The 282431-nt window shown below is 46.0% G+C and overlaps 52 protein-coding genes across 52 annotated transcripts; 26 read left to right on the forward strand and 26 right to left on the reverse strand.

Annotated features, from left to right (window-relative positions):
• Positions 1-23459: 23459 nt before the first annotated feature.
• ERDJ3A (DnaJ protein ERDJ3A) lies at positions 23460-25292 on the forward strand (the record flags this gene model as incomplete). Its single annotated transcript, XM_036639900.1, has 1 exon — positions 23460-25292. The coding sequence occupies one exon, from the start codon at positions 23460-23462 to the stop codon at positions 25290-25292; it is 1833 nt and encodes a 610-aa protein (XP_036494272.1).
• A 5070-nt stretch (positions 25293-30362) lies between these two features.
• Positions 30363-35813, forward strand: CGCS363_v008052 (uncharacterized protein; the record flags this gene model as incomplete). Its single annotated transcript, XM_036639901.1, has 7 exons — positions 30363-30501; positions 30591-33153; positions 33201-33551; positions 33610-34227; positions 34285-34556; positions 35359-35573; positions 35643-35813. 7 exons carry the CDS (start codon positions 30363-30365, stop codon positions 35811-35813), a joined length of 4329 nt encoding a protein of 1442 aa, XP_036494277.1.
• A 3250-nt stretch (positions 35814-39063) lies between these two features.
• On the forward strand, positions 39064-40293 carry mngA (Mannosyl-3-phosphoglycerate synthase; the record flags this gene model as incomplete). The annotated part of the gene is made up of 1 exon (XM_036639902.1): positions 39064-40293. The coding sequence occupies one exon, from the start codon at positions 39064-39066 to the stop codon at positions 40291-40293; it is 1230 nt and encodes a 409-aa protein (XP_036494439.1).
• A 1304-nt stretch (positions 40294-41597) lies between these two features.
• On the reverse strand, positions 41598-43150 carry rglC-4 (putative rhamnogalacturonate lyase C; the record flags this gene model as incomplete). The annotated part of the gene is made up of 3 exons (XM_036639903.1): positions 41598-41603; positions 42032-42721; positions 42962-43150. 3 exons carry the CDS (start codon positions 43148-43150, stop codon positions 41598-41600), a joined length of 885 nt encoding a protein of 294 aa, XP_036494269.1.
• A 4149-nt stretch (positions 43151-47299) lies between these two features.
• Positions 47300-48991, forward strand: CGCS363_v008055 (uncharacterized protein; the record flags this gene model as incomplete). Its single annotated transcript, XM_036639904.1, has 2 exons — positions 47300-47389; positions 47474-48991. The coding sequence occupies 2 exons, from the start codon at positions 47300-47302 to the stop codon at positions 48989-48991; spliced, it is 1608 nt and encodes a 535-aa protein (XP_036494268.1).
• A 4491-nt stretch (positions 48992-53482) lies between these two features.
• Positions 53483-53806, forward strand: CGCS363_v008056 (uncharacterized protein; the record flags this gene model as incomplete). The annotated part of the gene is made up of 1 exon (XM_036639905.1): positions 53483-53806. One exon carries the CDS (start codon positions 53483-53485, stop codon positions 53804-53806), a length of 324 nt encoding a protein of 107 aa, XP_036494271.1.
• Positions 53807-57603: 3797 nt separating this feature from the next.
• are2 (putative sterol O-acyltransferase 2) lies at positions 57604-59404 on the reverse strand (the record flags this gene model as incomplete). The annotated part of the gene is made up of 3 exons (XM_036639906.1): positions 57604-57630; positions 57684-59172; positions 59232-59404. The coding sequence occupies 3 exons, from the start codon at positions 59402-59404 to the stop codon at positions 57604-57606; spliced, it is 1689 nt and encodes a 562-aa protein (XP_036494270.1).
• A 4481-nt stretch (positions 59405-63885) lies between these two features.
• CGCS363_v008058 (uncharacterized protein) lies at positions 63886-64211 on the forward strand (the record flags this gene model as incomplete). The annotated part of the gene is made up of 2 exons (XM_036639907.1): positions 63886-63932; positions 64004-64211. 2 exons carry the CDS (start codon positions 63886-63888, stop codon positions 64209-64211), a joined length of 255 nt encoding a protein of 84 aa, XP_036494392.1.
• Positions 64212-68071: 3860 nt separating this feature from the next.
• On the forward strand, positions 68072-70723 carry CGCS363_v008059 (uncharacterized protein; the record flags this gene model as incomplete). The annotated part of the gene is made up of 3 exons (XM_036639908.1): positions 68072-69133; positions 69182-69402; positions 69451-70723. 3 exons carry the CDS (start codon positions 68072-68074, stop codon positions 70721-70723), a joined length of 2556 nt encoding a protein of 851 aa, XP_036494391.1.
• Positions 70724-76683: 5960 nt separating this feature from the next.
• CGCS363_v008060 (uncharacterized protein) lies at positions 76684-79944 on the forward strand (the record flags this gene model as incomplete). Its single annotated transcript, XM_036639909.1, has 6 exons — positions 76684-77120; positions 77902-77974; positions 78026-78144; positions 78206-78423; positions 78485-79188; positions 79735-79944. 6 exons carry the CDS (start codon positions 76684-76686, stop codon positions 79942-79944), a joined length of 1761 nt encoding a protein of 586 aa, XP_036494133.1.
• Positions 79945-80773: 829 nt separating this feature from the next.
• On the forward strand, positions 80774-81523 carry CGCS363_v008061 (uncharacterized protein; the record flags this gene model as incomplete). The annotated part of the gene is made up of 1 exon (XM_036639910.1): positions 80774-81523. One exon carries the CDS (start codon positions 80774-80776, stop codon positions 81521-81523), a length of 750 nt encoding a protein of 249 aa, XP_036494134.1.
• Positions 81524-82523: 1000 nt separating this feature from the next.
• CGCS363_v008062 (uncharacterized protein) lies at positions 82524-85695 on the reverse strand (the record flags this gene model as incomplete). The annotated part of the gene is made up of 5 exons (XM_036639911.1): positions 82524-82788; positions 82847-83111; positions 83162-83679; positions 83742-85262; positions 85517-85695. 5 exons carry the CDS (start codon positions 85693-85695, stop codon positions 82524-82526), a joined length of 2748 nt encoding a protein of 915 aa, XP_036494136.1.
• Positions 85696-86621: 926 nt separating this feature from the next.
• On the forward strand, positions 86622-88292 carry CGCS363_v008063 (putative DNA primase large subunit; the record flags this gene model as incomplete). Its single annotated transcript, XM_036639912.1, has 4 exons — positions 86622-86811; positions 86859-87403; positions 87451-88058; positions 88130-88292. 4 exons carry the CDS (start codon positions 86622-86624, stop codon positions 88290-88292), a joined length of 1506 nt encoding a protein of 501 aa, XP_036495183.1.
• Positions 88293-100853: 12561 nt separating this feature from the next.
• Positions 100854-101120, reverse strand: CGCS363_v008064 (uncharacterized protein; the record flags this gene model as incomplete). Its single annotated transcript, XM_036639913.1, has 1 exon — positions 100854-101120. The coding sequence occupies one exon, from the start codon at positions 101118-101120 to the stop codon at positions 100854-100856; it is 267 nt and encodes an 88-aa protein (XP_036494137.1).
• Positions 101121-112253: 11133 nt separating this feature from the next.
• Positions 112254-112633, forward strand: CGCS363_v008065 (uncharacterized protein; the record flags this gene model as incomplete). The annotated part of the gene is made up of 2 exons (XM_036639914.1): positions 112254-112309; positions 112390-112633. 2 exons carry the CDS (start codon positions 112254-112256, stop codon positions 112631-112633), a joined length of 300 nt encoding a protein of 99 aa, XP_036494138.1.
• A 3732-nt stretch (positions 112634-116365) lies between these two features.
• tdiE-10 (putative methyltransferase tdiE) lies at positions 116366-117469 on the forward strand (the record flags this gene model as incomplete). Its single annotated transcript, XM_036639915.1, has 7 exons — positions 116366-116401; positions 116457-116475; positions 116528-116650; positions 116700-116722; positions 116773-116810; positions 116856-116993; positions 117046-117469. 7 exons carry the CDS (start codon positions 116366-116368, stop codon positions 117467-117469), a joined length of 801 nt encoding a protein of 266 aa, XP_036495080.1.
• A 465-nt stretch (positions 117470-117934) lies between these two features.
• Positions 117935-119182, forward strand: CGCS363_v008067 (uncharacterized protein; the record flags this gene model as incomplete). The annotated part of the gene is made up of 1 exon (XM_036639916.1): positions 117935-119182. The coding sequence occupies one exon, from the start codon at positions 117935-117937 to the stop codon at positions 119180-119182; it is 1248 nt and encodes a 415-aa protein (XP_036495186.1).
• A 619-nt stretch (positions 119183-119801) lies between these two features.
• Positions 119802-121650, forward strand: CGCS363_v008068 (Pantothenate transporter liz1; the record flags this gene model as incomplete). The annotated part of the gene is made up of 6 exons (XM_036639917.1): positions 119802-120074; positions 120142-120353; positions 120414-120625; positions 120681-120857; positions 120914-121302; positions 121357-121650. The coding sequence occupies 6 exons, from the start codon at positions 119802-119804 to the stop codon at positions 121648-121650; spliced, it is 1557 nt and encodes a 518-aa protein (XP_036495028.1).
• Positions 121651-121825: 175 nt separating this feature from the next.
• Positions 121826-125454, reverse strand: ams1-1 (Alpha-mannosidase; the record flags this gene model as incomplete). The annotated part of the gene is made up of 7 exons (XM_036639918.1): positions 121826-122435; positions 122494-123230; positions 123280-123702; positions 123767-123905; positions 123965-124293; positions 124348-125233; positions 125291-125454. 7 exons carry the CDS (start codon positions 125452-125454, stop codon positions 121826-121828), a joined length of 3288 nt encoding a protein of 1095 aa, XP_036495029.1.
• Positions 125455-126363: 909 nt separating this feature from the next.
• CGCS363_v008070 (putative transporter) lies at positions 126364-128202 on the reverse strand (the record flags this gene model as incomplete). The annotated part of the gene is made up of 6 exons (XM_036639919.1): positions 126364-126393; positions 126449-127006; positions 127060-127139; positions 127187-127485; positions 127538-127866; positions 127915-128202. 6 exons carry the CDS (start codon positions 128200-128202, stop codon positions 126364-126366), a joined length of 1584 nt encoding a protein of 527 aa, XP_036494028.1.
• Positions 128203-128962: 760 nt separating this feature from the next.
• On the forward strand, positions 128963-132123 carry CGCS363_v008071 (uncharacterized protein; the record flags this gene model as incomplete). Its single annotated transcript, XM_036639920.1, has 6 exons — positions 128963-129405; positions 129453-129663; positions 129713-130106; positions 130165-130319; positions 130372-130437; positions 130495-132123. The coding sequence occupies 6 exons, from the start codon at positions 128963-128965 to the stop codon at positions 132121-132123; spliced, it is 2898 nt and encodes a 965-aa protein (XP_036494494.1).
• Positions 132124-132248: 125 nt separating this feature from the next.
• On the reverse strand, positions 132249-134084 carry itr1-3 (Myo-inositol transporter 1; the record flags this gene model as incomplete). Its single annotated transcript, XM_036639921.1, has 5 exons — positions 132249-132719; positions 132770-132960; positions 133009-133444; positions 133500-133795; positions 133877-134084. 5 exons carry the CDS (start codon positions 134082-134084, stop codon positions 132249-132251), a joined length of 1602 nt encoding a protein of 533 aa, XP_036494027.1.
• Positions 134085-136387: 2303 nt separating this feature from the next.
• Positions 136388-138576, reverse strand: cprA-1 (NADPH--cytochrome P450 reductase; the record flags this gene model as incomplete). Its single annotated transcript, XM_036639922.1, has 2 exons — positions 136388-138277; positions 138331-138576. 2 exons carry the CDS (start codon positions 138574-138576, stop codon positions 136388-136390), a joined length of 2136 nt encoding a protein of 711 aa, XP_036494026.1.
• Positions 138577-139756: 1180 nt separating this feature from the next.
• CGCS363_v008074 (Tryprostatin B 6-hydroxylase) lies at positions 139757-141398 on the forward strand (the record flags this gene model as incomplete). Its single annotated transcript, XM_036639923.1, has 2 exons — positions 139757-139874; positions 139924-141398. 2 exons carry the CDS (start codon positions 139757-139759, stop codon positions 141396-141398), a joined length of 1593 nt encoding a protein of 530 aa, XP_036494031.1.
• A 4846-nt stretch (positions 141399-146244) lies between these two features.
• Positions 146245-148145, forward strand: CGCS363_v008075 (putative transporter; the record flags this gene model as incomplete). Its single annotated transcript, XM_036639924.1, has 6 exons — positions 146245-146472; positions 146537-146858; positions 146911-147260; positions 147314-147713; positions 147765-147865; positions 147918-148145. The coding sequence occupies 6 exons, from the start codon at positions 146245-146247 to the stop codon at positions 148143-148145; spliced, it is 1629 nt and encodes a 542-aa protein (XP_036494497.1).
• Positions 148146-153814: 5669 nt separating this feature from the next.
• Positions 153815-154144, reverse strand: CGCS363_v008076 (uncharacterized protein; the record flags this gene model as incomplete). The annotated part of the gene is made up of 1 exon (XM_036639925.1): positions 153815-154144. The coding sequence occupies one exon, from the start codon at positions 154142-154144 to the stop codon at positions 153815-153817; it is 330 nt and encodes a 109-aa protein (XP_036494030.1).
• A 918-nt stretch (positions 154145-155062) lies between these two features.
• CGCS363_v008077 (uncharacterized protein) lies at positions 155063-155577 on the forward strand (the record flags this gene model as incomplete). Its single annotated transcript, XM_036639926.1, has 2 exons — positions 155063-155157; positions 155217-155577. 2 exons carry the CDS (start codon positions 155063-155065, stop codon positions 155575-155577), a joined length of 456 nt encoding a protein of 151 aa, XP_036494029.1.
• Positions 155578-155740: 163 nt separating this feature from the next.
• On the reverse strand, positions 155741-157103 carry CGCS363_v008078 (uncharacterized protein; the record flags this gene model as incomplete). Its single annotated transcript, XM_036639927.1, has 3 exons — positions 155741-156011; positions 156060-156169; positions 156231-157103. 3 exons carry the CDS (start codon positions 157101-157103, stop codon positions 155741-155743), a joined length of 1254 nt encoding a protein of 417 aa, XP_036494345.1.
• A 47447-nt stretch (positions 157104-204550) lies between these two features.
• Positions 204551-205858, reverse strand: alp1-4 (Alkaline protease 1; the record flags this gene model as incomplete). Its single annotated transcript, XM_036639928.1, has 2 exons — positions 204551-205117; positions 205169-205858. The coding sequence occupies 2 exons, from the start codon at positions 205856-205858 to the stop codon at positions 204551-204553; spliced, it is 1257 nt and encodes a 418-aa protein (XP_036494344.1).
• An 830-nt stretch (positions 205859-206688) lies between these two features.
• On the reverse strand, positions 206689-207914 carry CGCS363_v008080 (AB hydrolase superfamily protein; the record flags this gene model as incomplete). The annotated part of the gene is made up of 4 exons (XM_036639929.1): positions 206689-207276; positions 207335-207395; positions 207443-207801; positions 207852-207914. The coding sequence occupies 4 exons, from the start codon at positions 207912-207914 to the stop codon at positions 206689-206691; spliced, it is 1071 nt and encodes a 356-aa protein (XP_036494768.1).
• A 671-nt stretch (positions 207915-208585) lies between these two features.
• On the forward strand, positions 208586-209032 carry CGCS363_v008081 (uncharacterized protein; the record flags this gene model as incomplete). The annotated part of the gene is made up of 1 exon (XM_036639930.1): positions 208586-209032. The coding sequence occupies one exon, from the start codon at positions 208586-208588 to the stop codon at positions 209030-209032; it is 447 nt and encodes a 148-aa protein (XP_036494769.1).
• An 829-nt stretch (positions 209033-209861) lies between these two features.
• Positions 209862-211711, reverse strand: CGCS363_v008082 (uncharacterized protein; the record flags this gene model as incomplete). The annotated part of the gene is made up of 4 exons (XM_036639931.1): positions 209862-209868; positions 209922-210860; positions 210912-211408; positions 211697-211711. 4 exons carry the CDS (start codon positions 211709-211711, stop codon positions 209862-209864), a joined length of 1458 nt encoding a protein of 485 aa, XP_036494766.1.
• A 308-nt stretch (positions 211712-212019) lies between these two features.
• On the reverse strand, positions 212020-213071 carry gnl-4 (Gluconolactonase; the record flags this gene model as incomplete). The annotated part of the gene is made up of 2 exons (XM_036639932.1): positions 212020-212326; positions 212377-213071. The coding sequence occupies 2 exons, from the start codon at positions 213069-213071 to the stop codon at positions 212020-212022; spliced, it is 1002 nt and encodes a 333-aa protein (XP_036494767.1).
• A 497-nt stretch (positions 213072-213568) lies between these two features.
• On the reverse strand, positions 213569-215423 carry CGCS363_v008084 (Sugar transporter STL1; the record flags this gene model as incomplete). The annotated part of the gene is made up of 8 exons (XM_036639933.1): positions 213569-213805; positions 213857-213932; positions 213981-214156; positions 214210-214352; positions 214409-214831; positions 214890-215126; positions 215179-215256; positions 215321-215423. 8 exons carry the CDS (start codon positions 215421-215423, stop codon positions 213569-213571), a joined length of 1473 nt encoding a protein of 490 aa, XP_036494764.1.
• Positions 215424-216514: 1091 nt separating this feature from the next.
• fabG-14 (3-oxoacyl-[acyl-carrier-protein] reductase FabG) lies at positions 216515-221654 on the forward strand (the record flags this gene model as incomplete). Its single annotated transcript, XM_036639934.1, has 10 exons — positions 216515-216585; positions 216643-216721; positions 216813-217207; positions 217297-217380; positions 217526-217648; positions 218981-220029; positions 220088-220347; positions 220400-220454; positions 220516-220955; positions 221013-221654. 10 exons carry the CDS (start codon positions 216515-216517, stop codon positions 221652-221654), a joined length of 3198 nt encoding a protein of 1065 aa, XP_036494765.1.
• Positions 221655-223003: 1349 nt separating this feature from the next.
• On the reverse strand, positions 223004-225142 carry PRR1-1 (Serine/threonine-protein kinase PRR1; the record flags this gene model as incomplete). The annotated part of the gene is made up of 2 exons (XM_036639935.1): positions 223004-223563; positions 223618-225142. The coding sequence occupies 2 exons, from the start codon at positions 225140-225142 to the stop codon at positions 223004-223006; spliced, it is 2085 nt and encodes a 694-aa protein (XP_036494762.1).
• Positions 225143-231501: 6359 nt separating this feature from the next.
• On the reverse strand, positions 231502-233436 carry CGCS363_v008087 (uncharacterized protein; the record flags this gene model as incomplete). The annotated part of the gene is made up of 2 exons (XM_036639936.1): positions 231502-233146; positions 233198-233436. The coding sequence occupies 2 exons, from the start codon at positions 233434-233436 to the stop codon at positions 231502-231504; spliced, it is 1884 nt and encodes a 627-aa protein (XP_036494763.1).
• Positions 233437-237124: 3688 nt separating this feature from the next.
• Positions 237125-237512, forward strand: CGCS363_v008088 (uncharacterized protein; the record flags this gene model as incomplete). Its single annotated transcript, XM_036639937.1, has 2 exons — positions 237125-237250; positions 237306-237512. 2 exons carry the CDS (start codon positions 237125-237127, stop codon positions 237510-237512), a joined length of 333 nt encoding a protein of 110 aa, XP_036494770.1.
• A 7475-nt stretch (positions 237513-244987) lies between these two features.
• CGCS363_v008089 (uncharacterized protein) lies at positions 244988-246982 on the forward strand (the record flags this gene model as incomplete). Its single annotated transcript, XM_036639938.1, has 1 exon — positions 244988-246982. The coding sequence occupies one exon, from the start codon at positions 244988-244990 to the stop codon at positions 246980-246982; it is 1995 nt and encodes a 664-aa protein (XP_036494771.1).
• A 760-nt stretch (positions 246983-247742) lies between these two features.
• CGCS363_v008090 (Heat shock protein 90-like protein) lies at positions 247743-249907 on the reverse strand (the record flags this gene model as incomplete). The annotated part of the gene is made up of 2 exons (XM_036639939.1): positions 247743-249587; positions 249644-249907. The coding sequence occupies 2 exons, from the start codon at positions 249905-249907 to the stop codon at positions 247743-247745; spliced, it is 2109 nt and encodes a 702-aa protein (XP_036494111.1).
• A 2650-nt stretch (positions 249908-252557) lies between these two features.
• Positions 252558-253397, reverse strand: CGCS363_v008091 (Uncharacterized protein; the record flags this gene model as incomplete). The annotated part of the gene is made up of 2 exons (XM_036639940.1): positions 252558-253258; positions 253313-253397. The coding sequence occupies 2 exons, from the start codon at positions 253395-253397 to the stop codon at positions 252558-252560; spliced, it is 786 nt and encodes a 261-aa protein (XP_036494110.1).
• A 412-nt stretch (positions 253398-253809) lies between these two features.
• Positions 253810-254400, forward strand: CGCS363_v008092 (54S ribosomal protein L36; the record flags this gene model as incomplete). Its single annotated transcript, XM_036639941.1, has 1 exon — positions 253810-254400. One exon carries the CDS (start codon positions 253810-253812, stop codon positions 254398-254400), a length of 591 nt encoding a protein of 196 aa, XP_036494113.1.
• A 327-nt stretch (positions 254401-254727) lies between these two features.
• vps5 (Vacuolar protein sorting-associated protein vps5) lies at positions 254728-256602 on the reverse strand (the record flags this gene model as incomplete). The annotated part of the gene is made up of 4 exons (XM_036639942.1): positions 254728-254883; positions 254933-255535; positions 255583-255963; positions 256015-256602. 4 exons carry the CDS (start codon positions 256600-256602, stop codon positions 254728-254730), a joined length of 1728 nt encoding a protein of 575 aa, XP_036494112.1.
• A 576-nt stretch (positions 256603-257178) lies between these two features.
• Positions 257179-260065, reverse strand: taf5 (Transcription initiation factor TFIID subunit 5; the record flags this gene model as incomplete). Its single annotated transcript, XM_036639943.1, has 4 exons — positions 257179-258304; positions 258351-259156; positions 259203-259388; positions 259847-260065. The coding sequence occupies 4 exons, from the start codon at positions 260063-260065 to the stop codon at positions 257179-257181; spliced, it is 2337 nt and encodes a 778-aa protein (XP_036494115.1).
• Positions 260066-260622: 557 nt separating this feature from the next.
• CGCS363_v008095 (uncharacterized protein) lies at positions 260623-261171 on the forward strand (the record flags this gene model as incomplete). The annotated part of the gene is made up of 1 exon (XM_036639944.1): positions 260623-261171. The coding sequence occupies one exon, from the start codon at positions 260623-260625 to the stop codon at positions 261169-261171; it is 549 nt and encodes a 182-aa protein (XP_036494114.1).
• Positions 261172-261676: 505 nt separating this feature from the next.
• Positions 261677-264889, reverse strand: CGCS363_v008096 (Vacuolar membrane protease; the record flags this gene model as incomplete). The annotated part of the gene is made up of 3 exons (XM_036639945.1): positions 261677-263318; positions 263368-264522; positions 264573-264889. The coding sequence occupies 3 exons, from the start codon at positions 264887-264889 to the stop codon at positions 261677-261679; spliced, it is 3114 nt and encodes a 1037-aa protein (XP_036494117.1).
• Positions 264890-265805: 916 nt separating this feature from the next.
• bbp-1 (Branchpoint-bridging protein) lies at positions 265806-267927 on the reverse strand (the record flags this gene model as incomplete). Its single annotated transcript, XM_036639946.1, has 6 exons — positions 265806-266411; positions 266463-266783; positions 266835-267058; positions 267247-267464; positions 267512-267722; positions 267783-267927. 6 exons carry the CDS (start codon positions 267925-267927, stop codon positions 265806-265808), a joined length of 1725 nt encoding a protein of 574 aa, XP_036494116.1.
• Positions 267928-268734: 807 nt separating this feature from the next.
• Positions 268735-269607, reverse strand: yfcG (Disulfide-bond oxidoreductase YfcG; the record flags this gene model as incomplete). The annotated part of the gene is made up of 3 exons (XM_036639947.1): positions 268735-269117; positions 269175-269232; positions 269281-269607. The coding sequence occupies 3 exons, from the start codon at positions 269605-269607 to the stop codon at positions 268735-268737; spliced, it is 768 nt and encodes a 255-aa protein (XP_036494109.1).
• Positions 269608-270954: 1347 nt separating this feature from the next.
• On the reverse strand, positions 270955-272717 carry CGCS363_v008099 (Reticulocyte-binding protein 2-like protein a; the record flags this gene model as incomplete). Its single annotated transcript, XM_036639948.1, has 2 exons — positions 270955-271852; positions 271903-272717. 2 exons carry the CDS (start codon positions 272715-272717, stop codon positions 270955-270957), a joined length of 1713 nt encoding a protein of 570 aa, XP_036494108.1.
• Positions 272718-272877: 160 nt separating this feature from the next.
• CGCS363_v008100 (uncharacterized protein) lies at positions 272878-273502 on the forward strand (the record flags this gene model as incomplete). The annotated part of the gene is made up of 3 exons (XM_036639949.1): positions 272878-273001; positions 273060-273176; positions 273417-273502. 3 exons carry the CDS (start codon positions 272878-272880, stop codon positions 273500-273502), a joined length of 327 nt encoding a protein of 108 aa, XP_036494653.1.
• Positions 273503-275556: 2054 nt separating this feature from the next.
• Positions 275557-277368, reverse strand: DCR2 (Phosphatase DCR2; the record flags this gene model as incomplete). Its single annotated transcript, XM_036639950.1, has 4 exons — positions 275557-275821; positions 275868-276391; positions 276439-277284; positions 277354-277368. The coding sequence occupies 4 exons, from the start codon at positions 277366-277368 to the stop codon at positions 275557-275559; spliced, it is 1650 nt and encodes a 549-aa protein (XP_036494672.1).
• A 1974-nt stretch (positions 277369-279342) lies between these two features.
• Positions 279343-280189, forward strand: CGCS363_v008102 (Uncharacterized protein; the record flags this gene model as incomplete). Its single annotated transcript, XM_036639951.1, has 2 exons — positions 279343-279481; positions 279537-280189. The coding sequence occupies 2 exons, from the start codon at positions 279343-279345 to the stop codon at positions 280187-280189; spliced, it is 792 nt and encodes a 263-aa protein (XP_036494671.1).
• Positions 280190-282431: the final 2242 nt, after the last annotated feature.

Genomic DNA, 282431 nt, shown 5'->3' on the forward strand with positions numbered 1-282431 from the left:
GGCCATCTTCGATGCCGGTAGCCATCGACGTCGTCGTCGGGCTTCGCCGTTGTTTCTTTCATTAATTTGGTCTCTCCGAAGGAGATGACGATGAGTTGGGCATCGAACGCCAAATGACCATCGTCATTTGTGCTGTCGAAAAAGGTTTGGGTTGGGTCGACATAACTGATGGTTGGCGTGGTTGGGTTGTCAGTCACTGAGAATGTCCAGACCCCTTCCTTGGGTTAGGGCGACTGACAGACGGCAGACGGTGGTGGTGGTCTGGGTCAGACGGTGACATTTCAGACAGCTGCCACCGTAAACTCTGGCACTCCTGCCGAACTGGGAATGTCCTCGTAAGGCATGGACATCTCCCGAGCCTTACCTAAGCGAGGGGAGTACGTATCCCTGGATGTACTGATGTATCTTTCTCTGGCAGCAGCAGGAACACTCAACACTGAAGGAGCGGGAGTCACGGCGACGGAAGACGGGGCTCCAGTGCCCGCCCGGCCCGCTTTTATCGCAAACGGTTGTCAAACAAGGTGTTCGTTCACCGCCAGATGTCCCCGGGCTTGCCTTGCTCTTGCAGTTGTCAGGGACTGCAGACAGAGCCCGGGCTGTGTTGGCTGCGTGTGTCATCAGCACCTCAGGGTACGGACTATTTGAATACCTACAACTTAAGGTACAGAATACGCAAGTGAAGGCCGGAAAATGGGAGCAGGGCCCGTCTGGGCATTACCTCAGCAACGGCTGATGGATGCGTTTGAAATCATGTTTCCCGTGCTGCCAAATATGGCTTCCATGCTTCTTCGGGGGTAGCGATAACGTCCTGTCGGCGGTGACAGCGGCATGGTTTAGCTAGAAATATCACCAGCCCAGAGACAGCACGGAGGAGGGTCAGACATTTGCTGATTCAACCAAATTTGCATCCCGAATGCCTCCGACCTGATCGTCGCCCTCGCCGAAAGGAACACCGCCGCGCTTGTTCGTTGACACCTTCCAGCAAGCACTATGCATAGTCATGGTACCGCCGTACACAGACGGCAGCAACTAAGCAACCAGCTAACGCTTGCTAACAAGGTGCCTGGTCACGTTAGACTCGGATGGAAGAGCGTGGCTACTGCATGTTCGACACCCTATTGTGAGTTGTGGGAGTCCTGTCATGTTGTGCTAGGTGCGCTCGGGAAACGGAGCGTTTTCGTCCCAGGTTGTTGCTTGGAAGCGCGGCCTGCACTGCAAAAAACGTTTCAGCGAGACCGGAGCCTGCTTCCTTTAGGGATACACTGGAAACTGAACGGTGCCACCTGTGTTGCTGGCGCTGTTGCCACTGAAGAAAAAAGGATGAACAGGAAGAAAGTACATTGACAACAGGTACTTGGCTGAGTTGAGCCAGCCCTTCCCGCGGCATCCTTGTAGACGGTACGTGGCGGTTGCCCCATTACCCCTCACGAGGCAAAGTATTCAGGACCTCGGCTTCAAGCCACCACCGGCCGGCCACCAATTGCTCCCGGCCACATTCAGGTCCTCCCTTCAGTGCAACTGTTTGCTCTGGGTTCATTGGCCATTGCCTCGATTTGCAGCGCAGCTTCTCGCGGGTACAACCACACAACCACATATCCTTCCAGAACCACAGCATTGCTTGCATTCGGGCTCCATTGGAACCAACGAAGACCATTATTCGCCCCTGGCTGGGGGAAAAAATTCCAAAAAAATTCGCTCTCGTTTTTGTCATGCCTCGCAAAGAGGCCGAATCCCCGTTGGATCCGGCGGAGAAAGACGCAGGTAGAAGCAGAGATTGATCCATGTTGATTCATTCGGCATCATAGGAGAGTCAATTCTCCCCGAGGCGCAGCTTCACAGTCGTCGCCAGCGTCGTCGTCGTTCTCGCCGTGACTCTTTGGCCCCGATACAGCTGCTCCGGGGGACCTGAACACATCCCGGTCATGCCCCCGCGGACACGAAGTTGTACACCTCGTACCGGAAAGGCCAGCAGAGGTACCTTCGTCGCCCGGACGTCGTCGCAAGCACCCCTTCACCGTATCCGCGACCGCCGCGAGGGATGGATGGGGAACTACGGCAGCCGGGCAGAGAAGCCTATGTGCCGTCCCTGTCGCTCATCAGTATATAGTTAACCTTAGGTACCCCCTTCCCTACTAACCTAATGGAGGGTGCGCAGGCTGACCGCTTCTAGCAGCTGTGAGATTAATTACAGAAAGAGAGGTACGTTAGCTTAATAACAAATTATAGGCTACTTCCTATATACCTTATTATATATTAAAAACTAACCTAAGTTATCTGTAATTAATCTAGGTTTCTTCTATATATAGATAATATTAATCTGATTTTAAATTATGCTCTCTATTAAGAAATAACCTCTATTTCTTAAGTTTAATTTAGGAATATCTTAATATCTAAACTATATAACTAATCCTCTATCTTTTAGGATTACTCTTAGTTAAATCTTACTATCTAACTAAATTTCCTTCTCTTTAGCTACTTAAGCCTTTTCCTATACTATTTAGGCCTTACTGCTAATAATATTAGCATTATTATTATCTTTTAGATTAATCTTAGATTCTTCCTCTTTAGCGTTATTATTAGCTTTAAATAGTAACATTTTAAATATCTTCTAGACGTTATAGTAGGGAGACTAGGTCTTACTTAGGTAGACTGTTTATTTATATTAGCTATAATACTTTAAGATTAATTTATAATTAAACTTACCCTTATTATTAATATAATTATTATAATAAGTTAGTCTAGTTAAGGTTTTAAACTTAGTATGTATCTTTATAGTAGAAATCTAGAATATATAAGAATTTATTTAAGATTAATCTATAAGTAAATATACCTTAAATAGTTACTTATTATAGGCCTTAATCTAAGGAATAAGCCTAGAATAATCTAGGAGTATAGTATAGTTTAGCTTCTCCTTAAGATATTTAGGTTAAGTTATAAACTTAATAAGCTTCTAAAAGATAAAGGTATAGCTTAAGGTGATCTTAACCTTTAATCTAGGAGTAATCTTAGATTTATTATTAGGGGTAGAGTACTTTTAAGGTATAGTTTTAGGCCTTCTAAGATTATTCTAGGATTTAAGGGCTTTATTGTTAGACTTAAAACTAAGAATAATAATCTTAAGCGACTTAGTAGTTTTACCTTTTTTGCTTTTACCTTTTAAATTTAGATTAATCTTAGAATTAGTAGTAGCTTTACTTTAAGTCTTCTAGCTAGACTTCTTAAAGGTAGTAGTAGTAGGAGATAGTTTTTAGCTAGATTAATCTTGCTTTCTAAGAAGAGCAGCTAGCTTAATCTAAGATTAATCTAGGTTTATAGTAGCTTTATATATTATATTAATCTATTTAATAAGGTAAGGAATAGTAGGGCTAAGGGAACTATAAGGGGTTATGAAGTTATTATATAACTTTTTTGTAGTAGTAAAGAGCTTATTAAAGTATTCTATAATTATATTAGGAATAATCTAAGAGTAAACTAAGAATAAATTAGCCCTTAATATTAATTCTATAGCTTAATATAATATCCTCTTAAGAGGATAAAACTAAGCTATACTAATTATTAATATAGTAGTAGAGGTTAGGGTAGCTAAGCTAAGAAGCTTAAGAAATAGTTAGTAAGTTTATACTTAGATTAATTTAGGAATATACTATATAAGAATAATTAATAATTATATCTTTATTTAAGATTATATAGGTATAATAGAAGTAGTTATAAGGGGGGATTACTTATTATCTATTAGCTTAAGAGTATAAGTAAGGATTAATTTGTAATTAAACTAAGAATAGACTTACTATCTTATTAAACTAAGGGATATTATTAAGGTATTAAGTAAAAGAGGAGTATTCTATAAATATAGGATAATCTGTGATTAATCTAATTATAAGAGTTAAAAGGGTATAACTAATATTAATAGCAGTTTAGAAGCTTAATATTATAGAGGTTAATATAAAGAGGAAGATTAATCTAAGTTTAATTAAAGGTAATATAAAGAAAGAATATAAGAGGATAAAAGTGTGTTTAAAGGTGAAGATTAATCCTAGAGGGGGTAGGATTAATCTGAGACTGAATATAGAAGGGGTGGGGATTAAGTATAGTGTAGGTGAGGAAGGGGAGAGGTTTAGGCGTAGTTTAGGCGTAGAAGAGGTTAGGATTAGGCTTAGTTTTATAGGTTTGTGTAGTATTATATAATTAGCCTAATATAAGATACTCTTATTAGATAAGTAATAAATAAAAGTGGGTAATTAAGTAAAGAGGATTAAGCTGTAATTAATCCTATATAAGAGTTTATATATTAACTTATATATAATATTTTATAATTAATATTTAATATTTTATAGTTAATAATTAATAGTTTATATTTAAAAGTTAAATATTTATAATTATAAATTTAATTTAATATATTATAATAATAAATAATATTATATTATTATATATAATATTTAATTATTATATTAAGTTTATAGTTATAATATAGTTTTTTTGTAAATAAACTATAATAAAATTTATTTTATATATAAATATAATTTTAGAAATATTATATAAGTAATTTAATTTATATTATATATTAATTAAAAATAATAATATAAAAACTTTATATATTTTTATTAATAAATAAATAAATATAAAAAATTAAATATATATTTTAGTTAAATAAATTAATAAAATAATAATAATATTAATTATATAATATAAAGTTAATAATATTATATATAATAAAATTAATTATAATAAAACTAAAAAAAGTTATTAAAATATTTATAATTTAATAATAATTTTATTAAACTTTTTAATAAAATATTATAAATATTATTAAATAAAAATAACTTTTTAATTAAAAAAATTATTATAAGAGGTTTTTATAGCTAAAAATATAAAAAGTTATATTATATATAAAAGTTTATTAAATAAATTAAAAATATACTTTTTTTATTAACTTTATACTAAAAAGCTTAAAGTTTTAATACTTTATATTAATATTTAATATTAAACTATATATTATTAAGAAGTTATTTATAAAAAGAAAACTTAAGCTATAAATATAATATATAATAAAGTAAATAATATATTCTTAATATTATAATTTTATTAACTAAAAGCTATTAGTATTTTATTATATATATAAGTTTTTTAAGAAAAAGATTTATATATATAATAAGTTTTTAACTAATTAAAAGAGAAAAAAAAAGAGTTTTTATAGTTAAAATTAAATTAATATTTATATATTTAAGTAATATATAACTTTATTAAATATATATTATTATACTATATAAATATATATAAAACTTTATATATTTCTTTTTATAATTTATAATATAATTTAAAATAATTTATATAAAATATATTTTATTTTAAAAATATAATTTAAAATATTACTATATAAAATAATATTTATATATTAAATAAAATTCTTAAATTTAATATATATTTTATTTTTAATTAAAAATATCTTATTAAAGTTATATTAAATAAAAATCTTAATAATATTATTTTAAAAAACTTTATTTATTAAACTATTATAAAAATAATAAAACTTAATAATTTTAATATGAAAATTATATATATTTTTAGTTATTTTAAAAAATAACTTTTTTTTAAATAGATTTTTTATAATATTAATATAAATATAATTTAGATTTAAATATAGATTTAATAAAAATTAATAAATATATTTTATATTAAATAAAAAGATTATTATTAATTATAATATAATTATTATTAAATTTATTAATTTATTATATTATTTAATTTATAAATAAAATAATATATATTAAAAGTATTAATAAGTTTAATTAAATAAAAAAATATTTAAATTATTTAAGTTAATAATATATTAAATAGCTAATATATAAGATATTATTTATTAATAATAATAATAATTTAATAATATAATAATATTAATAATATTAATAATATAAATAATATATAAAAAATAAATTAATAATTTAATAATTAATAATTAAATATTTATATAATTATAAATTATATTATTATAAAAATAAAATTAAAAATAATAAATTTATATATATATATATATATAAATAATTAAAATTAAGAGAAATAATTAGAAATTTAAAAAGTTATTAATAATTATATAACTAAAAGTTATATATATTATTAAATAATATAAAATTAAGAGATTTATTATTTTAAATAAATAAAAATTATAATTAATAACTAAAAGTTTTTTTAATTATTATATAATAATATTAATAATAATAAACTTAATATAATTAATATATTATTAAATTTATAATTTTTTCATAATAAATATAACTATAAATTTATAATTTTTAAGTTTATAAATAAAAAAAAAGTTTTTAAATATTTAATATTCATATATTAATTAAACCTTTAAGTAATTTATTTTATTTTATATTTATAAATATTATTAAGTTTTACTTTTTTAATTTTATAATATATATTTATTTTTTATTTAATAAATAAATATTATTTTAGTTTTATTTAATTTCTTAAGTTTTTATATTTTTTATTTAAATTATTTTTAACTATATAATTTAAATTTAATTATTTTATATAAAAAAAATAAAATTAATTTTAAATTAAAAAGTTTTTTTAATATAATAATTAATAATATATAAAAAATATTATTTATAAAATTAATTTTAATAATTTTATTATTATTAATTAAAATATTATTATTTATTTTATATATATTAAAAATAACTTTATATAATATAATAATATATATTTAATAAATATATATATTATTTAAATATATAATTATTAATTTAATTTTAATTATAAAAACTTTTTTTTTTAATTAATTAAAGATTTATTATAAAAAATAAATTTTTCTTTTAAAAGATTTATATATATAATAAAAAATTAATAATTTTTATTTAATTATTATATAATATTATATATATATTATTTACTTAATTATATATTATATTTATAATTTAAACTTTCTTTTTATAAAATACTTTTTAATAATATATAATTTAATATTAAATATTAATATAAAATATTAAAGATTTTAAATTATTTAATATAAAATATATTAAAAAAATATATTAAAATAATATAAAAACTTAATTTTAAGAAATATAAAAAAATATTATTATTATTAATTTTATTTATTTTAAGTATTTAATATTAATAGTATTATTTTATATTTTCTAATTAATATTATTATTTATTATTATTATTAATATTTATTATCTTTAATTAGTATTATTAGTATTATTATTATTATTATTATTATTATTATTATTATTATTATTATTATTAATTATATTATATAAATATTAATTTAAATTTAATTATAAAAACTTTTTTTTATTAATTAAAAACTTATTATATATATAAAATTATTATATTATAAAACTTATATATATAATTAAATATTAATAGTTTTTAGTTTATAAAATTATAATCTTAAATATTTATATTATTTACTTAATTATATATTATATTTATTTTTTATAAAATACTTTTTAAAAATATATAATTTAATATTAAAAATTAATATAATATATTAAAACTTTAAGTTTTATAATATAAAATTAATAAGAAAAAATATAAATTATTTTTTTTATTTTTATAAAACTTAAGAAAGTTTTATTAATATTATATAAAATAAGTTATTTTTATATAATAAAAATAATACTTAATAAATCTAATTTAATTTAATAAAATAAATTAATATTTAGTTTAAATATATAATTAATATTCTTTAATATAATATTATTATTATTTATAATTATTTATTATAATATTCTCTTTTATTATAAAATATATATAAATATTATATTTATATACTTATAATAAATATTATTAATAATATAATATTTTAAAAACTTAAATATAGAATAATCTCAGATTAACTAAAACCTAAACTAACTAATTAATTATTCTATATCCTAAATAACTTATTTAATAAACTTAGCCTAAACTAAATATCTATTATTCTGCTGCTAAGGTGGACATACTATAATTAATTAGTAATTAATCTTAGAATAATCCCCTTAAAAGTATATATATACTTTTACTTAATCTATAAATCCTACTATAAACTAAGCTAAAGCTTACTATTACTTTTATCTCAGCCTACTTAAGGTAAGTAGGAGCACTTTTCTACAGAATAGTTATTAGAACTACTAAGAGAGGTAAAATACTCTTATGTTAAAGTTTATCTTCTACCTCTTCTTAGAGTAATCTTAGAGTATTTCTATTCTATAGTAAACTTAGATCCTCACTATCTTTAGAACTTAGGCTTTCTAACTCTTCTCTTAGAAAGGGATATAAGCTACCTTACTTAGAGAGGGATCTATAAGTAATCCTTAAAGATTTAGAGGTAGCTCTATTTATAGATTACCCTTTATTTAGGATTAATCTTAGAGTACTTTAACCTCTTCTTAGACTTAAGGACTTATATTATAAACTGAGATTACTCCTTATATTACTTAATATAGATTCTGAATCCTTTAATATAGTCTCTAGAGCTTTTAAGCTAAGGCTACTATCTAGGATAGTTATTATACTAATAGATATAATAGTAGATTTATTACTAGAATTATCTTCTCTATAGGTTAATCCTAAAGTACTTTTAACTTTATAGTGTAGCCTTAATAGTAGCTATATTCTTCTTAGGTTTAATTATAGCTTATACTAAGAACTTAGTGAGGAGCTATATTAGGATCTTAGCTGTTTTGCTAGTATATAACGTTATAGTTAATTATAATTTAGATATATAGTTTAACTATACTTATTCTGAGATTAATCTTAGAATACACCCTAATTAATTAGGGCTTTTATAGTATACTATAGCTTATAAGCTTTCTATAGATTAAAGTATTACTCCTAAATCTCAGCTTAAATCTCTAATTATATTAAGTTAAAAGCAAAATATTTAATAATTACTTTTAGATTATACCTTAAGCTTTTATATGTTATTTTATACTGAGGTTATTAGTATTCCTACTAATTAGGAGTTTATATATTCTTAATATATACTTCTAAAGATTTAAATTTCACTAGTCGTTTAGATCTTAATACTTCTATAGACTATAGTTAGTATAGAGAGTAATTATAGATTAAATATTAATTAAGCTTTACTATTTCTAGGTATATAATCTTTCTTTTCCTAGCTTATAATATAATATAGCAGAATATATCGCTAAGAGGTATAATTACTACTCTATTACTAACTTCAAAAGTAAGTATGTTTAGTAGATATATTTAATACTAATAGTATTCCTTATAAGTATTACTATTATAGTAGTTAATAAGTTAAGGTATAATAAATAATAGTAGAGGATTAATTAATAATTAAATATGGATTAGGTATAGTATAAGTAACGCTTAAGCTTAGCTTAGGTGTAGTTTAAGCTTAATTTAGGTGTAAATTAATCTAGGATTAAAGGATACTTAAGGTTAAATTAAGAGAGATAGAAAGAGGAAAAAATAGAGAGAGGAAAAGCTTTCTTAAAAAAAGAAACTAATTATATAATTATCTAAAGTAGGGCTATTAATATAAAAATAGAATCTATAGATCTTAAATATTATATAACTCTCTCTTTTTTTTTTATACTATTTATCCCTAGCTATAGTCTCTATAGCTTATATAGAGATTACTTTAAGATTATTCTCTCTTTCCTCTTAATAATTCTCTGCTTATTAAGTATATTAACATTTATACTAATCTAAGAGTAAACTAAGATTAATTATAGTACCTTCTTAGCTTTAATATAGCTAAGCCTAAAAATATCTATATTCTTAGTTAATATAAGCTTAGCTTTATCCTTAATAAGAACCTCTATAAATTAAAATACTACTATAAGTATAATAACTTTATAGATATCTCTAAAGGATCTATTATTCCTATTAAGGATATAAAAGATATAAACTTTTATACTAGCTTAAAGGTTTATTAAGGTCTTAATTAATTTAAGATAAATCTTAAAGAGTACTTTAACTATTATATAGCTACCCTTAATATAATCCTTAAAGTCCCTATTATCCTTAAGGATAATAGAAAAGTATATTTATATTTAGATTAATCTTTAGGGTTATTATTAATTTATCTTTAGGTTAACCTTATAGCTATAAAGTAGTAAGTTTTTAGTAATAAGAAGTATTATTAAGGTATTTATAAGTTTAAGTATAATAAGTACTCTTTAATTAAACCTTAAGTAATCTCTAATTATCTATAGAGTACCCCCCTATAAAGTAAGATAACTACTATATTATCTAAGCTACCTATCTTACTATAGATAGTAAAGTAACCCCTTACTATAAAGTAATAGCAATTAGCTATTATAGAAACACTAACTTCTATTAACCTTACCTTAATCCTCTTAAAGGCTTATATAAGATAGTTAAAGAAGAAGTTAAAGATAAAAGTAAGGAGTAAGCTTAAATTAATCTAAGCTTTAGTAATAAGAAACTAAAGTAGAGCTTTAATATTAGATAGCTACCTTTATACTTAGATTACTCTTTAGTATAGCTTATAGGGAATAAATTAATCTTTTAAGAGCTCCTATAAACACTATTCCTAGATTAATCTTAGATCTAACTATATCCTTAACTATACTGCTTTAATTTCCTAGAGCTCCTTTTATAACTATATAAACTCCTAGAGTCTTATTAGCTCCTTAGTAATAAGAATAACTAAGTTAGGGCCTTAAGGTGCTTAAGTAGTATTCTGTTAAGTACTACTCCCCTATTATTACTGCTAACTATTATATATAAACTACTATTATAAAGAACTAGAGATATATATTAGTATTAGAGAGTAAGCCTAAAGTAATCTAAAAATATACCTAGATTAAATATAGCCCCTTCCTTATAGAGAAAACTAATAACTTAGTGGAACTAAAAGTTTACTACTAGATAAAGCTAAGATTAATAACTTAATATTATTAGATTTAACTATTAGATAGATAAATAGAGAGCTTAGTAGGATTAAAGCTAAGGATTTACTTATAAGGACTATTAGAAGTAATAATAGTAGCGCTAGAGAACTTAAAAGCTAGAAGCTTAAGCTTTATTAAGGAAGTATAAGATATCGCTAGAAAATATCATCTCTCTTAGAGTATTAAGAATGCTTCCTTTTCTCTAAGAATAATTAAACGTTAATCTAAGCTTAATCTAAGCTTAAATATAATATATACCCTAGCAGATAAGTTTCTAAGCTTCTTATATATAGGCTGAGGTTTAGCAGTATATAAAAGATATTCTATACTACTTAAAAATATTACTTTCCTCATATATATAGAGGTTTTAGATCTAAGAACTAAAGATTAAACGTTAGATAAACTATCTATAGAGTAAGTAAGGAATAAACCACACTTAATCTATACTTAAATTAAACCTAAACTACACTTAAGCTACACTTAAACCCTACCTAAACTACACTTAAACTATATTTAGACTATACTTAAACTAAGATTAAACTATACCTATTTTAAACTTAAACTATATTAATAATTACTCACTTTTCTTATACTATAACTAATAGCTTTTATTAGCTACTCTATATATATAATAAATAGTAGAAAGACTTAATATAATTTATATAAGATACTAACTTATCCTAATTTACTTTTATATTCTTTAACTAAATTAGGTTTAAACCTAAGTAGATATACCTCTAGTTTTTATACTAAGCCTAGTATTTAATCTTTAGATTAGAATAAGCTAAAAGTAATTTAAGATTAGATAAAGCTTACTCTAGGTATAATCTTACTTATATAGTAACTAGTTTATTATACTATTCTATTCTTAATATAACTAGTAAGTTAGAAGAGACATTATTATATAGAATAATAACCTTAGTACCCTACTATATATAGTTCTAAGGGCATCCTAGATACTATATTAAAAGTAGACTTTATAATACTAAACTAAATATTCTATATAAACCTACCTCCTCTTTTTATAAGGTAATAAGACTTCATATTATATATAGGTCTTAAAGCCTATTTATTATTAGTATAAGGTATAATCTAGGTATAATTAAGGAATATTCTGATATACCTCAAAGAAGCTTTATATCTATATCTATAGTGATCCTAAAGAGCTTATAATAATATTAGCTAAGTTAAAGCTTAGAAGGTATATAGTACTAGCTAAAGTAGATATATAGGACTCTCCCTCTTAATACTTAGAACAGGTATTTAAAGAAAAAGTAATATATTTTAAAGTCCTTAGAGTTCACTATAGCATAAGTAAGTAGAACACCTATTATACCCCTATTAGTCTTAAATTATTCTAAGATTATATTAAGAATAAACTTACTTCGCTCTAAGTCTAATATATAGCAGCCTAATATAATCTCTCTTTTATTCTTTCTAAAAAAATGCTTATAGTTTATATTAAGCTAGAAAGTCTTAATAGTTTTCTAAAACTCAGCTTAACCTTACTAAAAGCTAATTACTATCTATAAACTAAATATATTATAGTAGAAGTACTATAAGTACTAAAGCCTATTAATATATAGAGTAATCTATAATTACTCTAGGAATATACTAAGGGTTTACTAAGAATATCCTTAGAAATAATTTACCTAATTATCTCTTATAGTATAATATAATATTTCCTAGAAGTATTATAATCTAAGTATAGAAGAGCTTACTAGGTAGTAGAGGAGGTTTTCCCTCTTAATTAGCGTAGTAATCTTATCCTAATTACTTAGGCTTAAGTATATCTTAGGTAATATGCTTTTTCTGAATTTATTATATAGATCTTAATAGTGTTAACTATTTATATAGATGTCTAGTAAAGATTAATCCTTATTCAAACTAAGTATAATCTATAAATATACTGAGGGTAAGATATAGATTATATGCAGACTTAATAGACTATATAAGCTTTTAATAGATTATTAATAAGATTTTCTTTACTAGTAGTAGGGGGTAGGTATAAAGCCCCTTATAGACTAGAAGTATATATAAACACTCTATAGTATTATATAGGATAAACTAATAGAATTTAACCTCATAAGAGTACTTCTTTATCTACTCTTACCCTTAGTTATAATTAATCCTTAATTTATTAGAGAATATTCTATAATTACTCTAGGATTAAAAGTACTTACTATATTTTAGCTTCCTATACTAAATAATATCCTAAACTGCACAGCCTAAATTATTATTTAGATAATAATAATCTAAGTTCTAAATAATTTATTAAATAATAATAATATAACTACTAAATTCAGAAGGGACTAAGGATGTAGTATATACTATAGAATTTATCCTCAATTAGTTTATATATTATACAACAAATTGCGGTTAATAACTTATACCTTAGATAGTTTAAGCTATTATTTATCTCAGAGTAATTAAGGATTAAATATACCTGCAATATTATAACCTATTATGCTTAATATATAGGGTTCTAATCTTAATATATTGACTTTATCTAGGCTTTAAAGGAGTTTTAGGCTGTATACGCCTAAGTAATTACCTATTATTGTGGTATGAGGACTTAGGCGTTTTCCTATACTTCTTATATTTATTCTTAGATTATTTTAGGAATAATCCTATATAGTTCTAAGAACTTAGAGTTAAGATATTTATAAGTAGTATACCTTATATACTAATAAATAACCTAGTAGCAGTTTTAAACGTTTAAGAAAGCATACTATATATTACTTTCTACTTACTTCAACTTATAATAGAATTAAACCTATTAGGTTAGTATAAAGACTAAATATAGAGTAATCTGAGATAAACCTACTTTATCCTAAGGCTTTTTAACTTTAGTATCTATAAGTCCTTTTATTAAAATTATATATAGATACCTACTAGAAGATATATTTAGGTAAGTAGGGATATTAATAGTAAATATAATATCTTCTGCAGTAAATATAGTTAAATAGAGGATTAATCCTAAATAAGTTACCTATAAAATTAGAGATTAATTATAGATTATATAGCTTTAATACTTTACTTACTTATCTAAAGGATATAATTATCTATTAATTATAAGGTTTAACTAGGAAGTTATAAGCTTACCTCACAGCTTCTAATTACTAAATCTCCTCTTTAGGAATATTAATAGGTGGGGGAGTGTCTTTAGAGTTATTATATATACTTATAACCTACTAGAATAGCTACTTAAATTTATTATCTTTATTATTAATATGCTGACTTAGATAGATTAATCTAGGATTAAACGCTATCTTTCTAGTTTAAGTAGAATTAACTATAATTAGTCCTAAATTATTCTAAGATTTAGCATATAAAGCTATATAGTAAAAGATTATTTTAGGTAAGTTAAGCAGTAAATAGGCAGAAACTACTAGATATACCTTTAAAGTGGGGTGGTAGTAGGTAAGTTAATATACCCCTCTTTCTATAGATAAATATTATACTGCCTATAAGTGGGGCTGAGGCGTACCCTCCGTTAGGTTAGCAGGGAAGGGGGTACCTAAGGTTAACTGCATCGTGGTTGCCGATCGCCAGAAGCGTCTCCCACGCCGCCTTTTCCCAAGCAAGAGGATCACACGGGATACTTGACCAACAATCTCCCCGACAACGCCGGGTTTTGTCAGTGAAACGGAAGGCACGAGAGGCCCCCAGAAAAAAAGGGATCCCAAAGGACGCAAGTGACCCAGAAAGACCCCAGGTCTCAGGGGTCTCGCATACGTCAGTCGGGGCTCTCGCGGGCTTGCAGTTGGCTTGCTTTGCGCATCTTACCTCAGCTCCGCCAGGGTTCATTCATCCGCCGTCTAGGTCAAATCCATCCGCCCCGGCTGCAGCAAGCCACAGGCCGCACAGCAACCTGCTGTACTGCGCTCCTTTGGGCGATGGGCGGATGTATGTACCTCCCGGCATGGGTCGGTACGGGCAGAGCGCGCAGACGAGAAGACATGTCCGAGGCGGTGGAAGCGGAGAGAAGGGCACAGACGAGCGCCGTTGACGCCAGCGCGCGGGACGGAGACCGCGCAGGACGACGAGACCGATGTGATGTGCGACGGCGCGAGAACACTGCCATTGATAAGAATAGCAGGCACGTCGAACAGACCGGAGGCGCTGTCAGAATCGAAGGACAAAAAGTCCAGATGATGTCTGAGGTTTCTCCCCACTAGACTGCCTGTGGTCATAGTAGCACCGACGGACGGCTTCCAACGACAGGCCAAGCAATCCATCTTGGACACAAACTCCACAGACTACAGACGCAGTGCCGCGAGTACAGTCCCCATTCGAGGTGGTTTTTAGAGTAGGTCAAGTACAGGCTAGGCTGAAGCTAAGGCTTAAGGCTACCCGCTCGCCATCGCATCACGGCCATCAGCCCCTCCAGCCCCCTCTCTGAACGAGTCGACATCAAGACTTGGGGATCCCTATCTGGGCCCCCCGTCATCATCAGCCAAGGCCACGACCGTCTCACCAAGTTACAAGCCCCTCATCACTCCCGTTTGTACCGCCTCGCAGCGCCCATCAACGCCCATCAGCGTTTGTTTCGCCGCAACAGCCCTGGAGAGCAGCCCCAAAGGGTTGACCACACCTCCTGAACAGGAAGGACTGGCAGCGAGATATCAATCAGTCGCCTCCCATTGTGTTGAGGTAGGGCCAAAAAGTAGTGCTGTCCAGGTTAGTTAGTGGTTCGCCTCAGCTTGGGCACCAAACGTGTAGAAGACTAGAACTAGAAATGCTAACGGAGGTAAGGTACGACAGACAGGCGTTCCACCGACCGCCCATCATCCGTTCCGTCGAAACGGAAGCCTCAGTGTTCCCGCACTAGACGTCCGTCTTGGATTCTGACTGGACGCGGACCCGCTGCAGACCCTGCTTCGTCCAACCAGAAGCAATTCAGAGCCGGGGACAAGACCCCACCGCCTTCCCTCCGAGCAGCCCGTGACGTCTTTGGTGCCCGTTGCCAGGCGGTACGTACCGAGAGAAAAAAGAGCAGGCCCGGCCCAGCCTCCCCCCCAGCACCAACCACACTCTTTTCCTCTGGTGAGGATTTTAAGGACGGAATTGAGAGCGAGGGAAAGAGGTACGTACCAGAGGTACTTCCGTCACGAGCAGTACGTACTCAGCAGCGAGGTACGTATCGCGCACCTCGGACACCTGCCAAGCCAGGCCGCAGCCATCACCTGGATTTATGCACACCAGGGTATCTGAAAAGTAGCTAGGGGGGTGTGGCGCGGCTGGAAAAACTAAAAAGCTGCGTTATACATATTTATCTAGCCCCACATAGTAATTAACCTAATCCTATAAAAAATAAATATATACTATTTAAGGTATAGCAGCTACACTAGCTTCACTTAACTAAAGTATACGCCTAGAGGTAGCTTTATATATAACTAAGCTTACCTTAGTTATAGTTTAATATATACTAAATTTCTATATTTATATATTAACTTTTTTTTTTCTTTCCCTAAGATATACTACTTAGAAGAACGTTATATATATATACTATCCTAAATAGGAATTAAATATATATTAAGTTTTAAAATAGATTATACTTACTTATAAGGACTTTATTAATAAGGGGGTTAATAGGTTTTATAATTTATACCTTAATTATAGCTATTTTTATAGTATATCTAATATATATTTATGCTATACTTAAAGTATATTAAAATTAACTTAAAATAAATCTTATTATTAACTTAAACTAAAACTAAAAAAGTCTTAGTAGTAAGTAAACTAATACTTTATATATATATAATACTAACTTAATCTTAGTTTTATTTATTAATATTATAAAGGAGTATAACGCTAATAAGTTAGGTAATTTTCTAAGTTAATCTTAATATATACTAACTATAAATATAGCTATACTTAACTATAATATTAAACTATCCTAAGTTATAAGTTATATATAAATTTCCTACTTCCCCCTTAATTAATCTATAATATATACTAACTTAATTTTAAGTACCTTATTATTATTAACCTTAGCTTTAGTGAGTAGTATAATTAATACTTTAGTAGTATACTTACTATATATCCCTTATACACCTAATATATATATAACTTAGCTTAATAGGATATAGTTTTATTATTATATCTATTAGTATTACTATAGAGTAAGTATATATCCCTTTTAACTATATATACTATATATATATTAATATAATTTTAGTTTAAAATACCTTTTATATTAATACTACTGCTTATAAGTAAGTAGTTAGCTAGAAGTATAACTTAATCCTTATATAGTTCTAATATATATTAATATAATATTTAGCGCTCTAAAGGCTTATATTTATTCTAGCTAGTAGCATAATATATGTTTTATCTAAGAGCTTAAGTATATTACTAGCCTACCTTTAGTATATATATAACTAACGTTTTATAGCTATAGCCCTATAAGTAGCCTAATTAGTAAATATACTATAGAGATAGAAGAGCTTATATAAGTTTCACTTTTATATATCTCTAGTATATATATAGCTAATATATTTTATAGAGCTACTAATCCTCAGTTTGCTGCTAAGTATAAAACTTAGTTCTACTATATAAGTTATATATATATACTTAGAGGATATTATATATTTACTATTTATTTTGCTATCTACTTTAAATATATTAATATAATATTTAGCGCCTTTCTACTATAGCTTAAGTTAAGCGTAAAATAAGAAGGCTTAATAATGCTTAGCTACTTTATAATTTATTATATAAAGTAGTAAATAAGTAAGTTAGTAAGTATATAGTACCTTTACTTCTATTAGATATTTAGTATAATATAAATAGTAATTAGGAATAAATAAAATATAAGCTTAATATAAGCTCTATATATACTTAATAGAAACTAATTAAGAAGCAGCTTAGTAGCTATATTAAGGGTAGTATACCTTTATCTAGAAAGCAAAAGGTATAATATCTTTATATCTATAACTAAGTATATATTAATATTTAATATAGCGTAGCCCTATTATAGCTAACCCTCTATGCGCCCTTAGCCCTAAGATACTTATTAAGGCGCCTAAGACTAGCTATAAGTTATATATATACTAGGCGTTATTTGTTTAGATATTAATAATATACTAAGTAAGGTAACCTTTAGCTCTAAGAAAGCGCCTACCTCTAGTACTACTTATTGCTTTTTAACTTATAGTATGTTCTATATATATATATAGCTTCACCTAAGTATATATTAATATAATTTATAGGCTAAACTTAGCCTAAGTTACCCTCCCCCCCTCCCCCTAATAATATCTAGCTGCTTATAGAGATCTAATATTATATATATATATAGTTACTACTTTAACTAAACACTTAGTTATAGCTCTTAAGCTGTTATAAGATAGGTTTAATATATATTTATCCTACTTATAGATAGAGGTAATAAGGGAGGTTTATTTAACTTAATATATATATAGTATAGGGGATTATATTATTACTTTATAGTATAGATACCTATATAGTTATAGTATATATATATTAGCTAAGCTAGTTTAAAGTCTATAAGCACTCCTAAGGAATTAGTATATACTTAGTATATATATATCTAATGTGATTACTTCTATACTTATGCTTACTTAACTAAGTCTACTACTTATACTAAGTATATATATATTCTAAACGTAATATCTATTCTCTTACTTTCTAACTATAGTTTAGGTTTATTTTAATTCTCTCTTAACTTTAGCTCTAACTATATAATTTACTGCTATAAATTATGCTTTTTTTTTTAACGCTTAAGCTTTCTTACTTTCTCCTCTAGTGCATAAAGTTTAAGATTTACCTCTTAGATATCTTATTTCTTTAAGTAAAGTATAAGTAGGGATAATAGGAAAGTTAAGCTATATATATACTATATAGATGCTATATTTATACCTTATTTAGGTGAGTTTTATATTAAAATTAGGCGCTTAATATTTAAACTAGAAAGTAAGTCTAAGGGGTTATATAAGTTAAAAGGAATTATAGGATTTATTACTTTTTACTATATATATTTTTCTTAGCGTTTATACGTTTAGTATAAGCTTTATATAAGTTAAGTAGGTCTTAAGTTATTCCTCTACTAATACTTATTATAGCTTATATTTATAAGGTAGTTCTATTATACTAAATCTATAAATACTATATGCTTTATGCTGATATATAGTTAATATATATCTAGATAATACCTAGTAAATATTTACTTTAGAACTACTATTAAAAGAGATTATGCTTTTTTAGTAGTAGTGTTATCTTTTATATAGCTTAACTTTATTAGGTTAGTATTCTTCTTAGTAAAGCGCTACTATTAAGCTAAAATCTAGCTGAGGGATTAAACTAATATAGCTATAATCTACTTTAACTTCTTTATAATAAACTAAGACTTAGTCTTTAGCTAAGTTAAGTATATATTTATAATATACTTAAGATATTCTTCTTTTAAACTTAACTTCTATAGATAGTAAAGCTTTAAGCTTATAAGGTGATTAAGAAACCTTTTTTACTAGTTTCTTATAATATATACTTTATAGAAAATAAGTATATACTATAAATACTGCTACTAATCTTAAGATAAGTTAAGCTTATATAAGTAATCTCTAAAGTTTAGATAGAGTAGTAGATTAGTATATATTATATATTATCTAAGTATATACTTACTTCTAGCTTATTTTCTATCTATATCTATTATAACTATATATATAATATCTACTATACTTAGATAGATATAAGCTTAATATATAAAGCTACTTAAGATAGACTTTAATAAACTAAAAACCTTTTTAAAAAGAAGGTAGTAATCTGCTCTCTTATTTATATTTATCTATATATAAGTATATAATTTAAGTACTATTAACTATTAGCTTTATATAGGGTTTATATATATAAGATATACTTTCAGCTTAATCTAATTATCTATATATCTTAAATATAGTTATATTCCCTCTTACTATCTTAAATAATATATTAATCTTAAGATATTATGCTTTTTGAAATAAAATAGCGTTTATATATATAATATAGATTATATAGAAATCTCTATTTTATATAAGTTAGACTTTATGAATTTATTACTTAAGTTTAAGCTTTATTTAGTCTAAAATAAACTCCTACTTAACTCCTATATATAGTAAGTATATATAACCTATATACTAAATAGTAATATATCTATAAATAAGTAGCTATCTAAGTATTATAGGAGCTACGCTTAATAAATAAGAATAGTAATTTTATCTTTATTATAAAGTGATATATTAATAGCTTAAAAAGAATTAACTCTAAAGTTAGTATATAGCTACTAAATACTTAAGTAGAGTAAGAGCTTACTTAGGTATATACTTAGTATATATATAGTATATTTTAAAGCTCTTTTATATATATACTATAACTAAAGTAATATTAAGCTTAGTTAAAAAGCTTAGTATAATCCTATTTACTAGCTATATTAAAAGCTAAGTAGGTAGGGGTAAGATATATATATAGGAACTTCTTAGAAGGAGGAATATAAATAGGAACCTAGCTAAGTTTTAAGGTATATAGATATTAATCTTAACTTTATAGCTATATATTTTAATCTTACTTTAGCTTTAAAGGTAGGAGAATTTTAGAATATTATTAGTATATATATAATATAAGGCAAATAAATATATACTATAAGTTCTATATAAGGTCTTAAGATTCTTAATAAATATATATTCCTAATACTTTTCTCTTCTCTTAGTAGTTTTAACTAAGCTATAAAGGTATTTAATATCTACTTAAGATTAGCTTAATAGGATAGTATAAGCAAAATACTATAGTTTAGAATAGCTTATCTTTAAGTAGCTAATATATTATACTTAGAATAAAAATATAGTTAGTATATACTTAATATAATATATATATATATTTACCCTATCTCTCTAAAATAGCTAAATTTACTGCCCTTAGTAAGTCCTCTTTTCTCTAAAGTATAATAGCTAGCTAAGCTATATATAAGGTTCTTTCTATTTTTATTACTACTTATAAGTAAAAGTAGTAAAGAAGTTATAGATATACTTAGTATATATATAGTATTATATAAAGATAAGTATAAACTCTTCTATATATTTAATAAGTTCTTCTATAATTAATTCTAAGATTTATTATATACTCTATATTTCTTAGAGCTAGCTTTAAGCTATAGAAAAGTCCTCTTTATCTTAGAGGTTATTATTTATAATTATATTAAGGTGTATAAACTTATAATACTTTATATTACTATACTAGTGAGATTAGTGTTAAACTTAGTTTAACGCTTTATTCTACCTATTTTAAAGTTAGTATACCCTTAATATAAGCTTAATATATATTAAGCTTACCTTAAGATAAAATATAGTTTTTTTAGAAGTTTACTTATAATATATATTAAGTATTAAATTATTTAGGTTAAGTTTAATATTAGCTTTTAAGCTTTAGCTTTAGCTAAATCTTTATTATTAACCTTATAGCTAATATAATAAAGAATACTTAATTCCTAAGTTTTAGGATATATTAAGGTTATAATATAATTATATAGAGCTAATACTATAACTTTCTAGCTATTACTTATAGTAATTAAGATACTTTAAAGCTTAGCTTAGTCTTATATAGCCTTAATATATCCTTAGTATATATTAAGTATAAGCTATAAATATATTATACTTTAGATAAGCTTATATTAAAATAAAGCTCTTCTTTATACCTTACTTTAAAAATAGGAATATTATTATAGTAATAGGTCTTTAAGTTAAGCTAATAGCTTAATATATATTTTAAACTACTTATTAGATTAAAGTTAACTTTATAAAAAAGGTTTAAGTTTAAAAAATTAAATAAATTAGAGATAATATTATCTTTAGTAAAATCTATCCTTTCTTTATATATAAAAGTAACTAAAAAGCTAATAAAGTTAAATATAGTTAATAGTAAGTATATAGTGAAATTATAATAAAGTTAATATTAAGATATATTTAAGTAATAATAAGTAGTAATTTAGATAATATTTAGCTTATATTTAGTTTATATTCTATATATATATACTATACTTTATAGTCTATATAAGTAGAAGAGTTCTAGATATATTATCTATTTCCTAAAAATATTAGTATATATATTATATATATTTAAAGTAAGGTTTAACTAACTTAGATAGATAGATATAAAGTACTATATAGATACTATTCTTTTTATAGTGAGGTTAGTAGATAAGTTTGTATAATATAGACTATAAGTTTTTCCGACCTTACCACACCCCCCTGGCTACTTTTTGGACCCCCTGCCCTGCACAAAACCCGCCATCACCCACGCCCGCGCCAGTGCCAATCGAAGTGTGTGAGTGTCTGCTCAGCGTGAGTGTGTGGTCACCCACGGCCCTGACTGACCAGGTCCACGGCCCACGGCCCACGGCCCACGACGACGAACGACCCACCAACAACGCCCCCCCGGGCTCCACGCCGCTTGTTGTTCGCGCTCCACTGACCGATCACCTCTCACTCTCAGTTGGCTGACTGGACGCTCTCTGGTGTCTCTGGGCCTGTCTCCGTGTCTCTCGATCTCTTCCCCAGCAGCATCCGTACCAAAAGGAATCAATCAACTCACTGCTGCATCTGCAACACTCGCTTCCCACTCGCTCAATCATCATTAGTCGAACTGCATCGGTCCCCAGTGGTCATTCACTCCGGTCCTGGCTCTCTCGGTCCCCTCTCCTTGGTTCTTGGTTCTTCTCCCCGTCGCTTTCTCGCGAACATCCAAGCAACACATCAATCAACCCACCAACAACAGCAACAACAACTCCACCCCTTTGCTCCTCTCTGGCTGCTCGTTCGTCGTTGTCGAGGGGAAACCGCGGAACCGCACCACAGCGCTCGAAAGAGACTGAGCCACGACCCACGATCGTCGTCGCCCTACAGCCAGCCAGCTTGCTTGCTTGTCCCGTTCGCCGGTACCAGCACCACCACCACCAGTATCCGTCACTACCTCATACGAATACTCTGCGTAGCCGACCTGCCAGCTCCCTTCTTCTCTTCTTTGCCATCCCGCCGCCCTTTTTTGCCTCTCTTCTGATCTACACTCCATCGCCTTACCACAAACCGACCTCACCTTACCTTGCTTCAACCCGTCTTACTTCATCACCTCGCCTTTGCCTTACCCAACAGTACATTTCCATACCTTTCCTCTCTCTTTGCGCGCGCCTTCACTTCAGCCTACATACTACCACCTTACTACCTTTGCCTTGTTGCTACCCCAGGGCCCTTAAACACACTTCCACTCCCTCCACATTCCATCCCTCGAATTCCTTCCCACTCGCCGGATCGCCATCCTGACGCCGGGCACCGCCGCCCCCAAATTCCAATCCCATCCACCAGCAATCTGCATCCTGCAACCCACAAGCCCGCCCAGCCTCGACTCCCTAATCACCACCGCCTCGATGCAACAATAGCCTCGTCGTGCGCCCAGACACCCAACACTGCGAGCGACATCTCGCAGTCTTAACGTCATCGCACCCTTCCTGAAGATCCGACCTCCGCCTTCCTTGGACGCCGTCGAGCTGGATTCACGAGCCACCCAAACACCACGACACCAACAGACGCCCTGCCCAATATGTCTTCCTCCCTGCCCCCTGATCCGTACAAGATTTTAGGCGTCTCCAAGGATGCGCAGCTCCCCGAGATCCGATCCGCCCACCGCAAGCTGGTCCTCAAGTGCCACCCCGACAAGGTCCAGGACCCGGCCCTCAAGGCAATCAAGCAGGATGAGTTCCAGAAGGTCCAGCAGGCCTACGAGCTGCTGAGCGACGAGAACGAGCGCCTCAAGTACGACGACAACGTCAAGCTCGCCGAGCTCCGCAAGGAGATGGCGGCGGCCAAGGGCGCCAACACCTCCGCGCCCCGGGCCGCCTCCGCGAGGACCTACGACGTCAACATCCGCACCGCCGAGCCCCGAGCAGACACCTTCAAGACGACGACGTCGTCGACATACCGGTCGCCCAACAAGATGTACTCGCAGTACCCTTCGCGATCGTGGGACGAGGAGATCCACCGGTCAAGTCCCATCTTCGAGGAGCCCCGTGCGGCCCGCCGGGCTGCGAGCTACGAGAAGGACTACGGAAAGGTCTACGAGAAGACGTACGAGAAGCCGTCTCGCCAGGAAGAGGAGAGCGCCGCGGATCGCGAACGTAGACGGAGGAAGGAGGAGGAGAGGAGGATACGAGACGCAGAGAAGGAACGCCAAGAACGCAAAGACAGGGAGAGAGCTGCCAGGAAACAGGCAGAAAGAGCCGAACAGAAGGCCGCTGAGGAGAGGGAGCTTCTTCGTCGCCAGCGCAAGGCCCAAGAAAAGGCTCAGGAAAAGGCCGAGAAGGAGCGTGAAAAGGCTCGCAAGGCTGAGGCCGCGTCGAAGAAACACAGGAACGTGGGTGCTTATGTTGAAGATTTCGGTGAGGGCGAGACCTACTTCAAGGAGAAGAAATCGAGCAGCAGCAAGAAGAGGGAGGAGGAGAAGGTGCGGTCCCGCTCCATCCCGCGAGAAGTCGTGCGTGAAGAGGCCCCGCCGCCAACTCCTGCCCTCCCGACCGATGCCTCCGCCACAAAGATGGACGACAACATCCTCTTTGCTGCAGCCTACATGGACAAGTCTCGCCGCGGACCGGGACCCGGTTTGGCTCGTGCCGCGACGTACCACGAGAGCAGCCGCTTCGCTCCCCCGGTCGCAGCTCCCACGCCGCCCGCTGTGACACCCTTCGCGGCTCCCCCAGTGCCTCCCATGCCTGCCGAGGACGACGCCCGCCGCTCAAAGACGAGACGCTCATCCGATTCGAAGCGGGACAAGTCGAGCCATAAGAAGTCGCCCGCCAAGGAGCCGGCTTACAACATCGTGGAAGCCTCCCCGACTACCCGCATGCCCCAATATGCTTCTACGCACTCATCGCCCATGGCCGGCGGCTCACCCCCCAAGGTCACCAGGGCCACCACCTTCGACACTGGTGGCTACAGCCGCCCGATTCCTGGCCTGCAGAGGGCTCAGACTTTCCACCCCGGCGCCGACGATTCGCGCGGCCGCCACCGCTCGAGGATGCAATCGCAGACCGTCAGCGAAGACTCGGAATCCGAGGACGAGCCGCGACACTCCCGCAGGAGTCACCGCAAGATCGTCGACGACGCCGTCCCCATCGACTACAACGCCGGCCGCTCAACCCGCTACACCGTCAACGCCGGGCGTGCTGTCCCAGTCGAATCGAAGTCGTCGCACTACTACCGCGATGAGTCTCCGCCTCGCTCCAGGCCATACTACGTCGAGCGCCCTTCGATGGACCGGGGTTCGAGTGGCTACTCGGGCTTCGACAGCGTCAAGACCTCTGCTCCCTACAACGTCACTTACAGTGACATCCCTCGCAGAGCTCGTGACCCCCATTACGAGTATGCTGGATACGCCTAGGAAAGATAGCAGTTGGCAGGGTTGCCACCGTCTCTCCCACACGCCGCCGTCTCCGCGAGGAGAGAGCCGATCGCGCAGGAATGCGTCCAGATCAGCCCTCCCGCGTGTCCCGCGACGCGGTTCACTTTTTAACAACCATTTTCGGTCCATTTCTTCGTCCGTTTTCCAATCTGGGTTCTTTTTCTCTGGTTCCGTGCTGGTATGAGGGGACGACAAACAAAGATTCTAAACACATACAGTAACGAGTTACCGACATGTCTTACTTTTTTCTGATATCAAATCTTCGGGAGGGCTGTTGAAAGAAAGGCCCAAATATTATGGCGCTTGGGAGGGGGGATGGCATATGAGGGAATATGAAAGGCCGCATGGATACATCGGTCGTTGATTGGCATTTATTGGAGCGAGACGTGCTTTGGGCGGGTGGGCGGTTGCCTGGTGGAGGTCGTGTCACGACGTGGTCTGCGGGGAGCGGAGTCGAGTGGCCGTGTCGGGTTGTCGTGCGTGGCTTTGCGGCCCGCGAGGCAGCCCAGGGCTCTCTCTTACCGAGGGACTCACACCCGTGACCATGACCGCGACGAAAACCGCCGACGACCGCTCAGCCGGGCCTTTATGCAACGGGGACTTTGTTTTGGGATAGTCCTGGGTTTCTCACAGAGGTTGTTGTACGCTGGAGTCTGACGATACACACACACATCCATCACATCATATCACATCACACATCACACACATACATGCATGCATTGGGAAGGCGATTATTTTTTCTTATGAGCTGCGCGTTTTATCCTATCTTATGACAGGGGCTATCTATCTTGCCTCAATTAACGAAACCAAAGATATCGAACTTTTTTATCTACAACTGTGTCTTTTTGGTCGCCGTCATTCGCTTATGGAGTTGACTTTGGAAGGGGAAAGATACCACACTCATTTTCGGGGAAGTTGCGAGGACAGTGAGGGGATGGATATAGAGATGGGGGCTAGAAATAGGGAGAGGAGGGATGGTTTACACAGGGCATGAGGCAAAGATATGTTGCCTGGTTGGTTATAAGAGGGATCAAGGGGGGAGAGCCTGGTCTCGGTTTAGCTAGAATGTCAATGGACGTTTCTTGCACTTATGTGTGGTGAGAGTGAAGTTTGTGAGGTTGTGTGTGAATGTGAGGTGATGAGGGTGATGGTTTGCCTGGAGATTTCCCGGGCGAGTGCTTTAAGGGTTGGAAATGTTGGACATGGCCGGATAGGGGATGGCGAGGGTGTTGCTTGTGACATAAGGTGGATGGAATGGTTGAAGAACGGTAAATGATTCGGGTGAAGTTTTGGTATATAAGACGGAGGCGCTTGAGTGGAATGTTTCTCTGCAGCAATCATAGAGGTAGCGATAACGGGGCCGGGGCTGGGTCAAAGGGATTGTGGCCGGGTTGTTCTTCTGGTATGTTGCTTTGAAAAGATCAAGTTGGGGAGCAGAGACGGGGTCCAAGGGTGTGCGTTGGGTGAGAATAGACGGCAAGTAGAGGAGAAAACTGACGAGCTTTTGGAGGCGGTGAATTGCGGTAGGGGAGTTGGGTGTTTGTATGGTTGGTGAGGGTTTCAGTGTCATACATGGCGTCTGCGATGGAAAGCTGGGTAGGCCAATATAGACATAGGGTCAACTCCATTAAGCGGCATTAGGATTTGTCGGGAAGGGGCTTTTATATCATTACAAACTGTGTTAGGAGGATGGACGATAGATGTGTTATTTTGGTATTGCGGATGCTTTGGTTTGGGCGGCGAGTTGGGGATATATAAGAGGCCTTGATGTAGAAGAGAAGAGATTGCCAAAGCAATCGCAGCATTTCTCTAATCGTTGCAGGGGGGGTTGAGTTACCCTGGGCAGGATCTGACCACGAATGGTTAGGCAAATGCGAGCTTTTTCAGGTGTAGGTGAGTCTTGATGGTAAAGTTTGTTTATTCGAGAGAACGGGCCGGGCAATCAAAAGAAGGGGATGATGGACGATGGCGAAAGTTTCGAAGTTTGTGTTTTGCGTTATGCGAATGGCAGATGCATTGGTAAAGACTTCGAGCGGTATGGAAGTAACAAGATGGAAGGGAAATGCTTGAACATCGAATGAATGAAGAAGAGGATTTCTCTGTGTCGGCTGTTGCGCTCCTCAGTGCGCAATTTGTGTGGCTTTTGTATCTAAAGCATCCTAGGTGAGCTTTTCGTGATATCTACCTGACAGAAGGTTGCTAGGTCGCAGTTGGCATGTCTAGGTGATACATTGTATAAAGGGAGATGAGGGAGGCGAGGTTCAATTTGCAAACGAATCAAGCAATGCCACATGCCGATGATATGCTTGAGAAGTGGAGGCAGGTATTCTAATGAGCCGAAAGGGGACAGTTTGTGGCTCAAGCAGAGCTGCGGAGAAGGAGTCATCTTTGACGTCCGAAGAGGATTCGTGATAGAGATGCCCAGGAGAGGGGAGATGGCAAATGAAAAGACTCGGGGATGTGTTTGGGTTGAAAGTTTGTTCTGTGCTTGCGAGACGACGGGGTCGAGGCTGTGAGTCTCACTTATTTCTCACCCAGACTCTTGGGATTCTTTTCACCATTGCGACTGTCGAGCGCGATGCTCGACCGCCTTCTCGGGATTGAATCCCATGCTTTGGTTATGTACTATCCAGGGGCATGTAAGCCATGATGCAAAGTTAGCCTCGCTCGGATGGACACACGAACTGGTATAAAGGTTTGGAGTAGGCGTCATCATAGGTTTGAGAGAGCCAGAATTGATCCATTTTGAAGGGATCAACTAATTAAGTTTGCGATTGTCGGTCCACACGATGGCATGAGCGCGAGTACTGATTATCAATATGAGGGCTGTCTGGGACCCACGTTAGTTCGACGTGAGGACCGTTGGTCTCGGTATCCCTCATTGCCGCCTTGGTATTCCCAGAGGAATAAGTCATCGAAGGAAGGAGATATGGCACGCGAAAGCATAAAGAAGTTTTCGCTGATTGCTCTGAGAAAAGAGTGTCTTCTTCACAGCGTCACTCGCGTTGAGGCATCCAACTTCCCAAATGGCTCGGTGATCAGATGGGAATAGCATCGGTTGCTTCGTTAATGAAAACCGTTCTTCGTGGCTGATTTATAAGGCTTTTCCAAGGCTTTACCAATGACTGGATTAGTGATGTTTGTGGAGCATTGAAACCCTTTCGGCTACTCCATGGAGGTTTTATGGGAGTAATAGCCGCAGCGTTTCCTGATCCTACTTCGTTGGCTGAAGAGTGACTTTTACCGCGCCTTGGTCTTCGTACCGCAGCTCCAGATGTCGTATTCATGTTTTCGTTGAGATGTCTCCAGCGATGGCCTGGAACGATTATGCTAGAATAACTCATGAGAAGGAGAGAAGGACGGCAAGGAGAATGGCGGGAATGATTGTACTGTTCTCGTGCGGTGAGTGATATGGCCGATCACCGATCAGCACGGCTTGTGAGCCTTACTTGCACTTTTCGTTTTGAGGATTAACGCCGAATAAGTGGCACGATATATTGCACAGAAGGATTTCTGTCTACTAGACCTAAGCATCCCTTTTATATCGCTTTCTGCAGTTGAGTCTGGACTCACAGGGTTGCTGCAGTAGACAAATAAATGCACAAGTTGTGGTAGGTCATACCCCCTGATGTACCTTTAAAACACCCGAGACAAGCAATGCGAACCGTGGATAAGCATCTCTCTGCTATACGAGACAAATTTCGGACTTGATACTGTCTTGGAGAAGAGATGAGACAAGGCTCTCAGATGCTTATAAGAAACGAATTGTGAACCGCTGAATATGCGAGGGACGAGAGAAAATGATGGACTCCGAAGGGAGGGATTTTTATAAAGCTCTCCAATGCATTAGCATGGTGAGTGAGGAGTACATAGAGAGGTCACTCTTCGGAGGTGGAAATCGATCTGTACGTGAGATAGAAGAACCATTCACCGTCCATTCTTGCCTAGGGGGAGGGGAACCAGGATTAGTTATTTGATTTTATAGCCGTCGTGTGATGACTGCGCCCAATGGAGAATATTTCAGACCTTAGACCCTACGGTGAGATGCCAAGCCATGCTGAAATGCGGTATCAGTTCGCCTCGGCGTGTACTTGTGTGAGCTAGTAGGAATTGCTGCGTGTTGTGTTAGTGTTGATGATGCTAGTTGAGGAAGGATGGATCGGAAAAGACACATAAGAGAGAACGCCTGCGTTGAGAGACGAGAGGTTGGCGTGGCAGTTGAAGCTGCGCGATCTATATTGCCTGATGGATTCTGCGTCTCAAGTAGCATCTGCCCAAGTCGCACGCCTCCTAATACCATCTTGTGTCGGTCCGGTTCTTTCTCGGGCCTTATGAGATCAAATGTGTATGCCAATATGGCACTCTCCGTCTTCCAGGCGCAACTGAGACACTCCACATTCTGAGATACCACTCGATTCATCAAACCACATCAAGCCTTGCACTATCGATGCTACTAGACTAGGGAGATCATGCTAGAGGTCGCGGCTGGGTTCTAAAGTTCATCGCCAAGATCCAATGTGCGGTGCGGAGACAGTTTCTCTTGCTTGCACAAAACACAGCCCATGTACTGTCAATGAACATGCGGTCTTGCACAAGATGCCCGAGTCAGGTCTTTTCGAGTCTATCCCCTTGTAGATAGGAATTGCCAGATTGGGACCGCTCGCCGTCGAGATGCATGGGAAGCTGAAACACAATTCAGGGGGTTGTTGGTTGTTGGTGCAAGTGTTGGTCGTTGGTGTAGGGATGTTTTATCAAGAAGCGAATCACAACGTTTATCTGGCGTTACATGGGCCACCCACACCACAGTACACGATGTAGGATGCAAGGGTGTTTAATCACTCCATTTTTCGTGCTCATACTGAGCCCCGGGAGGCTTCGCCTTTTCGGAAAGCTCAAGATCCTGCCCTTTAGTTACTTGTTCTCCGCTGCTGCCTCGCCGTTCCATTCTGTTCCAATCTTTATTGCCACACTTCAAGATCCTCCTTGTATCACAACTGGTTAGGAAGTATCGCCAGCGGCGCTCAAATTGCTCCACCAGATTTCCTACTGATGGCAGACTCAGACAGCCGCCAACTGGCCAAAGAGCTGGTACAGGAGATTGCAACGAAGTACGGATATCTCGAGGAAGAGACTCTGCAGCACGTCACCAATCCGGAGGCACGCCGCAAGATTGAAGATGCTTTTCGTAGTATTTCGGTGCTGAGCGGACTCAGCATTATCACGCATGTACCTTTCACTCCAAATTTTGACCTCAAGCTAACATAATCCATAGTTTAGCCAAAAATCTGTACTCGAGCAAGACCCGATTCATATTTGAGCTCCTCCAGAACGCCGACGACAATCAATACAATAGAGCTTCAGCATCAGGCTCCGTTCCATTTGTCTCCTTCCGCATTTTCCCCAGTCAGATTGTCATCGAATGCAATGAGGATGGTTTCACCCACGAAAATATAAAAGCGATTTGCTCGGTCGGAGAAAGCTCGAAAACAGGAGCCCAGGGCTATATTGGCGAAAAGGGCATCGGGTTCAAATCTGTCTTCATGGTCGCGTGGAAAGCACACATCCAGTCAGAAGCCTTCTCATTCAGTTTCAGACACAAGAAGGGAGAGTCTGGGATGGGCATGATCACTCCGGTATGGGAGGAGACTGATGAAGTCTTGGAATCACCATTGACAAGAATCACTCTCCATCTCCTCAACACTGAAACCAGCAATGGGGTGGCCGAAACAAGAGAGATGATCCGGGCACATTTCGACGAGCTCCAAGAGACTGTGCTCTTGTTCTTGAAGAACATTCGAAGAATCCATGTCGTCTTTTATGACGATAACGGACAACAGATAACTTCCGTCACACATGCGCACACTGAACCCCGGCCAGGTCGGGCTAAGCTGGAAAGTGTCTGTGTCACGAATGGACAACCACAGAAGCAAATCAAGCACTTTCACGTCACGCGCGTGAAGGCGACGAACCTCGAGAAAAACGACAACAGAACCTACACGGAGGCAGAAGAGGCAGCCAAGGCTTACTCTGTTTCGGAAGTAGTGGTCGCATTCCCGCTTTCAGAGGCATCAGTTCCTATTCTTGAACCCCAAGACGTTTTTGCCTTCCTCCCGGTGAGGCCAGCTGGGTTCAACTTCATAATCCAAGCCGACTTTGTCACCAATGCAAATCGACAAGACATTTTGAAAGATTCTCTCCGTAATCTCCTTCTGCTCCATGCTGTTGGCGAAGCAGTTGTTACCGCCGCTGTCGAGTTTCAGGCACATGATACACTGCGATATCGATGGGTTGGGTTTCTACCAGATCGGAGCCGCATTTGGGATAGTTTTTGGATTACCTTGCTTTGGGAGATTGATGTGCGTCTGGCATTGAAGCCTGTGTTTTATGATCACAAAAGCTTCGTTCCCAGAAAAGTAAATGATCTCGTCCGTCTGTTGCCTGTATGCGCCGACGAGCACGGAAACCCACTGTTCGACGACGGCAATCCAGCACAGGTCATTTCACGACAATACAGCCGAGCTGATCTTCGCCTCCTCGAAGGTTACGGACTGAGAAAAGTAGATTATCCGCGAGCCCTTGAATGGCTAACAGCAGATTTGAGAAATGCGAAGTCATCTCGAATGAAGTCGCTAGATACCTCGAAGAGCTGGCACGAACGAGCAGCGAAGTTGCTGAATGCAGCTTTTGTCGGCAAGATGCATCGAACCACTGCTTGCCTTATTAAGTTAGACTTGATTCCTCTTGCGGATGGAACGTGGGCATCTACTTCTTCGGGGCCAATTTATTTCGCCCAGGCCGATGGCTTGAACGTCCCCCCTGACGTCGGGCTGAGAGTTGTTTCGAGGACAGTGACGGATCGCCAGAGGATTCTGCTTTTTGAGTTCTTGGGTGTCACTACTGCTGAAACACAACTAGTGCGTCGGCATATTCTGCAGGTTTATGAGAGAGGCACGCGACCAGAATTCACCATTGAGGCCTCCAAGGACCATCTCAAGTTCCTCTATATGACTGAGAATCTGGCTTTAAAAAATGATCCATACGAGTTCATAGCTATCTTCAACCATCTTGGCGAGTGTCAGAGGCCAAACCAGCAGGCTATGTACTTGGCGAACAATGACCCCCACGGCGCTATGGAAGTTTTCAAACCGACAAGTCCGGGCCCAAACCCCGGAGACGGCGCACTCGGTTACAATGTTGTTTTCGTCAACAGAGAGTACTTTGAGGACGAACCGTCAGCTCCAAAGGGCCAGAAGGGGTCGTGGCGTGCCTGGTTTAGCGAAAGACTTGGGGTCAGGGCATACATTGACATCCAGATGATCTCCAGCCTATTTTCCTCGGTCATTCATCTGTCAGATGAATCGCGGTACATTCAATTGAGCAGACCAGACAAGTTCATGGCTTGTGTTGTTCAGTGGTATAACCACTCGCCATCCCTGCAACTTAAGGAGGGCGAAATTCGCTGCCTCCAGTCTTCGACGGCTATGTGTCGAGGCGGCAAGCGTATGGTGCCTCTTAGAGAAACTTACTTTCCAACTCAGAGACTGACAGAACGCGTGGCACGTTTCATCGGCCCGGACGCCTTTTTCCCTTGGCTATGGCTTGAAAACCAGGAAGTCTTCGAGGCTATCCCGCCGGAATGGAAGACTCTGCTATCAAAGCTCTCTGTGGGGCAGCCCGTCAACGATCTGGGGTTTTCTCTGGTCATACTCAATCGTTTTATAGATGCTTACGCAGATTCTATGGACGCCACAAGGATTAGCCGATTATTTGAATTGTATCAACACATCCACATCCAGTATCAGGAAAGTGACAATCGAGTCGCTGCTGCAGAGATAATCAGGTGCGTTTCACGCGAATTCGATTCAAAGAAGACTCTAACGGCTGCAGGAATGCGTTTCAAACAAGGAGATGCATCTTCGTTCCACGGGATGAGCATCACAAATGGGCTCTGCCAGACGAATGTATCTGGACGGCACCGCATGACACGAGGACTAAATTCGCTCTGGAGCGGCTTTACCAACCTTGGTTCAGGACGAACGGCACGAATAACAACTCCACCTATCTGAACCTGTTCAGAAGCATGATCGGCATCGAGGATTGCACATGGGCAATTTTGATCGAGGAGCTGAAGGAGCTCAAGGCCTCGAGATGCGACGACACAGACCAAATCGGGACGATTTACAAAGCTTTGAATGCTTTGTGCCGTGACCCTTCGGTGGTTCAAAATGATCAGTCAAAGTATGTTTTCCTACGTGTTGAGATTGCTCTCTGCAGGGCGACTGACATTCTACTCTAGGTCGATTTTCGAGGACGAAGCTCTGATACACCTCCCAGTAGACAGTGGGCCATCATGGCATAGACCATCTGAGTGTCTGTGGTCAAATTCAACGAAGTTGAGCGGAAGAGTCTCCCTCAACGAAGAATTCGAAGATCTGGAGGTTTTCTTCATCGACTTCCTGGGTGTCAAACCACTGGATCTCTCGATGGCCATCGACGACTTAAAAAACGTGGCAACGAGGGCGTCGGCAACGTCTTCAGAAATCAAGGATTTGATATGGGCCGTCAACTCCTTACTTCCCGCCGTGCAAAAGCCTCCAAGCCCTCGAGATGTATTGAAGACTAAGATCTTCCCCATCGCGTACCCCAACGGCAGAGTCACGGTTAGAACTGCAACAACTGGATTTTGCATCATCGACCGCGAATCTCTGAAATACTCATTCAGAAACAAGGTGAATTTTCTCGACTTCACACTCGAACAAGTTGCTCGATTGCGTCCGTTTCTTGAATGGACGCACTTGGAGGATAGATATCTTTCGCGTTGCGTCAAGGAGATTACCTCCTTCCATGGCGGACCAGCAACTCCGATGACAAATCCGCAGCGACAAATTCGAAATCGGGCCCATGAGCTTCTCAGGTAAGTTGTGGAATGCACTGTCAGGTCGTCCGGGCGCATACTGATTCAATGGAAAAGAGTTGCGGCACACTTCGACAGCCCTCGTTCACAAAACAGTCGAGACATGAACTCCCTTTACGATATTCTACGGTCAGCACGAATTTATGAAACTGATGGAATCTCTTCAGATCTGTGTCTCGTGCAAGGCGAGACTTCTTTTACGGTCGAGGGAGAAAAGTCAAGCCTGCACATTGATGAAACTCAATCTGGTCTCAAGATATATGTGCCACGAAACAGAGATCATCAGGAGTATATGTTCACCAACCTTTTGCCAGACAAGCTTCTCGACTGTATGATGAGAGACCCTGTGACGCAAGTGTCTCAAAATATCACAAACAGCGCCATGAATGCTACAAAAAACATCCTTTTGGCACCGCTTGCAATGCTCGATCGAGCCCTTGAGGACAATGGCATAGCAGAAGTCCAAATTACGAAAGTTAACGATATTGTAGCCCTGGAAATGGCTTCTTCAGCAACAGCAGTATCAGTCGCAGATACGAGAACAGACAACAACGCTAATGGTCGGGGCGGGAGCGAGGCGGAGAATGCGGAAATACGCATGGCTTTTGCGTCCAGTTCCTCAACCAACCAACATGCTGTAGTCAACGCAACAGTCCATCGCTCGATGTCTGCACAGAGTTCGGCCTGGTCATCCAACACCACCTCACAAAGTTCATGGACTCCCTCACCTGGGAGTTCTCGGAATGACGCCAGTAGCCAAGCTCCCTACACTGCACTTTTGAGCAAGGTGATCGCCGCAGGCCAAAGACCAAGGGCAAGTGCATTGCCGTCATGCGGAGCCTTTTACCTTAGTCAACTATACACAGATCTTCAGCCCACTAGAGACGACGCAGAATTCGGATTGCGCTCGGCGAGTCAGATAGAAAGAGACTGCAAGATTGGCGCAGCGGGAGAGCTCTATGTAAGTTTTCACCCTGGATTCTGACTGTATTAGATGACTTAATAGCCCGTACCAGGTCTTTGAGTTGCTTTCTCACCTATCGGACGAAAATATGCCCTTACCCCCACTGCCTGAGTTCTCCAGAGACAACTGGCAAAGTAACATCCGCAGATACGTGACAGTGCATCCAGACTACGCGTTGATGGAACCTTGGAGCGGTCGAGAGACCTCCGACATAGTGTACGAAGACGTCAGTAAGCAGCTGACGTCCCTGTTCGTTCGCCAAGGCTACCTCGAGACCCGGTGGCTCTCGCGACCTCGTGGCCCCAAGTACTTCATAGAAGTCAAGACGACAACCATGTCTTGCGAAACAGCGTTTTACATGAGCAAAGCCCAGTATCAAAGAGTAAGTCTCCAGAACAAACTTGAGTGCTCGCATCAGCCCAAAACAAGCTTCTAATATTGGATGCCAAAGATGAGAAACAATCTTGTTACAGACGATAGCGACACAGTGTATGTCATTTTCCGGGTTTACAATCTCGGGCAAAAGGACATAGGTCTTAAGGTCTATGTTGACCCAGAGACACTGAGGCTGGCTGGACGTTTGAAATTCACAGGAGAGACATGGTCAGTTGTTCCTGGCTAAGCTTGACTTGCATTCACGAGTCACTTTCCTGTCGTTCTTGAGCAAGACGGAAAGAGAACGAACTCCAGTCTAGGGATGAGATGCTGTCGTCGATTCCCAACTAGATGAATCATGCACATGTGGGAAAGTTTACACTCCGAGTGAACGAGGCAGCGTCGGGATGTCGAATTATTAAGGGCTGGCGCTGGGCCGGTGGATCGGCATGGCAGATGCCACCGGGTCACCGGGATGGTCAGGAAGACGCCGCGGGAAAAGGTGGTGAGCCGGAGACTTTTGAAAATCACCAGGGATCTACAACCCATTCACTTGGTCAAAGTGTCGTGGCATGCCAAGTTCAGGACAGGCCTTGAGACGATTCCCATACTTTTTAAAGTTTTTCGAACCGCGTGGCTCGTCGCATTTCGATTAATACCGATCTAGTCCAGTCTTTGTTCCGACGTTGGGGCGAGAATTTCCGTAAACCTACCACTACTGACATCCCATCGGGTGCCGGCCGTATGGTAACGATGGGCGCCCGGTGGGATACTTTGCAACGTTTTGCATCAGATAGACGGAGTGATTCAGATGGCTTGTACCAGCTTGGTGGTAAAGCTATTCAGCGAATTATCTTGTGATGTTGTCGACACTGAATCAGAGATGGCGTTTGGTCGAAATATTTAAAGGCCGGTCTCGTCTTCTCTCAGCCACGGAACTACCTTAGATCACCATCGCAACATTTTCAGTCACTTCCCGCTCTTCACTCTCTTTAAAGCATCGATACTAGGGTTCCTTAAGAAAAACAATCAAAACTCGTAAGTGCTTCCTTCGCGCTCGCAATACACTAGCCTTACCTAAGGTTAATAAGACTCAGCCCAGCGAAACCTTGAAAATGCACATCTCCCGTCTTATAATTGCCGCGGTTGCGGCGTTCGTCGGACCTGTTCTCGTATCAGCCAAATGCAAAGCATTCCAAAACGGGGCTGTCTGCTCACAGCCGTTCTTCAACATCTGCGGAGGCGAAGGAACTTCGACCTTGACATGCTGTACCACACTGGACTGTAAATAGTGGGACCGAGTGTCAAGGGTCAGTTGTGGCAGTTCGAGATCAAACCCTGTGCTGAGTATTGTGCGCCTTGATATGGTTGCTTGAGTTGGCAAGCTGAGCATTGCCGTCTGTGTATACCAGCAAAAGCGATGTGTAGAAGCAAAAGCAGGTCTTTCATCCTCAGAGTAATATAAATATCTTGTAGCAAATTAAGTCTCAAGGCCACAATTTAAACCCCGCATATTCTGATTGCGCTAAAAATCAATTGATACGATAAGCATGAGCGACAAACTAAATCTCGTTTAATATTCAATATTCTTTTCAGAAATTTTCAAAATATACCTCACTTTTTTCTCGCTGGGACTTTATCTCTCAGAAAACGACGTTGATACGGGAAAGACTATTCCTTAGCTTCTACAAATTTGCCATTCTATTTTCTCTTCCCATTATATAGCTGCCAGAAATCAAAGTTTCATATCGCTCGCTGCGGTGGAAGTCTTACATGTTTAATACTCAACACTCAAACGGGCAGTATATATGCTTTTTCTTTAGTGTAAGGAAATTAGGCGCAAATGTTTTGAAGTTGGAATTTGTAGCCTGATATTCTGGAAACAGAGAGACTCACAGCAAAGGTTGAAATTCGGAAAGGATTGGGACGAAATTTTCGTGAGAGGCAAGTCGAATAATGCCCTCCAATCAACACATGTCGGTAGTTACGAGAGATAGACTCTACCTTACCTACATTGGGTTTCACCATTTCTAAGCCGACTGATTTGGGTTTAAAAAAACGATGTCGAAGCAGTTGAGAGACCAATAAAAGGCATAGATGGAAGTCCCATTTTCATTTGACCCTCGTATTTCGGCGTATGACCCAGAGTCGTAAAGATGCCCACGTGCGCGGAAATTCTCATCAGCATAGAGACTTCGCAACTGCGCAATGTCGAGAATCATTCATACCCACACAGTTTACAATTTCACAGTAGAAAAAAGCAGTAATAGCATCACGGCCATCGCAACTGCGTAATAATATTTGATTTGGGTGGCTGATGCGGCATAGGTAAAGGCAACGAGACATAGCCCCAGTCACGAGTGGGCTCAGTAAATGCGCCTCTTACGTGGGAGCGTCACTATTGATGGATACTCTTTAGAGGTCTATTCGGCCTTGTCCTTGGCACATGTGGTCAGCAATGTGCACATTCGTACCCGGAAATCTGGTTGGACGTTGGTTCGCGGGCCTTTTCAGCAAGCATCCCATTCCTCCCACTTAAGCATGAAAAGACCAAGCAAGCATGCGCCCCCCACGCCGGGGTGCTACTTGGCACTGAAATTTGGATGTCATTTGAAACTTTAAATTACATAGCAAAAGCAAACTAAACACGGTCAAGAGTCACCGCACTCGTTCTCGTCGTCGGCAAGTCGCGGGCCAGAACAGCAACGGTTTAAGGCTGCCAACGGTTAAGGTACCCGACTTGGCAAGCTGACGTGCCCGCGTCATCTTTTATGGGGACAGAGCCTCAATCTTATTTCCAGCACTCATCCCATGACGGGTTTATGTCCCAGTTTGACTCACTGTTCCGGGTGTCTTACCCGCTCACAGAAATGTTCGCGGGTCGAACGATTTTTGGGGGCTAAAGGCTGCGAATAGGGGCGAACGAAATCACTCCCTTCACAACGTCGGCCAACTCCGGCCGTCACCGTCTGTCTTACCCTCCACAAACTTCAAGTCCAAAAATGCAGGCATCCAAGTTTTCGGTATTTACTGGCGTACTTTCGGACCCAGACGCTCGGGAAATGGCCCCCAAAACCACCGCATCGGTGAGTGCTCCCGACAGTATGGAAAGGCCGCACCTCACACATCCCAGGCAGGCCACATGAACAACGCTTATTGCCGGGTAAAGCACTCGATGCCTTGCGGTTCGCGGCGCCAATGGGAAATCTTTGTCGGCACACTATTGCTGTGTCGGTTTTGAAAGTCGCTGTGTGGTACTAATTGGAATTGCTGCCTTGGAAGTTGGCCCGGGGAGGAGGAGGAGGCCAATATGTCGACCGGTTCGCATGAGTACGGCGAAGCACGGCGGTGGAAAACTCGATAAAGGGAAGTTTCTCTATTTAAACTGCATCTTTTCGAAGGATTCAGGATGGAGAGACACCATCAGGCATCACTTTCTTCCCTCGCTAGACATCTTACTTCCCTTTTCAGAACACATTCTTACTTTGACCACCGTCATGAGGCTCGAAGTCGCTAAGAGGTTCGAGCAAGTCGGCTCAGTACTTGTCCATGATCTCCAGCGCATTCTGGAGATGGACGCTGGGTATGGCCACAGCACTCCCTTCAGTCAGACCGTCTCCCAGGACAAGCTCTTCGCCATCGAATCCAAGATGGCCATCATCATCCTCTGCATGAACGAAAAGCCCAACGTCATTGACGACCTCTTCGCCGGCATCCCTCACGGCTGCACAATCATATTCGTCTCCAACAGCAGCCGAGGAGAACACGGCGGAGTCGACAATTACAGGACTGAAGTCAGTCTTTTGAAGAACTTCTGCCGCCTGACAGGACGCCAGGCCATCGCCATCCACCAGAAAGACCCAGTCGCCGCGGAAGCATTCGAAGCCGCAGGCGCACCCGACCTCATCGACCCAGACACTGCCATCCCAACAATCCGCAACGGAAAGGGTGAGGGAATGCTCATGGGCATGACCCTCGCCGCCGTGCAGGGCTGCGAGTACCTCGGCTTCATCGACGCCGACAACTACATCCCCGGCTCCGCCTTCGAGTACTGCAAGTCCTTCGCCTCGGGGCTCTACCTCGCCCAGTCGCAGGACGCCATGGTGCGCATATCGTGGGGCTCGAAGCCCAAGTACCGCGACAACGAATGGGTGTTCGAACGCAGAGGGCGCTGCTCCGAAGTCGTCAACGGCTGGTTGAACCGGCTCCTCGAGGAGATCTACAGGGAAACCGGCAGTGAAAGCACGTACACCAACATCATCGAGACCGGCAACGCGGGTGAGCACGCGATGACCATGGCGCTGGCCACGAAGATGGAGATGGCCGGTGGCTTCGCCGTCGAGCCGTACGAGTACATCTTCCTTCTGGAGCAGATGGGGAAGAGCGGCGATGCGAAAGCCGCGGCCGCGAGTCTGGTGCACATCCACCAACACATGACTCGCAACCCGCACTTGCACGACAACAAGGGCACTGGCCACGTGGGGGATATGCAGTCCCAGGGGCTGAACGTGATCTACCACTCGCCGCTTACTCCGGAGGGGATGAAGAAGGACTTGCTGGAGGAGATGGTCGAGAAGGGGTTGCTGCAACAGGGAGAGACGCCGAGGAAGGAGAGGGTGTATCCGGCAATCAAGGATTTGGACTTGAGGAAGCTTGACGAAGTGTTTGAAAACGCGAAAAGGCTTCAGATAAGCACAGAACAACCACTGAGGAAGGCCTGGCTTTGATTTTCTTTTTCAACTTTTGCTTGGTAGAGTTGCACAGCATACCGGATGCCGGCTTGTCTTTCTTATGTTATCATGCCCCAAATAGATTACCGCCCTCAGGGGAGTTTGCTTTTATCTTTCTAGCATTTTGCAAGCTAGATGTTTCTTTTCTAGATAGATGGCGATTACAATTGAACACAGCACTTATGTCTTTTCTAGCACCTACCAATATTCGTTTATGATGTGTTGTTGCCTTAAATGTGGATATATTCCTCCCGAATCCCTAATACCGTAGATGGTGCTGACGCGGAGAACACAACGCTTCTCGACAAATGTATCGTACGGCATTACAGGAGATTAGAGAAGTCCGTTGATTACTATTCTATGTCCTATTCAGCGGGGCAGAGCTATCAGTCCACGACTTCGCCCAAATTGTGTATCCACCGACTCATGTGAGCAGGAAGCACGTACCTATGCCATGGGCCCCGAGCTCGCTTTCGTTCTGGCGAACGACTCATGATCATGACCCGTAGTTCCCACGCAGTATGACGATCTAAACCGATTGCGAGCGGTCAAATATGCTGCTACATCATGCTCGCAATTCCTGACCTTGTCCTCTCTTTTAACCACCGTCACTCTTTTTCCGGCGACTAAACAACAACATCACTCGTTCTACACATCTCACACTTACCATCCCGCTCATTCCAACCGTTTGTCACACTAAGAAAACCACAGACAACATCAACTAACACCTCTACAGACAAAATGAAGTTCTCAGCCGCCATCCCCACTATCTTCCTGGCCGCCGGCGCCCTCGCGGACTGCAACGTCGCCCTCAAGAACGACTTCGACGTGCAGGTCGGCAGCGGGTGCATCTCCAAGACCGACGGCGGCTACATCCTGGCCTCGGGCAAGAACTTCTTCGTCCAGGTGACGGATTCGTGCGGCATCGACGTGCTGTACCTCCCCAACACCTGGAGCGCGCAGTCCCTGGGACCTTGCTGAGTAGGTCTATTTGAGAGACGGAAAAAGGAGATGGAGGGGCCGAGGGATCGGTTAAAGGGGAGTTGGTCGTGACGAGTTGGGGTTTGGAGAGCTTTAGGGCAGGAGACGGCATTCGAAAGTGAGCAAGTTGCTCAGAACGGATCATGGCCCCCGTGGTCTGAGTCACAAACGGATAGAGGGAAATGGAGGGAAACTCCGACAGCAAAGATACCACCTTAGGCGCGCAAAGACAGCCCGTCGTCCCCATCTTTCTCGTCGTCCTCGTTATCCTGCCATCTCCACCGTCCTCATCGCCTTCGTCATCTGTTATCATCATCCTGTTAGAACTAACAACTCGCCGCTAATCAGCACTGGGGTCGTCCTTCGTCGTGACATAGAGGGCTCTGGGATCGTACTCTGATCATCAGCCAAAGGCATCTAACGATAACGCAGAGATGCTTGATACTATCCCTTAGTCTAGGTCTACTTAAGCAATCCTAGGGCCTTGTTACCTTCACCACCATCACGAGTCTGCCTCACCATCCCAGACCTACTCCTCCTCCCACACAGGTAAATCCAAATCCACAACAATGGGCTTATTCACCGTCTTCCCCCCAACATGCGGCCAACTCTTCGCCATAATAGCACAATTCACCACACACGTCTCCCGCCTACCCAGTCTTCCCACCAACGCCTCCCGATCAGCCCTCACACTCGCCGGATCTCCCCCCAATCCTCTCACATCCAACCCCGCAACCTCCGTCTTCACACTCACATCCTTTACCATCACCGACCCATCATTCTCCAACGCCCGTCCGCCTTTCGCCGTCAGATCGACGAGCGACTGCTTCCCCCCAACCCCAGGATCCTCCCACCCGGCGACTCCGTCCTCCTTGAACGCCGTGTTCGCACACCCAAGGTCCCAAGCCACCCTCTCAACCCCCCTTGCCTCGTGGACATGCCCGCAAACCGCCAGCCTCGGGCGCACGCGCCAGAGCGCCCGGCGGAGGGCCTCACATCCCGTCGCGCGGCGGAGGCGGGACTCGTCGCGGTGCGTGCGCGGCGGTGTGTGCGTGACGACGACGTCTGCGTCGAGGGGGATGTCGTCCCAGAGCGCGGTGAGGTCCGCCGCCGTCAGGGTAGTCTGACTCTGTGGCGGGGTGTCGTAGGAGAAGGCCCAGAGGCCGTTGCGCGGGGAGTACGGGGAGCCGAAGACGGAGAAGGAGGTGCGCGGGCCGGAGGGGGAGGTGAGGGTGATTCTGGCGGAGGCGTGGTTGAGGTAGGTTATGCTGGGGGAGGAGGTCAGGAGGGCGAGGCAGTCGGAGGGGGACTGCGGTGCTTGGTTGTGGAAATGGGGGCCGTGGAGGGCGTAGAAGGGGGCGTCGAGGGTGAGGTCGTGGTTTCCTGCGATGACGATCTTGGCTTCGAAGGGGGCCTTTTCGAGCCAGGCTACTGCTCGTGATAGCTATTGTGATGTTAGTTGGGGGCCACAAGAAAACAAATCAAGTGGTTATGGTGATTGCAGGAAGTAAGCTCGGTGTTGTTTATTTACACACTACCGCGAAGATCCCAGACGAGAACGCAGCTTCAGCCTCTGCGCGAACGAAGTGGCGCTCCCACACAGTTCCCGGCGGATGGGAGTTTACACATTGGAAGGCACGAAGAGCAGGGAAAGTCCCATGACGGAGGCCGCCGCAGCACGTACCTCTGAGAAGCTGCCTTGGTTCGTCAGGTCCCCCGCGTGGATCAGCACGTCGCCCTTGGGCAGCTTGACGGTGGTGTTGTGGGTGTCGGAGACGCAGACGAACCGGGTCCTCCGCGTCCGGGTGGGAGGGTCTCGGTGGCGGCACCTGGTGCTGCGCGGCTGGGCCTCAGTGCCGGCGAGGGAGTCCATGGTTTTTGGATTCGGGGGTCAGGGATCGGGGGCCGGGGATGGGGCGGGATGGTCGGTGGCACGGGGGCCGGCCGGCAGGATGTTATGCGATGCTTCTTGCGGTGCTTAGGTCTTGGTTATGAATGATGTTGTGCAAACTCGGTATTGGATAGAGAATGTTGCAGGCGAAAGTAATTGTGCACGCGGACGCAGGTTTAGGGGGTTGCCTAACGAGATTGATGGACGGAGATGTTTGTGCGCGGTGCTTCACTTGAAACAGGCTGGATGCAGGTGTAATCAGAGGCCAATACGTGGATGATGGGAAAGGGCAGGCCGGCACTAATTGCTATTCGTAGGTCGGCGTTGTTTCACCGTGCGCCGGCTCTTAGGTAGGTTGTCTCTTTCCTGGGCAGAGAACCCAAGCCGTAGAGCACTTGGGCAAGCAATGTGAAGACGCAACGCAAGGCCCTCCCCTCGATGAATGTATCTTTCAAAGTGTTGTTGCCTGCCCCCGGAGCCCCCGTTCGGAAATTATAAGGCACAGGACGATCTGAATTGATCTTTTTTTCCCAACCACGGCCCACCCCTGCAAGATTTGCAGATGAGTTGGTTCTTCTAGAAGGAGGTGAGGAAGGGGGCAGGGCAGATTTGATGATGGATGGAGTCATGTATTTGCAGTGCACATGTTATGTGCGTGGTGGTTATTTTGATGGTTTGATGAGATAAGCATTCATTCGTTCGGACGGTGCGATGTCATGGGGAGGGAGGGACACCACCTGGGGACGTAGGTTGTCCGGATGTGGGGCCGGCGAAAATGTCTCCGTCATGCGAGATGCTGGCGGACCTGGAGGGGGTTTTATTGGCGGTGAGGACCCGAAGGTGAGGAACACTGTGAAGGGTCTTGCTGTTGTTTATGAGGGACAGGTGAATGACAGGAAACGGCACGAGAGGAAACACGAGGTTGGGCGGCCATTGGCTTACAAAATGGTCCGACGCAGAGACAAACGGTCTGCAGGTGACGGCACAAAAAGAAAAGAAAGCAGAGGCAGAGACAACACATGCATCTTACAAGCGCTACGTTTGCCGCGATACGAAAAGGCTGCGATGCTGTATGATGCTTCAGGTCCAAGGCTGCAAGGCCACAATATTTGGATTAGAAAATGCCGACAGCCTGGAGCCAGATGCCCAACGGGAGAAGACGAAGAAAAAGAAGAAGAAGGGAAAAAGGCACAGACCGTTGGAGTCGTTTTCCTGGGATTGATTACTGCGCAAGGAGGCGCAAATGACGAGTGCCGGGGTGCAACAGGCAGTTGCAAGGGCCCCGAGTTCGAACGAGGTCCAGACACAGTGCGCCCTTTCCAATTCTTAGCAGTAGGAGCCCACAAGAGTCAGTAGCGGGTTTGTGCAAGATGACTGTTGTGTGTGGTTTTATGCAGGATACGGCGACAGCTGGGTGAGGTGAGGTTTTCCCGTCCTTAGTGATCAACAATAAACCATCTTCCCCCAGAAACCCAAGAAAAACAAGTACCGAAGACCACGGGAGGACCATCCGAGATCGCTGACCCGACAATAATAGCTGACGTTGAATTTGGGTCCCAGGTTAGCTGGCTGGAATGGACGGGATCAGCCTGGGTGACAGATGACGATGGTGGATTGGTGCCGGCTTATCGTTTATGCTAAGCACCCATCCTTTCGTGTGTGTCCCTTTTTTTTTTTACACCGAAATCCCTTCGCGGCTGGCGGCCGTTTGACCCCCATCGTTCTTCAACGGTCCTCACCCGCTCCACAGCAATTAACGAGCGATATCCCCGACGTCGTCGATGTTGACCATTGACAACAGCTCGCTATGTTTACGTCTGCGGCTCCGTTGTGGACCGGCCACTCGCTTGAGCTTCACCTCCCATAGTGTCCCGCTCTCTCCTGGCCCGGGGCTCCTTTGGGGGCCATTGGGAATAGCATCAGTGGCTGGTTCCCCCCGTCTCCGAACGTGCAGATGGAAGGGTTAGAATGGAAAATGGAACCCGTCCGAGCGCAGTTGATGCACTGTCTTCGCTACCCGGATTTTTCTTCTTTTCTGCTCACGAAAAGAGGGAAGAAGGAAAGAAAAGGACGCTCGTTCCGTGCCTCCCGAGCATGGGGATAGGAGCAGGCGGGGTGGTGGTGACTTGGGCCTCCTGTGCCATGTCTCTTCAGTGTCTTCCCTCTCAGGCCCGGTCCCTCCTGAATCAGTGGGCATGCTGCCACGCTGCCGCCAGCGACTCATCAAAGACGCTGTGTGTCCTTCCAGCGTGGTTTGTGTGTGTCTTTGTCTGCCCGCGCTGTGATGTGCAGCGTCACAAGGCAGACAAAGGTGGGCCGTTGCACGGCTCCTACCTAGCTCTAGACTCTGTTGGAAGGAGCTTGTCTGGCGGTCCTGGCTGCCGTCATTGGCTGCGGTCGAGCTGCAGCTTGTCTTGCATCGCGCATCTGCTCTGCGGACCGCCAATTGGAGGAGTCAGAGTGCTGTCGAGAGGGCTCGAGAGGAGGAGCAAGCTGTCTGCCTTCTCCAATGACATTGAGCGACAGACAGACAGTGTCAAGTGCCAGTTGATCTGACTTGACTTGGCGTAGGTTCATTCCATCGCTTGGGTATTTTTGCTGCCGCTCGATCCCCCTCCTTTTTTTTTATTTTATTTTATTTTTTTGTGCTTCGTTTGGCCCCTCTTCTGTCTGTCTTTCGTCACCATGGAAATGCTAACCAACATTTCTGCGCTGCGGTGCCCGCCTTGTCTGCGTCGGCCAATGACAGCGGATGACGAGAAAGAGATGCAAAGTCAAAGGGATCCGAGAGGTGCAGCAGTTGGGACGAAGATTGGCAGAATGCAACTCTAGTCCCGGTTGCAGGCGCAGGTTGGGAGCATGCTCGGAGCATAAGTTATTTTAATTCCATGTGCCTGCCTGCCTGCCTGATGACTGGCTTTCGCCTCTTAAAAGTATCGCAGTAAGGAAACACTCATCACTCCTTCATCATACCCGCGAATCGGGACGGATATCAGCTGGAGCTTGGGATAATAGGGGATGAAGCAAGCAAGCAAAGCACAAATCGAGTGCCTCAATTCCTTCCTATCAGCAAGCTCGTCTCCCCGAAAAAGGGAATCCCACGCCTTGCACCTGTGGATCCGCAACCCTTGATTGGACTAGGGTCTCAGCCAACCAGCCCCTCGACTTTGGCTACGCTAGTCTTGATCGAGATAAGCCCCCCAAGAAGCGGTACGTACTCGGAGCAGCCCACCTCCTCCCCTGCTTAGCGTCTTTGCGTCCCGCACTGTGCTCGTGTGCCTGTGCGCTGCCCCCGTCCCGTCCACGTCCTCTGCCAATTCACATCCACCACCACCAACCTGCGCGTGTTGTCGTCGTCCTCGTTTCTCCTTCTCCTGGGCACTGTGGAAACGCTGAGAGCGGCCATCTTCAGAGACAAGACGACGCAGACCCAGACGCAAGACGGACGACACCACAGCGTCAACCACCGCTGCGAATGGCCTCTCGCTGAACCTGTCCCTGACTTGACCGAAAACACCTTCTTCCATTCCCACACACCACACTTCCATTCTTCACCACTCGCTCACTCTCGCTGTCTGCAGCAAGCAGCTTTCTTCGGATCGACCTGCCGCCACCTTCGTTCGTTCCCTCTTCCTCCGACCCCGTCCTCCTCCCGGCCGGCCTTCCGTCCTGACGCTATCCTGCTTTTCTTTGTTTCCATCCCAAAAAGACTTCAGCCAGGTCTTGATTGTTCTGCACCTGCTGCCTCCACCGGCACCTGCAACTGCACTTTACCTTTCCCACCATCGCGCCGCTTCGTGGCCGCCTCCTAATAAGCCGCCTCGCCGGTGAACCACCACCGCCGCCGCCGCCAGCTACCGCAAATACACCACACTCCAACCACGCTAAGCCGCCAGCCCACGACGCAATTTCAATCTCCCGCTCGCGTTTCCTCCAGCGCCATCTTTGCTTCTCTCACTATCCTTTCGAATCGCGCGCGCACGCCAGCCCCCGAAACCCTTCTCCTTGGCCGACAATTGACTCCCCATCTTCACGAGAGCTCTGCCGACGCCGACCTCCCCAACCAACACCCGCTCACGACAGTCTGGAGATTGCTGGGCCTCCAGCTCTCCAGACGACGCGATGGCCGCCATGTCTGCCGCGTCAGCGACCGCGAACACCATCACGCCGCCCAGCAGCAGCCATGGCAACGGAAACCAAAACTCCTGGGAAACCACAGAGGTAGGTGCTGTGCAGAAGAGGGCAAACAATCGCCCACGGATTTCGCAGCGGCATGCCGGCGCAGACGCTGACCATCTGTCGTAGAACCCTCAGGATAAGAAATCCGCAAGGTCCGACTCGAACAGGCCGCCCCTTTCGCAAAACGGCAACTCGGCCAACATTTACGAGTACGGCTTCGAGCCACTGCCGCCTCCGAAGAAGAAGGCATCTAATGATAATCTGTCGCTGGGCAAGAAGAGCCGCCGCGATACCGACGCATCGGCGAAAACGGGCTTGGCTGTGGCGGACGACGTCTTTGGCGGAAAGGTTGGCGAGAAGCGGTCCACCAACGACCTGAAGAACGATCCCGAGCATGACAATTCCAAATGGATTCACCGCGATAAGCTGGCTCAGATCGAGAGCGAAGAGCTTCAGGCCGCGGGCATCATCTTGCCGAGACCACGCGCGAGTAGCAGGCCGCGGAGGGGTCGTAGCGAGGAGAAGCTGAACGGGAGCACCAAGAGGACGACGTCTACCGCCGCTGATGATGAGATGCCTCGCCCGAGGTCTAGGAAAGCCTCCATCTCCCCGGAAAACAGAGTCCCGACGGAAAAGATGCCCGACTTGGAGCCTTCTTCCAGCTGGGACTTGCGGCGGCCCGAGGAGATTGCCTTGGAAGGGGACGGTAACTACTGGATGTCCAATGGCGAGAGGAAGGGGCAGTCCAAGATTCCCGTCGCCAAGGCCAGCCCGGCTCCCATTCCAGAATCGTACATTGAGCGGCATGCGCCCTCTGCGCGGAGATTGAGCGGCGGACCCAACGAACTGGAGACGATAGCCTACCCGAAGCAACGCCCGAGGAGCGGCAGCGCAAATACCCTTGGTGCTACCCCGAACTTGCAACCTGCGAAGCGCACCGGCACCGATACTTCACCCCGCAAAGGCAGCGGCGGCGCCTCGAACACCACGCCCGCGACGCGCAAAGCGTCGACGCAAGCCAAGTCGGGCAAGCCAAAGACAAGAGGCGGCAAGGACTCGACGAGCACGACGCGGCCCACGACGAGATCCGGCGAGCTGTCTCCCGGTGTCAAGAAGCCCGAGGGCGACCCGCCATGGATGGTTGGATCCTTCAAGCCCGACCCCCGTCTTCCCCCTGAGCAGCAACTGCTCCCGACCGTGGCGAGACGATTACAACAAGAGCAGTGGGAACGCGAGGGCAAGTCTGGTAGTATCTACGACAAGGAGTTCCGTCCCCTGACCGCCGAGGGATTGCTGATGCCGCCCGAAGCCGGCCCAAGCACGTCCACCCCTCCGGACGACGACGAAGAACAACAACCTCACGACGAGTGGCCCCTCAAGGGCGACGCTCCCAAGAGCCCCACGTCTCCGAGCATCAAGCAGAGCGCCTCCTACTCGACCATGCCAAAGCTCAACGACAAGCCGCAGAACAGCCCGCTGCCGAGTCCCCGCAGTCCCCGCAGCCCGATGATGCAGCCCGAGCAACCCCCGCAGACGCAGACCGTCATCCGCGTGCCCGACCAACCTTCGGCAGCCGAGATGTCGATGGGCGGCGAGAAGTCGAAGAAGAAGAGCGGCGGTTGCGGCTGCTGCATCGTCATGTGATGGACTCACCCTTTCAACTTGTCATATATCCGTGCCTACGTTTACCTTACCGACATACCCACCCACCACCTCCCGCGAGGCGAGCCTCCAACGACGTTACGACTCTCCTAATTCCTTTTCCCAGCATTCGGCCCGAACGTTCACATGTATTTATCGACCATATTCCCAACCCGAAATTATTTTTCCGACATCGTCCCACGGCGAGACGATCACACACACACACACCTCTAGAGAAGCACCACGGTCCAAGCTTTAGTTTCCTTTGTAACCCTACGCCACCGAAGAAGAAGGCCGACGAGGCTCCACAGCGACAGCACCACAAGGGTCAGCGTATGCGAGAAGAAAGAGAAGGATGTTCCCATTCCCAGTCGACGCGTGTGCCACTTTTCGATTCAAGAGGAGGATGACTTGTGGCGATGGACGACGGGGCTGGATGGAATGGAGAACGTGTTTCTGAAGATGCTGATGCTGTTGAAAGCGGGAGAGGGGGAAGAAGAGAGAGAGCCAGAGTGGTGTCGCGGCTCCTTTTGTTATCTTCGAAAGTTGAATATTACCACCACACCCTGAACAGACGGTTGAGCCGTATCACACACACATCACCACCATCCCCAACGACAGGACATACCGGCTTCTTTGAGGTTGTCTGTCTGACCCCGATTATAAAATGTATAATCGTAGCGATTCTTTTTTTGTTTTGAAAAAAAATAAGGTTTCTTTTTGGTCTTGAGTGTCCTGCTGTTGTGTTTTCCTTTTGAGGTTGTTGGTGAGAGGGGATGAGGGGGATCGTGTCCATGTCTGGCGTTTTTGCCTTGTTTTTAGTCTGGGGATGGGCGTTGAGATTGGAGGTGTTTTCTTCAAGGGGGAGAGGAGAGGAGGAGAGCCGAGCCGAGGTTGAGGGGATGAGGAGATGGAAGCAGGGTGCAGATTGGGAAGAGGAGGGGGAATTGTAAGAGGGGGGAGGGGGGAGAGGAGCGAGGGGGAGAAAGTGTGTGAGATTGGAGAGATAGGTGTTGAGGGACGTTTATATATAATTGATACCCATCCCATTTAACTTTGCTTCGTTTCGTGAGATGGATTTTCGTGAGATGAAGGAGTGGTCGGTACGGTAAAGTTGTGGAGCTGGGACTTGGCTGTGGAGGTAATGTTGCGTGAGTGTGCGAGTTGAAGACGGAGGTAGGGATGGGTATAAGAGGATGGCAAGGGAGATGATTTTGAGAAGAGCAAATCGGACACACTATGTGACCGACTTGGGGATTGAGCCTGAGTTACCTTCGATGCTCAGGGAAACTCCCGCTCGGTTGTTGGTGGGGAGTTCGAGGTTCGTAGGCTCCTGATTATGCGATGGCCGGCTTGGTTGTATTTGCTGCGATATAATCGAATGACAATGGAGGATGGAGGCGCAGACGTGATGCGTTTGCTCCCTGGGCTTGTGTGAGAATGAGCTGTGGTGCGGTTCTTGTGATATGGTTACTTAGTGCATAAGGCAGCTGAGAGGTATGCATTATCACCTGACCAATAATACAATGTCCAACATTGCCTTGGGGAAGATGGTTTACTTTTGCTTGGGGGCATTGCTTTTATAAGGTAATACATGGCAACTTAATGAAGATGTAAATTGCAGTTGTGGGTTTTGCAGGAGTATGCGTGAGGCGGTATATAAATGCAAAAAGGATGGAAGGGTAGTAGGCTGTTATGCAATCGATTAAGTCTGCGTACTGCATGTGCTTAGCAGAGTTTTAATTTCTATCTGTTTACAAGGACATCTGCTGGTGTCTATTAGCTAGCGTCTTTCTCATGTGATGAGATGGTGTTTTATTGCTGCCTGTGGTTGAGTGGTGGTGGCGTGAGAGTATTCTAGACAGAATAGATGTGTGAAGATGACGCATGATGATGAGGGCGCTTGTAAATTATCTGACCTCTGAGTGAAAGGGGTTGCGACGGGCTTGATGACGTTAGCAATCTTGCTTTAGATATCAAAACTGCACCACCGTGGAACAACTGAAGCCGAAGATATTTACTAAGTCTTTAATTGTCTGATGAAGCCTGCCTGTCCAGTATGGCCCTCTTATATAGTAATGCGAATCGTGGCTTAGTTGAGATTGGGGTAGCGAGCTAGGCTGACTGCGTTTACGCAGACGAGGAACGACTAGATGGTATAAATCTATGGGAGAGGTACGTGTCGGTTACCATGGCAGGCAAATATCACCAGAAGCGAGTCGTTGGCATCCGTGGGAGATTAGTCTCTAATGCACACCTGCTGGAGATATGCCACATAGCGATGTTGGAGCCTCCGTGACGTGACGAAGTATACCGGCCATAAATGGCCGCAGGACGTTACACTAGGCGGTAGCTGAGCAAATACACCAGGAAGAGTGAAGAACATGGAAGACGACTAGCATTAGGGGTGGTCATGCGAGATGGCTGAGACGGGGCCGTTGGCTAGTCCGCTGCTGTTGAAGTTCGCAAAGACGAAGTTTAAACACTCCAATACCCTTCTTTCTTTGGCGATCCAGTTTGTATGGGATTGGAATGCTTTTGGGTAACAGTTGAATCTTTTATGTAGGAGCAGCAGGGGCATGTTAGCTTCGTTACTTTCGGGGTACAATGCAGGACGGAGTATTTTAAATGAGCCAGCATCTTGAGAATGAGACAGCACAATGCGGTCCCCGACCAGCAGAGTGCGGAATGGATATCGATTTTGCCGGTGTCCATCTGAGTGAGAGAGACCTAGTGACATTGTTACACTCTGTCCGACCTGCAAACATCACCTAGATCAGTGCCTGTTGGCTGCTGGCATCCTCCTTCACCTCTGCCGTCTTCTGAGTATTACATTTGAGCCTTTGAGCATTCAGTCTTGTTCCGACAGCCGCTGACGCAAGTAGGTAATTCAATGTGATGCCGCGATGTCTTGTTGATAGTGAGTATAAAGTCTCGTATATTGCTGTCATTAGAAAGTAGAGCAGACCCAGCGATCAGACAGCCCTGCGTATATACTACTTCCGAAAAGTCCACAGGTACGAATGGGCGGTTGATACTTGTGTTCTTCCAGGCGAGAAGGCGGTGCTGAGAGCACTAGATGTGAGACGATAATCTGTTGTGTCAATGCCTCATCCCGACGATCAGCTCGACCGATGGGTTCATTCTATTGCTTCGATAGTTCATCTCTATATGAACACTTTGATAGTTCGGCTACTGCAAGAACAGACAAATAGTTCTCGCTGATTCTAATCTGAGGGTAATCACACGGCGTGGTGTGATTGCGACGTTGTTCGTGCTTCAGACCTCCTAGACCTATCAAGCTACTATCATGTTGTTGGTACATTTTGCACACCAAATGGTGAAGGGATTCTGTAGCGTTCCTTCTTCGTCTGTTATCTCCGTCGCATCTTACTTACCCTGTGCTTATGAGGGCGGTATTCCAGTTTGATCTGATTCCGGAATGGTTGAAGACTCTGAATCATATCAGTTGAACATTGACAGAAGAACAAGTTCCGCCAAATAGCAATTGTATTTATTGGACAACGCCCCGACAAATTTCTGATAGCAAGTAGTACATTGGTACCAGTGGGCGTTATTAAAACAAGTTTCACAGGCGATGACGGGGTTTCCACAACTGCGACTCGCAGTGTCCTGTAATGCCATATCTCTCCAGGTCAAAGTACCAACAGCTTAATAGATAGAATATATTTCGATTCTCGGCTATACCCACGCAATTTCAGCGTTTGGATCATTGTCAATTCGTAGGCTATTTCTCAGGACGCATGACGTTGAAAAAACCTTGAGATTTGGTTGCAGTTCTCTAAATATTCGGGTTCTAGAATGCGTTGTCTTTCGTCTCTTTCTGTGTATTTACCCGTTGTCTCTAGACTATTCAACCTTCCCTGAAATAAATACTACTACATTCCTCAGAAAACTAAAAGCGCAATTCTAGATGGCCACTAAGACATGCTTCATTGCACGGTCAAGTGGAGACGTTTAGGCTGCATGGATTGCTGGGAATCTCATGGACTTGCGTTCGTGCTGATTGACTCCTATTTATCTCCAAACTTTGATCTCTCGAAGAGGAAGTCGCCTTTCCAGAAGTTTGCTACCTGCTTGATTGGACGCGGATACCTTAGAGTGTGGCTTTCCTTAACTGGTAAATCCAAGCTGACGTCGGAGTCATGGTGACCACCGTCGGCTGGCCATAGAGGTTTCTTTCTTCTTTCACGTGTCAATCAAGTCTGATGATGCAACTTGCGAACCTTGATCGAAGCTTCGGTGGTAACCATGTACAACTACTGTTCGCACTTTTCAAGTTTCTTTCGAGGATTAAGCCCTCACCTTGTTGGCACACCTGGCCACAACGCAGTATTTCAGAAATTTTCATGAAATCATGAACTGCCATCAAACACTTCTCGTACATCTAACCTACTCATCTACGTTACCACAACCCCTTCAACCGACCAACCTCACTCCGACCACTCGCTCTCTCCTTTCAATCTCTACGAGATGCGCGTCAGCTCCCTCGTCGCGACCTTGTCGCTGCTCATCGCCGCCGCCTCCGCCCTCCCAGGAAAGGAACTAGACTACTGCAAACTGACGACCTGGCACACGAAATGCCGCATCCAAGACGGAGAGATTATCTGCGGAAGAGCACCTCGTGAGCCTCAAACTTGCCACCCCGGTTATTCGTTCATTAAGGTGATGGGGCCGGACGACACTTGCAACGGCGGGAGAATTGGCGACCCCTGCACCTGGACTGCCAAGTGCTGCCCGAAGAAGCCCGAGCCGCAGCCGGGCGGTGTCTTTCCCAGTTCGTCAAACAACTCATAAGCAACGGGATTCGGGGACGTCACTTCTGGCGGGAGTTTCAGTCAGTCTCGTTTCAATGAGTCCCTTGGCTCGTGGAGGTCATTGGTTTCCTACATCAACGCAACTCGGCCTGTGGCGGACGGCTTTTTTATACTGAGGTGTCTCCAACATTTCAGAGTTGGAGTTGATGGATCGAATTGACTTCAGACTATCAGGGTCAAGGGCGAGATTATTTCGACATATTTCGGCTGAAATCTATAAAACTCACGCATTACACCCAAAAACATCACCAGGCACCACGATTTAGCTTCATCTTCTCATCGATAGGCAACGATGTAGGCTATCTACTATGATCAGTGCTTTTTCGTTTTCTTCGGTCTAGCTGTTTTATCGCGGCGTTGATTTAGCAATTTTACTTCAACAAACGTGTTCCGTTCCCTGGATCTCTTCTTTGACTTTATTCCAACAGTAATGTCCCAGGGTCATAGCCCAAACAACAGTCCGCAGGCTAGTAAATGTGTTACAGAAAGATCCCGCTAGTCACGACATTCATCTTCAGAAAAAGGCAAACGCATCAGGAGAAGAGGATTATTTGACATTCTACTTCACCTTAAGACGTGCAAAAAGCCCGACTCATCTAACAAAAGAGCAGATGGTCTGAATAAGTCTGAACGGAAAGCCAAACCAATCCTGGAGTCATGTGAATCCATGAGAAGTCTCAAAAGTGCTAGTTTTACTGAGGGGAGTGGTTCGCATCATCACCGAGCTGTATCCATGTTCTGACTGCAGGGCACCTTCGCATTTAGCTCGTCCACGTACATCTCTTCTCGATGTTTAATATGCTCCAGCACACACTAGGTAGGAGAAGCTGTAGACAACCATGGCCTCACCGCCTATACGGACCGCTGGCCATCACCACAGACCCCTTCTGAAAGCCATCGTATCCTTCGAGTCCAGAAACTTCACAAAGAGTACCCGGGTCGCCATTGGAATGGTTCCCGGAGATGCAGACATTGGGTTGAATGCTATTTGAGACGTGCGATGCGTTTAAATAGCAACCACACCTCTAAATGAAGCAGTCGACCTCTTGCCTGATATAAAAGTGATAAAAGTTGCTGCCGATGCCATGAGAAAAGCAGGGAAGACAGAACGAATGTACGGTTCCATTCCTGGTATGGAGTCATTTTAAGCATATTATCCACAGATGCGAGAATCTCTTCAACGCAGCGTCTCAACCATCACAACACAGATCCACAGGCCACGGAGTGTCATCCAGCAGCGCCCGTCCTTCCCGTACAACTATTAACTACGAGTATTCTTCAGGCATCGGATAGGGTGGGTCACTGAACCTACACTTGTCGGGACAGGAAACAGGTTCTCAACCGCAGCAAACACATTCAATCTCGACAGCTTCATACGAGAGTTCATCTGGAAAGCTGCCAAACAAAAACAGTCTTTCTGGAGATGCGGCACTACTCTTTGCGGTATCGGTCTTCCAGTATTTCCTTAGCTAGATGTAAGGGGAATCGTGCCGCCTATTTACAGCTGATAAAATCTTTGGTCAGTAAGCTCTTGTGAAGCATACACGAAACATAGGAACATGATTTTCGGCCTGGGTTTGTTACGCCTATATAGAAATTCTTGTTCTCTTTCATTTTTACTACAGAGCAACTAATTCGGACTGAGCGCACGCCCAGAAGGCTATAAATACAGACCTTTTAGCTTAATAAACCAGCTCCCCCAAGAATGTGATAGTAGTAACATCCTATGAAGACAATCTGAAGTTACAACATGGATCAATACTTGGGAGCCCTCACCATCTTCCCATAATCTTGCCTCACAAGCGAACATCACCTCTCATCATTCTCCTCAGCTTATTCCTTTCAACTACTCCAGAACCAAGTCTCATATTCCGCCAGGGAAACTGTTGGTTCCCTCCAGACATTGACCCTCGCAAGATCTCAGACGGATAAAAACATGTCTCTTGATCCTGGGGTTGACTCCCGAGCTAGCAACTAAGCCGACATTTCTGATGAACCTAGACATCGCTCAAACAATCTTTATACATCATACAATAGTGGCAAAGTAATGCTTCGTTCACGGCTCCGAAATGAGTGTGTGGCGATGGAACTCTGCTTGTACAAGAAAACCTCAGAAGTCCGTGATTATCTCAGTCGTCGGACGACTATAAAGAGAAGAGGCAAATCGAAGTTTGAAAAGAAGCCACAGAAGCCCAATGCTGCGCTTGTAGCTGCTGCTAAATATTTTGCCGGTAGGTTCATGTTCTCCGCGCCAAAGTACAGCGGCAATGTCTTTGGTTTTATACACAGAGCTATATCCCAGGCTCCTTCACCAGCTTTCCACCCTCCTTCGTTCCTTGGCACCGCCATCCTAGCTCCTTCTGAGCGTAATCCACCTCACCCCTGACTTCCGCTCACGAGGTCGCTTCCCAGACAACGCACTACTTTCCGCACCTCTGGACACATCCGTCAATTCAAGGGATAATCGAAATCACCCGCCCAAAAGCGTTCTGCCCAATAGTCGCATTCTGCAAAGGATTTAGCCAACTAACTTGGAGCCGTGCTTAAATACTACCTTTAAGCTGTCTGCTAGAAGTATCAAGGTAACTTGAAGAGAATAAATTCTGGCACGATGCCGTGAATCGACCTAGGACAGCGCGCAATGACGCTCGTTGTTCCCTTTCCATTTGCATGGTGGATGAGCAACTCACCGCACCCTGTCCCTTCGTCGCGATAGCGCTATGTCTATCGAGACCAAACGCTTCACGCGCATTGCTCACTATTCATCCCTATCCCTCCCGCCTGTCCGTAATATCCCCAGAAATGTTCAGCACACGTATTCTCGAATCCAGAGATGGAGCTCAAAGTAAACAGTGCACAGCACATGCGAGTCATAACTTGGGCTTTGCATAACCATTCGCATGCGGAACGAACAAGTTTCTGATGCCAATTCTATTTCTCGTTGCTACCATGTTGAGCTCGCGATCAGACTGCCTTTTATGATGATCCCAGAACCGCCAAAAGTAAGCTTTGCAAGCATACATAACCCACACAGATCCATCGACAGGAATGAACACCAATAGCTCCTCTGTAATGGTCCACTTTTCCAAGAAGAACAACTTGAAGGAACCTATCAGCACATATCGAAGGCCTTGAAGCGGCAAACCCGTGACCACAAGCACCCCAACAGGATCATCATCGTCCCTGATCTCTGCCCCTGCCTTATTCAGGAGTATGTGTGAAGCCCGTGATGTCGGGCTTCTCGCTGCAGGCTTAATGATAAATTTTCATTCGATGAGGACTTCTGCGCCGAGGTACATCGCAGGCAGTTAGTTCATCGCATCGATGTCACTTGCAGAGCGGATTGTGACGAGCATCAAATATTGAGCTTCGCACAAGCTTAAATACTGCCGCTGCACCCGCCGCCCCGAATGAGACTGGGTGACTTAAGCACGCCTATGAAAGAATGACAGGGTGCGATTGCAAGAGTACCAGTGAGTTTCGCCATCACTACAGGCACATTAAAGAGGGAATTCCATCGTTCAAGGTCGGCATAGTGCAGCGGTCGTACGGTGAAAGTTGCCCCAAAGGGCCTGAGATTGGGGGTATAAAGATCTATCTACAAACGCCAGAAAATGAGAGCCGCCGCGGGATCGCCGCCTGTCGATCGATGTGATAATGATACAGAGTGGGTTGATATATGTACACGGCCCGGTCGACCCCCAAAAAAGAGCCAGACCTTGACCAAATGAAGCAAAGTTGGCGGCAGACATGTGATGCTATGCAATGCAGTGGCACTTAGACCAAGACGTAGAGGGCGCAAATCTAGAGCGATGTTAGTTAGTGTGCTGACTTAAAATGTGATAGACAAAACGTACCATGCTCAGTCCCATGACCATGGAACACCAAAAGCAAACGTTGTTGAGAGTCTTCTTCCCACGGACCCACTTGGTGCGCTGCAGCACTACGATAGGCAACTGCAACATCTGGCAAACAAATCCATAGCCGCGAATCTTTTTTGTGATACAAGCCATGACGATCTCATGCCCGATGGCGGAGATGAGGAAGGTGATGACAGTGGCGGGGAAGCGACCAATATGCGGTCGACTGGCGCTGTAGACGTGACGACGGAGGAAGCTGTAGACAGGAATGTTCCACTCGCGAGAAAATTCCATCCAGTCGGTCGAGTTCCACCAGTCCGAGTAGAAGTGGCGGTCGGCAAAGTGGGTGAGCTCCGCAAAAGCACCGAGTGCGTACTCAAAGATGACCAGGAAGACCAGTAGGAAGGTCAGCATGAAAGGGAAAAGAAGCCAGGAGATGCTCTCGGCAAGGATGAGGAGAGCCTCGGAGACGGGCGGAGCGGGAGTCGCGTTGAGGCGCACGGAGGCGTCGGTCAAAATTGGAAGGATGAACTCTTCCGAAATGACCGTCAGCAAGGAGATACAGCCAAAGACGGCGACAATCTTGGAGATGAGGTTCTGCCAGTCGATGCGCGCGGTACGAGGGTACTCGAGCTCGTAGCACAGAGTAGGGCAGAGGAGGTAGTCGAAGTAGTTGGACCAGGTCAGGTTGCGAGGATAGGCATTGTTGCCCAGCGGGGAAGTGAGCTCCTGGGCGAGGTCCTCGCGAAGCTGATCGATTTCATCGGAGGTAGACTCAGAGTCCGAAGTGGCCTCCGGGTTGCGGCTCTTCGGGCTGCTAACAGTGCCCATCGGGTTATCGGGGGTCGGGTATAGGTAGACCGGGTCCTTGGAGGCAGTCGAGGGGTTGTCGAGATCGTACAGACGCTTCTCGGTCTCGCACAAGTGACCATTATAGAAAGCCCAGCTGTGCGTCTTCATGAGCAGAACCATGGTGTGCAAGAGCAAGAACACCTGTGCAGTCCATGTCCAGTCAAGAACGAAAGGCACGGCAATCCAGAACACCAGCCAGACAACCTGGTATATGCTCTGGACGGCCATGCCGCCGTTCTTCCATGTGAAGGCGCTGTTGGCGGGGGCAGCGCGCCACACGCGGTGGAGGGGCAGAGACACCAAGGTGGTGGCCAACATGAGGAAATCGGCGATGGCCAGATGCCAGATCTTGATGGTGAACAAGGTCCAGATCTGGACGCGCATGGGGTATCCCGTATCCTTGATGTTGCGCAGCATGGTGGTGATGGCCATGATGGCAAGTCCGATCCAAAACAGGTTGAAGAACCCATGGAAATCGCGGTAGTCGGAATTCGGGTCAAAGTGGGAGACGCGGCTGGCGAACTCGATCGTGGGGAAGATTCGGCGGCGTTGTTCGGCGCGAGCTTGCTTTCGGGCGGAGGACATGGACTTGACGGAGGGGAGAGCATCGGCGGGAACGGGCGTCGAGCGGCCACTGCGACGATGGTGTTAGCTGTTGGATTATCGGCAAAATTGAAGCTGGGACGGGCATACCTCGTATTGCCGCTCGTCTGGCCCGTCTCGGACAGAGGAGTCATCCCATTGAGCTCGCCAACAGAGGTGTTGCTGATGGTCCTCGTGAGCTGGGAGTGTTGCGGCTTCCTGGGCCTCGGTCGCAGTACATGGTCGTGCGTAGCGCCGTTGGGCGCGGTCGCTGTTGAGGCCATCGTGTCCGGCTTGGTCGGGGTAGATTGGAGCTATTGACGGAGCTCAGACCGGTCGCGAGTCGGAAGGCTTAAAGTTGTGAAGCTTGCTGGCGCCCGGCCGGAATCGTGGGATGCAATGGAACACGGCCAGGTAGATAGGTGCAGTCGGTCCTCGGCGGAAATGCGTACGCAAGCGTGGCGGCAGCGAAAGGAGGGGAATGCGAGTGATGATGCAAGCGGCGAGAGGTGGTCGACGACAACCGGCAACGGGGATGTCGGCTCCTGTTTTTTTTTTTAGGTTCGTCGCGAAAAGGAGACGACTGAAGTTAAAGAAGGGTCTCAGGGTCGCAATGAGAGTTTGAATTTGGATTCAGGGGTTACGGCCATGTCCTCGGGTAGATTCCGCGTATATGAGGCGAGGTATCCGGCTACCTTATGCTGTGCAGACGGGACCCGCGTGTGGTTGATGCTGGATACCAAGGCAAGGCGTGGGTAAGTGATGCCCCTCCTCCACTTGCTGCTGCTGCACGTCGTTGGCGCCGTTGGGGTCCGCGTCGCATTGAGGTCAGCGCCGCCCACCACAATTACCGGAAGAAGCAGCCACTGCCTGTTTCTGTCTCTCACCTGCAGACTGCACAGCACTTTCCGGTCTTTGGGGCCACGTTTACGTCACCCCCACGTGATGCATGGGATCACGGGCCAAAGTGGGGGCGAAAACAGCTATGCACCCAATTAGAGAGCTTCTAGATGCTCCTTAGTGCCCGGAGTAGAGAGCCTCGCCGGCGATCTTGACAGGGGTGCTCGCTCCCGGAATCCGTCGCCATTGACTTCTTCGGCTCCGTTGGGCCTGGAGAGATGCCGTTCGCCGGCTCAGCTTCCGTCATGTCCAACCGGAGCATTTGTTGCTGCTAACGCGCACTGCCTTACGTGGCGTTGGCCGCACAGCCACACCTGCCATCACCAATGTGCCAATGTAGGAGCACAAACATGTGGCGTTGAGCATTTGACATGCAATATCACTCGTCTGTTAAAGCTGGTGCCTGCTGCGGCCCGGTCTCTCACTGGACGATACCCCGATCGGCGCCGGCGGTGCGGCTTAGCGTCGCCGTCAGCATCCAATTTTGAGCTCTCTGCAACGCTGTCATCCTCTTTTGATGCCGTGGCATGGCCCGATATATCCTTCAGAGTTGTCACCTAGGACCTCTGACAGTAATGAGACAAGAATGATTCAATAAGCTCTTGGTGTTGCACTGCCCCTCTCGTGGTACAGGGCTCCTACCTAGGCTTATTTCACCAGGTTTACTTTATCTGTGAATCATCCAACTTGGCTCATGTTCAACAACAAGGACTTGACATGTACGCTCCGAAGGTCAGAAACTCAAAGCCGTCTGACCGACGCTGGATTTCCCATCATGGTATTATGCCCAGTGTTCAGAATCACTGCTTGTAAGGCGATTTCATAATATCAGTGAGAGATCAGGAAGTAACTTAAGTTTCAAATAGGAGACTGAGAAGAGAATCATAGGTGTCATGCATGAAAACATATTTACAATTCCCGTAGTATACAACAAGCTGTCAAAGCTTTCTCACACAAAGGCAAATCGCGCTACTAAATGATCCTACGAATATGCTTAAGATTGAAGGGGTGAGCTTCAAGCTGTCTGGTTCATTACTTGTTTGAATAACAGACACATAGAAGGTGCAAAAGGTTCCGATATTATGAGCAACAACTACGCCCAATACACCAGAAACGCCGACCATCAGCACTGAGAAGTGCTTGTCATCAACTCTTAGCTAGACCTCGATTGCTGAACTCTACCGTGTCAACTTTGGCTCTTCTCTGCACCAATGTCCGCGATTACAGCTGTAAGCAAGCGAATATGATCATATGAATTCCACCCTAAACCTGATTTCCTCGTTACATATGCAACCGGATGGGTAAAAGTCGTTTTGAAGGTGGTCAATCATATCTCACGACCGCAGAAGCGTGCTGGAAACTGGTTATGAGGATAAATATTCGTTCCAACGTTAGAGGTTAAGCACCCCAAATGTCCCTCATCTTGTGTAACTGGGTTCAAATTAGCTGTCTATCGGGAGACAACTTGTTAGTAGTTACTGATTTCAATGCAATGCTCGCCACATGAATCCAGGTGATGGCGAGGTAGGGGAACGAACGTAGTGTGGTGGTACGTGTGGATATTTAAAGGGTGATGATGAGTGGTAGTAAATCAACATGCAAGACAAGTTGCTGGTCACAATCCCACTCTGGATGAGAGGCCGATAGCACAGAGTTCAACATTGCATGTCTGCGACTGCAGCTCTCGGCATGAACGATAAGTGGACATTGTTTCCCGGAGAAAGAAAATCTGATTCCAACATGACCTTAACAACAGGAACGACGATAACAATGGCAGATTTCGAAAAATTTGAACTTCAGAATCGCAGTAGACACGATAATAGAGTCTTGTTAAATACGCGAGCTTTATTTGGAAATCATCACTGCTATTAGACAGGCGTCTGGATGTAATCTGACGAGAGTATAACGAGTGCCTAAGTGCATACTCAATAGTAAACACAATGTGTTCCCTCGTCCTCTCGTAAGGAGTTCTATTCCAGATGTTACAGATGAGACATTCAGAGCCTGCGGTTTCCAGGCTTTCAGATAACAAGTTAGGTGCTTGTAGCTTTGTGTCGTCGCCCAGTCCAAGAATGCTAGACAGTCAGAGGGGCTCACCTGCGAGCTTCAATGAGCTTTTCAGCAGCTGCACGGGTCCCATTCATATTGCTCATGATGTCTATGATCGTTTCCTCACTATATCTCGCTGAAACGATGAATGATTTTGGTCATGCATAGACTTGTCTTCCTCCATCAACGTCGAGGACACCTCAAACCACACGTAGTAAAAACTAGATATTAGGACTAATTTGATATGGAGCTCATCAAAGTCAGAAGAAAATGACCAGATGAAAGAGAAGACCAATTCTTGAACCGCAGCCCATTCAACATGAAAGTTCAGGTACAAGAATAGTAGCTATGGCAATATCTACAAAGATACTCCAGTGGTTAGCTGCCATCGAGAAGAATGGTACCTTGGCTTCTTCATAGTTGGATGAAGTGAAAGTTCGAAAGCCTCCAGAATGACTGGTATCTAGCAAGTCTTTCGGGCTGGGCACATCAGAGGAACACAAGGGAGTGGAAGGAATAGCATCGATGGACGATAGGGGTAGCTACCTATCGATACAAATAATGATGGTATTGAACGAGGTAGCTGTCTTTTGGGACTTCGGCCGTCAGTGGCAGAACAAACCCTGACTCGCTGTTGCGATCCATATGCGCGATAACGGCAACACAGAGATCTCGGAGCAAGGCAAGTATTACAGGCCAACTATAGTTATTTTAAGATCTTTAGAAACAATGACGAGACGTTTTGCAGAGTTTAATGAGACTCGAATTTGAAGATGTTGGAGGTCGATCGACTCCCACAGAACAGAGCCCGCCGAATAGGGGCTTTTGCACATGTATGGAACAACTACTTGGTTCACGAATTGAACTTTGCGAAAGTCAAGAAACCAACACAAGCCAGGAGACCTAGGAGAGGATGATAATGATCATTGTGAGGCTTCTGTTTCCATTTTCATATCCATGGATAGGTACTTAGGTTTGGTGCATGTGTCTGGATGCGAAGTTGCCGGGACTTAAGGTAGCAGGTTACTGCCTTTGCGGGGAGGGATGAGGTGGATGCCTCAGGGTGGTAGTTGCCTCTGTGGCTTTGAAGCAAGAGCTTTGGAAGGAACGACACTAGGTTGAGGGAACCACTGACCCGGGAAGGCAGCCGTGGGTCGAGCCTTCCTCACACCGCGTCGGAGCCGCCTCTGGGAGGAACCAGTGGCTTCCAACCCAAACACTCCCTCGTCCGCATCACGACCTTCCTTGATGCTGACGACACCTCAACGCGAAGAGATCCACGATGTCCAACACCACATACCACGTATCAACGGGGCTCAAGACAGAAGCACACTACACCACCACCGCCTGAGTTCTTATCTTGCCGCTTCCTACTGCGATTGCTTCTGGACGTCAGCCAGGCGCCTGCTGACCCTGGCATCAGCTATCAATGTGCGTCAAGATCTGACATACCTCGCTAAGAGTGCGAGTGTCAAAAGTGCCGCGGACGCGTCAGGCGTCAAGGCAGCCTCCGAGGACACCCCCTAATTGACTGCAGGAAAACGAACCCCCGCGCCTGAAGCACCGGTCGTCATCGGATGTCTCCTACGCATTGGCTAAAGTGTCTCGACATGGCATAAGCGTACGGGCTCTGTGCCTGGTTTAGACCGTGATTCTCTCTGGAAGGGGAGCGATCAACGACAATCGCCGTCCATGAACTGATGTGTCGCCTGGAGACCTCTAGCACGCACCCTGCGCATGATCTGACGACAGAGCGAGTCACTTGGGAGGTAGTCATTCTCGATGAGACGCATGTGCCCATATCCGGTCGAAATTCATGACACACACGAGACGAAGAGGACGCGAGCTCAATCTTGTTGGTTTGTCTGTCTCACCCTTTATCGCGGACCTGAGCATTACTCGGTGACAGAAGCTAACCTTGACTTATCCACCAGGCCCAAGCAAATTCTCTTTGGATGCCTCCATTACCCAACGGAGCCAAGCGTCATGCCTCTCGCCGACATGCCGGGTGACATTGACAACGAGCCAACGCCCCGGATGGCTCGCGGCCGGGGAAAGGCTAGAACCGGCAGTCCAGTGACATCTATCCGTGCATACCCGTCGTGGACGACCGTTTGGGTACCGCCCAAGGAACGCGGCTAAGGAAGCAACACAGTCACCGAGTGTGGTGTTCAGTCAGATAACGCTGTTGGCCCACTGGGCTTCGCAGCCACGAGCCTCACCGAAACCAGTCAGTATTGATAGGACGGCCCTGTCAACTGTTGCGGGAAAACTCCCTCCTCACGGCGCCAATGTCACCGGCATCTTCGGTGAATATGAAATTACCCCCGTCGCAACGGCTAGCATAGGTCTTTGGCAATGACGGGGACTCGACCAAAGTACCCTACCTACCTTCCCAAAGGAAACAAGGTGGAACTCTGGCGTTATCATCTGGGCCACTTCAGTCCACGTATTTGGAAGGGGAATCGGCGCAGTCGACCATGATTCGACTTATCACGGCACAGCAAGCTCCCAGCTCAAACCTTTCGTGGACTCTGAGCTGATTCGATGCCTCCGCAAAGATAACCGGATGTCTCTTCTCGGGTTGTGGCTGCCACACCACAACCCCAACATGCATCTCCAAATTGACATCGCGGACGTCATCGGTAATCTGGGACATAACCTTAGGCTGGCGCAAGATATCGCATTGGCTGCTGGCGAAGACGTCTACGTTCCACGGAAGACACCCATCAACATCCGAGAAGTGGGTATTCTCCAGGCGATCACAGGCGCCCAGAGCCACTCGGCTCGCGTGCCCTGAATAATGGATCCGGGGACGACATCTCCAGGGCCGATCGCTTCTGGAGCGCAACGTGAGCACGTCTTCATGCTCATGAAGTCGTGCTTGAAGTGTGTTACTCAATCGAAATTGCATGCTTGCTGGAGACAGCTGGGGACAAACCGACGGCATCGCGGTTCTGCCCGTGGATCACTCGGGGTCTGGTCGGTACAGAGACCCACGCTGAAATGGAGATTAATCGCCGTGCTGACTGCTATCTCATTCGACCGGGCATTTTTGTACTGCCCGCCGGCTTCACGCTCTTCATTACCCCGGCCTCCGAAGCGGTACGAAACAATCGGTCGTTGGAGCATTCTGACAGAGGGACTCATGTCAGCTCAATTCATTTTAGGTTGACAAGGAGCCCGTCGCCGGTTATCGTGCTCGTGAGACGCCCCGCAAGGATTTCCTTGGCCAAAGGGATATTGGGGTCGAAAATTCGAGAAGTACGGTCGACACCCGGCACTTAGCTGCATTGGGATATGTCGGCATCCTGCGTCTAGCTTTGAGGTGGTATTCCCGCGAGCATTCAGCTGCACGCTGAAATGTTGCAGAGCGCAGACATACCGCTGTTTCCTGCGGGCTTCGAGGGCCTGCAGAGGCTGAGACTTCGAAACGCTTTGGAAATTCTGCCTCGATGATAGGAAAGGAGAGCCTTGAAGCAGGCTATCTGGTTGCTTGAAGTCAGCATTTGGCCACACCTCGGCCTGAACAGAACAGCACGGACAGTGGTACAACCGGCCGAAAGCATTTGGACAGTGCCCCCGCAAGCCCACCCAATACAAGGGCAATTCCGCGTAGTGGCTGGCATTTTGGGTCTGAATCGTGGCGTCCTTAGACGCATCCTTAGACAGAGATCTCCTTTGTCTTGCGGCCAGTCCGCGGGAGCTCGCCCCCAAGCCGCCTTGCTTGGCCAGGTTCGCCGTCGCCTATTGGAAGTGGCTGAATGGCACATCCGCGATCGCAACTTTCAACCCACCCAACGGGTTAGCCTCAAGCGGCGTTCATTCGGACGTGTCTCTGACAGCATCACGGCCATTGGCCGTGCTCAACGAGTGGCTTATCGGATGGCACCAGCACGGGTTGGTGGAAGGCCGTTGGAACATGCACCATGCTTCTACGGCGTTAGTCTTCCACCCGCGGCACAGCTCTCCCCAGCTTTGCTCTTTGCCTCACACACAGCTGGCCAAGCTGGCGTTGGTTGCTTGGCTAACCATGGCGGAACAACGAGGGCATCCGCGATGGCGGACGATGAAGCCTTTGACCTGAGGGCGATGTGGACCGAGGGACATCGGAAGACTGCCCGGTCGCGACCCAGGGCCACAGCGAGTTGGCGACAGCCTGCGACTCTCACCGCGGCCTTTCCGAAAAGGGGGAGGGCCAGGCCGATAGGACACTCGAAAACAAGCACGATGATTGGTGGTCTGAGTCAGGACTCGGTCGTTGGCGTCTTTTAGGCCGGCCAGGTCACTTTCACACCTTCTTAATCCAGAACAGTGGTGGCACCATTGTCACAATTCCCCGCCTCCTGGCCACCCTGGAAATTGGAATTGCTGCTGGTTGTTGTGCGCTTCAACCACATTCCCACAGCCCTATCACAGAATGTCGACATGCTTTCTGCCGCCCATTGGACAAACATGGGACGAAATCCCGGGGGTCTCCTGGACGTCTCTGTGCAGGCCCTGGAGAAAGAGGCTGGACGCAGTAGGGCGCGCTGGAACGGCGATGAACAACGAGGGAGAGTGTCCGCCGCGATGAGATTCTTACCCACTGAACCAACCACAGGATGAACCAACCGACCTGCTGCCCCAGCTTCGCCAGAAGCCATGTCCATGTCTTCGATAGCAACCCGTCCCTCCCACTCACCACGCCCAACCCAACCCTTCCCCCCATCCGAACTGCTCAGGTCCCCCCAATCTCCTCTTGCTCCTCTCGGTCAAATTGCCAGCCAGCGCCCGTTCCGAAGCAACAAGAGTGGTCGTGAATGGTTCCCCATTCGTTTAGAAGACGCCCGGACGGCTAGACTACCAGAACTTCATTGGCCATGTAACGCTTCTTTCCCCCCCTTTGCGCAGCTCCACGGACCCAGCTGCTGCTCTGTTGCTGGAGAGGCCCTCTTATCACTGGAAAGAGCCCCGAGGGGACGGGATACGGGCTTGTTCTACCCATGTGCCACGCTCGCTTTCCTTGTTGAGGAAATTACGCGAAGGAACTTTTGCCTGCAGCTTTCACCACACGGGGGAACTTGGCGACCGCCGACCAATACCAGCGCAACGGCGGAAAGTGGTCTTCGTCGAGTGTCGGAGAAGAGCCCTACCAAAACGACCTGGTGTGCTTGCTGCTGTCTGCCTTTTCGTTCCTCGAGCTACTGACGGCTCCCTGATCCCCATATCTCTCTTCCTCCGTGGACGCAGACTGCAGGAGAGACAACTTTGCCTGCCGTCCGCCGCCTGTTTTGACCCGTCCAGTCCAGCGCAGCCCAGGTCCTCCCGCCTTTCTTCCAGTGGTTTTGTTCCTGTCCATGTCCTAATCCGACGTGTCAAGCCAGAGCAGCCAGAGCCTGACCTTTCCCGACCAGCGCCAGTCCAACCGTCTCAGGCCCTTCACTCACTCTTTAATCTTTTCGAACCCATCGGTTACCACACTGGACCATGACGCTTTCTCTTCTGCCGCTCTATTTTTAACTTGGCAGCTAGAGACCCAGAGAGACCTTCTCTTTTATGTGGCGACGATCATGGGCACTTTTGTTTGGTCTCCTCCCACGCTCTCGTCTTTCATTTGAAGGTCCAGTGGCACCCCCTCCAACCGCACGGCAATTGATGCTTGCCTTGCCACAGGCAACGCGCTGGGCTTCTTGGATGAATCGCATTCGACGACACGAGGCACCTGTCCTACCGAGGAGCTTTGACTCGTCCGAGTCTTGAACTCATCAGCCCGCAGTCCGGTCCTCTGCTCTATCGGAGGACGGGACGCGGCCGAGATGTTCAATCATTCTGGGGACAGGCCCCGCGGTGCTCCCTCAGGTTCAGGATATGGGGGCAGTCAACACGGCCTCACTCTCAATACCTCTGGCCAACAATGGCCAAGGTTTGGCATGCCGCAAGGCATGGTCGGCTCTTCTCAGACATGTCCGCCTCCGCAGCAACAGCATCAGCAACAGTCACAGAGGGATTTCTCGTCGACCATGGAATGGGCTTCACCGGGCGCGCAGCAGACGCGCTTCAATATGGGCTCCTCGATGAGCCACGCACCTCAGCAGCAACAGCAGGAACAGCAGAACGATGGCATGGAACTTGACGAACTGAGCCCGGCCGGGCCTGGTGTCTCGAACTTGATCGCTCGTTTTGAGGGGATTCGCGCTGCACCGCCTAGCAGTAGCAAGGTCATGAGTCCGATGGGTTCCGTGGCAAGCCCGACAGTCACGAGCCCTTCATCGGCACACTTTGGCAGCATGAACGGCAGCATGCATAGCTCAACAAACATGAGTTCTTCTGGCATGAGTAGAATCACAAGTCCTGTCGTCAACAGCCCAGCAACGCCCAATTATTTTCGTGCCCCGGAGTCATTTCGTCCACCAGTGCCACGAAGTACCAAGCCTGTGTTGGGTCGCGCACCGTCTAACATTCCATTGTTCACGCCGGACCAACAATTCGGTGATGGGAACAATCGTTCAGGTCCTTCAAACTCCGCCGCGCAACCTCAACTACAACCTCAACCTCGACAGCAAATTCAACATCAACAGCAGCTGCATTTGCAGTCGCAACCTCAGTCTCAACCTGCCCCTCAACCACCCGCTCAACCTCAGCCAGTCGTTTTCAGCTCACGGCAGAACAACCTGACTTCAACAGCGAACGCCTTCAGCTCACAGCAGAACAACCTGACCTCAACAGCGAACGCTTTTAGCTCACAGCAGAACAACCTGACTTCATCGTCAAATACATTTACCTCACAGCCAAGCGACTTTGACTCGTTAAATCCGTTCGGCTCACAACAGAACAATTTTAATTCAACACAAAATGCCTTTAGTCCACCGCAAAATACATTCAGCCCTCCTCCGAATGCTCTGAATGCCTTCAGTCCGCCCCCTCAACCTTTCAGTCCAGGCCCATTCAGCCCGGCACCCACACCGTTCAGCCCGGCGACATCAAGCTTCAGCCCAGCACCCACGCCCGCCCCGAGCTTTGTGCCCCCGACCCCGAGTGGAATGCAGACACCATTCGGCCCTCCACCTCCCACGTCGTTCCGGGTATGTGCCAACACGGCAGCCAAAAGCTTATTTTCTAACGTCGTGCAGGGCCAAGCTCGACAACCAAGCGTCGCACCCAGTGTTGCCCCCAGTGTCGCGCCTACACCCAAGCCTTCGACGGGCGCCGGTAGTCGACCATCTCGCGAGCAGGTGCCTGCCGAGGCATGGGAATCATTTAAACTAACCATCAAACAACTGTACTTGGAAGAAAGACGGCCTCTGAAGGAAGTCATGCAAATCATGGCTGACCAGTATGGCTTCCAGGCAACGTACGTCAGTCGGCTTCTATATGTTGAAACTCATGCTCACAATCACAGGCCCAAGATGTACAAGACACGGTTTTCGCAATGGGGATTTGTCAAGAACAACACCGAGGACGAGGTCAAAAGACTTTTATCAATGAAGTTTCAGCGCGACGCCGAGGGCAAGGTATCCGAATTCGTACGCAACGGCAGAGTGGTCAACCTGGGCACGTATCTCAAGCGCAAGGGAGTGACGGAGTACGATCTTGTCGATTTCGAAACGCCTGCTCAACTTCCGTCGTACGTGCGATGTCGTACCCCGACACCGCCGCCCGCTCCGGGTTATCTGCAGTCACCAGATCTAGTCAGAGCGCAGGAGACAGTTGTTGCGAACATGAGGAAGGCCTTCTTGCACTGTCGCCAGTTCGAAGTCGAGACGGATCGGCAGATTGGATGGACGTCAATCATGCTTTGGGGCGCCGGATCGAGCGACATGTTTACTGACGCGAACAAGAAATTCGAGATGGGCGAGCACGATGCCGGCGGACACTTGCTGATGAGGGCATTCAAGCGCTTAGAGATGGATCTCAAGCAACTGTCGCCACAGGGCATCAAGGAGTTACTACTTGGTATGGTGCACCGTGACGCCGGCATGATGACTGCACTTTGCAAGTACCTCGCGGCCTATTCGACGACCAACTTTGAGCGATCTCATCCGCTCCGACAGACGTTCTCAACTCTTTACGAAGTCCAGCAGAAGCACGGTCCGATCACGCTTTCCGAACTCATTTGGGGTTGCATCCCAACCATTGCCGAAGAACTCGAAGCTATCTATGGCAGACGCCACCCCTATGTGGCCCGCACATGGATCGACCTTGCCATCTTTTACAACCATGCCAACCCCGAAAGACTCGAGAAGCTTCTCGCCGAGCTTCAGCCGATGCGTCGACAAATAGCTGGACGATACGGACAGGGTAGCGCGGAGGACCTGTCTCTTCGATACGCTGTGGTGCAGTTGTTGCAGGCAGCGTGGCCTAACGGCGATACGACTCGACTAGAGGCATTGGATCTGTGGAACACGATGAAGGACGCCGGCCTCGTCTTCCCGGTTCGCGGCGCGGAGCACAACACATTCTGCTTTCACAGTCCATTGAAGGTTGATCCGTGGGACAGACGATGCAGAGACCGATATGACGTTGGTGTGCAATTTTTTCAGCAACATTGCGGCATCAAAGTATTGCCGTATTTCGAGGAGGATATGCATTACACGGAGCACGCTCCCGATTCGCATTCCGCCTTGGCAGCAGCCTTGGGGCACATGGCCCCCTCCAAGTTCTCGCTCATCTAATGGCGTCTACCATGCAACTATTATTTTCCCATCTTCGAAGGCGATAAAACGAGCGACACATATACCCCCTACGAGTCACGGACAAGTGGCATTTTATTTTATTTTTATATTTTCATTTTATTAATACGACAAGAGATGCTACGATGCGACGGCCGCAAAAAAAAGCAACCGCCACTTCGACAGGCGCAGGCGATTACCCGGGTTGTCAGGATGGGATCAATGATACCTCAAGAAGCGGGCGAGAAGGGATTGGAAATATTTGGAGTATTTGGGTCAGGGCATAACGTCATGAATGTGTATCATGGCCGGCGTCTGGGGTTTTCCGATTCCAACACAGCAGCGAGCACACGCATTTCTGGAATGACATTGTACAATAGCATCGATCAGCGAAGGAGGAAGATGACGCGATACCACGATACGAGAGAGGCGGGAGGGATGAGATGAACGGAGAGAGATGAAACGACCAAATTTTGGAAAACACGATATTCCCCCGACATGAAGGACCAAATGGTGATGCCGACAGGTTTGGCGATGAAGTGAGATTGAAAGACCGAGGATGATGTGGGGAGGATGAGCAACGCCAAACCGAATCTGACGCGATAAGAAACCAACCAACCGAACCGAGTGCCCTGATCAGGCTGATCTGCACACCTTCAGGCCCGGACACGGAGCTGAGGGGAACATTTCCGATTGCCCTGTCCGCGGCGCGATAAGGGGATTTCCACTCTGCCCAAGCATTTCCTCTCGTCTATTTCGTCTATTCGTATGGGCTACTCCGGACGGTCCCTGGGCCGTATGCATGCAGCACCCAGCAACATGCAGATGCAGTGGAAGGGTGGTGGGTTTTCAGTTGATGCCACGACTGAACGGTACCACGTTCAGCTGCTTATGTTCCTTGGCTTTCCTTCGCCTGGCTCTTGGCTTTGGGACGTCAGGTCGCTTTCGGTTTCTCAGTCTTTCAGCGCCATATTTTGCGAGTAACAGTTCTCGTCAAGGCTTCTTGACAACATCATCAGAAGCTCATGGCGGCGGTATTGTCGGAAGAGTCAACTATGCCGACTCAATGCTGTCTTTTCCGCCAGTTCGGTCGCCAAGGCGGGGAACGGGAGTGCCGTCGGCCCAAGTTGGAGCGCGAAACTGGGCCCCTTTGCAGGGCATCGCTGCCAGAAAATGTTGATGGAGGGGTTCAGCCCCGGCGCGCGCCTTTCTCTCTCTCCACTGAGGGGTCCATGTTGACGGAGTTGAGCAGAGTCTAGACACCACCTCCAGTGCTAGGAAACAAAACAATGGAAACTGATCAATTCCCAGCCTGCCGACCGGAAATCCCGGGCACAGCCGGGGCTCGACGTTGCCTCCCAAGTTGACGTGCGCTTCCAACATTGACGTTGAAATGCTAACAATTGTCCTCCTTCCTCTTTGTCTCTTCTCTCCCACGCGCTCCCCACGCTTCACGTCCAGTTCCTCTTACGCATTGAATTGCGCTGATTCGCGACCGCCTCGCATGGCAGGGGTGTCACAGCACGAGCCAAAATAAAAATGAGAAATAGCAGCTGGCGTGAGATGCGCCCGGGATGACGAGATGCAAGCAAGGCAACATGGGCGAAATCGCGACTCGCGAGTTGGCGCGCATGTTTGGTACCGAGATGTTCAGCGTTGTTCTGTCATTTCGGGGATCGAGCCTTTTTCCTTCGCACTACTTTTTTTAGAGGGTGATCCCCGTCCATACTGATCCCTTTTTTTCTCGCTCGTCTCTGATTCTCTATCTTATCTTTTGACATCTAGACCTCGGCCAAATCGTCTTTTTTCCCTTCTCTTCGTCTATCTGTCTGTGCACATGTGACGTGGGTCACTTACGAGGGTTCATCCAGGCTCTGACAGATACCTTCACTGCAAAAAAACGATCGTGCGCAGATTGATATGAGATGAACTCTCAAACTTTCTCTCCCAAAGCCCGCGGAAATTCCTGATTCCTCCAACCACTCCGAGACCATCCTAAATGAAAACTATCCATAACTCTAAAGCTCCCTTCACCCAGTCAGGATCTAACGGAACCATCTCCGCGGGCAAATCGCATGTCCCGTCTCCCCCTGATTCCTGACTCTCGACTGCCGGCCGCCCGTCTGAATTTTTGCGTAGCACGGAGTGAGTGGCCAAGCACCTAGCACCTAGACATCGGCTGCTTCCGGGGGAGTTTCGCCCGCCGGCAACCACCGGCGGCGGGCTGGGTCACGCTTGGCGCTGCTAGCTGGGCTGAGTTAGTGACTTGTGACTTGTGAGTAGTGAGTTGTGTGTGTGCGTCGTCCTGGGAGATCGATCGGCTTGGGCTGGGCCTTTTCTTCAACTGGCAAATGGGGCATTGATCTGCGGGCGGTTTTGGTGGTTTCATTACTGATTGAGCGAGAATTGCTACGGGGTTTGCCGGTTGATTGGGGTGGTGGTGGTGGCAAGTTTTCGGGCTGAGAGGCGGCCTGGCACGGGTGGGATGCCGATGTGGGGACGAGGCCGGTCCGAGGTGTTTGGTGTGGTTGAACGTCCCGGGAGGATGGGACATCGTGATCGATGGCAAGTTTGAGGCTTTGGTGGTCACATTGATAATGCGTTGTTTTACAATCTGCGATGCCCGTTGTCTCACCCTTTCGAGACCGCCTGGCTTTCCTGTGTCGGCAGAGTGATCATTATCGTCCATGTCATCGTCCTTATCATTGTTGTCGCCGTCACCTCTAGTATAACTCTCATCTCTGTCATTACTATAGTCCTTGCTACCGTCATTACACTACTGTCATCGTTGTCACTGTCGTGCGTATGGTCCCAAAAGGTGTAGGGCAAAGAAATAATAAGGAGTCCATAGCAAAAATAAGGGGCCTAAAGTTTCCGACGCAGTATACCCTCTTGGGATGCATGCAATGGAAAGTTCTGCTTGGAGGAACACCATGCATATGAACAAACATGCTTTGGACGATGCCAATTCCTTCACTAAAGCATGGACCCTTGTGATCTAGTAACTGTCTCCGCGATCGGAACTTTGAACCAGCCTATAACACGAAACACCGGCTTTGGCTTCATCGATAACGTCTCATTTGCTGCTTCTCATAAATTCGCTGAAAATATCATCGGCGCACGAAAAATGAAACCCATCGGAGCGTGAAAAACTAGAACTCTTGGATCCCATGCCTCCGAAGTTGAAACTGCTTTGACTGGCCCTTGGTGCGCTTGGCTCAGGCTCAGGTGACTTCGTTGGAGCATGGGACGTTCGGCGCTCCGAATTGACCCCAGGAGGCTGACCTACTGAAGAAGAATTCGGCGCAGGAGGAGGCTTCATCCCTGGCGGAGGTAATTTTGTCGATTGTAACGAGGGTCTCGGTCGTTGCGGCACCTTCGGATTATCGAAAGGCCACATTAGCATGATGATGCGGGAGCCTGGTCTGACCAGATCACTCCACAGGCTAGGCAGCACGATGACTGTCTCTTTGATGTCCAACACGAGGTCAAAGTGTCCCTCAGAAACATGCGGTCCAATAATATCCACATGCAAGAATGCCTCTTTAAGCAGATTGTGTACATCCTATAAATCAGAATGGCAAGAGTCAGCAAACCTCAAGCGAAAAGCAGCGACTGGCAAAGGGCCAGAACCAGAACTACGACGTACCTTCCACGTTTTGGCTTTATTATAAGGAAAGACGAACCTTCTGCTCATAGCATCTTTCAAATATATGTTCTCCTCCTTGTCTTCCCGCATGGCTGGTACGAGAGGAGCGGCTTCTTTGGCCTGTTCCTTTTTTTGCACGCCTTGGATCTCGTCTTCAGTGAGGTTCGTCCATTCTGCTAGAAGCTCGTTGACAACGTCCTTACGTCCAGCAGACTTCTGCAGAGTTGTTCCAAGGCTTGCTAGCTGGAGTTCCGTTGAAGTAGCAGAATGTTTCAATCCCCTGCCTTCAGAGTCTTCCTGAGAGTCGGATCCAAACTCTCTGTTTGCTTCCAAGGATTCTGCATATGATGAGAAGACTGTACGGTACAGCCATGCCGCCGTGTCGTTTTGACCGCCATTCCATAAAACCAACTGACTCTGCGCTCTTTCTGTTGAAGTTGACTCGTCTTGTTTTTCATCTTCTGAGCTCGAGCCCGTTTCTTCCGTAGAAAGGGTCGCGACTGTCGTGAGTTCCCGGAGAGACTGGAACGAGGCTTCAACAGTATTCTCAACCTGGTGACGGGCGAGATCTCGGTCGGATTTCATCTCTTCTTCTGTCACAGTTTCTTGGCTACTGTCGGGCAGAGTAAGCCTTGCTCTGGTTAGCTGCTCATCCGTCGTGATACCCATGACCTCAGTTACTCACTCATTTGCCAGACGAATCTGCACGGCGAGCATCATAGTTTGCAGAACCATGTTGATTGCGCTCTTGTGTGCCTCGATCTGATACAGTAGCTGGACACTGGTCGACCGACGGAAGGCCCATTTAAGACGTCCGACCCCGCTTCCTACGTCTATCAGGTCACTGATGGAGCCATGAATCTTTGCGATTCTCTTCATTGCTGAGCGAATGTTTCTCAGCAACTTTCGCCGATAAAGAGAAGTCCCCTCTCGAAGCACTCGTCGTAGCTCGCCCAAGGTGATTGAAAGGTCCGCAATGCCCCGCGCGATGTCGGCTACCTCCTTCGGCGCGCCACGAGCGGAGGAAACGAGTCCATAGATCGCCTTGGAGAGCGAGGCTCCGGCTTGGGATATACCAGCTATGCTTGCGATCAACGATAAAGGATCCATGATATCCTCGGAAATGGTAGTGGTAGTGGTGAAGAGGTCGTGAGATGGTTATGTGACACGAGGCAAAAATGCAGTACGAGGCATTTTTATGGTAAGCCAGGGTGCATAAGACCATTCCTCGCGGGGTATCTGTGTGACAATGAGCGAGCCTTGCCGTAAGCCTGCTGACTCTTGGGAGGCCTGCAACTGCATTATGATGCATCGCCGGCCAATGAGGCGGCCGGGCGGTTGGCCGGGGCCGCAACGCGAATGCGCGCTGCGGCACCGAGAAACACTTTAGCTACCGGAAGAAGCATACAATTAATACCAGAAATTTCAAAACAGTACATAGGTACTATTCTCCAGGCCTCCAAATTTGATTAAATGTTTTTTTCCAATTGTCGGAAGTGACAAAAAGATTGACCTCACTGAGTAAGAAAGCCGTGAGCCGTCAGGGGGACAAAAAGATGCGCCGAGGGGGAATCGAACCCCCGGCTCCCCGACGCTGCTTGATGGCAACGGAGAATTTTACCACTAAACCATCGGCGCTGTGATGATGTTCTGTCGTTGTGGACGTGGTGGGTGACGAGGCTCGCGGAAATCATGTTGTTGAGCGTTGCGTGGGTCGTTGTGGGGGTTGAGGGCTCAGAATCGTGCTGTTGTAGAGACTTCTCCGTCCTACCCCTTAACCAAAGCCTAGGTTTCTTTTCCGATTATCCGCATAATTTTCCTCGGAGTCTACTGAGCGAAAATCGATGAAATCGATCGTCATGCGTTATCCCAAGACTCGTTGGCTACCGTGGGCGGGGTTGGGAAGACACAAGCCTGACCGGTGATTGTCTAGCCACTCTCCTCCTGGCCTGATAATTGCGGCCTCTTGGGAGTGTGATGTCACTTCGAACAATTAGACAGCCAATTGCCGTGGCCCTCTACGTACTCCATGCAGATAGGGCTTTTTCAAGCAGGCTGTGCCGTAGGCGACGATGGCAAGGCACTTCTTTTGGCTGACATGCATAATGGCGCCTACCCCTCATAGAAGGCGCTTAGCATCTTGCCCCGAAATTCACATTCAATCACTGGCAGTTTTACTCTGCTGTTCTCAACAGTCGCGGTTCGCTCGAAAACGCTTCTTGATTATTTCGTATACCCACCAGCGGTTAACATCGATTGCGATACATGAAAGTTGTTGAGGGTGGCTCCAGTCATTATAGCCGATTAATTGGCCATGGATCCCTTCTCGGCAGCTGCCGGAGTAGCTGGCCTTATATCTTTGGGCATCGAGGTTTGCAAAGGTCTTGATGCGTATTGTCGGAACTACCGGAGCAAAGACAGCGAGATCCTCGCCCTTAGTCGACACGCCAAAGAATTAGAAACTTTTCTTGACATGATCGAAAGCCGCATGAAGGCATATTCCGAGGTTGACCAAGCTCTAGCAACGACATTGGAAGATTGCCATGCTACATGCAACATGTGTCTGCAGGACTTCGCAGCACTCAACACCAAGTATGCTCGTCCGAAAGCTGTTCCAAGCTTCAGGAAGCAGGGTAAGGCATTTGTACGACAAATCCAATTTCCGTTTCAGAAGGACAAGTTCGATGGCCTCAGATCCCAGATGCTCCAATTTCAAAAGGCTCTTTCAAGCTGCTTGATTTTGATGAACTAGTAAGTCCCAACATCGAATAGGGGTGGAGCCATTCTGACATTTCGGTAGTGATCGCACGATGGAAGTTCTTCATACTACTGTCTCAGAAGCTGCGAAGATCTCATCTGCTATCATGTTGCAGGGACAAAGAACAGCGGATCAAATATCCTTTTTGCTACCCCACATGGATAAGAGCATAGACGAAAAGTTGAGCAAACTTGAGCAATTGGTTTTGGCACGCTCTAAAAGAATGGAAGGACAAATGGCCTACCCTCATATCCAAGAACAACAGGCAATAGTTCAGGGAGTTGATCGGCACGGTTTCATCTCGGATGACAATGCATTCCATCATGACCGACTATCCACAGAAAGATCCGTATATGGAATCAACAGGGCAAAGGGAACACGTTTCTGGAGCTACCAACAGCTTGGAAAGTGCAACCCAAGCACGATCCCAAATCTCGGCTGCAATTGCAGATGCAAAATGACAAGAAGTCAATTTGGCTTTCGAAGCTTCGACATACTGGAACATCAAGAACAGTGTCCTCTTTCCTTCCTGAGCATGAGAGGTCAAGTGATTTCTGGCAAGGCAAGGATTTTCAGCACCCTTTTAAGTTGGAAGGTCAGCGTTCGCTATTCCCAATTCTTCCTACGGAATTTCCAGGTGCAACCAAACTTCACAATGACAGCAATTGTTGCTCATGACAGTCCTGCATTTCAGATTCTAGAGTCATTGAAAGGCTTTGACGACAAGATGACAGAAAATGAGACAGAGACAAAATTATTGCTGATGATTAGAAGCCTGCACCAGCTCTTCATGAATCACGAAGCTTGGCCAACAGACATAACGGATACAGACCAAAATCTTCTCCATGTACGTTTCATCTGAAATTTACATAGTGAAGTTCCATTAATTTTGAATCAGCGAGCTTGCTCCTTATTTTCGACCTATGAATGGCCCAGTTACAAGGCTCACCTCTTTGTCAAGCTTTTGGCGGCCTTGGTGTCCATGGGGGTTCCTATCAATGGAGATGGAAGGGGAGGGTAAGTGAAGGGTGTGCCCGAGTACATGGTCAGTTTTTGGAGTAACTGACGAGTTCCAAAGCACCCCGTTGCGTTGGTTTTTGTTGTGCCGCGAATTCATGGGAAGCCCAAGATTGCTGCCAACAACGAACAACAGCACTGATTACGTCGAAGTTTCAGGGTTTTTCGCCCGAGAACTAATGTCGCTAAACGCAGTTTATTCAGAGAAGCTCGAGCTTGATCGTTGCTCATCATGGGCACTACTAGGTCTCTTCCCTTTTTTGGGGGGCGCCTTGCACTGTATGTATGAAAAAGGTGCTTTTAACTCGCGAGCCTGGATTCTTCTGCTTACATTCTAAAGGCTTCGATTATGGCGAGTTGTCATCGGCTTTGATTCGAAGATCAGAAGTTGAGGTTCGCCAGCTACTAGGTCAGTCATCGGAGTACATGTTTGAAAGGGGCCATCACGAGCAGACGCCGTTACATATCTCCGTTTACTGGCCCCAAGGCTTGGCAATACTGTTCGAATTGGCCAAGGATGCATGCGCATCTCTCATTGATGCGACAGACTCGGCGGGTCACACACCGCTGCAATATGCCATTTACTGGGCCAATACCGAGTCGGTTGCGCTTTTTCTTGAGCAGAATGCGACGGTTAATCTGGAGGATACGTCTGTTTATGTTCCCTTCCTCGACGTTGAGCGCACCAGAGAGAGGCGGAAGGGGACTTACGACCTTCTGACGAGGGTTCTTGTGGACCGCAGAACAGAAATGCTTCGGCACGCTCTCGAACACCTTCCCGAATCAGAACTGATTCGTCTCGACCTGCGGAACATGACGTTTCTCAAAGACACCGCATTTGAAGTTGTGGAGTCTTTTAAGCTCAACCTGGTCCGCACGCCAGCAATATTCGAGAATGTAAGGCCTGGCTCCTTGTATCATGCGCGCTATATGGACGACATCCTGGCAGAAGCTTTGTTCAATGCCGGTTTCGACAGCATTGATTCCTTCTGGAATGGATATACACCACTCATGATCGTCGACAATTTCAGTTTTCGCCGTTACGTAAGACTTATCAACTGGTTCTGTCAAAAACAAGCCAATTTGCTTGCAGTCATCCCCAATATTTCACCATCGTCGTCAACAGTTCCTCCTCCAGACTATCTCGAATTTCGTGCAGTACATCGCGTCGCGAGCATTTTGGGAGATCACACAGCATTCAGACAGCACATAGATATGGCTGGTTCTTCAATTCAGTCCCAGTATACTCTACTACTGCGAAGAATACTCTCAGAGGTGTGTCGAGACCCCTGCCAATGCTACTGTTCGCCTGGGGGCTGCGGCTCAACCTCTTTGTATACGAAGACATGGTACGGGCCTCAGTATAAACTGTCACCTAGAATTAGGCCGTCATTGGAAGACTTGAACATGGTACTCGACTTCTTCTCTAAGCAGGAATACAATGTTCAGGCAGCCTTTGTTCGAGTGTGCACCTTCGATAGGCTGGGAATGCGTCATACCTGCTGTACACATGTTTTGTTTCCATGTCCCTTCGAGAGGCTAGAGTCACGAGCTCCCCTTGTCATACTAATGGATCCTGTGGAAGTCAAGGAAATTCAAGAGGAGGACGAATATTTAGTAAAAGCTTTGGAGGAACTCATGATCGAATTCAAGTCAAGGCTACGGGACAGGCCTCAGTCCTTTCGTGACTTCTGGAAATGGTGGAACAATCGAATGGACGAAATAGATGCGGAGAAAGATCCAATACCGGATGAGGACATTAAGGCAATGGTCGATACCGGTGTTCATCTTGAGGTATAATCAGTGCTCATATCCTTGTGAGAACACGGACTCAAGGAATAAGTAAGAGTTTTGCCATCGGGGCAGACACTTCTGTCTAGTCGGGTGGAGAACTGCCCATGAGATCTCTAATAGTCATTTTCTATTTTCAATAGTTTCATCCCTGCTTCCTTCTCCAAAGCGCTTACTCTCGCTCTTCGTGTTATTGTCATCCCTATCGCCGCCGTCGTCTTTGACATCGTCTTTACCTCGGCTTTCCGGATCATCTTGCCTGTCATCGTTCAGGCAATCGTTTCCGCCATCGTCCCCGTCGTCGTCTATGCCTTCTATTTGCCCGGATGGCCAATCTCAAAAGGAAAGTCCCTATGGGTGTTCTCATGCTTTCCCGATACTTTGACATATTGTCTCCAGACCTCTGCATGGATGATATTGCTTTGATTCCCGTGGTCGTTCCTGCAAAGAGTGGACTTGATTGACGTTCTCCTTTGTCTTCGGCAGCGCCCACCTGTATGGAGTTTGTGGCAAGCTTTTATCCGAAATACTTCGTTATTCGCACGCAACTCAAGGTGGTGGCTCTTTCAAACGACGATTATGTCCGAAGCTCTCGGTATGCGATCTTACAGACTTGCTTGACCGAGATTGCTACATGGCTTGAGCTTCGGATCGTAACATTACCGCCGGTGAAGGTTTACCGGTGGGATGAACTCTTTCAAACCCCCTTGCAACAACCACAACAGATTAAAGTTCACGGAGTTCATCACATTAATGCCCACCCCAACTCCCCCTCCCCTCACCTCCTTTTCCCAACTCAACCCAACTTCAGTCACAACATCACCAAGCGTCACTCGCAATGGTCGCCCTCACTCTCACCCTGCTCCTCGCGACCCTGGCCGCGGCCGCGCCAGGGAAACTCGGCATCGTCGTCGCCCGCTTCAAAGAACCCCTCGATCCCTGGGCGCCGCATTCCAATCTCACCACAATCTACGCCAAAGGCAACGTACCGCAGGAAAACGACATAATCCAGCACTCCTCCTTCCGCTCCTACGTCCCGCTCCCCAACATTGGCCGCGAAGGCCACACGCACCTCTTCCACATCGCCACAAACTACGACACCCTCGACGACGTCATGATCTTCACCCAGGCGGACCCCTTCGATCTCCTCGCGCCCGCCGCCACGACCCCGGACCAGATGATCGAGAAAGCGCTGCAGGTCCCCGCCGACGACGTCACGCCCTTCAACCCGACTTTGTTTCATGACGTCGCGGACTGGACCAAGATTGACTGGAACAGCTCCAAGCAGGCGCTCTGGATCACGGAGAGCCAGAAGAAGACGCTGGCGCTGGCGCCGTACACGCCCGGGCAGTTCTGGACTAGGGTGGTCGGCAGCCGGCACCCACCTGCGATCAGGGCGATGCACGGCGGCACATTTGCCGTGAGGCGGGAGACGATTCAAAGGCTTCCGAGGGTTGTTTATCAGAAAGCGCTGGATGAGTTTGAGAAGGCGAACTCGAGCAACCCTGAGATTGGATTCTTCATGGAGAGGATGTGGGCGCCGATGTTTTCGGACAAGTACAGGTTAGCAGCGGTCGAAAACCCGTGAGGGTGCATCTAGTGCTAGGCAGCGATGGAAAAAGAGACGTTGATAAAAAAGTAGAGGCAAAAGCTTGCGCGAGAAGATCGAATAGAGAACGTATTAGCAACAAAAAGCAAAAGAAACTCCTCGACGGGGAATTGAACCCCGGTCCCCGGCGCATTGTGTTCGATGACAAGCCGATATCCTCACCACTAGACTATCGAGGATTTGCTGATGTGAAAAGCGCAAAGTTTGCACTACATGAACCTTGTACGGGAAAGTGGGGCGGCAAGTCGGCGGAATGTCCACAAACACTAACGCGCAGTCCAAGCCGAATGGCCCCCCTATTTCCCCTATGCTACAGCGACTATTTTTCCTGTTCTTGCGACTGTTGTTTGCGGTAAAGTCGCTATTATTGTTACTGCTGTTGTTACTACTATTATTACTACTATTGTTGTCGTCTATCGTCGTTGTCATCTATCGTCGTTGTCATCTATCGTCGTTGTCATCTATCGTCGTCGTCCTCCTCCTCTGTCGTCGTCCTCTGTCGTCGTCCTCTGTCGTTGTCCTCTGTCGTTGTCCTCTGTTGTCGTCCTCTGTCGTTGTCCTCTGCCGTCGTCCTCTGTCGTTATCCTCTATCGTCATCCTCTATCGTTGTCCTCTGCCGTCGTCCTCTACCGTCGTCTATCGTCGTCGTCTATCGTCGTCGTCTATCGTCGTCCTCCATCGTCGTCCTCCATCGTCGTCCTCCATCGTCGTCCTCCATCGTCGTCCTCCATCGTCGTCCTTGTCAAAGTTACCCGGCACACAGGAAATCTAGTCGTTTAGACACAGGAAAATTTAGCGGTCTCAAGCCGAAAAGGCATAAGTCGTAGGCGCCTTTCAATTGTATTCATTTAAGTTCATTAAGTGCTTCAAGCCTCAGAAGAAAACCAATCGTTCCCCTCGTGAACGCACAGTCTTTGCTGCGCTGCCAAATGCATGACAATCGCTCCACCCCAACGCCAATGCAGAACCCATCCCGGTATTACTCCGCTTGCCTAAACCGGCACCGCTCTCTCTCATGAGTGTCTCTGTACCATTTTGTGGTCAACTGTTTCGTGCAAGGAAAGTTCCTGCACTGGTAAGGTTGTCTCTTCTCGCGCGTGAACGCACACCCCTCGCGGATGTGCTTGTTGCGGTTGCTGACGCTGGAAAACGTCTTGGTGCACTGCGGCGTCGGGCACGGCAGCCTACCACCCCGAGCCATGTGGTCGCGCGACGACTGCCTGGAGGCTGTTGAGGCGATGCTACTGCAGAGACTGTCAGCGCTGTTCGGGCGGGGTAACAAATCCGACGATGAGAACATACCTGATGCTGGATGACGAGACGTTGCGGCGCATTCCTAGCGTGTTCAAGGAAGAGAAGCTGCTGTTCGGGGTGATGCCGGCTTCTGACCCGTATGCAGGTGATGGTGGGACGATGGATGGAGTGGCTGATTGAAAAGGGTCTGGCTTGGGGGTGACGAGGACATTGTGCATCGCGAGGTACTCTGCCAGCAGGGTATATGAACGGGCGTATCCGGGAAGGGTCCCGGAGATTGTTTGAAGAATGCGGGTTGTCGAGCCGTGAAGACCTGCAACATTGTTAGCTCTGTGGCTATCAAGGAAGTTGAGTTTCGCTCACCGATCACCAAAGAGAGAACGACAGAGAATGCGACCGAGGCCAACAGCATCATGGTCGAGGACAGCGCATCTTCCCAGCTGTTCGGGAGTGCAGGCGGCGTTCTTGACCCTCCTCTCGCCATCTCCTCAAAGCGGTCCATGTGGAGGAAGTCTGCCCACATGAAGTCGTCTTGTTGCGTCGATGAGGTCGAATGAGCTGCAGACCGCGGTGGAGACCGACCTGGGATGGCCTGGCCTTGGGCGACCCCTTGCCGGCTCTCATGCGTCTCGAACGCCCTCTGAATGGCGGCAAGTCTACTTCCAGAAGCGGAGCTTCGCGATGGTGCAGCTTCCCTTCGTCTCTCAAGCGCCAGAAGGCCTTGGACGAGTCCTTGGAAGTGGTGTAGGTTGCCGAGGTCAAGGTCGCATGATGGCTCGTCTGCGGGAATGAACTCCCACATTTCGTGTGCAACCTCGTCGAACGGTATAAGAGACGAGATGGGCAGAACTGAGCGCCATTTACCAATGTCGTTGCAGAATCTACATTTATATCAGCGTCTATCACTTTAAGGCATTAGCTTTGCCCAGCATTGTCAACGTACTGGTTGAAGATGGCCGCGTCATTCTTGAAAAAGGTAAGGCAAATAGCATTTCCCACCAACAGCGAGTCGACAACCTCGCCCAAAGCCGACGGCGGGCTGTCTTGCATAAGGCCACGGAAGACACTGATGCCACGATACCAAACGCCGTCGCCATCCATGTACTCGTCTTCCAAGTCTCTCAACTCGTCGTAAGTCGAGCGGTTACATACGTCCCGTAGCTTGGAGCACAATTCGTGCATGCTCGTGACAAGATCGCGACCAAGCAAGTGTCTCTGACGTCGCGAGCCTTTGAGCTGCACGGGTTCGTTCCGTAGATTCGACATCGGTCGCCGGAGGGGCCTTTCGGTTGATGTTGACATGCTTTGGTTGACCAACGGGTACGGCGAGAGGGCCTCGTCCCCAGAAGAGAACCCCGCGGCGGACTCAACGGCGTCTGGCTTGCTCACCGTGAAACCAGCATAATGGTCCATGAGACTAAGCTCTGCGAACGAGTTGACAGTGTCCTCCGGTAGGAGTTCTGCTGGCGGGTTGGTGACACCGGATGACAAGAGAATCTGCATGATCTCCGTGTCGTCGTTGAAAAGCGCAATCGCAGCAGCCTCTTGCGCACCATCGGCCATGATGTTATGGCTCAGAATCAAGCGCACAATGTCGGCCTGGCCCCAAAAGGCAGCAGCCGAAAGGGGAGTGAGAACAACACCGCTGCCGGCCTCCTCGCCCTGGTAGACACCCAAGAAAGTGGCCCCTTGTTGGAGGAGCCCGCCGACGTGCTCTGAATGACCGAGCCGGATTGCTACATGCAGGGCGTCGTGGGTTATGTCCGCGAGACATGGCCCTTGCTGGCTGTCTTGTTTGTCCTTGGTCCGTGACGCGAGGTCCAGAACGTAGCGGTAGATGTCCAGACGGCCACAGTCTAGTAGCTTCAGCAGCAGGTCTGGACTCGTCTGCCATTCGATCTCGCCGGAGCGCACGACTGGCTCGCACAGCTCATGCAATGATGAAAGGTCACCGGCAAGGGCGAGTTCGGTAAATCTCGAGCTCAGGGCTTCGAGATAGTGGTCGGGGACTATGTCAGGGATGAGTCCGAGGGAGAAACAGGAGTCTAGGTCATCCAGGCCGGCGTCGACGCTCCTCTGGTGCATATCATGAAGCTGGTTGATAGTTAACAGCCCTTGTGACGGGTGGAGTTGAACACCAACACCGGCATAGAGGGCCCTGTCCAAGAGCAGATCTCGGATGAGAAGGCGTAGCTCGATAGTGGTGGGGTGGTTTGGTGAGATGGACTCGAGGTGCTGCAAATGAGACTTGAGGGTGTTATAGTTGGCCAAGAGGGAAGCAAAGTCGAAAGGGGATGGGATGGCGATGGCGAGAGACTGCAAGAGAGACAGACTGTGGACGTCGAGCTCTATGGTCTTGGCCGGCCTAGACTTGGAGAGAGTGAATGCCGGTTGTGGGCATGGGGAGGAGTGGAGAGGCAGGTAGATGCCTGAGCCGGGTGAGACGGCTTGGAAGATTTCGCCGCTGTTGCCAAGCTGTCAGTTTGTGGCTGGGATGCCGAGCCGTCGAGCCGGACTGCGCATCAGTGACGCTGCAACGGCGGCAGATGTTGGAGGTGAGGTCTCAACTCCGGCACTTGCAGATCCCAAAGCAGTTTGAAGGTGTAACAGGCCAGTTTCTGCTATTCTCATCCGCTCAAAGTGTGCATGACACACCCAAAAAAAGTTGCGGGAATCAAATCCTCCGAGACCGCAAGTTATGAATAGCTATTTGCGTACCTTTCAAATACTTCATTGTAAGCGAAACAGGGAACGTCATCAATGAAGTCGTGGGTTCGTCGAGAGGCACTCCCTCCTGTCCCGTTTATAGGCCATGAGAGAGCACTTGAGTGAGATTTCAGGTTCTCATCAATGTCGGCAAGACGCAGGTTGAGGCCGAGAGATGACAGGGAAGCCATCTCGAAAGCCTAAGGCGGCATTGGTGTCTAGAACGGGGTTCCAAGGATGATAACGGTAGGGTTTACGTCAAATTAGTGGACGAAGGAGGAGTGCATATCACAAAGCGATAGAACAGGATCAGGTTCGGTGCCGTGAATTGTGCGTGAAGAAGCCGGGAGACGGGGTTGAAAAAGGCTGCCTGGAGCGGTCCGGCGCTGAGGCTGACATGAAAGGGGCCCCCGGAGGTGTGGTGGGGCCACGAGATTTAGGAATCGGCGGGCAGGTCACGCGGGGCACCGGCTTAGCGGCCTGGGGCTCTGGTTGGGCCGTCTGGGGATCGCTCGGTATGCGTCGGTACGCACTGAGAGAAAAACGTGATGTCCTGCATATTCGCGACGGAAGGGACTGATGGCTGGCTATTCGTTGACGGAACTATACGAGATCGTTCCGGATGAAGCAGCTGGGTTCTCGGGATGGGCGCCCTTGGCTGCCTGGAGTTTAAGCATGTTCACACCGAGATTAGGAACACTGATGGAGCGTGTCGGCATGCATCTCTGTTCAGGTGATTGCTTGATGCGGCGATCCATTGATCTGATTTTGTTTGTTTACTATGACATTGGGGGTCTCATGAAAAGAGAATGACCTGTAAAAATATGGTAGGGAGAGGGAAACAGGATGATATTCACATGGAAAGAAACAGCTTCAACACTGGTTCATCTGGAGGAGCAGGTACGTACCAATATGCTGACTCATCTTCAGTGCACGTCTCCACCATTGAATTCGGCCTGCTCCCATTGGCCGACGCCTCTTAATTGAATTGTCCCCACGACGCGCTCGACGCGTCCCCTGCGACGCCGACACCCCAGCCAGACGCAACATTTCTCTCCTCACCACCACCAGAACCCGTCGTCATCCTCGCCAACCCACATGCCCAGATAACCTCAAGATGTTGAAACAAGACTACAACCGGATCGACCCCAAGCGGCGCAATGTCCTCGACCATCGCAAGAAGCAGTTCGCGTCGCCCACGTACAAGGAGGCCGAGTACCCCCACCGCCTCAACTTCTACGCCGATGCGCCCACGGCAGACATCACCCTCGAGCAGTTTGAACAATGGGCCATTGACCGCCTAAGGAGTGCGTCCTGTGCTTGACCGATCCATACCGCCTGCTAACATGTCCAGTCCTCGCCGAGCTCGAAGCCTGCGCCTTCCGCAACAAGTCTCCCCAAGAAGTCGCGAACCACATGAAGCCGCTGCTCGACAAGTACCTTCCCCTCGAATCGAACATGTCACACTCGCCGAAGCTCTTCTCACAACGCCAAAAAGATCACTACAGCCACTTTATTCTGCGCCTGGCCTTCTCGAGGACAGAAGACCTCCGCCGCCGCTTCGTCCGTGTAGAGACCATGCTCTTCCGCCTGCGGCTAAACAGTGACGACCTGAGGGAACGTACTGCCTTCGTAAAGAGCCTGAGTCTTGACTGGTGGGAGACTGTCACGGAAGAGGAGAAGACAACGTACGCTCAAGAGCTGAAGTCCATGTCACGCACGCGAGGCGCCAACGCCATGGAGGACGACGACTGGTTCAAGGTCGACTGGGACCGTGTACCGGAACTCGTGGAGCAGCGCAAGGTGTTTTTGAAGAAGGGCAAGGCATTCGTACCTGGGAGGGAACAGGCCAGCATGGTCGTTGGCGAATTCGTCTCCAGGCTGGAGAGACAGCTTGAGGTATGCATCACCGACATCAAGAGGGAGACAAAGACTAACGTCAACAGCTCACGGCCCGCGCCCTGCCCCGTCTCGACGAGGACGACCGCCTCACCCCGATCCTCGACCATCTCTCCAAGAACTTCATCACCCCCGACAGCTCCTACAGCTCCAACACGGGAGCCCCCGTCGGCGCCGAGATCACCGCCCGCAACATCGACAACCTCGCCCAGCACTTCCCGGCCTGCATGTCCCACCTCCACCGCTCTCTCCGCCGCGATGCCCACCTCAAACACTACGGCCGTCTGCAGTACACTCTGTTCCTCAAGGGCATCGGCCTGAACCTCGAGGAGTGCCTGGTCTTCTGGCGCCAGGGCTTCCGCAACATCACCGACGACACCTTCAACAAGGAATACCGCTACAACGTGCGCCACGTCTACGGCGACGTCGGAGGCGACTCGAACCGCCGCGGCGGCGGTTACAGCCCATTCAGCTGCCAAAAGATTCTGACCGAACACCCTCCCGGCCCAGGCGAGGCCCACGGCTGCCCCTACCGCCACTTTAACCTCGAGAACCTCACGACGCTGGTACAAGCCATGGGCGTGAGCGACCGGGCCACTTTGAACGGAGTCAAGGAGGATAAAGAAAACCAAAAGTTTCACATGGCGTGTAATCGGTATGTGTCTACCCTCAGCCAGCCCTACGGCTGGTCAGCCGCTCCATTCACTCTGACTAACACATCCCTAGCGTGTTCGAGCACCTGCACAAGCAAGAACTCAAAAAGGCAAAAGACGAGGGCGTCTTCACTTCTGCACAACTCGAGACCATTGTGCACCCTAACGAATACTTTAAGCGCAGCTACCTGCTCAAGAACCTCGACAAGCAGGCGGACGTCAAGATGGAGGAGTGAACAGAGTAAGGCATGCAGGGCAAGGGTCATGAGACGGCTCAGAATGCCACAAGCTCCTGGTTCCTCAAGCTTTGATGAAGCTTTGAATAAGCTCTGCCTGGCTCCGTGGGGGAGGAACGGCAGGCTTGCATTTGGGCTTGACTAATGAAGGGTGGCTTGATGAAGGGCGGGTTCCACGACGGTCTGGACCTTTTTGGGAGGCGTTGGATAAAACACTGGGCAAATGTCTCGCAGGATTACACTTAAGAACATACAAGAGGCAGCCAGCAGCTTGGTTCCGTCTCTCTCACGGACCATGAGTATAATTCGGCGTTCAGGATTTGGAGGGGTGTATATGCAGCAGCAACATGTTTTTTTCTGACGGAGCAAGGACAAAGTCGACTGTGCGTACTTTGAGTTGTTTTAATGAGTTTCTCACGAGGCATGTTCCTTGCGGGCATTTGACATTTTCCACGTGCTCGTGTCTTGTTTCACCTCAAAATTTGAAGGAAGAAGAAAGGAAGAGAAAAGCGCCAAGCTGCCAATTGTTTCCCGCATGGTCCCTTCGGAACCGGCACGTCGCAGGAGATCTGGACTTTCCGTCGGCCGCGGAGGGAGAGAAACAGACAGACACACAAAGGGGAGTGCCAAGGTGGGATCCGCCGTACATCGATCGGGGTGCCGTTTCGTTCGGTTTCGTACCTCGGGAGGCTTGTCTTTATTTCGTTCTGAACCTTTTGCAACACCTCGGCTTCGGCGGGCGGCAGATTTGGAGTTTCATTCCGCGGACGGTGTAGGCGAAACGGACGGACGGACTGAGCCGCGGCCCTTTGCCTTTGGGGAAGAGGAAGGGAAGGGATGAGGAGGCTGGAGACGGGCCGTTTCTGTTGAGAGAGGATTTTGTCTTTGCCGTCTGGGCGGAGGCAGCCAAGGACCTCGGATGGGTGAGGGGAGTTTGCGTGGAGTTGTGTGTTTGAGGCGGCATGTCTGGGTATTGGCTCGCTCGCGAGAAACACCGAGGAGGATACGGCGGAAATGCACACGCTGCTGAGTTACACGGACTTTCAAGACGGCAAGGGAGAGCAGCAGCAGCAGCAGCGGTGCAGACGGAAGGTCTCGGCTTTGGGCAGGTGATGCACATCACGGGAGTCTTTGTTGTCTGTGGCCTGCCTTCCTGCTTCTCCCGTGCCTTGCACTGCGGCACTTTTTTCATCCGAAGAAACGTTGAGGCGCGGTTGGAGATTGATTCTATGTTCTTGGCGCTCGAATCGAGCGATTGCGGTGGAATCTGTTGGCTCGCATGGCGCTTTTGCGACAGGCGCGTGTTGCGCGCGTGCGCTCTCAGGCCATCGGAAAGGAAATCATGCGGGGAGATTGTGTGAAGTTTTTTTCGCATTGGATGGCTTTGAAGCCGTGTCTGCGATGGCGGAGGGCTGGAATGGGAGGCTGCGATCACCCGTGCGCGTGTAAGTGAGCTGATGGGACGATGGGTTTGTTGGGCGGCGGAGATGAGGGCTGCGCCTAATTACACGCCTTTTGTGCAAAGGTGACGGCTGAAGAGAGGGCATTCGCATCTTGCAGGATGTGGGCTCACGTCTGGGTGTTGGTGTTGCGCGCGCGTGATGAGTGGTGAGTGTCCTGCAGTATGCCATCAACAGCGAGCACATGTCTCTCACTCCCCTTCACAGATTTTTCTAGAACCTCAACCAGCTGAGGGCAATTTCGGGAAATTGAAAAAAACCCAACCTACTGGAAGGCAAGCCTACGATGAGCGGTGCCCGAAGGTTCCATCACTTTCCCCAGTTCCAACTTCCCCAGCCAGGGCGTTGTCTGCCGCGGTCGTCGGCCGGTCTAGACCACCGTCAAAATCTCTCCAGGGCCCAGGCCAGGTTTTGGAGGGAACTCGGGCCAGGGGTGGTCTAGACCCTTTTGCATGGGCCTTGGTGTTCCTCCTGGCCCCTGGTCGACCGTTGTGCTCTGCTCTCGCGATGGACGGGTGCGGGCGCGGGCTGGGCCTTGATTGAATCTTGAACTGCCCGGGGTCCCTGTGCCTGAGATTAGGCTTTGCAGCGGCAAGGCAAAAAAGTGAGGGAGAGAGAGGGTCGCGATGGACTTCGCTGTTTGCCATGCCGAGGCTCGCCGATCGGAACGAATGAAATTGTCCCTGCGGTTGCGACTAGCTTTTCTGCAGTGGAGCTGGAGAAAGCTGAGGCTCTGTCTTGAGGCCGGTCTGGTCTTGTCTCTGGTCTTGAACCCCCCGTTGCCCCATGATTTGCGATGCCACGATTCCACAGGTGTGCCCTGGCAGGTGAAAGGAACCGAGGGGGTAAGGCAGATGGGAAATGCTGGAGGATCTAGAACCTGGTGGTGTATCTGTATCCATCGTGCAGGTCTTCGCGATATGTCGAATATGCAACAACCAAACACACGCCTGTCGGAGAAAAAGCAGCTTAAATCATCGTGACCCTGTTTTTGGCCCCCTCCCCTCCGTTTCCGTGATTACCGTAGTGAATGGAAACACGGTTCGAAAAAAGGGTGACGGGGGCCCAGCCAGGCCTACGCAACTTCGCTACGCCGCGCCGCGAGAACGTCCAAGGAAACTAATAGTAAGGTAATTACCGAATCCAGAAACGGGCGTGCTGCTGCAAGCCTGGATCCGGGAAAACGGAGGATGGGCGCCATTAACGGTTCGCCGGATTATGCACAATGACCTCACCCCAGGGGGGGAACCGCACCAGCTTGGCCTCGACTCACCTCACCCACCGACAGGTTTGACGGGGGCCAGACCACCACCACCCCATACTCAGATGAGAGAGCAGCAGCATTCGGGTGAGAAGCAGGAGATAGATGCACACACCCTTTTTTGGCTTTCCTCCTTTGGGGCATGGGATGCAGGACCTTACAGATGCTGCTGCTGTGTTCCCCCGCCCGGCGTACAGACGTGGGTTGGTCGCATCGTCAGGTTTTCTCAAATAGCAACATGGACGCAACGCTAGAGATGTACGGTAAGCCTGCCGTAGCTCAGCTTAGCCTCGGAGAGGCAGGGTGCGTCAAACGTCCTTGGACGCGACGACGACACTTGGCCAGCCCAGACGCACGCGAACCAAGGCCCTCAACACCAAGAGCAATCAGGGCTCAGGGTCCCCAACCCTCCTCCATCGTCATCAAGGACCCTGGGGCCGGATGATACACCAGAAAAGAACGAGATAGGGGACTATCTTTGGGGGTGGTGATGGTTCCCTGTACCACAATGAATGCGCAGAGACACGAGCCAAGCTCCTCTGGGGAAAACTATCCCGCGACAACATGCACACTCCCTACCCATCAACTTGTCCAGCCCCCGTCCCCATCTCACTATCTTGAACCCTTCGACAAGTCGACCAAAACCTGACTCTCCTGCAGCGTCCATTGAGGCAGCCATCAAGCACGTGTGTCTTGGATCAGGAAAAGCCAGGCTTGGGGGATGTTTCGGACGTCTGTGTGTTGCGGATGGATGAAAATGGTTATGTGGTTATGACGCCAGACCGGACCCCGGGTGACGAAATGCCGTGTCCCTAGCGGCTTTCCCTGCCCTAGGTTATTCGGTGGCCCTCTGCCTCTCTCATTTGTCGGCCTCAGTCAGTCAGCCATCTGCTGTGCGACTGAGACCTCCGCCGGGACCGGGATTCGAGATCAGGCGTGGATACATGGCTCCGAATAGTGGCATTTTGCTAAACGCTCACCCAAATGTCCCATCACAGCAATCAGCAGATGCGCGTTATCTGCCGATGTGCGAGTAAGGCGCCGCTTGGCTCTGCCTCGGGCGTTGGTTGGGAGCCCGTCAATTGGCGCCTCCGGCCCAATCAATCTAGATTGCCTGCAGCGAAGATCAATCTCAAAGTTTTTCCACGCAGCGCGGAGATGGGGCCTCGGGAGACGTCAGTGTAGATCACCAGTCGCAGTGGTGCCGCGAACCCGACTCCACGGGTTGGGTTTTTGACTCGGGCACAAACGGTGGCTTTTTTCAGGCAGATGGACATGAAAGCTATGAGACAGACAGGCAGACAGACAGACAGACGGTCGATCGGTCGGGCGGGGGTCGACGACGACAGTGGGATATGCGTCACGTCGGTGAAGCTATTCGCGGCCGGTCTCTCGTACTCGCGCGCCGTCTCTGGCTCCCGTGTTAGCCTGACCAGCTCACCGGGTCAACTATTACACATATCCTCGGCCTCGTCATGGAGAGTGTGCGTGCGTATTTGGCATACGTAGCCCGAAATTCCTTCGCTCCGCCATCATGACGGCAAGACAGGGCACCGGCATTTCACGCCGTCGTTCTTGAGCCTCAACCCGTCCCTCTAAGCGTCGTTGAACACCAAACATGCCGAGGCTGCCGAGGCATTCTGCCCCTTCTCCGTTGAAACGCAGCGATCCCGCGAGTAACGTATGGGAACACACACCCAAGACGCCGAGATTCCTGCGGTGCCGGACTGCTTACGGATAGCCGTGCTACCATACCAGAAGATCGCATCTCCCCGGACTCCCGGACTTTGCAAGAGCCAGACGGTGAGCCAAACACTCACTAGGTCGTGCAAGAATCGTACACACCCCCTTCCCCGATGGCAAGGAATACAGGCTCTTCCAAGACGACACTAGCAGGAGGTCGTGGAAGAGTCGGAAATCCCATCGTGGTAAGACCACACTCTAAACTGAACTCGGGACGAAAGGGGAGCAGCAAAGACGAGCAACCCCCCGGAGCCGATCATTCCCGCGCCATCTTTGCCCACTAATCACCCCGTTACCCAACCCGTGAACGCCGCGGCGCCCGTTCAGAGGTGCGTCGGGTTGATGTCATTGCAGACCCCGCCGGCCGAGTCTAGACCGTTTCGGCTGCGACGTTTCGTTGCGTTGCGTCGCGACGGTGAGAATGGGTTGGGGGTGTTCCTCTCTCTGCTGGCCGCCAAACCGAGCCTGGACAGTGACATTTCCAAACAGCCCCCTACCCCCCGAGATGGCACGCCGTAGGCGCGAAAACAGGGACCCTGAACAACCTGCGATGCGAGGCGGAACTCTAACTTTCCCTTCAAAGTCGCTTCCTACGGTCCATGAGAGGTCTAGAAGCTCGCGTGAACAGGTCAAAGTCGGCCCTTGTCGAGGGGGTGGTTGATGCTCTCGTGGGATTTCTGGCACGAGCCATGCGGTTGCAGTAAGATCGCGGCCGTGACGTCGGGGAGGTAGACGGAGAGAAGGGTCCAGGCCGGTCTACCGTTTCCTCTCCCCCTCGATGCCGTCGCGCAAAAACCAAGATTCAATCTGCTGCATCTGCAACGTCAAGTTACAACTTTACCCGCCATGCAACTCCCGCCAATTCCCGCGGACCGTTGCCGCGACTCGTGCGACACGGCGGGGAGAAGAGAGAATTAAACTGAACTCCATCATCTTGCGTGGCATGTGGGTAACAAGCACGCATCTTTGACACCCGTAGAAAAAATTGATGCGCGGCAAGTGGGTTCCGATGTGGTTCCGAATAGCATCATCTCAGCCAAGGAAGTGAACACACTGCCAACGACCAAGGCAGTTTCTTCTGCACTGGGAAGAACTCGCCGGCAGGCACGTCCCAGGTTTTTTCTGATCTGACAACTTGCCAATGCCCCTCCCAATGTGAAAACAACCTAACCCGCAACGCCTACCCACCGAGTCCACAATCGAGATGAGATGCAGCCGTTATCGAAAGATGATGCCCCATGGTACGATGCAGGATCAATCAGCCCATAAACCTGTCAAACGTACATCGGCGTCCGTCTGTCTGCATGCTTAATCTATGCCGCGCGCCCGCCCCCCCGTAATGCCCGCCGCCGTCCGCTCGCTCCGTGGGGGATTTCGCGGAGCCGGTTTGTCTCGCGAAGTATGCCTCGTTTTTGACATCACCATGGCCTCTTTCTGCTGCCATCGGAAACGAACGAGGGTTGCGGCACGGCGGGAAAGCTTGGTCATGTATCACATCAGACGATTTTTTCTGCCCTCCCCAAACGGCGGTGCACTGCCCTTCATCGTACCAGAAGCTTGGTAACCAGGGGGGGAAAAGAGTACGAGGAACACCTCGGGGCTTGGTATCGTCTTGGTATGCCTCACGAAAGGAACGCACGGCTGCCCGTCACTCTCAATCCAGCCTTTCCGCGCAAAAGAGTAAATCCACCGTATGGACTGATGGATGGCCAATGTCCGTAACATCTGCCCAGAGCCCATCCATCACATACGCCCCGCCGTCTTTCATGCTCTCATTGTTGCATCTTTGCATATCGGTGCTTTGCCCCGATTATCACGAACGGTGATGCAGCTGCCCCGTGCCGCACCGAAAAAAACGGTTGACACAGCTCCGTCCGTCCCCCCTCCGGTTGATGAGACCATCTCTCCGTCGCCCGTACGGCGTCAAGGGCGTGCCGTGAGGAAATTCAAGGGGGCGAAGACGGTTCTGCGGGGGAAAGGCTGGCAACGAACGGGTGGGCGAGCCGAGCAAGCGACGTCTGCCTCTGCCACCACCACGCCGCGGGATGATTCCTGCAATGAAGACGGGCTCTCCCTTGAAGCCAAAATGTTTCGTCTGGCAGGCCGCAAGGCACAGCCCAAGCTGAGCCAGCCACCGAAAATGCAGGCCGCCAGCGAATCACATTGATCCTTCAGATCTGCAGTTATTCCATGGGCCGCAGCGTCCGACAGCAAAGGCCGGCAGACCCAGTACCGTCTCAAGGCCCCCCCGAAGGCAGAAGACGCTCGCTCGACCCCCGGACATCAGCATCACGGCATCTGCGAGACCCGGATCTACACCGGGGAGAGCCTCCGGGGTCAGCGTCCGTCTTTTTCTGTTCTTGTCTCGCTTTGCATAGACATTTCCACAGCGCAGCCTCGTTTCTGGGAAAAAACTGACAAGCGGGTGAGAAACAAAACGCCCACAGCCTCAGTGTCTCTAAACCCGCCCTGTCGTCGACGCCGATGCGGGGCATGGCATGCAGTGGAAAGCAGTTAATGAACGAGAGGACCCTTCACGTGAGCCTCATTCTCTGGCAATCTGCAGAAACACACTCCAAGATTGTATTGTCCTGAAATTCAGCAGATCTGAGGGGTCTAGCAAGATTACACACAGCATCCGCACGAGATAGCGTCAACAGGGTGAACCTAGCGTAGAGCAGAGATGCACAAAAACACTCAATGTCTGGTTATCACCATCTCGTGTCTGCACGCGATAAGCAAGCAACAATACCAAGTCGTATCGCAGCAAGTGAGGCAACCCAGGACCCCGGGCCGATAAAAAACAAATTCAAGATTTGCACATCTCAATTGAGCAATCAGAAGACACCATCACGACTCCAGCTGCTCTCTTCACAAAATTTCCAAGGTCGACCCCCCTCCTCCCCACCCGAATCTGAGCTGCAAGCGAAGATCATTTCTCAGTATAGCAACCAAGCAAAAAGTGAGGCTCCAGCGAGCTGGGTCGGTCCCCCGAATCACCGGCATCAACCAGGTCCTTCACCAAGGAAAAAAGGAACAGAGACACCTGCGCAGCCCCAAAATTAGCAACCGCCCTGCCCTCTCACGGCGAACCCTCACCTCTCACATTAAGGGACCGTAGATCGTTTGCCCATAAATCTGTAACAACCGTACTCCAGAAAAAATAGAGGCTGTCTAGTGGGTAATCAATCAAAATTCATAACCGCGAGTCAAAAGAGAAAACGTTGTCCCTAAAATGGGAGCGTCGCATTCTACGTCAAACCGGCACGCTCACCATCTTGAACCGTGCATTTCGTTATCGTGCCCTTTCCGTAACGTTCGTGGGTTGAAGGTACGGATACTCCCAGAAATAACTGTTCAGCCGCGAGCGCGCCCCGTCATCCCAAAACCGTCCCCCTACCGTGACATTCGTTGCACAATTTTCAGCTGCTGTGCTTGAGTGCGTTCGGGGGTAAGGTAGATCCCCCTGGCGCCGTCGATGTCGTGATAGCCAGCCTTGCAAAGCCTCCCCCGCCATCACCACCAAACCCCACGATGATCCAACGCGACGACCTCTGCGGATGGATAATGGTGATGTTCACCTCTTGAAACAAGACACCCCCCCCGCCATCCCATCCGTCTCAACCCACGATTCACACATCTTCATCCCTTTCATCTTTCCCACTTCGCGCGCGACGCTGCACCATGGCGTCCCTGATCAGCCCGTCGCAATCCCATGAAATTCCCATCTGATTCTGGCTCCCTCCGAGCTGATTTCCCAACTCGTCGCGCCGCGTGGTAGCTACCTACACAACAGTGTCATGGATGGAACCCTCTCACGAGGACTTTTACCCCACGAACACTGCGACCAAGACTACAGCCTCAGCACGCCCTCCTGCTTGGTACTATTGTCGACTGTGCTTCCATATCATAACCGACATGGGGCGCTGTTGATATTGGGCAGGGCGCCATGCAGAGGCCCCAAACAAACCGCAGAGCAGCGAGAAATACGCCGTGCGACGACACCGCCAGCCGCCGCAGTCCCGGAGTCTTCTCCGGCACGCATCCCATCCGAAGCAGCAGCTGACAAGAACGCATCGACCACATGCGCGCGCCCACGATGTGACCTCCGTAAAATACGACCAAAAGCCCTCTCTCTCTCCCTTTCTCTCTGGGAAGACCATGTCTCCAGCGCCCAGTTCATGCCCACCCAAGCACGCCCATTAAGCATACCTACATGACACGACGCCGTTCAAGGGGAGTCTTCAGCCGCGCCGGTCTCGCTACGTTCCGGCGCATAACCACTCCACGGACAAACCAAAGCACGCAAAAGAGACACGCCCGCGCCAGCGCGGTTTCTGATACACCTCTCTTTTTTCTTTGCGGCCGCCATCCTGGCGGTTTCGCGGTTAAGCGAGGCAGGGCTGAGGTGGCTTCCCCCTTTGGAGATCATCACTGCGCGACGGACATGCGCGAGACGAACCTGTTGTTCTGCGGATAGCTGGCTAGCTTAATCCACCAGTATGCGACGGCCGCAGGACCGACGATCAAGACCCAGCTGCCGTTCCGTAAATGCTCTTTTTTGGGTTGGTGGTGGTCATGGTGTTGCGGCTGTGCCTGTCTGTCGTCGGCTGCCATCCGGTCTCTGCTTGACGTTGACATACCCGTCTTGCTGCACGGATGATGAAAGAGGTGTTGCTTGCCGTCGGTTGTCGGATTTGCTGCATGCAACGGCCACAGCCACCGCCAAAAACACCAAAGCAGCCAACCAACCAACCGCTGGATGAGGGGTGGGAGTGTGCAGGACCACCACACCTCACCCAAAAAATCAAGATTCTCTCGCATCTTGGATGGATGTTTTGCAGCATTTTTCTACAACTGTGGAATGTAACATATGCATGCGAGGAGAAATAATTAGAAACAATAGATCTCGCAACCGAGACTTGGCTTTCGTTTCTCTTGTACGGTTGTGTTCTCTCTCGCAACGTGACAGCACAGGATGCGATGCGCAATGCACCCACAGCGCCTCCTCTCCATACGAAGGAAAACATCATCATCATCATCATCGCACCACGTAACATACCGCCCCAAGATCTCCGTCCAGCTCGCGGAGGTCGCACGCCCGAACGGTCTCTTCCAGTGATACTCGCAACCCCATCAAGGTGTCCCAAGACATACCCCTTCAGGCCAAATACACTTACCGCGGACCAATCTTTCAAAATGCAAAGCGCCCTCTCACGGTCACGGGGTTTCAGCTCGTCCAGGAACGTTGGCAATTCACCGGCCGCCCAGGCGTAACCTTGAGCGGCTCGCTATGGCGCCCTTCGTCTAAGTTCTTTCGCCCTTTTTAGGTAGTTTCCCAAAAGGCCCCTCGGAGAAATCGATAAAACCAAAAAAAACCCATGAAAGGCTGAATGAGGAATACGGATAGCGTCTAATCAGTAATCACGGCCCCACGCCAAGATAGTCAAATCGCGAGGTTAATCGCGGGAGATTGCAAAGTAGCGCCGCGAGAGAAAGGTAGCGCGCTCAGGGCCCTTTTTTTCGCTCGGAAGGTTTCCGGTGCAAAGGCGGAAAGCACGGAAGGGCCAAGAGTCAGTTCGTTTTATTGCTAGGTGCGCATAGAGAGTAGTAGGGTTCATCGTGCACCCGGATAAGGCAGGAGATGCGTCTTCACAAAGGAACAGAGACGAGGTTTGACTGAATTGCTTCGTTCGCTTTCTTGTTCATAGTCGCATTATCACTACAGTGTTTTCTCGACTGGTATCTGCAATGCAATTCCTGACTTCCCAATGCTCCACCGCTTTTTGAATGCTGCCCGTAGAAAAACCACAGAGGGTATTGTGATACAGTGATTCCGTCTCGATATCCTTCTTCCGTTTGTAACGCCAGTTGCAGAACTTTTTTGCGCGGGAATAACAAAAAACAATAAAACCCAAAAGAGGACACGAGGATGGTGCCCCGTCCGCCCCATAAGCGCTCATGATGCCATTCCCATACCGCTCCCCCATTCCCTTGTGCCCCGCCATGGAAAAATTGTAGCAGAAAAAAAAAAAAAAAAAGGCACAGAAATATTGGTTGTTGTCAAAACAGTGGTGAGAAAAAAATAGCGCTCATGCGCGTCGACGTCAGCGGCTTCTGACGGTTGCCCAATGGGACTCGTGCGTGTGCCGCTAGAGACGTTGTCGGGCGGGAACAGGACCCCTATGATTCCCCAATGACGTCCGCATCGTCGACATGTGCGTTTGTGGCTCCCCCCCTCCAATCCCCCTCGACTGGCCCAGCAGAGACTGTTGCAGCAGTGAGGGGAATCAGGGGAACGTGAAGGAGGGGGATCCCTTTGGGGTGAAAGACATCATGCACGATGATGTCTTGCTCCCGTCGCATAAGGCGCTAGCATGATGGTGCCAACGCCGTTTGTTGTTGTAGCGAGTGTGGAATGAAGGGACCCCTGGGGAAACAGAGAATTAAATCTCGTACCGCGCGAATGTCGGCAAATGGATCGAATGCCAATGCATGTCGTTCGCGAGGGAAAAGGCGAGGCTCGTATCTTGGGATGAAAGACGAGGTCGGGGCACCCCGTTTCTGACTGAATGTGGATGTGGACAGCCGAGGCAGGCGCAGTGCGTGCGTTGGTTCGGAATGCAAACAGCAAGCACAAGAGCGCTGAGACTGCTGCCTGGGGGCCCTGGGCACGGATCCATGGATAGGCTGGTGCTTGGGGGTTTTGCCCAATGGCTGGCGATCCCTAGTCTGCCGAGACCAGGTGCGGCCAATGAGGTGCCGAGAAAAGGAGATCTGGTGGATCCCCGCCGCGCCCAATGGGAGATCCCGGACCGGGGATGACTAACCTATTGGGCAGAGTAGAAGCAGAAGTGAAGATGGGCTCTGCCGAAGAAGAGAAGAAAAAAATATTCCATAGGGCGTTTGGGCGTTTGGCCAGGATGCAAACCCAAACTCAGCCACGGTTGGGCAAAGAGCCAACCGCCCGACGAGCGACGAGATGTCTTCTCAGCCAAACATCTCATGCGAGATTGAAAGGCGAGAGTCATCTGCAGTGGAGCCAGATCATGTCAGGCCATGACACCGTCGTCTGCTGGGCGGCTTCATTGGCTGTCGTCCACGGGTAGTGGGAGAGAGAGCCAAGTGCCCCACTGGGAGTCCTGTCGGCGCCGAGTCGGCGTCCAAGTGCGGGCCCGTTCATCTGGAGATGGCCGGGGCAGACAGAGAACATTGACGACGGCAGAGGCGCCAGGCACATGACTGCATTGTGCTGTTGGTTGGTTGTTGACTTGCCGTTGTTGACACATATTGTTGGTTGGTAGGCAATGTGATGCAATTTAATTGCCGTGGCAGGTGTTTGCTGGCTGCTGCTTGACTGCGCAAAGTGCTGTGCCTGTCTTGGGGTTCGTGTTCGTGGGGCCCGTGGTGGGTTTGTTTCATCGTAGACGGGTTGACCCTGTGACGGAATTCGAAGCGAGGTCGAGAAGAATCCAAAGAGCGAACACAGACAAGCGGGTCAAAGAACCCCCCACCTGAGTGGTCGAATTGGAATGCATCTTCTTTTTTCTCTTATGCTTCTCTGAACCGTTGCCAGTTGCCCGCCCTGAATGCGGAAGAATCGAATGATTGATGAGTCGGCTGGATGATAGGACCCTGACGCAAGCCCCGAGTGCCGCAACGTGCCGCCGTGCAGGTGATCGGCGGCCCTCAGAGGACAGGACGGCCCCGCCGACAGCGTTCGCTCCCATTCCGCGGAGCCTTAGTGCAAACTCAAATGCGGCCTGGGATCGCCGGCCGACTGCTGATCCTGGGGTCCTGGAGCAGGTCTCACTCTGTTGCTCCCTTTTCTGAGGTAGAAGAGAGGGCTGTTGCAGAGTCAAGCTGAGTAAGACTGAAGTCATACCCGAGCCGAGTCGTGACCACCGATGGTCGTCGAGACAGCCTTTGCCTAGCGTCCCTGGTCGTTGGTGGTGCGTGTGATGGTCTAGCCCGTCGTGCATCTTGGGCAGTTGAGGCCTGGGCCATCGTCGGTATTTGGTGTTGTTGATGTGTTGTATATGTTGAAGTTCGTCGTTGTCGTTCCGTCACCCGTTCACCCAGCCATGGCGGCTTCACTCATTTGTAACCGACCATCTTGGCGCAGCGTTCGCAGTAGTAGAGGTTGTGCGCGATACGGACCATGCCGGTTGAGCTGGAGTCATCGGTGGAGGTGGCCTCGACGGACCTCGCGCAGCGCAGGCAGCGGAGAACCTCGACGGAGGCAATCGGTCTGGCGACGGAGTCCATGCTTTGTCTGTAGGACGAGGACGCGGAAGAGAGGTCGGAGTCGGAGGAGGACGAGGAGCTGTAGTGGATCTTGGCAGGTCGCGAGCTGGAAGGCATATTGGTTGTTGGTGGATGTGGTAGTGGTAGAAGTTGTTGTTGTCCTTGGTGTTGGGACGTTCAGTGTACCCTTGGTGAAGTTGTATGTTGGAGTTGGCTTGGTGTCAAAGTCCAAAGTTGGGTGGGAAGTGAGGCCGGTATAAGTGATTGTGGGAAGGCTTGATGATATATAGGTAGAGTAGCCTGGGAAGGATAAGAAGAGTGGTGCACAACTCAAGAGGGGGGTGAAAAGGCAGGGGGGGAGGGTAGCTTAAGAAGAAAAAAGGAGTGAAAATGAGGACCAGGGTGAGGTGTCTGGTCTGTCAGAGGGCGTGCGAGTGCTTCTCCCTCGGGGTGTGTGGGATCGACAGAAGACCAGATGGATGAAGGGCAAGCGTCAAAATTGTGCAAGAACCGCGGAGACTCTTCTGTCTGTCTGTTCGGACACGGAGGTGACTGAGCGACCGCTGTCTGTCTGTCTGCTGCCGAGTCTTCCAGAGAGAGAGTGTTTTTTGTGCAAGCCCGTGCTTGGGGGGAGATGGTGCAGGCGCCCAGCTTGACAAGGGTGCGTGGGTGTCTCTGCTGTCCAGCCCAGCCTCAGTCAGAAGACAGGACAGGGAACTGGGGGAGTGCGCAACGTCAGGCACAAGACTGCGCAGAGGGCAGAAGCCAAGCCCAGCCAAGCCGAGGGAAGGGGCGTGGAGAGGGGTGTGCGATGCAGATGCAGAGGGCGTGAGCGAGTTTGTGCAGAGGCAGACGGTGTTCTGCTCTGCTTAAGGTAGCGAGATGGTGTGGGTGGGGAGGACGAAGACCGTCGACGAGGAGCAGACGGACGGTCGGGGATGGGCGAGACGGTCGACGCCGAGGGTGGAGACGGTGGTGGTGTGGTAACGGAGGGGTGTGCACCGTAAAGTTGACGTCGGTTAAGGTTCCTGGGGGCCTCGCGTTAGTCCATGCTGCATTTATTACGGTATATGCATGCTGCTGCATATGCACAAAATGAAGGGGCGTGCGAGCATGCACAGAAAGGGGGAGGAGGCCTCGTACGATAAATGAATTCGCTCTACCGGGGCGCGAATACAAGTTCAGCTGGATAGGGGGGGCGTGTGCAGCTTGGCTTCAGCACAGTTGTGACGGCAGTGTCGAAGCAAGAGGACGACGAGGACGACGACGCGAAGAGGTGGTTGATGTTGGTTGGTCGGGATGATCTCGACTCAAGAGCTTCTTAGGCGGACTAGCCTTGGGCAGCGCTGCGGATGGCAGGTTGATACGGTGCTCAATCCCAAGGTAATTTGGCCGGCTCTTTGGGTTTCGATAGCTTTTTGAGGCCTGCTCTTCGCACTTTCGCTTATGTGTGTGCTCGTTTTCTGAGGCCTGCTCGCTTCCGCACTGCGCAAGCGTATATCCTTCGAGGACGGGTGTGATGGGTTAGGTTCTTTCTGGAGGTCCGGTCAAGGCCCTTGCTGAGGTTGTTCTTCAAGCGGACACTCGGTGTGTTTACGTTCCAGCCAGTGGGGAGCTTATTTCAAGCAAACGAGCCAGTCGCGGACGGCGAAGAAGAAGAAAAAGAAATGTTTCGACGGGCTCAACAAAGGATTCGTTTCCTAGAACGGGGTGTCACGGCAGATGGACGATGGATGGGGTGAGGGGGGCTTCGGGGAGTTTTAATACATGGGCGGATTCAGGGTCCAAACGGACGATAATATGATCAATCAGACTTCTAGACCTATTTCTGATCTCCATTCCCATATTTGCGTCGCAACGCTTGATCGCATCCATGGAGGCTCAATCCATCGCCGATGCCAGGATGCCCAGGGGGCCACCCCAAGACACAGGCAGTCAGCTCATCAGTCCGAGACGCTGGTAGACAGTGGCTTGATTGCGCACCTCGATTACAGGACTTCTGGGGGACCGAGGCGAGACGAGGCGAAGCCTGGAGAGAGGGGATTTGATGGAGCTTCAAGCATAGCCGTGCAATACAGACACAAAACGGCGGAGCTAGCAAGAGGAACCTGTGGCGCCGGTTCAACCAGCTGGTTCCTTCCATCTTTCGACTTCTCATTCATCAAGACGGGGAGGGGAGCCACACGGCCGCGAAGCGATGTCGACGCCGGCCGTCTTACGTGGAATGTTGGCGTCTCATAGGGAGGCCGCGCGGGGAGAAGTGGGTTCCTTTGGGTTGGACGGCTTTTTCGCTTTACCTTTGACAAAGCAAGGGGGATAGGATAGTACAGAACGGCATGCGGTATATACGAGCCTCTTCACTTGAGGCATGTTGAAAATAGAGCACGAGGTTGAAGGTTTCACGTTGACCGTGTATGCCAATATGCAGGCCCATGGCCAATTCCACGGCTGCCTGGGGTCGGAATGGGAATCTGGTGAAATCCGAGTCACCAACGACTCGCCACCAACACACGCGATATGAATGGTCACAGTCCATGGAAAGACATGCGTACGCACACCATCACGCTTAGAAGAGAGCTTAGAAGTCGCAATGAGGCACAAAATGGCGGGAGGTGGAAGCCAAGTTCCCTGACGGGGAGCACCCCGGATCGCCGACGGATCCCCCCCTTGTGGACTACCGTCTCGACTCCCCTCAGACCTCTGGAGACGTTCGCAATCCTTTGATCAGAATAACCTGCGACTGACAGAATTGGGGCCGCGCCGGCATGGACGTCTGGGATTGATGTGCCCATTACTTCTGGACCGTCTGCACGAAAGCCCCCCCCTCGTGGATAATACGGCATATCAACCTCAGAAAGATGGGAAACTTTCTGACGGAGGGTAAATTACAATGGGGTACGGGATATGGAGAAAAAACGCGCGCATGCTGCATTGCAGAGCGAGAGTCCACGCACGCACCACGCCCAAAACGTTGGCCTTTTTCGAAACCCCGTGCGTGGACACTCTCGCGCATCCACAGGACGGGAACGTCCTCAAACTCTGAGTGGCCTTGGGACGGACGGAGGGCCCGAACCATGCGACTCTGGGAGGGAATTGCATGTTGCCGTAAACCACCGCTGTGAGGGTCCCGTGTTGACCGGTCAAAGGAGACGTCGGCCTCCATTGGAGAGACGGAAAGGCATTGTAAGGGGCCATCGAGATGTGATACCTGTCCCCGTGGTTGATATCAGCTGGGACTATCCCTCGGGAACATGGTTTGACAAGAGCTGCTGCGGACGAGCACCACCAACCGCAGCGGAAAGAAATAAGGGTTGCGCCACGCATTGTGCCTCTATTCCTTACTGCCGCCATCCTTTCCCCAATCAACAAGCCCCCCCTCATCCCGAAGGCTATGTTGAAGGACGAGAGAGGACTGTTCGATTCGGGGTCCTAGAGCTTTCCACCGACTCCATATCCCGGCCTTCCGGGAAGGGGAGGGTCTGCCTCTCGGCGAACCGACGGCACCATCGCTGTCGCTGCGCGTGCGAGAGGGACCCGGGGTCGGGGAATTTGTTTGGCGTACAGGCGGTGCTGTCTCTTGTATATTCGAACTGGGGACCGACGGGCCAACGAGAGAGCCGTGGCCCCCAATGATCGAAGCAGAGACCAACACCAAAGATAGGGCAGGACCGCAGCTGCGTGAAGTGTCAATGGGGATGGGGAAGAAGACGAAGAGAAGCATGGGCCAACTCTTCATCAATCTGCGTTTGCCTCAGAGCTATTTTCTCCCCTCGTCGTTTTGTTTCTGTAGCTATTTTCCCCCCTCATATCATGCCATGCCATTGCCAATGCCGGGGGAGGCGCGGCACAGGGCTGAGAGGGATTAATCTGCGTGAGGGAGTAAGAGAAACATTTCATTTCGATGCAGAGAGTTCAGCGACAGCCTGCGAGAGTTCTCAGCCTGAGACCGCATGGCAATTTCTGATCCATCGTGATGAAGGAGCGGCGGCGCGCACAGAGACGCGGCCGTTGGGAGGATTCCGCCGAGATTTGACTCGACTCCGGTTCGGGGGCGCGGGGAGAAGGGCGCTGCGTTGCTCCCGCGGCGCACCCATCAACTTCGAAATTTCCAAAACCCTAAAAATGGGAACTCTATCAAGCCAAGAACTCAACGTGAACGTCTAGACCACCATGGTTGTCTAGGCAGACAATAGATTGAACAGACACAAACCTCCGCCCAGCAGTGCCTTCGAGACAGCAGACACACAAACAACCAACATACTTTGTGTGACATCCAACGAACAAGTCATTCCATTGGAACGCAGAGGCAAAGCCCCCTGCCAGCCCGCTCCATCCGCCACAAGACCACGGGATGCGAATTTCGATTCTTTCTCGCATCGTGACTTTTCCTCGTTTCCCATCCCAGATGTGCCGCGCATGGCATTCTCCGATTCCCAATCAGTTCCCCCAAACCCCTCTTCTTTCCGCATGTCAACAAAGCGGCTTTCTCGCGATGGCGCACCAGCTAGAGGCAGAAACTCTATTACCCCTCTTCTAGCACCCTTCCTCGGCCTTCCCTCGCCGTCTTCTCTTTCTTTCTCTCTTGTCCTCTTGCAGGTAAACATCTCGACTCAGGGTCGTCTGCTTTTGCCTTTTCCCGGCGAATTATTAATCTCGGCAGGTACTGCAGGTGAAGCCATCTGTGCGCCTATACCTTAGGTTATACTATTCATCAACATATACACCACACAATCTTGAGACGGCAGTTCCCCTCCTCAAGAGCTTCAAGCCACAGTGTCTCGTGGTTGGTCAATGCAGCACTGCTCCAAACCCTTCTCTTCAAAAGCTCGCCTCTGTTTTGCAGTTTACCCGGCCACGGCGAAAAGGTGGCTGCAGCAGTGGCTCACCACCTCAGCTCACCTCACCCACCGTCTATGCAACTAGCCGTCATAGTCAGTCGCAGCGGCCTCGGCAGCGACGACGGCGAAGAGCGAGAGGCAAACGGGAGAACCGGCTGTTACGGAGTCAAGCACATGGCGACCAGGAGCTGCCGTCGGGGTGTGGAGCAATGGAAAACTGTCCGAATACGGTAAAGCCTCTGATGACTCCCGCAAACTCTCGATCTTTGCGCTGCTTCGCGCGACCCACCCTGGTCGATCCCGCCACCTCTTTGTCGATGTCCAAACCCAGGATCCCGTTTTCTTCAGCTCTACGTTTTCTGGGTGGTGTACGGCGGACGTCCCTGAGTGGTCGCTTGTCCTCCGTAAGGGCCTGATGTTTCCTACCGTCCCAACTCTCTTTTCGACATGTATCCAATTGAATTATGCAAGCCATCTTGTCAGTTTGAGTGACTTCCATAGGGCAGATACTAGCGCGGGAGGGGAACGGCGGACATTCCACTTAGTGTTGGCGGTGTGTGTGTACTCGTATGTGCATATGCGAGTTAAGAGGTGTCACCTCGCGTCTTCGCGTTCTTGACTGATACGTGCATGCCTCGCTCCCAAGAAACTACCAAGAAGCTCAGCCAACCACCACCACGTAACCTCGCCCGAGGAGCCTTTCCTGGCGCCGAGCATTCTCTCTCTCGTTCGTGCCCCTCTAGCTCTTGTGCACAACGCAAAGGCTATAAGCTATGCACTATGCGCGACGTGTTGCCGGGAAGAATGCGCAAGAGACTAGAAGCAGACAGCACAGCGTAACTCCGCATCGTTCATCAGGTGTTTCCATCGGCCATCTCGCATGGCATCGTCGTGTTCGAGACGGGAACATCACGCATCGATGCTACTTCCCAACCCCTCACATCGACCATGAATTCCCCCCGTTAGCCCGTCCCCTTATCAACTGATACTCACGAGAGACATGGGGCTGGCTCTGTGGTGGTCTAATCAAACACCCGCTTGTGTCCTCAATCCCGTCCGGGGGACAGGCACGAAAATTGCCCAAAGTGAAATGCCATGCAGAAAAGGATACAACACAAGACCGCGCAAGCCCTGTCGCGCTGCCGAACGCCCTCGCCTCCAGACTTTTTTTTTACGTGTATCCGTATCAAACAGTGATAACAACCCTTGCGCAATGCACCAAACCTCGTCCATTCTCCAGATAATCTCACCATCAGAAACGCGCCCGTGGCTGTGGCTGCAGCAAGCCATGCCCGGCCCTTGGCCCTTGTAACTCGCTCGCTCACTCACCCCCGTTGCGCGTTCACACATAATCGTTAGCACTAGCAGCTGTCTAGCGTAAAACCTCAGCCTGCCCCTTCTGATCCTGCCGTGCCGAAGTTGCTGATGTGGACATGATATGATAAGCACGGCAGCGGGAACAACGCGCAGGCTGCAGAATGCGGTGCGGGCGGAACGCCAGTGTTACTGTTTTGCTCGCTAATACAGCACCAGGCTGCATCGAAACAGTCACGCCTTCTCGGCAGGCGGGCTGTTTTGTCAGCGTTCGTGGGTTTCGCCCGGCCGGAATTAACGACGGATAGACAAGACTGAAGTTCCAATTCCTCAGGGTTATGAATCTCCCAACTCCGTGCTTTCCCCTCAAATGGAGCGAATGTCGCGTGTGTGGTGCGAACACGGCACTGTCGGGGTTGAAAGCGTGAGGCTTATCTCCTATCCCCCATCTCTCCCCCATACTCGCACCCGGATACCCGTTCAAGCGCGAGGTGCCCGTCTTTGTGTGTGCCCCATCAAGTCCGCCCGCGCCGAGGGTGCCGTTCCGTGTGGTGCAGAGCTGCGGCCCCGAACCTCCTCGTCCTCCTTGCTCGCATTCGGTCAACCGGGCATTGTGCTACGTGCATAAACCCCGCGACCTCCACGTTCCCCGTCAGTCCTAATAACTCAACTAGATTACAGTAGACACAAGACCTCTTCCTGCGTGTCTCTGTGTCCTCGGGATCCCACACGCCCCCTCTCATAGGGCAAAGGCTTGGACCCCTCGGGTGTCGTCTCATGCCCAGCTGTTTTGCGCAGAGGAACTGACATTGGCAGCGACTTGAGACAGCCCAACCAATCATCAGGGCGGATCGAGCGTTCGGGCTCGGCACGGGCTGACGGACTCGTCAATAATTTTGACTCATTAGTAAAGAAGAGGAAGGACCCTTGCGGGAAGGTAGAATTATACAATTATCAGATAATCGTGTGTCAAGGCGTGTCAGTGTCTCGCCTTTTCTTCCTCTTTGTCTAAGCGGCCACGGGGTCTTGGGCTGCCTCTGCCGCGTCTTAGTGTGTGTGTGAGTAGACTGGAGAAGACGCTACTGCGAAAGCCGTCGTTGAGCGGGAATGGGGGGTGAGTGAGGGGTGGAGGGGTAGACTCACGCTGCCCATCGAGTTCCCTGTCAGGTATCGATCATTTCGCCGAGGCATCGTGATCAGACGAAGAATCCCATCCCGCCAGCTAACCGAACACCCTAATTCTCCCATCGCGATTCACCATCGAACATTCATATCGTTATCGTCGTCCTCCCTCGGGACCAAAATGAGATCCAGGGCAAGGCTTCTTGTTCCCTTCAGTAACGACCGGTGGGCAACTAGACACCTTCTTCACCGGTCCGACGGACTCTTGTCTTGGCCCTCGAGCGTTGTTCTGCGTCTCCAGACGGATGCCGGACAACACAGCAGCACACCTTTCGGTTCGTCGCGAGCGCATTCGCATCGTCGATGTAAATACACTACATCGCCGATGAGGGGGCGAATTATACAGAGACGCGACGCTCTCACATCGCCACATCAACCCACGGACGCGACTATTGGGTGGGATGGGCAATAGTGATTGGCATCCCACGTTGCCGTAATCGTTGACTGCTGCCCGCATCGAACAATTCCATCAGTTCTTACAAAGACGGCTGCCAATCACGCCAACTTGATCGGCATTATCAAGCCTTACCCGTTGCAAGCCCCCATCGGTCGCACATCCGCTCCCAGCAGCTAGGTAACTGTGGGGATGATTTGCTCTGTTCAGGCATCCCGAGCGGCCATCGACAGGCCGTGTAACTGTCCACGATGTGGTGATGTTCGTCTATGCATTGATTGCGCGCGCCGCTCGGGAAGACCAAAAGAGCAACATCAGCCGTGTATCATGAGGTGTCGACGCGGCAGCAGGTGACCCTGGCGCGCATGTGCACAAACAGTTGATGATACGCATAGACGGCTGCCAAGGCATTTGCTGTTTCTCAGACTGAATCTCAGTGTTGTGGCATGCTTCAAGAGGGCCGTTTGGCGATGTCTTCGTGAGGAGACGACCGCAAGAAGATGGCCCCAACCAACGAATCACCTTACTGCAAGCCAAGGCTCTCCCCATCTCCATTCTCCAACGCGTTATTTGAGTCATCCCTGAGCTGATACCCAACAACCCCTCTACCAAGACCTCTGGCCGGTCACAATACTGTCTCGCGACATCACGATGTCGAGAGACGCCAAGGGTCTGTCTGTCTCTGCACAACTGCACTCGGGAGACTGTAGGCGTGTCGTGTCGTTGTGCAGGGTCTCTAATACCGAGACAAGCCTCCTCCGGCGCCGTCGCGGGAATGCGGCAGCACGCAGATTCTCGTCCCCGGAGCTGGCTAACTGACAGGCCCCGCCCGCGTTTCTTCTTTTGCACATCGACAATCGACACCAGCATCGACGGCCGACATCGACAATCGCACAATCCGACAAGCGCCGTCCGGTGAGTCTCACGAACAGCGTCTCAGCGCGATCTCTTCATCGTCTGTTTTCCTTAGTCTACACTCCTTTCTCGGGTCCATCGTCCGCGGCAAGCAAAACCTTTTTCATGCTTATCATCGAAACGAAACGCGATCGAAACGCTGCTGGTGGTTATCCCGTACCTGTCCCATCCGCCGCTTGTGCTCGCTTGCGCGTGCCATGTGCCCTTGGTGCCTTGGTCCCAACTCTCCGGATCTCGATGACATGCCAAATGTTTCCAATTTTCTTCTCCTTCGTCCTCTCGATCGACGATTTCACAATCCCATTGGCAAAAGTTTTTCTTCGTATCCCATCTCCGGCCTGCTCCATCGGCCACCCTTGCGTTAATAATTCCCTCTCCTCGGCTTGTCTATTTCTGATAGCCCTCGGCCGACGCTAAGCTCATGATTCCATTGCATCCCTTGGAGGAGGGTATCGTGCCCTTCCCCGATTCGCATGCAACTATCGCGTACATCGCACTGCGCTTCCCAACCGTGCACCTGACATTGATCCGGTTAGTTTGCGATCGCGATCATAGACGCCGATGCTAGGCATCGATATTAGTGCCCGCTATTGGCCAACGGTGCACGCTGCTGCCGTACTATCTTCACCCAATAATCTTTCTTTCAACGGCTCACCGTCTCATGTTTTGATGCGTCCGTCGCTCTGTCCGCACCGGCTCTGCGGGCCTGGCTGTCAGGCGTCCCGATGATGACTGTCTCTCAATTCTTCATCGTCGATGAGCAAAGCTGGTTTTTCTTAGGGTCGATGGCAGCACCATTCATTCCACTCGGCTCAGGATCCTTACAGGGAGAGGGGGGTGCAGCCTCGGGGAGGAGCAGCAGCTGGTTCACCAAAGCCAAGCTTCTGCTCGGAGGGACCCAGTGGGCATTTCGCGCTGGGGACACCCGTGCTGATCAGTATTGCCCTGGGTGAGGAGTCATCGCTGATGGTTCCGCTGGAAATGCCACCTCACCGAGTCTAGACCGTCGTCGAACCAGGCTGGGATCTGGGGGGCAGGCTGTCAGGTTCCTGGCCATTGGGTACTTTCCCCCAAACCATTCTCCGCATTTCATTGTGTCGAGGAGCGAAGGTTTATGGGTGCAGATGCAGACTGTCTGCCCTGCGGCTCTCGTGGGTTTCTCCCCCTCTCTCATTCACACTCTCTGTTGCCTGCTCCTTCAGTATTAGGCTGAGTGGAACCAACAGAGTCGTCTTGCTGGGGCCATGGCCAGCGTTCCGTTGGCAGTTCAACCGACGCACACACTCTTTTTCCCTGTTTCCAGTCGCAGTGTAACCATACGAAGAGTCTCGAGCCAGTCGCTCCTTCCGTTTGATATGGTGCCATTACTCGGGTCTTGGCTGGACCTGACAGGCCACGAGGGCAAAAAGAAGCCGTGAGTTAAATGGTTAGACCACACTCTGTTTCCTCAGCTGACTCGACTCTTTTCCAATCATCGTGAGAGGCAGTCGAGGTGCCTGTCACGTCGTCTCTGCTCTCCTGTCATCTGAAGGCAGAGTTTGCCGTGTCCCGAAGGCCTCGTTGCCTTAGTCAAGGGGAATGTTATTTCTCGTGTTGTTCAGACTCTCTGAATGGCTGATGACGGCAGAGTTCAAGGCACGCCCGAAGGCACGCCGAAATCTTGAGGCTTTTCAGAAAAGAAACCATGTCTCGTCGAGAAGGGCCCCCCTCTTACTATGCGGCATATGCCTCTTTTCCCTCGGGGTGTGCCACTATCTTCATGCAACGCAATTTCATGTCGTCCTGCCTTTAACAACACAGCGCGCTAGTCGCGCCTGATCGTCCACCTCGACAAAGCAATACCGACCTCCAGAGAGAGAGACCCTCATTTGCCGTTACCCCCTTCTTGTTCCTTGTCCAGCAACTGCCATCGAGGGTCTCGAGCAGCCGTCTCGCTTCACACCTACCACAATCTCACGATGCCTCGGAATGTCGTCCCTTTTCTCCCTCCTACACCCCCGTGATCTCCAGCTGGCATCACGGACATGCCATCCCAAAAGGGAGGAACGCTAACACTAACCCGCCGAGCGGACCGGGGGTTCGATTGGGGGGACCGGAAGTGATGTTCGGGGTCTAGAAGCGCCGTCGACGGGATGGCATGCGACGCCAATGTGCGATGATGAAAGGGCCTGCATGATTGACCGCCAGGGAATGGAATTAGGCGTCTCCCGATCGATGACCTTGGTTTGATCCTTGTGAATCTGGATTTTGTGTGGTTGTTGTCGTCTCCAGGGATGACGATGGGGGTGTAGGCCATCACAGACGCGCATCGCCAAGGTGCGTCTCAACAGCAGGAGTTGTCGTGCGATGGTATGCGAGTCGGATCAGCCCTCGGCGTACGGAGAAACATGGCGAGTGGGACTTTTTCAATCCTTCAGTAGATACACGTGAGATGCGATGATGTGCGTTGCTCAACGTCGATCCTGTAGTTGACCTTCTCACGGCATGCGAGAGACGTCGTCGCGCCGTTGAGGCTATACTACGGCTCGGCACACGGCGTCGCTTAGGCTGGCTGAGACCCTTGGGACTAAAGCACGCCCGCCGTAGTGTGAAGTCCCTCTATGCGAGATGACATACCGGATAAAGTACAGCGTAACTTCGCTTGGGGAAAACGGTGGTCGGCCGTACGTACACCGTGACGACAACGCGGAAGGGATGACAGGCTGTCATTTTCCGTCCCAAGAGACCGACGGGCGTCGCCAAGAACTCACCGCATGATCGGTTATATCGGCCATGGTGCCATTTCTGCCGTTCGTCCAGTGGCTTCCATACAGGATGAGGGCCCGAAGGCTGAGGCTCATGATGCCGCATCCGAGGTGCTCCGCTCCGTCCATTGCGGGGCCGCGGGGTGCATCCATGTCTCGGAGAGTTTGCTCCGGTGGGGGAAGCTTCCAGCAGACGTCGGGAGAAGCGGGATTGGCTTGGCTTTATGCCTGGTGCTTGGGTAACGAATGACTGCTGGGTTATGGTTTGATACTTTTTGAGTAACGAGGTCGTCCGTCGTCGTATCGGCCTCTGACCATCTCGATCGGCGGATGAGACCCTTGTTTGCGGGCGCCTCATGCAGGGCTGAAATGGTTCACGCAGGGTTTGGAGGTGTCCAGATGAAAGGTAACGTTCAGGGTGATATCCACTCTTTCATATATGGAAGTAGATAGAATTGAGGATAGGAATATGTGTGGATAAGGCAGCATTCCGTTGCTTGAGTATGTCCCACATCGGGTATGCCATCCGCGGAGCCAACCTGCGAATCATTTTCAGTGCTGTATATATACTTTCTAAGACGAATGAGAATTTACGTATTACGATGGACCTTTTGGCGTTGCTTCTCCGCTTGCTTCTGTGTGGAAGCGTGCGGAAATAAATATCTAATATGTGGTTGCTACATGTCGGCCGACATATATGCAGCAACGGTTGGTGTTTGCCTATGAGCGGGTCTTATCCTTAATAGATGCAACGGTGAAAAACACCTACTGCGTATCTAGGGACTAAAAGAAAGTTTGACCACCCTGTTCATAGTACGATGATATCGGGCTGGTGGCAAGCAACGTTAGCTTCTTACTGTATGCAATCTTGATCCAACTATCAACCGACCAGGAAAACAATGAAACAGACGCACAGAAATACTTGTGCTTCATAGACAGTGATGTACTTTACTATGCCAACACCCTCAACAGTACGGTCTGAGGTGCGTGTCTCGTAAACATCATTCTTGCTACATTTCCAACAGTATTATAACATTGTCTTGCCTCTAGCTACATAACGTGATCTGCACTCGGACAATAACGCTGCAAATATGTAAGCTTGCCAACTTGAGATATGATGGAATGGCTTGACGGGTGGTTCGACGTGCCGTTAATGACCCGCGAGACTCTACTCGCTTGCCATGCGAATACCACCTCCGTCTACTCATTATAACACATCAATAGACAAGAATCAGCTAATAACCAAACTTAGATCGTTGGCAAGCAGTGGCCTGAGAGTCAGCAAATGCATCGAGGGAACATGTGGTGTGCTGGAGTAAGCTGTTTGTGGACAGAACATGCTCGCATAGTTAGCACAAGGAAGTTTCCTTCTCCCCTGGATTCAGCAACAAGAGACTGCCGAGAAACGGCAACTTGAAGCAAGAGTTTGGCAAGTCGGACAGTGTTCGTTAGCTATCCGGGCAGTGTCCCCTATAATCCGTGATTAAAGAGAGAACGATAGAAGTAGTAATAAGGATAACGACGATGATAATAATACTAACGACGACAATAACGACGATAACGACGACGACGACAACGATAACGATAGTAATAATAATGATAGACGACGATAATAGATAATAATAATAGCGAAAGTGAGAATAGGTAAAACTACAGTTACTATAGAAACAGGCTACGGATTATATGCGTGTGCCCGGATAGCTAAATGACACTTCCTGACAAGCAAAACTCTCAAGCAATTCAGCTTCCAGGAAGCTCTAGCCAGTAATAAACATATAATAACCACATCAAACGGCCCAAGACGGCCCAAACGGCCCAAACGACCCGAAGCGAAGTCCGTTGCCCGGCTTCTAGTGACATCAGCTCCGTTCTCGTCCGGCTCTGCAGGAGCCCCGCCTTCCGCGTTTCCGACGGCCGGCCCAGAGTATCTCGGACACCGGCTTCCGGCATAATCACGTAGCACCGGCCACGACGCAAACAAATCCAAAGTTCCCCGAGCAAACAACAACCGGCAGTTAGAAATGGGAGATTTTTACAGCGACAAATTCGTACAGGCCCCATCCGAGACCCACCGATTCAAGCAACATCCACTTCACAACGGGGCCACAGCTGAATGAGTCACGATTGGGCTCCAGCAACGCATCTCAATTCAGAGATCTCAATCCTCGATAGTCTAGTGGTGAGGATATCGGCTTGTCACGCCGGGGACCGGGGTTCAATTCCCCGTCGAGGAGTTCTTTTTGTGTCTTTACGCTGTTATATCTTTGTTTTCATTTTTGTTCCATCAACAGAGCACTTAAGTAAAGAGTCTTGCTACCCAGGAGGGTGTAGATGCGACAACGACGACGACAACGACGACGACAACGACGACGACGATAATAAAGACGACAATAATAGTAATAACGATAACAACGACAACAACGACGACGACGATAATAAAGATGATAATAATAGTAATAACAATAACAACGACGACAATAATAGCAATAGTAATAATAATGACGGCAGCAGCAATAACGATAATAATAAGGATAGAGAGAGGGATAGGAATATCAACGAAAATAGTAAAAGTTAATTGAGATAAAATCAACTATTAGACCTAATGTAGGAGTTATCCGCCCGGATAGCAAGACTCATTTACATTCACCTGGCTGCATTTGAACAGAAGTTTCCTCACAGAATTTAATTGAACCTCAGATATCTATATCCTCCACTGCTCTAGTTAAACCCTCAGATTTCCAAAAATGAAACAAACCGGCAGCGATCCAGACGGCATGGGCATCATGATTTCAGGCGGTAATACTGTGCAGTGTCTACGTAGATGTGACTCGAAAAGACAATACAACTCAAGCAATTTAATTGAGACCTAAGGCTTACAATTGCGAGTAACCGCGGAAGCTTGCTGTCACATAATACTGAGAACATCAATAGAACATAAAAATAAGAGTACAAACTAGGCCCTATGATCTCTTCTTGTTTTCGTCTTCGTCTTTCCTCAGAGAAGTACTATAAATATAGAACTGCTCATCAGGCCACGCTGTGGATGATTGCAGGGTCCAGGGTCGTGCGCAACACATGCGTCGAAAAGCCCCCAATCACATCCGCCGTCAGCTTCTGTAACCGACGCTGACGGCAGCACTTCTTCATCCCATCCCAGCGACCAGGAAATCGCGCCCACGACGGTGCCACAGGTGAGACCATGCATGCGGCACAGCACCAATCACATCCTCACGTTCGGCCGTCGCAGAACCAACGCGCACCATCAGATGTGGAGGTGATCGGAAGAGGGGCCCAGGAGAAGAGAGAGAGGAGGAGCCTGAGGGAGGTCTGGGCCAAGAAGCACGGTTTCGGAGGCACCCCTAAAATCCTCGTCCCCTCTCTCCCTCCCCCCTCCCCCCTCCATTTCACACGCTTTCGTTCGTGTGACCCGTGCTGCTGGTGCCGCCGATTCGCTTTTTCTCGGTCCATCTCCCCTTGCGGCCGGACGAACTTGCGATTTGCAAACCCAGGCCGCCGGTAACATGTCTGATTCGAGAAACGGGGACGTCGTGAGTTGACCTGCCTTTGATTCCTTCGCCCTCTCTTCCGCCTTACTCATTCAGTCCAATGTGCCCCTCCTTTGCGCGCCGAAAGCCCGCCCATCTCCCGCTCCGGTCGGCGCTCGGCGGGCGGCAGTGCGCTGGGTAAATGACTTTGCTGACGGGCTGCACGTGCAGGATAGCCACCGTGACGACGATGGCGACTTTGATCGCATCTCCATCGATGCCGAGGTGCGTCCAGTCCTCTCATTCCCTCATCTGTTTGCGGGTTAGCTTAGTCTCGTTCCAGTCCTTGGATGAGGCGCTCCCTCCGTCTTTAATCTCCGTGCGACCTAGCATCCGTGAATACTGCAAAGAGAACGGCCGCACGTATCACAAACTCAGTGAAGGGAGTGAGTACGACGCATGACATGGCCGAGACAGCTGACCAACCTCCATGACACCCGAAGAATACATCCTGCCCAACGATGTCGTATGTCTCCCTTCAACCTACAACCATTGGTGAATTGCCTCTAACCAGTCAATAGCTGGAGCAAGATCGATTATGTAATGCCACCCGTTGGAGACCATGAAGCTATTCCCACTCACTTTATCATAGACTTACAGCACCAGCTGTGGTTGTTAACGTGGGACGACAAACTCTGCATGAGCCCGATGCAGGACAACGCAAAGCGAGTCCTTGACATCGGCACTGGTACAGGCATCTGGGCTATGGAATATGGTAAGCACTCTGAGCGTAGCCGTGCTGGGTCGCATCTAACGTGTCGCAGCGGATCTTCATCCCGAGACCATGGTTTGATGACTTCTGAACCGTGTATCCGATAGGATGCTAATGTGATCAAGGTCACCGGGGTCGACCTCAGTCCCATCCAGCCTGACTAGTATGTCCCCCAAGCCCACTGACCCGCACGGGGCTGACTTGACAGTGTGCCCCCGAACTGCATGTTTGAGATCGACGACGTAGACAAGGATTGGAGATGGACGATCACCTTCGACTTCATCTTCGTGCGGCACATGAACTCATGCTTCAAAAGCTGGGAGAAGATGCTGGCGCAGGCATTCGAGTGGCTACACACCCGCCCCGAACACACCGACAACCCATTCTAACTGTTGCAGGCACCTCGAGCCCGGCGGCTACATCGAGCTCCAGGACAACGCGTGGCCGATCCTGTGCCCAGACGACTCCATGCCCGAGACCAGCGCCATCGCCAGGTGGTCCTCGTTACTAGTCGAAGGCTGCAACAAGATCGGAAGCTCAATCGATGTGCCGACACGGTTCAAACAGCTGCTCGAGGAAGCAGGCTTCGAGGCCGTCGTCGAGCACAAGAGGATCTGGCCCGTCAGCCCGTGGCCCGCGAAGAAGAAGCTGCGAGAGGCAGGCTGGTGGGTTCAGGCGGGGAGCTTGGCGGGCCTCGAGGCGTCTACGCTGGCCGTCTTCACGCGCGTGCTGGGCTGGACGGAGCAAGATACGAAAGACTTTTGCGAGGAGGTGAGAGAGGAGTTGCTGAATCGATCGGTTCATGCGTATTGGGAAGTGTAAGTTGATAACCCTATGGGATGGAACGTTGTGTTTCAACAGTCAGGGCATCTACTCACTTGTTTTTGCAGATTTAGCGTTTGCGGGAGGAAACCATACTATGCGTAAGGTAGGTTAACTGTGGAGGAATGAATGAGTCAAAAGGCTGGGCCGCATATCACCCATCTCCTTGAACAGGATATATGGGAGGCACCTCGTTTGCATGGGCGAAGGCGTTTGGGATTGGAGGATTAGGTCAAAGTCACAACATAAATCATGGAATGACAACGCCACACTAATTTCACCATCTATTCTTCGTAATGTGGTATGTTTCATCTGGATCCTCAACCGCCAGGCAACAGCAACGCTATGGTGTGGCACAGTAAAGTACCACGTGGCCACGCCGTCCTCGTAACAAAGGCACCTTGAATTGGAGAACTGCAGTGGTTTCAACGGCACCGCCGCGCAAACAGATCCCAATCTCACATCATGAATCTGAAGAACTTGTGGCATGCGCTCCCACTCACATCCGGCTTCTTCGCATCGACATGTCCCTCAGAAATCCACGCCACGATCCCGGAATCAGACGGCCACTGGGTGTCCGACCGCAGATCAAGAAGTATACATCAGATTCATTCCCTGCTCGAGGCCTGCCCAGAAATCACGACCCTTGACCTGCGATTCGCGCTTATCGGCTGCGTCGGTTTTCCGGAGCGATGGAGTTTGCCCTTGAACCCAGCAGGCGGCACGAAGTATGCATCAGCAATACAGGACCTCTCCCTCGATGGCTACAACTTTGGCGACTCTGATTTGAACTACATCTCACTTTACGGATGGGATCACACGCTACAGTGGATCACGTCGGGGAATGCCTACAAGTTCCTAAAGTGGCGTCTCCTTCCGCGAGACCAGAGGGCAAAGACGAATCTGGACTTGTGGCTCGAAGCCATGGACTTTTCTCAACTTCAGAGCCTGTCAATCAGGTGCGCTTCATGCCGGGACAGCTCTACCGACTTGATTGCAAAGCTCCTTGCTCCTAAAATACCAAGCTTACAATCCTTGTCTGTCGAAGGACCGGACATGCTCGACTTCATCCTGGCCATACCGGCTGGCTCGCTCAACCAATTGATCTGGATTAAGCCTCAATATTCTGAAGAAAAGATCAGACTGATCCTCGAGCACCACGGAAGCAGTCTCACCGTGCTGGAATGGAGGAGCGCAGAAACTCTCTACCGCCCTCGCCCTCTCTTACCAATGCTGATCTTGCGAGACATCGGACAACTAGCACCGCGTCTGAAAGCTCTCACCATAGATTTGAACCGCCACAACACAAGTTGGCCCTTGGACGATATGGCGACTCTTATGAAGAGCATCCCAGACACCCTTTCAAACCTGACAATCTACTTTGAGATGGCGAGCGAATATCGGCGGCAGAAGAACGACGACTACTGGGACGGCCGGGGAGAGATCATTGAGGAGTTTGCACGGCCTTTGCTCAATTCTACGACCGCGCGAGAGCTGGCACATTTCTTGCGAGACCGCGGCGGACATTCTCTGGAGCAGGTGGAGTTCTTTGCGGGGGATTGGGAGCGGGAATGGGGCGAGCCGCTTCAGTTCACGGACTGGCTTCATCAACGACGAGCATGGATTCACTGTGATTTGGGGAAGAGAGGGGGAGAGATTTTATGTCATGGGAATGATACTCTTGTGCCAAGGGTTGACCGGAGTAATGTATGACGAGCGACAAAATGTGCGCAAGGTATTTTGCGAGGAATTGGAATTAGTGAAAACCAAAATTTACTCATCAGCAAGATAGTCATTTCATGAGCTGGAGTTTCTTTTTGGAAAAACACAGGGTTATCAACAGCTTCCTGCTTACACGGAAATAAATCCACGAAGGACTCAGTTGCGCACTCATAGACTTAATGGATAGGGACCCCCCTGAGAAGCACTAAATTCAACAGCAATTCCTCGATCACTGATAAGAACAGAAAAGACCGAGTCTTGCAGACAAACAAACGACTGGTCAGATTTTCTTTATCTACGCCAACAAAGGGTCTTCTGTCGTGCTACCTACCGAAAGTGGCCAAACCCCGCGCCGCCATAAGCTCGCGCAATTCGGGGTAAGCGGCACGATTCCAGTTGCTTAGGTGAGCTGTCGCAACGACTCCGCAGCGTGTTTTAGTGCTTAGCCGACCTAAATCCCGATTCCCGCCCGCTCGCCCGCCGCGGTACTGCACTCATTGATCATCTCTGAGTCGATGGCGAAATCTGCAACCCTTCAAGACGACATCGCGCGCCTGTGGAACCTTGCACTGCAGGCAAGGGTGGTGCGCAAGCGCAGTCCAAAACCAGAATGGCAGATATCACAGTCTCAGAGGCGTCGCCTCTGCTTCCCGCCGCCTCCTCATCCTCATCATCACCACCACCACCACGTCCGGACATGGCGTCCAGAATCAAGACGGCCCTCTGGGGCCCGCCGTCGGTCGAGCGCTCGCTGCTCATCAAGCTCGACTTCACCGTGCTCATCTACTTCTCCGTGGTGTGGTTCCTGTTCGGCATCAACCGCGCCAGCTACAGCACCGCCTACATCAGCGGCATGAAGGAAGATCTGAACTTCCAAGGGAAAGTGAGCTGTCTTTCATGAAACACCAAACATCGGCTGGTCCGCGGTTCCATATTGACTCTTGTCTCAGGACTTCAACTACATGCACACGATCTATCTCGTCACATACGCCGTGTTCCAGATCCCCTCAACCTCAATCCTGACCATCGTCAAACCGCGATACGTGTTCGTCGCCGCAAACACCGTTTGGAGCGTGCTCACACTGGTCACCTTCCGTGCGACCCATGTATATCAAGTCTTCATTCTCAACGGATTTGAAGGCGCCTTTTCTGCCATTGCATAGTAAGTCCGCCTTTGACGCTCGTGAAATGAGACTTGACATATACTCACACGACATCTCAGCGTGGGTGCGCATTTCATCTACGGATCGTGGTATAAGCAATCCGAACTTGCTACCCGCGCAGCCGTCTTCTGCGCTTTTGGCAACCTCGGCAATATGGCGGGAGGTTGGATCCAGGCCGGTCTACTGGCGTCTCTCTCCAACGGCCCGATCGCTCCATGGCGACTCATTTTTGTGGTGGTTTCATGTGTTACAATCCCCTTCGCCGTATTTGGTGAGTGACCCCTCCTCCATAGCGACAAACAAGCGGAAGACTGACGTGGGGGCAGGCTGGTTCGCGATTCCCGATCTGCCAGAGCACCGCTCCGCCAGGTTCCTATCTCCCGAAGAGAGGGACCTCGCAGTTACCCGCCTCGGCCGGACCAAGACCAAAGAATGGGATTTGAGCATCTTTCGGCGTGTTCTTCTCAGCTGGCAATTCTGGCTGCTTCCAACCGTGTTCATGCGTACGCCTCCTCTCAACATAGCCGGCCCCTGAGTTGATGCTAATAAGCGAGAACAGTCTACTCGCTCAGTGTTCAAGCGATACAAAACAATGTGATGCCCTTATGGATGGCTTCTCGCGGCTACAGCGTCATCCAACAGAACAACTACCCGACAGCAATCTACGCAACAGGCATTGTCGCGACGTTCATCTACTGCGCAGTATCTGACAAGCTTCGCTCTCGCTGGCAGGCGTCTCTGTGCATAGGTTTCACTTTCATCGTCAGCAGCGCCATTTTGATCTCAGACCCGCCAGACGCGGGCTACTTCTTCGCCTTCTACCTTATGGGCACGACGTACGCGCCGCAAGCGCTCTGGTACTCGTGGATGGCTGATCTCACGGCCCACGATCTGCAACTCCGAGCAATCACGACAGGCTTCATGAACTCATTCGATTTTGCGTTTGTGGTACGTTCGCCTCAAGATGGGTGATGTTTGGTTCCATTCACTGATTGGGCTTAGACATGGTGGCCTCTTATCTTTTATCCCGTGACCGACGCGCCAAACTACCAAAAGGGGTACATTGCCAGCTTGGTGACGGGGGCGCTGACCGTGCCAGTTATCTTGTTGATTGCTTTTCTCGAGAGGAGAGGAAGACGAAACGGAACTATTACTGGCAATATCAATGAAGGTCCCTATTCAGACGAATACACTGACACCGTTGAACACACCAATGCCAACGAGTGCACCAACACCGACGAAGATGCAAATACGGCAAAGGGCACCGAGATAGCGACAGATGTGTCGCGCAGGTGATTAGACTGATTTACATAGAGCACCTGCGAGGGCAGCATAATTCATCACTGAAATTGGCACACTTTTCGACGGGAGCATTCCTTCACTGTCGCTGCGAACTTCATAGTCATTCGATCTACATGTCTATAAGAGGTTTCAAAAGCTCATTCCCGCGCTTTGAACCCTCTCCACCCTCCTATCCGGCCAGAACAAATCTGAATGTCTGCAACTGGAAGGGACCAAGGTCAACCTCAAACTTGCCATCAACCAAGGGAACATCTGCGTCGTCGTCCTCTAGGAGATTCGTCTTGTGCACACTCTGCAACTTCCACCTCGCCTGCACCGTCGCTCGTCCGCGCCCACCAAGGCCCTCATAGATTCGAACAATGACGCTCTTACCCGACCGCACCGGCAATTCGCCGTTGCTGACGTCTTCATCATCTTCTCCACGCTTGACAGTGTCGAGGACAAGGTTCTTGTCACCATCCAAGACGATTGGAAACTCCCTCAGCGGCGAGTCCGCGGACATCCACATCAGCTTCAAAGGGTTGTTGAAGTTAAAGGCAGCTCTGACCGTATCTGGTCCAAGAGGGCCTTGGTGAGGCAGGATGGCCCATCGGATGGTGTGCTTGCCCATGTCGGCCTGGTCATCGGGAGCCTTGGCGGAGCGTAGGAGCGAAAGCCTCATAGTGTTACCGACTGTGGCGAAACCGTACTTACTGTCATTGAGAATTGAGACGCCGTAGCCGTATTCCGAGAGATCAGCGTACTTGTGGCTGCACACCTCAAACTTGGCCATGTCCCAGCTGAGTCCCAGAGTGTCAGCTAACCGCAAAGAAAGGATTCAAAGTAACGGATACTTACGAGGTGTTATAGTGAGTTGGCCGCCGGATGACACCGTACTGGGTGTCATACGATGCCTCATGGTGCCGAACATCCACCGGGAACTCGACCTTCAGGAACTTCATCGTCTCATGCCAGTCAACTTCCGCAGTGCACTCTACATACGACGGGCTGGATTCTTCATCAAAGGCAGCGCCGAGGCTGATGGTGGTCTTGATAGAGCTGACGTCGCTGATCTTCGTCTCCGTGACAACGCTGACCTTCAGAGGGCCGTCTTCAAGAATCGAAGTGGTGGACCCGTGTAGCTCTTCCCGAGTTTCGAGATGGAAAACCTCCACGTCCCAGGCCTGCCAGTAGATGGGCTTGTCATCGAAAATGACGAACTGGTTCGCCTTTCCTGCGAGAACCTGGCGCTTGGTGCTGTAATCGTACAAGGAGGTGATACACCCTCGCTCAACGATCACGGAGAAGCGGGAGTTCTGCATTTTGAAGACGCCTTCGGAAATTTCCTCCACGGTCACTAACTTCTTGGCTGTGGCTGTTGGGGTATCTTGAATAGAGAGGAAGGTCCCATTACCTTCGGCGATGACAACCGACCCGTTGCTAGCGAAAAGTACCTCTTTGCGGGGCCACGCCAGGGTGTTGAGAGCGAGTTGCTCGTCATCAGCAAACCTTGGCTCGGGTCCCTCGAATACACTCAGAGTGCTGTAAATATCTCGGAGAAGGGTGTCGCGAATTTGGAAAACGTTTGAGTAGATCTTGACGCGTGTCAGCTCAATTTCGTATGTCTGGGGCTGTAGGGCATACCTTGTCCGAGTCGTCATAGCACATCCCAATCGCAGTTCCAGGAAGACAGTCGTGGAATTGGCACAGTAGAACGCCTTCCCACATCTCATCGAGTTCCTTCTTAGGATACTTGTACGAGGGATCATGGATGGAGGCAATCGTGGCAAGAAACTCGAGATCCCTAAGGAGGAATTCAGCTCGTCTGTTATTGTTCTTCGTAGCGGCTTGGGTCGTGTAAGTGCCACGATGAAGCTCAAAGTACAGCTCCCCATGCCAGGTTGGAAGCGTGTGCGCCTTTTCTTCCAGCTTGTCGAAGAAGTCCTCAGGGGTGCCTCCGAGATGAACTCGGGGGAGAAGCCCCGTGGTGTCGGCGAGGCCTCTCAGTCTCCGAAGTCTCTCAATCTGCTGCCAGGTAGGGCCGCCACCGCCATCACCTTTTCCAAACTGGAAGAATGTCAATCGGCGATCAACGAATGATGCACAACTTTAGAATCGATAGAGTACTAACTGCAAGGAGAGAAGTGTGATCTTGATCTAGCGTCCTATGCTGCGTCATACTCTTTTTGATGTTGTCAAACGTTGCATCGGCACAGTAAGTCTTTGCGGGCGGCATGTGGCAGATGACTTGACTTCCATCAAGAGCAACCCTGAATTATTTAGATCAGCAAAGACCCTATGAAATCCTTTAGAGTAAAGCTTCTCTTACCAGTTGAAGGACGTATGAGGGAACTCATTCATGTTGTTGAAGCAAATCTTTTGTGTCAAGAACCTGTTCATCCCTGCTTGCCGACAGAGTTGAGGGATCTGACTCGACTGGCCGAATGTGTCGGGTAGCCAGCAAGTAGTTGACCGGAACCCGAAGTTGCTCTCAAAGAACCTTTGACCGTAGAGAAACTGTCGAACAAGGGATTCGCCGCTCGGCATATTTGTGTCATGCTCGATCCAGCAACCTCCAATGGGTAGAAACTGGCCCTCCTTGACTTTGGCTTTCACTCGTTCCCAGGCATACGGGTAGCCCTCCTTCAGCCATCTGAACTAATTCGCTGGCATTAGCAGCGAGTCTCGAAGGCCAAGGAGCGAATGACTCACTTGCTGAGCTTGAGAGCAAGCAAACTTCAGTTCAGGGTAACGATCCATTAAATCGCACTGATTCGACCATGACCGAACAACTTTGCGCTTTGTCTCCTCCCACGGCCACAGCCAGCAGGTATCAATATGACAATGTCCAACAGCGAAGACATCAGGTACCTTTTCGCTGCGCACAGAAAACACCTTGTCCGAGTTGGTGTCAGGACCGAGGTACTCTTCAGCAATCTTCCGACTCTTCAAAATCGACTCCCGATCACCGGCTCTGAAAGTGTTGATAATCCGCGTCGCAATATTCAAAGCCTCACGCTGCTCCCACGAGTCCTCAGGAAACTCCTGCGCAGCCTGGTGAATCACCTCGATATCCGTGTGCAGCTTCCGCGCCTGCGCATCAACGGCGACGATCTCCGCCTTAGCGAGGACAAAGTACTTGTTCGCGTCGGGCGGCTGGATTGCGTCGCCGTTGGCGTTGTTCTTGAAAATGGGATCACCGGCGGCGTTTCCAAACATGCCGTTGCACGCCATCTCAATGAATACGGCGTGTATCTCGCCGTCTTTGAACGTCTCCGGGATGATCCACTCGATGCGTTCGCCACGGCCAGTCAGGCCCTGGAGGGGCTCGCCCAGAGCCGTCCAGACGGTGGCCTCGTTGCTGCAGTCCCAGTGCAGCTCGAGGTGCTCCATCTGGCGCATCTCTTCGGGGATCGTGATCTCAATACGAAACCAGTGGGTCGACCATGAAGGGCCGAATGATTCCCCAATTTGGGTCTTGCGGAACTCGTTCGTCTGAGCTGTGGCTTCTGAGAACGACGGCCGGCTTGTGCCAGGGCTGTCCCAAACCGAGACTTGGAGATTTGGTGGCTCAGAGCATACTGCCAGGTGCAGCATTCTATGGAAATATTGTCAGTTAGATCGGCCAGAGTCGACTTCGCGAATAGGGTCGTACGAAAGCAGATTGACCTTCTCCCATTGTCCCGGAGAGTAAAAATTGGCCGTTCGGTCTCTGTAAAGCTTATTCACTCTCTTGCCTACTGGAGCTGGTGCCCTCAAAGGGTATAAACTTGTTGAGGAGGCTGGCTGGTGGCCACAGGAAGTTCCATGTCCGCACATGTTGAGTGGTTGCGGAGTAAGACACCCTTAGATGTCAATAACGACTCTGCTTTCTGGAGAGATTTTAGGCACAAAACTTGAGAATGTTTACTGCCAACGCCTAAAAGTTCACGATCTCTGAGCCTTTAGTCGTAGTGAACCCCTCCATCGGCTTCTTCTCCGCACCAACAACCGATATCCGGCCGGCAATCACCGGGTGTCAACCCCGACTGGCTGGGGAGTTCGGTGCCGACGCACCCCCACGCAATCCATTGTGTCAAGTCCATGGCAGCTTTCGTTCCTACTAGCCGGGATGTTCATGCTGGGATACCAATTTTGGAGGCTGGTGGCCAGCTGAGCACTGTGAGCAAACATGCAACACGCGTCATCCTCCAGAAACGACTAGTCCAGCATGGTTCCTCCACCGTCGCTAATGGCCTGGGTGCGAGACCCTCGCATATCCGTATGCCCCTCTCGTAAGACAAACAAGGCGGTTAAACCACAAATTTCGCCCGTTAGAGGAGTGGATTTCGTGGGGTCTGGGGTACTAGAAACACCGTCCGGGGCTGGTGAGGGGAAACCTTGGTCTGGCAAATTGCAACGTTGCGGCCAATGGCTTCAGGGTCCACCCTGAAGGTCGTCCTCTGGCCATTATTATCATGTGATGGTCTTAAGCGATGTTTGGTTCAAAGCTAGAGGTGTAGTAATGCACGAGATTTGTCTGCTCACTGTGGCTCGATTCCAGATCCTGGGCCATGCATGTACGCAGGTGCTCATTGGGTATCAATATCTCATACCCACTCAACGCTGCAATGTTTACATATCCCACCGGAATCATACACAATCGTTACTAGTGGCCGGGCATCCTCCCAGGTGCGTTCCTTGCAAACACGCGTTGCATTAATGCAACGAGACTGACAAAGACTCTCTCTAGTAGTTATATCTGAAGTTGACGTTTTCCTGGGCTGAGTTAGCATTGTGTTACCACGATGAGAAAATATAGATGGCATCGTACCTTGTCGGTGATGTCCTCGAAAGCATGCGCATGAGCAACATCCGCAACAGCCTCTCCTCGCGCGATCTTGGCCTCGCGCGACTTATTCTGCCATACGTAGTACGTGCGCAGAGCAAACAGCGTAACTTCTAGCAGAGAAAAGCAGCCAATGATAATAGCCAGCGCCAGAAAGTAGCGAGGCGCATCTTGAGAGCGGAAGACTTGAGGCCCAATGGAGTTGCCAGCAGCCCAGAAAACGAAGTTGCTGCAAATGACGACGCCCTTCTTGGTTTGGCCGGCGACGTTACGTGTAACGAGCGAAAGAGCGAGGCCGCTGCAGGCCCAGAAGGAGATCATGATGTAGTAGGCAAACAAGAGACCAACCTTCTTGCTGGGTTCGAACGGGACCGTGAGGAGGACGACGGTGCCAGCGATGGTGGGGGCAACGGCGGCCATCATGGCGAGGATTGTCTGCTTGTAGCGTCGGTCGATCCAAGCGGCCGTTACCATCGTGATGATCTGCAAGATGCCCGTTACGCTCTGGAGAAGCTGAGTCTGCCAGGTAGTGTAGCCGAAGCTCTGGTGAACGATTAGAGACCGCATCAGGGAGGTTTCGGTTGGATGTGGTTTACCTTGATGATGATATTGGCAAAGGCACCCAATCCGCCAGAGGGAAGAGTGGTGAGAAGCTGAATCAGAGCAAATCCATAGACTACAAGCGTCAGCTGATGGCAGGCGAGACGTCGCATGCTGACTGACCTTGAGGATCCTTGAAAGCCTCCCAGACCTGCTCTTTGCGGTATTTACGGTTCTGAAGACCGGTCCGATTGGAACGAACCCGCTCTACCATGAGCTTCTTGTCCTCCTCGCTGAAGCAGTGCGCCTTCATGGGCGAGTCAGGCATCCACCACAGGACGAAGAGGCCCCAGAAAACAGTGATGATGCCATAACTCATGAAGAGCGCTTGCCACGACTTGATCGGCGAGGAGTGTGAGATGAAGGAGAAGGCGAAAGCCAAAAGTCCGCCAATGATTTGTTGGAGACCGTTCATCATGTACCTGCTCTTGTCTTAGTGTACTAGACAACTCGATATAGCGCATTCGTACGTACCAAAGAATTGCGGTGGTCGCCTGCTCTTCACGCTTGTACCACATGGATGTCAACAGCACGAAGCTGGGCTGGCAGACGGCCTCAAACGCGCCCAAAAAGCCACGGACAATTACAAGACCGACGAAATTGTGACAAGCTGCGTGCAGACTGAGAGTTACTCCCCACATGATGATGTTGAAAGCAAGCCACTTCGCGATCGGAATCTTTTGAATGATGTAGTTTTCCTGGCCATAATCAGCTCCAAGTTCACCAATGATTTTCATTTTCATCCATACCGGGTATTCTACACAGAGGATGACGATGTAGATGATCGTCGTCAACCAGGCGTACTGAGATCCATTAGCAGAGACCTAACCTCAAACAGCACAGTGACATACCTCTTGCCCCTTCAAGTTTGTGTCGTCGATGATGCCCATAATGGACGCGAACGACATCGTTCCCTTATCCAAAGACTGCATGAAGTACGTGAAGATCATCACAGCCAAGACCCTCTTGTCAATCATTCTCTTCAATCTCTTGTTGGTCGCTTCGTCGATGTCGACGATGCCCTCGCTGGCATATTGGGCAACTTCTCGGTCGACCAAGGCGTAGTTGGTCTGCTGCTTCGTTTCGCCTGCGTCTTCCACCACCTCAGGCGCCTCGTTCACATCGTCCTTGTTGCCCATCATGGACTGGACCGTGTAGAAATATTGCTCGAAAGATGGGTGAGGTGTAGTCTGCCCTTACAACTAGGAAGAGGGACCAAGCATCATCAAGAGGTCGGAAGAAGATTTGAGGCGCACCCCAAGCTTTTAAGTAAGCCGGCACAAACCTTGGCCCAGATCAACAGAGACATACGTCCCGAAAGCTTGGGAGCACCGGGGTGCCTTCCAGCACAGCAACCATCAGGACTATCCACGCGACCTTCAAGCACACGCGGCCCTTTGCAGCCATTGCACCGACCGCTACACCTAAACCAGGCCAGCTCCCGTCAACGCTGCGACATCTCGCCAAACGAATCCAGGCGCCTCGGCTATACTTGGCCGGCCGGTCATATTTGCCGTCAACAAAGCTGGAGGCAGAGGCCCAAGCGTGCTGATGCGGAGGCGGGGATGGACCGGGGTGATGTGCGGGGGAGGAGTCCGGGCCGGCTATCGGGATGCCAGTCTTGGCCAACCAGGTCACCCCGTGAGCGTGGCCTGTCGTGCGGAGAAGCTTCTGTCGTCCCCATTGGGGAACTGAAGTCAGTTAGCTGATCCTCCTGTCGAGAGACCCGGTTTTCACTCCGGCTGAGGCGCCTGAATAGAGATCGGCCTTGGCGGGCTACCGACTTCGGGCCGGGAGACACCGGCGCCCAGGTATTTTGAGGGGAACTATCTGTCGTTGTAGCCGTTGTGACCAGAGAGTCGAAGTATCAGTACGAACAGCGTGTGAGTCAACAGTATCATGTTCGAGCAGCCCATCGTAGCGTTCTCGCGCTCAGAGGGCGACGAGCTCTTCAATCTGGTCGGTGCAACCATCGTGGTTGACGAATCAGACCCCATCGGCATTCACATTGCGGCACAGAATCTTGCCAACGACTTTGGCCGCGTCACAAAGTCTGACCCGAAGCCTTTGCTCGTGTCCAAGGAACACGAAGTCGATGCTGACACTGGCGCGGACGTGGGCATTCTCATTGGATGCATCGAGTCGAGTCATCTGCTCCAACGGTTGGAGAAGGATGGAAAGCTCGACTTCGGCCAAATTCGCGGAAAGTGGGAGTCATTCCTGACAGCCCCTGTCACCGACCCCTTTCCGGGATGCAGAAAGGCGCTTGTGATTGCAGGGAGCGACAAGCGCGGAGCGATATTTGGTTCTTACACGTTGTCTGAGCAGATCGGGGTGTCACCGTAAGTTGAATGTAAGAGTACTCGAACATTTACTGACAAGATGGTAGCTGGTACTTCTGGGCAGATGTGCCTCCCAAACACCACGAGGAGATATACGCCCTCCCTGAGCCTACGCACAATGGAGAGCCCAGCGTGCGGTTTCGTGGCATTTTCATAAACGATGAAGCTCCCGCCCTCACAGGATGGGCTAGAGACAACTTTGGAGGCTACAACTCGGAGTTCTACAAAAATGTGTTTGAGTTACTGCTAAGACTGAAGGTTCATAAACACTGTTGAACGAGATATGCTCAACTGCTAACACTCGCAGGCGAACTTCATGTGGCCCGCAATGTGGCCCGGGTACCCCAACCCTGGTGCAAGCTTCTTCATGGATGACTCCGAAAATGCCAAAGTTGCGAATGACTATGGCATCGCCGTCTCAACCTCGCATCATGAGCCCATGCAGCGGGCCACGAACGAGTGGTTTGCGGATAACCCAGATGGAAGCTGGAACTGGCTGACAAACAAGAAGAAGATTACCGAGTTCTTCGAGGAAGGAGTTAAGAGAGCGAAAGGCATCGAGTCTTACTTTACGATTGGAATGCGTGGAGAGTATGATAAAGGGATGAAGACGGATGACCCAGCGGCTGTGGTCCGCGACGTGATTAAGACTCAGAGAGCCGTCATCAAGGAGGTTCATGGCAGGGAGGATGCGGTTCCCCGTACGTTCATGATCAAGTCAAAGATTGGGATGAAAGCTGACCCGAAGGTTTTCTACAGAGCTTCTGGCTTTGTACAAGGAGGTACAAGACCAGTACGAGAGTGGAACGATTGATGTACCTGATGATGTGACTCTTCTATTTGCGGACGATAACTTTGGAAGCATAAGACGTCTCCCGACGAAGAAAGAAATGAGTAGAACGGGAGGCGCAGGTGTAAGTCAAAAGAAACAAGTTTTCGCTGTGATAAGTTACTTACCGGGCATAGATATACTACCACTTCGAATACGTAGGGACTCCACGCAGCTACAAGTGGATCAACAGCAACTCCTTGGTGAGCGCCAGTGATCTTCAGAACGTAGAGCCAACTTGATCTGACGTGTGAAAATAGGGGAAAACGTGGCACCAACTACAGGAGGCGCATCGGCGCAACGCAAAGCAGATTTGGGTCTTCAACGTGGGCGACATTAAACCTATGGAAGTCCCACTCACGTTTGCAATGGCACTGGCTTGGGACATCAAGTCCATCGAAGCAGAAAGTTTCGTCAAATTCTACACGTCCATGGCTGAATCCAACTTTGGTTCAGGCCTGGCAACGGAGATCGCAGACATATGGCATCGGTACGACAGACTAGCCGCACTGCGAAGGCATGAACACATTGAGCCGACTACATTCTCCCTGATGCACTATGGCGAGGCAGAAAGTGTCGTTAACCGATGGGACTCGCTCCTCGACTCGGCCCAAGCAATCCACTACCGCGCACCGGAATACCAGAAGGCGGCAATATTCGAGACAGTCCTGCATCCTATCAAAGCATCCCAAATCTTCACCAAACTCCAGGTCACTCTAGGCAGAAACCAGCTGTATGCTCGCCAAAGACGCAACACTGCAAACAAACTAGCTCGTGAGGTCCTCGACCTCTTTGACGATGACTACACTCTCAGTGAAGAGTTCCATTCCTTGCTTGGCGGAAAGTGGAACCACATCATGAGCCAGACGCATTACGGCTTCGGCGATACCTGGCACGCGCCGTCGCGTGATATGATCAGTGGTTTGTGTTATGTCCAGCGTCGGCAGAACTCCAACCCGATCGTCGGCCAAATGGGAGTTGCCGTCGAAGGCCATGCGGGCGTTCGCCCAGGAAGAACGAATGAAGAATCTGACCGAACCCATCCCAGCCGACGAGACCTGGTGCCCGGAGTCACTTTAGGTTCCATGAGCCGATATGGGCCATCAAAGAGGTGGTTTGATATCTTCACAAGAGGGAACCAAGTCATACATTGGATAGCGTCCTCCCCGGTTCCGTGGGTTCAGCTCTCCGCCACCGAAGGCACGCTGGCTCCTGATGGCGACGACGTACGCATCTGGATTGCCGTTGACTGGGAGAAGGTGCCGGACGATTTCGACCAGGAAGTTCTGATGGACATTCAATCCCAAGAAGGCGACTTCGAACAGGTTCACCTTCCAATCACTGGCAGACGAGTTCCGGAGACGTTCAGTGGCGGGTTCGTCGAAAGCGACGGATGCGTTTCCATCCCAGCTTCGCATTGTCATCCACCTGAGTACAGACTGCTGCCTGACTGCGGTAGAACCGTGAATGGAGCAGTTTCTGTTATCGATATGATGAAGATACCCAAGGAACATCTCACTTATACCTTTTATGTCTTCTCACAAGCCACGAGCCCGACGCTGCAGTTGTATTTCAAGATGACTTTGGATTTTGACCCTGAAGACACAATGGCGTACCATTTCCAAGTTGACGAGGAATCCGGTGGAATGTGGCCGCTCTTAGAAAAGGAAGATCGCGCAGATCATCCCGAAGGATGGTTCCATGCAGTCCAGGATTGCAATTGGTTACGAAATCACAACTTGAGCAAATTTAATTTGGGTCCTGGGAAACACACCATCAAGATTCAGTTGAGACATTCGAACCTGATCTTGGAGAAGATAGCGGTTGATTTAGGAGGAGTGAAGGAAAGCTACCTAGGACCTCCTGTAAGCTCATACGTGTGCAATTGATCGGTCTACCCCAGCAACTAGACATCTCCGGTTCAATCAATTCTGGATTGCAATTTAATCGTGCTTCTTGATTCATCAACGCTACAAAGTGCTATTTATAGATACAAATCGGTCTCTCGATAGTTTCAAGCCGATCCCCCAGTCATCTTGCGCATCTTCTGCAACTCATTCGCCTTCTTGACGCCAAATCCAGTGGAGAAAATCTGGCGAACCTCCTCAAGCGGCAAGCCGTTTGCCTCCGGATAGCAGAAGATGACAAAGACCCAGCCAAAGAAGCAGATACCTGCATAGAAGCCGAAAGCACCGCTAGGCGTCAGACCCTTCATCATAGACAAGAATGTCGAAGCGATGATGATATTGCAGCCCCAGCAGGTGACGGTGTTCATCATGGTGCCGAGGGCGCGGACCTCCAGAGGCAACAGCTCAGTGCCAACCCAGGCAATGGTGGCAACTCCACCGGCGAAGCAGGCCACGTAGACGATGATAGTGACGAGGACGAGGATACCCGCCCAGTTTACCGAGGTGGCTTGCAACTTGAGGTCGGGTGAGACTGGGATCCAGTGGAATGCGATCGCAGCGACGGCCATGCTAATGGACTAGAATGAGTCAGTATTGTGTCGAAAATATTGGTGCTTAGGAAACTCACCATTCCCATGACAGTGAAAAGGAGAATGCGGCGTCTGCCAAGTCGATCGATAACCAACAAGTTTACCAAGGAAAAGACAAAGTTGGTTGCGCCGACGACGATGGAGACGGCGACTGGCTTATCGAAACCAACGAGTCCGAAGAGAACACCGCTGTAGTACATCAAAGTATTGAAGCCACCGAGTTGAGAGACTGTCGTTGTCAGTTTCATCCCGTCAACGTTGAAACGGGTAGTCTTACTGGCCATGATAGCGCAGGCGCAAATCAGAGCGCGCAGGTTGGAGGGAACAGTGTGGAGCTCCTTGAAGCGGTGCCACAGGGAAGTAGACGTAGCCTGTGCCTCAACCTCAACAGCCCAGGTCATGTGTCCCATCTTCGCCTGAACCTGCTCCTCGGTGGCATGGGGATAGACGCGTCTGATGACGCGGGTGGCCTCTTCAACCTTGCCGTGGGAGATGAGCTGTCGGGGTGATTCGGGGCACCACGGAAGCAGTAAAGCAAGGGCGATAGGGGGCAGACCGCCAACGGCAACCATGTAGCGCCATCCGTGAGCAACCTCAGTGAACCCGGCTCCAAGAGCGTAAGAGATAAGCTGACCAAGAGTCACACTCATGTTATCGAAGGCAATCATGCGGCCGCGGTGTCTGGCAGGGGCCAGCTCGCCGATATAAAGAGGCTAGTCTCGAGGCCTCAGTATCAAATGTGTCAGGTATGGGGTTCGGGAAACCTACGATGATCATGGCGGCAGATCCAACACCCAATCCAACGATGAAACGACCGACTGTCATCTGAGCCAGCGAGAAAGCTGCGGCTTGGATGATCGAGCCAATAAGGAAGAGAACGCATCCGATGTAGATACCGAGCTTGCGTCCGTATCTGTCGGCAGGAAGACCGGCGATGATGGCTCCGATCAGGGCGCCGCCGGAGGTGATGGATGTCACAAGCTCTTGCTCCGAGGTCGATAGTTCGTGTCCAAGGTCCGACTTGAGACTGACCAGGACGGCCGAAATCACACCAGTGTCGTATCCTGTTAAAGTCAAGATTAGGGCCCGCGCGTTCCATGGAAACTTTCACGCCGCGTATCAGCAGCATAGCAGCCAGAACTGACCGAACAGAAATCCACCCATCGCCACGGTGAAAGTGATTAGCCATACAGCTCTGGACGGCTCAGTATCCTCGATGGAATCATCATAGCTGGGGACTTGTACGCCGTCAGATTGCTCGACGTGCTTCGCAACTCCATCAACTTTGACCTTATCGAGAGACGCTTCTCTGGACAGGTTCTTGCTGTCGGCGTCGGGGGTTGTTTGCGACATCTTGTCCGAGGAGTGTGCTGACCAGCCTCACAAAAAACACGTTGCAAGAGGCGGATGTAGAAAGAGAGGTTGGTGTCGTGATGATCGGCTATTGAGGCTGAGGCCGGTTGCTAGATCAGAAGCTCGAACCATCATCGGACGAAGGCGACCACACACATGCTTATATAGAATTTGAGTCAATGCCTCTCTCCCCATGAGACTACTACACCCCTAGCCCATCAAGAGCGCGCCAAGGTGGGTCGCGGGGTTTTATTACTCGAATGAGTTCGTTGTATGGGTAGACAACACGCGCGCCCTGCCAGCTTGAACCCCCTCATCCGTGCCTTTACAGAACCAGACAGAATCCTCGTTACATCCGGCATGTTGGAGCAGGGTTCTAGAGAAAGCCCGGGCGAAGATACCTTGGTTCCTCAAAACAACGCGCAATACAACCAGTAGCCCCCTCATCTCCTTTCCCCAACACCTGAGCGTTACTGAGTAGCGTAGCTGAATTAAATGCGGGGGTGGGTTGTCTGGGGTGCTTCCGCGTGCGGGATACGCGGGGGAATCCATACTAAGCCATGCCTAAAGTAGTAACAAAAGCCCGCTGTATCTGTTATTCGTTCGTCTGAGACGCAACGACTTGGCAGATTCGTCCATCAGCAAGCGCCTTACTGTGATCAGCGTGGAGATGCCGAAAACATGGCATTGATTTTCCGTATGAAGGGGAGGCCAGCCCATCGGTATCAGCGATGTTATGTCGGCATCTTTCCCTATGTTTGCCCCTTGAATTGCAAGACGATATGGTACTAAGAATACCGGAGGACTTCCAACGACGACGCGGAGTCATTGCGAGAGGTTTCGAAGACTTTCCATCGGTTACAGCACAGAACGCGCCCTATGGGCCCGTACATGGGTCTCGGCAACTTCAGAGAAGAATGATGTCATCACAAACAATGAAGGAAACGATACGCAACTGTGCAGCCGATGGGAGCAACGCTGATTACACTAGACACGAGAATAGACAGGACGGTGGGCCAAGCGGTTGGGATGGCGTCCGCCTGCCCCAGATTTTGCATGCATCAGAGTTTGCCCCGGATATTCCCCCACACTGGGGGAGGATACATCTTCCACTGATATTATCAATTTCGCGGCTCCGATTGGAGCCCGCAGTCCTGTGACTGCCGTGAACAGAAGGGATTTTGTTTAGCCCGCGGATCAGAGGCGGCGGCAGATGAGTCTCTCCCCAAGAAAAGTGAGCGGAATGAACGTGGAGACCCTGGTCAAAACGAGGAGCCTTCAACGAGTCAGGGACTTGCATGTGGGATTACCTGCCAAAAGGGGTAGAATAACCCGCGGGACTCAGAACAGAACAAGGATAAAGCTTATTCGCCCGCACCAAATCAGCTCCATTTCCTTCCACGCGGCCACCTATGCGACCAACGAGATGGCTGGGATTGGTTACTGTTCAACTTGACAGTTGATGTGAATCTGCGGCTCTGTCAAAATGCACATGCGAGACATCATGATGCACGCACAAGGGGTCTTCGTCCAGTCCGATCTAGGCCCTGTCATGTTTCGGGGCGAGCCCGGGCTAGACACCAGCAGGAATCCGCGGGTTATACAGATGTGGGTAACTGATGCTTTTCCGTCTCCATCTTATTCTGCATGTTGACGTTCTTGCGAAGTTGGTATTTCCACTGAAGGGGACTGAATCCGGGTAGTAATGGAACGCCATGACTTGCCGCAAATCTGTCCCTGGGAAATGGACATCGTGAATGCCCGTCCGACCAACCCCCACGCAGGAATGGTGCTCATGAATGATTGGCAAGATGGCACGTCGGCGGATCTCCAGACCCTCCCGATCTGGCGGAGCCTTGGACTTCCTGAAAAAGCCATGTACACACTTTATGGCCTAGCCCAAGGAGATAATTTCCAATTTGAGCAAGTGAAGCTCAGGAGTCCACGTTATCTTGGGATGAGAAACCAGATAACCGGGTGCGGTGTTGCGGTTGGGGTTGCTTGAAGTCATGCAGGAACCAGAGGAACCACCTACTGCCAAACAAACCAGCCCAAGAGCTTCGCCACACTAATAACTTTGGTACATTGCGAACCCGAATCTCTGGTACACCGTACAGCCTCACGAGCAGTCTATATGGTAAATCAGTATTTTAGAAAATGATATCACTTGAGGAAATAGTATGTTGGTAGATGCAAGAAAGCCGCTTTGAATCTATTTCGTAAACCATACAAACGCTGCCTTTACCAAATCCATACCATACACCATATCCTAGTGTCGTAGACTCATCCTAATGCCATACTATCTATCCCCAGACATCCTCTTGCCACTTGCGGTTGCGCTTCAATGCCTCGCTCCAGTCCTTGACCTGCGAATCGTCCCAGCCCTTGTCTGCTTTCATCACATCACCAAGCGTCTTGCCAACCTCTCTCGCCATGCTTGCCCTGCCACACATGTACAAGCTGGCACCATCTGCCAATAACTCGGAAACATCCTTGCCCAACTCCCGGACCTTATCCTGAACATAGGTCTTCTTGGTGCCCTGCTGTCTGGAGAAGGCGGTGACAATCTTCAACTTGCCGCCGAGATCCTTCTCCATCTGTTCAAGCTCCTCGCGGTAGATGTAGTCTTCATCAGGCTTGTGGCAGCCGAAGAAGAGCAGCATTTGGCCAACATCCTTGCCGATGGACTGCAGACGGAGGCGCTCGGCGATGAAGCCGCGGAAGGGAGCGAGACCGGTACCAGCAGCAACCATGATCAAGGGGTGTGATGACAGCATTGGAAGCTTGAATTTGGAACGGCGGATGTGGGCGTAGACTAGGCCGCCTTCAAGAGCGTTCGATGGACCAGTGAGAGCATAGCTGAGACCCTCCGTCTGCTGAGTCGCTTGTGACTCTTGAAGTGACGTTGACAGGGCTTGGAGGTAGTTCGTTGTCAAGCCAGGAATGGCAGTGGTTGGAGATGCAGAAAGTGGGGTATCAGAAACAGCGACAGTAATGCTAGGGGCTTTGGGAGAAACAATGCTAGAGGAAGAAATGGAGTAGTAGCGGGGCTGAGATCGGGGTAGGTTCTCGATAAGGTATGACAAGGGGATACCAGACCACGTGGCTGTGGCCTGGGTCTCATCCGATTTGAGGGCGAGCTCAAGAAGCTTGCCGATGGTGAGGTGGTTGGAAGCAAGGAAGCCGGCGTAGTTGTCCTTGTCCCTGCCGAGGTTCAGAAGGAACTCCTTGGCAGCAGCCGAGGGTGCAAACTGAGCAAGGCCGCGGACAGTGTCTCTTGGAACGGCGGCGCAAATCTCAAGGTAGTACCTGAACAGCGTCTCGACGTTGGTAGGATTGGGGATTCTGACTTTTACGGCAGCGTCCAGAGCATTGATGCTGATGGGGACACTGCGGCGTTCTGAGAGCCCGAGGACGTTGAGGAGGCGGTCAACCTCTTGATTGGGGTTGATAGGCCAAACAGCGAGATGGTCGCCAGTCTTGTATGTGAGTTGTGAGCCGCTGTCCAGTTCCAGGTCCAAGTGAAGACAGCTGCGTCCCGGAGAGGAGAACAGATCGTAGGCGTTCTTGATCTTGAGAGCTTTGATAGCAGAGTTTGCCGTAGACTTTCCAGAACCCTCAATGAGATGTACTGGTTCGCCAATGTGCAGATCTTGAATCTCCAGCGACTCATCCTCGACGACTGCTAGTGAAGGCTCGTGCTTCACCTCGTGCTCTGTCAGGTTGAGGGTCTCACGGAAAACCTTGTAGAGGTCGTCCTTCCATGAGAGGAAATCTTCCTCGGTGGCGCCCTCGGCGTCGTCGGCACGTCCGACCGGCGCGAGACGCGATGCACCTGTATCCTCAAGAGCCTTGTCGACGACATCGACGACTCTGTTGTAGTATCTGTAGTTGCTGTTTCCCAAGCCAAAAGCTGCATAGCGGAGGGACGTCAACGGCTTATCCTGAAGCTTGGTGATCCAATCCCAGAACATGCCGGCGTTGTCACTGGGGTCTCCCTCGCCATACGTTGAAAGAATGAAGATGGCAAGCTTGGTCTGGGGGATCTGTGCGATCGTGTCGGCATCGTAGTCTGAGAGGTCGGCGGACATGGTCTCGAGGTGGAATCGCTGATGGAGCTCTCTGGCCAGACGGTTGGCGAAGCCCTCAGCAGTGCCAGACTGCGAGCCCCAGAAGACGACTACATCTTTGCCCTGCGGGGAACCATTAGCGAAGTTGGTGACATGGGATGATCAGATGTGCTTACAAGCTCTTCTAGCCTCTCAGCGATGTTCTTGGACTTCTTTGCAGCGTTGCCGCCAGCTCCCTGTTGGGGCTTCTCGTACCAAATGTAGTTGTACGGATCGGGCTTATCCCATGTGTATCCGCGCAAGACATAAGCAGCGGACAACAGCCCGGCAGCGGCGAGAGCTGCGGTATCTGCGAAGGTGTTTGGTGCCAGCTGGCTGAGCAGCTTCAGAGTGCTCTCTGGAAGAGGCCCCGGGATTGACATGATGTCTGCAACAAAGCGGATGACAACAGCGATGAAGACGATTTGTTCAGATGAAAGAAAAGTCAATGGATTTGCCGTGTTCGCGCAATAAATGACCATGCGCCCGAGATGTCGAGATAATAAGTGCGAACAGCTCCAAGATAATCATCGTGAGAATTTCCAAATACGAACAGCATGTGAACCATGACCGCAGCGGATCCAGCAACGCCAACTTTCGCCGAAAGAATTTCCTAAATGATTTCACTTAGGCAAGTTGCGGGGAAGCATTGCCCCATTGAGTCAGACTGCAGGCTCAAAAGTTGGGGAACCAATCCACTTCCCCGCGGGGGACACGAAGACGAGTTGGAGGACGCAAATGATCTAGACTAAGATAGGCGAGGTATCCCGCGGGATCGAGATAGCGCAGGGTCTTGTAAGGCAGTGTAGCATTGGCCAACAAGCCTTTGCGTGCCAACAACGCCCTCGTGGATCCCAAGTTCCCCAACTTTCTGAGTCTTTTTCCGTCGACGGCTGGAACACCGATCCCGCCGGCCTGGTCGGGAATACCCACCTCTCAAGTTTAAAGTGGTTATCCCGCGGCGCAAGTTGCCTTGTTGAGCTAGAGAACTCGCCGGGCCGTGGATCTTCGCCGTGTGATGAAGTCAACCCCCGCGTCCTTTGCGGCGAAAAAGGGGTGTGACGGTCCCCGAGATATCCCCACGATCTGTCACTCTAATACGGCACCACACTGTTGCCATCTTTTACCGTGTGTCTTGGCGCATCGGTTCCCCCGCGGATTTGGTCTTCGCTTGTCTTGCGTCCCATCTTTCCCGCCCCGCTTGTACATCTTTGGGGGCAAGACACTTCAGCTATTCTTGACAGCGCAGATGAAGGAGGGAGATATTGGGCACTTGTGACGTGCATAATGCGGAGAACGTGTCGTAACGAGTGGAGGCGAGGCCAAGCGGGCAGTCTTTCCTCTTCCGCAACAGCCGCCTTTCCAAAGTGGGCATCATCTCGCCGGTCTATGTTTTGCCATTCTCGTGACTTTCATGTTTTGAGTGTCCCCATGGCGGCAGCTTATTTAGTTCAAGAGATGGTCCAGCCCTGAGCCGAGAAAGAGTCAAACACCAAACACCACCACTCCAACTTCAACCACTTGTCTCGTCTACTTCAGATCTTTTGGGATCTAGCAACAGACATGGCGCTGGAAACGCTTTCAACATTTTCGCATGCTCCCTATGCGGCGGGCCTTTTCTTCGTTGCCTTGTCTTATTTTATCATTTACCCTCTCGTCGTGTACTTTAAGGACTCAAAGGGTAAGCGCCATGGCCTTGGACATCGGATGAACGCACACTAACAAAATAGGTATGCGCAAGTTCGAAAACTTCAGCACATTCTCCGGCGCTTCCAACATTCCCTTTATGATTCTGGCCCGCACCGGCGCCCGATCAACACATCTCGTGGAACTTCACAAGGAGAAGGGTCCCATTCTCCGCACCGGTCCCAACGCCCTCTCCTTCAGCGATGTCCGCGCTATCAAGGACATCTACGGTCACGGAACTCCTTGCATCAAGGACGAGTCCTACGACTTGACTGCCGGCTCTCACTTCCACCTCGCCGATGTCATTGATAAGCACGACCACGCAAGGAAGCGCAAGGTCCTCTCTTCGGCCTATGCTTTGAAGAACCTCGAGGGATGGGAGCACAAAGTTGCTGATAAGGTCGAAAGACTCTTCAAGCAACTTGACGAGCGCTGCACTGGTCCTCTCCCTAAGGGCCAGATGTTCCCTGCTCCAGAGGACCTGACAGTCGACTACCGCAAGTGGACCAACTTCTTCACTCTTGATGCTATCGCCGATATTGGTGCTTCTGAACGCCTGGGCCTTCTTGACCGGGGCCACGACAGAGTTCTCGCCCAGCACAAGGATGGAAGCACATGGGAGGTGGGCTTACGTGACTCTCTCTACCCCACCGCCCGCAAGCAATCCCTGCTCCTCTGGTCCTACGAGAACTACAAGCTCATCGACAAGCTCTCCAACATCATCCCCTACTACCGCAAGATGACCGAAGCCTCCAAGGGCTGGGACGGCATTGTGCTCCAAATCTCCTCAAACCGACTCAAGCGCTACAACGCCGGCGAGAAGCTCGATGACTTCTTCCAAGCCCTCATGGAGAGCAAGAACGGCGAGCCCAACAACCTTGAGTGGGGTGAAATCGTCGCCGAGATCAACATCATGATGAACGCCGGCAGCGTCACTACCGCCATCGCCGTCACCAACGTCCTCTACCAGCTCCTCAAGAACCCCAAGTACCTGCAGCGCCTCCGCGAAGAAGTCGACAGTGTACTTGATACCGACGAAGTTATCGCGCCTTACGATAAGGTCAAGCACCTTCCCTACCTCCGTGCGTGCCTCGATGAATCCCTCCGTCTGTTTCCCCCAACGCCTCAGGGCCTGATGCGCAAGACCCCTCCCGAGGGCATGTACATCATGGGCGAGTGGGTGCCTGGCAACACTACCGTCAGCATGTCCGGCGTCGTCGCCCACCGCGATGAGACTATTTTCCCTGACGCGCACAAGTACGACCCTGACAGGTGGCTTGGAGAGAAGGGCAAGGAGCTTCAGCCCTACTTCCTCGCCTTCTCCGCTGGCGCGAGAGGCTGCATCGGCCGCAACATCTCATATCTGGAGCAAGCCGTGTTGTTGGCTTCGGTTGTCCACAGATACGAGTTCGCGTTGCCGAGGGACTTTGAGCTTCAACGCGAGGAGACGATGAACTGGCTTTTGGGTGAGATGCCTGTCAAGATCTGGAGGCGGCAGTTGGAGGTTGAGGCAAACTAGATTCCCAGGGTACATAGATTAACGATTCATGGTAATGGACTTGGCGTTGGAAAGTTGAATACCAAATTGATTAAGCACTAGAAGTTTTCTGATCCGTGGCTTCTTTCGTTGTACTGTATGTGAATAACTTATCATAAGTACTTCCAAGCAGAAGAGCTCAGTAGGTTCAATTAGGGGTATCTGTATGGACAGACAGACCTGGGATTATTACGCCTGAAGTCTCTCCCGAGTCAACAATTCGCCCGATAATTTGTAAGTCGGAAGACGTCCCCCAAATTTCGCAAGCAGGTACGTCACAGATCATTCCAAAGCCTTTTCACTACCTCTAACGTCATAATCACCCACGAAACAGACATAAGTTTTCCTTTGTTTAGATGATGTCTTCACGGCTGGGATTAACTTTCCAGATGCAGGTCCAATCCCGAAAGCCTGGCGATACCATTCGTCGTGATGGCAGTCGGCCTCCGACGTAAAACTTCAAGTCTCAGCAATGGAACCCTGAGCACGTTTGGGGACGGCTTGCGTGAGTCCCATGACCGCCCCGCCACGTTTAGGAGTAGAAAACTGAAATCATTGATTATAGGCAGGCACCCAACAAGCAGTTCTACTTTTTATCAGGTGATTTTCTCCCTTAACTCAACCACATAATTGCCAAAATGGATATCTCCCCAATGCCTACCCTGAATCCTGCCGATGCAGATGCAGAAAAGCCAGAAGTTGTGGCGCTACACCCATCTGGAGATGCCATCATCGTCATTTTCGGCCCTGGTGGGGCTAAATGTCACGGCCGCTTTCTCGTATCTTCTGCTACATTAAGCCTGGCTTCTTCGTACTTCAGAACACTTTTCGGGCCTAATTTCAAGGAAGGTGCAGACCTTCGAAAGAGCATTTGTCCTGAGATTGCCCTCGAGGAGGACTGGCCCGAAGAAATGGGTATTCTTCTCTCAATGCTTCATTTCCATAACCTTCATCATTTCCGGGACCTGGAGCCAAAAGCAGTTGCTCTGATAGCATATCAAAGTGACAAATACGACTGTGCCGCCATTAAGTCCGTGGGGCTTCAAATGGTTTCACGGAACTGGCCAGCTTACAGGCGAGTAGTTTGGCTACCTTATCACGGCAGCCTACCTTCTAGACTCGGATGAAGACTTCAGGGCAATTTCAGGCGCAGCAATCCGGCAGATGACACTGGATTTTCGTGCTGTCTGGGACGGCAATGAACTCATCGATCGACTCCCGCGGAATATAAAGAGTATGAACACGAGAATATTTAGGGCCTTGAGATCAGCTACTAACACATCAAAGATATGATCGAGAAGCAGTCGATGAAAGCCATAGCGGCAACGCAAGAGACAATTTACAAGGTTGAGTGGAGGCTTCAAGAAGTACTCTTGCTTCGCGAGCTCAGGTTCGGAGTACCTGCAGTGAAAATAGTGAACTGCACGGCTGGCGTGCGGGTCGCGGATTATTTTAAGGCACTACGAGACGGAAAGCTATGGCCTCCTTCCCGTCTAACTATCTCGCAGATTAGAGAAAGAACAAAGCTTCTAAAACAGTTTGGACGGCATCATTGCGATCTCGGGGAAGTCTGTAAGCTAAAGAAGGAATTGAACGCCCTGTCGGAAAGGATCGATGTCGTTCTCAAGGGCATCAACGGGATTTCGCTCAAGTCGAATCGCAAGACGGAGGAGACATCCACTCTCTGATCTCTTAAAGTTGCAGCTCGTCAATGTGGCTGGGAAAACAAGACCGTGCTGGTTGGGAAAACGGCGTTCTGTAGCATATGGATCAAAGGTCGATCTGCGAATCCTTCAGTCCATTGCCTTATTCCTAGTTTACATGCGTGGCCGCAGTACGAAATCATATGGCACGCCCAAGGCTGCATACCTTAGCATTCATCAATCAAAATGCGCCCAGAGGTTGAGTTAGAAATTGTGAAAGCCCATCAATTTGCCAGCACTTTGTATGAAGGCCCAGACCGACTCCAGCTACACACGTCGAGAGAAATTGAGCAGCCTGCAATTTGACATCTGATCCCGAAAATTTGGTTTCTTCAAAACAGACTAAGCGCTAGTGTAACCTCTATCACCCCGCGAATGCCAACGCCTATCCATGGATGCCGATGGTGGGCCTCCGACAGTAAGTGAACCTTGGATGCGGTGCGGCAGAACCCTGAATATTCTTGGTACGAATCTCGAACCTCCCTTCCCGCGGATGGCGCATTGCATAAGAAGACCTGCAACATTCACGATTTTGTAGACTGCATTTTTGCATCCATAACTTTTCCAAGCCCGACTGCCAGCAGGATGGATATCACGCCTACTTCTTGTACTCAATCCATGGATTCAATCACTGAAAAACCGGAGATTGTCAAGTTGCATCCGTCTGGAGATGCCATCATCGTTCTTTTGGATTCCAACAACAAAGCTCGCGGTCGCTTTTTGGTTTCTTCCGCCACACTCTGCCTAGTCTCGTCATACTTCAGAACGCTCTTTGGTCCCGATTTCAAGGAAGGGTCTGAAGTCCGACAGGGAAAATGCCCCGAAATTAGTCTCGAAGAGGATGAACCCAAGGCAATGGAGAAGCTCCTGTGCATCCTCCACTTTCATGGCCTCTACCGCTACCAGTCGATGGAACCAAGGGCGATTGCATTGCTTGCGCAGCAAAGCGACAAATACGACTGTGGCCGCGCTCTGCTCCCATGGACAGGCCTGTGGTTCAAAGGCGTGGGAAAGCTTGCGAAGCCAGAAGATTATGGATGTTTGTTGACGGCAGCCTATCTGCTGGACTTGCCGGAATGGTTCAAGATCATCTCAGCCACAGCCGTACGATACATGCCGGCCGATTTCCTAATTGCCTGGTCCAAAGAGAAGATAACTGAACGGTTGTCCTGGGAAACCAAGAGTAAGAAATACACCTCTTTCATCTTTGTTACGGAGAATCTGACACAATTCTGGTATAGATGCGGTTGAAAAGCAACTACTAACTACATTGGCCCAGGTACAACAGGAATTATTCGCCGTAGAGCAGACTGTGAGAACCAATACAGCCTGCTCCATCAGCGGTCGACAAAGCTGCAATGGTTATGTTAGTTCGTTCTGTGGTAATGAGGTTAGAGTGGCGGATTATTTCCTGGCGCTACGAGACTGTGAACTGTGGCCTTCTATAACAGACTTCCCGACGTGCAGCATTTCCGACATCAATATTCGCATCCACAAGGCAAAGAGTTTCAAAGGACATGATTGTAGCGCAAAGGGAAATTGCATCCTCAAAAGAGAGTTACAGGTGTTGCCCGAACATATCGACACAATCATGGGAAGAATCAACGGGGTCTCTATTCCGCCACGTATTAGCAGCAGAGAAATCTGAGATAGCGAGACAATTGTCTCAAAACTACCCCAGAAAGACTCTAGTACTGCAGTCCAATCACGTGTGAATATCTTTGGGTATGCGCTCAAATTATGTGAGTGAGGTGGGTCCCAAAATGCTCAATATTGGTGACAATAAGTTCAAGCCAGGCGGTCATCTCGTCGTACCAGCTCAGTTAACTCATTTTATGTCACTCACTCATTCCATATCACTCACTCATGATATTTGAGCTCATGATATTTGAGAGGAGCTTGTCATACTTCTTCAGTTGGAGTCCTACTCTGAAGAGGTTTCTGACGTACATGGGTGGATGCTCACTTTGCAGGCGGCAGGCGGAGACGATGAGCGACGACGACGATGGCATTGAGGACGACGACTTTGTGGGGTTTAGCGATATCAGAGCTCTAGTCAATACGAATTGCCGGCCTCAAAGTCGAATCTTACAAGTCAAGTACCGAAAGTGAATCACAGACCAGTGGCAGAATCGTAGTTCCAGAAGCCCGGCTTGCAAGACCTCTGAATTGCACTCTGTGTAGTCTTTTTCATGCAGACAAAATCTGAGACTACCTTCTGCAGTCAATTGAGCCCTGCGTTGTTATTCTAAGAGGGCCTCGTGATTTTCGACTTCTGGACGTCACTTAAAGGTTGAGGTTTGACAACTAGCAATGAATATTGGAATTAGGGACCAACAAGCTTGTTTTGTGAAGAGCGAGAGGCGGCATTATCACACACAACATTGACGTATGCAGTTTAAGGGTGAGAAACAACGCTTAGTGTATCTTACCATGCTTCACAGCATCTATTCTGGTTGTCTTGTGCGGAGAAATATGGACGTCGGGCCGGTGCTGCACGAACCGGCATTTCAGATCACCACATTTGAGCCCGCGTTGACGTGATCTCTTCCCCCACTCCACCATCCCAGGAACGATGCAAGGAGCCAATCAACCCAACCACATCGTTGTCAGAAGCTTTGTGTCTGATACTACTCTGCTACCAATCAATTTTCATGCGTTTTCGCTGGTGAGATACTTTCTCCTCTCTATTTCATAAGTGCTCCGCTATCGCCTCCTTCCGCCACTGCAATGTCGAGGCCCCTAGACAGCCGGCACCCATGAACGACATCCACCCTAATCTTGCCCCGAAGCAACTCCAGGTCTCCTGTCCCGTCTCTCCAGCCTGTAAGCCTTCGGCATGAAGTTGCCGGTCTTTCGTTGGTCTGAAAGCCGTCCTCTCCGCGGAAGTATTTGAGCCCACTTGATATCTAGTGGGGTTCCATGACGAAGCTCCGAATTGCACCATCGTGGATCGCGAAGTTGTGATGGCAGACTTTGCATGCAATACTGGTCAAACATGCTATTTCTGTTCTGCAATAAATATTCTAGGCATGAATTAGGTTTACGGGGAGCCTCGTTCTTTCGCATCACCATCTCGTTCTCATTGGTACCCCAGGACTAGTCGACTGTCTTGGCGCCTTACCATGTCTGGCACGCCAAGCGTCAACTCTGCTGTTGAGCAGAAGGGCGAACGACTCAATGTCGACGACAAATCTGCAGCCTCTAGCTCAAAGCAGGCTGCTTCGACTGAGGTCTGGGCAATTGGAGGCTCGGCAGAATTGTATGAGCCAATCCCCGAGTACGAGGGTCGGCATCGCTACGACCCAAAGGCAGAATGGTCCGAGAAAGAGGAAAAGAAGCTGGTCAAGAAGGTGAGAGTCCCCAAAGGTGGTTGTTGAAGTGATGACCGAACCCTCATGTTCTGACACTACACAGCTTGACTATAGAATTTGCAGCTGGGTCTGCTTAATGTTTTTCGCATTGCAACTTGACCGTGGCAACATCACGCAAGCAAACTCTGACAACATGCTCGCTGATCTCGGTCTATCCACGAATCAGTACAACTATGGCATGACCATCTTCTATCTCTGCTTTCTCTGTGCCGAACTGCCCTCGCAGATGCTTTCGAAGAAGCTAGGCCCGGATGTATGGATTCCGATTCAGATGACCCTGTGGAGCACTGTCGCCATTTGCCAGTGTGCCATCAAGGACCAGACAGGCTTCTACGTAACCCGCGCACTGCTGGGTCTCATCGAAGGTAGGTTTATACTGTTCTTCCTGCTCGGACCTCAGATACTGATCTTGAATAGGCGGCTTCATTCCGGACGCCATTCTATACCTCTCGTACTTCTACACCAGCAAGGAACTGCCCGTCCGTCTCAGTTGGTTCTACGTTACTAGCAACGCATTCACTCAGACCATTGCAGCTTTCCTTGCATTTGGCATTCTGCACTTGCGAGGTACGGGAGGCTGGGAGGGTTGGCGGTGGCTGTTCGCCCTTGAAGGTGGTCTGACAGCAGTGATCGGCATCCTCTCTTGGTTCTATCTCCCACCAAGTCCGACTCAGAGTGCTGGTGGACTTCGTGGAAAGGACGGCTGGTTCTCCGAGCGGGAAGAGATCATCATGGTCAATCGCATCCTCAGGGATGACCCGAGCAAGGTATGTTCCAACTACATGGGTGCATTACTCCGGATTGCTAACCTTTTCGACAGGGTGGAATGCACAACAGACAAGGCTTGACTTTGAAGCTCCTGTGGTCCGCTCTCTGCGATTGGGACCTTTGGCCGATTTATCTCTACGGCTTCACACTTCTCATCCCCGTTCAGCCGGTCACGGCGTACATGACGCTCAACCTTCGAGCGCTTGGCTTCGACACATTCCAAACCAACCTACTGACTGTCCCGGCATATGTCCTCTTCTTTATCCAGCTGATAGGCTGGACTCAGTTTTCGGAGCGCTTCAACAACCGATTCTTCACCGTTTTCATTTACTCTGTTTGGGTATTCCCACTTCTGCTGGCACTGGAGTTGCTCCCAAGCACAGCAAGCCCTTGGAGCTGGTATGCGGTGACTGCTTTGACAATCGGATACCCATATGTTCATTCCATCCTGGGTATGTATCTCTTGAAACGACAGTTCTGGTTTGGGACTAACACACAAACAGTTGCCCTGACATCTCGCAATGCGGGTACTGTACGCACACGCACCGTCGGAAGCGCAGTCTACAACATGACGGTGCAAGCCAGCAGTATCATTGCTTCCAACGTGAGTCATTATCTCCCACTCAGAAGAAGAAAGCAGAATTGACATTCAGCAGATTTACCGTACCGATGACGCACCCTTGTACCGCCGCGGAAACAAGGTCTTACTTGCTATCACTGCCTGGAACGCTGTGTTTGCCTGGATGATCAAAGGCTACTACATGTGGAGAAATAAGAAGCGGGATGATGTTTGGAAGAACATGAGTCAACAGGAGAAGGACAATTACTTAGCAACAACGAAAGATGAGGGAAGCAAACGTTTAGATTTCCGGTTTGCTCATTAGAGGGCAAGGGAAGAAAGCAATGCTTTTACATAGATGAAGGCACAACATTGATTTTGGTCCCGTTAAATACAAATATGCAATGTGATGTCCTAAGATTAACCAGCGAGGTTCTTTTCACATTAAACGTATACAGGTAGCGTTATAGGGCCGACTTCGTTTGAAGAATTGATAACACAAGTGCGTTTAAGGTAAGGTATCCATGCAATTTCTGCTTCTTCGAGACGTTGTGCGGAAGTACCTGATTTTATTCGAGGATATTCATGAAAGATGACTTCCAACTCCAAATTTGAGTCATGTCTCTGCTCTCTTATTACATCCCCTTTCCTCAGACGGCTGAAGACGAATAAGGGGTCGATCTATGGAAATCAACCCCGGGCGGACACTTTCTATGTCATGAATTGCTTCACCGAGAGTGATTTATAACCGTTCCTAGGGCTGTATGGCTTTGCGTCAAGCAATGAATAGAGAGTTTTTGATAGCGCGATTATACTGCACCTATCAAAAGTAATATCGTCTGACTTCGACCTGAGATGCCGAAGTCAACATCCAATCAATTATAACACACTGCAATTTAGAAGTGCGGTTAGATGAATTCGCAGGTCCCTGGTCAGTTGTGAGGCAAGATTGGTCCTGCATGCGCTTTTGAAAATCGTTCCTTCCCAATTTTTGGAACTTTGATTCACCTGAAGTGAGAAAGCTTTCTAGCTTCTAGTTATTTATTTCAACTCACACCGCTAATTCTATTCTGCAAAATCACACTTCAAGGTGCTTTCACAGCTTCGCACTCAATCCCACCCTACGGTTCACTTCTTTGTATATTTTATCAGGCCTCGGGCCCCTCGCAGGCACAAATAACATGGAAGACGCTGCTGCCGACACTCTAGAGAAGGCATTGGCTTTAGCCATGGCGGGATACTGGCATATGACTGGCGCATCCGTCCAGGATAGCTTTGAGCTTGCTGAGGGCATCATGGTGAAGTTCCGCCGGAAGTAATCTGAGAGTGGTATCATGGTGCCTATCAAGACCAAGGCTCAGGCCAATGACTCTGTCGTCGCAGTGGTGCTGGGTGTGGGCTGCGATACAAATGACGCGTCTGTGGCTGGTGAAATCACAGACGATGACAACGATTGACGGTGGCGGAACAAACGCTGCGAGTGCGGCTCGCCTTCATGTTGCAAATGGCAACATTACTTTCGATCTCATGATCTCCACTACTAGGGGAACCAATACCCCAGGTGTTAAGGGTTGTCTCTGCAACGTTGTCGGCTGCGGCATGGCCGTCACTCGGAGAGACACCTTACAGGCTGTGAGTAACAGTCCAATGCTGAAAGGCAGCTATCTACCTGACCGTTCACTTTAAACATTGTATGGTTTACTCTTCTTACACCCATTCGTTGTCATTCAATACGTCTGCTAACTCTAAGCTCCTGGGCTACCTTAGATGAGCAAAGATATTGACAGACAGCAACCCATTATTGCTGAAAGCTATGAACTTGGCGTCTCTTCTGGGATGCCTTTGGCAACATTTAGACGACATTGGCTTGAGACAGAAAGTCAAGGATGATGAAGCCTGCCGGTTTTCCCTTAGCATTAGACAAGTATGTCTCTAGCACTAAGAAATGAAAAGAAGGCATTATGAGATGTGAGCTTGACCAATGTCGTGGAAGATGATCGCAAAGTTGTTCGGTTGGGACATGCCGCATGTTTGGTGTGCCACACCTCCATTGCCGTAAGCACCCTGCATGATAATCTTTCGCCGACGCGACCTCCCCCACGTATCATAGCCAACGAAAGCCCCGCGTCTTTGGCATCACCTGACGTAGCCTGATTTGAGGAACTTCCAAAAGTTAAATAATTTGAGACCCATTGTGATGAAGGCAACTTCATTTGCGCCGATATCCTGGTTCCATTGTCCACCAAGTTGACGGCGAAATGGCCGACGGCGGTGTCATTGCACTCACAGCTACCATCATCGGTGCTGGTCTTTTGATAATCATGTATGGGTTATTCTGCGGACCTCATCCATGGCGCCGATTACTTCGGCTCTGCTCATCGCGAAGAACACGGCGGCACTCACACGCTGGCATGTATGATGTCGAAACAACGACAACCTATTCTGAGTCTACAGGTGCGTCCAAAGCATTCTGAGAGTCTACTTATTCTAGGGAAAAGACTACTCGTTGACAATGACACAGACGGCCCACCACCTCCTCCACCACGTCCTCCACCGCCGGCATTTTTTCCCCAGCAGCGCAGACCATCATTTTCACATAATCGGAGACCTCGGGTTTACGGTGCTCCAGCTGCGGGTGGGGGTTTCAGACCGGAATTCCCAGTCAACCAGTATCCCGCATGGGATTCTGCAATTGCTGGTCCACGAAGAACGCAAAGACGTTCCCGCCACAGGAGGACTTGGTGAGTTGACGATCCGATACAATGAAAGCCCTGTCAACGGAGATACGAAAACTTCGAGTGAGGGCCAAGAATCATGTTAAAGGAGGCTCTCACGCATCTAGGAAGGAAAGACTTAGTGGCTTGTGTCTTCAGGTTCAAGTCTATAGGAGATGTTCATATCGAATCTGTTGTGTTTCGTTGTAGAAGGAGTGTCACGGAATTGTCAATAGAAATCTACTCAACCCTCACATATAAAAGCTAGCGCCATCATGGAAAATATGTTGAGCGTTGTCCGGAATTTTGACCAGGTGTATCGCTCAACCAGCAACAGAGCTAAGTAGTAAGTCAACCCCCCGTGTGTTGGCAGAATTTGATGAAACCCGGCAACTTTAAGGCCCAGCGAGTAGACATTCATCCGTGAGTCTCCAGGCCTTGCCTAACCCCACACATTCACCTCCACCATTGGTCTACACTTTTGGTATTTGAGTTATTTTAGTGGAAGCCGTAGACCTCTGCATGTACTGCTCTCGTGAGACAGGGAGATGATAATCATGTCAACATCTGCGTTGCTGCCTTCAGCGAATCGAGGTTCGCCGGCGCTTTCGTCGACTGCTACTGCGGAGACTTTGTATACAGCTCCGTGACAGTCCTTGTCCTGGGAACTTGACTCAGACTTGTGGTGATGGCGGTCCTCCCCTAGTTCCTCGGCAGGATCCACGCAGTCAATTGACAATCTGCATTCGACTCGACATCGGCGAAACCAAGCCGAATACATCATCAACTATTAATAACAGGTCCAGCTCGATTTCCATAGGCACAGATTCCCCGATTTCCATCGCTTGGCGAGGTAGCAACTACCCAAGAGCCGACAGCTGACAGCGGAACGCTTATCCTTCCTCCAAACTTTTGCACCAAACCAGGGGATGTGCCTGCAGATATGGTCTGCAGCACCGTCACGAAATCGTGGGTGGTTGCACCCACAGCACATCTACCTAAGGGTTAAACTCAGCAAGCGATTGCTTTCAAGGCCACAAATCTCTCGCGGAAGAGTGCTTTGACCCGAGCAGACCTAAAATCGACATAACGTTAACAATAGGGACGAGTTTGCATTACTGTTCCTCACTGGAGACCTTACAACTGCGGTGGCCTTCTGTCTTGCTCGGAAGCTTGCGGATGACAGGCAGGATTTCCCCATCATTCGAGCGACTTGGAGCACACAACCCAAGTCTAATTAACGATTATCTGCCTGGGCAGATACAACAAGTCAGAAGGGGCCGTAAACGCCTGCAATGACTAGGATGTTGCTCAGGGCATCCTGGCAGTTCTTGGGTAGATGAAGTTGAGCGGGTTCGACTGACACGGAGCATGGGCTCCATTGAGGAGAGTTTGGGAGCAACTACGCAGGGATGGCTGGGCTAGCCTTTGACTTTGTTCATGCCGACCATCAAATGAATGTAAATTCAATGACGACGCATCGGACGCGCCCGCAATTTCTCCAGACTTCATACACTTGGATCATTATTTCTTGGTTTCTATCTTTGTGATGGGCATTTTTCAAACATCATCACTACCCACTTGATTCCTTGCAAAGGCAAATTCTACACTGAAATGAGATCTGCTTTCGGCTTCTCGGAATGCCAGAACGGCCTCTTTTCGTCACGACTCAGTTCTGTCTCAATGCCGTTAACGGTCTCTGCGTAATCAATCACAGCAAACAGAACGTAGACCACACTAGTTGTCCTGTATCGCTACAGTCAGTCGAAAAACGGCATACTCAAGATTCTAGGCGGCATACCAGGTCACTATGCCAGCTCCTATCGTGGCACGACCAACTGCGCCTCTTATGCGAAGATCCGGTGAAGTCTGGCAGAGAAGGCGGTCTTGGTTTGACCCAATCAAGCTCATGTGTCGCTGGGTCTCTGGGACGGCAACGTAGACACAAAAGCCGAGGGTGAACACCGCAAGACTAAGTACCGATATCCGAGGATCTGAGCCGCGACGGATACTTGAGTTGACTCCTATCTCGACTGAAAGAAATATGGCCTGCGAAGTTGTTGGCTCAAATGATCTATTCATGAATCAGTTGCTCACTTACTGTAAATATGAAGAGAGTCTCGTTGAGGGTAGGATACTCGAGTCCATCTCCCTCAATGCTGGTGGCCAGGTCGTGACTTTTCCGCAACCATGACGAATAGTACACGCCAAACATGGTGAGAGCCAATGCGCAAATCTGTAATAGCCGCACGGAGTACATGGAAAATCTGAATAATGTTCTCAAAGCCATGGTGAAGGTTGCAGAAATATGAGAAGGCTCTGGGAAAACAATCAAGTTGGCAATGCTGAGGAAGAACGTGAACAGCAACTGATTAGCGAATTCTAAGCAGACATTGCTTTCTCTAAATACTTCGCTTCAATACGACCAAACACATGAATCTCGATACGCCAAGCGCCGGGTGGATATAAACGTGGAACTGATCGCCTCGTCAGCTCGGCGCGACAAACTCACAACAGCCATTCGCGTCAGCTTAGCGTCTCTACCAAGTCTGCTGCGCAATGGCGCAGCTGCGACCAAGACCTCTCGGGTTCTTGGCCCGACTGACTCAGCCCAAGTACTCCTATATTAATCAATGCTTGCAGGTGTCGGAGGCTCGCGGTCAAAGTTCTCAAGGATCATCCCTAGTTGCGATACATCTTGGCGATCCGGACGATCGGGACACGGATGCCGTTTAACCAGGTTCATCTCATCACAGACACAGAATTTGACGAAGTGCGGGTGATGAGCACCTTTATGGACAGCTTATTGAGGTAGGAGATCGACCAACCCTAGTAGAAAAACCTCAAGAGGTGGACGCAAAAGGGACTCCGTGCGAGTTATGGAAATCTTGCGATAGTTCCGGCCGGCAATGGAGTTTTCGACCATCCAACTGGTGAATCTCGTTTATGCTGGCAGCGTTTCCGGATAGTTGATGTCAAAACTCGTCGTGAAGACGGGGCATATCACACATCACGGAGCACTTATTCATGTGAGAAAGTAAAATCTCTTTTTTCCTGGACTACCTAATAACCATACATCTTGGCCCGAGACATCACGAGACACGGGCTCGGCAGGCGACGAGACCTCCAGAGATACTTTCCCTCAAACCTCTGGAGGCCGCTGCAGAGATGTCTCGGGCGTTCCACTGTTGCGCATTTCACTCCACTTGCACAAGACCCCCCAACCTCACCATCTGCGTTGACCTCAATCGACGCTTGTCAATCGATTGTCGATTGTGCTTCAATAGCGGTAACGGGTGCGACCTTGATCGTGGCCATCAGCGTAAAAGTTGCTACCCCACTGACGGCGCCGACGACCTTGGAAAACGTCATCGCCCCAAAAGTAGTCACTCTTTGGACCACCAGTCCAGCCGATCCACTCGTCCTTGAACCGCTTCATTAACTTTTCCTTCTCGCAAAGGAACTCCTCGCGCTTGATCATGATGAGGTAGTCGTCGCCGGAAACCCACTGGGTCTCTGTGATTTCCCTGTCGACGAGGGCTCGCCACTCAGCCTTCTGGGAAGATTCCCAGTCGTTCCAAGAGCTGGCGCTGGACTGAGAGTTACCCATTTCGATTGATATTTATTTGGGGTTGTAGATAAGTGTTTGTCTGTGTAAGCCTGGGCTTGTAGGTGGGATTGTAGTGGATGATTATTGATTGGTAGAAGCTCGGAGGCTAGTATCTGGCGTCTTGATGAAGTTAGATTCTGAGGGTAGATGAAAAATGAATAGTAGTCAGATAGTAAGACAGATAGTATGATAGATGGCAAGATAGATGGTCCGAATTGAACTTTCGATCTGTCTTTAGGTTGTAAAGATGATTCCAAGGATTTGACTTACTTGTGTGTGGTAGATGGTAGAGTGGTTGTATTGTAGAATGGTAGTTGTTGCGTGTGGTAGTTGTAGTGGGTGGGAGATTGTGGTGATTAGTAGATTGAAGTGTGTGAAGAGGATGGATAGGAAGGAAGATTGAGTCCAGATGAGAGAAGCTTAGGACAATACTTATAGTCTTTTGATGAGAACATTGATAGCTACTCATCTTCCAGAGATTTTACTTTGGGTTGATTTCAAAGCATCGTGTGTGAGCCTTTTGGTTGATCTGGGTGCATCTCCGATACTGCCAGGCCACACAGGTCGGTCGGTGACTTGATGTTGCTGGTGATCCGTATATGTCGTGAAGAGAGTTTCAAAAAGCTACGGTGACGAGGACGCATCCCGTTGGAAGTTTTCGTTTCCAAGTTACTTGATAGTTATTTCAGAGCTCAAAAGAATCTTCGTATATAGTTGTGACTCCCAATGTCGGCAAGATTCCTCTTTTTTCCCTCTTCTCCCACATCCATCGGAGACCCGCCACCAACATTTCTCAAATCCCGTGAAAAGACCGTCAGGCTACTTCCAGCGCTCAGAGAGGATTCAATCACCGCGTTACGACTTCTTTACTTCCTTTCTCACGTCTACATTCGGTTGTCCGCCCATTCATCAGTCATCATGACCGAGCAAAACCCACAACCACAAGGCTCAAAGAGGGACTCGGCTCCCTCTGAGCCTGAGAAGGTGCCCGCCTCCGACTTGACCTCAAAGGGGTGATTTATCTCTATGGCCATTTCATGCCAGTCCCTACTTGCTAACGATATACTTTCAGGGGGACTCGGTCATGTTCGTCCTTGTCGGTGCAAGACGGGCAGGATGCCAATGCTGAGGGCAGCTTTCAGCTCAGCTTTGATCCTCGGACTTTTGAGCCACCAGAGGGAAGTTCACGCAACGATGCCAGTCAGGGCCCAAAAGCTTCGGTACCTGAAAATTCCGAGTCGATGGGCAACCTTGTCAGCCACACCTTATTCTCTCAGATGGCGCCCACTAGCTATCCAAGGATCATCTCCGAAAAGGATTGCGACCTTCGCAAAAAACCCCCAGACAACAACAAGTCGCCAGACAATCAACCGCCAGGCAACAAACAGCCAGACGGTTCAACAAAAGGTCGCTGTCGGAGATTCACCGCGTAGCGGGAATTAAGTTTGTATTAAAATAGCACGTTGAGATTGACCCTGAGGGCCCCGAAAATAGAATTCTTTTTCATCAATTCATCTTGACTCATTACATGGATTTGTCATCTCTCACCCATTACGAGCAGAACCTTGGTGACCTTGTCTTTCCAGTCCTCTTCCTTCACCGACTAACCTCTTCGTCTCTGATGTGGAAGCCCATACTCTCAATCTCCGGAAACAAGGCTCGTATCGACTTGTCCAAGCTCCAGTTTGCCCCGTTGGTAGCGTGTTCGAAGAATGCCCGACTCAACATCCTCCGTCCAGTCAGAGGACAAATGTCTACCGCAGCCTCAATGCTGTACGGCCACCCAACACTGGTACCTCCGGTGTCCGTCGTACCTGGAGAGAGCCAGTCTCGAAACCTCTTGATCAGCGCGTCACGGATAGCAGGACTGCCAAGGTGGTCAGAGATGAGCGTCGCCTGTAAAGTTGGAGCTTACTGTGGTACGAGGTCGATATTCATACGATGTGGCATGAATCGCTGGTGCTTCGTCGGGCGGATCATCTCAGGCATTAGTGCGTAATTAGTTGCCGTGGGGAGGATATTCCACTTCGATCGGTTAGAACTGCATGCACAGAGCCCTCTGCGCCAGTTGCGGCAGTTTACATACCCTCATGTACGTAGCGTATAGGGCACAGCTCGCCAGCTGAACAAACACATCATACCCTTCGATGTTCTTCACCACCTCACAAGCCCAGGAGTGAACGTCGTATGCGTCACCAGGCTGTCGATCTCGGAAGAAGAGCTCGAGGTCAATCTGATCCTGGGGCCCCAGAACCTGATACGAAGGCACGCCATTCGAGAGCATTTCCATCGCGGCATCCCTATAACTGTAGAATATGTTCGATAGTGGGCTGCCGTCGGAGGTCATGAATGAGGGTAGGCGATACTCCTCGCTTTGCATGTTTAGCAGTTGCCGCGCCTGAACTGCTGGAGGATAATGGTTCGCTTTCACGGCGCTCGAAAGCGGCAGGTTTCCGAAGCCTTCGACCGCGCCAGGTGGGAGAATGTGACCCGAATGATTTGCTTGGTCCGCCTTGACTATGGCTTTGAGGAACTCGGAACATCTTTGGTCCTCTTCCTCGGGTGACAGAGCTGCTGGAGGTGAGTCTTTGCTGAGGTCTATTGAATCGACCTGGTGAAGAAGGTAGTGCATCTTGTCAATATGCCACGGCACTACGCCTGTCGGAAGCTCGACGCTGTCATCTTGCTCAACTTTGACACTGGCCGAGGAACTCTGTGAAGACTTCCGGTCGAATAAAGTGCTCGACCCATCGCTGGAACTCTCGTTTCTTGATTTTCGTGGTTTTTGTTTGCCCTCCTTAAGTCGTCGCAGAATCACTTCCGGTGATTCGTCCGCAGCCAGCCTAGCTATGATCTCGGCCTTCATGGCGTTGTCCGCCCACTTCAACAGCTCAAAAAGAGACTTCAATGTGTCGACCTGTCCAACCAATTGGCGGTTTGCCCTGCGGATACCCTGCATCCTCGTCTCGCCATGGTCGACCTCGTAAACGCAATCATGATTAGTCGCCGCACACCGGCTACACGACGGTCGTTGGCCATCACACTGAGGTTGATTCATAAGTAACGGAAAACAAGACGGTCCGTACGAGACGTACCTTTTGTCGTAACTTTCGGCATGACCCGCACGCGATGCGCCCCTTGGGTCCCTTGGAAGCTGGACTTGGGGGCGATGCGGGGAGGGGCTTATCATCGGAATGCCCACGAGGGCGGATCGGACGCAGATTGGTCGACATGAGCTGTTACGATGTAGTGATTGCCCGTCCGATGGCCGGTGTGCACAGAAGCATCGTTGCCCGTCGTTCTCTTAGATGTGTCTATGCCTGCGGCTCAGCTGAGGTCGTTAATCGAGACAGTCATCCAAGGCAAAGAACTTCAACGACGCATGTTGTGGGCCAAAAGACCCTAAGTAGTAGCACTACCGAAACCCCTTGGACTAGCGCTGCAGGGTTTGGCGCTCGCGATCCAATGGGACGGTGTCAGTATCTCACTTGGTAGAACTTTGGCGGAGCGATCGTGCCACCGGAATTCGCGGGCAGCGAGCCTTTGGTCCTTTATTTCAAAAAATGGCTTGTGAGGGGGAAGGGAAGAAACATGGAGCCACGGTTCACATGTACTAGGCTGGATATGTGTTGGTGAGGGGGGAAACCTTTGGGAGCTCGCACTAATTTTCGCGTGCATGCCCACCATAAGCATGGTTTCTTTTTTAGAACATGGTCTCGAGAATTGGGGAAATGTGTCGCCCTTGAATGACAAATTTGACACTCCCGTCGATGCTAGTTCCGCTTGCTCTCGGGGGAGATCTGGGTCTAAGTAAGCTATTCAATTAGCAGCATCTTGCACAGCAATAAGTCAGCCCACCCCATAACCGAACACCCCCCATAACCGAACGCATCAAAACACTACTTTTTCCCCTCTTTACTACTATAACTACCTTACGCTAGAACGCGTTTACTTACTATAATACTTAAAATTAATTCTTTTAAAAATACTAGTATACTTAGTATAGCTAAATATACTAAGAAAGATATTTTAAACGTTCTATATAATATTTAGAATAAGATAAGTATTTAGAAAGCTATATATACTTTAAAAGTACTTTTATTAACTCTCTATAGTTATCTCTATAGTTTTAAGACTTAGTAAAAAAGTTATACTATTTTTTAGAAGTTAATACTTATTTAAAAGAGTTATTTAGTTAATTAAGCTCTTATATAAAGTATTTTTAGTTTTATATTTACTTATTAGTAATTTAAAGATCTAGCTTAATAAGTATTAGCTTATATTAGTAATAACTACTCTCTTAGTAAGAATTAGATTAATAACTTACTATACTATAACTTTTCTCTAAAAACCCTTTAAAGTAAAGCTATTAAATCTAAACGTATTACTACTATTATAACTAAGAAGATATAAGTTTACTTTAATTTATATAATTTACTTAAAATTAAGTATATCCTACTTTAGCTTTACTATAATATAGATAAGACTAATTTAATAGAGGGTAAAAGAGTTAATAGCTTTATCTTAAGTTTTTCTTATATAAAGAAAATATATATTAAGACCTTAAACTTATATATATAGATTACTATACTAAAGTATATGATATGTAACGTAGTGAAGGCGTTTACTGCTTTTAGCGCGATAGGCGCCCTAACTACACTTAATGTGATTAATATGGTTAGCGTGTTAAACGTAGTAAAGGCCCTTAAGGCTTTTAGGGTGTTTAATGCGCCTAAGGCCTTAAACGTGGTTAACCTTCTTAATATATATATTGCTATAATTATGTTACTAACGTAATATATATTAATTAGTAGCATAACCTTAATAGTTACTTACCTCCCTTAAATTAAGGAAGATAGCTAACCTTATATTAACAGTTAACCCTATTAAGTTTAATAAATAAGTTTTAGTATATAGCTAACTTTATAAAGCTTAAATAATAATAATATCTTATTAAACTCTTCTTCTAACTAAGAATATCTTAAAGAGATATAAAACCTCACTATTATGCCCTAGATAATATTAACTAATTTTAAGGTAGTAGAAAACCTTAAAGCTAAATTACTTAAGCCTATTAGCTATATAATAATTACTAATTTCTAAGCTACTTATAAAAACTACTTAGAGAAGTTTTATAGAATACTTATTCTAACTAAATATTTACTACTTAACCTTAATATATAAGTTATAATCTTAACTATAGTTTATAAGGGATTTAAATACTATATAATAAACTACTATAAATAAATCTAAACTATAGACCTAAAAAGAGAAGCTTATATTAACGCTATAAAACTTAAAAGCTAAATATTAAAGATTTAGAGAGATAATCTTAATATATTTACTAACTTAGTTAAATAATAATATTATCTTAATATATTATATTATATAAGATATATTAAGATTAAAAATACTTTAAAATAAAAACCTAACCTTACTTTACTTTTTAGTAATAATAGAAAAATAGGAGGTTATAAGACCCTAAATACTAGCTATATAGAGAAACTAAAAGGCTTAAAACCTTAACGTTTAGTTAATATTCTATCTTAAGATTAAGAATTAATAGTAGTTCTATTAATTTTAGAGGAATATATTAACTTTAGATAAAGATTCTTAAGTACTTTAAGATTTTTACCTCTAAAGTTAGAAATACTAAGTAATTAACTATTAATGCCTAATTTAACTACTAAGATTTTAATTATATTATTAGAATAATTAACTATTATAATAATAAATACTATTTATTATATAACTAAACTTCTTTTTAGCTAAAGCTAAAGTAGTATATTAAAATTTAATAATATATAAAGTTATTATAGTTAAGAATAGTCTTAGCTTATCTATCCTAAATCTTAGCTTACTTTATTAACTATACTAAAAAGAAAAAAGCCTATATTTAATAATAATATCTAAGAGTAAACTAAAGATATAAAATAGATCTCTACTCTATAAAGAGATCTAAGTAATAATAATAATAAAAGTAATCCTAATAATAAGAAGAACTATAAAGATAAAGATTATAGTAAAAGAGGAAGTAATAAAAACTAACTAAACTACTACTTTTCTAAAGCTTAATAGAGGTTTATTAAGCTAGAATAGTTTAATAATAAAATATCTATTAATTATAACTTTCTATTTATACTTATTACTTTAAATAGAGATTATATTATCTATATACTATTTAGCTCTCTTATAGATAATATAAAATATTTACTTCTATATTTTAAGATAGATATAATTAGCTTATTTAATCTACCTCTATATAATAATAAAGTAGATAATATCTATATTAATAGAAGTTCTAAAATAGTTTACTAAAATATATATCGCTTTATTAACGCTATTAATAGTTATATTAAATCTAATAATAGTAATATAGCTATAATAGCTCTAAACCTCTATTAAATATTACTTCACTATATATTAGATTAGTATTATACTAACTTAATAATTAAAAAGAAGTTAGCTTTAAGAGACCTTTAGGTTAGAATTATATAATAGAAAGAACTATTACTTAGTAGATTTTGCTTTCTATATAAACTTATTAAAGCGTAATTATTTAAAGAATAATATACTTTAGGAGATATTTATAATTATTATAATATTAATTACTAGATAACTAAGATAGCTTAACTTTACTATAACATAGAAGAGTTTAAAGTAAAGATATTATCTATAATATATAATAAGATAAATATTAAGCTTATTATAAGTATTCTAAAACTTAATAGATTAACTAACTATAATAAATTTATAGCTAGTTTATAAAGTATAATTTTAAGCTAGTATAAAATAGTTACTAAAAGATTATAGTATAACTTTTTATTATTAATTACTAAAAGTAAGTATATAGGGATAATATCTTTATATTTAATATTAAAAATAACACCTAAATCCTCTTTAAATTATTATCCTTACTATTTAAAACTAAAAGAGCTAAAAGTCTCTAGCCTAATATTAGTAAAAAATATAAAAACTATTATAAATATCTTAATTAAACTACTATTAACTTATAATAAGTTAGCTTAACTTAAGAAGCCTTAAGTATAATTTAAATATAAATATTAACCTAACTATTATAATTAATATAATTAATATCTAAAAGTATTAAGATATCTATCTATATATACTACTTCTAAACTTAAGTAGTAGATTAATAATACTAATAGTAATAACCTATCTAATAATAATAATTATAATTATATTTAGTATTATAAAGCTATTAATATTTTAGAAGCTTATAATAAGGACTTAGTTATTAATATAAATAATAAAAGTAAAGATAATTATAATACTAAATATATAGATTATATTAATATTTCGTTTTAACTAAATAAAAATTACACTTTAAAGATATTAAGATATCTTCTTTATTATAATAATAAATACCTTCTTTTTAATACTACTTTATTTTTAAACTCTATATTAACTAACCTAGAAATCTATTTATATAACACTTATTTATATAATATAAAGCTATACTTAGATTTTAATAGTATTTTCTCATATTAAACCTTTTTATTACTATAGCTAAATACTATTATTATTAGCTTTATTAAGCTTTAACACTATAATAGCACTTACTTATATAAGTATATATATACTAAGATTATTATCTAAGGTTTTTAAAATAAACTACTAATTATAATTTATATTAATATAAGCGCTAATAGATCTATAATTAGTAAAGCTTATCTCTATTAATTTTATATTATTACTAAGTACTTTAAAGTTTTTAAGCTATAAGGAGTAAGAAGCCTAAAGATTATTATATAGGTTACCTTCTTAATACTTATTTAAAGTTAGTTACTAAGTAGATATATAGTAACTACTAAACTATAAATAAGTACTTAGCTAATATTATACTTTAATATTAGTTTACTTATAAGGTAAAACTTTAATATTCTAAATAATATTAATATTCTAAACTCTAAATCTTATATTTATATTCTATCCTACAGTAATCTTTATATACCTTTATAGATTTATTCTAAGGTCCTAATAAAGATTTTTACTATATATACTACTACTAATATAGTAATATTATTATATAATTAGGTAACCTTTTAAATTACTATACTAATAAGATTAAAATAAAATCCTTTCTATTTAGCTTAAAGCAAAAAAGGTATATATTTATATATATAAGCGTTTTACTATTTATTCCTATTATTAATAACACTTTTTACCTTTTAAAAATTAAATATAAAATAAAACTTAAAATATTATTACTATTTAAATCTAATAGTTTTATTAAACTATAAACTTATAATTATTTATAAGCTGCTATATTAATATCACTAAATAAATACTTAATATATTATTTTGTTTTTTATTTTATAGATTAAAAACTAGCTACTTTAATCTAATTACCTAAGCAGTTAGCTGCTAAATAAGGCTAACTCTTAGCCTTTAACTTAAGTAAATCTTTTATAGCTTAAAATAATACTAAAGATAATCTTACACTAAAATAGAGATATTTATAAGGGAACTATTAATATAAATAGTAAAATAAGTATTATTAAGCTAAAAAGCTTACTTATTATTATTATTAATAAAGGTGTTTATATCTATAATTATAGCAAAAAAGCTATATAACACCTTAAAGAAGTAATCTTATATTATCTTAAGGTTTAAATTAACTAAAGTTTAATTAATCTTTTAGAAGACTAATACTTATATATTAAACTTATTAATAGTTAGTAAAAAATAAATATAAGATAATATCTATACCTAATAAGCAAAGAAGATAAGAAACTAATAAATATTATTCTTAATAAGCTATATACTTAAGACTAAATAGAATAAGGGAAATTTAGACTTACTTTATTTAGAGCTCTTATATTTATAATATAGCATATTATTAATAGTAAACATAAAGGCTAAATAGTTATTAATTTATATACCTTAAATAAAACTATAGTTCTAAATATATATCTAATACCCCTCTAATAAGATATTATTAAATACCTAAAGGGAAAAGCTTAAATTATAGTTATTAATACTTAATTATTCTTTTATTAGTTTCTTATTAAGAAGAAATATAGAGAATACTTTATAATTATTAATTATTAAAGCTAAGAGTAGTTAAAAGTTATACTTATAGGTTTTTATAACTCTCTAGTATATACTTAATATATTATAGATAAGCTTTTATAGCTTTATAAGGAGTTTATATATACTTTTATTAATAATATTATAATAATATTAATTAACCTTAAAAGCTACCTAAAGTATTTTAATACTATTTTTAAACTATTTTTAGATATTAATCTATTACTATTTACTTAAAAGTTATTTATTAGATATCTATCTATTAAATTATTAGGATTTACTATTAATACCTTTAGCCTATCTAATATATAAAACTATATTAACGCTATTATAAAGATAAAATACTTATATAATATTTATTAACTTAAATATTAGATTAAAGCTATAGGATTTCTTTAATATATTATACTATAATATAGTAATTATATATAACTACTATAAGAACAAAAAACCTTATTATTAGTATAAGCTTATATATAAAGTAAAGATAAGAGTATAGCTAGAAAAATATTTTGCTAAAATATTTATTTTATTCTAACTAAAGAAGAAATTATAAGCTTTAATAATATTAAGAATACTTTAATAGATAATAATATAATATTTCACTATAATCTTAATAAATAGTTATTTATTTAGCTTAATTCCTTAAAAGAATATAGATATTTAGCCTTAATTTTCTAACTTAAGGATAGTATTATTTAGAAACCCTATAATACTATTAAATAAATAGATATACTGCCTATTACTTATATAAATAAGGCGCTTAATATAGCTAAACAAAAGTATTAGCTTATTAAACTTAAAATAGCCTATCTAGTATAAGTAGTTAAGAAAACTAAACTATTAATATAATTATCTTATAATAAACCTATAATTATTCTTACTAACTATTTAGTAACTTATAATATAGTTAAGTAAATATTATTATAAACTAAAAATAAAATAAAGTTAAACTTATATCTTATTTTATTATCTAAATACCTTAGCTAATTCTTATTAGTATACTACTATATCTTAAGAATATCTAATATTATAGTAGATGCTTTATTATATTTATTAACTACTAAAGTATTAATAGAAGATATTAGTAAACTTAATAAAATATAGGATAATATACTAATAGGAGTTAATTTTATAACTAAAGCTTTATTAGATAATAATTTCAAAACTAAACTTATTTAAGTATATAAAAAATCAAAATTATAAAAGAAAATATATAATATATTAAGTAACTAATAAGATAATATTAAGCTTAACTTTATTATATATAATAGCTTCCTTTATTATATTAATTACTATAACCTTAAGTGATAACTTTATATACTAAAGGAAATAGTAATACTATTAATTAAAGAGGCTTATAATAATTATTATTATTTTAGAGAGTAATAAATATAAAAAGCACTAAATAATAACTTTTATATTTAAAGGTTATATTACTAAGTAAAAGTATATATTTAAAACTATCCTTATTATAAAATACTTAGTATTAATTATTAACTACTATTAAGAACTATATAACTAATCTTAATACTACTTATTTTATTTTATATTATTATAATAAACTTTATTATTAGTTTTCCTAAAATATTATTAAAATACTTTAGTTATAAATAAAAAAACTTCTTATTACTTAATATTATCTTTATAGTTAATAATAAATTCTTAAAAGTAATATTACTTATCCTAAAATACTTAATATATATTACTAAAATCTAGAGATATTTACTTCTTTAAGAACTCTAATATAGAAACTAAGGAATTCCTAAGGTAATTATTTTAAACTATAATTATAAATTCTTATTAAAATTTTAGATATTACTTTAGACTAAACTTAATACTAAGCTGAAGTTTTTAACTATATATTATCTATAAACTAATAGAATATTAGAAAGAAAAAACTAAACTATTAAACTAACTATTAAGTATTTTTTAAATATTATAGATAGTAATTAAAGTAAACTACTTCTTAATCTCTAATATAATCTAAATAATACTTACTCTTAAGTAATTAGCTACTTACTAAATTAGATTCTTTATAGTATAAATATAAATAACACTTTAAATATTTTAGGAGACTTAAATCTAGAACTTAACTATAAAATATTCTAAAAAGAAGTAAAAATCTTAATTACTATAGCTTAGCTTTATATAAAGGAATACTATAATAAAAAATACTATTCTATTATATTTAAACTAAGAGATTAAATATATTTTAAGATAGGATTAAGATATTTTCTACTAAGACGCTTAATATTAAAATATAGCTATTAATATATCCCTTTTAAAGTTATTAACTAAATTAGTAAATTAGCTTATTATTTAGATATTCTACTAAATATAAATATATATTTAGTAATATTAGTAACTTAACTTATAGTAGTATTAACGCTTAGTACTAACCCTTTTAATTAGCAAAATAATTACTATAGCCTTATTAATATATAAGAAAATAAAGATATATATTAGCTTAAATTATATAAACATTTTAAAGTTAAAAGTATCCTTAAAAAGTAAATAACTACTTAAGGAAAAGTTTAATACTTAATTAAATAGAAAGGATATCTACCTATTTATACTATATAGATAGATAAAGATATAATAAATATAAATAAACTTATTTCTATTTTTAAAGAATATAAATATAAAATAAAATTACTATACTAATAAGCTTAAGCTTAAAAACTAACTACTAGTTTAAAAGAATAATCCTTTAAACTTAGAAAAAGACCTAAATAACTAGTATATAAGAGAGGAAGATTAAAAAAGAATCTAAATTAAAAACCTAGTTAATAAAGTATTAATCTAAGATAAAGCGCTTATTATTTAAAATATATAGTTTAGTCTTTATAGCTATAAGATATAGTATAAAACATCTATTATTAGTTAATAATAAGTTATTTATACTCACTTTAAAGCTATATATAACTTAATATATTCACCTTTATTATAATAGATATAAATAAGAACCTTTATAACTTTAACTACTATTTTCACTTAAAGGTTATTCTCTATTTTAAATTATTAGCTAATAGTAAAAATTAAAGTAACTAGTTACCTATATAAAAAAATAAATATATTACTAAGTAACTATTATACTTATTACTATTATCCCTCTTAATATAATATTAGTACCCTTCTCTCCTATATATATAACACTTTTATATTTTATACTTATATTATATAGTCTTTAGCTATTAATACTATTATTATCTTTATTTTATTTATTATAATTATTACTATTAGTATTTTTTAATACTTTTAATGCTAGCTATATAGTTAACACTTCTATCTTATTTAGAGCATATTATTATTAAAATATATTTATACCTAAAGTTTAGTATTAGCTAAATAGTTACTATATAAAAAATAATAAGCTTTACCTTCTTTATACTCTTAATTTTATATATTATTATATACCTAATATTAAAGAGAAGGATTATATTAAGCTTACTTATTATATTTATAACTTTACTACCTTTTAATACACTATTAACTTTAAGTAGAACTACTATAATTATAATAAGAATATCTTATAGCACTTTTTTATTATCTATATAAGTACTAATATAGTAAATATTAATTACTTTAAGCTTACTAAGCTAAGTAAGTTCTACTAAAAATTCTTTTTAGTTATCTTTCTTTATAAGTAATATATTATTAACTTTACTTCTTAAGACTCTTAATACTATCCTTTCTCTATAAAACTTATTAATATTAAAGACTATAGTAATATTATTAGTAGTAACCTCTTTAATATTAAAAGTAATAAGTTAAATAATAATAGTAATATTAGTATTAAGTTTATTAATATCTTTATTAATATTAATATAATTAAACTTATTAACACTAAGGTTATTAGCACTATAAAGCTTATTATTACTATAAAGAATGCTAATAAGGTTAAAATAGCTAATACTATACCTCTTATATCTATAGCTAAGACCTTAGAAGTATATAATAAATATATTAATACTATTACTACTTTACTTAAAAGCTTTTATAAAGCTTATAATAAGCTTTATACTTTAATAATATCTAATAATATTAATAATTTTAACTAAGTTAGTATAAATATTACTAAGTTTATTAATACTATTAATATTAAGAATAAGGTAATAAAGGTATTTATACTTAAGCTTATAGTTAACTTAACGCTTAGTTATATAAGCCTTAACACCTTCCTTAAGTATAAGCATACTATATCTACTACTAACCTTAATAACCTCTTTATTACTATACTTTCTAAGAAGGTTACTACTACTATAAATATTAATAATACTTAGATACTTATTATGCTTAAAATAAGCTAGATATCTAATATATTTATAAACGCTATTATCTTAAACCTTAATACTATATTTAAGGCTAATAGTTACTATTAATTAGGTAAAGCGCTTAATACTACTATTAATAACTAAGAGGTATTCTATAAATATTAATATAATATCACTATTATTACTATTAATAACCTTATTCTTTATACTACTAATAAGATATATATACTTCTTTATAACACTTACGTTATATTTAGCCCCTATATATTTATTAAGGCGCTTAAAGTGTTTATTAAAAATTATATTAAAACTAATACTATATTTAGCTTTATTAACCCCTAATTTATAATAAAGGTTATATTAAAAGTTAAGTTCTCAGCTATTTATACTGCTAAATATTTAACTATAGATATAGTTAAAGCGTTAAATATTAACCTAAAAGTAGCTTATAGTATTATTAATATTAATAATAATAAAGCTAAAGCTGCACTACTTATATAGCGTTATAAAAGTATAAACTTAAATATATTTTATACTAAGGTTACTAACCTTACTACCTCTATTATAATAATTAAAAACTCTATAATTAAATATTTCCCTAAGGTTACTACTAATACTAAAACTACTTACTTTAAAGTATTTACTAATAATTATAAACTAGCTAATACTTATAATGTTAGTATTACTAACCTTCTCTATAATATTATTGCTATTAAGGATAATAATAAGGAGGAGGAGGCTTTAGACATTCTTACCCTTAATAAGTATAATACTATCTAAATAGTATTTAATACTAAGAATACTTTCTTTAAAATATATATATTTAAATAAGTAGATAAGGAGTTAACTATAAGCTATATTAGTAAAAGTAGGATTATAAGATAGAATATATAAAAGTAAGGTTTAAGTTATATATAATTATATTAGCTATAATAAAGTATAAATAGAAATTATACCTATTATTATAGATAATATTCTTTCTTTTTATTTATAGTAATTAATATATAATATAGTGAAGGTGTTTACTGCCTTTAGTATAATAAGCGCCTTAACTATACTTAATATAATTAACGTAGTTAGTATATTAAACATAGTAAAAGCCCTTAAGGCTTTTAAGGTGTTTAATACGCTTAAGGCTTTAAATATAGTTAACCTTCTTAATATATATATTACTATAACTATATTACTAACATAACATATATTAATTAGTAGTATAACCTTAATAGTTACCTACCTCTCTTAAATTAAGGAAGATAGCTAACCTTATATTAATAGTTAACCTTATTAAGTTTAATAAGTAAGTTCTAATATATAGCTAACCTTATAAGGCTTAAATAATAATAATATCTTATTAAACTCTTCTTCTAACTAAGAATATCCTAAAAAGACATAAAACCTCACTATTATACTTTAAATAATATTAACTAATCTTAAGGTAGTAGAAAACCTTAAAGCTAAATTACTTAAGCTTATTAACTATATAATAATTACTAATTTCTAAGCTACTTATAAAAACTATTTAGAGAAGTTTTATAAAACGCTTACTCTAACTAAATATTTACTACTTAACCTTAATATATAAGCTATAATCTTAGCTATAGCTTATAAGGGATTTAAATACTATATAATAAACTACTATAGATAAATCTAAACTATAAACCTAAAAAGAGAAACTTATATTAATACTATAAGACTTAAAGGCTAAATATTAAAGATTTAGAGAGATAATCTTAATATATTTACTAACTTAGTTAAATAATAATATTATCTTAATATGTTATATTATATAAGATATATTAAGATTAAAAATACTTTAAAATAAAAACCTAACCTTACTTTACTTTTTAGTAATAATAGAAAAATAGGAGGTTATAAGACCCTAAATACTAGCTATATAGAGAAACTAAAAGGCTTAAAACCTTAACGTTTAGTTAATATTCTATCTTAAGATTAAGAATTAATAGTAGTTCTATTAATTTTAGAGGAATATATTAACTTTAGATAAAGATTCTTAAGTACTTTAAGATTTTTACCTCTAAAGTTAGAAATACTAAGTAATTAACTATTAATGCCTAATTTAACTACTAAGATTTTAATTATATTATTAGAATAATTAACTATTATAATAATAAATACTATTTATTATATAACTAAACTTCTTTTTAGCTAAAGCTAAAGTAGTATATTAAAATTTAATAATATATAAAGTTATTATAGTTAAGAATAGTCTTAGCTTATCTATCCTAAATCTTAGCTTACTTTATTAACTATACTAAAAAGAAAAAAGCCTATATTTAATAATAATATCTAAGAGTAAACTAAAGATATAAAATAGATCTCTACTCTATAAAGAGATCTAAGTAATAATAATAATAAAAGTAATCCTAATAATAAGAAGAACTATAAAGATAAAGATTATAGTAAAAGAGGAAGTAATAAAAACTAACTAAACTACTACTTTTCTAAAGCTTAATAGAGGTTTATTAAGCTAGAATAGTTTAATAATAAAATATCTATTAATTATAACTTTCTATTTATACTTATTACTTTAAATAGAGATTATATTATCTATATACTATTTAGCTCTCTTATAGATAATATAAAATATTTACTTCTATATTTTAAGATAGATATAATTAGCTTATTTAATCTACCTCTATATAATAATAAAGTAGATAATATCTATATTAATAGAAGTTCTAAAATAGTTTACTAAAATATATATCGCTTTATTAACGCTATTAATAGTTATATTAAATCTAATAATAGTAATATAGCTATAATAGCTCTAAACCTCTATTAAATATTACTTCACTATATATTAGATTAGTATTATACTAACTTAATAATTAAAAAGAAGTTAGCTTTAAGAGACCTTTAGGTTAGAATTATATAATAGAAAGAATTATTACTTAGTAGATTTTACCTTCTATATAAACTTACTAAAATATAGTTATCTAAAGAATAATATATTTTAGGAGATATTTATAATTATTATAATATTTATTACTAGATAACTAAAGTAGCTTAACTTTACTATAATATAGAAGAGTTTAAAATAAAGATATTATTTATAATATATAATAAGATAGATATTAAGCTTATTATAAGTATTCTAAAGCTTAATAGATTAACTAACTATAATAAATTTATAGCTAGTTTATAAAGTATAGTTCTAAGCTAATATAGAATAGTTACTAAAGGATTATAGTATAACTTTTTATTATTAACTACTAAAAGTAGGTATATAAGGATAATATCTTTATATTTAACACTAAGAATAACACCTAAATCCTCTTTAAATTATTATCCTTACTATTTAAAACTAAAAGAGCTAAAAGTCTCTAGCTTAATATTAGTAAAGAATATAAGAACTACTATAAATATCTTAATTAAACTACTATTAACTTATAATAAGTTAGCTTAACTTAAGAAGTTTTAAGTATAATTTAAATATAGATATTAACCTAATTATTATAATTAATATAATTAATATCTAAAAGCGCTAAGATATCTATCTATATATACTACCTCTAAACTTAAATAGTAGATTAATAATACTAATAGTAATAACCTATCTAATAATAATAATTATAATTATATCTAATACTATAAAGCTACTAATACTTTAGAAGCTTATAATAAAGACTTAGTTATTAGTATAAATAATAAAAGTAAAGATAATTATAACACTAAATATATAGATTATACTAATATTTTATTTTAACTAAATAAAGATTATATTTTAAAAATATTAAGATATCTTCCTTATTATAATAATAAATACCCTCTTTTTAATACTATTTTATTTTTAAACTTTATATTAACTAACCTAGAAATCTATTTATATAATACTTATTTATATAATATAAAGCTATACTTAGATTTTAATAATATCTTTTTATATTAAACTTTTTTATTACTATAGTTAAATACTACTATTATTAGCTCTATTAAGCCTTAATACTATAATAGCACCTACTTATATAAGTATATATATACTAAAATTATTATTTAAGGTTTTTAAGATAGACTGCTAATTATGATTTATATTAATATAGGTACTAATAGATCTATAATTAGTAAGGCTTATCTCTACTAATTTTATATTATTATTAAGCACCTTAAGGTTTTTAAACTATAAAGAGTAGAGAGCTTAAAAATTATTATATAGGTTACTTTCTTAATACTTATTTAAAGTTAGTTATTAAGTAGATATATAGTAACTATTAAACTATAAATAGGTATTTAGCTAGTATTATACCTTAATATTAGTTTACTTATAAAGTAAGACTTTAATATTCTAAATAGTATTAATATTTTAAACTCTAAATCTTATATTTATATTCTATCTTATAGTAATCTTTATATACTTTTATAGATTTATTCTAAAATCCTAATAAAAACCTTCACTATATATACTACTACTAATATAATAATACTACTATATAATTAGGTAACCTTTTAAATTACTATACTAGTAAGATTAAAATAGAATCCCTTTTATTTAACCTAAAGTAAGAAGGGTATATATTTATATATATAAATACTTCACTATTTATTCCTATTATTAATAATACTCTTTACCTTTTAAAGATTAAATATAGAATGAAACTTAGAACGTTATTATTATTTAAATCTAATAGTTTTATTAAACTATAAACTTATAATTATTTATAAGCTGCTATATTAATATTACTAAATAAATACTTAATATATTATTCTATTTTTCACTTTATAAATTAAAAATTAGTTACTTTAGTCTAATTACTTAAATAGTTAGCTATTAAATAAGGCTAACTTTTAGCTTCTAACTTAAGTAAATCTTTTATAACTTAAAGTAATACTAAAAATAATCTTATACTAAAATAGGGAGATATTTATAAGGGAACTATTAATATAAATAGTAAGATAAATATCACTAAGCTAAAGAGCCTACTTACTGTTATTACTAATAAAAGTATTTATATCTATAATTATAATAAAGAAACTATATAACACTTTAAGGAAGTAATCTTATATTATCTTAAGGTTTAGATTAACTAAGGTCTAATTAATCTTCTAGAAGACTAATACTTATATATTAAACTTATTAATAGTTAGTAAAAAATAAATATAAGATAATATTTATACTTAGTAAGTAAAGAAAATAAGAAACTAATAGATATTATTCTTAATAAGCTATATACTTAAGACTAAATAGAATAGAGGAAATCTAAACCTATTCTGTTTAGAGCTCCTATATTTATAATATAGCATATTATTAATAGCAAATATAAGGGCTAAATAGTTATTAATTTACATACTTTAAATAAGGCTATAGTTTTAGATATATATTTAATACCCCTCTAGTAAGATATTATTAAACACCTAAGGGGAAAAGCTTAGATTATAGTTATTAACGCTTAATTATTTTTTTATTAATTTCTTATTAAAAAGGAATATAGAGAACGCTTTATAATTATTAGTTATTAAAGCTAAGAGTAGTTAAAAGTTATACTTATAAGTTTTTATAACTCTCTAGTATATACTTAATACGTTATAGATAAGCTTTTATAGCTTTATAAAGAGTTTATATATACTTTTATTAATAATATTATAATAATATTAACTAACCTTAAAAGCTACTTAAAGTATCTTAATACTATCTTTAAACTATTTTTAAATATTAGTTTATTATTATCTACTTAAAAGTTATTTATTAGATATCTATCTGTTAAATTATTAGGATTTACTATTAACGCTTTTAGCTTATCTAATATATAAGACTGTGTTAATATTATTATAAAGATAAAATACTTATATAACCTTTATTAACTTAAATATTAGATTAAAGCTATAAGATTTCTTTAATATATTATATTATAATATAGTAATTATATATAACTACTATAAGAACGAAAAACCTTATTATTAGTATAAGCTTACGCATAAGGTAAAGATAAAAGTGTAGCTAGAAAAATATTCTACTAAAATACTTATTTTATTTTAACTAAAAAAGAAATTATAAGCTTTAATAATATTAAGAATACTTTAATAGATAATAATATAGTGTTTCACTATAATCCTAATAAATAGTTATTTATCTAACTTAATTCCTTAAAAGAATATAGATATTTAGCCTTAATTTTCTAACTTAAGGATAGTATTATTTAGAAACCTTATAATACTATTAAATAAATAGATATACTGCCTATTACTTATATAAGTAAGGCGCTTAATATAGCTGAATAAAAGTATTAGCCTATTAACCTTAAAGTAGCCTATTTAGTATAAGTAGTTAAGAAAACTAAACTATTAATATAATTATCTCATAATAAACTTATAATTATTCTCACTAACTATTTAGTAACTTATAATATAGTTAAGTAAATATTATTATAGATTAAAGATAAAATAAGGTTAAACCTATATTTTACTTTATTATCTAAATACTTTAGCTAATTCTTATTAGTATACTACTATATTTTAGGAATATTTAATATTATAGTAAACACCTTATTATATTTACTAACTACTAAAATACTAATAGAAGATATTAATAAACTTAATAAAATATAAGATAATATACTAATAGGAGTTAATTTTATAACTAAAGCTTTATTAGATAATAATTTTAAAACTAAACTTATCTAAGTATATAAAAAATTAAAATTATAGAAGAAAATATATAATATATTAAGTAACTAATAAGATAATATTAAGCTTAACTTTATTATATATAATAGCCTCCTTTATTATATTAATCGCTATAACCTTAAGTAATAACTTTATATACTAAAAGAAATAATAATACTATTAATTAAAGAAGCTTATAATAATTATTATTATTTTAGAGAGTAATAAATATAGAAAGCACTAAATAATAACTTTTATATTTAAAGGTTATATTACTAAATAAAAGTATATATTTAAAACTATCCTTATTATAAAACACTTAGTACTAATTATTAACTACTATTAAGAACTATATAACTAATTTTAATACTATTTATTCTATTTTATATTATTATAATAGACTTTATTATTAGTTTTCTTAAAATATTATTAAGATACTCTAGTTATAAATAGGAAAACTTCTTATTACTTAATATTATCCTTATAGTTAATAATAAATTCTTAAAAATAATATTATTTATTTTAAAATACTTAATATATACTACTAAAATCTAAAGATATTTACTTCTTTAAGAACTTTAATATAGAAACTAAGGAATTCCTAAAGTAATTATTTTAAACTATAATTATAAATTCTTATTAAAATTTTAAATATCACTTTAGACTAAATTTAATATTAAGCTGAAGTTTTTAACTATATATTATCTATAAACTAATAGAATATTAAAAAGAAAAAACTAAACTATTAAACTAGCTATTAAGTATTTTTTAAATATTATAGATAGTAATTAAAGTAAACTACTTCTTAATCTCTAGTATAATTTAAATAATACTTACTCCTAAATAATTAGTTACTTACTAAATTAAATTTTTTATAGTATAAATATAAATAACGCTTTAAATATTTTAGGAGACTTAAATCTAGAACTTAACTGTGAAATATTCTAAGAGGAAGTAAAAATCTTAATTACTATAGCTTAGCTTTATATAAAGGAATACTATAATAAAAAACGCTATTCTATTATATTTAAACTAAAAGATTAAGTATACCTTAAAATAGGATTAAGATATTTTCTACTAAAACGCTTAATATTAAAATATAGCTATTAATATATCCCTTTTAAAGTTATTAACTAAGTTAGTAAATTAGCTTATTATCTAGATATTCTACTAAATATAAATATATATTTAATAATATTAATAACTTAACTTATAGTAGCGCTAACGCTTAATACTAACCTCTTTAATTAATAAGATAATTACTATAGCCTTATTAATATATAAGAAAATAAGGATATATATTAGCTTAAATTATATAAACACTTTAAGGTTAAAAGTATCCTTAAAAAATAAATAACTACTTAAGGAAAAGTTTAATACTTAATTAAATAGAAAGAATATCTACTTATTTATACTATATAGATAAATAAAGATGTAATAAATATAAATAAACTTATTTCTACTTTTAAAGAATATAAGTATAAAATAGAACTACTATACTAATAAGCTTAAGCTTAAAAACTAACTATTAGTCTAAAAGAATAATCCCTTAAACTTAAAGAAAAACCTAAATAACTAATATATAAGAGAAGAAGACTAAAAAAGAATCTAAATTAAAAACTTAGTTAATAAGGTATTAATCTAAGATAAAGCGCTTATTATTTAAAGTATATAGTTTAGTCTTTATAGCTATAAGATATAGTATAAGATATCTATTATTAATTAATAATAGTTTATTTATATTTACTTTAAAGCTATATATAACCTAATATATTCACTCTTACTATAATAAGTATAAGTGAGAACCTTTATAATCTTAACTACTATCCTTACCTAAAGGTTATTCCCTACCTTAAACTATTAGCTAATAGCAAAAATTAGAGTAACTAGTTACCTATATAAAAAAATAAATATATTATTAAGTAACTACTATACTTATTATTATTATCCCTCTTAACGTAATATTAATACCTTTCTCTCCTATATATATAACACCTTTATATTTTATACTTATATTATATAGTTTTTAACTATTAATACTATTATTATCTTTATTCTATTTATTATAATTATTACTATTAGTACTTTTTAACACTTTTAACACTAGCTATATAGCTAATACCTCTATCTTATTTAGAGTATATTATTATTAGAATATATTTATACTTAAGGTTTAATATTAGCTAAATAGTTACTATATAAAGAATAATAAACCTCACTTTCTTTATACTCTTAATCTTATATATTACTATATACTTAATATTAAAGAGAAGGATTATATTAAGCCTACTTACTATATTTATAACCTCACTACTTTTTAATATACTATTAACTTTAAATAGGATTACTATAGTTATAATAAGAATATCTTATAGTACCTCTTTATTATCTATATAAGTACTAATATAGTAAATATTAATCGCCTTAAGCTTATTAAGCTAAGTAAGTTCTACTAAAGATTCCTTTTAGTTATCTCCCCTTATAAATAATATACTATTAACTTTACCTCTTAAGACTTTTAATACTATCCTTCCTCTATAGAACCTATTAATATTAAAGACTATAGTAATATTACTAATAGTAACCTCTCTAATATTAAAAGTAATAAGTTAGATAATAATAGTAATATTAATATTAAATTTATTAATATCCCTATTAATACTAATATAGTTAAACCTACTAACGCTAAGATTACTAGTGCTATAAAGCTTATTATTACTATAAAGAACGCTAATAAGGTTAAAATAACTAATACTACACCCCTTATATCTATAGCTAAGACCTTAAAGGTATATAGTGAACATATTAACACTATTACTACCTTACTTAAAGGCCTTTATAAGGCTTATAATAAGCTTTACGCTTTAATAATATCTAATAACACTAATAACTTTAACTAAATTAGCATAAATATTACTAAGTTTATTAACGCTATTAATACTAAGAATAAGGTGATAAAGGTATTTATACCTAAGTTTATAGTTAACCTAACGCTTAGTTATATAAGCCCTAACACCTTCCTTAAGCGTAAGTACACTATATCTACTACTAACCTTAATAACCTCTTTATTACTATACCTTCTAAAAAGGTTACTACTGCTATAAACGTTAATAACACCTAAATGCCTACTATACTTAAAATAAGCTAAATATCTAATATATTTATAAATATTATTATCTTAAACCTTAACGCTATATTTAAAGCTAATAATTACTATTAATTAGCTAAAGTACTTAATACTATTATTAATAACTAAGAGGTATTCTATAAGTACTAGCATAATATTACTATTATTACTATTAATAACCTTATTCCTTATGCTACTAATAAGATATATATGCTTCTTTATAACACTTATATTATATTTAGCCCCTATATATTTATTAAAACGCTTAAAGTGTTTATTAAAAATTATATTAAGACTAATACTATATTTAGCTTTATTAACCTCTAATTTATAATAAAGGTTATATCAAAAATTAAGTTCTTAGCTATTTATACTACTAAGTATTTAATTATAAATATAGTTAAAATATTAAATACTAACCTAAAAGCAGCTTATAATATTATTAATATTAATAGTAATAAAGCTAAAGCTATACTACTTATATAGCACTATAAAGGTATAAACTTAAATATATTCTACGCTAAAGTTACTAACTTTACTACCTCTATTATAGTAATTAAGGACTCTATAATTAAATATTTCCTTAAGGTTACTACTAACACTAAAGCTACTTACCTTAAAGTGTTCACTAATAATTATAAACTAGCTAATACTTATAATATTAGTATTATTAACCTTCCCTATAATATTATTACTATTAAAGATAATAATAAAGAGAAAGAAGCTTTAAACGTTCTTACCCTTAATAAGTATAACACTATCTAAATAGTATTTAATACTAAGAACGCTTTCTTTAAAATATATATATTTAAATAAGTAGACAGAAAGTTAACTATAAGCTATATTAGTAAAAGTAAGATTATAAGATAGAATATATAGAAGTAAGGTTTAAGTTATATATAGTTATATTAGCTATAATAAGGCATAAATAGAAATCATACCTATTATTATAGATAACGTTCTTTTCTTTCGTTTATAGTAATTAATATATAATATAGTAAAGGCGTTTACTGCTTTTAGCGTAATAGGCGCCCTAACTACGCTTAATATAATTAACGCAGTTAGTATGTTAAACGTAGCAAAGGCCCTTAAGGCCTTTAGGGTGTTTAACACACCTAAGGCCTTAAATATAATTAACCTTCTTAATATATATATTACTATAACCACATTACTAACGTAATATATATTAATATATCTTAGTTTTTAGTAAATAACTTTATTTACTAGTTATATTTAATAGTAAGAGTATTTAGTAAAGCTAGTTCTTTATAGAACTTAAGAACTATAATTATTAATATTTTATTATAACTAATAATAAGTAGATAACTAATAAAGTAGCTGTTAATTAAGTTAAGAAGGTATTTAATCTCTAGATAAAGCTTATAAATAAAGATAAGGGATTATAATATCTTTTAGTTCTAAATAAGTATAAGAGCTATATTATAGTTAACTTTATATAGGAATACTATAGCTAGTTAATTTACTTAGTTTTTCTACCTACCTACTTTAGCTATATCACTTAACTCTTTAACTTATCTATATTTAAGCTCCTTAAGTTAGCTTATTAATAAAAAGTTAATAATTTTATAACCTTTATATTACAACCTATTAGGTATAACATATTAGAATAACCCCACCTAAGATCTTAGCAGCTAATATAAGATATATATAAGTAGTAATATAAGTATAACTAAGAACTATTAAGAAAGGAAGAACTATAGTATAAGTTATATAACCTTAAGAGTAATATAGATATAAGATAAGAATAGATATATTAAATATATCTACTATCCTAGCTATCTATAAAATATATTAAATAGTATAGATATCCTATATAATTACTATAGAGGATACTATATAGAACTTATATATAGTATAACTTTAAGCTTAGTTTATAGTTAGACTTCTATAGCTTTTTAGTAATTAACTTAATATTTATTCTTAGAATACTTTTAGCTTACTTTTACTATAAATTACTTATTAAACTTAAAACTAATTACTTTAGTCTCTAAAAACTTAATCTACTATAGCTTATAACCTTTAACTTAAACTATAACCTAATATACTATTAGAATATATTAATCCTTAGTTTCTATTAATAGATCTTATTATTAGAAAGCTAACTATAATATTTTAATTACTCTTATTTAGTAAGTTAATTATTAATTCCTACTAATAGTAATAAATAATAATATTTTCTTATACTTTTATTAAGTTATTTACTTTTAGACTTTTATCTACTTCTAAAAAATAAACTACTTAGAACTTAGCTTAAGAACTAAGAGATTAGAAAATAAAGGATAACTTAAATAGTAAAAATAATACTAAAAAGCTTAAATACTAGCTTAATAAAACTAATAATAATTTTAAAATAATATATAAAATATTTAACTAAAATACTATAGTTTTTAGTAAACTTTAAGAATAAACTTATAAGAACTAAAACTTAGAAAAAGAAGTTACTACTCTCTAAGTTACTACTAATATTATTTTAGCCTTAGTTAAAAGATAAAAATAACTTAAACTTAACTCCCTTACTATTTTTAATAAACTTTAGGATAACTTAAAAGATATTTAGTTTAAATATAAACCTATTAAACTTTTTATATAAATATTTTTTAGAATAAAACTAAATAAGTAATATATATAGCTACTTTTTTTAGAAGATAAGTTTTAGCTTAATTTAAACCTCTCTAATAAGAATAGCTTAATAACCTTATTAAAAAATATAGCTAAGAAATTAAAGATATCTTTTTTAACTTTATAAAATATATTAAAACTTTCTAATTACTTTTCTTAGAACTTAATAAAAAGAGATAAGCTAAGTATAACTTAGCTTATTTTAAATAAATTAAGTTTACCTCTCTCTATATAGCTAAGTTCTAAAGAATTACTTCCTAACTTAATATAACTAATAAGAATAAAATTTTTACTTTCTATTAAAAACTTAAAAATAATATTAAAAACAAAATAGCTAAAGTTAATAAACTTTTTAGTTTTAAGGATTATATTAAATATATTATTAAAATTAATAACTAACTTTTTAAATACTATAAAGAAAAAAAAAAAGAAGATTAAACTTTAATATAAGATATAAATACTAATAATAACCTTAATATAAGTTTAATAACTAATAGAATAATAATAGATTATATAATAATTAGAATAATACTTATTAAAATACTATTTATAGATAATATAGTAAACTTATAAACCTTAATATAATAACTAAATCTAATAATAAGAAACCTTAAAACCTTAAATATTATAACTATAATAAATAAAGATATATTACTAGAGATTATAAATAACTTAAGAAGTTTCCTTAAAAACTAATAGTTAAGTAACTTTAATAAGTTAATATAATTATAAAAGCTTTATATATATCTTAGTTATAAACTAAATATTATAATAATAAATATTAAATCTACTTTAAAGATAAAGAAATATTAAGATATTATCTAAAGGATAGTAACTTTAAATAATCTAAATATAATATAACTATTTTTAATACTTACTTTAAGACCTTAGCTATAATATATTCTAATAATAGTAGAATTATTAAGGAACTAGCTAAACTACTTAATAAAAAGCTATAAATTTAATAATTAAAACTAATTATTTTATATATAACTTCTTAATAACTTTATTATAAAGAATAATAAATCTAAAAAGAAATAGAAATAATCTAATAAGAAGATACTAAATAAGTATAATTATATTAATAAGAAAAGTTAGAAGAAGAACTAAAATATTAATATAACCTATTAATAGAATAATAACTCCTTAGTATAACTAATAATTAGACTTTTAGAGAAAGTAAAAGTTTACTTTATAATTTAAATAAACTTTATAATATTACTTAATAATATACTTAAATAGAGATTATTTATAGTTTTACTTTTAATATAAATAACTTTAGTTTTAGAGAAGAATTTAATAACTAAAAAGATAAAATTAAGTAACTCTTAAAATATTAAGAAGTTAATATATTTTAAAATAAATAATAATATTATTTCTATAATATTTTAGTAAACTAATAAGATTAAGATTATACTTCTTAATTATATATAGAAGATTATCTTACTCTATAAAGTAATTATTAATAATATTAAACCCTCTTTTAGCTTTAATATTTCTATAATAAGTATAAAGAATATAGAGGAGATAAATATAACTATTAATTTTACTTTAAAAAACTTAATAATAAACTTATTAAAAATATCTATATTATATATATTATAATTAAATAAATTATAATAGCTTTTAATAGAAAGATTACTACTTTTTAACTAAACTTATAGTTCTTTATAAAATATTAATATAATAATAATATAAAATAAGATAAATACTAGTATAATAAATACTAAGTTTACTACTAAAATAAAGCTTATATATAGAGAATTATAAAAGATAAGCTAAGATCTTTATAAGTTAGAACTTATAAGAATAGCTTTATTAAAGTAGTATAAAAAAGAAAATAAATTACTTACTTAAGATAATTAGAGTAATTAAAAAACTAAACTTACTTACTAATAATAGATTATAATAAGTAATAAAGAAAAGATCTATCTACTAAATATTATAAAAATATAAAAAGAACTTAGAACTTAAAGTTACTATTAATAAATAAATAATACTTATACTAATTAATAATAAAGCTAAAATAAATTTTATTACCTCTTAAGCTATTAATAAGCTAAAAGTATAATAAAAAAGAAAAGAGTAATTATACCCCTTATATATAGTAAAGAGAGAAGAATTTAAGTATAAAAGAGGTATTATTTATAATAAAACTATACCTCTTAAGATAAATTATTTAAATTAAAAAGAAAGAATTTAATTTAATATTACTAATATAAAGATATATAATATAATACTAAGATTACTTTAGCTATAAATAAATAACCTATAGATAGATTAAAATAAAAACTATGCTGAGAGCTAGCAGTTAGAGGAGACTAAAAAGTTTATAAAAAAGCATATATTACTTAGGAGGAAGTTATCCTCTTAAGTATCCTTAAATTATAAGCTTATAAGGCCTATACTAGTTATATAACCTACTCCCTTAATGAGGTTCACTAAGAGGGCTGCGTAAAGTAGAAGATATATCGCAAGATAAATCGTTATATACCCCCTTAGTTATAAGAATAGCTAAAAGTGCCTTGCGCGTATATAAAAACGCTTATAAACTAAAAATATTATATAAAGACTAATTATATATATAAAATCAGAAACCTCTTCCTAAAAAAGAATAGCTTAAAAGCCTACTCCCTATAATGCTATTAAAAAGACCCTAATAAGTATCTTTAACTTATAATATATTTAGTTAGCCTTATAAATATATAAAATATATTAACTTATATGCTTTATATTTATAAATAAAGGTAATTAACTAATTAAAAAGTAAATAAAGTAGAAGATTTTTCTTAAAGTATATATAAAACTTTTCCTTCTCTTATATAACTTTTTATATTCTTATAAGATCCTACTTTCTACTTATAACACTATAATAACTTTTCTTAAGGATTATATATCCTCCCTAAATCTACTTAAAAGTTATTTCTTATCTTATAAGCTATTACTAATATATTATTTTATAATACTATATATATATACTATCTCTAAATATAAGCTAAGTAAGCTATAATAGTGAGAGAGTAAGCTACTTAAGCTATTAGTAATACTTATAAGTCTCCTAATAAGCTTAATAAGTATTCTATTTTTCTTTTTTATTATTATTACTAATAAGCCTCTTTATAGCCCTTAATACTTATAATAAAGCTTATAAGGATTTACCTTAAGAGGTTTATACTTATAACTATCCTTATAAGTACCCTCTTAGAACTATTTTTAATAATCTTATTAATAGTTATACTTATATTACTAATAAGCCTACTTATTAAGAGCTTACTAATAAGAATCTTACTCTTAAGAATCTTACTCTTAAAGAGCTAGCTCTTAAGAAGCTTATTTTTAAAAGTCTTACTCTTAAAGAGCTTTTAACTAAAGATCCTATTTCTAAAGCTATTTTTATTATTAATAGTAAGCTTAACTTTAACTAGATCTTTTATAAGGATTTATAAATTATCTTAGATCTTTAGTATTATAAAAGTTTAAGTATTAGCTTCTCCCTTTCTTATAAGTATAAATATATTCTAAAATACCTCTTTTTTAGTAAGAATAAAGTAGTTATTCTTTATAAAGATAATATTATTAAAGAGAAACTTAAGTTTATAAAAAGTATATTTCTCTCTTTCCTCTTATAAGATTATTCACTAATTTATCTCTAGAGCTAGCTTTATATATTCTTTCTAAGCCTTAGAATTATTAAGATAATAGTAATAATATACCTCTTTTATCTTAGAAGTAGAAAAGTAGGTTTAACTTTTCTCTTTTATATACTTATAAGCTAACTATTCTTAAGTATTATACCTACTTAAGAGGGAAAAAATAGCTATAACTATAAGATTAATAAGCTAAATAAAGTAAAATACCTTAAGTATACTATAAGTAATAATTATAGTAATAATTATATATACTATTATTATTCTTTAAATCTTAGTTATTATAATTTATATCTTAAGAGCTACTATAATAAGTATATAATTATCCCTCTTAAGATTATTATAGAAACTAATAAACTAAATACTACTATTTATAAAATAAAAGTTACTTATATTACTATTAAGGTTAAAAAGGCTTAAAGTATAAGTTTTTATCTTATAAGTTTTTTATTTTATTTATAAATATATAGCATCTTTTTAAGGCTTATAACGCCTAGAGACCTATATAGAATAAGTATAAAGATAGCTATCCTACTTTTTAATACTATAAGACTTCTAAGGTTTATAATTAGCTTACTATTTAAGAGATAGTTACTACTTAGAAGTACTATAAAGCTATTAAAGAGGAGAAAAAAAAGACTCCTTAAATAAAGAAAACTTAAGAGAAGCTTACCTCTTATAAGAATACTTATTCTTAGAAGCCTTAAGGTTTTACTCTATTTAAGATTAAGTAAAAGCTTCTAAGTAAGGTATCTTTTAAGTTACCTATTTTTTTAGCTTTTTATTATATTACTCCTCCTCTTATAGCTATCCCTTATACTATTTAATCTTATAAGTATTATAGTTTTTAGTTAAGTTAAATCTATTAGATTAATTCTTCTGAGGATAAAGATATTACTCTTAAGTTACTATTTTAAGTTTATTAGTAAACTTATAAAAATAAGTACGTTCTAAAAAGTAATAATTATTTTATAAGTATTTCTCTAATTATTACTTTAATTTAGTAGGTTATTTTTACTAAGTATCTTTAGGAGTAGCTTATTTCTTATAAACTTATTATTAAGAAGCTTTATATTAATTTATCTAATATAACTTTCTCTACTACTCTTTAAGAGATCTATACTTTTTATAAGCCTATTTATACTTTAATCTCTATTATTACTAATAGTTCTCCTCTTAAGTTATACTTTTTAACTTTAGCTACCTTATAAGTTAGAACTATTTTATTTATTTCTTAAGGTAGAGATTTTATTACTTCTATTTAAAGTATTACTTTAGCTTATACTTACTTAAGAGAGGTAGTTTATTATTAGTCTACTTATATATTATAATCTATTTTTAATTATTATAATTATTCTAAGAGGGACCTCTTAGATATTTATAATAAGATTAAGGTATTATTAGGAGATAGTAAGATTTCTACTTATAAATAAGCTATTATAGTTAAGGACTTAGAGAATTTCTTTAATATTAAATAGTTCTCTAATATAGATCTTTCTTATACTATTTATAAGCTTAATAACCTATATTAAGCTCTTAAGTACACTAGTCTTTATAATAGTTTTAGTGTTTAGTAAATAACCTATTTAGCTTAAGGTTTTATAAGGTTTTTAGTCTTATAAGAGACTCTTTAGGTTTTATAAGTAGTTTTCCTTTAGGTTTTATATATAATAAGAGAAACTTTATTTTACTTTATAATCTTTATAAGTATATTATAATTATATATATTATATCTATAAGATTTAAGAATAAGTAAAAGTATTTAAATTTTACTTATAAGAGATTTTTTATAAATCTATCTATAGGTATCTTATTTATTAGTATATAAGTTACTTAGAAGCTTCCCTTTTAATACTCCTATTTTAACTATATATTATAAATATTAATATACCTTAAATAAGTACTTATTCTCTCTCTATTACTTATAATAAGTCTAATTATTTATTAGTTATTATAGTGAATATTCTATATATTACTAAGCTTAAGTTTAATATCTTTAAATAGCCTCTAGAGGGCTACTATCTCTTTTACTATCTCTATTAAACTTAAAAGTTCTACTTTAGTAGTTAATATTATAACTATTACTTATTTAGTTACTTTCTATTAGATTAATCCTCTAAATAGTATTATAAAATATCCTTATAAAGATTAATATATTACTTTATTATCTATAAATAAAGTATTTATAGCTATAAGTAATATTTAGATACCTATAAACTTACCCCTTAAGATACTAAAGTAAATTATAAAATATTAAGTCTTATATAGATACTATATAATATATCTTATAATAGCTAAATACTTTTAAGATAGATTTATAAGGAATTAAGATAGAAATACTACTATAAATATAATATCTACCTTTATAAGTATAGCTATATAAAATATTAATCTAACTATCTCTTAAAAAGTCTTAACTTCTTATAATATTACTTATCCCTTATTTTTCTTAAGTTCTACTTAAAGTAGAGGGGTTAATAAGTAAGTAATATCTTATAAGTTAAACTTCTAAGTAACCTTCTTAATATATAAGTTATAGACTAAAAAGATCTTTTAAGCTTTTTAATCCTTTATAACTCTTACTCTTAAATACTATTTAATATCTCCTTATTCTTTAATTTTATACTCTTTCTTAATTCTATTAATAACTTTATAAGCTTTATCCTTATTATTTTTATAAAATAAGATAAGAAAATTATTAATATAGAATATAACTATAACCTTTTAGTTAAGGTTTTAGAAGAGATAGAGGTCCTTTTTTAAGCTTTATAGACTAAATCTCTTAAGGGTAGAGCTAAATTCTTTATACTATAAGAGTAGTATATCTTAAAGCCTATATAAAGCTCTATTTAGTTTAATAATATATCTAATAGGGGAATCTAAATATCTTATAAGTTCCTTAATACCTTAAAGTATCTTATAAATAACTAAATCTCCTCTTTTTAGTATTTTTACATTTAAAAACATATTAATAATATTATATTAATATACTTTATAGTTAAATTATATAATAATTACTATTATAACTTAAAAAGTTTGAGAAATAAGTATTATAGTATAAGTACTTTTAAGATCTCTTAGTTAGAGGTCCCCTCTTATAATAATCTAAGCTTTTATATCTATAAGATATTTATCTATATTTAGCTTATAAATAAAAACTTATTTTAAGGGGAGAGGTTTTAAATATACTCTTAAGTAGTCTAAAATCCTCTATATCCTAAAGTTAATAATCTTCTTAAGCTCTTTATAGTATATAGTAATAAATAACTTCTAGATCTACTTAGGAAGCTTTTTAATCTCCTTCTAAGTCTTTAGGAGTAGTAGTAACTAAGTATAGTATATTTTATTAGATTATAATAAAGGATTAAGAGGAGGTTTTAGGATTAATCCCTTATAAATATTATCTCTTAGGGGTTTAGTTAATCTAGCTTTTACTATCTTATAAAATATATAGTAAAGTTTTTTATTTTCCTTAATAGCTTTCTGTTTTTTTAGTATAAAGGATATAAAGAAGTTATTCTATTCCTATTTATTAGATATTAGGTCCTTATCTTTTAGATTAATAGTATTATTAATATAAATAGTAAAAATACTTTTAGGTTTACTCTAGAGACTACCCCCCTTATAAGAGTAAGTCTAAGTATAGGTCTTCTTTATATATAAGTGCTTTTTCCTTAGCTTAGAGGTTCCTTCTTATATATCTCTAAAGTTAAGCTAATCCTTAAGAAGAAGTAAATTCTTATAAGAGCTATTTATATCTATTAGTTTAAAGTTTCCTATATTTTTTAATAAGGACTTTATTCTACTAGTTAATTCTAGATTCTCTTAAGATTCTAAAGTATTAATAGTAATATTACCCTTAAAACCTCTATTACCTAAGAGCTTTAGAGTTTATCTAAAAAGGTTACCCCTAAGTATCTAACTAATAGGTTCTAAGGACTACTTAGGAGTAAGAAAGCTATATTAAGCTATTTTAGGTATAATCTTCCTATTTTTTATGCTTTATAGTAACTATTATACTATAATTCCTTTATTAATTATAAGATTATTCTTATTTAGAATATTAAAGCTTATAAGTATATTAGAGGCTAAAGGTAATTCCTCTATCTCCTTAATTATAGCTTTTATAACTATTAGTTCTAATCCTTTTTTAGTATCTTTTTTTAAGAAAAACTTATTCTTATTAAAAGTGATATTTTATAAGATAATTACTCTCTTAAGTATTAGAATTTAGATTTTATAGAGATTATATATATTAGGTATATACTTTATAAGATATCTAATATAGCTATATAGGACTACTTTAAACTTTCTTCTTTCTATCTCTCTTTCTTTTTCTCTCTTAAAGATATATACTCTATAACTATAAGTATATATCCCTCCTTAGTGAGGTTAAGTTTTAAGGCTTTATAGTATGCTATAAGCTAGCGCCTATACGTTAAGATATCCCTTAAACTATTCCTCTTTAACCTTATTAGGAGACTTCTAGTTTATTAATATATAAAGACTTATATTATATAGGAAGATACCTATAAGTACTAATTTATCCTATAGCTTAAGTAGGAGTCCTACTAAGTTTAATATCTATATACCTTATATAATTGCTTTTTTTCTTACCTTTTCTCTCTTACTAACTAGTTCTTTTATATAAGGAGGGAGAAGCTTAATATTAATATTATTCTCTTAAGCTTATTATTAATATTTAGTTATTCTTTAGATTATAATAATAGATCTATTAATATCTTATCTTATTTTATATATAAGGAGTCCTTTCTATCTAAAAACCTAGTTCTTAAAGGTCTATAGTACTTAAAAGACTTTATAATAAGTTTTATTTCTAAAGTAAAACCTAAAAAGCTTTCCTATATACTTATCCTTAATTATAAGAAGCTATAAAGCTCCTAAGTAAGCTTCTAAGTAGTTAAATAGATCTTAAAAGATATACTAGTAAGGATATCTACTTTTAGATTTAGATAGTCCTCATAAGATAACTTATTACAAATAAGCTATAGAATAATCTTTATATTTTAGATAAGTTAGCTCCTTAATCTTCACCCCTTAAGTATTTTAAACTAAATACTTAAGAGCTTTCTATTTAAAGTATTTAGCTTATAAATACTAAAGATAAGTATTATTTTCCCTTATAAGCTTAAGGTTATAAGAAGGTTACTTTTAAGAAGCTATAGCTATTAGTTAAGTAGTATTTATAACTCCTAAATAGCTTATATTAAGATAGATTTATAATAAGGGTAAAGTAGAGCAATTAGAAATAGGTTTATATTTAAAAAATAAGATATTATTAATATATATAAGTATTTAAAGTAGAGTTCTAGCCTCTCTATAATAGATCTTATTAGTATATTTATTTAATTAGATATTAATATTCTTAAGAGAGGATTCTAAGATAATATTAGTTTTAAAACCCTTAATATAGAAAATATTTTTAAGAGTGAGATCTTCTATTTATTCTCTACTAAGCTTATAAAAGGCTTTATAAAAAACCCTTATACTTACTCTATAAACTATTAAAACTTAATTTCCTATAGTAACCTTTTTAGGTCTCTTAAGCAGCTTATAATCTTATAAGTAGCTTATATTATTAATAATATAGTTTAAAGCTATAGTATTATAAACTATAGAGAGCTATAGAGGACTATTATTTTCTCTACTTATATTAAAGATAGATCTAAATCCCTCTTTAGGTATTTTAGGAGTAAATAAGTCTATATATAGCAATATAACTATAATAGTAACTAAGTTATTAAAGTAAGATATACCTTTAGCTATATATCTTTTCGCTCTTATAATATCCTCTAGCTTAAGCTATCCCTTATTTATAAGGTTATTATAGATTAATTTCTACTTCTTTAAGAGCACCTTAGTTTTAATATTATTCTAGATTTTTATAGTAACTCTTAAAACTAACTAATAAGATATCTTACTAGTTAGCGTAAGTTTAATTCTTATATAATCCTTAGGAGATTAAATATATTATAAGGATTATTTTTCACTAATAAATTCCTAGTATAAGTATTCTTTAACCTTTTTAGGAGTGTTTTTAAACTCCTAAGATTTCTTATCTTTAGATTTTAATCTTTTAGATTTAGATCCTCTTAAAGTTAAGCTTAATATTTATAAGTTATTAGATCTATTATTAATTATTATAAATACTTTACTAATCTTAAGTTTCTTCTAATAAGAGTTTAATTAGATAATTCCTATAAAGACTTTTCTATAATCCTCTAGTTTAAGAAATAGTTAAGATAATTCCTTATAAATAATAAGATCTTAAATTATTTATTATACCTAATTAAGAGCAATTTAAACCTCTATAGCTTATAAGAAGTACTTAACTATAAAAGCTCTCTAGATATCTAAAATCCTATAAGTTAATACTTAGTAGTAGTAATTAATCTATTAGTTATAGAAATCTCTTAAGCTAATATTTAAGTAGGTAGCTTTATAGAGGATATTAAAGTAGTTTTCCCTTATAATAGTCTAAGTAGCTAAATTACTCCTCATAAGCCTACTTTTAAGTAGTCTAATTACTATTTAAAGAGAAAACAATCTACTACTCTTATTATCTAAAGTAGTTTAGCTTATAAGTCCTCATAAGTATATAAATACTAATATAAGATCTATACTATCCCCTAACTTAGAAGTATTTAGAGTGTATAACTTAAGTAGAGGTAATACTTTATATCTTAGAATAAGCCTAAGTAAGGCATAGTTCTTATTAATCCTATTTAAGATCTAAAGCTTAGAGGTAGGTATAAGGGTACTTCCCCCTCTATTTAATCTATACTATAAGGCTTAAGGCCTTAATACTCTATACTAATACTTAATACTAAGCTACGCACTACTGAGAAACCCTTTATAGGAAGAAAACTCAAGCTGTAAGCATAGTACATAATAAGGCAGATAAAGCGCGCATATAATGCTATATAATGATTAGCCAGAGGCTATTAGTGCCCCACTATGCATATAGGTCCCTCAAGAGAGGGACCTATATTTTACAGCAGGTCCTTAACCAATCAGAAGAGAGGAAAAGAGGTTCCTATAGCTAGGATCAAACTAACGCCTATACATTTAGGTAACATATAAGCCTACTAAGCGCATACTACTACGCTATATAAGTAAGATCTAAAGCTTAATAACGCTTATAAGCTTTTTATTAACACTTATAAGAAGCTAGTTCTAAATATATCTTAAGAACTAGTCCTTAGTTTTCTAGTTATCTTAAGTATTAACCTCTAAAATAAACTATTACTTAATAAATATTCTATATCTAACTTAGAGGAAGGGATCCTTAATTATAATAGGTAATAGCTTAGTTAGCTTAAGAGGAAGTTAAGAATATATAAATATAGAGGTATATATAAGTATAAGAGAATATAGAGACATAAGAGCTTATATAGATATAAGAGTAGTAGGGATTTATAAGACTTCTTCCTCGCTAATCTCTTATTATTATTAAGAATTAGCTACTTTTACTTATTTTTCCTCTTAAGCTTTATCTACTTCCTATTTCTTAAGATCTTCATTATAAGTATTCTATTTCTCCTTATTAAGCTAAGTAATATAGTCCTTAAGAGAAGGGATACTTACTCTATTAATATTTCTAAAAATAGGCGTATTAAGCCTATTAAGATTAACTAAATCCTAAATACTATATATAATATATATAACTTTAAGATAGTTAAACTAAACTAATTAGTCCTTATAAGTCCTTAACTTAACTTAGTTACTTTTAAAGTAAGAGTCTATCTTAGAAGCTTTTCTAGATAAGTAAGATATCTTATAAAGTATAGTAAGTAGTTATATATAAGTAGAAGTATAGAAAGAGAAGAGAGAGTCCTACTCACTCTATAAAATATTCTAGTAGTAATAAAGAGGTAAAATTAAAGTTCTAATAAGCTAAGTTTATAACTACTAAGAGCTAGTAGTTAGAAGAGACTAAAGAGTTTATAAAAAGGTATATATTACTTAGGAAGAAGTTATCCTCTTAAGTATCCTTAAATTATAAGCTTATAAAGCTTATATTAGTTATATAACCTACTCCCTCAGTAAGGTTCACTAAGGAGGCTGCATAAAGCAGAAGACATATCATAAGATAAATTATCACAAACTAACTTTAATAAAACTATAATAGTTTAATTACTAAGTAGCTTTATAGAAAATAAACTTTAAATAAACTAATATAGTAAGAAATAATAAAATAATATATTTACTACTTTAAAATAAAAAAAGCTATATTATAATAATTAATAATAAAAGATCTTAAGAATAATTTACTTCTATCTATCTTAGAAGAATATAAAGTTTATAAAAAACTCTTTATAGCTAAGTTAGAAATTAAACTACTTAAATATATAAACTTTAACTATAAAATCCTTCTTAAAAAAGGAAAAGAACTATAATTTAATAAAATCTATAACTTTAATCTAATAAAAATAGAAGCTCTAAATAAATACTTTAAAGAAAATCTTAAAAAAGGATATATTAAACCCTTAATATTACTAATAAAAAACTTAATCCTATTTATACTAAAGAAAAATAGAAAATTATAATTATATATTAACTATTATATACTTAATAAAATAATAATTAAGAATTACTACTTATTATTATTTATTAATAAAATAAAAAGACTCCTCTATAAAGCTAACTAATTTATAGTTTTTAACTTTAAAAAAGCTTATAACTTAATTAAAATAAAATAAAGAGAAGAATAAAAAATAGCTTTTAAAACTTAAAAAGGATATTTTAAATACTTTATTATACTTTTTAGTTTTATTAATACTTTTATAATATTCTAAAATATAATTAATTTAGTCTTATATAAATATATTAATATTTATATAGTTATTTACTTAGATAATATCTTTATATTCTTATTAATATTAGAGAAATATAAAGAGGATATTTACTATATTTTATAAGCTCTTTAAAAAATTAAGCTTTTAATAGAACTTAAGAAAAATAAATTTTATACTTAAAAAATAGAATATTTTAAATTTATTATTACTCTTAGAGAAGTTTATATATTAGAAAATAAGATTAAAGCTATTAAAGAATAACTAAAACTTAAGAACTTTAAAAAAATCTAAAGATTTCTAAATTTTATTAACTTTTACTAAAAATTTATTAAGAGCTATAATAAGATTAATATAGCTTTTATTAACTTTAGCTATAAAGATACCCCTTTTATATAAAAAGAACTTTAATAAATAGCTTTTTAGAAAATTAAAAACCTTATTAGTAATAAATTAATCCTAATAATACTTAGAGCATTAACTACTATAGTACTATAGTACTACAGACTATATATAGTTGTAGTATATAGTATACTATAGAGTATATAGTTATAGTATGTAGTATATTATAAGGAAAAAATCTATACTATAACTATACTATATATTACTGTAGTTATAGTATATAGTATATTATATACTATATAACTATATATTAAAAAAACTATAAAAGTATAGAATAATAGCTTTTAAGTGAATATAACTTCTTATTCTTATACCTCTAGAACTACTAAGTAATTCTAAGTACCTCTGAATAGGAAAAATAATAATATATTACTTTATATTTATAAAATTCTAAATAATTCTTTAGAAATCTAGAAAAATATATAAAAAATCTAGTTTTAATATATTAAGTATATAAAGTACTTAAAATAGTAACAATAGTATATTTAACCTAAAAAAGTACTTTTAAGCTATACTATATTACTAAAAATACTTCTTATAAAAGCTTTACTTTTTAGCCTATCTCTAATATATTTTTAAAGCTATAGAGGTTAAAAACCCCCTCTTACACTTCTTATACTTAAATCTAGCTTAAATTTCCCCTAAAAAATCTATATATTTAGATTTTTTTTAAAGCTTTTTAATATTAGTATATTTAAATATATATTAATTAAATAAATAATAATAACTTACTAAGAGAGATTAGATCTAAATTTTAAGCTTAGGAGACCTTCTAGGGGTCTAAATAGGCCTGTTTTTAGGCGTTTAGGGAGGAGTAGAGGGTAGAATTTCAGTAAGTAAGTTAACTTAGTTTTTAAAGGAATTTATATTAAATAAATCCTCAGAAAATCCAGGAAAATCGCTAATTAGCTTAGAAAGGTTAAAAAGGTCCTAATTAGTATTAATTTCAGCCTCAAAAGGCTGAATAATAAGAGAGGGGTTAATAGAAGGCTTTATAGTAGTAGAATTAACTATAAAGCTAATAAAGCTAAATAGCTAATTATAGAAAGCCTTAAGGGCAGAAGTAGGGCATAGAATAGGCTTTAAACCTATAGAATCAAAAAGAGAAGCTATTTTAGTACTAAATAGTAGTACTTTAGCTTAAATTACTTAAAGATTAAAAGAGATATTAAAAGGGGAATAAAAGAGGTTTATATAGATATTTTAATCTATATTAAATTTAAACTACCTCTAGAAATTAAAAAAACACTATTATTTAAATCTCTAGAATTAGAGTATTTAAATAATGCAATTTTTGCTTAGATTACTTTATATATAGATATTAAATAACTAGTTAAGAAAATAGGATTATTAGAGTAGTATTCTAACTACTAGTTTCTTACTACTACTTTACCCTTATTAATAGTAGAGATAACGCTAGATTTCTTCTTAAATTTTAACTATAATATTTAAATATATATATAAAATACTAAAATAATTCTCTTAAATTACTTAGTTAATATTATATATAAGATGTTTTTTATATATTTATCTATTTAATATATACTATATATACTACTTTAGATATATTTAATTTAATAAATAATTACCTTTCTCTATATATATCTTATATATAAAATATAATAATAATACTCTAAAATATATTAAGAATTATTAATTTTTATTAAAATATTTAAAAAATACTTCTTATACTTTATTTTTATATATATATATATTTCTTTAACTTATATTATATTATTTAACTTATATAATAGTATAATAATATAATATATATATATATGCTTATAAAACTTATATAATATACTAAAATAGCGTATTATAGTACTTTAATATTATATTATACTATATTATATTATATTATACTATATTATACTATATTATACTATATATACTATATATACTATAGTAGTACTATAAGTTTATTTTAAGTTTTTAATAAAATCATAATAAATTATAATATATATATATATATTATAAAATAAACTATAACTAACTATATAAGTTATATAATATTAAAATCTATCTTTAAATAAGGTTCCTAAGTAATCTATACTATTCTAAAGACTTAAAACAGATTCCTTTTCATAACTATTATTCTATAAGGTATAATTACTAATAGATAAAGTAATTATATTAGTAATATTCCTAGGGATTTCACAAATTAAATCAATCTATATTAATATACTAATTAGTTTTTAGATCTAATATAATAACTTATATTAATAATTAATATTTACTTACTTTAATTTGTTTTAATTTAGATTTAAAAGGTTGCTGACTATTTAAGTTTAAATTTAATTCCCACATAATACTATTAATAATTTCTAAGTGTAGTTTAGAAGTATATATAGCTTTATACTTATTAATTATAGCTTTTAAAGTTTCTACCTCATTATAGGGTTTTTCGTTAAGGAAATAAGGTTTTAAGCCTAATTTATAACGCTTAAGCTTATTTTCTTTCTCTTTAATATTATATTTAGCTAGTTAATTAAATATATTATTATAATATAATTTAATATATTGAAATATACTATTAATATAAGTAAAAACTTTAGCTATATCTTTATTATTATTAAAGATAGAAATAGCTGTAGTATTTAACGTTTGAGAGGGTATTTTAACTAGTAATAAATTAGTAATTATAAGATTTAATATTAATTTATAAAATAGAGTTATATTAATACTTATTTAAGCTTATAGCTAATATAAACTAAAGGTATAGTTTATAATTAAAGCTTTAAGTTATATATTTTAATCTTATAAGTATATATAAGCTTTTATAATATAAAGAAGTTTAAACTATAGTTTATAAGTTAAAAGTTATAACTTAATAAAGAATTATAGAGATTAATATATATTTAAAGCTAGAAATAAATAGCTTTATTACTATTAATATTAATAGTATTATTAATACCTTTATTAGTAGTATTAATAGTATTAATACTACTAATATTATTATTAGTAGTATTATTAGTAGTACTAATACTATTAATAATATTATTACTATTAGTAGTAATATTAGTAATAGTATTAATACTATTAATACTATTATTAATAGTATTATTACTAATATTATTAGTAGTATTAATAGTATTATTATTAATATTAACGTTATAAAGTATTTAAAAATTCTCTAGAAAATTAAAAGTATTAAAAAAGAATAAAAACTAAAAAAAAAATTAAAAAAAAAGTTAAAAAAAAAGTGACTATAATGGGATTCAAACCCAAGCTCTTACAAAAACAATAACGCCGACATAGGAAATTTTACGCAACTAAATACAACTAATACCCAAACCGCTAAGTCAAAGTACCTACCCCAAAGGACACTTAGCGAAGTAGGGTTTATCCTATAAGTAGCTTATAACGCGAATAATTTTAATAATATTAATTAAATAAGAGAATTTCCTAATAAAACTCTACTATTAATTCTACTATAAATTTAGTTATTCAGGGGTACTTAAAAAAACTTAGTTTTTTAAAAATAATATTAATTAATATTAATTAATATTAAAATTAAAATAAATAAATATTAGCTTTATAAGTATTAATATATAATAATATTAATAATAATAATAATAATATTACTATTACTAATAGTATTACTACTACTAATAGTAATACTATTAGTAGACTACTAATAGTATTACTATTAGTATTACTAATAGTATTAATACTATTAGTAGTATTATTACTACTAATAATATTACTATTAAATCTAATAATATTATATTAAAGCTTATAAACTTAGAAAATAAATATATATATAATAAGTTTATTCTTACCTATCTATTTAGCTTTTAATATTCTTTTTATAATTAAGAATTTAAGAAATAAGATTTAAATTTAAGCTATACTATATAGCTTATAAACTTACTACTTAACTTATATTATATAACTCCTTTACTTTTATATTATTTTATTTTAAAAAAAAACCTATATTAAAAACTTTATAACTATAAAAACCTATAAAAATAGATTCTAACCCTACTTTTTCCCCTTTAGCTTCTAAAACTTTAGATGCTTTTAATAGTTTATATACTACTAAAAAGCAAGCTAATAATAATAATTATAAAGATACTAAAGAAAATCAACCTACTTATAAATTAAGGTCTACTAATGCTTATATTATAGCAAATAGGCTATTTAATAGAGTTTTAGACCTTATAGATACCTCTAAAGAACGAACTACTACGTCTTTTTGCTAGGCTAGTAGCTATAGAGGTAAATTTAGCTATAAAGCTAATAGATTTCAAGCTAGTAATAGAGTTAAGTACTATAAAATAGCATATCCTGCTATTAAATATATACTAGAAGATAAAAGTAACCCTAAAAAAATACACTATAAGTAAAAATAACTTATATAACTTTATATTATTATACTTTTAATATATATAAATATATATATATATATATATATATATATATATATACTAATTAAAATATAGTTACTCAGTAGAATACTGCTAAGCTATTAACTCAACAAGAAGTTAATAACTTTTTTACACCTCCTAGCTCTATACCTTCTTCTATACTTACTAATAATAAAAAAAGGCTTAGAACTTCTACTATTACTAGTAATAATTATACTAAAGTATTTAATAAAGATATAGCTTTAAGTAAGATTATAGACTTTATGCTAAAGTTTAATCTACTTTTTAGTATTATTACATCTAAAAGCTTTAATAATTTATTATCTTATTTAACTAGGTTAGTTAATAATATTATAATATATATATAATATTTCTTTTAATTCTAATTAATATACTAATATATATATATATAGTGGTTTTTAACCTCTCTATTATAGGAACTTAGTTACCTATATAGATAATCTATATAAATCTAAGTTTCAAGGTTTAACTTAGTTTATAAAAGACCACTTAGACTATAATAGATTTATATTTATATAGTTAGATATATAGACTTCTATAGACTCTAAAAGTTATTTAGGAGTTATAGCTTACCTTATTAGTAAAGAGTTTAAACTACGCTATATATTACTAGGTTTTAAAGCTTTAAGTTAAGCTTATATTAATAGATATATTAATAAGGTTTTTATTAAGAATATTCTTAATAAATATAAAATACTTTTAGAAAGAATTATTAAGTAAGTATTAATATATTATTAATTTAATTATATATCTATACTAATATATATTTATAGTATTACTAGAGATAATAGGTTTAATAATAATACCTTTTTAGACGCTTTAGTAAAATCTTTTGATATTAAAAGAAATACTTTTACTTTAGTACCTCTATATAATTACTACTGCTTTACCTATACTTTAAATTTAGCTATAAAAGATATAATAGATTCTTTTATTAAATTATCTACTAAAGATAGTAATATATTAGAGTTTAAAAATCTAGCTATTATATCTAATATAGATTTAGGTAAAATATTAACTCAATCTGAATCTAAAAAGCTATTAGAGTTATTAGCTAATAAGTTTTATATTATAAGTTATATATAATTATATTATATAATATATTAACTAACTATTTAATAGGTAATATTAGAAGTCTTAAAAAAGTAGTTATCTTTTTAAAGAATAATACTATTATATAATCTGAGTTTAAAATAGCTTTAGAAATAAAAAAGAAAGAAGGAGAGCTTCCTTCTAACTTAAAAAAAACTAAGATTCCTCTCTATAAGTTTATATTAATATAATACTTTTAATATATTATTACTCTATTATTAATATATATATATACTAACTTTAACTTTAATAGGTAATAATACTAAATATAATTCAGTTTATAAGATAATATTAGATGCTTTATTATTAAAGTCTGCTTTAGATTATTTAAAAAGAAATACTAAAGTAGCTGCTTTTAAAGCTATTTATCCTTTATTAGATAACTAGGACTAATTAGATCACTTAAAAGATATATTAGAGATTTTTTATAGTCCTACTAAATATCTACAATCTTAAACTTATATCACTAATTCTACTATATTACTTTATATTAGTTAGATATATTACTCTTTAAAAGATCTTAAAGAGCTACATAAAAAAAACGCTAAATTAGTAGTTAGAGGAGATATAAGTTATATATATAATAATAACTTAAATATTATTATATTATTATATTATTTTATATTTAAATACTTACTAATATTTTAATTACTAAAGCTTAAAGCCTTTATTTCCTTACGCTAATAGCTTTATTATAGCTATAGAGAAGGGAACTAATAAATTAGCTAAATACTACCCTCCTATAGTAAATATAAAGACTTATAGGATTTATAAGCCTTATTTATTAGCTTTTATACTAGATCCTAAATATAACTTAACTACTTTAGAAGATCCTAACTTTCTAAATAGAATTATTAATAAAACTGTTATTACTACAGTTATAAATAATTTAACTAAAGAGTATAAAAAGTATTTATTATTCTTTAAATATATATTTATATATATATATCTTATTACTAAGTACTAACTATTTAATCTAGTTTAAAACAAAAAGTTATAACTTCTTTAAAACCTAAAGGAGGCTCTTATTATATTAGATCTATTAATAGGCATATTCCTTTAAGAAAGGATAACTCTTCTGAATCTAAAGAAGAAATAGAATCTAATATTAATAATAATAGGTCTAATAGTAATAGAATAATTATAGATTTATCTACTACTAAACCTAATAACCCTCCTTATAATAATCTACAACCTAAGCCTAAGCTTAAGCTTAATAGTAGACTTTTTCCTAAAATTAAAAAAGAAGAAACTAAGAAATCTCAAGAAAATAAGATTATATATTATACTAAATATATAGTAGAAGACGATAAGGTATATATTTATTTAAGTATTCTTTTATTATATTAATATTTTAGTTATATAATAATTTACTAATATATTTTATAGATAGACCCTTTAACTTAGTAGGAGCTAAATAAGTCTAAATATCCTATTTTAGCTATTTTAGCTAGAAAGTATTTAGCTATAGCTTCTACTTCTTCTATAGTAGAATGTAATTTTAACTAATCTAATAATATTATTAGTAAAAGGCGTACTAGTTTAAAAGATAATATTAGAAAGTAGTTAGTATTACTAAAAAGGTGGAAAATTAACGTTATAGAAGATATAGGTATAAAACCTAAAAATTATAGCGATCTATTTAATATAGATATAGAAGAAGAAGAGCTATATATAGAAGAATTAGAAGGAGTTATAGAAGGAGTTATAGAAGGAGAAAATATAGAAGATATTAATACTTCTATATTAGATTCTTAGGAAAACTTAGATTTATAAGAGGAGATTAAGTATAAATTAGATTAAATTAAATAGAAAATATTAACTATAGTCACTCTTTATATTTACTTATTATTATATATTTAATATAATAAATACTTTTAAATATATAAGTATTTTCTTTATATTATAATATTATCTGTAATATAATTTGTAATATTTATAGTATACTACTACTATAAGTAGTTGTAGTATATAGTATACTATAGGTTAAAATTTAATACTATAACTACACTATAACTATATGTAGTGTAGTAGTAGTATATACTATAAGTTATAGTATAGTAGTATACTACGTAGTATGTAGTATACTACGTAGTAGTTGTTATAGCTCTGATAATACTAAAACCTATTAAGTAGTTTAAAATAAAACTAAACTTCTTAAACTATACTTTTAGAGTATAATTATTATAATAAAACTTAAAAAAAAAGCTATACTTATATACTTTCTTCTCTTAGAAACTTTATAAACTTAAACTTAACTATTAAATTTATAATAAAGAACTTATAGTAATTATTAAAGTTTTTAAAGAATAAAGACCTAAGTTTTTAGGAACTACTTATAAAATATTTATATATTTAGATTATAAGAACTTTTTATACTTTATAACTTTAAAAATATTAAATAAAAGATAAATTAGATAGTTAGAATTCTTATTAGAATTTAACTTCTAAATTATTTACTATAAAAGATTAGATAATAGTAGAGCTAACGTTTTTAGCTAATAACTAAACTATAATATCCTAATACCTAAAGAAACCTAAGTAATTCTTAAAAGAAATAATAATAGAAACTTAATATTAGCTATTAAATTTTTAATAATAGCTAGATAATTTAGTATTAACTTACTTAATAAACTAAATAATAAAATAATTATAGAGTTTTATATTTAACTTATATATAATTACTAAGGAATTATAAAAACTTAAAAATAATTATAATAATAATATAGAGAAAACGTTACTAAAGAATATATAGTAAAAATAATTAAGGATTATAAAGTTTACTTTAAAAATAAACCTACTTAATATTAACTTTATAGTATATTATAACTTTTATTTATACTATAAACTACTTAGTAATCTATATTACTTAACTTTATTATTAAGTTATTAAAATTTTAAGAACCTCTTATAAAAGTATATTTTAATAATATTCTTATTATTATAAACTAACTTATAAAGTATACCTACTTTATCCTATATAAAGAATTAAATAATACTAAAGAATATACCTATATATTTCTTAAATATATTATTACTAATTATAAAATACTTAAAGAAATTATATTAGATAGAGATAAAATATTTATTTCTAAATTCTAGAAATTAATTATATTATAATTTAATATTAAGTAAGTAATATCTACTATATTTTACTTATAAATTAATAAATAAATAGAATAAATTAACTAAATCTTTAAAATATATCTCTATACTTATATTAATTATAACTAAAATAATTAGGTTATATTACTACTAATAGTTTAGTTTACTTATAATAGTATAATTAGAGAAAATATTAAAAAATCCTCTTTTTATCTTAATTATAGATTTAAACTTACTACTTATAGAGAACTATAACTAAGCTTAGTAGTAATTAAAGCTATTACCTCTATATAATAAATCAAAGATATCTAAGAAAATATATATAAAGAACTTAAATTTATATAATAAAGGATAATAAAATTTAGTAATAAATAAAGAATTAAGGGATTAACTTTAAAAGAGGGAGATAGTACTTACTTTATATAGTAAAATATTAAAATAAAATAACTAAATAATAAACTTAACTATAAAAAACTTAAACTTTTTAAAATTTTATAAGTAATTTTACTAGTTAACTATAAACTTAAATTCCTAAAAACTATAAAATATTACTTAATATTTTATATCTTACTTTTTAAATTAGTATTATATAGATTATAAATAAATAATATTATTATTATAAAAGATAATAAACTAAAATATAAAGTTAGATAAATTATTAATTATCTTAAGGAACTAAAAGGATATTAATACTTTATTAAATAGAAAGGATATAGATATAAAGATAATATATAAGAACTAGCTAAAAATATTATTAATATAATAAAAGAACTTATAATCTATTAGTAATAATATTAAGAATAAAAAGCTATATTAATACTTATTATATTAACTTAAAAGAGTACTAAGTATAAGTAAATTAAATATTTATATTATTTTACTAAACTACTTATTAAAGTAAATTAACTATAATAAAGAAACCTATTTATTTACTTAAGGATATTAAAAGCTAATTAAGAACTACCCCTTAAGGATACCTCTAGAGAACTTTATTCCCTAATAACTAGAATAAAATTAAGTAACCTAAACTTAGCTAATAAGAAAAGAGATAGAGCTATATTAAGATAAACTATATCTTAATCTCTAATAAAATCTATAAAAAGATAGTTAGAACTAATAGAAGAAGGATATACTTCCTCTTATTAATATTACTCTACTTCTACTTCTTTTTATTCTACTTATTTTAGCTCCTCTATACTATTAATACTATAATATACTATATATATTATTTTCTTAAACTATATTTTCTTTTATTTATAAAAATGCTTAACTTTAGCGTTTAAAGTATAATACTCCTCTTTAGCTTATTCTAAAGTATCCTTAAGTTTTTAGTATTAATTTTTAATATACTAGAGTTATTATATAGAAAAACTTTAGAGGTTATAATAAGATTTACTATTATAAATATATTTAGTATAATAAGAAGAATCTAAAAGAGAAACCTTATATAATAAGAAGCTATAATACTTATAAAATAAATAAATAAGTATAATAATAGAATACTAAAGAATAATAGAAAGTAAAGAATTCTTTTTAATTATTTTTTTAATAAGATAACTATTAAGTAATAATATAGCTTTTTGTTTTTAGATATAACTTAATATAATATTAGTATTATAAGTAAAATAGGAAGTATAATTAATAAATCCCTAACTTAAGACTAATAACTTACTTATATTAAGTCTTAAGGATAAAACTTTTAGAGAGGGGACTTAATATTATAACCTATTAAGTATAATATATTAGAATAACCTTATTTAGGATCTTAATAGCTAATATAAGATATATATAAATAGTAATATAAGTATAACTAAGAACTATTAAGAAAAGAAGAACTATAGTATAAGTTATATAACTTTAAAAGTAATATAGATATAGAATAAGAATAGATATATTAGATATATCTATTATCCTAGCTATCTATAAGATATATTAGATAGTATAGATATCCTATATAGCTACTATAGAGGATACTATATAGAACTTATATATAATATAACCCTAAACTTAATTTATAGTTAAACTTCTATAGTTCTTTAGTAATTAACTTAGTATTTATCCTTAGGATATTTTTAGCTTACTTTTACTATAAATTACTTATTAAGCTTAAGATTAATTACCTTAATTTCTAAAAACCTAATCTACTATAGCTTATAACCTTTAACCTAGACTACAACCTAATATATTATTAAAACGTATTAATCTCTAGCTTCTATTAGCAGACCTTACTATTAGAAAGCTAACTATAACACTTTATAGATATTATACTTCTAGGAAAGTATAACTTCTTTATCTATTATACTTTTACCTAAGTTAATAAGTTATTTAATATTAATATTTAAGCTAGCTAGTATATTATTAGCTTCTACCCTCTTAGCTATATAAAAGTCCTACTTAGTTAGTAATTACTCTTAAATATAGTAAAAAAGATTACTAAAAGCTTATTTATTAAAAAGAGGGCTTTTAAAGATAAGTTATATATACTTATAAAGTTAAGAGATCTATATAGTATTAAGTTAATATAGTTAATACTTTATACTACTTTTTAATTTTTCTAATAGTATAGTTAATAATTACTTTTTATTATAAAGAAAGGTTTAAATTTTTAATATAACGTTATTACTATAAAAGAACGTAAAATAGCTAAACTTTAAGCTAAATTAGAGGTTTATATATTATATAAATAGAAGCTAGTTAAGCTTAATCTTAATAAATAGTTTACTAATATCTAAGCTATTAAAAATATTTAAATTATAGGGTTAATATTAACTTTTAAAGGTATAAAGATAGTAAGAGTATAAGAGATTAAATTTAAATCGTTCTAATATATTTTTTATTAGTTAGATAGTAATAAAACTATATTTTACTAAAACTGCGTTACTAGTACCTCTTCGGCTAAGCTGTTCGGTTATAGGGGGTGTTCGGTTATGGGGTGGGCTGACTTAGCCCCTTCATCCAGTCTATTCGTGGTGCCGCTGTCGTCTTGTTCAACAGATCTCAACAGCTTTTAGATTTGTGCGAACAGCTCACAGAGTACAGCCGACACCTCATATGTCGATCGTCTGTATGCAATGGAGCAGAGTGACGTCAACAAACCTTAAAACACATGTCACTGCGTCTGGGCGATGCCATAATCATTCTCATTCGTCTACATAGCACAACAAGATCCGGCGGTCAGTACAAAGTCTTACACAATCCAGGTTTTCTCCTCCCTTCGCAAAGCTGATCGTCCCATCTTAGCGGCCGCTGCCGTTGTTCACCAACAAATTAGGAGATCCCTTGGGGTCTCCAACGACATCGGGGATCGCCAGCTCCAGGATCCGGTTCGTGACCGCGTCCGGGGTTCCCAGGCCCGACTCCAGGCCCCTGAGGTAGCACACCAGCCCCGCAACGAGCGGCGCCGCCATGCTGGTGCCCGTCTTCGTGGCCGTGCCGGTGTCAGAGGTGTGGGCGGCGCTGATGATGTCCCGACCGGGCGCGAAGACGTCCAGCTCCGGACCGTAGTTGCTGCCGTAGATGTCCTCGATGATGTTGACGCGGCCGCGGTCAGGCTGGGTCATGCCAACGGTGAAGGACTGGGGGAGCCTCGCCGGGGAGACGTCGGTCGTCGGCTGGTTGCTGTTACCAGCTGCGACGACGGCAAGGACACCCTGCTGATAGGCAGCGAGCACGGCGTTGTCGAGAGCAGTGGTGCCGCCGACGCTGCTGAGGGAGAGGTTGAGGACGGAGCTGTTTTGGGCGCCCTTGCTGACAATCTCGTCGATGGCCCAGGTCATGCCGGTGAGTATCCAGGACGTGGAACCCTGAAGAATGTTAGTGAACAGTCGCAGGTGATTTGAATCGCTTTGACATACCGTGTCGCCGTCGAAGACCTTGACATCCACAACGGTGGCCTTCTTGGCAACGCCATATGTCTTTCCGACAATTGTAGCAGCCACGTGGGTGCCGTGGCCACTCGTGTCCGAGTTAGAGCCGGTCTGCTCCGTCGAGCCAGTCACGCCGTTGATGCCAAAGCGGGCGCGTCCCTCAAACTCTTCGTGCGACAAGCGGATGCCGGTGTCGAAGACGTAGGCCGTTGTGCCCTCGCCAGCGGTTTCGTCGTAGACGTACTCCGTCGCACCGGCCTCCAGGTGGGACAGGTCGCCTAGACTCCAGATGCTGCTCGTCTGCGTGGTCAGGTCGCGCTTCGAGGCTGCGGGGGCCTCGGTCGGCTCAAGGTAGATGAGCGTGTCGGGCTCGACGACCAGAACCTCGTCGAGCTCCGAGATCGTAGCCAGGATCGCGTCGTCAAAGGAGCCGCTGTACGCGTTAAAGTCGCCAATCTGGAACGTCTTCTCGACCTCGCCGGCGGCACCGTCGCGGCGGCGCAGAAGGCTTCGCACGGCGTTGTGGTGCGCCGTGACGGCCTCGGGGCTAGTGCCGGGCTTGAGCTGGATGATGTACTTGCCGGCCATGAGGCCCGGGTCGGCGCGGCGGTTGATGCCGCTCGGCGCCGCCAAAGCGGGCACGATGGCGCTGAGGAGAGAGACCAGGGTTGCCTTCATGGTGATCGGTTGGGCGGTGGCACTGCGTCGATGACGATGACATTCATCCTCATGGGACGGTCCTCGGGCGGGTTTTTAACTGTCGCTGTCAACCCATGCATCGTCGCGGAGACTCCTGTTCTTGAATCGGACAGGAGAGAATGCCTGCATGGCGTGACACGGGGACGATGTCCTATTCAGGAAGCTCGCGATGCCGCCTGTGGCGGGTAGATCCGACCCCCGGCCGGCTCCTCTCACCGGCGGGAACGGCCTCGTCAGGCTTGTTCTTCGTTAATTGACTGCAAAGGCCGGTCGCCGATCAACTCCGCAGCTTGATACTCGAGCCTGTCACTTAGAACTTTGATAAGCATTTCAAGCAACGCGTTGAAAGACCTCGTATCGCGACCAAGATGAGAGCCTTCCCGGCAGCCAAGACCTCGCCCCGAAATGAGGCATGGGTCGCGATGGAACCCTGGCATTGAACCACCTTCCCCATTCTTCCAAAGCGCTCCCCCGCCAAGCTTCATGGTTCCTGCGTAATCGGCCACTGCCGAGACTGCCATTATGCATAGCTTGACATCAAGCTTAATCAGGCGACTCTCATCCGTATTCCATTCAAGATACGAGGCAACAGAACCACGATTGAACCCCTGTCGATGCTTTTGACACGCCACTCTGAGTCCGAACCGAGAACGAGTCCGGATGTTGCGATCCATGAGAAAGCTCACGACAACTGCTGACAAACCGTGTATTTTGACTGGGCTTTATCACCATATCCATGTAGACCAAAGCCCGCGCATACGACCATGGCAAGATGATAAAATATAAGCTAAAGCAATGATTCTTCATATCTACTTCTGTTCTAACAGCCACTTCACGCCCTTAACCGTATCCTCGACGAACTGTCTACTCTTCTCAAGGTGCGGGAAATTCGTCCAAAAATAGTGCGGAACACCAGCGTAGATGTCCAGCTTGGTCTTCACACCAGCCTCTTCCCTCAGCACTCGCTCATAAATGAGACCTTCGTCTCGCAAGGGATCGAGGCCGGCAACCTGGAAATACGCAGGCGGCAACCCCTTGTGGCCTTCTCCGATCTTCCCATTGTGAAAAGGCACGAAGAGGGGACTCTCCATGTCTGGCTTGAGAACAAGTTGGAGGCCGGCGGCCGCGTCTTTAGCATCGCCAATGATGGGGTCTTTGCTCGGTGTCACGGCAGGGTGGCTGAGATATTCGGCGCGATACTTCTCCGGAACGTCCTCGGGGGGTAGGAAGCACATAATTGCTGGGACGCAAAGGTATTGGCCAGTTACGGGTGGCGAAAGCTTGTTGTCGCGAGCCAGATGGGCGAGAACAGCTGCGATGTTGCCGCCAGCGGAGCCACCGCCGATGATGAACCCACGAGAAGGGTCTGCTCCGAGTTCTGATGCATTCTTCGCGCACTATATTCCCAACATGTCAATGGGCGGCAAAGGCAACAAGGGATATGGTCTGACTAACCCACTGGAGCGCATCCCAGGAATCGTTGATGCCCGTTGGAAACATAAATTCGGGTGCAAGTCTAAGTTTCATGAGTCTTTGGTCGTTCCAACTTACCAAAGAGCTTACCTGTATTCAACGTTGACACAGACAGCCCCAAGGTCACGACTGAACAGACGGCAGTTGACCTCCTCATCCGTCAGGTCACCCTGAGACCAGCCTCCCTCATGGTACATGACAATGAGAGGGCTTCCTTCCGCGGGAGCCTTCACCGGCGTGTAGATGCGAATCGCAATCTCATGGCCATCCCTGACCTTGATCTTGCGATCCTCCTCACGCACCTGTTCCGGGATGGGGCCAGGGAGGTAGCGCAAGTGGTGCTTCTCGCGCAGATGCGTGGCTCTGTGTTCTCGCAATGCGAAGAAATCGGCTCGACCATAGTACGGATCACTTGGCTGTGGTCCGCGTACCGGACGTGCCGCAAGCTCCTGATCATGTATGGTCAGCACCGTACAGGTCACGCAAGGCAGCAGCTTACAGCCTCAAAGTCCGGATCAGGGACGCCGTATGCAAGTAATTCTTCACGGGTTCGGGGCGCCATGCTGTGATTCAGTGGAATTGATTGGTCCGGCAATATGATAGCTTGTTCATAGAAGGATGAACACCATGGGCAGATGGGTGTGCGGGGTTGTAATCGGAGAAAGCGGCGTCTTTGTACCTCCCGACTGATGACGTTAGTTGCTCAGTGGCGATTATCTAATCACACATGCGCTTCATTAATTCAAACGTCAAGGCCAGCTGACGTGAGACAGTTAGATGTAGATATTAGACGATTAAATTGAAAAATAGGCTTGAGTTGTCGGTTCAGTGGGGACTCGATTTGTGGCGAATATGCAAGTTCATCTCAATTTAGTAGGTTGCAGAAAGCTTGGGCAGAGTATTCGGAGATAGCTTCAACCTGGAGGCATCTGGAGGAGGCTCCCACTTAATGACCGTAACTTTTCAAGGTGTAGCTAAATCACTCGAAAAAGGTGGCACACCATGAAAATGATTTTTGCATAGGTTGCTGATGAGGATGAATCACTCCAGTTAGCGGACGGCCCTAGATGCTGTTTTGATCCGATCTCTCCAGCATTCAAGGGATCGCTGAATCACCTTTCAAGCGAGGAAGGAGTATATACCACAATTTTCTCTCTGTAGCTCCTTCTACCTCTTGCAGACTACATTCCAACCTAAACCAGACCCAGAGACCAACCCTGACGACGACGAAAGATGGCGACGCCAAACACCGACATGATACTTGCCATGCAAGATCCCTACATGCAGCAAATCATCGACGGCATCAAGACCTACGAGTTCCGCAAGTACAACATGGAAGGCATCAAGAGAATCTGGTTCTACAAAACCGCCCCTCACTCCGCCATCACCCACGTCTGCGAGGTGTCTGCCGCTGCAACTCGCAACCCCGGCGACCAGCCCATCCCTGAGAACGGCCTGGGCAACAAAGAATTCAATGACAGGCACCCGGACTGGGACGGCTACGACTTCGCCTACCGCATCAACTCCGTCTACCAGATCAACACCTCAGACGGCCAGGGTATCACGTGGCCCCAGATGAGAGATGAGCATGGAATGAAGATACACCCCCGTGGCCGCGTCAGACTGCCGGCATCCATCGCAGAGCAATACCCCTGGCGCCAGCAGACCAGAATTCGCTGAGAGATGGTTTTGGAGACGGGCGATGGGGAAGGACAACGAAGGAAGACAAAGGGCAACGAAGGACGACGGAGACGGACGAAAATGATCAAGAATAAAGCTGGAGGCCTATGACGAGATGATTCAATGAATAAAAAATTACCGCATCCTCACACTCACTATCTAATCATCTGCTTCATCTGTGACAAACGTTCGTCGTGATCTCACTGCTGGTGTCTGATCCACTTCTCCTGGGAAACCAAAGCCATACTGCGGCTCCGCCACTTCCGGTCCGCGTGAGCCAGACCAATTTCCTTCGCCGCTTTTCAAGATCCCATAACCAAGCTTCTGCCGTATCAGGTCTTTTGATATGTACCCGCGATCTCTTTGCGGCCCATCCCATTCCATGTCAGCGAAAGACGCGTTTCTCGTAGCAGCTAAAAGGCTAGAAAATCGAGTGTTTCTCGAAACACCGCCATTTTCCCGCGCTGCGAGTGTTCCGGCAACGACCCCTAAGATTGCCAGCCAGGCGGCTATTCCGTATACAAGAATGAGTATTCGAGCTCGATAGTAGTACTTGATTCCAGGGCGCGAGCGTGTGCAAGGGTATAAGTATTCAACTCCCGAGCTGTTACCGGTTTTCACGCTTGGATCTGCAGCCCATGCCACCACCAGGAATCTCGGATTTCCAAAGAATGATAAAAGGAACGTTTCGTAATATTCCTGAAGTCTTTTTGCTAAATTTGGACGGGGGAAAGAGTTTGCCGGATTTATCAGCATCGTTCGTCCTGCCGATGTATTAGCAAACATTGCTGGCTGCTCAAGGTATCCGAAATTGGGTCTTTGTCCAGTGTCATCCACTTGAATAGCGCCATCAACTCTCTCGCGGAAGGCACTCCCCATTGCATAATACGCAGCAGTTCGCTTGTATCTCTTCACATCAGTTGGGAAGATATAATTGCTCTCTGGTACTGCCAAAGTGTCGTCGTCGGTTCCGTCATTCGCAGTGGCACCTTCCATAAAAGTTGTGTTGATAGTGGGAGATAAGAGCTTGCGTTCCTTGATGCGATGAGGTTGCATCCCATCTATGTATCTGAGTTCAACGGTATAATCGGCTTCGTAGTGCTCGCATGCAACTAACACCGGCTCCCATGCCTTTCGGTTGAATGGAAATGTTTGGTTTTCTTGCAGAAACGGCGGAACTGACGAGTCCACGATTTCTGAGTATCCAACCCAGACCACCGGGTCGGTTCTAAATGCGCCAAGATTTTCGGGGAACGGCGGATTCATCAAGGGTATTCCACCAAGATTAACTGCCTTCAACTGCGTATTAGAGTAGTGTCCAAGCCCTGCATTGCTGATGTATGTGTAACTTCCAATTGGTGCAAGCAAGTTGAAGTCAATCGGTGAGTGAGCCTCTCCTGATTCCTGTTGAAGGCTGCGAATTTGGGCGCCAACACCTCTAGCCTGCTCTTGGCACTTGTAAGCAGGAGCAACAAACTTGATCTCGACAGTGCAGTTCCAGCCCTTCTCACAAACAACGAAGGTGTCGTCCAAATTGGTGTATGGGCGCTGCAATGCGGTTGTCGCCGAGAACATTTGGTCACCCCAAACGCTCCTCATGGCCCAGTAGTCGAAGAAGTAAGGTTCAGATGTGTTTTCTCTTGTGACATTCCACTCGCTCAAGGAGATTTCCCATAGACCCTCGATCTTTGGCGTGTGTCGCCAATCATTTTCTCCTTCATGAGAAAAGTTCAGAGTTCGGACCCCGGAACACCTCGTCTGTTGAACTTCCTGTGTTGGCTTCACTAGAAGCGTGTTTGTTGTCAGGATTACGATGAGTGGCGAAAGCCTGTTGCACCTCAGGAAGCTGATCGGTGAATTTTAGTGTCATGATACTCACCAACCAAATAATGCTAAGCTTGCCACTAGCTTTGCGCGGGCGAGAAATTCCAAGTTGAGTAGAGAGAATGGTGTTTCGTGCGCGGCAAAAATATCGTCTAGGGTAGCAATGGCTAATAGCTTTGATCTGACTGTTGCCCATACTTGCTGTCGAAAGGCTGTCAACACTGAAGCTCCGAAGCTGGCCTTGGCTGCGAAAGCCAAAATGGTACCGTAACGGAGCTTGAGTAACTGGTCGTCGCCGTGAACAATCTTGTCTTCGAGAGAAGCATAGTAGGCGTGATGCCCAATAGCAAAGGCCACTCCGGCAACCCAGAAGAGGTAGATGTTCCAAGTCTGGCTCCACAAGTCGCGGGTCAACAGCAGCTGCTCGAACCAGTTCGGTTTTTCATGCTCAGTACTCGTGTCGGCATATCCGTTCCCCAGGTTGGCAGAATGCCCGGGAGCTACAAGAGCTTCTTGAGAGAAATCTCCCTGTGCAAAGGATGTTGTAGCAGCCTGTGCGTGAGCTTCCGGAGTAGAACACCGGGAATCAGGCGTATCATTTCCGTCGAGCGAGGGTGCTGCGGGCGGTGCAACCGTCGTGAGCTGGACTACTTCAGGTCGAGATTCGCGATTATCCATTCGGGATGCAAACGATCCAATATACAGGAGAACTTTCTGCGACTTTCTGGTAAGTTTGTGCCCAAGATGCAAGGCTAGATGGACGAGCAGCAGGATTGAAATACCTTGAGCTCACCAGGCTCGATAGCCGCCAACACACACCGACATGGTTACACTACATACCTGGTCGGGAGCCATAGTCAGCAGTGCAGACCTCACGGCGTCTCATTCGTCGTCATGTGCATAATCTTACAACAGTCATTTATCATGTCCTGAAAAAGTAATCGAGGAAATAGTTTGGGAAATGATTACCCTCAGCTGAGAACCCGAGGTCAACAGTAGAAACTACCCTTCGGGTTGTATGCGCATAAGCCCAACGATGACACATCGAAACGCCTGATTTATGCGCCTCGAGAAGTAACTGCGATCCGGTGGGCTTCCTGCGAGACCTTGTTCTTCAGATTCTCTACCTATCAGCCAAGGTCAATGTCTTTCACATCAACTCATTAAATACATAACAGAGCTCCTTTGGTCTCGTCGGCCAATTTCGCCCTCCACAGCCTGTTCTCATTGAGAATGAAAAGCTCTCCGTTGCGACCGAAGCAAAAGTTGGCAGCGCCGCCCTGAATGAGAATCTTGCCCAGCAGGACACCCCCTGCGGACCAAATGTTTATACCATCACCGCACCCGCTGTACACATTTCCGTGAACATCGCACTTAATGCCATCCGGGATTCCGGTGTCAGCCATGGCGAATAACCGTCTGTTGGTCAGGAACGGCTGCCCAGAGTATGACACGAGGTCAAAAGCGTAGCTAGTTCAACAATCAGCAACATTCTCTCACAATGATTCAAATCAACTCACATCGTCGAAGGCCTCGTGAGATCTGTCGTTCCATCTCCATGAATCCAGTCCGTATCCGTCACATACACCGTCTTCTCATCAGGACTGAAGCAAATTCCATTCGGTCTCCCGAACCCATCTGCCATAGCCCTGATCGACCCCCTGATCGGGTCAAACCTGTACACCTGGTTCGGCAACTTCGGCCGCGGCCTAATCCCCTGCTCATACCCATAAATAGGGTCGGTGAACCAGATGGAGCCGTCGCTGTGCACCACCACATCGTTGACAGAGTTGAACTCCCGGCCGTGGAACGAGCTCACCAGCAACCGCGTCTGATACGGCGGCTGCGCCTCCATGAAGACGATCCCGCCCGGCGAGTCCAGCGACCCCTGCGAGCAGAAGATGACGCCGTCAAGGTAGTTGACGCCGCCGTTGGCCATGTACACGCCCTCAGGCGCGATCTCCTCGCACTTGACCTTGGCGGCCGCGAAGTCCGCGGGCAGCGTGACGCGACATACCTGGATCTTCTTGCCGCCCTTGTCGTCGGGGAACTGATTGCTCGTGATGAAGAGCGTATTGTCGCGCTCGATGAAGACGCCCGCCTCGTGCGCGAAGGGGTAGTCCTGGTTCTCGTGCAGGAGCTCCAGCGTCGGGTCCGCGCCGAACAGCTTCTTCACGGAGTCGTCGTAGACGGCAAAAGCGGATGCGTTCGTCATGGTTCAAGATAGCTTAATTGTCCAATCGAATAGTAAGCCTGAAGAGACTATGGAAAAGTATGCCAAGGATTGAGGACGCAACGAATGGACGAACCAAGGGAAACTAGACCTGCCTGACAAGAGGAAAGAGGGGAGCTCGGATATCAAGGCACGTTGCCCCGGGTTGGAGCTAATGCGGGGCATGCACCTCCTCAGCTGTCGATGTCACAGGTTTACACTTTATGGGTCCGGGCCAGCAAACAAATGGCTCAGAAGCAGGGGTTTTGTTAGTGTGGGATGACTCGGGCTTTTGCTGCTGGTGGCCGCCGAAACGTATGCAAAGTCTAAGCTGATCGATCACGCAGTCGTCTGTGCGATGTGCATCTACTGAGGTGAAACGAAGGGATAGATCTTTTTTGAGTGGCAGCTAAACTCTACGGACGCTATCTCTTTCATTCGTGCAGCAATCTGGCTTTAGATACATGACTCGTGTTACTTCAATCTGTTTTGTTGGCTACTCATGCCCTGACCTCCTCAACATCCCACACCTCCTGCTTCTCGCTAGTGTCGTGACGGTTCAAGTCAACGAAGCTGTCTCCTGAGAAGAGACGGTCCACATCTTCCAGCTCCAAACCCTTGGTTTCTGGGAAGAACAGATAGATAATTGGCACCCAAGTAGCGTTAAGAACAGCAAAAATTATGTAGGTTCTCCAGCCAATGTTGGAGATGGCAATTGGGGTGATTTGGACGACCATCTAGTGCTTGTTAGTGGTTTACGCTTAGTCTGAGACCTTTCTTCAACTCACGTAATTGAAGATCCAATTGACTCCACTGGAAACTGAGGAGCCAAGTTGGCGAATCCTAAGAGGCAGAATCTCGGATCTGAGAGACGTTAGCTGAATATTCTCTTGACAACATCAAATTACTTACGGGTAAACCCAGACGGTTGCCTGGAATCCAATGGTGAAAGCTCCCTGGAACACAAAAAGCATTGCTGCTGCACCAATGCCTGCCGACTTCGCAATGGCTGTGGCGTTCTGAACCTGGTAGATGAGGCCAGCTTGTACTGCCATCACCGCTGCCATCATGCTGATCATGGACAACAACTGTAGACTTTGTTAGTTCATGGGCAACATCAGAGTCTTTAGTGATCACATACCAGTGGCCTTCTGCCAATCCTGTCAATCAGCAGCCAGGGAATGAACGAGGCCACAAAGAACCAAGTCTGCAGGAATCCAGACATGAGACTCGACATGTGGTTATCAAACCCAATGCTCTTCTCGAAGAGAGTACTGCTGTAGTCTAACCACCGAGTATTAATTAGCAATGATCACTCCCGAAATCCCTGAAGCACTCACAAATGATGGCATTGATTCCACCAAGCTGTTGGAACCCTTGAATAGCGCAAGCAATCAAGAACCTCCTCTGGCTCTTGATGCGATCATTCACAAACAGGTCCTTCCACGACCCAGCGCTCACCGACTGCTCGTACGCCACCGTCTGCATGATCGAGTTGTGAAGCACCCTGATCGATTCTTCGTCTTCGTCCCACTTAAGCCGTCTCAAAACAGCGAGGCACTCATCCGGGCGATCGTGGGAGGCCAACCAGCGGGGTGTCTCGGGGATGATCTTGAGAATCGCAAACATGGGAAGAATGCAGACGCATTGCAGAGCAACGGGAACTCTCCAGGCGTAGCTCTCAACATGGGAGGAGAAGGCGTAGTCGATCCAGTAGATGAGGAAGATGCCGAAGTTGAGTGTTGACAACTGCGCGCAGACGTCTGCACGATCTCCGTTAGAGTGATCGATGGCGATGGGGATGGGGATTTGAAAACTTACAAATTCCACGGCTGGACTTGGGACTGAACTCGGCTTGCAGAACAGGAACGGTTGAGTTGACGATACCCATGCCGATGCCAGAGACGATTCTTCCGACGATCATCTGAGTGCGGCCGAAAGATGCAGCCTGGACGATTGCACCGACGACCATGACTGCAGCACCGGATCCGATCGTCCTGCGACGACCGAATTTCTCGCCGAAGAAAGCGGTGGCGACACAACCGAGGAAGCAACCAACTATTGCAGCAGTTAGTGCGATGATCTGGAGCAGCCACAAAGAGCGTCATACTTTCATAGATAGCAACGATGAGGCCGGTCATCGTCGGATCAGGAGAGTCGAATGTTTTGTTGAAGGCCGGAGCCGTTACTAGACAGATCACCAGTCAGCCAAGACATCTTTTAACGAGACAACAAATGGCAGCAATCCTCACCCAGCCCTCCCATGAGTCCATTGTCATAACCAATGAGCATGAAACCCAAAGAGGTCAACACGCTCACGGTCAAAACCAGCGCCTGTCCACGAAGTTCTCCCATATTGTCGTCGTCGTCGTCGTAGTCGTCTGCGTCGATGAAGCCTCCACGATTCAGTGTTGTCCAACACGCCGCTCACAGTTCCGGGGAGCAGATGTCTGATGCTTCTGGCACCTGCCGAAAACTCTCGTCCGAACGCCTGGAGCCGAACGCTTATATGTGCAAGGTGTGAGTGTGTGGATGGACAAAGACGGTGACGCGCAGCAGTGATGCCAGATTTTGTTGCACCGAGAGCCATCGTCTTGGATCGACGAGCCAGGCGGCAGAACCACTTCCCCGGGAATCCACTCGCAGCACCAACAAAGCATATCTGCGGGGTCTGGGGTGAGTGAGCTGGCCTGGGGACGGCATAGATTGAAACGCGTTACTGCTGGCAATTGAATTACTAGGTTATCCAAACCATCAGACGGCGAGCCCGACGCGGCAATAACCGACAGAGCGACGTCCTCTGCCAGGGCTCGGCTACTGAAAGTCTGAAAGAGGACAAGAGGCTGCGGCAATTGAGTCAGTGGTTTTGATTGGTTTTCCCCATCAGTCGCGGTGATGCAGCCATCGTGACATGTTTGGACCCTCCGCAATTGATTGCAGCTCCAAGGTCTGCGAGGTCAGGAGACGAGTGCTGCGTCCCCATGGGGACGATGAGCCCACAAACACCGACGATTGTCGCGAAGGCGCCCGCAATGGCGCCAGACAAGGCTCTTCATCGCTCGTTTTGGGAGAATTGGGCAAGTTTGAAAGCTGTCGCGTGCAGCCATGACTTTTACAAACCAACCAGTAATTATGGCATGACGACTCAAGCTCCTGCAGGTGAGGTACTCCATCAAAATCCACCCCGATAGCGGCGGCAATTGCACCGTCGGCAATTCGGCCCTCGGTGTTTGTCCCGCGCTGCCTCCAACCCCTCATTAGCCGTTGCTCTCATGTTCAACATTGAAGACCATCTCACATAAACAGACGGCAAGTGAAGATACCCTGGCTTTAGTAGACTACAGCAGCAAATCTACTAGCTACCCTTTAAGACGAAAGACCGTGCTCCTTTCGACGACTTGCATACGAACAAGAACTCTAGACAAGGGGTTTGATAGATTTCCAAAATGGTTCAGCATACAATTCAGAACACGGACAACCGCACACAAGGTCGCCTGGCCTTGGTGACGGGAGCAAGGTGATTCTGATTCACTCCTCAAAACACGATACCACCCTTGGCTAACTCATGTTCCAGTGGTGGTATTGGGTCATCAGTTGCACACGCCCTCGCGGCAGAAGGGTGCGATGTTGCGCTGCACTACTCCTCAAGTCAAGTAATTCACAACCCACAACACGGACCCCCTCCCTTTACTTCACAACTCCCAAGTTGCACACAAATAACCAACACCTCTTTCTCTCACACAGGGTAAAGCCGAGGCACTCGCCCAGGAACTGCGCGCAAAGTACCCTTCACAACTCTTCGTGCCCTTCCAGGCGGACCTCTCATCGCGGGAGTCGACGCGCAACCTGGTGCCCAGCATCTTCGCCAGCAGCGAGGTCACGCAGAAGCACAAGGCCATCTCGATCCTCGTCGCCAATGCCGGGCTCGGGCGCCGCATCCGTGATCCCGCCGACATTGGCGAGGATGACTGGGATGAGATGATGGAGGTCAACGCGCGCAGCCAGTTTGTCGTGACGAAGGCGTGTCTACCGGGAATGAGGGCCCAGGGCTGGGGGCGTGTTGTGCTGGTTGGAAGCATTGCGAGCCGCGGAGGCGGTATCAACGGGTGTCATTATGCTGCGACCAAGGGTGCGCTCTGGTGAGTTGAGTGGTCACAGAGCCTTGAGTTGTCGTTGATGAAGGCACTCGGATTCGGACTCTGTAAGGCGTGAACTGACACAGACATAGCTCCATGGGGCTCAACTTGGCAACGCTCTTGGCACCAGAGGGAGTCACAGTCAACATTGTAAGTCCGGACGCCACACAGCTTTCGTCAGAGGGAACAACTCAACTCATCCTGCAACAGGTTCTGCCCGCAATGATCGGCGCAACAGGCATGATCGCAACCCCCAAATCAACGCAAGTCCTCCTCCTTCTTCCTCCCTCAGCCCCAATCTCGGCAACTGACATGAAGCAGAACCTGGGACAGCAGAGACGACCTCGAGGCTCTGAGAGCCACCGACCCCGGCCTCGCGATCGCGGCAAGCGTCCCAGTCCACCGTCTGGGTGCACCCGAAGAAGTAGCCAACGTCGTCACGATGTAAGTCGTCTCCTCCGTCGCGGCCAGATGCCCGAGGATCTCGACTAAATCACCGATGCAGGTTCGCCAAAACGGGATATCTAACCGGGCAAGAGATCCTCCTCACGGGAGGTTTGAAATAATTGCCGGCAGCCGATTAAATTGAATCAAGCGCCGGCATAAGGCAAACATGAATAAAAAAAGATTCAAAAAGAAAAACAGTCTTTCTCCGTCCATCTATCTTTCCAAGATCCCGTCCAATGAAAGGCAGCTGTCAACATACGTGCTCGCATCACCGAACCTTGCCTGCAGGGTTGCGTCATCTCAGTAACCTCCCGCTCGCGATTCTGCTGCCCACGAAGAGCTAGCTCTCGATCGGTAATGCTTACGATCTGTCCCCAATGTTCAGTGTCGGGGGAGGCAGAAAAGGGAGGGGAAGGGTTCAAGCTCTCGGCAGGGTGGGCAGCAAAGCAAGGATGGACGGTGGTTCAAGTACTCCAACGCAAACCTTCATAAACCTTGCCCGTCTCTCAACTGCGTCATGACCTCCCAGCGGTCTCGCCCAACCAACTAACCAAGAAAGACTATCAGACAGTCTTTTGGGCGGCGGCGGCATGTGTCTGTACGGCAGGACGACTGTGAAAAGGAAACTAGACATTTAAAACCCCAACTATCGCCGATACAAAGAGCCACATTGCCGCCCCTGTACTATGTCCTCCTGAATTGCCGACGCTCCTTCGTATTCCGCGTCGCCCAATTCCATTCCCCTTTACCTCTCTCCTCCATCTGCGGTCCCCGTCCATTTCCCCCCTTTCATTCTCCACTCCCCAATCCCGCAAAAGAAACAACGGTAACGCTGAAGTAGATCCGCACCTAAGCACTGCAGGTCGGTGCTTGTCTCGCCTTGGCATCGGTCGGATTCCTCCGCGTCTTAGCCCGGTGTCACCTGTTGGTCCCCCTTTGCTTTGACAAGAGAGAGAGAAGCTCGGGCCGAGATAGTATCCCGCCTGTCCCGTTCCCCCAAATCCGATATGTCTGTTGAAGCCGGCCCACGACCATCGCCGGCTCTCGTCGGCCAATTCTCGCAACACCGAGTCTCTCGCACCACGGCAAATGGAAAGGAGAGACGGGTATCGCGGGCCTGCGTGTCCTGTCGGCTCAGGAAGACACGATGCGACCTGTAAGTCACCCGACCGACCGACCCCGTTCTGCTTCATGCATAGCCGCGGCGCAACCCCCAGCCCCCAGCCCCCCCAAGTCCCCGCCCCCGCCCGTGCCGCGTGTTCCAGTCGTATCCCGCAGTGCCGTCGAGCCGATCCATGTCATCAATCAAAGGCCGCTGACCATCAACAGAGACTACGGCGGGAATCCGGGAATCCCGCCCTGCCGCCGCTGCGTCCGCGAGCAGAAGGAGTGCGTCTTGGCAACCTCCCGCCGCGGCGGCCGGCGTCCCCGCAAATGCGTCCGCCTCCCGGACTCGGACTCCACCGGCGCGGCCCCGTTTCCCCCGGGCACCACATCCACCTTCGACTCCGTCCCCGCCGAGGGCGCCGCCTCAAGCGAGCAACCACCAGGCGCCGACCAGAAGTCCTCAGAGACAAATCGTCCATGGTCCTGCTCGCCAGAAGCAGAAACCCCGGGCCGCGCCGCAAGCTGGCCCGGCTCCGGGTCCCAGCCAAACAGCCCCGGCGGCCGGTCCCTCCAGAGCGCGGGGGATATCGAGGGACACATCACGTCGAGCGACCTCTTGAACCCGTCCGACGCGTTGAACCTGTTGGCGCAGGTAGCCGATCTGGACGGCGACGGCGGGACGGAGAGGAACCGCAAGCCGAGCGGAAGCACCACGCACGAAGACGGAACCCCGCGCGACCACCCCTCCTCGAAGACGCTCGCGACGTACCACTACCCTCCCATCTCAGACGGCGTTCTCTCTCTGTCCGTCGCCTCCCGCCTGCTCGCGACGTACTACGAACACTACCACCCCTTCTTCCCCGTAGCCCACAACTGCATCCTCTCGCCCCCCTCGATCCCCTTCCTCACCGACTCGGAGCCGCACCTCGTCACGGCCATCTTCACCGTCGTCTCCAAGGACGAGCCCTCCCTCTCGGCCGTCCACGAGGCCTGCTCGCGGCACATGGAGACCCTCATCTCCAAGCTCATCTACAAGGGCTCCACGACCGTCGGCGCCGTCGAGGCCCTCCTCATCCTCGCCCAGTGGGCGCCCCAACGCCTCCAGGAGAAACCCACCGTCGGCCGCGGTGAGGAGGATGAGGGCGCCTGGATGCAGATCGGCGTCGCCATCCGCCTCGGCTACCTCCAGAGCCTCGAGCAGACGGGCCTGCTGGTCGACAAGCAGAGCGCCCTGTCGGAGCAGTTCCGCAGGAAACGGCTTGTATGGGCTGGTATGTCCGCACCCTATCCCATCGCCCCCCTTTTCCCTGAGATGGCTAACACGTACAGCCTGCTACATGAGTGACCGCGAGGTGTCCATCCGCGTCGGCAAGGGCTTCTGGTCCCGCGGCCCGGGCCCGTCGACGATCCCCCGCTCCGCCGACTTTCCCTCGCTGCGCGTCCAGCAGGCCGGCCCAGATAACCTCGGCCAGCTCTTCCAAGCCCAGCTCGAGCTCATCCAGCTCTTCAGTAATGCCCACGACATTCTGTACTCGTCCGCGGGCCACCGAGCGCAGCTGTATCTCGGCGGCGAATACGTTCGATACATCGTACGCCTTGCACTTACTCCCGCAACTTATCCCCCCAACTAACAAAGACCAGGACGACTCCTTCGCGGTCCTCAGAAAGTGGAAACTCGTCTGGGGAAGTCTAAGCTGTAACCCTGGCCCTCCCAAATCTCCATCCTCATGAACTTCACACTAACAAGAACCTCCCAGTCACACCCCTGATCAAAGCCGCCCTCAACCTCTCGTATGAGTTCCTCCGCCTCTACATCAACGCCTTCGCCTTCCAGGCCACAATTAACCGCGCCATCACCCGCGCCCGCCAGCAACAGCAACAACTGCAGCAGCAGTCTCAGACAACAGCAGCATCAGCATCATCATCACAGCCTCAGCAGCAACAACCGCCTCAACAACAGCCACCACAACCGCAACCCACCAGCGCAACGACCGCACGCACGACAACGGCGATAAACACCCCCCTCTTCGGCGACCTCGCAAGCACCCCCGACGCCCGCTTCATCTACGAGTCCATGGACGCCGCAAACTCCCTCCTCAACATCCTCAACACCTCCGTCGACCCCGTCACGGGGCTGAGATACATGCCGCTGAAGTACTACCTCTACGTCATCTACGCGGCCGTCTTCCTCTTCAAGGTCTGTCTGCCTCGTGCAACATCCCCCCCTGATTCTCATCACTGAAAACCTCACCAGGCCCGCCTCGCAGGCGCCCTCGGCGCAGAAGCATCCGACTCCGTCCGCCGCTCCATCTCCGTGACAATAACCTGCCTCCAACGCTCCTCCATCTCCCCCCACTCCCTCGGCCACCGCTACGCCTCCCTCCTCTCCCTCCTCTGGCGCTCCAAATCAGCCTCCTCCTCCACGTCCCCCAAAGCAACAACCTCCACCGCCGCCGCCGCCGCCGGCAACCACCCATCCCAAACAACACCCACCGCCTCCTCCTCCTCGCGTCCAGGCCACCACCCCTCCTCCTCACACACCGCGCCCTCCCACCACCACACAGCAACATCCATCCTCCCCTCCACAGAACACACCAACCCCTCCCCCTCCTACCACGATCCGCATCCGTCCATGCTGCTGGGCCACGACCACGCCTCCGGGATGCACCACACGGGCGCCGGCGGCATGGGCATGACCCCGCTGCCCCTGAGCCAGACAGAGCTCCTCTGCCGCGGCTTCTCCTGGCGCGACCTCGACGACCTGGGCCAGTTCATCGGGCCCCCCGCCGACATGGCCTTCGCGGACCCCACGGGCCTCCACGTCGTCGGGAACATCAGTCTCGACGAGGGGGCGGCGTATGATGTCCTCTGGCCCGGGAACGACGTCGTGTTCTAGGGCATTCTAGGGATAGAAAGGGGAGGGAGGGTAGGAGTTAAGGGGCATGGAAAAGTTCACACTCGGCCGTGTCTCGACGTTTCCCGGCCGAGTACCCGCATCTCGCAATGTACCTCAATTTAATCGTAATTCAAGAAAACCAAAAGTCTTCTCTTACATAAACGTCCCATCCGCCCCCATGCCGTCATCAAACATGCATAAACAAATCCCACCGGCACGCCGGCCCGGAGCCCCCCGGGCCCCGAACCGGCCAAATCCCCCGACCATCGCCGGGCATCACGCACACACTCTCTCTCTGTCTCCGTCACCGTCATCCTTTGACCCTCACCCTCTTTCACCGTAGAGAGAAGACAACGCCGCAATACAAATATAGAAACCCGAACTGAACCAACCCCACAAACGCCTAGCTCGCTGCCCTCTAGCCAGCCCAGAGGGCCCCTCCTTTGACGGACATCCCCGACCAAGAAAAACGGAAAGAAACAGCATTCCCCTAAACCGGCCGAACAAAGGACGGGGAAACGGCCACTTACACGTAACGCGTGTTTCCTCCCCGCCAGAAACGGTCTAAACCCAGGAACCCGTCCTTTCCCATGTGGCCTTCTTTCCCTTTCCCCTTTCCCCTTCCCATTCCCTCACTCCCAGTCCAGACTCAACCTTTTTGATCCCTTCTGCCCATTTCTCCTTCCAGTCCGGCCCTCTCCAAAATCGTCCCTTGACCAACGTCATGAGCCGCATGGACCGGATCGGCGGCACCTCACAGACGGCGCCACGCAAAAAGCATTTGCCAAAAAAGATGACTGACCTGTGACACCCGACGCCAAAACGGGACAAGACTCAGTGACACAACAGTCCGGAGACAACAGTCCGAGAAGTCAAAGGTTGTTTTGGGTATTCGAAACATAAGCAACCATGATCGACGTATCTTGGAAGACACACGATCATGATGGAAAAAAGTATAACGGGCAAGCCAACGGCCCCAATAACTGTACAACTAAAAAAATGAAACAAATCCCGTCTCCAAAAATAATAACAACACCTTCGCTGGCCAGGTCTAAGTTTTTCGTCGTGGGCTTAATCTATGTCTGAAGAAAAAAGATGTGAAAGGGGGACTTTCTCTCTGTCGTCCCTAGGAAGCGAATGCTCCAACCCTACGTGGGCGAGTAATAGTTCTCGCGTCGAACATGATAATGAAAGAAAGATGTCAATGCCCTCCATCGAAAAGAGCATGTGGTATGATGCCCCGATATGCCCACCGCCCGCCCGCCAACCGTTCCTCCTACTCGTACATCTCAAACCGATAACATATCCCGAACCTGGTTCCCGTCATGAAATCCCACGGAGTGCTGTCATCATACCTCTGCGCCGGCGACCTCTTCGCGGAAACGAATGCCGCCTTCCACCTGGATCGCGCCCTTTACCCATTCGTTCTCTGCAACCTTCTCGAGCGTCCATCTACTCCTGGCGCGCTGGAGCAGGCCTTCGGTGATCTCCATGGCCCCTAGGAGGCCGCGCTCCTTGAACTTGGCCTCGTCGCCTTCGTGGTCGCCGTCTTCTCCGGCGTAATCGATCCAGCGCCACTCCGCGCGGGCGATGCGGTGGCTCGTGCGGCTGCGCATGCGGTGGCCGTCCATGGTGTTAGGGTACGGGTCGAACGGCAGGCGGGCTTCGAGAAGGGCATAGAGCAGAACGCCCAGGGACCAGGCGTCCGTCGCACGGCCGTCGTAGGGCAAGCCCATGATGACCTCGGGCGCCGCGTAGTCCTCCGACCCGCAGCGGGTCTCGAGCTTTTCGTCGTCGGCGATGCGCCGGGACAGGCCAAGATCCGTCAGGGTGATGACCGAGTGCGGGTACGTCGTCCAGTCCGTTGAGGGATCCGCCAGCTCGGGTGCAGTCAGGTTGACGAGCACATCTATGTATTGTCAGTATGGTTTTTGAGTTTGCTGTCACAACCTGGGTCACCCACTCTCGAGCTTGATGTCCCTGTGGACGATTCTGCGCTCATGCAGGTATGTCACAGCGCCCACCAGTTCTGCAAACATCCGCCTCAACAGCGTCGGCTTGAGAACCTGACGGTGGCCCGTAGCGACATCGAAAAGGTCGCCCCCTGGGCAGTGGCCGAGGACGAGAATGGCGCGGCTGGGCTCAATGTTCCACGCCTTGAGATGTACCAGCGACGGATGGCTGATGCTCTGCATGATCTCCAATTCGCGCTTGAGAGACATCTCGATGCGGTCCTCGCTTGCTCCACCTCTAGGGCCATGCTCGCAAACCTTGACTGCGACAAGGGTCTTTCTGGCCGGTCCCGTTTCTGAAATTGGCGTGAGGCTGTCGGGATGTAACGTATCGTCGTCGTCATCCATCTGGCTCGTCGCCAGCATAACACGGCTGAAGGTGCCCTGGCCCAGGGTCTTAACTGCCCTCCATCTCCTCCTCTTGTTGTCGCGGCGGTCGAAGGCCTCGAAGTACTCGGGAATGGCTGTTTTCGGCTTGCTGGTGGAGTCGCTCGAGTCCTTGGAAGACTCGCTCGGCGGTGGGGTCGGCGGCTGGGCGATGGCGGGGGTCAAACCTCTGGACTCTGCGAGGTTCAGCTCGCGGCGCATATGAGGTTCTGTGGCGGACTCCTGGGCTTCGGGCTTGACGTGGGAGCCAGAGACGGTGATGTGCCGCTTCGGTATGTAATTCGGATCGGGGATGTACTCGCTGATGCTGCGGTTGCGTGCGTGCTCCTGCTTGGCGTTGAGGGTCACCTTTGCGCCTGATCCATCGGTGGTTTCTGTAACCAGACCAGCGTAGACTTTGCGTTTTGAAGCGTTGGCGAGGGCGGCTGCTATTGATTCGCCGGTTGCTGAGACCAGCACGGAATCTGGGGTGGGGTTGGGCATATCCCGCGAGGGTGGTCGTGCACCGAGACGCTTCCAAGGGCCCGGAGAGTCTCCTGATAATAACGGCGAGGGCAACGGGGTGACGTCGCTCATAGCCGATAGAATCGGGCTGGGCAGGCAGGAGCTCGTGGCCGAGGCGGGGCCGAGACTGTGGACAGCCGCCTTAAAGCTGGGGGTTCTCGATACGGGCTTCAGACTGGAGGACGATGTCTTGTGTGTGAGGCCGGCACTGGGTCGGCGAGGCGTGGCGTAGACGGAGACGGGGTGGTTGTCGGAGCGGGTAGGCAGGCTCGGGAGCAGGTCGTCGGTCTGGATTCGCAGGTTGTTGTTTGTGACAAGCGGACTCGGGCCAGGTCTGGTGGTTAATGTGGATTGAGGCTCGAGTTGCTGGAAGGAGGACTCGGACAAGGGCGGAGAGGGTGCTATTGTCGTTGTGCGGAACTGGATCTGGGGATGTGTGACGATGTAAGGGAAGGAGATGTCGTTGTTGAAGTCTGCATTGCGGAGGAGTGTATCTGAGGCGACGGGGTCGGAGCTCCCATCAACCTTGTTCTGGTGTTCCGTGTGAATCGGCGGCGGCAAGGACTGGGGTGGACCGTTTGACATGATTATACGTATGCAACGTGTGGACTGGAGGTGGTGGTGGGTACGGTGTGGTGTGCGTTGTGTGTTGGACGCAGACAAGACGGGACGACGGTCGTGCGTGTGTCGTAGGAAGAGTCGAGTCGGCGAGTCGCAGTCGCACGCAGCAGCGGCAGCAGTAGTTGCAGTTGCAGGCGGTCGTGGGGGAAAGGAGGAAGAGGGATAAAGCGCGAGGTTATCAGCTGGATGGATGGGAGGGTGGCGACCGTCTGCGATTCGTAGGCGTGGGACGGTGCTGGGTACGGTAGGTGTGAACGGTGCACCGTGTGTATTCGAACAAGACCCAAGACACCCGTATCCTCCCGTCAAACAGTAGACGTATTCGTAGGCGTTAGGCGTCGGGGGGAGAGACAGGACGGGGGACGGAACGGCGTTAGGTCGAGCCTGGGTGGGTTTAGGTCCAGTAAGGTGGACTAGCCAACCCAAGGTAAAAAAGTACCTACACGGCGCCCACAGGCCGGGCCAGCGTCAGTTTGAAGGTTTTTTTCTGGTCGGGGTCCGGCCGACCCTTTAGACAGTGGATGGACTGGCTGGACTGGACTGGATTGGACTGCAAGGTATCTGGACTGCAGTAGCCGTAGACCGTCTGCCTTGAGTCTGATGTGGAAACGGTCCGTCCGTGGGGGTGGTCTTTGGCGTGCGTGGTGTTTGGGGGACTCGACGGGGGACGGGATGAACAAACTCACTGAAGCAAGAACCTTGGCGCTGGAATAACCTTTCTCAATGCGTATGACGGATTGACTCGATCCCTTGCAGGGCAGACAGCAGAAGAGAGAGGGAGGGAAGGAGGAAAAGAAGAAAGCCCAGGACCTGGAAGGCCACGGTAGGGGAGAGGGGGTTAACGAAAGGAGAGGGAGAGGGAGACCATAAGGAGCAAGTAAGGTAGTCTAGTGAGTGGTAGTATTCGGTAAGGTCCCGTACCTTAAGGTAGGTAAGAAAAAAGGAAAGGCGAGGAAACGAGGGGGCTATGACGAGAACACGGGCAACGAGGACGAGGCTCAGGGCGTCAGCAGTCGTAATGGCAGCTGCAGGACAATGGCAGTGGCAGTGATGGTGACAGTGACAGCGACAGTGGGATTGAGCAGTGGCTGCTGCACTGCGTTCTGCTTCTTCTGTGCCTGTGCCTGTGCCTGTGCCTGCAAGAGTGTCTGTCGAAAAGCATCAGGGAGCGAGGGCAGAGAAACAAAAAACAGATGCAGGCGTTTGGCGCAGTGCAGGGAGGGAGGCCGAGCGTGGAGGGAACATGGCTGCAGCCAACGAAAGATTTGGAGGAGGACCCTTCGAAACGGAACCTGTTACGGCTTAGCTCCTCGACGGTGCGGCTGCCAGAGTCGTTGTGTCAGCAATTGACGGCCGGCCAATCAGCAGCAACACGGACGGCAGACAGTGCTCGTCCTCGACGGAACACGCACACTGTCTGTCCGTCCGTATTGGAGCTCATAACTAACTCATAACACCGACAGCCGTTTGAGTTACCGGCCGCCGAACGGATTCGATTCAATACCACTGCGGATCCGGCCCAAGGTTCCTGACGGATACTCCACAGTCATGTCGCCTGGTATTCAGCATCGAGCATCGAGCATCGAGCAATTGGTCTCTTGTTGTTTTCTTTTCTTTTCGTTTTCTTCCCCCTTCGGCATGATCAACCACTCGGCAATTCAAGTGCTGCAAGATTAAGAAGAGATTGCGCCCCCCAACAGATATCGATATCAATACCAGCAGATGCCTATCACCTATCTGCGGATATAACCTACGCGAATATCCTTACCGAAACTGACGCACTGCTTACTCGCAGATAACGGAGCCGCTCCCACCCTACCTACTCTAAATAGCCGTACGTACCTTATCTTGCAGCAGCAGCAACAGCAACAGAAGAAGCAAAATGGACGCCTAATTACAGATACTGCTATCGCTAATTGCCCTGAGCTGCACCTCGCCGCGAGGGAGGGAACAAAGAATGGCAGCCCAGATCCACAATTACCCGAACTGGCCAGTGATTCATTCAATTAATCAATCAGCCATCAACACTGGTCAGGTACACATACAAAGAAGAGGACGATCAATGTCCAATATCACGCCAGACATCCCAAGCTTCCAGACGACTTTACAACCACATTTTGCCCCCTACCTTCCCTCTAACACGTCACAAACCTCGTGTGTGCTTCGTGGCCCAGCAGCCCACACACGGAATGGGCGTGCTGGCGTCTACGAGCGAACTGGTGGACGGACGGACGGACAGACGGCCGGTGACGGGTGACAATCTGCGGCGCAGTTCTCGTGAACGGGCCGAGCGGTCCAGGTGCACTCCAGTCCTTTCGAGGGTCTAGATTCGGTTCTCTCCTCTGACTCTCTCGATTCTTTCTTCCTCAGTGACGCCTGGGCAACAGAGTAAGGTAAGGTCTGGTAGTACCGCGCCGTATTGTGTGCCGTCTCACAGCATTCTGCAACCCTTCCCATCTGCTGTGCCCTTCCGCCCGGTACCTAATCATCTCCTGTGCTCTCCCTCCTTCCGTCCCTCTCTCCATCCCCAGGCATGCAGTCATTCCACACAGATGGGCAATGCAGAGGCGATGGTGAAGCCGGCCCACGTTGCCTCTGGCCGCGCCGCCCTCTGCCAAGCTCTCCCTCGTGCGTCCAAGTCTACACAAAGGCGGGCTGACTTCGTAAGGTAGGCTTGCCGCGCGTTTTGCTCTTTCACACCACGTCTCGAATTTCTTTCAACGAGCAAACAAAAGGCCAAAAAGTCGAAACGGAGGGGCTCAGGGCCCAGACCGTTTAAACTCAACGCCTCGCATGAGCCAAAAGATATTGACGGCCCCGTAGGCGAGATTGAATCGCCCAAACTATTGACTTCCCACTTCCGGCCACTACCCAGCACAACTTCCCCCGCAACAAGAGAGTCAGTCGTGTCACCAGTCACACCCGTCACCTACCCAGAACCGCAGCCTGAGCCTGAGCACAGCAGCGATGCAATGCCCGTAACCGTAGCCCCCCTTCGGTGCCCCAAGGTGATGTGCCCCTCGGATATTACGTTACAGTGCATCCAGGTGGGAGCGAAGCCTGCGCGACAGCCCGTGACAGGCACCACCTCAGCAAAGTGGACGTCCACGGTGGGGAGACCCGTCCACAACCTTGACAAACCACCTGCTCTGCAAGGTATCTAATTGAGATTCAACCCAGCCCGTACCGCGCCCGCCTTGGGCTGTCCAACGCTCAAATGCCATAGGGCCAGCCCGACGCTGTAAAGGGCCCCGGAGCGGACGACTTAAGATTGCCCAGCGCTGCCGCCGCTCCCCTTTAAACCCCTTTGGGCTTCCCGGCTGAGGAACTGTTCCCACCTTCAAATTGTGCTGGATCCAGCGTCCCGTTGTTTAATTCTCCATTATTGCCAGGTTACACCGGCTGACTGGTTGGGCCTGGACTGCGCGTTCCCCCGTCCCGCTGTGCCCGTCCGGCCCCTGTCTGTTGGTCTCGTCCGTCGCCCTTCTTCTTAACAGCTGACCTCGAAGCGAGGACGACGAGACCGTCTTTCCCCGAGTCTGGCACTGTGCTCCGTTCCAAACGTTCGCCGTGGGCTCCTCGAGACTCCAAGCTTCGTTTTCAACCTGCCAGCGCATCTAAGCTGTTAGCACTGAGCAGTTTGCGTCTGCACCTACCGGCGTCTGACATTCCCATGTGCATGCATTCGGCCATTAGATAGGCCTGCCATTGGCACTCCCAATCAAAGACGCACTCTTTCTTGTTACCCCAATCCAGGCCGCCAACGGTTCGTCATTCTGGGCCAGCCGCATGGAATTGAGTTCAGCCAGCTCCCACTGGGGCTCATGTTTCGAGACCGTCGTCATCGCCATTGCTCTTAGTGATGCACCAAGCATGCGCGCTCTCATTTAATCTCCTCGTTGGAGTCTGCGCGGGACAAGGCGGGACCGTTCCAGTGCTACCCAGTTGCTGGTGTCGCGCTGCTATTGGTGTTGGGCCGCCGCAACATGAACTGTCTCGGAAGACATGAGGCTTCCGCCAACTGACCCGATACATTCGGATATCTTAAGCAAGACAGTCTCCTCGTCCTGGTCCTTTCCGCGCACTGGGCACTGCTGGAACACATCCAACGCAAGCGTTCGACGATGCCAGCGACATGTCGCGTGGCAGCCTCCCTCTTCGCGCGTGACAGTCCAACAACCAACGTTCGCGCCCGAGTCATTCGCCGCGGCCGCCGTTGATCGTTGCCGGTGCTTCCTTGTTTTTGTCCCGCCTCCAACGGTCTAAATGACGGATGAGAAAGAGTCAGGTCTCTGCAGGACCACGAGACCGATCTCGGTCAAACAGGGCAATCTCCCTTGATGCCGGTGAGAGTGGATGAGCTGCACGATCGATCACTGCACAGCTATCGTGCGATGATCTTATCTCTGCTTCGGCGTTGCAATACCGGCCATTTCCCGGCAGGAATGGCAACACCGTCCGTTGACGCAGGGGGGACGGAGTCTAGCTGGACCTCCGTTTCGTGTCCGGCAAAACGGCTAAAGCCCGAGAACACCAGAAAATGTCGCTTGGCCGCACAACGTACGCGCTCAATCAGCACGGCATGGAGGAGAAACGCACCCCGGATCACGTAAATACTTCGAATTGGACGCGGTTCAGAGTCCGTCAGCTTCCGTGTCTCCAGACATTCAATCTGAATTGTCTCCGCCAGCCACTCAGATCGTCCTGCCATGTCCCTCCCTCCACGTTCGCCAGGGACGCCGTCGATTGGCTGCATGCACCCACGATGGCCCGGTGGTGCGACCCATTGGTGCATTCGGATTCCGTAACCCCAAGCTCAACGCGCCAATGCCGCGACTCGAGACCAACGCTTTGGGAAGTGTTGGTGCAATGGTTTGTCAGACAAGGAGCCTGGCGATGCGTCAATGTGCGTCTACCGGCGTAACAGTTGCGCATAATGACGTCTTGGAGCCGTGTGCTCGTCTTTGCTGCATGCACCAGCATCAAGATCGACGTGTGCGTTAGGCGGAGACTTGGCACTGATTTTTCTGCTCTCCCGGTGCTTCCGTGCCCATGACCGAGTCCTAGGAGTCCGAGGGACGCCGAAGCCGGTGGGCAAGACGATGCCTCCGGGGCGAAAAATGGGCACACGGCGCCGAGACCTCGGAGCCGGCAGACCTCGACCGGTCCCTGAGGGGTGCGTCATTTTCGATCTCGGGATACAGAGCAGGTCTGGCGACCTCATGCTCGACACGTAGGCTTGTAGGCAGCGGGAATGGTGACCTTGAGGCAGCAGTCAATGGCGTTGTGCTGACAATGTGCAGAAGCGAAGGGACCCCTCAGTGGCGTCCAGTCTCGTGCCTATCTATCGGATTAGCAATGCAAAACTGAGTCCGCGGATTCGTTGACCGACATCTTTGTGTAGGCTGCCATTATTCTTCAAAATATCTTGCCTGTTGGGGCAAGTTTTCTTCATTTGTGAATCAGTGGAGTTGGACGTACGTGGTCTCGTCGTGTTGCGTGTCAGAAATAGGCAGCCTCATTACGGTTGGAAGAGTTCAAGTGTTTTTTTGTTCTTATCTTTTTTTTTTCTGTACAATAGTTTGACAGAGTGGTATCTTGGTTGCGCTTGCCGATGTTAAATCCTGCAATTACATGCTCCTTCCTGCCCTTTCTGCTTCTTTCCTCGCATTGCTCCTTCTCAATGCTGGGTGCGAGAGGGGGAAGGCGCCTTCCTACGCTCCTTCCATGACGTTCCTACAGGAAGATTTGCACTACCATCGCGCTTTCTGCCTTGGACTTGAAGAATCTTCAAGTAAGAAGTTCACCTGTTGTGCGTTCATTTTCCTTCCTCGAGCATCCAGAGCTGGCCCAGTAGCCGCTCTTGGACTTGCTTCGCTTGGACAGTCTCGCCTCCTCGACAAAGGGATCACCGTTCGAACGCTGTGTTCAAGCGACGTCTCCAACGATCAATCGTCTTTCGAAACCCTTCCACCCACTACGTCGACACGTAAAGTCCGCCTCCGAGATTTGTGCATTCCTCAATTCCAACAGCCTTCCGACCTGATGCTTCCCGCGAGTCAAGGCCGAGAGAACCACTACTTCCCGGAATATCTCGAAATCTTTCTGGCGCCGCAATCGAGCATCTTTGCCTTGCGTCTCTTCCTTGGGGCACTAGTGCCTGAACGCAAGCACCAACGCGTCGACGCATCTTGACTGCTTTTCCGACTTGTCGCCGACACGAAGCCCCGGGGCCTCCAGGAGCGGCAGAAAGCAAAAGGATCGAACGGAGCCGTCGACTTGGTGTCTTGATATCATCACAAACAACTTATTGATGGGTCGTTTCACCGCACCCCGCCTGCCTGTGCGTATAGATATTCAACCTCCGGATCGATTAAGTGGCTCTCGATTCGGGGAGAGTATTCGGTCGATATTACGGCGGGAGACTCGGGCTGGGAAGTGTTTGCCCACTCCAGCGCGCCACTAGGATAAGCAGCAAAGGAAGCTGGTGATTGCTTGTCCCAGGTGAACGGCGCCAAATCAGACCACACTTCAGGCTCGTCTTCGATATCGTCACACTTCCACAGCCATTCCGGCAGGGCATCGAGTTCGATGGAAACGTCGTCGCTATCGTTGTCATAATCGTCGGAGAACCCCTTTTCCAAAAACGCTGATTTCTCTGCAAACTTGGCAACACGATCCATTCGGTATTGGTGCACTCGGTTGGCCATGGTCGTTTTGTCCATCTTCTGGAATGACGCCTCCAAATTTGACAGCGCCAGGTCGCAGATCCGCTCGTCTCCGTCCGATGTCAGGGCAACGCGTGCCGCCGACTTGAAGGACGCGATGGCAGCCACGTCGTTGTTCATGTTATAATATTTGACGCCCAGAGTGAGGTGGAGCGACGCTTCTTGGTCGTTGGCCATACTGTACGCGTTCATGTGCGCCGTCAGTACCGCAATCGCTTCGTCCGGGCGCCCCTGGTTCTCTTTGCAGGTTGCGAGTAGGCCTGCGTGTGAGAGGGCCATGTCTTCAAGCCAGAGGTGTTCCCGCCCTGACCTTTGACTCCGAGATATGTGGCTGCTAATCACCGACTCGCAGTCTTCCGCAGTCCTCCTACCATGCATACAGTCGAGATAGTCGCAGTACAGAAGGAACGTCAAGTAGTTGGCCGACCCAACGCGACCTTCGATCTCGGGAACCAACAACTCATACAACCTCATGGAAAGCTCGTAGTATGACGAGAATTCGGTCATTGCCAGCCTCCGCCAGATGTGCGCGAGAATATGATGCGGTCCCAACACAATCGGCATCAGATCTGCGAGGTAATGGAGGACCAGTCGTAGGAGATCATGCTTGTAGTGTCGCTCCAGGTACCAAAGCAGAGAAATGGTCCTCGCAACGAAATTTGGGGTTTCGGAGCTCACAAGCCTCTTCAGTGTGTCGAAAGCCGGGCCGAGAACTCGGTTGATATCGATATGATCACCGCATCTCATGCAGCGGTTGACCAGAGCGAAGCTCGCAACAACCCTTTCGAACAACTCGTTGCTTTCGTCGCTCTGCAGGGTCTGCGGGGCGCGAATGCTCGAACACTCCACGTCGTACTCGCACCACCAGGTACCGGACGAGAAAGAACCGTCGATATAGTCCCGGAACAGATACAGCACCTGCTCTGTGCTTTGCATTTCTGTCGTCGGGGCCAGGGCTCTGAGGGGACTCGGGGGCGGTGAAGGTGTTCGGCAAGTAACTTCGAGGGCTGTCTGGACGCTGGGCGTCTGCCCAGCTCTGAACTTGGCCATCAAACCCGGGTTACGTTTGAGGTACCGCTGGATATTCTCCATGTCGACGGGCTGCCCTCGTATCCTGAACTCTGTTGGTCGCTTTAGAGCCTCGCGGTCACGTTGCAGCAGCATGATGGCCAACACTTCATCTCCCTTCAGCTTCTTGTCGAGACCCCATTTCCAAATTCTGGACTTGTACATCTTGACACTATACACACCGTAAGCAAGGCTCACAAGCTGGAATGAGTGTACAACTTACGTTGCGGTGAAATGGTAGTCTCGCTCCATGATTTCCATCACCTCCTTCAACGACTTCTTCTCTTCCTGGTACAGCCGCGTTATGATTGGGCGCTTGGTCTCCCAGATCTCAGCGGGAACGCGCTTGCGCGGCTTTGCTGACTTCCCAGGACTTGTCATCTCGTCAGCCTCGGAATCGGTAGAGGCTTTCCTCTTCGCCGGCACGGGGCCGTTGGGTGCCTTCACTGCTGATGATTTCATAATGTTTAGGGGCCGAGACCGCGACAAATCCACAAATTAACGCGCCAGACGAAGGCACAGGATGCTCAAGTTGTTCTCTATCAAAAGCCGTCAAGTAACAATCGCCACGAAATGTTGTCTCAACGGAACGCGGGGAAGCGGTTGGATGAGTTTTTGAAGCAAGAACGAAAAGGGGATATGCCAGCGAGAAGACAAACCGCTAAGCCCGGCAAGGCTCCATTCGTCGCCCCCATCCATGCAGCATGGCCGGGCTGGTGGTGTCCGTTATTGGACCCAATTGCACCCCTCTCCCAGCGGCAGCAGTCACCCCCTGCAGAGTGACACTCGCTGCTCTGCAAAGAGACCTTGCATTTCGTCCCCATCGTTGCCAGCGGACGACCGCACCTACCCGCCGAAGCGCTCCCGACTCCCACTCCCCCAAGAAGTGTTACTCGCCATTCGCCAAGTCCTTCACCACCAACAGGGGGGTGCGTCTTCGTCGGTGGGGACGGTGTAGGGTTCGCAGGGCAGGGGGACAACAGGGAGCAGCGGGCGATCAATCACCGTCAGATGGCAGTGTGCGTGTGTGGCTGTTCAACAATTGGCAGGTGGAGGGTGGTGACGACGGTTGACCGTTGAAGCTCGTCGTACCATTGTGTTGCTGACCAGCTGCAGCTGGGCTGCAGAGCCCAGCCTAATTCGGAGACGTCCTGTTGGAATCACTCTCAGGATGCAAGGATGCGGGAAAAGATGCAGCCAACTCGATGGAAGCGGTTCTTGCCTCTGCCACAGCCCTCCAGATCAACAACCGCTGCGCACCGCTAACAACCAAGATGCCTAACCCCGACGGTTCGATTCCAAATGAGTTCTCCGGTTCGGATTTGCCCCGGAATTAGGACGGTAGATGCCGTTGCACCTCTACAACATTGTCTCAATTTGAGAATGCTGCTGCCTCACGGGAAGGTCGACAGAAGTCAGGGTTTGGATGGAGAAAATCAAGCTATCCTCCTTACCCGACGACGGAGGTGTGGAGAGGCGGGTGTCATCTAAGCGCAGGTCAGTGCTTCTGGACCTCGCCTGCGGCCTGGCTGCCCTGTCACCCTAGGTCAGCACCCTAACGAAGCGGATGTTAGGACGACTAACCCGCTTGCTCGATGGAGCAGAGACGTCAACCAGCTCGCTATCCCGTTTTGAACATGCAGAGATGGGGACCACCAGACAGCATGTGGTTTGGAACCAATGGTGCTGCCTTCGCCTAACCTCAATGCTGATTGGTCCTTAATACGGGTTGCTTCGATCGTCGAAGAGTGGAATGCAACCGTTGACCAGCGGCCGCAGAGCCCCAGGAAGTCCCACCTGCAACGGGGCCTGCTTATTGCTCCATCTGAAGCGCGCTCAATCCTCTGCAAAGCCGGTCAGTCGGGTCAAATCGCCTGTCGTCCCGTCCGTCCTGCCCCCGGCCTTGTCACCGGCCTAAGGCCTGGCTCCCAATGACCTCAGGAGCCTGGTTCACGGCTCCCACTCTTGGTCCGTATCCCGATGCCCATCTCTCGGGCTAGCTACCAAGTGGACAAGACAGTATGCGAGGGCGGCCGCTCATAGCGCAAGATCTCCAGACGCAGCATAGCGACAAGGATGATATCCTCAGAGAGTCCTAGACCAAGGGCCGAGGAGATCTGGAATTGAGCATGCGCAATACCTGCCAACCCAAGTCCTCCCTACGGCTCCCCTGGTTCCTAAATTCCTAACCAACAGATGATTCGTAATGACTCTCTCCTCCGTACGCCGAATGCGCAGCAATATCCGCGAAGCCCCGGTGCATCTCCCTGCGTTATGCCGCCCGGAGACCGTTCAGAAAAACCGGCCCCCGCCTCCCCGCCAGGCCTGGCTCCCGCGCTGATTAAACCAACGCAGAGCCTGAAGGCCCCCAGTCAAGGGGTGGATCTTGCAACTGTACATTGCATGGACCACGGCGCCAGAAATGGTTACAAGATTCCGTGGCCCTGGTTCATGGGCAGTCGATGTCCGGTACAGGGTGATCCTTCAGCCCCTAAGATGAGGCCAAACAGGAACACCCAGCGGAGAAGTGCAAAACCGGACGACGATGTACGGCCCGCAACAAGAGTTCTACGTTCCGGCGTCAAACCTGCTGCCTGTTGCGGTTGTCGATTGACCTGAAGCCAGCCCCGGCATTTGTGGCCGATTATTTCCAGGCTGCAGAATTCTTGTTCCGCGGCAATTTCTCTGAGGACCACCGTTTCAATGCTGCCTGGAGTGAGCTAGTCGCCATGCATCTTGCATGCCTCGCTTCCATGGGTTCCATCGCGGTTAGCACACCAATCTCTCATCAACTGCACACTGGCGCTGGAGCGGCCGCTCCCCCCAAGCCGCCGCACTCAGCCAATGTTCGGTTGCACCAACAATCGGCACGTTGTTTGCGCCCCCAAACCAACAGAACAGACAGCCAACAACAGGCAGAACGCCTACCAAGAACGAGAAAGCCCGCCCCGAGATGTTATTCCATGCTATCTGCGCGCAAACATGAGCATCGCAATCAAAGAGCGCCCGACATATTGCGAAAGCGATGAAGCGCCGCAGGTGAGCTGCGGCATCAAACGGCGAAAGACGCCTCGTGGCCATCCGCAGATGGCAAAACCTGCCCATATGACTTGATATTCGTCATTCCACGTTGCTACGCCGCTGATAGTGACTCCCCGATTTCAAATCGGCGCCGGTAGGATCACGGCCGAATTGGCCGTTGCCGCGTGCGAAACAGGCCGCAACCATCACCGTCCAGCCATCCTCAGGTTTGCACGCAGGCTTTGGATTGGGTGGCTCCTCTCAGCCCTACGCTCAAGTAGGGCACGCTTCATGCCATGATGCGGCGTAGAGGAGAAAGTCCCTTTTTCTCTCCGTATTACTCAAATCCCGGGGTTACAATGATCTCTGGCTTTATCAGTCCCTCTCAGGCCATTGGGTCACATTGCCATCACCCAGCATCACAACGGGCGTTTCCTTTGGCCAGTTTCGAATTGAGGCCATTCAGAATCGCATTGGTCGGGCTTTGATCAGACAGATGACCTTGGACCAAACCACATTGGGAGATCCAGCATGGTCCAGCCAATTACCCACATCGAAGGGGAATCCTAGCTCGCTAAGTGTTGGTACTCCCGGGACTACCAGGCACATGACTTGTCACGACGGGACTTTGGTTTACACGCATGGGCAGTCATGGCTGTGACCGCACACCTTGAACATGCTCTGCCGCAGCCTAGTGGCTTTGCTATCCCTCCCTTTCACAACTCTGCTGCTCTTTTCTTCCTCGAAATGTGCTTGACTTCAGAACACAAGCAAGAATAGCCCCAAAAGTTCTTCCTGGAAGGAATGACGCTGGTTCTAGAAACGGGTCCATCAGGCAGATTATACCCATCAAGAGACATCCCTTCCTAGTATATTGCCTGCCTGACAAGGGTGTGGGAGGTTGAACTTTGACCACAAGGCCAGGAACTCTCTGCCTAGTTTTCGGCAAGGCGTGTTTCGAGACTGTTGAGTTGCTATGACAGCTTCGCCCAGGAAGGCTGGTTCTTCGACTTCCCAAAGTCCCTTTCCTTCAATCTATTCTCGTCTTGTATCTTAAGACGGGCAGAACTCTGTCTTCTCTCCCTCATCATCTTGGAGATATAAACCCTCGGACGAGGCGACCTTCATGATGAGCCAGCAAAGTCAACAACCTCTCAAGAACTCCATGAGCTCATCGCCATCTCCAGCAACCATTCCGTCCGTCCACAGTCAACAAGCATCCAGCGACCTCTTGCGCAAACTTCAAGAAACCACCGTGAGTCGAAACTGCTCCGTCCTTCGCCTCACTGGCTCTTACATCGACTTTACAGATTGCCGCTCTCAGAACCTCAAGCAACAAGATGGATTCCAACTACGGTGGCAGCTCCAAGGGCACCTCTCCCGATACCAAGGGCAAAGGCCAAGAGCAGAGAGCCGTGTTCGACGGACTTTTCCCCCGGATAGAGACCAGAGGCCAGAGCAAGGTCTCTTCGAAGAATGGCAGTGGCAGGAAGAAGGAGGGCAAGAGCTCACAGTGAGTTTTCTTGGTCCTTGCTCGGGACCTGGCGTTGACGTCTTGAATCACAGCTAGGAAGTTACTCGACCTCAGGGAGCCGAACACCACCACATGAGGACCTGATATGAGTTGGGAAGACGCCACGGCACTATGCCATGTCACCGGAATGGCTCGAACATGGCCAACGCCTCGCGATATGCGCCCTCGTGCTGCGCTATGGACCGAAAATATGCCTGCCGCTGCAGATCCCGTACGGCCTGACGAGCTGGAGAATATCAAAAGAAAAAAGCTCGGGAAATGGCCGCGACTCGGCCGACCTTCATCTGGCGGGTGTCAGTCATCCTTGACAGAGCTTCGAATGGGGTGTTGCGTACCATGGCATGTGGGTGCGTTGTGGAACGGTCTCAAGTGAGATGGAGGTTTCCAGGGTTTATGGCGGGAATGGTTCGGTGTTCTTTGGCGACGCCCGCGATTGATGTGACTCGACATAACCGCAGGTGTCTTTGGCGTTGCCTACCGGGATTTAGACATTGGGATATTCGCATATGATTCTACAGGATTTATTTGAATCTTTCCTCTCTTTTTTTTATCGCATCTGCGTTGCCAGAATTTAGCATTTTTAGACGAGTCTGAGCTGTCGCTGACAGTCGGGTTGGAAAAATGCACATTTGCAGCGATCGCATCACTTTTTGCCGTACCCTTACATGCATCCATGATACAAAAAGAGCGGAAGGGAGAGCATTTACCGATTTCGGTAAACAATGTGGATGCAGGTCAAGTATCCATGCCGAAGGGGGCAGGCAATGACCGGCAAGGCCCACGAACCGAGTGGCCATCATTGTGGCAACCTGGCGGCAAAGGCTCCTCTGGCATCTAGACGCATCGACGGGATGGCGTTTGCGGCGTGAAACGACGTCGGTGAGGATTTCGACTGTCTCAACAGCTCGGTGAGAGGCAAACAATTTGGGACTTTTGTTCTTCTGTGATGCTGACCAGCCCTCGAGGCAGCAGAGGCGGGTAGATTCGCAGGCTTATCGGATAAAAACACCCGCCAAACACTCGGGAGGAAATCAGCCATCAAGTCCAGGTACCCATGCCAGCCATTGCGTGCGCAGGGTTTGGTCATTCAGGAGCTTGACAAGTTTCCAGGTTGTCGGAATGACACACGCGGCACGCACGCAGACATCAACCTTGGCAGGATGGTCTGAGAAGGCCGGCCGTGGTCCTCGCACCATGGAGAGAGGAAGAGAGAAAGAGAGAGTCAACAACGAATTTCCCCTTGTCGAGCGATGGAGACGCCATGGGGTCCCGCAAGAGCCATGACCCCACGCTTGATCGCGTACCTCGAATGGCAGTCCAGGAAGGGAATAGCCTCGTGTCGGCCGCTCTGTGGAGCTTTTTCATAGTGCGAGGGGCCCACAGCATTTGAATCGGGGTCGTGCGAGCAAGCGACCAGAATGCAACGTTCCAGGTTCATCTGTTTGATGCCTGAAGATGGGGAGCGGGGTGGTGGTGCTGTTCGACAGCGTCGATGGACGTACGTACGTATCGTGAGAGCAAAAGGGGGGGCCTCCGGTATGTTAATGCCGGCCCGGTTCGGATGTTAAACAAACCACGCGAATTGGGAGAACAGGGAACGCGACAGCAGCAGCCGCCCACTTCCCCATCAGCTATGCTAGGAACAGCGGCCTGGTTTTCGTCCTCTCTTACCTCCTGACGACGGAGACTGCTCCGAAGTCACTTGTGGGCATCCGGCCGCGGCATTGCGGCACAGCAACGGCCAGCCATGCAGGCATGACATCTCCTTACGGAAACTCGTGCTTTCGACTTGATGCACATACGCACACACACGCACACAAAACGCTCTGGGAAGGAGCTTGGCCCCCAACGTCCGCCGGGCTAGCGCGAACATCCCATCAATCAGACTTCACTCTAGAGCTCAACACCCCGGTACCCGGACGCTTAGACTCCCGCGTCGTGGCTGCTGCCAGCGGGCGGCGGAGATGGAGTGACGCACGAACCACTGCTCTCTTTGAGGACCAGGACTGCGAACGACCGGGGTTGCGTCCTTGACGGCAGGTGATTGGGACGCCTCCGAAGGAACCCGATGCCTCTTTTCCTTCCCGCTGCCCTGGGACGACCAAAGGGCTGAGAGGGAGTCTGCCGGCAGGATCCAAGGCAAGATCCTACAGAAGCATTCTGTATGCTTCGACGCCTTTGGGACTTTGGAGCCCCCCTTCTAGAGTGAGGTATTCTGTTGTCCTGCTCAGCGCGAGGATTCGATTCCTTCCTCACCGCGGAGGGCTGGGAAGGTGTGGAATCGTGTGTGGGAGGTGAGGGATTCGGCTACGGCCGCAAAGATGGGTAAGGTACCCCAGACCCTGGCGGTGCTGGATGTTTGTTTTCCTCTTGGCTGATTTGCTGAGCCGTCAACTTCTTGTTAATCACCTTCTCCATTCTCTCTCCGGTACATGGTCTTCAACGGCTGGAGTCACTTATTCAGCGGATAAAGCAGCGCATCAACTCCCTGCGAATGACAACGAAAGACCAAGGATGTCCAAGGCCAGCGTCAGTTTGATGGGTCAGTTTCATGCAGCTCGGGTTCTTGCTCTGCCAACTTGGCCATGTCGATCTCCAATCAGGGACAGATGCAACGACGTCGAAGATACGACGGAATCCCTGCCTTTGCGTTCCCAGTCTCTGAAGTCTTGAACCGTTTCGACCTCGCGGCGTTCGGCCGAGGGGAGGGGTCCTGCTTCCAAATCCCTGACTACAAAGTGGAATGGCCACATTCTGACCCCGGCGAGGTACGGACGACGTCTTGCGGAGTCTGACAAACCCAAGCACACGGCAACGCCTTCCTTCAATGGGGCCCGTCTTATATGGGTCACGAACCAAGAAGCTCGCCATCGTGGAGACTTCCACGACCAGCGGCTAATTAACGAGCCCCCTAGGCTTCCGAATAACCTCTCAAAGCCCGCCAAAGGATGCACATGTTTTAGCCGGGGGACGCCGTCAGGAAGATTCACGGCGATGGCTCGGACCAGAGGCTATTCAGACGTCAACAATGATGCCCCGTCTTTGGCTACTCATTGGACCTCTCACCAGACGTGTTAATTTGACTGCCTACAGCCACAAAGCTCGGCGGAGATGGCCGCAGGATGGACTTTGGTCGCGCACCTCTTGCCTTTCTTCAAACCCGGCTGCCTCCCTCCCGTTTTGGGAAAATCAGGCAGCAGACATGTGCATGTGTGTGGTGTGTCGAGCTTATTCCACGATCGCAATATACGACTGCCTTACAAGGCCAGCGGCAAGGCAAGGCAAGCAAGCCTACGGCAACGCACGATGCAAGAGCACAACGCCCTTCCCGTCCCGCAGGTTCCTGGATCATTCTTCCCGGTGGCCGGGAGCCAGGCGGCGTGATGGGACTTTGGTGTTTCTAAGTTAGCTGCTATCGTCGCTCACCATCCCGTCGGTTTCCACGGAGCATTCCACTGCTTATCCCCCACGGAGAAGTCGGGACCAGCAGCAACAAGGTGATCGTGACGTTGAACGGGGTTCCGCGGGCGTATGCCCTTTTTCCCGCTTTAACTCCAAGCTCCGCCGTTCCATGCCCACCCCCCCTTCTCCTCCCCGTCCCCGCGCGCCCCTGAATTCAGGTGGATGGTGCTAGGCAGCACCAAACGGCCGGTTTCTGGGAGATGACGAGCGGCCAGGCGATCCCGTGTCCCCCCTCCCCTGGGGTTCGGGAGAGTTTGCTTTTTGGTGCGGTCTGGTGCGGCCAGCATGTGCTGGTCTTTGTGTTGCTCATCGCCGGGTCGGCTCGTGCTGAGCCTTTTGGCGACTGTAGGTATGGGCCGTGAGTGTTGGCTGCTGCTGGGGAAAGTGGGAAGAGTTTTCGAGGTGTGGGTTTTGGAAATGGGACTTTGGTTCGCCTCGGTCTGTAGCCTATGTAGTGGGGTGATGGGTAGTGTTGAGTCCTGTGGGAGATGTGGGAGATGCGTTAATGTGTGCGTTTGAAGGTTGGATGTGTTTCTCGACGAGTTTTGCGTTCTGCTCGTGTTATCGTGTCATTTCATCTTGGATCTTCTTGAATTTCAGTCGACATGCATGCTGCAGCTACCCTCGTCTCGAGCGCGGAGGCTATATAGGTATCATGAGGCCATTTGTTCGCTCTGCGGACAATGTGACTCGTTGTCCGGCACAGAATGCAATGGTCGATTAGTTCTAGAGTCAAGAGACATCCGGTTCAAGAACATGGACGTGTCACTCTTCAACTTTGCCCATCAGCACGAACCCCTTTGACGCCGACCTTGACGATGATTCTAGCCGAATAACTGCCATCGGACGACGAGAAGGGGCCCAGAAGCCTGCTGCCTGAAAGAACTGTGCCCTCTCTTTCGAAGGCCATACGGAATCTGGAAAGACTTGTCAGGAGACCTCTAAGCTGCTCGGAGTCCAGGGAGTTGCAAGCAAATTCAATTGCCGTCTTGGATGTTTCTAACGAGGTCAAAGGGGTTTTAAAAGCTGACCATCTGCGGACCACGCACACTCTCTGCGTCTACCCATCGAGATCATCATCGTTCGCCGCTCTCCGCTCTCAAGGGCTTCGAAGATGGCGATGGGCCATATAAGGAGGTGGGGATTTGTTGTGGACGCATATTGACTCCCAGAGCGAATGATATCTTCCACAGATCAAGTGATACCGGATCTCTGAGCTTTGTCTCTGGAAAATACATCAGCTGCGGCGGTCTTCCTACACGAGCCGCGTTAGGCAGCCGACCTAGATCAATTGTGTGGCCATATCCGTCCGTCCTCAAGTATTCCGCCAGAAACGACGTCCAGCGACGACCGATACTACAATACCACAGAATCATGCAGATAACGCTAGGTCTGTTGGCATCATCCTTGCAGCGACACGATCCCTTCAGGAGGTGTTCGATGGAATGTCCTTAGATTCGGAAGTCCAAAAAGCACTAGTGTCATTGCTGCCGTTTACTGCCTTTTTTCGCATTTGAATGGTTTTTATACTGCTTCGGAACAGAGGTTTCGATATCAAGGCGACCTAGTAAGTCGACAACGCGTAATAAGTTTCCGAATCCTTTCAGCCATTGGCAGGGTACGACATTTTGCTGACTTCTTCAAGATCAACAGATTCCCTTTCGAGAAATCGGTATAAAACACGACCGTCGTCCGCAGAATTCATTACTCCCGCAGCAATTCTTCCTCAATTGTGCAGCAGAGCGAGGCGATGAAGCAGTCTATAACCTCTCCGGTTGGGGCATCGCAAGCCAAATTAACATACCACGACTTGGGGTCCTCCAACGGAAATCGCGCGTCTGATTCGACATCCAATCACTGCCATCGCCCCTCAGTAGTATATCCTGGCAGAATCAACGGACAAGAACGGCGAGAGGTCTTGAATTATGTCGCTTGTCAGTCGAAGTCGGCCAAAAGCATGATGGGCACACAAGTCGGCAGCATCCTAGACATAACTCCTAGACATGAAGGCAACAATCTACCGTATGCGCTTGCATTGTTTCTTACAACTTGTCATTGCTGGTGGCCAGAGCAGTGTTATATACTACTGAAGCAGGTCTCCAATGGTACTCGAGGGTTTCGTTACGAAAGTGGTGAAGGCGGTACCATCGCTCTCAATGTCTCGTGTACTATTTAACTCAGTCCCCATGTTCAAGCACCAACTCGGCAGAATCTTGTCGCCTCCTTCGAAGTTCGCACCTCTCAGTTTCCACCCAAGGCTTAAGTGACGGGCGTTACCGTGGGCCCTCATTGGGGCTTCGAGGGCAAAGGATGGCGAAAGTGTCCAATAAATAGCTGCTCTTAGCTACCATTCGGAATACTAGATAAATACAAACATTCTGCATGACCTTAATCACACAAAATCAAAGTTTTTCCCATACCCCGGCTTGAAAAGAGCCAAAGCGGTATAGGTGTTCGACTACACGTCGGCGTTGCGTGGTGTGAGCTTCGGAAACAAGACAACCCGATGGGAAGGTCTTCTTTGTCTTTGGGTCTGTATTACGGGAGAATCGACCAAAAGCAACGGTGAAAGCTAGCATCGAGCTTCGTGTTTCTGTACATGTCCATGCTCGTTATCCGCATCACATTGTTTAGGTAGTCAGGGCTGAATACTTCTTCAGCCCGGTGTGGAAGTTGGTTGACGGCGAGGAATACCAAGATTTGCATGTTTTGAGGATAGGACGTACGTTGCCACTTTATATAAAAGTTGAGTCGCTAGCTTCTAAGGAGAATTGGGGCCTTGGTAACTAGACGTCAGTCAGTCGTTGAGTAAGACGCTGCCCTGGATGGCGATGGAAAGAATCCTACTCTCGTCCAAGTTTCTTTAAAAAGGTCGAGTCAAAATCGGGAATGGATCCCTCACAATATATTATTTAGCAGTATCTTTTCTCGTCCTGAAACAATCCCAAGTGGAAGAGTATGAGGCTACATAAACGCAGCTACAAAGCCGAGATCATCCCGTTCAGTGTATCAACGTCGACTTCCTCTCACCCTCCGTGTCTGTCTGTTCGTGAGTATTATGTGTACGAAGACGAGGTCATGGACGTTTTGCAGCCTATTAGACCCTTGCACTGCTGGGTTAATGCGGTGTTCTTTGAAGACTTGGATCGATCAAACTCTGAGATTTGTGAGGAGACAAGCAATGTCTAATGAGGCTTCAGTGTCATTTATACCTCATCTGATTCAATACTGAGTAAGACTTGACGATTTCAAAACAGTCCAGATCCCGAGAAGTTCAGGTCTTCTCGTCACAGACTTTGAGCGAGGTCTGTGGCAAACCAGCCGCATGTCATCAATAACTCAAGCTTAGCACTGTATCAAGGGGATTCCTTCGAATATTGGATTAGAAGTCGAGTCGATGGTAAAGCATTCCAGTCTGGATATCGACTAAATGAGTCCGGCACGCAGACGGACTGACACAATTGCCCAGTCGTAGCTCAAGACGAATGTAATCAATCGGGTGCATAATGCCGATTTGGACGCAACAGCCATTGAAGCCTAGGTAGTCTTCACCAAGTCCGCCATCGTACCTCAACCCGACGCGAGATCTCAGTCTCATCAAAACTCCATCGACGTTGCTCACCACTCACCTGACCACCCACAACACCTGCATGCTGACATCAATCTGGGCTGCAGACACAATCGACCCCCAATGCTACTCACCGCACTTCGATCGCAAATGTGACGACAATCCTTGGCAGCATACACGCATACAGCCTGCATCAAGCCCACGGCGCAAATACGACGATACTCACCTTCCAACCCCGCCCGCGGATAGACGCCCCCAATCCCCTCGCGCAGATTTACCCCGAGATCCCCTCAACCTGGAGAAATCGCGGGGAAATTGTGCCCATCTCCAACCCCCACTACGACATCCAACCACACAACACTATAGAAATAGCAACCACCAACCGCATACCCAATCTCGAAAAATGGCACGCCTCGCAAGGTCTCACGATGGCACGCTTCAGCTGGCTGCTGGCCATCCTCACCTTGGCCCAAGCCATTGAGCCGTCACCACCACGGCCCTGGGAGTCTTACATCAAGTCCCCGTCAACCCGCCTCGTCCCCCCTAAACGAATCCACGCCATCACCTCCAACGCCGAGGTGACGACCGCCCACGATGGATCCTACATCCTCACACTCCCCGCAAACTCCCAAATCTCCCTCGAGTTCTCATACGTCGGCGGCCTCATCTCCCTAAATACGTCAACAAACACTACCAACATCACCACCCCGCACTTCTCCCTCGCCTTCGCCGAATCCCCCTCCTTCGTCCGCGAGATCTCAGACGACACAGGCGCCGTCCCGACCCAGGACTACGACAAGGCGCTCAACGTCTCCCTCGCCCCGTCCCAGACCTCCTACAAGATGCCCACGGAGCGCTTCCGCGGCGGCTTCAAGTACCTCACCATCCACGCCTTCGCCCCCGTCAGCCTGTCCAACATCATCTGCCACCTCGCCTACTCCCCCTCCCAGCCGGACCCCTCCGCCTACCACGGCCACTTCCACACCCCGGACGACGACCTCCTCACCCGCGCGTGGTACGCCGGCGTCTTCACCGCCCAGACAAACATCGCGCCCCCCAACACCTCCCGCCACCTGCCCCAGGTCAACCCCGGCTGGGCCTACAACGCCACCCTCGGCGCCGAGGGCCCCATGCTCCTCGACGGCGCCAAACGTGACCGCGCCGTCTGGCCCGGCGACCTCGGCATCGCGGGGACCACCGCCTACCTCGGCCTCGGCCCCGTCGGCCTCGAGTCCGTCTACTACGCCCTCGAGACCATGTTCATGTACCAGAACGCCACCACCGGCGCCCTCCCCTTCGCCGGCCCGACCACCGGGTCCTGGCGCCGCGGTGCACGCAGCGACACCTATCACGCCTGGACCCTCATCGCCTGCTTCAACTACGCCATCTTCACCAGCAACGCCTCCTGGGTCGACGCCCACTGGCCCGGCATCTCCTCCGGCGTGTCCTACATTCTCCGCGCCCTCGACGCCAACGATATCGGGCTGGCCGAGCAGGTCGAGCCAAACGACTGGGCCCGCCTCGGCGGCGGCGGCTTCAACTCCGCCCTCAACGCCCTCAACCACCACGCCCTCGTCTCCCTCGCCTCCCTCGCCGCCGCCACCTCCCGCCCGGCCGACTCCCACGCCTGGTCCGCAGCCGCCGCCCGCCTCAAGACCGCCTACAACACCGTCCTCTGGGACCCCGCCGCCTCCCTCTACCGCGACAACGAGACCGAAGCCGGCGCCCTCCTCCACCCGCAGGACGGCAACGCCCTCGCCCTGCTCTACAACCTAACCACCTCCCCGTCCCACGCCGCCTCCGTCTCCGCCGCCCTCACCCGCAACTGGAACCCCATCGGCCCCGTCACCCCCGAACTCCCCGACACAATCTCCCCCTTCATCTCCAGCATCGAGGTCCTCGCGCACTACGCCGCCGCCCGCCCCCTCCGCGCGCTGCGCCTCATGCGCCGCACCTGGGGTTACATGCTCGACGCCCCGCAGATGACGGGCGGCGAGACCCTCGTCGAGGGCATGTCCGCCAACGGCTCGCTGTACTACCGCTCGCGCCGCGGCTACAACTACGACGCCGCGTACACCTCCCTCTCGCACAGCTGGTCCACGGGGCCGACGCAGGCGCTGAGCTTCAAAGCCGTCGGGCTGGAGGTCGTCGGGTGGAAGAGGTGGGTGTTCAGGCCGATGCTGGGCGATTTGAAGAGCGCGAGGGCGGCATGGGGTGATGGCGGTGGCACTGGAGGGGAGTTTGGGGCCGTTGTTGAGGCGAGAGGGGATACGATTGAGGCGGAGGTCTGGACGCCGGAGGGTACATCAGGTGAGATTGAGTTGGGATGCGAAGATGTGTTTGTTGATGGGAGGAGATTGGACGGAGTTGCTGAAGGTGGGAAGATGAAAGTGAGAGGGGAAAATTGTCGTGTTAGTTGTTAATGAAAGCGGGAGCCTCTTTCACAAAAAGAAAAGACACTTTTACAGCCATTTATAATTGAAATGAGCACGAATCACCCAAGGACTGCCTCTAAGAAGATGTGACGATAATCATCGTTATTCAAAGAGATAACGAGAATGCAAAAAAGAAATTGCCCCCTCACGGGATTGAACCGTGGACCTTCGCATGACGATGTACGTACGAGTGCGACGCTCTACCACTGAGCCAAAAGGGCTTGCGGAAACATTCAACCGATCTCGGTTGGGAGAGTGGTCCAGAGATCGGCTTATGAATCGCGTGTCTCCGGTCGTCAGGGTGGGCCGCGTGGGGTCAATCGCGGGGCTTTGCCTTCGATCGCCGGTAGATAGATCTGAGGGCTGTCGCGATTGAGGCTGCGATGAGTCAGGTTGGGCGCTGCGTTGCAAAGCTCGTCCGAAACATTACATCGAAGCTCCAGGAATTGGGATTAGTAAACGCTTGATGGACAGGCGCTCGCTGGAATTCTCATGCCTCACTTCGTCGTAGCGCCATTGGCCTCTGAGGGGACACACAAAAGATATCACAATAGGACCATGATTAACTGTTTTAACCGTTCCAATTCTGGCGTCTACCTCATCTGTCTCATGATCATGACGGGCTAACTAGAATACACCCATGCTTCTAAGCTGGGGGAATTATGGAAACATTCCGAAACCTTAAAAAACCGAAAACCGTCCAACTCCAATGAACTTTTCTCTGGTATCCGTATCATTCCAAACCCATTTAGTCAACCTCCTCCATGGCGCTGTCGCCGGTCTCGACGGCAGGCGCGTCGGCGGCGGGAGCACCCTCGGTCTTCTCCTCCTCCTCATCGATGTTGAGGCCGAGCTGGACGAGCTTGTGGATGCGCTCGGCGAAGCTGGCGGGCTCGTCAATGGTGAAGCCAGAGACCAGCAGGGAGGTCTCGAAGAGGAGCTGGACGATGGACTTGACGGTGCGGTCGTTCTCGCCGTCGTTCTCGACCTTGGTCTTGAGCTCCTGGATGATGGAGCTCTTGGGGGAGATCTCAAAGGTCTTCTTGGAAGACATGTAGGAGGACATGGAGGTGTCACGGAGGGCCTGGGCCTTCATGATACGCTCCATGTTGGCGGACCAACCGAACTGGCCGGTACGGATGGCGCAGGGAGCGCCGACGAGCTTGTGGGAGACGACGACCTTCTCGACCTTGTCGCCGAGGACGTTCTTGAGGGCCTTGGCAAGACCCTCGTACTCCTTCTCCTCCTTCTCGCGCTTCTCCTTCTCCTCCTCGGTCTCCTCGAGCTCGAAGTCCTTGGTGATGTCCACGAGCTTCTTGCCCTCGAACTCCTTGAGCTGAGTCATGGCGTACTCATCAATGGGGTCAACAAGGAAGAGAACCTCAAAGTTCTTCTCCTTGAGGGAGTCAAGGAAGGGAGACTTGGTGACGGCCTTGATGGACTCGCCAGTGATGTAGTAGATGTTCTTCTGGACCTCGGGCATGCGGGTGACGTAGTCGGAGAGAGAGGTGAGCTCGTCGCCAGACTTGGTGGAGTTGTAGCGCAGGAGCTTGGCGAGGAGGTTGCGGTTCTGGGAATCCTCGTGGATGCCGAGCTTGAGGTTCTTGGAGAAGGCAGAGTAGAACTTGTCGAACTGCTCCTTGTCCTCGGCGATCTCCTGGAAGAGCTCAAGAGACTTCTTGACGATGTTCTTCTTGATGACCTTCATGATCTTGTTCTGCTGGAGAGTCTCACGGGACAGGTTGAGGGGAAGGTCCTCAGAGTCGACAACACCCTTGACGAAGCCGAGCCACTCGGGGATGAGGTCGGTGGCGTCGTCGGTGATGAAGACGCGGCGGACGTAGAGCTTGATGTTGTTCTTGGTCTTCTTGGTCTCGAACAGGTCGAAGGGAGCGCGCTTGGGGACGAAGAGGATGGCGCGGAACTCGAGCTGACCCTCGACGGAGAAGTGCTTGACGGCAAGGTGGTCCTCCCAGTCGTTGGAGAGGGACTTGTAGAAGGAAGCGTACTCCTCCTGGGTGATGTCCTGGGGGTTGCGGGTCCAGATGGGCTTCTGCTTGTTGAGCTCCTCCTCCTCGATGGAGGTCTCCTTGACCTTCTTGGTCTTGGGCTTCTTCTCCTCCTCGTCGTCGTCGACCTCCTCGACCTTGGGCTTCTTCTCGTCGCCCTCCTCGGTGGTCTCCTCGGTGGCGTCCTCATCAGGGACCTCCTTCTCGGTCTCCTTGGTGACGTGGAGGTAGATGGGGTAGGAGATGAACTCGGAGTGCTTCTTGATGACCTCCTTGATCTTGGACTCGTTGAGGTAGTCGGTCTGCTCGTCCTTCAGGTGAAGGATGATCTTGGTGCCGCGGCCAAGGGCCTCACCCTCGGTGTCGGGGGTGATGGAGAAGGTGCCGCCGGCGGACGACTCCCAGATGTACTGCTCGTCGTCGTTGTGCTTGGAGACGACGGTGACCTTGTCGGCGACGAGGTAGGCAGAGTAGAAACCAACACCGAACTGACCGATCATGGAGATGTCGGCACCGGCGGTGAGGGCCTCCATGAACTGCTTGGTGCCGGAGCGGGCAATGGTACCGAGGTTGTTGACGAGGTCCTGTGGGAGTCAGCAGCTGAAGGCAGGATGAGTGGTGGAAGTGCAGATCTACTTACAGCCTTGGTGAAACCGATACCGGTATCGCGGATGGTGAGGGTCTTGTTCTCCTTGTCGGGGATGATGTCGATCCTCAGGTCCTTGCCCGAGTCGAGCTTGCTGGGGTCGGAGAGAGACTCATAGCGGATCTTGTCCAAGGCATCAGAGGCGTTGGAGACAAGTTCACGAAGGAAGATCTCCTTGTTTGAGTAGACGGTGTTGATGATGAGAGACAGGAGCTGAGAGATCTCAGCCTGAAACTCGAAAGTCTCGGGGGAAGACATTGTGATGGAGGATTTGGGTATCTAGGGCGTAACAGTCGTGATTCTGGAGAGGTTTGTTAGCTGGTGTTGCAAACGGCCGGGGTGGTTGGCGGTGAATGGCGGGGTAGAGGGGTTAAGACGAAATCGAGAGACGAACGGAATCGACAATCTCTGGACAACAATTCTGGGGAAGATGGGACGCAATTGTGAAGCTCGTCGACGAGGCTGACGACGATTGCGACAGAAAATGCAAGCCAAAAAGTGAAAGAGGGGTGGCGTTTCTAGATGCTTGGGCGAGGGACCGGGAACGAGGGGCAGCGGGAGGAGCAACAGCGGCAGGAAGCAGCTTCTTACCTTGATGAACAAATCTTCTACGATGCGGCAGGTGTTTCGCTGCTCTGATCGAGATGGGACGTAAGAGAAGAATGTGAAAAAAGAGAAGAGAGGTGTGTGATGTGAGGAAAAGAATTGGAAGAAGCAGCGACTTGGGGAAGAGGAGGAGGCTAAAAAAGAAACCCGTCTGGCCCAAAGCAGCGACGCTCACCCCCCAGCTCAGAAATTCTATGCGATTCCATCACCTCCAGGCCTTCCAGACCCTTCTCTGATTCGCTTGCCCTGCCACCACAGCAACCGTGCAGGGGGCTTGATTGGCTGATCTGAGGGCCACCTTTAGCGGGCTGGATGGAGATGCACCACCGGGCCACTGCCTGCTGCGTATGGGCCGTGGTCCCTTCCAGCAGATGGAAAAAAAGAGAATGGGAAGGCGCCTTCTGCGATTGCCCATTCCCCATTGTCCGCCTTTCGTTTGTCTGCCTGCCAGTGCCTTTTACTGTGCCATTGCCACCAAGGGAGCTGAGCTTGAGCTGCCTTTGCCAATGCCTCACAGACATCCAATAGAACAAGCAAGCAAGCATACACAGCTTTCACAGCTCGTCGACGTCCTTCTACGCAGTATCTAGGTAGGCTTGCCTCTGCAAAGTGGCACCCTCCCCTCAGTGGGGTATTCCATCCAGGCGGTCATCCTCTTTTTTCCATTTACGGTGCTGCCTGTCGCCATTACCCCTCCTTGAACATTTTGCGAATAGCCTCAACGCCTTCGATGCTGCTGGCATCTTCTGTCCCGTTCGTAGCCCACAGCATCTAAGGAAGTTCTAGATCCTTGGAGCGAGAAGGCGACAGCGTGGGCCGCCAGACATAGGTCGCCCCCTCACCGTCTCCAATCCCGTCTCTGGTGCCTGGACTGGCGCTGGCGCCTACCTGCAGGCTGCCCTGCGGTAGACTACTTAAGATGCGGGCAGCGCCCGGGCAGGCAGCTTGGGTTGGTCAGCCCCGGGCAAGGCCGCGAGGTCCCTGAAGTGAAGGTCGCTAGGTCCCACCCTCCCGCGAGGCTGAAAGTGAGGCGTCCTTCCCCGTGTCACTCAGTCTGCCTGTGCCAACGCATCGACACCCATGCTGAAGCTGCAATTATTGGCACACCAGGGCTGTCGCACGGTCCATGTCTTGTTGCGACATTGACAGCTTGGTCTGGGGGGGCCTTCAGATCACATATTAGACCATGTTTGCCTGCGTTGACCGGGGCTATTGATCACATTCCTGGGGAGTTGCAGTGAGGACGCAGGGCGTAAGCACAGCCGGCCATCCAGCTCAGAAACATCTTTCTATGGGCTTCTCCCGGCTTCCATGAGCTTTCCTTGTCTTGGTAACTAGCAAGGCCTCACCTCGGCGTCAATAACACTGCGCAATCCAGAACGAGGCTCTCGATTTCTCTAGTATGGTCCATCTCACAACAGAAACCAGGTCCCAAAACCGTCTTACAAGCATCTATCCTCTAACCCTGTAATGAGCCGGTTTTTCTGGAAAATAATGCAAAACCGAAAGATCGCAAAAGAACTTTCCAATCACAATCATGTTCGTTTCCGGGCTTCTCAAGTAGATCTGCATGCAGCTAGGTCCACTCCTGGATCTCTGTTGTTTTTTTAACACTATCAAACTCCGGCAGCCGGCATCGTGACCGCCGGGCGACTAATCGGACGCCGGATCGCATCCACCCCGTAACCCCGCCTCCGCCTCCGCATTTCCGATGAAACGGCCCGGCCTCCCGCAACGCCAACGGCTAACCCGTCCGTCTGGCTAGGCACATGGATCATCGCAAACCCTCTGTGTCGCGTACATGTCAATTTGTCCTCAGATGATGACGAGGACCCGGAAATATTGAGATTCGCTCGAGTCTGACAATCCCCTCTCATGTTGTCGATGCACTTGGCTCCTGTCGTTTTGTCACCTTTCCTTGAACGACTCAGCTCTATGTTTGCTTCCTTGTTGCAATCATTGATTTAGACCTGGTAAGCCCCTAAAACAACGTCACTATGGCTATCGGCGATGATGGTATTTAAAGGCTTGTCCACGAGATCTTGACCGAAGCCTCTGCAACCTCCCTCGGAATCAAGCGCATGGCCGATAGTCCCAAGCTTCTTCTTGATATGCAGAGCGGATTTTCGCAATGACCTCGCAAAACTATAAAAAATGCCTTCGTCACCCCCCGACATGGTCTTCAATATGTTCAAGTGGGCGATGTTCCCTAATGTACACTCTATCCGTATCTACCTACGCATTGGTATCTTACATCCCCTCCATTCATGACTTGACCCAGAGCCTTCTCTAGTTCACCCGCTTATCTCTCCTCCTTCACCAAAACATCCCCAAGCACACGATACCTCCGATCCGCATAGACAAGCCCAAACCCCTCGCCACCCCCCTTCCTCACCCCTTCCACCTCCCCAACAACCACAACATGGTCCCGCACCCTCACCACCCCCTCCCCGAGCACCCGACACTTCAACACAAACAGCACTCCCCGACCCCCAAGCACCGGCGCCTCCCCGTCCTCCTCCTCAACCTCCACACCACTCGGCAACTCCTTAAACACCTCACCGCCCGAGTTTCCCCTCGTAAACCACTCCGCGACCCTCGCCCCAGCCTCCCCCTCCGCCAGCACATGCACATTAAACCGGCCGCCCAAATCCTCAATCGCAGCCAGCGTCCGGCTCGGCGTCCGCACATTAAAGCTCACAAGCGGCACGGGGTCCATGCTCAGGCTCACGAAGCTCGACATCGTCATCCCCCGCGGCCGCCCGTCCCGGTCCGTCGACGTGCACACCACCACCGAGTGCGCTAGCCGGCGCATCACGCCGCGCAGCTGGTCCGGCAGCTCCTCCTTCGTGTCAACCTTGTTCGTTGGCGGTGTCGGCGGCTCCGTGCGCCATGTAGACGACGCCCGCCGTGGTGATGTGTGTATCGCTCGGAGGAGGTCGGAGGACGGTGTGGGTGTTCGGCCGAGGGCGCATTGTGGTCTCGCCGGGACAGGAATCTGGGCTGCAAGACGTCAATTACACACTCAACACCACGGAGAAGCAAGATCAAGCTTACACGCTCCGAAAAGAGCCCTCCGCGACGTCTCCCCGCAGACATTCGCCCGGGCCGTCCGGCGCAGCGCATTCCCCAGCACACTCATTGCGCGCCAGGTAGCATGCCTCTGTGGTATTTTTACCAAATTCTGCGTTCGCTGAAGCTTTCAGTCCTTTTTGAGTCGCGAAGCCTCAATTGCCGCTGATTTCGTCAAGAGTTCCGTTCGTCGGGTGTAATTGTATTGTCCTCTGGGCCCTTGCAGCAGCTCCCAGAAGCTGTGATGTAAAGGGTCCCTCACCCCAAGAGCCCAGAAAAAATCCTTATCGATAAGAACATCCCTCCCCCGGTGCGCCTCCATCCAAACCCACCCACCTCACCGTGCACGGAACCTCCCGGCCCCGAACCGAAATTTTGGCAGCACGCTCACCACCGCATCGCAGCATCACGAAAGCTTCAGATTCCCAACCCACCACCACCAGTCAATCGCGCCCGCCCGCCGCGCACCACCTCCGCCCAAAATGTCAAAACTCCCCTCCCACCTGCCGAGGCCAACAAGCCTCCTCGCCCTCCGCCCGACCCTCACATCAACGCCTCTCGCCTCGCCGGCACCATACAACTCCACAACGCCCACCACTCTTACGACAACGCAGGTCCGCGCAGCAACCTTCGTCCCCCGCGTCCGCCGCCCCTACACCTTCACCCAGCTCATCCAGCTCTCCGACGGCTCGACCTACACCCTGCGCTCCACCTCGCCCACCCCGCTCGTCCGCTCCGCAAAGGACTCCCGCAACCACGCCCTGTGGCAGCCCACCGACAAGTCCCTCCAGAACGTCGAGGTCGACGAGGCCGGAAAGCTCGCCGCCTTCCGTCAGCGTTTCGGCCGCGCCTTCGATCTCGCCGAGGGCCCCAAGGACGCCGAGGGCGGTGACGCCGCAAAGGCCGGTAGCGGAAAGGATGCCGCTGCGGCAAAGGACAAGGACGCCGCCGCCGCCGCCGCTGAGGACGACGCCTACGACCTGGGTGATTTGATCGGCGACTATGGCGCTTCCATCGACCAAAACAAATTGAAGTCAGCCAAGACCTTTGGAAAGGTCAAGGGTGCATCATAGACGTGGCGATGATGGATGAATGGACTTGTACGATGGACGATGGATGGAACGGTAAAACGGTTGGAGGAGATTCAGAGCGCCCAGGGTGCCCGGGTCTGCAGCGAGTCGGGGATTACGGAGAGCCCTGAGCCTATACCACTGGGGTCTCTACTGTCATATATGTACAACAACAATAAACAACCAAAGAAAGGCTCGACACATGCGCTTGGTTCCAAACTCATCCGGCCCCCCACGCCATCTCATGCCTCATAAGAAGAAGAAATTGCTGCTTTGCGTTGGAAGGATGGTGTAAGCTAGCTTTTTGCGCCGTAACTCTGCGCCGGCCCTCTAGTCGGAGTCGTCGTTGATAGTCGCACGAGCCCTGTCAATAGCCGTGTTGCCGGGCGGCTTGCCCGAGGACTGGATGACCGGCGGCCGGTAAAAGACCGTCTCGTCGTCCTCGGCGTCCAGCTGCATCAGGAACGTCTCCCACTTTTCAATCAACTGGCGGCTGTTAGCATGTGTGTCTGTGATGTATGGATATGTGACGTACCTCTTTTTGTGCCTCGACCGCGCTCTCCAAGAACGTCTCAACTCCACTCTTGAAGTCCTCCACCTTCTCCCTCTCGAAGCGGTCCAACTCCGCCCTCATCAGACGGCCCATGTCCTCAAACAGGAGCCTAGCCTGGTGGACCTTCCTCTCCGCGTCAGCCACCTCGGCGCTGACCTGGTTCAGCCTGTCCTGCTGGCTCTTGCCCTGCCGCAGCAGCTTGTCCTGGGTGTTCTTCTTCTTCTGCATTTCAGACTCGGCCGAGTGCCACGCGTAGAACGCCTTTTGTCTCTGGCCGAAGGCCTGCTTGACGGAACCAATGAGACGGATGTACTCCTCAATGATGATACCAAAAGTCAAGACATCCTGCTGCGCTTGGCGGTCGTAGACGTCGCGGATGGTCAGCTGGAGCTCTGACAGCGCATCCAAGGGGCCGGACAGAGATGGCGACAGCTCGACGGTGGAGAGGGCGTGCAGAGACGCGGAAAAGTCTCCGGCAGCCTCCGCCATCATCTTCCGCTGGCCAACCATTGTCTCCATGGCCTTGAGCAGCGCCTTCAGCTGGTTCTCGAGTGCGTCGAGGTACACCTTGCGGTCGTGGAACCACTGTAATTGTTAGTCGTGCACCATACAGACAACATCACTGCACTTACATCATCCTGCTCAACGAACTTGCTGCTGCTGCCAACACTGATGCCCAAGCTTCCAAGAACGCCCTTGCTCTCGGTGGGAAGTGGCTCTCGGCGCTCTTTGTGCTTGACATCCACATTGAAGGACTCGCTCTCGAGGAACAGCTTCAGGTCCGCGTCGTGCTGCAGTGTCGGGTGGGCAGCGGTCTTGTTCAGCATCTTCTCGAGAGCAGCCCGACGTCCCTCGACAAAGTTACTCTCGAAACGACCGACGGCCTGCTTCTCCGGCGGAGGCGGTACAACGACTCCGGGGTTGTTTCCGTGTAGCGTGTTGTAGAGCCACAGGAAATCGCGGTATCTGCGCTTGACCTCGAACTCGGGCTGCTTGTAAGCCTTGGAAGACGTCTACACCACATTAGCGCCAGCTCGATCCATCATGCGTTCTTCCCGACTAACCTTGGTCCGCACAGAGTAGACGATATGCGAGCTTGTCAGGTCGCCGACCTTGTGCGGGTCGCCCACTGTGATCTGAAAGGTTGGTTTGCTCGCCTGCTCCACGCTCACGCTGGGCTGGGTATGCGTCCGCACGGGACTGGGATGCGCGGCCTGCACCGGCGGCGGCTGTCTCGGGCCAGAGGGGCGGTCGTACTCGTCGTCGTCGATGCGGTGCGGGTCGGCCGGTCCGGAACGTCTGGCCTGCTGCTGCGGCATCGTGGTGCGAATCACCATCTGCTCCTTCTGCGGCGGGACGGGCGGAGCGTCCAGGCCCGCGTCGGCGCCATTGTCGGCGGCGGCGGGAGCGCCGAGAGGACCCAAGGGGCCGAGAGGATCGTCGACGGCCTCGAGGCGGGTGGGCTGGGCGACTAGACGGCGGACGGGACCGGAGCGTGACGGACGGGGTGCGGAGGTCGAGCTGGGAGCGTCCGACTTGGCCTCGGCCTGCGACGTGGTCGTCGATGGCTCGTTCTGGGAGGAGGGCGCTTGGGAGCTGGGCTCGGAGGTGGGTTGCGAATCGCCCCAGGGCGACTCTTCAAGAGGATCCATGGTAAGTGTATTTGCGCAGTAATCGGGATACTCGTGGATTGGATTGTCGTCGACGAGATCAAGACCACGCAGGCGGATGGGGGAGAGTAGAGAGGGCGGGATGTCGTAGTTGGAGGTTACGCAAGGCAAGACAAGGCAGCACGGCCGCTTCTGGTTCTGGTCTTACCTCACCTTACTGACGCTCAATGCGAAGGTACCAGCTGCTCCGCACCATGTGATTCGCTGCTGCCCATTCGGTATTGGGAGCTACAGCCACAGCGCCCGATCGGGAGCCCCCAAAGGCCCCTGTAGCAGCCCCAGGCCAATGCTTAATGGCGTCCCCTGTAGTCATCACTCACCGCACACCGAAATGGTGGGTGACATTCCAGCCCGACGAACAAAACATCGCGAGGAAGGAGATGAAGTAACTACCGATTGTATTTCTAATTTACAGAGACGGCTAGCATGCGTGCTGCCTGGTCTGGTTATCCTATAGAGACATGCCTGCCCTTCGTCCCCGCCCCCAACGCCAAACTGGATGAAAGCAATCTAATTCCACCCGCCCAGAACATTATTCGGCGGCCTTCATCATCCTTTTCAACGGTCGGGGTCGTAGCAGCCACCGGCCACAATCAGGTTCATCCGCGTGAACTGCACCTTCATGACCGGCGTCTTCTTGGTCGGGAACGCGCTGATCTGGTCAGGCGTAATCATCACCTCCTTGCCCTTCTTCTTGCCACCGCTTGGTGCGCTGGAGCTTCCACCAGCAGCTCCCTGAGTGCTTGCGTTCGGACGCTCCGTCTGTCCTGTGGCAGCGACGATAGTATCACTTCCCTCTTGCGCAGGCGCTGTCCCAACCTGTTGCTGGACAACCTTATGGCCCTCGGCAGGCAGTTCAACATCCCAGACACGGACAGAGCCGTCTTGTCCACCAGACACAAGAACATTGGACTCGACGCTGAAGCTCATTGACCAGATACCACCCTTGCCGTGGCCGCGAGACCGCTTAATCCGCGCGCCCTTCTGGATGTCCCAGAAGAAGATGTTGCCGCTGTTATCGGCACTGGCGAGGATCTTGCCGTTGGGTGCGCACTCAAGTGACGAGATGTAATCCGTGTGTCCACTAAAGACGCGGACGCACTGGCCGGTGACTACAGACCACATGCGAACCGACTTGTCCGTCTCGTCAGAGGCGGTGAACACGTAGGTACCGTTTGGATGCCAGGCAACCGCAGAGATGCTAGAGTCGTGTCCGACGAGAATGCGCTGGGCCGAGGCGTGGTCCTGCATCCAGATGCGAGCCGTTTTGTCCCAACCGCCCGTCAAGAAGTAGTGTCCGTGAGGACTCCAGCTTGCTCTCAGAACGGGACCATCATGACCCTTGAAGACGCACACGCAGGCCCAAATGTCCAGAGACCAGATGCGAACGGTGCCGTCGGCGGAGCTAGACAGCAACAGCTTCGAGCTGGTCTCAATGGGTTGCTCGCCCTTGCCCTCCTCGCCAAACGGCGCGTGCTCAAGCTTGGCGATGGCGTCAGAGAAGGAGACAGAGTATACCGGTCCAGAGTGGCCAATGAGTTTGCGGTTGTTGAACTTGAACTCCTTCTCGTCGGCTCTCTTTGACTTGAGAGCCTTGCCCTCGAGATGCCACACGCGGATGTAGGAGTCGGTGGTGCCGACTGCGACCAGCTCGTGGTCTTGGGAGAAGTCCATGCATGCGACACTATTTGATTAGCTGCGCTCACCAGCAAAGAAGAGATGAGATTTACCTTCCGAGAGTGTTGTGGAATGTAAACATGCATGCGCTGACGGGAACGCCAACGCCACCGGTGCGGCCCTCAATCTTGAATCGATCGCGATTTTCTCTAACCTTCTGCATCTCCATTACAACATCGCGGGCACGGGACGGGGGAAGAGGCAGATCGCTTCTGTTAGGGCCATCCGCACTCTCCTCCCTCTTGATCTTGCGGTCAAACTCGTCGACCAGAGTTGACCTGCCATCAGGCGGGGGATTGAGAGCATCCTCATCAGCAAGCTCAGCCCGCACGTCGTCGCGGAGATCTTCCTCCATGGGCAAAGCACCCAATTTCAAAGGCGCAGTCTTGTCGAGCAGGTCTCGGTTGGAGATACCCGTAAAGGCTCCAGGAATTCCCTCCTGCAGGTCGACCTCGTCAAAGTCCAGGTTCTGACTCCGTCGGTAGATTGCCTCGAAGCTAAAGGGCTCGATAGGCCCGCGAGAGGTCGAATCCAGCTGACAGAAGGTCTGGAGGATGTAGGTAATGACAGCGCCGCCGTTGTCTCGCTCACGCTCGAGGAAGTGGAAGAGATTGCCGCTAACATGCTGGTTCAGGGGGATGCGATATTTGTTCTCGCGGTAGAGCTTGGTGGTGGGGTTCTCCTTGGCGTGGAGGGCCAGGGTGACGGTGGAAAAGGTCTTGAGGTCGTCGCCGTGGATGTTCTCAAAGTATGGCTTCAGGGTGTTGAGGAGGCTCTTAGCATCTTCCGAGTAACCTTGCGTGACCAGCTCGAGCCAGGAGTAGACGAAGACGGGCCAAAGCAGCTTATTCAGCTCGAACTGGGAGGTGTTAGTATTGACAGATAGGAGGAGGCTGAGAACACACCTTGTAAATGTCGAGGTTGTTCTCGACCCATTCGCGCAGCAGGTTGAAGGCCTTGAGGTACTTCTTCGGGCCAAGGTCATCGACCTTGTTGTGAATGGGTCGACCGTCCGGACCCAGGTGACTTGATTCTTGGCGGAAGATGGTCTCGGTACGGGTATAACCCCTTTTGAGAAGGTAGTCTGTGACCTAAAGCTGCTGTTAGCAACAATTCAAGGTTCGTCGAAGACGTAAATAAAGATGCGGGATCAAGAGGCGCGCCTTCTGCCTCTCCCAGCGATATCTGTCCTCGTCGTAGAGTATCTGGCGTCATACTTCTCCATGCATCCTGTTCCAGAATAGATCATCAGGAGGCCGCAAATATTGGGCCACTTGGACCGTTGCAGCTCGCGACATTATTTCAGATGCGCAAAAGTCGATACAGAAATGATGCAGACTCGACAAATGAGGCGGTGATGATGTTTCGTCGTGGCTTCTGACAGGTGAAACTGGTTCAGCACATGGGAGAGCGAGACCCTTCGTGGACAGTCTCACCTCATCACACTCGTGATGAAAGGGCCACCGTCGCTACGACCACCTCGCAGGCAGCACCTTCCATATCGACCTTACCCCGCCTGAGAATAAACATGAATAAATAGGACACCTACGATCTGGTTCAGATTTTGATTCGACATTGGAGCGGCAGCAGGCGCGGGCGCGGGCGCTGGTGTGGTGGCAGGAGGCGGTATGGGGGTTGTCGAGACTGGAGGAGCTGCGGCGCCTGGTGTTGTAGATGCAGGTTGCTGGTAGGTACCCGGCGCGCCTCCAGCGTTTGGAGCTCCTCCTGGAGGGGCTCCTGCTCCCGTCTGACCGGCATTGGCCGACATTTTGATCGTATCTTCTTAGATTTACAGTCTTCTTGACGTCCTTTTTCGATTACTCGGTCCAAAACTGATGGTACATCCTCCTCGTCGGGCAGGTGAGGCGCGTGGTCGCAAACGTGAATCTAGGTCGCGAAAGAGCGACAATATCTATACGGAAATTCGAACTGAGAGTGATTACGATGAATGAGTGATCCGGGCCTTGCTCGGTGTTGATGGCTAGGTTTTCGCTGAGAGAAGCTTGATGGTTTTGATGTTGTCGCGTCACCCCGATGAGTGAGGCTCGATCCCCTGCAAGGCTGCAAAGACGTGGAAAGAGAGGTTGGCAGCGGAAAATATCCATCAAAGGTCGCGCTAGCCTATTTCGGGACTGGTGCACTGCGAGCTTCCCCAATCATTGGAAGGAGCTCCGACCATTTTCACCTTCCAGGCCCACATTTTCTTTACGACGCGGTACCTCATTGATGTATCTTTTGAGCTACACTCATTCAACCTCTCATCTCATCCTTGACGTCGCTTTGAAGGATTCGAAATCGAGACGGCAAACAAAGAATCCTCACAATATGGCCGATACAAACATGTCAGGCGATCAGCCCGCCGAGCCCTTCACCCTCGAAGAACGCATCCAGCAACTCTGCGACATCGACAAGAACATTGTCCAGCTCATGAACCACACCTCCTCCGCCATGTCCGCCCTGAGCAACAAGCCCCAGTCTTCGTCGTCCAACACCACAAGTACCGTCTCCCCCGAAGACCAGAAGCAGCTCTTCAAAGACTCAATGGACTCCCTCTTGTCCACCCTTCACACAGTCGATGTTCATATGAAGCGCCAGATCATGGGCCTCGAGGAGGCCGGCATCATCAAGCTTCGCAACGACGCTTCTAAGGAAAGGCAGGTTGTCATGAACGAGGATGCCAAGATCGTCGCCAGACCCTCGTTGGAGCCAAATGGAGTTGGCACCATTGGCAACCTGGACGTTGGGTGGCTCAACAGCCGCAACAACAAGGTCGAGCGCGACATGGAGGCCGAGCTGTGGGCGAAGATGAGGGAGTTCCTTGAAAAATACCATGCAAATGAGCAGCCAGGAGGAGTCGACAGGATGCAGCAGTGAGGATGGCCTTGACGTATGCAATACTGAGAATATGCGATCGAGACGACCAGCATTATGAGAGAATGACACAGTAGGTAACCTTGTCATCTATATTCACACGCATTGCTGACCGTTCAGACAAAATACCCCATCGTCAGCTTAATGCTTGACGACCAGAAATACGAGGCCGAGGGGCACGATGCCCGTCACTGGGGAGCAAAACACTCGGCGCTTTGGCAGTGAATGAACAATGCTTCTGATTAAATGCTCCTAATAAATACTACCTATCCATGCTTCATGTGGCATCCACCCATCGTGACAATGCATGTCTCGTAACAAGTGCGTGCTGATGATAAAAATGACCAATAATCGTACCCAAAGCGATGAAGCCATGCTCAAACGCCAATGCAAACAATGTGACAGACAGTGTTGCCGTCTGAATCTCAACCATAGTGAGAGAAATGAAAAAGCGTTTTCCGTGTTGCCCTCCACACAACTGCCGTAGAACGCATTTGGAATGGCCAGCTCAGATTTTAATGCTCTGGTAGCCCTCGACGAGAGCAGCGGCATTCTTGGTGACTGCAATCCATTCTGGGGCATATTGCAAAGCTTCGTCAAACGCAGGAATGGTGCCCAAAACGTTTGCGTCACTCCATGCGCAGCTAATCTTACCCCTAAGCCGGGGTAGATCAGACAGAGGGCCGTCTGTTTGACGGAGTCGGAGCTCTTCGTGGGTGTCTGGACCAACGGCGGAGGTTGGAGAATCTGCCGAGGGCGAAGACGCAGCGATGACCTTCGGGCCACCTTTGGCCCATTCCAAGTCCACAGTCCAAGGCTTTGACCAATCTCTGCGCCAAAGGACGATGTTGGTCACCGGAGACCCTTCTGGCTTCCCTAAGATAGATTCAGTTCCAGCGTTTCCATGGACGTGCCAATCCGAGACCTCGTCATCAAACGACAATACACAATTCTTGGACCTTTTGGCATCAATATCTATCGTGGCCTTGTAGTTGCTCGACTTTGAGCGGCTCACGTTGAAGTTGATAAGGTCAGCGTACTTGTTTTTGGCCAAGTCGTTGAACAGGCTGCCTGTTATCTTGGGCAGCAGGGCACCTGCATCATACCTGCACTCGTACGTTCCGAGTCGCGGGTCGAGTCCAGATGGCCGACGACATTGAATATCTTGGCCAACAGCTGAAGGTAGCTCCTTGATCATCTCCTGGACATGCTTCTCGATGCCGGTGATGCGAACGATTGAGGACTCTTCTTGCAGGTCGACAAGCTGCTGGAACCTGACCTTGAGACGACTTTCCGAGGAAAATGGAAACGCAACCAGATTGTAGACGAGGGTGATGACAAAGATGAAAACCAACAGCACAGGCAGGTGGTATGTGACCCGGTGAATGAAAGGGATCACTGGCAGGAGAATAAAGACACTGAAGAGAGCCAGGATCAAGTACGACCATAGCGAGTCGACGCCATCTGCGCCGGTTTGGTTTATCGCAGACGTGACGAAGAGCGCAATTTGACTGATGATCACAACGTTGATCGGCGCCATTAACAGAAGCTGAACAATCCAGGTCCATGAGGGCAACTTGGCAGCCCATGGCTGTTCCTTCTCGTGTGGCGACTGCGCATCTTTCTTAGCTTTGAGATCGCTGTCGCTGTCCGCAGTGGCTGCGTTAGATCGTCGGTAGCCCGAAGTGAAAGTCTGTCGAATCGTGCCGTGGTTTTCGTTCTCACCGCCCAAGAGCGCACTAGTCTCTGTCGGCTCTCCGGTTTGTTCTTCCGCAGGTGCGCGAGAGGCGGTCTCGCTTGGTGCAGGAGAAATCAGAGCATCCGAGTTGGGAACCTCGGCAATATCATCGCGATTTTGTTGGTCGTGGTGGGCTGCTTCGGCAAAATTCTTCTTTGCCGGCAAAGCGAAAAGGTCCAAAAGGCTGATCAGTGTCGCCACAAACACGGCCGAGTGGAAAAAGGCCAATGGATAGACGCCGGCAATTTTGAATCGATCGATGAGGATCGTTGCAGCAACCAGAAGAGTCCAGCTGAGTACGAACAGCCAGATGTGGGCATATCCTCGCTGGAGACCGCTGGGTCTCATGGAGCTTGCTCCCTTCGAGATCAACCAGAAGCTAATGAAGAATAAGGAGAGAAAATTCGCCCATCTATTCGTGTTAGAGGTACTCAATTTTGTTTGCTCTTGAGGGGACTTACACTACATATTCACTGCTGTAGATGATCTCAGGATTGACTTTGTGGGTCAAGAGAGCTGCAGCAAACGTCAGACCGGCGGAAAAGACGAAGGCAAGCGGAATTCGGAAGAACCCCTTCCACCCTCCAAGGGAGATGGACGCATCGTCTGCGTCGACCTTGGCGTTGCGAGAGAAGTAGTAGTACTTGTCATTTCGGGACAAGAGGTAGCTGACGAGGACAAGAATCAATGGTGTCACGATGAGCAGAGTCAAAGCCCATGCGAAGAGGCCACGCAATTCCAAAGAGGCGAAGCCTTGTCCAAACATATCGAACCAGGCGCCCTCGGTGGGACGGCCACTTGACACCTTCCTCTTGTCTCCTTCTGCTGGTGAACCACCGGTGAAGGAGGACGTGTCTTTCTGGAGATAGTCGACAGCTGCCAGGGAGTTGGTCAGCATGTGCCACATGCTCTCTCTGGACGCATGGCGGGTGTCATCCTGGTTGGTGTGGTATCTGGCGCGAGGCCGGTAGAAGGCGATGTCAAGACCACGCTGGCCAAAGTTTTCATTCCAAATGGAGTAATCAGTTGCACTCCTTATGATGCCCAATTTAAATCCATCGAAAGCAACGACAGAGCCGAAAGGATGTGGCGCATGATTGTACGCCTTGACGACTTCCAAGTCGGTTGCGCGGAACAAAATTGCTCGTCCGCCTGCGCCGGCACCCTCAAGATTGACGAACGTGGTGGTGAAATAATACAGAGGGCTTTGGACGTATGCCATGGCTCCGTAAAGGCCATCCTCTTCACCGTTGTTGAGAAGAAGAACAATGCCACGCTTGGGCTGACGACCCGTGACATTCTTCGTGTAGTAGTCGAGCATCTGGAGTATACTGACGCACCCCATACCGTCATCAGTTGCGCCATAACCAGTGGAAACACTGTCATAGTGAGCATTGACGAGGACACCGCCCTTGCCAATCTTGCGGCCTTCATCGCGTTTCCACCACTCGCCATCCTCGTCTTCGGTGCCCCGGATGTACACGAGCTTGTTCGTGCTTTCAAAGTAGTAGCCAGTTTCTCTGCCGTTGTAGGATATATTCGAGATCGTGTCGTCAAACACGGTGACGCGAGGACCCTGGGAGGCTATCTTGCCAACCGGCGAGGTAGATGTCTCGCTGCTTGAATGTTAGCATCGGCATCATTCGCCGCTTTGCAGAATACTCACACAAGAGCCTTGGTTCGCACAATGCCGCCAGCATCCTTTTCCTTGGTCCATTCGACACCATTTCGGTTCAGAATCTCCTCGATCCGCTTCAGCAGGAAGTTGCCGACCTCATCGTTGGCACGGCTGTTGTACGGGTGGTACTGCCTCGTGATGGTCGTCAGGTCCTGCCAGGCTTCGGTGACGTTCAGTCCGTCGGTTGGCTTGACATTGGGAACAGTCTCGTGAATCCAGACGAGCGGGATCAGGAAGGCTGCGTACACAACAATCAACCAGAAGGTGACCGGTCCCTTGGTGAACCCGAACGGGTTGACAGCCATGGCTGCCGGTAGTCTTAGGTATCGCTCGGAGATAGCGGTACTTCGAAAACGATGAAAGATGACGATATTCGGTTAAAAACGATTGAGACAAAGGCGCTCGCAGCACGTATGTCGGTGGAAGGATTCGGAGTTGAGGAGGCTGACGAGCGGAAACATGAAAGAGGACGGGAAGGCGTCATGTCCAGGCTGGTCTACTGCTCCGCTGTCTGGGGACCATGCTACGCTTGCCCCGTACCCGTATCTCTTGCGCAGGACGGCTGGACGCTCAAAGTGGATGATGCACAGCACTCCTAGCGCAGAAGGTGGCCCAAGCTCCCTCCTGCCCTGGGTCCGGCGTTCGCGACTTCCTCCACCAGCACCCACTAGAGCGCCTCCGGCGGCCTGTGGCCTGCGATATGGATGTCATTAATGCGGGGTTCTCATGCAACTGCGACGCTCGACATGCAGCTTGCGCCTGCTTTTGCGCCGGTTCGCCTGTCGATGTCTTGGGGTGGTGCGACTCAATTGGGACATTGCACGTATTTGGAGAGAGTCCAATCACGAATGGCGAGTGGTGCACGAAGGTTCGGGGGACATCTGTCTGGAGCAACTCTCGGCGTCCACACTCGGATCCGACTCCGAGACAGCGCTTGGGCTGTTACAAACAACTTCACGTGAACCAATTCAATTTTGAAAAAATGGGATGAACTACTACTGTCCATGCTGTGGCGTACGAAGGACCCTATAAATTAGTGCCGACTTCAATCTATCATACAATTTCATCTGCGCCTTCTGCTTCTCGGATCTGCTTCACATGAACGAGGGTACGGGCACCGGCAACCTGGAAGTCATGTTGAATCCCTGGTCGTTAGTCCATCGTTAGTCGGCGCGTGCCGTCAGTATCCTGTTAGTTGCCTGTTGTCCTTGCTGTGTTGCATCAAGCACCCGGGGGAGGCGGGGGAGGTTGATCGCTTGGGGGCGGAGGAGGAGCATTGTCGGAGGGAGGTGGAGGGGGGGCACCACCGGCATACTGCTGAATGAGCGCGTTCAGACCACCGGCCAGACCAGGAGGAGCACCGAGACCGGGGGCGCCGGGGGGAGGAGGCGGGATGCCCGCGGGAGCACTCATGCCAGGAGGGGCACCGTATCCAGGGTAGCCGCCGTAGCCACCACCATAGCCGTTGTTCTGCGTTCCAGGAGGTTGATGCCAAGGGGCGGCACCGGGAGCAGCACCAGAGGACTGGCCACCGTAGCCCTGGCCGTAGTAGCTGTCGCCGCCGTTTCCACCGTGGTCATCACGGCGGCTGCCACGGTCACGAGCCCAAGGAGCAGCGCCGCCGCCGCCGCCGCCACCACCGTCGCGGTCACGATCGTCGCGCGAGTCGTTGTTACGGCTGCGCCAGGGAGCAGGACCACCAGTGGGACCACGTTGCCAAGGCTTCGCGTCGCCGCTGGGACCATTGTTGTACGAGCCAGGACCGGCCTCGATGCGCGCAGGAGCGGCACCGCTGGAGGAGCCGCCGCCGAGTTCTTGCATAAGTTGCTGCTTGGGTTAGCTTGTGTCATAAAAAGTCAGCGGATTGTGGGAACATACCTCGTACTCGCGGTCGACGGCATCTCCGCCTCCAATACGACCGGCAGGTCTGCCACCGGGGGCGCTGCCATCGTTACGCCAGCTGGCACCCTTCTGGCGGTCGGGACAATCTCTGGCCATGTGTCCTGCGTTGCCACAGACACGGCAAATAATGCTGGCAGTGTAGTTTTGTCTCTCGGGGCAGTCGTACTTGCGGTGGCCGATTTGACCGCAGTTCTGGCAGGCCTGGTTCTCGTCGTCTCGGAGTGTACCGTTGAGAGCAGCGAGCTCACGAAGCTGGTTACGCTTGAGCTCGTTCTGTCCCTCGGGAATCGAGGCGGCCTATTTCGAGGGTGATTAGCGGGTGATGAAATAAATGGGGTAGGAACGTACCGTTTCAATGATGTTGTGGATGAGCTTCTTGGCCTTGTTGACCTTCTCCTCTGTGTCGGCCATGATGAGACAGTGCAGGTCCTCCTCCTGGTTGCTGGCGTGGGCGGCGTCGGAACGACCCTTTCCCTCCTTGACGGAGCCTTTGCCACGAATGGCAATTTTGGCGCCTGATTCTGTTTCCATCTTTTTCAATGTGTTGCCACGGGGTCCGATAAGTAAGCCAACTTCAATGGGAGAGCTACGCGTTAGTATCTGTATCAAAAGGGTGAAGCAAGTAATGACGGTCCCGATCTGACAAGGCCAGGTCTGACAAGACACCTGGGGGATGCATGACAAGTTTGGCCGAGATCCAGGCAGGGAACAAGGGAAACAAGAATTTTGGTTAGGAGGGTTAGAGGGTTAGCAATCATACTGAAGTTAATCTCTGGATAGTCGTTAACAGGCACGTAGACCTTTTCTTGGGTCTTGGTGGGCCTGCGGTAATCCTGCGGCGGGTGGTAGTTAGGAATGGTCTTCATGGCCTTCTCGATGAGCTTGTGGCGCTCATCTTCGAGGCGCTTGCGGTATCGGTATTCGCGGGTGTTGATACGGCGACCGTGGTTGTCGTATTGCGGAGGCGGAGAGGGGGATCTAAAGAGTTAGCCAAAACCATCGAGTGTGCACGCGAAGGAGCTTACCTGTCTCCATCCGCGGGGACGACGTCGTCGATACGGAGCTTCTGGCTGATCTCCGTGATGCGCAAGTGCAGAGTGTAGGCCTCCAGCTGCTCGCCCGTCATGTTCGCCGTGATGGCCGTCGTCAGGCCCATCAGGCCGGCAGCCTTGTTCTCCGACGCGTCGCCCCAGCGGTTTCTCTTCTTTCGGCGTCGAGGTCCATCGGCGTCGGTGCCTGTCCGCGATGTCAGATCCTGTTGCGAAAACTCGGGGGCGCCAAAACGAAGAGACTTACGAGGCTCTGGGCTGCGACCGCGCTTCAGCTCGCCATTGCCGTTGCCGTTGCCGTAGGCTTCAGGCTCTTCATCGTCGCCACCGAAACGGCGCTTCCCGAGAGGGATGTTGTTGGAACCCGTGATTCCCTGGTTTCTCCACGACATGTTGATTGCTACGCGATAACAATGGTATGTCGCAAAGAGGTGATGTGGTGTGATGGCGAATGGGGATTGTGATTGCGATGAAGGAGGAGGGAACTTTTATATGGAACCGAGTTTAGCGTGGACCTGCGGAGATGGAAACCATGTCCGGAGCACTGGCTGACCTTGACCGGCTGCGACTGGTGCCAGCTGCAAGTCTTGGCAACGGCGAGGCAGGTGGGGCCACCACGTGATAGGGAGTCAAAGTTTTTAGAGCGAACTCACTCAACTCTTCACTCACAGTCACCCGCCGCCTAAGAACGATAAAACCAGCAGAAGGAAAAGCAAGAATGAAGGAAGTCTGCAAAAACAGATAGTGTCAAAAAGGCAAAAAGATGTGATCAGTGGGAGGCTTGAACTCCCGACCTTGGCATTACCAGACACACCAGATGATGTATTAGTACCACGCTCTAACCAACTGAGCTAACCGACCTGATTCGGCTCATTGGAGCTTGGATAGGCAGCTCAATTCTGGCGTCTTGTAGCGGGGCCTAGGCCGCGCGATCCGGCTCAAGTGTCGGTCTCGTTGGGTTGAGTCTCTCATCTCAGTCATGATCTTGGGATGATGGAGATGAGACGGATTGTTTCCCGACTAGTTAATTAGAATAATTAGCATGCCCTGTTCACCTCTTGTTGTATCTCACACTCACCTCAGCCTGCTAACCCAGTCTCAACTGGTCTCCATATCTCTCATCACTAGCACTAGCAGACGTCACATTACTTAAAACATCAAGCGCTTGAATGAATTACTTTTTACGAGGTATCTACGCCCTATTTCTTGGCAGCATCCTCCTGCATGCCCTTCAGGATCCACGCGCTGGCACCCTTGGCCTGCTCATCGAGCTCCTCGTCCGTCTTGCTGTAGTGCTCCAGCGCCTTGTGAGGCGAGGGGACGTGACGTCCCGCCTCGAAACCGGGACGCTCGACGAGCTTCCACAGCCACGCCTTCAGCGCGGGGAACTCCTCGAGGTCGATGCCAGCCCACTTGGCGGCCGCGACCCAGCCCCAGCACGCCATGTCGGCGATGGTCACCCGGTCGCCGACGAGGTAGCCGTGGGGGTTCGCCTTGAGCTGGGTGTCCATGGTGCGGTACAGGCGGCGGGTCTCGTTGGTGTAGCGGTCGATGCCGTACTGGATCTTCTCGGGAGCGTAGCCTGGGGAGTGGTCAGCCTTTCTTTCGGGATAATCTGTGACGTGCAGCAGCAACTCACGCTTGAAGTGGTTGGCCTGTCCCTGCATGGGTCCGAGACCACCCATCTGCCAGTGCAGCTGCATCACATTAGCTCAATTCTCTCAATCGACCCGCCTCAAACATACCCAGTTGTTCACCTCCCAGTACTCGCGAGATCCGTACGGGTAGGAGACCTTGTGGTCCTTGTCGTAGCGGTCGACGAGGTACTGCATGATGCTTCCGCTCTCGAACAGACGGATGGACTTGCCATCCTCAAAGGTGTCGGTCAACGCGGGGATGCGGCCATTGGGGTTGATCTCGAGGAACCAGGGCTCCTTCTGGGTGTTCTTGGAAATATCAATGGCGGTGGTCTTGTAGTCCAGGCCAAGCTCCTCCAGCAGAATGGAGACCTTGATACCGTTGGGCGTGCCCATGGTGTACAGGTGGATATCGGTCTTGGTCTTGGCAGCCATGTTGAATACTTGTTTACTCAACTGTCCCAGTCGGGTCGTCATGAATGGGTGCAATGAATTAAGGTAAGTGGGCAAATTTCGCAAGAGAAGCACGAGATGTCGTCAGAACAGGGTGTCGAAGATGGTTCAGTACAAACGGGAGAAGAAGTCGACGCCGAGGCCAGAGTTCCTAAATACTAATCCAGAGCTCATTGACCCCTCCCGTCGCCCGCATAGCTGTACAGCTGTTACCTTAATAATATGGGGTGGGAAAGACCCGCCAGGACCCCCGTGGAACAGCGCTGAAGCCATGCGGCAAGCACTGTTCCAATGTTGGGAAATGCTTCCGTCACAGTGACCCCTCCACCGCGCCCTTCTTCCGCGGGGCCATCCAGACGTGCTTAGAAATCACACACCCAAAGCCACTGCTGCAGCCCAGGCATCCCACCACAATGAAGCGATGGCGTCACTCCGCTCCAGTCCCCCGCGGGCGGTTCGCGTGCCGAACGAAGTGGGGCCAATTATAGAGCTCGGAGCTGCAGGCATGGAGCTGCGGCGTGTCCCAAACACGATAACTAAGCATCCCAACCTCACCTCACCTCGCCTGCTTGTATCGGTAAGCAAGAAGCTCTTCGCCGTCCGGCTCGGTGTCGAGTCGCGCCGGTCAGGAGTGCCGGCTCCGGGTCAGCAGATCAAGTCCGTGGGGCTCCGGCTCCCGTCAGCAGAACCTGCCTGTTGGGGTCATGTAGAGCCACGAAGGATGCGCTAGCATTCAGGAACCAAAGTCCCTTTGTGGTGTTTTCTCTCTTACCTTTCTTCTCATCGCCTCTGCGGTTTCGTCTCATGATACCCACGTGGCCTCGCGTGTGTGTTACGGACCTTGATGCAGGACCGTGGCTAACATACACCCACCTTTGTGTTACATATTTGTCTAGATGTGTGATCTAAAATCTCAACATCCCCCTGAGCCAACGACGTGGTTTTTTACACTCTACATTCACCCATCACATCACCAGGGACACAGACACCGGAGAACTGCTTCAACTGACACTACAATCTCATGCTTGTACTAACTGCTACTCAGGCTTACACTTCGATCCCGTTAACTCCATACTCCTCATTACCACAACGCTTGCGCCTATCCCGGCGACTCCTACACATCTTGTCGCTGGACCTGCTTCCACATGGAGAAACGCGTCGTCTCCATCATTGCTTCACATCCCCAAACATCTCTTTATCGATGGCCAAATGCTGATTCGCCCCAGCCTCTCTAGCAAATTGGCTTCGCTGCGCCGCACATCTGTTTTATACCGCCCCTGGCCCCGTCGACCAGTGCATGGACTGGGACCTTTGCCGCTACTGCTGAAGTCATTGTTGCTGCTGAGTTTGTTGTAGTTGCTGAGGCCCTTGCTCCTGTTGCTCCTGTTTCAGTTGCTGAGCCCATAGCTGTTGCTGCTGAGGCTGTTGCTGTTGCTGTTGTTGCTGAAGCTGTTGTTGCAGCTGCTGCAGTTGCTGCTGAGCCTGTTGAACTTGCTGCAAAGCCTCTTGCTGTTGCTGCTGCAGTTGCTGCCGAGCCTGTTGAACTTGCTGCGAAGCCTCTTGCTGTTGTTGCAACTGCTGAACCTGTAGTTGCAGCTGCCGCAGTTCCTGCTGAGCCTGTTGAAGTTCCTGAGACTCCTGCAGCTGCTGGGATTGTTGCTGCTGAGGCTGCTGTTGCAACTGCTGAACCTGTTGCTGCTGAGGCTGCTGTTGCTGACGTCCCTCGTATACAGGCTGCATCTGCGGGTCTAACGGCAGCTGGAATTGCATCGACAATCCCGACGCAGGTTGCGATGGAGTCTGACCTTGCCGACGCAATCTTGAAGCCACCCGTCTGCTGTATTGTCGAGGCGGCACTCCATTCCGCGACGAGCTTGGCCCTGCCTCATGGCCGTATTCGTGCCACACATAGCTGGGTCCCAGGCCGTCTTCCGAGAGCGTGCGTCGCATGTCGTCATTGCGCCGAACTTCCCAGCGGCCGTATCCCAAAGGCACGCATCTGACTCGGTCGTTGCCTGGAGAAGAAGTTGGATCCTTGCGCATATACTCTCGCATGCCGTTATTGAGCAACTGGAGTTCCCAGGGAAGGCATGCTGGACCGTGCTTGGAATGCCTCGTCCACTCGATTGGGGTGGGTGGCAGTTCATGATGACCCTTTGCGTACAGACAATACGAGGCCCGCACACTCATCGTCGCGATGTCTCGAGGTATACTTGGCGGCTGCCCACTGCGAGATTGTCAGCTAATAGATTATAGGGGTTTGTGGATTCAACATACCTCTTCAGTGCGGCACGGGCATTCCTCACAGTAAGTGCCCATGCCATATAATCGCAGAAATCAATGAAAAGATGCTTTTTCTGGGCATCGGGAATGTTGCCAGATCCTCGATCAATCCGTGCAGGGCCCCCGTTTATGGTCTGGGCCTTCGGGTTCATGTCCTGGTTCTCCCCATTCATGGTCTGGGCCTCCGCGTTTGTAATCTGAGGCTCCTCGTTAATGGTTTGGGGCTCCTCGTTCATGGTTTGGGTCTCCGCGTTCATGTCCTGGGCCTTCGCGTTTGTGATCTCTGGCTCCTGGTTGGTGTACTGTGCCACTGTGTCTTTCAGGGCCCGGATTTCCTCATTCATGGTCGTGGCCCCCGCGTTCACGAGCTCGGCATCCGCGTTCATGTTATGGCTCTGCTGATCCTGGGTGTTTGCGCTATCGAAAGGAAAGACAGCCGACGGGGGCTGCAAATCCGGTTGGAAAGGCTGGCCGGGCTGGTCAGTCTCCATCACCATAGGCTCCTCTGGGACAGCCGGGATCGGCCATTGAATCTGAGGCTGCTCGCCAGCTTGACCAGCAGCGCCAGGGCCGACCAGGGATGGGCTTGACTGCGGAGCTGGCTCGTCAATACTGCCGAGCCAGGCGTCTTGGCTTAACTGGTAATTGTGCCATTGGCTGGCTCCGACCGTGTAATCAAAGTCTGGGCTGGTTCCAAATGAGAGTGCGTCTGAGAGTGACTCCGCCCACTCGAGATCCCTCCTCATAAGGGTCGGAAGCATGAGGTTACCCGCATCCACGGATCTATCATTGAAAGGGTTGGAGTCCATCTTGCTTCTGTCGTGTGCAAGTCTGCGCGTAGAAGGTGAGGGTATGGAAGGATAAAATCAAATACTGAAAGAGATGCTCCAGATTAGACGAAGAGAGACAGTGCAACTATGGCGTTGGTGTGTGAGAGATGAAGATAGGTGGAAATAGGCCAGCAGAAATATGTGTAAGGCCAGGAGAGAAGAAGGAAAGGACGGAAGGGAAGGACGGAAGGGAAGGACAGAAGGAAAGGAAGGGGAGACAGGGAGGGGCAAGAAGGAAAAAGGAGGAAGCAACTCACTGTTTGGTACGTCGGCTCAACGCGTTACTTAACGAAAGAACTCGACAAGACTGACTCTTCACAGATGCAATCTTTTCCTCGATGTTTTCGACTCAGGGTCTCGGCTGCTCTCAAGCTTCGGTTTTGCGCGGTAAATCTCTCTTGACCACGGGCGTTCGCAGACAACCCACGGTAGACCAATGTCAGAAGACACAAGCACTTGGACGTCGATGAAAACTTGATATTTTCTGGACGAGTATTTGAAAAAGGTGCTGCTGGATGGATGGTGCAGAGGGAGAGGTTGGTCAAGAAGACGATGGGATAGCGGCTACTTATATTGTGATGGCAGGAACCGTAATCACCCAGCCAGCTTTTTGGCCCGCTCCTTCCCTCTTTGTCATTATGCTCAGAGTTCATACGGGCGAAGGCCTGACATGGCTAGCAAGGTCGCGGTACGCTGTCAGGTTCGGTGTGTATCTCCTTCAGACGAATCGGAGGACATCGGCCCAGCGCCAACTATCAAGTTGAGTCAGCCCAGTGGTTGTGGTATCGGTACTCGTCTGTTTTGTTGTGGGAAGCCCGTCTAGGTGCTCGCGAGGTCCAGAAGTCACAGGATGTACTTTTGATAAATTTGCTGAGAAAAAGGGCGTGGCGGAATCACTCAGGCAAGAGTCATATCAGAGAGAGCAGTGCCACTAGTCACGTATTCAGGGGAATATCAAAGAGCGTATTATCACCAAGTAGTCTCACACCAAATTTCCAACACTGGTTCCTGAACCACGGCTTGTCTGAGCCTTCCATGTGAATCTACTCTACAAGCCTCCCACGCATGTACCTCGACGCGACCTGCTGAGATCCATACTATGCTCATTTTCACCACAGCCACCTCTCAATACATGTTTTACACATCTCCCCGAAAATGTGACATGAACAAATCAAACTCTATTCAACTTGAGTGCTTGTTTGCCTTAGGAAAACAGTACTACCGGTCACTCGCACGTTGCAGTGTCGACCCCATATCAAGAAGTTTCTAAACTTAGACCAAGCCATCTATGTTCGGTGTGTCACAACCGACCGTTGCGAGCCATTGCCATTTTGTTTCTAAAACAAAAAATGGGGGAAAAGACACTTGTCGATGATATTTCGTGCCTTTTCGAATAATTCAAGGAACAGACGGATTATCGTATGACCGGAGATATAAGATGAGGCGCACGTTGGCTTGCACATAGTGGCGTACAGGTCGGCAGTTGAACCAGCTCAGCGGGCTACCGTATCACGCTCGACGCCGAACCCAAGTACATCTACGTACCAATGGCTTTCGTCTTTTTTTAGATCCTTATGCCACAAAGGTCAGAAAGCTTTCAAAAGGTCATGCGGGCTTTGCGTTGAAGTTACAAAGGTTACCAGAGCAGACAACACCTCCAGGTATCCTAAAATCTGGTCTAGAGCGCTCAATAGCTCCGTCGATTCTTGACGAAGACATCCTGAACAAGGGTCTACCGTTCTCCAGCGGGCCGATGGGAGATGATCGGGGAAGACGTTTTGCTTTCCTCATTCTGCAAACGTTATAAATATGGTGGACAGGTTATGCAGATATGCCATCTCCGACGTGGCTGAGATATGGACGCATAAGCTTCCTCTAAACACAGCCAGTAACATACACGGCTGCACAAAGCCACCGAGGCTGCTCGTACAGAAGTGGCCGAGATACGGTTGCCAAAGAGATGGGGCGTGGGGAGAACCGGCTACGTTACCCGCGAAGATCTGTCATATAGGTAGTTGGATGAACCCCACGACGAATTCGAGTACAATCAGCCTCAATGTGGGACCTGTGGCTTTGAGATCGATGTCTTCTCTTGTACTCTTGTAGCGTAGGTACTTGGATACTTGGAGGAATCAGAATCCACTTCGCCCTATCCTTCAGGGTTGTTTCGAGCTCTGATTCATCGCCTCAGCGCTGTAAATTCTCTGATTGGTCTGAAAAGGGGGATGGGATTCTCAACTCTCCAAGTACATACAGTATTCTGGAATATGAGTAGCAAGCACACGATTCCAGCCATCCACATGGCCTCTCCGCCACCGTGGCAACAGCCCTTATTCGGTGAAGGACCTATCCACTCACCAGGTGCCTGAGGTGCAGAATCGGACAGAGACTACGGGAAGCACGGAAAGAGCGAAAAAAGCGAACGTAGCAGGTCTCATTAGATTGATAACAGGAGCTGTTCCGATGTGCAAAAACCCCATCAAGGCCGTCCGTCCGCCGGCTTGGTCATCTGAACAACTTGAATAACCTTGATATAGATAAGAGGGAGGGAATCTACCCAGTACCAAATACATGTACATGTCGTTACACCGTCCTCTCGGCCTGATGCCGATCCATTAGATGCTTCTCAGGAAAATGCATGCTATGAACCCCTTCGTCCGAGTCAACTCAAACGTCCCATTGTCCTCATCTCGGGACTGGTTAAAAATACATACCCAGACTCCGGTACCCGCCAAACTCCATTTTTCCGTATTTCATTTCAAACTGCTGTCTGGAACGAGACGAGCCCGTCAAAACTTTGAGCTTTGCGCTCTGTGCTTCAAGGCTGCACCCGCAAGCCCACTGGCCTTCCCTCGTCGACAATCATCTGCTCGTCAATCCTCTTGCCGGTATCGCCCCATTCCACACGCTTCCACGTCAATATGCGGGCCTGGTTGGTGTCGACTTCGAAGACGCGTATTCGGCGATGGTAACCGCCGTAGCCGCCATAGCCACCAAAGCCGACGCCGCCGGCGTAGCACATCCACAGGGCAGGTTTGTTTTCCTTGTCAGTTGAGAGAGAGCAGTAGTCGTTCGCGTGGTCACTACATTTTGTTAGACACGTTTGCAGGGAGGAGACAAGAGACTTACTGTCCGCAGCTGACCATGACGACGCCCTGGTCGACGAGGGCGTCGCGGAAACCAGAGTTAAAGTTTGGTGCTGTCACACCCTCCCTCCATTCGCCCTTGATGGCGAGCTCTTGATCTCTGTACTCGGGAAGAGGGATGTGGATGAATGCCAGATCCATGTGGACATGGGTGTACTGCTTATGCGCCTGCTTAAGGCTCTGAGCCGTCTTCTTGAACCAGTCAATCTGGTTCTGCTTGATCCAGTCGTACCCATGCCACTTCTTTTCGTCAGGCGAGTAGGCGTGGGAGTCGAGCATGTACAGGGTCAGCGCCGAGTGGTCAGACTTGCCCCTAGCAAGAACCTCAACGTAGTAGTTGCCGACACCCTCAATGTCCTCCGGGCCAGCCTGCGCAAGTGAGTATGGCAGGGATTCGAGAATGGACATTTGCGCGGAGCGAGGTAGTGTGAGATCGTCATGGTTGCCAAAGATGGAGACGTAAGGAATCTTCATCTTGATGAGAATCGAAGCGATTTTGAAGATGGCCTGTTTTGTCAGCGCACGTCCATCTTTTGACCGCGGAGATGACCTACCGATTGCGCATCCGGCGCCGATTCACCATTCACTTGATCTCCGCTCAGCACAACCAAGTGTGGCTTCTCCTCGGTAAGGATCTTTTGCACAAAATCCAGCGTCCGGGGGTCAGCTTCGCACACATCACCGTTGTAGCCCTCGGGCTGGGCGTCGCGGCACTTTCCAACGCCAGTGCTGAGATGGAGGTCGGCGAGCTGGACAATCTTGAACTTGCCATTGTCGGCGATCCGTGGGTGCGGCTTCGTCGGCTCCTTTTGGCTTCCTCGTCGAACGGTGAGGTGGGAGACGGGAACGTCCTCGTTGAGGGGCAGGAGCAGGGGTGTACCCCCGGTAATCTCCCACCCGTTGCGCGCCTCGACGGCATCGTCGCCGAAGAGGACGTCGACGCCCGTGACGGCCTTCTTAGAGTCGCTGTCCTTCTGGTTCGAGGAGCGCTTCACCCACAAGCCGTAGGGACGGCTCTCCCACCGCTCGTCCTCCTCTCCCTTCTTGGCAGTTGTGGGGTCGAGTCTGCCGACGGAAACGTCCATAACGACCTTGTCTTCGGCGACGAGCTCCTCCTCCTTTTTGCGCGCAACGTGGACGTACGCGCTCGTCGTCCATGACTTGCCGAGATACAGATCCTTCTCGATACGGTGCCACTTGTTGATGTCGAGCTTGCAGGAGGAAAAGACGTTGAGAGAGGAACACTTTGTTATTGTGATGTCGGTGACGATCAGCCCATGGTGGTGCTGGGGCATGTAGTGGTGCATCGACTTGGGGAGGACTCGGAAGTTGCGGTCGAGGAAGACGACGACGATGAGGGTGACCAGCGTCACCGCGGTGAGCTGGACTATCGTGCGCACCTAAGGGAGGCAGGGCATCAGCGCGCGGGTCTCGGGCGACGGGCAGACGGGCAGACGGGCAGGACTTACTATGCGGCGCGTCATCTTGGGCGACACCGGGATTGTCGCAGAGAGTGGGAAGAGTAGTGGTGTTTGGGGGCGATGGCCGGTGGTGGCGGCGTAACGTAGAAAATGCGGGATGGTAAGGGGAACACGAACACGAACAATCGGCTCCGGCGAGCCTAATTCAAGCTACTGCTTAGGCCATATCATGGCCCACGGACTCGGTATACAAGAAATAAGAGTTGCAGATGGGGCGACTGAGCTTGTTCTCGGATCATGAACGACGACAGCTCAGCAGGGCGACAGGGGGGGCGGCAGAAAAGGAGCGAAAAAGGCACGATGGACGATTTCATGGACTCGGTCGATACAGGTCCAGTTTAGTGGGGCCAGCTGCCAGAATCTGGGGTAGCAACCTCACTTTTGCTCACTTTCACAGGTCAGGCCTGGCCCCGGGGGTCTTTGGGTCGCACCAGTGACTGGTCACTGCCCACTGAGGTTGGCGCAAGGTCCCTGAGTGAACCCGGAACCCAACCTTACCACGCCAGCTGTTTGCGCGCCTGGTGGAACGCGGGCTGACGGGTAGGGTCGACAGGTACGTACCGACCGCACATCCATCGATTAGGTTATCAAGGTTTGATTGGCTGGACGGTCGAGATGTGAGGCCAGGAGACACCACTAACCCCTCCCAGGCCACCGCACGTGCCTCCCTCCTTCACCCCTTCTCTCTCTCTAATGATTCAACACACCGTTTCCGTTCTGGTCCAACGCATTGTGTCTCTTCAAATGGCTTTGGAGAAACGGCCACCAAGCACACGGGCCAGAAGACGGGGCGACGGACGACGGCACGGCAGCATCCAGCATCGTCCTCCTTGACGGCAGCCGGGGCGTCTTCCATGTCGGTGGAGCAGCCCTGCCCGGCCGTCCGCCGTTCCATCTTGACAGCGTCACAGTCCCTCCACGCGATACACGTAAGCTCGAGACGTGGAGGAGTTGGTCTGATGAGAATAGACGGACTCCTGCAGTGCACATCAGGCAAGAACTGCTGCCCCGTTGACGCATTCCACACAGCCCGGCCGCGCGTCAATGGCCAATTGAGTTTGATTCGCAGCCATGCTCCCAGTTGATGGCAGTCTCGACGCACACGACGAGATGAAATACCGCTCATCATGTCGCCTCCCCTACGGATGACAGAAGCATAGACGGACCGGCGGGTCGATTAGGTTGAAGATCAGTTGGGGCTCTGCTGCTCGACGTCACACGGCGACTATGCGTGCGGCACAGCTTGAGTCAGTTTCGACGCGCCACGAGCCGAGCTGAAGTCGTGACAGCTGAGACTCGGGGCCAGTCGCAACATGAGTGTCTGCAGATGCGCGAACAAAGCCATCTCCATGCTTCATTTTCTCTTCCAAATGCTCTCGACATCACTCTATGCCTCTCGACGTCCAAGTTGAAGCTGGACATGTCTGACTGAAAACGTCCTCGCAGCTTGCCGAAACAAGACACGCTACAAGATGAAAACCCGCCGCAAGACACCCCCCGTAACGCAACAGCCAAACGTCCTTTGTCTCCTCTTCAACGGGAAGCCGCAGCTAATCCAAAGATAACCTCCATGGCCACTGTCTTTCCCATCGTCAATTCCATCAACAATTGCAGCAACAATTTGGCTCATGCAGGAACAGTGGCCCGTGCTCCTGCATTCTCGCTTAGCTGCGCGGTACGTACCGCCGACAGCTTTGGCAGGCGCGGGAAGGCGCACCTAGGCACCTCGTGCTACCGTCGCTGCTGCCAGCTCTGCTGTTGTCGTCCTGCGAACCAAACCAGCAACGACGCGCCTCACCTCAAAAATCGTCATAACCCCCGACGATCGTCAACCACCAGCCTCCCTCCACCGTTCCACTTCGTCATCATCAATCTCTTCCCATCTCCGCTTGCGCAATTATCCATCCGCTTGCGCAATAATAATTCTTACACATCTCGAATTATCCCATATCCCCCAAAAACCACACAGTCGCAAGCATGGCCACCGACTACAGCTCATTGAAGGTGCCCGAGCTCAAGAAGCTGCTCCAGGAGAGGAGCCTTCCCGCCACGGGCAACAAGCTTGACCTGGTCAACCGCCTGAAGGAGAACGACAAGGCATCTGCCTCCGCGCCAGGTACGTCGATGGAATGAATGCGCCTCCGACCCCAAACTGACCGTCGCAACCCCAGCCGCAGAGGAGGACGAGATCGACTATAGCGACGACGAGCCCGCCGCGCCTGCCAAGGCCGCCGAAGCACCCAAGCCGGCCGAGGAGGCCGCACCTGCCGCTGAGCCCGCCCCAGCCCCAGCTCCCGCTGCGGAGCCCGCTGCGCCAGCAACCACCGAGGCCGCTCCCGAGGCTGCGCCTGCCGCTGCCGAGACGACCACCGAAGAGAAGCCTGAGGAGGCCGCCGCGCCCAAGGAGAACTTCGCCCTCAACCTCGGCGCGACTGACGCCTCAGAAGAAGCTCGCAAGCGCGCCGAGCGTGCTAAGCGCTTCGGCATCGTCGAGGAGGACGACGACGACGCCAAGAAGAAGGCCGAACGCGCGAAGCGCTTCGGCGCCGATGCTGATGCTGCCAACACTTCCGCCCTCGACTCGGCCCTTCCCGAGAGACGCCCCAAGCGCGGCCGTCCCGAGCGCAGCGACGAGCAGCCCGGCCGTGACTCCAAGCGCCAGAGCACCGACGGTCGTGGACGCCGCGGCGGCAGGGGCAACAGACACGGTCGCCAGGGCGGCGGTCGTCAAGGTGGCGGCGGCGTTGAGAAGCAGCGCAGTGCTGCGGTTGACCCGGCCGAGAAGGCCCGGATGGAGGCCAGAGCCAAGCGCTTTGCTGCCTAGATGGAGTAAGACGGGTTGGCAGGGGGATTATGTATACTACTATGGTGGCGGAGCTGGAAGGCGTTTTCGTTCACGACGATGAACATGGAGACGCAAACGCAAAATTTGAGAAACGACAGGTCTTGGTCTACGCCGAACGAGACAGTGTGGTATTTGGCACCACGCGTCTACTTACCAGATATTTATACAGTAATGGAATAGAGCAAAAAGCTTTTTTGTATCCCAACTCGGTTTCGCATGGGTCGGTCGAATTGAAGTGGGCTGGCATCATTGAGATTCAATCGTGAACTTGAAAGCCTTGTTGCTATTCTGCGCAACAGGAAAAAGTCGTACGTTGCCTTGATGAGAGGAGGCGGAGTGTGGCAACCCCATGCTAACGGGATATTCGGCTCTCTCACAGATGAGATTGGCGATTGAATCCGTTTCGCGTCCCGAGGGCTGACTCTCTGGCAACAGCCTGATCGAGGACTCAATTGGATATTGATCACTCAGAAATACGAATCAGTTCGATGGCGTCTTATAAGACTACCTATCCCGTGAGTGGCTGGCTCTTCAACAATGAGAACGCCTGTCAAGGGTATTCGGCACCGTCGTTGAAGCCGTCCATCGACGCAATTCGGCACCCAACATGGACCCAGAAGCAACGGTAAGTTGGCATCTGGGCATGGATCGCCGTCCTTCCTTGTAGTCAGTCACTTGGCGGTTATTCATCCCAAAGAGCCGCCGCGACTTTCGAGACTGAGGCTATGTATTTCTGCAGTCTACGGCCTTTCGTTCTCCATCTTATCCGGGAGAGACCGATATGAATCCTACCAATCTATAACGCAGTCAGTGATTTTATTGATGAAATATACTATAAACTTCACCATTGTTATTTATATCCTAAGGCCACAAGGGCTCGCCACAATCCAGGGCCAATGGCCACGCGCTTGATGAAGCACATCTAGTTATCTCCCCGCAACATGTCCATTGCCGGCACATGGAATGTGGTTGCGGTCTTCGTGGACCCGATTTCGAAGTTCGCTTGGTTATAGTTCTCCGCAATCTGCGCAATCTTCCGCTTTTGGGTGGTAGCTCGTTCGTATGGTAATGGAACCTCGACGCAGTGACAGGCTGTACAGCACCTCCGCATCCGTCCTTCCCTCTCCTTCGCATATTCCAGCTTATTCGACATCTCATAATCACTATCCATAACTAATCAGACAAGCATGAGTTAACGATGTCTATGCAACCAAGCATGGCGCCAGGAAGTGCCAACTACCTGCCGTGACGAACTGTATGCACCATACCGACATGATCTGAGAAGAGGAGATCATCCCTGCGCATGGTCCAAGTTTAAATAAGCGCAAAGATGTCATTTGCAAGGGGTTTCGAAATGCCCTCGGAAGCCCTGTTGCCACTTTACGAGCCTCAGCTAGCGCATCTAAGGAGTGAGACAAAGCAAACTTACCAATATCCCACACAACCAATCAAAGGATCATCGCGAATTTCACACGTTACATGGCTGGGTTTGGCTGATACTCTCACGCATGCAACTCTGCCTCGACAAGATCATGAATCAAAACACAAGGCCACGTCACCTCTCGTCGTCTCCGTCCTTCAAAGGTATTGCCCCAAGCGTATTCATAGTCCATGTTCCTAATCAGACTTTATCTGCAGCGAAATATGGAAGTATGACTGAGGTTGATTCTGACATAGACTGCTGTCCGCCGAAGACTCTCCACCTCTAGCTCCGTTGAATCGCACTCGTCATCGTCCAATTGGTCGCTGAACGGGGAGACATAGACTTCAGGACACGTTGTTTTTATGGCGCCGAATATCAAAGCTAGCCTTGAAACCAGGCCCTTCACAGGGACCAGGTCTCGTCTCTGTACGAGTCTTTGCTCAAGATGAATGCAGCACTCACACATAAGCTGCGTACATCGGTGATGGACAAGCGCTAATATCTGGGTTAAATAATGACACGCCTTTCCAAATATCATCGTGATTCTAGTGCTGGCGCATTCTGTATTTGCCTTAGCTAATGATCTCCCGTTCGTTCTTCTCCAAGGGGGTTGTGGTGCACTGGCGCGTGCAATGTGTCTATAAAGTTCTCTATCGCCCGTCATCATGGGGATATCTCTGGTACTCTCACCACATAGCTAGAAGAGTGGCATCTATGTGAGTTTGAGATGGTGCTGCGTCACTATGTCTAACTACTAATACTTGCATTCCAAATCCCGAAGGACAGCCCGAGGGCACT

This window comes from Colletotrichum siamense (assembly GCF_013390195.1).
Source record: "Colletotrichum siamense strain Cg363 chromosome Unknown KSG_Cg363_contig05, whole genome shotgun sequence".
NCBI lineage: Eukaryota > Fungi > Ascomycota > Sordariomycetes > Glomerellales > Glomerellaceae > Colletotrichum > Colletotrichum siamense.